This window comes from Macrotis lagotis, chromosome 2 (genome assembly GCF_037893015.1).
Source record: "Macrotis lagotis isolate mMagLag1 chromosome 2, bilby.v1.9.chrom.fasta, whole genome shotgun sequence".
Lineage (NCBI taxonomy): Eukaryota > Metazoa > Chordata > Mammalia > Peramelemorphia > Peramelidae > Macrotis > Macrotis lagotis.
In genome coordinates this window covers 43869554-44093037 of record NC_133659.1, presented here as the reverse complement: position 1 = coordinate 44093037, position 223484 = coordinate 43869554, and the positions used below count along the sequence as shown (strand labels likewise).

Sequence of the window (223484 nt, the reverse complement as noted above, 5' to 3'; positions counted from 1 at the left end):
GCCATCTTTCATCAGAGCAAAATTCCTTTCCTTGGCCACCACTTCTTTTGAGGTGACTTCTTATTGATAGGGGCAGTTAGATGGTGCAGTGGATGGAGAACTGGATCAGAAGTCAGGTAGACCTGAGTTCAAATCCAACTTCAGATACTTACTAGTTGTGTGACCCTGGGCAAGTCATTTAACCCTATTTGCCTCAGTTTCCTATCTGTTAAATGAGTTAAAGAAGGAAATGACAAACCACTCCAGGACCCTTGCCAAAAAACTTCAAATTGGGGAATGGGGAGAGGGTTATAAAGAGTTGGACATGATTGAAAAAAATGACCAACAACTGGAGTATCCATTATTGTCTCCATTGTATATGTATCACTGCCTAGCATTGGGTCTTGCCCATAGTAAGCACTTAAGGTTCTCTTATTCAACCATTTATCACTTGTATGTAATTCTCTGATTTACTTCTACTCAAAGACACAGACATTGTGTGTGGACATCCCATTCCAGCACTGCCATTTTACTTGGTTCAGGCAGCAGTCTTTCTTAGTTTTTCCAGCCTGTCTGTCCTTATGGAGTTATTAGACCCTTTAATCCAGAGGAATAGCATACATTTCATTCTCTGAAAGATTCTGCTGTTGGAACTCTTCTTACTCTCAGATTCCAAGGTCATGCAATGATAATGATGATGATGTTGAAGATGATGTTGATTACTGTCCTTCATTCTCACAGAAGACCAGGACCTCAGGAAAGTGATGCCATGACAAACACATGACCTGACTTTGAGTAAGGGGATAATGTCTACATCACCAACCTCACTTTCTTCTCCACAGCCATCTGGGTCCAGTGGCCAGAGATGAATCAGGAAAACTAGAGGTGGCCCTGGATTGTGAGGCAATCAGGGTTAAGTGACTTGCTCAGAGTCATACAGCTAGTAAGTGTCTGAGTCCAGATTTGAATCTGGTCTCAGACACTTGTTCAATTATGTGATCTTGAGCAAGTCCCTTAATCCTGAATGCCTTGCAAAAAAAAAGCAAAAAAAAGTAGTTTCCTTCCAACATTAAAGTCCTATGGAATGCCCAATCAACTAGCATTTGTTTTTAATATAAACATTTTTATTTTTCCAATCATATGCAAAGTTTTCAATACTCATTTTTATAAGATTTTTAGTTCCACATTTTCCTCTTTCTCTCTCTCTTCCTTCCCTCTCCTCTCCTCCTTCCCCTTGACAGTGAGTAATCTGATACAGGTTCTGCATGTATAACTAATTAATATTTATTAGGAGTTCACTCTGTGGGGTGGCTAGGTGGTGCAGTGGATAGTGCACTGGCCCTGGAGTCAGGAGTACCTGAGTTCAAATCTGACCTCAGACACTTAATAATTGCCTAGTTGTGTGACTTTGGGCAAGTCATTCTTAACCCCATTGCCTTAAATAAATAAAATTAAAAAAAAAAGAGTTCACTATGTATCAGATACTATGCTAAGCCCTGGAGATACAAAGTCAAAAAACCCAAGAGACCCAAAAAACATCACAAAACAGTCCCTACTCTCAAGGAGTTCATAATTTAATGAGGGAAACAACATACAAACAAAACAAAAACTATGGACAAACAAAATATAATTAGGATGAATTAGAGATGATCTCTGCAGGAAGGCATTGAGATTAAGAATAATTGGGAGGGGCAGCTAGGTGGCCCAGTGGATAAAGCACCGGCCCTGGAGTCAGGAGTACCTGGGTTCAAATCCGATCTCAGACACTTAATAATTACCTAGCTGTGTGGCCTTGGGCAAGCCACTTAACCCCATTTGCCTTGCAAAAACCTAAAAAAAAAAAAAGAATTATTGGGAAGAGTTTCTTGTAGAAGATGGGACAGTGGTTCAAACATGAAGAGGAGTTGGGAGGCAGAAAGGAGAAGGGAAAGAGTTCTTGCCAGGAGGATCAGTCAGTGGAAATTTCTGGAGGGAGATGGAGGGTTGTAGAGGTCACAGTCATTTAGTTGTGATCTGAATGCCAAACAGAATGAATATTGGATTCTGGAGATATTAGGAAGTCACTGTGGTTTGTTGAACGGGTGATTATTTGATCTGCTCAGACCAAGATCATTTGATAACTGAATGAAACATAAGTGGGGTAGAAACTTGAGGCAGGGAGACCAATCAGCAGGCTATTGGGTAGTCCAGTCATGATAAGGGCCAGCACCAGATGAATACTACCTGTGCAGAGGTACTTACAATAATACATAAACCCATAACACAAACCTTACCTGTCTCCAATCAACTCATAAAACACTTTGCCTTGTGTTCTTGTAAACACTGCTGTGAGATGATTCTAATCACCTAAGGCTGTCTGTCTACTGTGTGTTTAGCATTTCCTAGGGTCTGCATGACCCACCATTGCTGTTTTCCTTCTTCTAAGTGAGGTTTGGGAGGAGAGATGGCGTAAACATTTGATAAAAGGGACTTCCTAGTTGTGGCTATGGAGCAGCTGTGCCTGCTGGCCAATTAACACCCTGTGAATTCATTATTCAAGCTGTCAGAAGCACCAGAGACATCAATAATGGAAATCTTGAGTTATTTCTGGACTAGATGATTGATTTGATGTATCTAAATGACATTTTGATGGGTTCCAGACTTGCTGCGAAGGGAGTAATGAGGATAATGATGTTGGTGATGATGATGAAAGCATGATTGATATTACACCTTTCTTCCAAAGAACTCTGAGTGTTTTCATTCCTTTAATCTCATATTTCTTCCAATACTCTCTCTAAGGAGGGAGGGATAGGTGGGTTGGGTTTTTTTAAATATGCTTTATTACACTCAAAAAATAAAAGGATGTTCGGAAGCACATAAATAATGTAGAAATCTCATAAAAGACTCATAGTAATCCATACACAAGCAATGCAATCCATTTTCTCTTCTAGGAAGTTTTTGGCACAACACAAAGAACCGAGTCTTAAGTCTGAGGACCTGAGTTCAAATTTGACTTCAAATGTTCTGTGAGACCTTGGAGTAAGCTTTCTGTGGGCTTCAGTTTTCTTATTTGTGGAATAAGCAGTTTGCACTAGATCACTTCTGAAGGTCTTCCTTGATCTTGAACTACACTACAATGCTATGACATTCTGAACTCTTACCGCCTCCTTGAGCTTTGGCTTTCTATAAGAAGGGAAGAGGACCTGGTAGAGATTGGCCATTATTACAGGCAAAGTAAGTGGGTAGGGAAACCATGGTACTTCCTTTTCCCTTTTTTCCCCTTTGGTTAAAGAGCTTTACTTTCATCAGTTAGAGTAAGAAATAAAAATAATGTTCCATTTAATAATCCTTCTCTGAAGTCTTATTAGTTGCCTTTTCTTGGAAACCCAATGAAAACCCAATGCCTGCCGAATTCAGACATGGGCGGGTCCTGCTAAACTGAAAAGGTTTAAAGTAGAGAGACCTGGTATATGTATGAAAAGGCTGGCTAGATCTGGAGGAGAACCCTAATCACCAGGATTGGCCACCAACCAATGAGATTTTTAGCCTAGCAATAATGGAAAAGCATTTACTAAGTCGTAGATGGGCTATGATCTGCATTTTGGTAGTCCCCTCACTGATAAGAATTTTGGATCCCTATAATGTGTTCATATTTATATATCAATGGACAGTTCAAAAGAATTTTCACTTCCATTATCTAATTTGATTCCCAAAATTTTCTAAGATAACTAATACTAAGATTTTTTTTTCATGATGTATGGGGAAAAATTAGGATTATAGATTAAATGATTTATCTCAGGTCACAAAAATAGAATTGGAAAGCTCCCTAGGTCTAAAGTTCTTTGTACCATATCTTTTTTTTTTTTGCAAAGCAGATGGGGTTAAGTGTCTTGCCCAAGGTCACACAGCTAGGTAGTTATTAAGTGTCTGAGGGCAGATTTGAACTCAGGAACTCCTGACTCCAGGGCTGGTGCTCTATCCACTGCACCACCTAGCCAGCCCTGCATCATATCTTCTTGTCTTGAATACATGCTGCTTTTGTCCAAGTAAAACAGAGGAGGTATGGTTTAACCTTCCCCCTGCCCCTCTATCCCCAGATATGTTCCCATTAAGACTAAACAGGAGTGTTGTGAGCAAGGAAACTGGGGCGATTTGGATTAATTTTGCTTTCACTTACATTGATCTGGGACCCAGCTGTTGGCCCTTTGGGTAAAAATACAAATGATTTTTAGGGCTTTGGCAGAGAGTTTCAGAGATCCAAGGCAGCTTCTCCATGACAGCTTTTTAAGCACCTAGTTGACTGCTTTTAACTTCCCTGTTGGTGGATGTTAAATGGTTTTATTTTCCTAAGTTGCTTTTTAACTTTGGGTACTGTTTTCCCCTTTAGTACATGGGTTTCCTTTGACTGATTCCTGACATTTCTTAAACAATAAATTGAATTAATCCAAGAGTATCTATGAAACACCTACTATGTTCAAGGCCCTGTAATAGCTCTGGGTCTATAAAGACAGACCAGAAGCAATCTCTACTGTCAAGTACCTGATACCCTATTAGAGAGACAACATACCCAAATACAAACACATATAAATTAAGTAAACACAAGCTAATTCAGTGGGAAGCAGTAGTAATCTGGGATCCTAGGAATGACTTCATATTCTTAAAGATAATGCTTGAGTCAAGCTTTGAAGAACACTTTCAATTCTAGGACTATAAAGGCACAGGTGAAAAGGGATTCTAGGAATTGGAGAGAGTCTGTACAAAGTCAAGGATAAGGGAGACAGAAGGTCTTATGGGAAGGCTAGAAGAAAGGCCAGTTTGGTCGGATTGTGGAGGGCAGGAATACCTGCCATGTACCACAATATGACTGGAAAGGTAGGTTAGGGGCAAGTTTCAAAGGGCTTTACAAGTCAAAGAGGGGGAGCTGGTATTTGGCCTTAGAGGAAATAGCCTAATGAGTGAATAGGAGAGTCAGAATGGTCATATATATGCATTAGGGAAAGCATATTGATAGTTTTGTGGAGGATGGATAGGAGAGGGGAGACTAATTAACAGGTTCTTGCAATAGTCTAGATAAGAGATCAGGACAAGGGAAGTGACAGAGTAAGCAAAGGGAATGAGGTTCTGTTTTACCATCTGAGTAAAGGACTTGCTTCTTTCTCTATTTTCTTGCCTCATTTTTCTTTTGTGGATTGTGACCTTTGCCTAGAGCTAGATGGATTTTTTGGATTTTTATAATCCTTCTTTAACATGATTTTTTCATGTCTTTTCCCCAAAACAAAGATAGCTTTGAAGTCAAGCTCTAAGTAAAGGTCCTGCTTTGGCCCAAACTGGCAATGTGACCCTCCCCCCCTCAGTCTCTCAGGTCAAGTGCAAACTCTTCTACTATAAATTGCAGGGAAGGTTCCATACTGGATTGGCAGATGGAGTGTCCTTAGTGTTCCTTTTAGATTACCTAACCTTTGATGGCTTTTTTAAATTGAAGGGTTCAATCTATTTGCAACCCAAATAAAATAAATCTACCTACCCCAATTTAGAGGGTGAGAGAAATGAGGTTTTCTCTAAAGAATGCCAATTTAGGTCGGTGTTCATTTGTACCCCTCATTCTTGATAGGATAACATTAACTCGAACTGATTCTCAAGCTGCAAAGACCTGCTTGTTCACAACTAGCCTTATGACCCCGAGGAGCAAAAGGGCAGGGACACCTGGGTACCTAAAGCATATAGTTGTCAAGAATTCATTTGGATCACCTCCTAGCAGTAAGATTCTCCAATTGTTAGAAATTATTATGTGGGCACTGGAGGAATGGTTTTATTGCTTATGTTATGAGTCTTCATGATATGCCAAGAGCTACTTGAAAGAAATGGGCACCAGAGGCAGTCATTCAGGGAACATCTTATGGTTCTGTCAAAATTACTTCTTTTCTGTCCCATTGTAGTATTTTACGAGTGTATAAAATTTATAAATGCCTGAAGAGTGAGTCATCACTTCAAAAGTGATTTGATGGTTCTTATCCTAGTCTCTGTACAGGTATTTCTAATCTGGGTCATGATGGCAGGCATGGATAGGTTGAGATTTGCATTGCTGAAGAGAATATCCATCTGAACGAGATCACAGATCCCTTGGCATATATCCCTTAAAAAGGATAATTTAAAGAATTCAACCCCCTCCCTTGGCCTGATTTTTGATATCACTTAATGACTTTGAGAATGAACCTGATTCACAACCACTTTCCATTGAAAATGAAAAGCCAAGACCCATTTGCAGCACAATGGACACTTTATTCCATAATAATTGGTTTACATCGAAGATTGGAATTGCAAGAGACTAAAATCAGTGCAGAATTTCTCTGGTCTAAAGGATTAGGATATTTATGATTTTGGCACACAAAAAGAGGCTAACAATATACTGTCTGGAAGAACATGATCAGTAGGAGAGACTGACCACATCTAGAGACAGATTGTAATCCTATTTGCAAGCTGTACAACAATGCAATACTAAATGGTGAATAATTATAAAGATTTACGTGCAACTCTATACAAGTTACATTATTCATCTACTAAGTATTTTTCCTACGAGCTGAGATAGCCTTAATATTCTGTTCACAGTAGATAAAAAAAGAGCAAAACAACTGATAATAGACCTGTGTTTGTTGGTTTCTATGATTACCTGCCACAATTGAAAAAATTCTGAAGACATCAAGACATTTCTTTGTATTCCCCTTATTTGATTTGATTTTGCTGGTTAAGTAATTCTGTTTGAAGTTTCTATTATTTGAATAAAACACTGACTTGATTGTGTCAAAGGAAGTTTTTGTTACAGTTTATCCTTAAAAATTCACCATCAATCACTGTGGGGGACGTTATGTGGCTGGTATTAAAGAAATACTGTTATGCTCTGTGTGTGTTTTAAACATTACAATAGGCAGTTCACAGAGCATTACAAAAAAGGAAAATGTAATGTGTGATATAGAGGTTTATTTAAGAATTTGGGATGAGGCTCTGGGGAAAAGATGTCCCAATTTTAAGTCATTTCTTGAGATAGAGGGAGAGGAGGAAAGAAGAGAAGAGAAGAATAATAAAAAACTAAAGTTCTGGAGAAAAATTGGTTTAGAGAAGAATTCTATTCACCTTGAAATTGACTAAAATTATGCAGGGTTATAAGGTTATCAAAATGTGATAATGGATGGAGGTAACAGAAGTTACACTTACAAAACTTGTTTTCTTCCTTTCTTTTTCTTTCCTTCTTCCTTTCTTTCCTTCTTTCCTTCCTTCCTTTCCTTCCATCCCTCCCTCCTTTCTTTCCTTCCCTCTTCCTTCCTTCCTTTCTCTCTCTCTTCCTCTCTTTCTTTCTCTCTCTCTCTCTCTCTCTCTCTCTCTCCCTTCCTTCCTTTCTTTCTTTCTTTCTTTCTTTCTTTCTTTCTTTCTTTCTTCTTGATATGGAACCCTGAAAATCAGTCCTTCTTTTGTCTCTGGTCACATTTGACATGAAAGGCTTAACAATTTCCATTGGTTTCAAATTCTTTCTTGTCTCCCCCAACATATATGGTCAATATTCTCTCCCTTGTTGGTATGATACTTCCCTATTTTGATCTGCATTTGGGATTATTCACCTCTGACAACTTGAAATAAAACAATGACCAGCAAATGTTTCATTTACAGGATATACATGATCAGATGTCTGCATATGATAAGAATTAAGAGGTTGAGCAATGAGGATTTGGAGAAATTTCCTCTGGTTCCTAGGCTAAATAGAAAAGACAAATAGTTTAAGTGGTAGATGATATGTCTTTGTTTTCTTAGTGGTTTATCAAGGTTGAGTTCTTCTGGCTACCTATTAAGAGGGCCATTGAATAGTCTAGCTAAAGTATTTGTAGTTGGTTCCATATGGGTGAGGGAAATAAGGATGAGAAAGGGTGAAATAATATGTCTTTTTTTGCTGATTGAGTCAAAACATGTAAGTTGGCAAGAACGAAATAGCTGGACAGAATAAAAATGTAACAAATGTTTTCTGAATTTTTCTCATCCCCAGATCTACAGGAAAGGTAGAGGTGAGTAGGAAGTTGATAGCATGTTGAAACCAGCCACCATTCTATGGAAAATAGCATTTCTCTCTTCTGTGTGGGGGCAGACTTTTTCAAGTTGAAGAAAAAAGACAATGGTTTCTTACTTCAATGTAGTGTTTTCCTTTGTGCCTGAGTCAATCTGAAGGTTGTGCAATTTGAGAGTTACAGGACAAATGGGATTTAATTGAATTCCATCTTACATATTCATGGAAGTCTGGAAAACAAAATAGTCTATTATGTGAGCTGGTCTCAAGTCCAAGTTGGCCATGTAGGGACTACCCAATCACTTCTTTTGTCAAGGACATGATGATCCGTTCTCTTTGAGTTATGCCCCTAGCATGCACATTCCTTTTTTGTATGTTATTTTTTTGTGGGGGGAATAGTATGCTTTTTAATTTTTTAACAGTCTCTTGGGAGAAAAAAGAACAGAAGCAGGAATTGAATAAATAAAATAAAATTTTCTTTTAAACTTAAAAAAAAAACATACCTCCCAAATGATCTGGATTTCCATATGAGAGGGAATTCCTTAGGATGCCAAATGGACCCCTGTAGTGAGTTTGTAGGGGGATATAGACAAGAATCATACAGGAACAGACAGAAATGAATGGGTTGAGGCTTATACACTGGGTAAGGGACTACTCACTTCAGTGAGATCTCATATCCAATGGAGTATTGGGGTACCCTTCAAGGAAGCAAGGGCATGCAAATGTAAATATCCTCACAAAGATGCAAAGTGAGTATAGTATTTCCGAGATATCTCTTGTTGGTTCTCCTCATTTCTCCTTAGCATGTTAATGCTTGGACTTGCCACAGTCACTTGCATTTTCATGTAGGGAATCTGAGTTATCATCAGAAGACTAGGTTGCAGCTTGCCTAGGTATGGACCTCTAACTCTTCTGGAATTTGAATCTCTGGGGCCAGCCCTGTCTTGGTGCATCCCTGCATAGTAATGCTTTCCCAAGTTGCCACCCAGATTTTAGTCGTGATTCTGCTTAGGAACCTGTTTGCTCATTCCTTAAGGCAGAAGTTGTAATAGTGAGGCAGATTGTATTGAGGCCAGCGTGGAATTGCATGGTGGTGTAATGGCTAAAGCTTTACTATCCAGAGGCCCAAGATGAGTCAATGTCAAGGTGGCTGTGAGAGGAAAGGGATAGGCATGAAGAAAAAACAAACAAACCAAAAAAACAAAGAGAGAAGGCCTCAGTTTCCTCATCTATAAAATGAGGTCATTTAAGACTAAGTGTTAGGGATACAAAAAGAGGCAAAAGTTATTAAAGAGCAAAAATCTAGAAATTTTAAAGAGAGAGCAGAAATATAGGAAAAGGAATTCTTTAGGAATATTACTATATGTGTGGATGATATATAGAAAAGAGAGATTATCTGTCCAAGACATTCTTCTGAATATATATAGGCATCTCAAAGGATTTTTTGTAAGTCATTAAGATGAGTGTTTCCCTTGCTCCAATCAAATTTTAATAGTTTGTTAAGACTTAAAGTTTCCAAACATAGTCAGCTATCAAATCCACAGGTTAAGTACCACTTGGGGTGGGGAGAGAAGCAAATGACAAAAAGGAATGGAAATGAGAATCAACTTTTGTAAACACAGATTAGTAGCATCTGGCACAGTAGATTGTCAATCAAAACAAGACTGGGTAGAGAGTCATCGGCGCCTTGCGTATACATTATTGCCAGTGACAAGTAGGGGATTCTGTGGACTCACAAGTCTACCTTTTTGTTAATCAAAATTGAACTACACGTGAGTAGTCCATCCACCTTTTCCAGTTCTGTATTGGTGACAGGGATCAGCATGTGGTCCTTCAGTTTTTCAAACACCTATGGTGGGAATAAATGAAAAGATTGAAAAAGAGGATCACATCATTTTTTGCAACTCCTTTCAACTTTTATTCTATCCTGAATCAAAAGATTATTGGAACAATAAAACATTCAAGCATTTAAATCAGTATACATGATTAATCCTGTCATTAATTTTAACCCCAAGGTATGGGTAGGTTGGGGTCTCTCTCTCTCTCTTTCTCTCTCTCTCTCTCTCTCTCTCTCTCTCTCTCTCTCTCTCACACACACACACACACACACACAGACACACCCTTCATGGTCAAGTAAAGTGGTAAAATGGTTTTTCACTCACCATTTTGAAACAACTAGGTAGCTTAGTAGATATCCCTATAGTATTATTTTTTAAGCCAAGATTGTGTTATAATTTAGCTTAGTATTGATTGAGTACATCCTAGGTACAAGGCATAGTACGAGTTACACACATACATACATATATATATATATATATATATATATATATATATAGAGAGAGAGAGAGAGAGAGAGAGAGAGAGAAAGAGAGAAAGAGAAAGAGATTTATTTTTTTAAATGACACAGTATGGTACCAATCCTAAAACTAAAATCAGATGACCAGAATTTGAATCTTGGGTCAGCTGGTAACTACCTTGTATAACCTTGGATTTGTGTCTTCATCTGTAAGATGAAGGGATTGGACAAGATGATCTCTGGGGTCCTTTTTTTCTCTCAATCTACCATCAATCTATGATTCTTGCCTTTAAAGTACTTGCTCACCTTCCACTGGAGGAAATATGAAAAGAAATGGTTAATTTTAACATAAAGCAGGGAATGATAGGATCAAAGAAGATGCCAAAAGGTTATTGAATCTTTTGGGAATTCTGGGTCCTTTTGACATCTGGGAAAGGCTAGACATTCCTTCTTAGAATTATGTTTTTATATGCATAAAATAAAATATTTAGACTAATGAAGGAAACCAATTATATTGAAATATATTTGCTAGGGGAAAATTTGAAGGGTAAAAGAATACTTTTAGCTTAAAGAGGTTGGATCTGTATGGAAAAGGTGAACCTTGAAGGAAGACAAGATTGTGAATGGAGAGATGAGAAGGGAGTCTATTTGTAAAATTATTACTTTTCCAGGGAGCCATTTTTGGTAAGCAAACCACTTTACTGTCAATCAATTCAACATTTATCTAATGTATACTATCTGCAGGGCACTGTGGTAGATGCTGGTATGAAGACATAAACACAAAATGGTCCCTGCCAATAAAGGGAATTGGGGAGGGAATGGGGGTGAAATACATCTTGCCCACATATATAATATGACTTGTTCACATGGAAATTAATACAAAGTAATTTCAAGAGGGAGACAGCATTAGTAATTGGCAGAAAGGTCTAAATTATGCTTTTTTTTTTTTAGGCTTTTTTAGCAAGGCAAATGGGGTTAAGTGGCTTGCCCAAGGCCACATAGCTAGGTAATTATTAAGTGTCTGAGGCCAGATTTGAGCTCAGGTACTCCTGACTCCAGGGCTGGTGCTCTATCCACTGCCCCACCTAGCCACCCCTGAATTATGCTTTGAAGAAAGAGTTCCTATGAGAAGAATGGATTTCAGCCATGGGGGACCACTCAAGTAAAGGTAGAGATGGTTGCTGTTTGTCCTTTGTTCTTAAAGAGATTCATGATATCAGGAATGATGATCAAGATAACATGACTAGCAAGTGAATAGGATTTAAGTAAGGGAGGGCTCTACAAAGGAGCCTCCCTCTCTCCTCTGGAATCATCTGGGCCCAGTGGCAAGATATAGATCAGCATGACTGGAGGTGGCCCCTGGGTCATAGAACATCCTTTCCAAAGAACAATACATGGGTCAGTTTGACTAGAATAGCAGAAAGTAGACTTTGATGAGAAAGTAGAATGTATGAAAGGGAATTATATGAAGAATTTTTTTTTAGGTTTATTTTTATTTTTATTAGTTTTTTGCTAGGCAATGGGGTTAAGTGTCTTGCCCAAGGCCACACAGCTAGGTAATTATTAAGTGTCTGAGGCTGGATTTGAACTCAGGTACTCCTGGGCCAGTGCTCTGTTCACTGCTCCACCTAGCCACCTGAAGAATTTCTTGAATCAGTCTTCTTTTCTTAGAATGACCCAGATTTTATCTGGTTATAGTTTAACCAGCTATTGTTCCAACAGTTTTTGTTCTTAGTTGGAATGAATATCTCTCCAAGCTTTCTCACCTATTTCCTTCTAGTCAATCACCTCTAATCTAATCCCTCATGCCATCCCCCCTTGCATACTTTCCTCACATTTCTAATCACGTGAGTTGCCCTAAGCCTCAGTTCTTGGCTTACCTGGTCCTTTACTCTTTCCATTCTGTTGTTCCACTACTCCCTCTCTGAAAATGACTATCTACCATTGATCTCTTAGTCTAGCTCCAGTCTCATATCTCCACCTACCTCCTGGACATTTCCATTGCAATGATCTGCCATCATTTCAAACTTAAGCTGTGTGTCCTAGAAAAAGACTTGGAGTGTAAGGGGAATGAATGACTAGGGAATTGCATGAGTTTATTAGAGTGCCATATTTGGATTTCTCAAATTTCTCAAAGGCTATATATATAGGAAGTGTTCATAGGTTCTGGCAAATTGTACCACTCAGGACATCTTGAATTCTAATTTCTTTTCCTAGAACCAAGGGTGGATAGCCAAGAATAGGAGTTCATTACCAATAGGGTAGTCACTGAAAATTCAGGTATAGAGGTTGGCTTGTGTCTGAAATGTGGCTCCATGGTTATTAGAAATGACTACCTTTACATCATCAATAGATTTGAGGTGAGTTAAGTGAACATGTGAGTCTCTATTTTGTAGTGAATTTTAATTTGATTAGAGAGAAGTAATTTTACTTTGATAGTTCTCTACCTATATTACTAGAAAATAAAACACCATTTAGATCAGGGGTTCTTAATCTTTTTTTTTTTAATGTCCTGGACTCCTCTGGCACTCTGAGGAAGGCTATGAACCCTATTTCAGAATAATGCTTTTAGATACATAAAATAAAACACGGAGGTTGACCAAGGAAGCCAAGTGGTTAAAAATTCCTTGGATGATGGATTTCCACCTAAGTTTGCTTTAAAATGGCAGCTGAGTTTTATCTAACACTAAGAAGGACAAGGTAGCAAATTTGAAATTTATATTTACAATGGAAAAAATATTGTGAAAATCTGAGAGTTAAAAAAAAATCAATCTTACAAAATATAATTTCATTTTGCAAAAACAAAAACTAATCCACCCACTTTACCCAATACCTCCAATGAAACAAAACACCAGGAGCGCAGTTCTCTAGAGTGACTGCGGCTGCCACTGTTGTTTTTAAAAAATAGTCTTGGGTAATAGAAAAGCAAAAGATATTTTGAAACAGGAATACTGCATATGGTTGTAATTCTATAATAGGGAATAGGGAGTGACTGCAAATCCAAAGACCTAGCCAATTTCTTGGGTGAAGAGCAGCAGAGAAGCCACTCAAAGATCTTGGTCTGACCAAATTAAAAGGCAAATGAAGATTAAGGAAAGTTTTGGGGTTGGTAAGAGTGTGATCTGTTTGAGAGTCTTCACCAGAGAGAAGACTATACTTCTGGCAGCATTTGCTTTCCTTCTGGCCTATACAAACCTTATCCACTTTAACAACTGCAAATATTTACTAGCCCAATCCACAAAACTTTCCTTTTAACTGCTAAAAAAAAGGCTGGGTGGGGGGTTATAGGTGGAAATTACTTTGGGACTACAGTAGAGTGTAGGTGTCCTGAGGGCAAGCACTTTTTTCCATTTATATTTGTATTGCCAGGGTCTAGCTCAGCACCTGGAAGATAGCAGGCTCTTAATAAATACTTACTGATTGACTGAGTAGTGTTAAGTAACCTGACAATAACATAGTATTAGGAAATGTTTTGATATATTCCTATAACTTAAGATGTCAAGAAACAAAATTCAGTAGTAACTTTTGAATTTTATACCGAACTATTCTTCCTATTCTCTTTGGTAGAAATATTTTATTTGATTTTCAAGGTGCATATATAAGCATACTTTTTTGCACAAAGCCTTCAGGCATGTTTAACAGTTAAACGGATTAAGAACTAGAAAGCCAGACATGTAGTGATTCCTGCTTAACAGGATTAACAAGAAATTACAAAAGTGGAAAAAAAGACATGTCTTGAAGTTAAGAGAAGATTCTTGGATTAGGAAGGGAATTCCAATGTAGCCCTTGGGGAAATTCCTTAGAAAATAAATTTAGAGACCCCATAGACATAGAAAGACCTTTCAGTTGACTATGGTGCATAAATGACAAATGGTCAGAAATTTTTATTCCTTCACCTTTTATATGCTTTTTTGCCCCTTGGAAATGTAGTTTCTGATTATGTTAAATATTGACTGGGACTACAATGTCTCCTTAGGACACTCATACAGTTTAGAACTCTGAGTCCTTCTGCCCTTGTTGCTGTTCTTCCCACAAGATACACCATATCTCTTATCTCCTTTCCTCTTTGCCTCTTCCCCAAGCCTATAATGTACTGCTTCCTCATAATCTTTTTTTCTTCCAAATTCTGCTCGTGTCATAGATGAAGCCTTTTCTGATGCTCTCCAAGTTATTAGTGTTTCACTAAATTTATTTTGTTTTTATTTTGTATATACTCATCAATGGACTATAACCATCTTGAGTGATTGTTTCACTATTTTTGTATCCTCAGCACTTAGGCAAGGTGGACTTCTTATTTAAGTTAATGTCTTTATCTGTACCCTCTAAGCTATCTCATCTCGATGCCAGAGAAAATGTTCTAGGGTTGCCTAGTCTAGGGCTTGAGAATGTGAATGAATTCACTTAAAAAACTGACTCTTGACCCAGAGGATTTTAGGGACAAAAAAAGTTTATTCATGCATTACTATGATTAAACAAGTAAAGAAATTCAATGGTAATACAGGATGGATTTTTTTTTCTTTTTGTAAGGCAATGGGGTTAAAGGACTTGTCCAAGGTCACATAGCTAGGTAATTATTAAGTATTTGAGGTCAGATTTGAACTCAAGTCCTCCTGACTCTAGGGCCATTGTACCACTTAGCTGTCCCCAGGCTAGATTTCTTGGGAAATTTTAGTAATAGCTGGGGGTGGGGGGAGAGAAAGAGAGGGGGAGAGAGAGAGAGAAAGAGAAAGGGCAGTTACAAGGTTATTGCACCTGAGCTGCTCCCCTAAGAGGATAAGCAGCAGCTAGGGAATATGGTAAAGTAAAGGAAAAAAGTAAGAACAGTTTGCAAGTTTATTGCAACTGGACTGATAAGCAGCCACTAGCAGAGGACAAAATATATAAAGAGAGAAAGTTAGGACAGTTGCAATAATATTGTATCTGGGCTGATCCTAGGGGATAAGCAGCAGCTAGCAGGGGAAAAGGCCAAGGTTTATATAGAGTATGTCCTGGGAAAGGGGTAATGAGGAGTTAGGGCAATGCTGAGGGATTAAGAAGTAGGTAGCACATAGATTGCAAGTATCCTGAGGGGTCAATTTAGTGTCTTCAAATAGTTCCTCTAAGATAGACAATGGGATGAAAATATGGGCATATAGATGGGCTTCAAGTAATTTCTGTAAAATAGCTTTGAACAATGGGTTGGTAATATGGGTGTCTTCTCTGTTATAATCTCCTCATCTGATCAGATCCCATCCCATCCCACTTCATCTCTATCCTATTCCATCCTCCAAAATTATTTCCATTACTCAACTCCATTAATCATTTCCATCTCCATACAGTTTAAAATATTCCCCCTACAGGTTACAAATACATTTGGTATTCCTTTTAATTTTCCCCCACCCCCACAAAAGACCAATGGCTTGACCTTAATACTCTTTCAAACAATTTCCTTTGCTTTCTTTCTCATGCTCATTCACTGCTTAACTTTTGGAAAAAGTAGATTACACTGCCTCTGATTCCTCACCATCCCACTCTCCTCAGCTGCGTTTAATCTGTCTTTCCTTCTATTGAAACATTTTTTTCATAAGGTCACAAATGACCTTATTGACAAAATCCACTGATTTCTGTTTTGACCTCCTTCACTCTGCCTTGTATTTAATATTCCAGATACTCTCCTCTGCTTGACCCATCTCTTTTCCTTTAGATTCTCTAGCATTTATTTCAAGATTTTCTCCTTAAGGCTACTTATCTTCCTCTTATTCTTTATGTAACCATCCAACTAAACCTGGAATGGTTTTTAATGTTGCTTTGTATGTGGAGGAAGATGTAATACCTTTGTAAGGGATTTACTGTATCTTCAGAGAGACAGAGAAGGGAACCCTCAGGTGAGGAGATTGAGAAAGACTTTGAACAGAAATGGCAGTTTCAAGCATGTAGACATGTCCTCTCATCATGTTCCTAAACTTTAGGGTTTACAATTCTAGACTGCTGAGAGAGAACCTCCTTGGGTGAGATCATTCTTACTCTCTTGGTTTAAGCAGAGATCTTATCTTGCTCCAAATGAAGAGTTCATTTATACTTGTGCCTCTTTTGGCATATTCTAATGTGTTAGAACTGTTCCAATTCCTATTTGCTCTTTTGCTTGGAAAAAATAGGGCTTATTCACTGTTCACTATTTGTGTTGGTCTTTTGTGTAACTACCTTTTTGGTGAGGAGGGGGCTAAGCTGGCAAGTGTGAGCTAAGACAGTATCTTTCCCTTAAGAGTAATCAGGGGTCTTTGCTCTGAACCTATTGCAAGTCTAGAACAGAGACGGGGTGGTAGGTGGATACAGTTCTGGCCTAATACTCCTCTTGGAGACTACAGGGATATTGCTCAACTTCAGTTGTCCTAGACCCTGCTAGGCCTTCTCTCTGGCTAGGTTGCTGGTGGTAGTAATATAGTCTTTTCTCTCTTCCTTTCTGCAGAGTGCGCCAGACATTAAATCAAATCTAGTTATATTGTTCTTGCAGTATCTAAATATTTGGATAACTTGGAACACACATACACATAATGCTTCTTTATGGGTGTTTCCCAAGGCTCTGTTATAGACTCCCTTTATTCTCTCAACTTTCCTATAATTATCTGATCCATTCTCATAGTTTCAATGATTAATTGACTCCCATATCTCTATCTCTATCCCAACTTCTCCCAAGAGCTCGAATCCTATGTTTCCAATTGACTGTTGGCTAATTCCACCTGGATTTCTTACCATCACTTCAACTTAACATGTCTTAAACCAGATTCATTCTTCCCACCCTCATCAAACCTATCCAGTCTCTCAACTTTTCTGTTGATGGTACTACTAACCTTTGACTCTCCTAGCTTGCCTTGATCAACACAAAGACTTTCTGTCACTCTCCATCACCTACCTGATGCATAAGTTTAACTTTGATTTTGGAATTCAAGATCCAAATCAACATTACCCTAACCTATTCACCCAGTCTTATGTCTTACTCTTCTCCATGGCAACCCGGCCAAATTGGACTTGTGTGACCTTTTATTTTGTCTTGTCCTTTCCTATATACCAATTTTTGTTCCTGATGCAGACTATTCTCAGCTTTACTCTTTGTCTTTATCTTTTGAAATTCATTTTTCTTTTCAAGGGTCTATTGAGATATTATCTTCTCAACTTCTTTCTCGTTCCATGCAGCCAAGTGATCTTTCTTTCTAATTAAATGCAATGAAAAAAAGATACTGATAATCCAGAGAGTATTCAGGGGAAGACAGCCAAGATGAGGAAGGACTTTGACTCCATATCACAGGACGACTGGTTGAAAAAACTGGACCTCTTTAGCTTGGAGGAGGGAAAAAACTTGAGGAAAGAAGGAAAATGACATGACAGCTAGCTGTCTTCAAGTATTTGAGGCACTGGATTTGTTATATTGGGCTCTAGAAAGCAGAATTTGGAGAAGTGGGTGAAAGTTATCAATTTAGGGGTCAATTTAGGCTTGATGTTAGGAAAACCTTCCTTACAATGAAAGCTGTCTAAGCATGGGATGGCATGCCTGGAGGGGGGTGGGTTCCTCTTTTGTGAAGGTCTTCTTGCAGAGGATGGATGATCACATGTTGGATAACATGTCTTGGTGGTTCTTTTCATAGATGAATTGGAGTAGATGGCCATTTGAGCTTCCTTCTTACTCTCAAATTCAGTGATTTTTGGAAAGTTCTCATAGTAGTTGTCCTGGTTCTTTTTTGATCCAACCTTTTAATTTCCTTATTTATATTTGTGTACTACTCCCAGTATTGGATAAGAAGTTTCTTGTGTTCACAGATAATCCCTCTCCATCTTTATATCCCCAGTACCTGTCAGAGTGCTTTGGTATTAAATAAACATTTGTGGAATTGAATTGACCCCCAAGAAGATAGATCGGAAGCTTTTTGGAAAGATTTGCCACAAAAATGTGAAGTTCATTAAAAACCCATTTTAAAATGAATGACTAGATTTTGGAGGTACATTTATGCTGCCAGAGACAGGAGAACAGACTGAGGATCAGATTAAGAGATTCATAGAATGACAGAGTTGAATTTACTCCTATTGTATAATATCCGAGGATTTAGATTGTAGAGGAAATCTCAGAGATCACATTGCTCAGTTTCCTCACTTTGCAAGTATGAAACTTAAGCAAACAGAGATGAAATTTGATGAGGAAAAGCAGTGTAGTATAAGGGGCTTCGACTTGGTCTAGGGAATTCAGGGATATTTCTCTTTCAGCTCCCTCTTCTATAAAATGCTGGTGGCATCTACCTCACTGGGCCTCTGTGAAGTTCAAGTGAGGTAATGTAAGTAAACCAATACCTAGATAAATGTTGGCTATATGACTGTAATTTGCCTGTTATTTGTCACTCAGATAGTAAGAGACAGTTGCAGGATTAAAATCCAGGGGAGATTCCAAATGTAGAGTGTTTCTTATTATAACCATGGTGCCTCTCCCCACCACTCCAGAAGCTTAAGAAGCCTTGAATACAACTAGTCAGTTAGTCAACCAGGATTTATGAAGTGTTTATCATCACTTTTGAAATACCTGTATCCCCACATACACACATGCGTGCATATATATATATATATATATATATCACACATACAAACAGATACATACCACACACACACACACACACACACACACATGCACACACACACAATTTCATCAGTGCAAGGAACTCCTATCATTGATGTAGTCCAATAACTTTTGTTATTTATAATCTATTAAAATAAGATTTTCATAATATTTATAATAGAGCTACCTGGGATACTATGAGCTCATATAGCTAAAATGTGTTTAAGTTAGAGCTTGAACCCACACCTTACTGACTTCAAGGCATGTTGCCTCTATACAATATGTATTTTGTGTGAGTATATATGCTTATTAAAAACATTAGAAAATATAATGGCATTTTGAAAAAGAAATAATTGGGAGGCTTATTTAGGAAATCTAATAAAGAAGAACCTTTGTCATTTAGTGACTGGTCTTAGAAATGAAAATCCACTAGTGATGGTGGTGGGGTTTCTCCAGTATATGATGGTTGGGACAATTTGCATTTACCTTGGCGCTCTCTGGGTACTCTTCTGGGGCTCGGTGGAGCAAGACATGCCCTTTGTTTGGGATGTTTAAATATACACAGTTTGCGGCCACATCATCAGGTACGGTCAGTTTGTCATAGCGATGGTCACTCATCTGTTGCATGATCTATAAAGAGAAACAAAGAGGTCCCGTTTGGACTAGTTACTGAAGGCTCTTAGGAAGGGTCCACTTCTCATCCCCAAATAATGTTCTAGGTGAGGTCCAGGAATATTTCTCTCTATGAAAGGTCTCTTTTAGACCACTGTTGTCCTACTTGAATCATACTACGGTCCAGAAAAATATTTCAACTTTCTGCTCAGATTTCTGCAGATTTAGCAGATGGTTCTCAAAGAAGGAGGTGCACTAATTAAGGAAGGCTATCAGCTCTATAATCATGAGATACTGGGTTCAATCTTGCCTCTAATGCTTCCTGGGAATTTGGGCCTCAGTTTACTCATCTGTGAATGAGTGTAAAATGAAGTGATTGGCTCAAGGGGTCTCCAAGGTTCCCTCCCAGATTTCAATTTATATTTCCATAGCCTGCTTCACACTTCCCTGTCTCTCCATCCATAGAAAGAAACAGAGAAGTTCAGATCATATTGCTTTATGTCAACAGAAGAAACAATCAGGATGTTTTGGGGGTGGAGCCAAGATGGTGAGAAGAGCGGATTGTGTCTTAGGCGCTCTCTCATAAATCTTCGAAACTAAGGACTCTAAATTTTCAAGAGAGAACCCACAGAGGGACCCAGTGAGGCAGTTCAACTTGTAAAAGAGCAGAAAGGTTCTGCTCCCCGGGTCAGAGGAGTGGCCCACCAGAAGGGTGACCTGCCAGAGCGAAAGAACTTCAGCCTCCCAGAGGCAGCCCTGGGGTTCTGGGAGCTGTGGCTTACAGCAGCGGGGAGTTTCCTGACCTATGCCCCAGGGAGCACCAGGCACAAATTGGAGGGACAGCCGGGGAACCTCTGCCAGAGCGAGCATGTGGAGCCCAGACCTCAGGGCACACAGAGAGCAGTGTAGCCACCACAGCCCAGATCCAGGAACAGAAACAGGCGGAGCTGGTGAGCAGGAGCCCCCAGGGCATGAGCCCATTGAACCTAGGGAGGGGAATGAAGAGAGAGACTGCAGAGCTCTGCAGTCTAGGCCCCCTCCATAGAATAGCAGCCCCCCCCACCTGCCAGTGGCAGAGGGGGGCGCATATGGTCATTCACAGACCAGGAGGGAGGACAGAGCCTCACACACTGAGACCATTGTGGGAGTGTCCCAAAAGCTCAGGAAGCACCCCCAAAACAGGCTTAGGCTGGGAAAATGAGCAAGCAGAGAAAAAAGAGGAACACCATTGAGAAATACATTATCTATGATCCCAAGAAGAATCAACATACTCATTCTGAAGATGAGGAAGCACAAGCTCCTACATCTAAAGACTCCAAGCAAAACAGAAATTGGGCTCAGGCTCAGGCTCAGACAGAGCTCAAAAAAAACTTTGAAAATCAAATGAGGGAGTTAGAAGAAAAATTGGGAAAAGAAATGAGAGAGATGCAGGAAAAACATGAAAAGGAAGTCAGCAGCTTAGTCAAGGAAATACAAAAAAAATGCTGAAGAAAATAGCATGCTAAAAACCAGCTTAGGTCAAATGGATAGAACAGTTCAAAAAGTTATTGAGGAGAAGAATACTTTAAAAAGAAAAATTGGCCAGATAGAAAAAGAGATAAGAAAACTCTATGAGGAAAACAAATGCTTCAGACAAAGAATAGAACTCAGAGAGATTGATGAATTTGCAAGAAATCAGGACTCAATACTTCAAAACCAAAAAAAAAATGAAAAATTAGAAGAAAATGTGAAACATCTCTTTGAAAAAACAACTGATATGGAAAACAGATTTAGGAAAGATAATTGAAAAATTATTGGAATACCTGAAAGTCATGATCAGGAAAAGAGCCTTGACATCATTTTCAAAGAATTTACTACTGGAATATTGCCCTGATATCCTAGAAGCAGAGGGCAAAATAGAAATGGAGAGAATCCACTGATCCCCCTGAGAAAAAGATCCCCCCAAAAAACAACCCCTAGGAATATTACAGCCAAGTTCCAGAACTCCCAAGTCAAAGAGAAAATATTACAAACAGCCAGAAGGACACAATTCAAATATCGTGGAGCTGCAGTCAGGATCACACAGGACTTAGCAGCAACTACATTAAAAGCTCGTAGGGCCTGGAATTTAATAGACCGGAAGGCAAAAGAGCTTACAATGTAACCAAGAATCAACTACCCAGCAAGGCTGAATGTCCTCTTCCAGGGAAAAAGATGGACTTTCAATGAACCAGGGGAATTTCAAATGTTCCTGTTGGAATGGCCAGAGGTGAACAGAAGGTTTGATCTTCAAATAAAGGACTTAGGTGAAGCATAGAAAGTGGAGGAGAAGGGTAAAATATGAGGCACTTAATGATCATGAACTGCATGTATTCCTGCATAGAAAAATGACACTGATAATACTCATATGAACCTTCTCAGTTAATAGAGCAGGTAGAGGGAGCTTTTATAGTTGAAGCACAGGAAAAAGCTGAATTTGAAGATAAAATGGAGTCATAGAAAAAAAGGGAAATGTAATGGGAGAAAGAAAAAGGAGAGGGGGAATAGGCCAAGATATTCCATATAATAAGATTTTTCTTTATTACAATGATATGGAAGGGGGGAAGGCAAGGGGGAATGAGGGAACCTTTTTTCTCATCAGAGGTGGCTAGGAGAGGAAACAGCATATATACTCAATGGGGTATAGGCATCTGGAGTAAGAAGGAGGAGGGGACAGGGGGAAGGGGGGGATGTGAATGATGGAGGAGAGGATAAACCATGGGGGGAGAGTGGTCAGAGATAACACATTTTCTTTTTTACTTCTTGCAAGGGTCTGGAATTGGATGCCCTGTCCAGGACCATAGGGCCAGGTGGATTCTGGGCCTAAGGGGTGGTATGGGGGCTCAGGGCCTCTTGGCCCCAGGACCAGGGATCTGTCTGCTGCATCACACAGCTATCCTACAGCAGAGTCAGAGTGAAAGGAGAGAGAAAATATAGTACATGGTAGTGGAGAAATACGGAAGGAGGGAGTTGCGATCAGCAATGGCAATGGTGGAAAAATATGGAAGTAACTTTTGCGATGGACTTATCATAAAAAATGTGATCCACTCATGACAGAGTTGTTGGTGTTGGAACAAAGACTGAAGCACATTTTTTATTATTATTATTTTTTGGGGGGTGCTTGCATAGCAGGGTGATCGTTGGGTGTCTGAGGTCAGATTTGGACCTGGGTGCTCCTGGCTCAAGGGCCAATGCTCTGTCCACCACCGAGCCACCCCTACTATTATTACTATTTTATTTTGGGTCTTTTTTTTTTCTTTTTTGGTTTTTTGCAGGGCAATGGGGTTGGGGTAGTTTGCATGTCACATGGCTGGGTGATTGTTGGGTTTATGGGGCCAGATATGGGCTCAGGTGCTCCTGGCTCCAGGGCTGGTGCTCTGTCCATTGCACCACCTGGCCATACCTACAATTACTACTATCATTTTTTTAATTTTAATTTTTTTCTCTCCCCTTTACTTTATCGCTCAAGCGAGTCTATATTTTTTTGGGGGGGAGGGGGTATTTTGTTTAATCTTAAACAAGAATATTTTATTAATGTATTAAAACATTATTTGTACAAAATGAGAATAAATATTAAATATAAAAAAGAAACAATCAGAGATTTTTTGTTTGATTATTTTTTCAATTGGTTTAAGAAGTAAGGATTTTGGGTGCAATAGATATAGTGCTGGATCTGGATTCAGGAAGACATTTCCTAGCTGTGTGACCCTGAACAAGTCATTTAAAACTATTTGCCTTAGTTTCTTCATCTCTTAAAAAGTATGAGGGGCAGCTAGGTGGCTCAGTGGATAGAGCATTGTTCCTGGAGTCAGGAGGATCTGAGTTCAAATCTGACTTCAGACACATAACACATATTTAGCTGTGTGACTTTGGGTAAGTCACTTAACCTCGAAGTCTTGCAACCCCCCCCCCCAAAAAAAAAACCACAAATGAGTTGGAGAAATGGCAAACCATTTCCAAGAAAATCCCCAAATAGGGTCATGAAGGGTTGATCGGACACAACTGAAGTCAATTAACAACAACAATTTTTTAAAAATGTCATTTATTCATTGGGATGGATACACAGGAATATTTTTCTTTTCCTCCAGGATCACCATTTTAGAGCTGGGAGGCTCCTTAGACTGTCTTCCAGTCCAACCATGCTCATTCATAGCTCTGGCTCAGTATCCCCAGGACTCTCCTTTGCTTCCTCTGTGTCTTTGATCTATTTCTTCTGCCTGGAATACCTTAAACTCTCAACTCTAGCCCTTCTTTAATGGCTTAGATCTTTAGTCCTCTGTAAAACTGCTCTGCCCTGGAAATGATCATAATACTTGGACCATTTAATGAGCATTTTTCACTGCTTCCTGTTGCGAGTTATTTTTTTTAAGATGATATGTCCTGTTATTTGTTATCTTTTCACAAGATCCTCTTCAAAGTTGTTAGAGAGCTGGTTTATATGAGTAACCTTGTTCATGTCTCCATCTAAAACCATAAATATGGGAAAAATTTCTCCTTTTTACTGATACAGGGAACATTTCTCATAGCATACTGATAGAGGAGAACTTTGGTTCCACTCCTCCAAAAAAATTCCTTTGGTATTTGGCAATATTAAGGTAGGTTTGAAATGACTTGGCTCTACAGTTGAATTTTTATATTTCTTTAAGGACTTTCACTAAGCATTCAATAGCATTTATTAATTACCCAATATCTGTACTGGGAGAAGGCATGACAAACAAAACACGCAGGCGCACTGCTCAAAGGGTCTACCATCTGCTGAAAGCTTGTGTCTGCAGGTTTACATTAGTACCACTTAGGGTGTGAGTCATGTTAGAGATTGGAAATGGGAAACACAATTAGTCATACCGAATGTTGACAAGAACTCAGTGAGTGTTCGGTATTTACCTTCTTTTGTTTTCTCTTGACCTCTTATTTTCCACTAATTTCAGAACAATTTTGGGAACAAATACGCAGAAGAATTTTTTTTTTTTTGCTAAGTGCGAACTTTTCCTAGATTGACCTTGATGAAAAATTTTTGTTTATAGGAAAATTCAAAGAAAAATTTCATATGGAGACATTTTTTCCTACATGTTATCAGACAATGGCTTCTAAGACATAGTAAATACTTCACTGAAAAATAGTAGACTTCCATCTAAAATTTCCCAAACAAAAATTTTATTTTATTTTATATTTTTTTAGTTTTTTGCAAGGCAAACAGGATTAAGTGGCTTGCTCAAGGCCACACAGCTAGGTAATTATTAAGTGTCTGAGGCTGGATTTGAATCCAGGTACTCCTGACTCCAGGGCTGGTGCTTTATCCACTGAGCCACCTAGCCACCCCCCAAACGAAAAATTTTGTTAACAAGTACTGTATACAAAAGTTCTACAAGCAATGTAGGCAATCATACAACTTCTTTGAAGAGAGATATTTAAGAGAAGAAAAACATCTAGATACTAGTAGGGTTCTACTATCTTCTATCCTACTCAACTGACTATAATAACTATGTCCATTAAAAGAGAATAAATACTATTTCTAAGTCATTAATTCTGCCATGGAGATTTATTATTCTCTATTTTGTATGCTTTGGCTTTTAGCTTCCCTTTGAAAGATAACTACCCTGAGGGCAGAACTTCTGAAATTTTTTTTGCCTCAGGCTTCCTTTATACCCTTAAAAAATCATTAAGGACTTTCTAAGGAGCTCTTGTTTATGAGGGTTATACCCACCATCTTCATATTATTAGCAAACTAGTTTTGACCTTGTGGACCTCTTGAAAGGGTCTTGGGGGTCCCTGGACTACATTGAGGTCTGCTGTCCAATGGAGTCAGTCCTATGGACTGTGCCTGAGTTCCTAATAGCCAATGAGAAGAGCCTTATTTTCTTCTGGCAGAGGTCTTTGTGTCTTCTTGATTTCTGCTCCTTTTCAAGCATTCTTATTCTAAAGTATCCTCTAATTAATCAACTGAAAATATATTTATTAATTGAATAAGGCACTATGCTAGTATCTTAGAGACCAAAGATAAAACCTTTTTGCCCTTAAGGAGCTTATGATCTAATGAAAGGGCTGTAGAATCTAAGGGGTTGTAGAAGGGATATGACAGGAGGAAAGGAGAGATCAAGGCAAAGTGTTCTTAGAAAATTTGAGGATGGAGAATCACTTTTACCTGGGGATAAAACTATGATTTGGAAACCATTAACCAAGATCAAATCAACTCTGCCATGGTTTCAGAAAGGGGGCATTATTCCTTTAAAACCACATTCAGAAGCCCTATAATTCTCTGGACAAAACTAGTGGTGGAGATCAGGAAAGGGAGAGGTGACACGAGCCAGTCTTTGAAAGAAGAGGTAGATTTCAACAGCAAAGAGGAGAGAAGACATTTTAGGCACGGGGTGGTAGAGCAGCCTGTGCAAAATGCACAATAATTGGAGAAGGAAAGAAAAGAATATAGAAGCCTAGGATCATAGAACTAGAAAAGTTCTTAGAGGCTACTTATTTCAATCTTCTCATTTTACAGTTAAAGAAACTTAGATTCCCAGAGAAATAAAGATACTTGTCTAAGGTTACACAGCTAATAGACTCAGAGGTAGGAATACCTAGCAGTTCAATGCAGTTTGAATATAAAGTTTGTTCACCCTATTGTGTGACTAGGTGAATATAAATCTGGAAACATAGGCAAAAGTTGGGGGCGGGTTAAATTTCAAGGTAAGGAGTTAGTTTCCATTTTTTATTCACAGCTTTGTTTGGTTTCAACTCAATGGGACAAGATGATTAAGCTAGTTACCCTCTGGTGTGCATCCATCTCCCTTTCCTGCTTCCTTTATGTGCTCTCTGCCCCCACTGGATTGTTAATCTCCTTGAGGCCAGAGGCTCTCTTTAAAAAAAAAAAATTGCTTCCCCAGTGCCTAGCAGAATGTCCACTACCTAGTAGTGCTTAAATCTTTATTAAAGTAAGTAGAACTGGGCGGCTGGGTGGCGCAGTGGATAAAGCACTGGCCCTGGAGTCAGGAGTACTTGGGTTCAAATCCGGTCTCAGACATTTAATAATTACCTAGCTGTGTGGCCTTAGGCAAGCCACTTAAGCCCAGTTGCCTTGCAAAAAAACCTAAAAAAGATAAAAAATAAAAAAAAAAACCCAAAATAAGTAGAACTGAACAAAAATCAAGGGACAAAACATCGGGGAGGGGAGGTCAACAAGTGTTCAAGTTATATTGCTGCTATTTGCCCTTCATTCTTGAAGAGGGCCATGACATCAAGGAAATGATGCTATGACATACAAGTAAATAAGATTTAAGTGAGGGAGGGTTGTGTAAAGTCACCAGCCTCAATTTCTCCTTCAGAGAAGGAGATTCCAGTGGTCAGATATGGATCAGGAAGAGAGAGAGATATTCAAAGGGCAACTCCCCCTGAGGAGATGGAAAAGGATGGGTCATAGCAAAGAATGATGATTGTGGCCAGAATAAGGGGAAGGGACCAGCAGAAGGGGAAGAGAATAAAGATAAGATAGAAATAAGGAATGAACAAGGGAGCAGATACTGGAATCTAGAGGGGAGATGAAGAAGCTTATGACAGATGACTTTAATCTTCATAAAACAAAAAAAAGATTATCTGTTGAGACAAGTTGGGAGTATAATGTGGGAAGTTTGAGGTCAGACAAATAGGCTTGGAATAACCACTGTGAGAAGAGAATAGGAGTCAGTGATGAATAAAAGGACTGCCATTTGGTGGTGAAGGCCAAGTTTATATTAGCTTGAATTTGCAGTGAACCCAGCCCAATCGGCAGTTTCCTGTTTCCTCCAGGAGCAGATGCTGGGGATAGCCAAGGATTAGAAGGGTAGGAATAGAGAAAGAACAACAGGGCAAAGGATTTGAAGACAGTGCTCTAATAAAATGACTGACTATAGGGTCAAGAAGGAAAGGAGAAAAATGAATCCATATCTAAAAAATTAATAGATGCTTTTATATTTCCATGGCCTGCTTCTCACTTTCCTGTCTCTCCATCCATAGAAACAGAGAAGTTCAGATTATATTGCATTATGTCAACAGAAGAGAGCTAGAACTAGATGAAGTAAATTTTGTTATTGTTCAGTTGTGTCTGTTTCTTTGTGATGCCATTTGGGTTCTTCTTGGCTAAGATACTGGAGTGAATTGGCAGCCCATTTTCAAGATGAGGAAACAGAGGCAAAGAAGATTAAATGACTTGCTCAGGGTCACACAATGAGTGTCATAGCCAGGATGGAACCCTTTTCCTCAAAATCCAGTATGCTTTCTTCTTTGCTAAACTGCTGAATGAATGTCCTAGGAGAACAGAGAGGGTCTGAGAGATGGGATGTCATAGTGAAAGAAAAAGAGAAATAGAAGAGTAGTGAGGCAATGGGAGAAAGAATAATCAGAAAAAAGAATTTCAAGTTAAATTGGAGATGGAGCAGTTTCAGATGATGATGAAGTTAAATTCCAATCATCCTAAAGGGTGCCTGAAGCAGAGAAGGTTGAGGGCTCTGATGAAGTTAGAGAGATAAAATTATCTTGAGCCATAATGTGAATGTTAACATCATTGAGGATGATGGTGGGCATCAGATTGGATGGTATAAATAGGAGTCAGTTGCTGAAGTCAATGAGAAAGGTTAAAGACTGTCCTAGAGGTTGGTAGGTGACAGTGATAACACTGGGAAATTTGAAATGGCTAGCAAGAATATGAAAGGAGGGGATGAGAAGGGCTGCTTCTTTTCTTGCCCTGTCCTTGATCTCTTGTGGGGCTCTCCCTCAAATCAGAGTAAGAGAACAGTCACCATTAGTAGAGTTTGGGGAAGTGTAGAAAGGGACCAATATATCCTCTCTTACCATGACTGTATCCCTTTTTGGGCTTTCTTCTCCTGGGACTCATCTGCCTTTTTCCTAAATTGAAAATCTTTTCCCTCTGTTATCTCTTTCCACATCTCTTTCTTATTTATATTCAATTCAACCCTAGTCTTGTCCAGTCCCCACGCCATCTGCCTTCACTTCCTCTAGGAACCTCTTCATCCCAGATATCTTTCTCTTGCATTTTTTTCCTCCATTGGATTTTAAGCTCCTTGAGGTCAGAAACTATCTTTTGCCTCTTTTTCTATGTCCAGTGCTTACCACATTGCCTGGAATGTAGAAGGAATTTATTAAATGCTTACCAATTGATTCCAACCAAGCAGGACACCCCCCTCCCCTAAAGTCACTAGTAGAGAAATCTTTTAAATCACTGATTAACCTTGGGTCGCTAAAAATAAATTTGACTGCTTATATTCAGCTTAGTTGATTTCCTTTGTAATCTTCTGCTTTTTATGTCCTGTATTTAAAGATATTATTCCGAGAAGGGATCCATAGATTTCGTCAGGCTTCTAAAAGCAGCCATAATACACAAAAAATTAAATTCCCCTGTTAAAACCATGAGATTAAAAAAAATAACAACTTCTTTAAAAATAAAAAGCATGTTCTTCTAGCAATGTGGCTGTTTGGACAACAATTCCCCAAATCCTCAGAAACGAATACTGTAAAAATCATTGTCAGGTTGAGAGATCCATAGATGATTTTTACCACTGCTTGTGGCCAGAATATGGAGAAATGAAATTGGATTATATAATGAATATGGAATTGGATTATATAATGCAAAAAACTGGTTAAAATCAAGGAGTTAAAGGTTTTTCCCCCTTTATTTTTGGTAAGCAGTCTTTAATAATAATAATAATGGCCAGGTAGCAACTAGCAGAACAGAAAGTTGTCTTTGGGCGGGAGGATATAGATCCAAGTTTCATCTGTGATACATATATAAGTTCTATTGGTTATCCCATACACTTGAAAGTAATTAACTTTGTTAGGTTGGACTTCTTGATTCATTGAATCAATCAGTCAACCAATCAATCAATTAAAACATAAATAGAACCAAATAGCTCTTGAATCAAAGTTATTGGATGAGATTGGGAGAATGGGAGCCATATGGACTTGAGGATCATTATACTATGCACCCAAATCCCCTAAATTGACCTAATCATTATAACTGGCTATACATGAATTACTGATTTGTAGATGACATGTAGCACATTAAATTATTTTGGGAGAGATTAGAATTGCAGTTTCATTGACACAGGAAACTTTTTCTACCAGTTTGGGTTAGCAGTACTGAGAGGTTTAGCCATTTGTTCAAGATCACACAGTCAGTCTGTATTAAGGGAAAACTTGAACACAGAATCCAGGTCAGTTCTCTATTACATCCCCCAAGTCTCTCATTAAATGATTACACATAAAGGAAAAAAAAACAAAACCAAAACCAAAATGGATTTTGTCAGAATTCTCTCAGTATTTAGGCAAAAGTGATTTCTGTGTTGCTCTCTCTCTCTCCTTTTTTTTTGGCCTAAGAAATTCAAACTAGGTTATTTTTTTTTGCTGTCCATTTTCACTAGAAACCAAATTTCCTGTTATTTGCCCTCAACAGACCATGGATAAAATCATTAGTTAAATCCAGCCTCAGACACTTAATAATTGCCTAGCTGTGTGACCTTGGGCAAGTCACTTAATCCCCTTGCCTTAAATAAAAAAAATTTAAAAATTCATTATTTAAAAGGAAGGTACCAAGGGGCAGCCAGGTGGCACAGTGGATAGAGCACTGACCCAGGAGTCAGGAGGATCTGAGTTCAAATTCGGTCTTAGACACATAAGAATTACCTAGCTGTATGACCTTGGGCAAGTAACTTAACTTAATTTATAAAAACAACAACAAAAAAAGGAAGCTACCTCTCCCCCAACATAGTTATTACCAAGACTTTACAAAAGACAAAAAAAATTTTCCTAAATTTTTCTTTACAAAACTTTAGTATGTTCAGAGCTCTATTAAGTTAAGAAAAACAATTTCCATTTATAAAGGAATTTAAATTTATTAAGTTGAAAATTAAATAAAACCTTGGCATATCTAGAGTTACACTAAAGACAACAGCAATAATTTTCATTTATAGGGAATTTTTCTTCATTTGAAAAGTATTTATTAAATTTTAATGCAGGCATTGAGCTAGGCCCTGGGAAACCAAACCAGCTCCTGCCTTCAAGGACTTTATAATCTATTGGGTGAAACAACTTAGCAAAGTGAATATGACATAATTTGAGGTGAGGGGAGGGCCAGAAAAGTGGGGTGGATCCAGGTATATGTGGGTACCAACTCCTGTTAAATTTTCAGTGTGAGCATTTCCGCCTCAGAAATCAGCAAAGGCTTTTGCTGATAGAAAAGATTTAAGAAAATGTCAATATTAAGGATGAGATTTAAAAGCATGTCATAGGTGCACCCCCCCCCCCCTCCTTCCAGAGTGCTAGTTTTTAAATGCTTAAACTTGTGGTTGCATTTGAATTGACTTTTTTTTGTGGGAGATAGTTCTTAAGCTGAGCCTTGAAGGAAGCTGGTTAGTCTCAGAGACAGACAGGGACAGTGACACAGAGGGAGAGAGAGAGAGGGAGAGAGAGACAGATAGACAGACAGACAGACAGATATGAGAGACAGGTAATTTTAAAGGATTGATTTACAGTGTTTTATGTACATGATGTCATTACAATCTTAAAACAATATTGTGAGGAAAGTATTTCAAATATTATTTCAAAGAGGGAACTGAGACTCAAAAAGGTTAAAAGATTTGTATAGTTACTTGATTAGTGAATGACAGAGCCAGAGTTTGATTTCAGGTTCCATAATTATGGAAGCTAGGTGATCCCAGGCCTGGAAGACTCATCTTTGTGAGTTCAAATCCAACCTCAACACTTATTAGCTGTGTGATCCTGGATAAGTCACTTCACCCTGTTTGCCTCAGTTTCCTCATCTGTAAAATGAGCTGGTAAAGGAAATGGCAAATCATTCCAGTATCTTTGCCAAGGAAAGTTCAAATGGGATTATGATGAGTTGGATACAACTGAAATGACTGGACAACAAAAACAACATAAGATTAATAGATTCTATTTAGAGCTAGAAGAAACCTCATAAATTATGTAGTCCAAACCTCTCATTTAATAGATGAGAAAAACCCAGAAATTATTGTTGACATATGTTTGTTTATTATTTTACTTATAACTATTTATTTGTTATGATTAGCATTTATTTATTATTTTATTTTAATTTATGAAATAATACAAGTATTTCACAATATAATAGAATTTAAAAAAAGGATGACTGCACAAGAAACTACAGGATACTTATGAGTGATTTCCCTAATATCACTCAGGTAGTCAATGACAATATGGGATATGAACACTGTGGACTCTGTCCTTATTAGACCTGCATGGTCCTCCCCCAGTTCCTTGAGAAGTCCAGATACATTCCACACATTGAATCATACAAGTCCATTGAATACTGTGAAATGCAAGTGTGGAATGCTATACTTTTAAGGAAGTGTCACTAAGAATTCCTATTATCTACAACTTTTTGTTTATTATACAAAGAACAAACATTTCAATCTCCAGGATTACCGTCACTTGAAAAATAATAGTGAGGTCGTTGGAGTAAACAGTCAGAGAGGGCCTATATCCTTTCCTGTTTTTAACTCAGCCTTTGGATTCAGCCTTTGCCTTGTCCTCTTCAATCTGAACAATCATCTTCCATTTCCTCCCTATTTGTTGATCTAATAATTTCTTAATTGAGCTAAGGATACTGCTTTGAGATTCTGAGCATTCTTTCTGGTGTTTTTCTTGTTTTTTTAACTCATTTTCTCCTATTTCCTTTTTCCTTTTTTCATGTTTAATTCATATTTTTTCAAATTTTTCCCCATCTTGCTTTTTCATTCTTTCTCATTTTAACTCATCTTTTTCATTTCATTTCATTTCATTTTTATTTAAAATTTAGTTATTTCTCCTTGGTCATGTCCAATACCATGACTTGCACCTGTAGGGTCAAAGACACTATCTCAGATGGTTGGGGACAATTTAATACTTCTATTATTGGAAAGCAAGCAACTTTAGTCTCTTTTCTGTGGGTAGAGTTTGCTTGTGGGGAAGATATGCTATGATCCATTGTTAAATTTTGCTGGGTGGCAATCTTAAAATAGTTACTGTTTCAAAGACCACCTGAATCTCTACTCTGTGAGAAATTTCAAAATTAATTTACCAGAGATTCACAGCTCTTATTTCAAGCCAAGTGAAAAAAAAAAGAGCCAAAGGAAGTTACCTCTAATGTTTTAGATGGGAGAGAAGGACTCAAAAGGAACAGAGAATAACCATACTGTACATGAGAAAAATTAGAGATAAAAAGCCTCTGACAGATGGGTTAACCTGACTGAAAGGATAGAGGAAGTGGTAACTGTAGGAGCCAAAAATAGAAAGAAAAAAAAAAGAAAATGAAAAACACTCAAGGTGACTCTGATTAGCTTACTCTCTTTCTCTCTGTACAAAAGCCATTTTAGGGACTCTGGCAAAAATTCAACAAATTCAACAATTCAAGAAACAGATATTGGAAACTTATTCTGGACAAAATGAATGAAGTATAGTTTTTTTTTTTAAATTTAATTAGAGTCCCTAACCTCAAGGAGCTTATCATCTGTTAGGGATGTTATTGCATTTACACAGAAAAGTATGATGCAAATTAGAGTATGAAGAAAAATATGAGGGATCCAGCCAAACTGAGTGCACAATGTAAAGGAGAGAATGCTTTGAGTTGGCGATGGGTGTGGAGGGAAGGTAGGGAAGGCTTCAGAGAGAAGGAAGCAACCTAACCTGAGCCTTGTCAGGACAGAAGGATTTTCAGCCAAATGAACAGTTCTTAGTAAATAACTATTTTTCATTTTATTTATTTGAATTGAATATTTTTCAGAAAAGAAAAAGAATATTTTTTGTTTCATCCTTGTAAATTTATGCACCATGGGACATTAAATGACTGCATGTTGGATTGGATTCTGAATGATATAAAAGCATTAGGTTCTTGCAATGTATAGAACACTGTGTAAGAAGGAATTGTAAAGAAGAAATTTCCTATTTTCTCTCAGGCAACAGCCTTCTAATTTTGTATTACATACTCTTATGAATAATACAGTGTGCCATTTTTGATAGCTGAGCTTTAGGAGATAAATGCGTCCCCAGGGTCCTGCCACCCGATCCTGATGGGGCTTCAAAGAGAAAGGCGAAGAAGAGATCTCTCAGTATGTCTTTATCCTATTGAAGCCAGATGAGATGGTAAGGATGTGCTCACTTGGAAAGCCAGACAGGGTTTGGGGAATTATGGACATTATGTCAGCAGTGTTGGGGCTTGGGTTTTGCTTTTGCTTGGAAGATGAGCATCAATTCAAACATCCCGAGAATGCAGCTGTCGGGCTACATTAAATTCATGTTCTAACATTTTTTTTCCTTTGAAAGGGTGGAGGTGGTATTTCTCCAGAACACTATGAAAAGAGTTCTCTCCTCACCCTTGGGGCTGCACTTCCTGTATCCATGGCATTATGAGCCAAGGCGGAAGGGAGACAAACACCTAATGAACAAGGGATAAAAATTCCTGTCCTGGAGAACAGATTACTGTATATCCGCTTGAGACCTTTGGGACCATCACCTTAAAGGACATAGAAGGAAAAAGTCAAAATATTTGGAGGAGGACACTGAGAAATGTTATAGCTACCATTTGGTATTTTCTGCCAAAGTATCATTAATTTAAAGTACATATCGTACATGGGGCAAGTTGCTGCAATGGTCAGGAAGACACAGCTTTGTGAGTTCAAATCTCACCTAGACCGTGTGACCCTGGGCATGTTACTTAATCATGTTTGCCTCAGTTTCCTCATCTGAAAAATGAAGGAAATAGCAAACCATTCCAGTTTATTTGCCAAGTAAGCCAAAGTGGGGGCACAAAGAGTTGGACTTCATTGAAAACAATTAACAACAAACACATATCTTGCAGGGAACAGGTGTTCAATAAGTCTTTGCTAAGTGAATTAATGAATGAATAAGTGATTATATCCCTAATAAAACTCAAATATATTGGGTGGTCCACCATATTTCAGAAGAGATATTCCTAGATCTAAAGCCAGAAGGGACTTGTGATTAAGTTATTAAGTTCCACCCCTTCATTTTTCACATGATGATTATATTACCCAGGGAACTTATATGATTTCCTTATGATCACAAAATTAGTAAACATCAGAGGTGGAATTTGAATCCAGGTCCACAGAACAAGTACTCTTTCTACTGCACCAATTCCATGATGTCATTTGTCTTTTTTTAAATGAAGAAGTATATAATCCTATCAAACACTGCTTTCAGAAGCCATCATGGCTAAGTTGTTTGTGTCAAATGAGCAGCTGTTGGTTTCAGAAAACCTGCCTGATTCATAAAGGCTGTTGCTGTCATAAAAATGGAGTGGGAAACTTCTGGCTTCCTGCCCAACAGCATTTACATGACCAGAGCCGTATTAGCAGCCAGGCATTTCCGGTGGTTCCTCACATTTCTGGGAATTCTCTAAATGGTTGGAAAGCAGTTTTTGCAGTACATTGTCTCAGTTCTTAGTCATATTTTCCTTATATTTTAGTAATTACCAAAAAAATGCTGTTGTTTCACAGATGATCTAGGTATACTTGGGGTCTTGGTTAAATAATAAAGCAAAGATGTGGAAAGTATTTCTAGACATTTCAGAGATCCTCAAGGCACATTTTGGGACAGATGGTTTTGGTCTGCCGATGGTTAATTAGCTTCTCAATGAAATGCAAAGATGTGCTGGTACCAAACATGTCAAAACAAAATTAATATTAAGAGTAACTTTTTATAGTGTTGCTATTTAGATATGCAAAGTGTGATGCTCTATCACATCTCTCATTCTGAGCAACCAAAATTATGAAAATAACACAAAGATGTGGCATTTGACTTGAGGCAAAGCTAGCAGAGGTACAGCTCACTAGCTTGCAGAATCAACCATCTATTTTCATTAAAAAATACGTACACATAATCTGGGTAAGTCTGACTAAAAATACAGAACAAAAGCCAGAGAAAAAGAATCAGTTTTTTCTGGGTTTGTGGAAAATTCTTGCCACCAAGTAAGAGAAGATTCTAGAGAAAGCCATTCATTGAAAGATCGTGTTAACTACCATTTCTATCTTGCCTTCTAACATTCAGGTGTTATCTTCTCTCTACTAGGGATGAAGAAAAGAATAGTAAGAGATGATAACAAGAATCTTCCAAATATTTTAAAGGTTTTTATGAAGAAGGATTGAGCTTGTTCTGCTTGGTCCCTTGGTAGGAAGGGTCATAGAGGCAGATTTGGACTGACTGTAAGGAAGAACTTTCTAGTCATTGGGCCTGTTCCAAAGTGGAATGGACCACTTTTCCATTTACTGGAAAATTTGAAGCAGATGTTAGATGACCATTTCTAAATGAGATTCTTCATCTGGGCATGAGCTGGATTAAGTTGCTGTCTTGAATACCTTTTATGTCTTCATTAGGTTTTAATTTTTATTTTCTCTTTATTCCTACTGCTTAGAACAGTACCTAACATTTAATAAAGAGTTAAAAGAAGCTTGATAACTAAGATTCTAGGTTCTTGGACAACCTTCTGTACTCTGCCACTTATTGGAAACCAAATTTAGTATTTTATTTAGTTCCCGGAACTACAGTTTAAGAAGACCACTGACCAATCCTTGGAACATAGACAGAAATGATTCAGAGAGTGAAAATGATTTAAAAGTATGTTTTTCCTGAAGTGACTGAAGGAGCGAGGATATTTTTCCCTAATTAATCAATCAACAAAAAATTATTATATATCAGACATTAAGTTCTGAGAATACAAAAAAGGACAGAAATAATCCCTGCCCTCAAGAAGTTTATAGTGTGGAGAACACATTTACGTATGTTTTCTATATGTATATTCATACATATTAAGTATTATACATTATATATTGCATATATTTATCTATATTGATATTGAAAAATATAAGATACATGAAGACCAGATGGACCTTAGAGGAGCTAAGAGGAAAGAGAGAGGCTTTCTGCAAAACTTGATATTTGAGATGACAGGTGAGGAGGGAGAATATTTCAAGCAAGGAGGACAACTTGTATAAAGGGAAGAATATAAAACATGGAGTATCCAGATCAAAACAATATCAATGAGGCTTATATAGCTGGATCATACAGAATATTGGAGGGCAGAAAGGAGAAAGAAGATCGGAAAGAAAAAAAATGGCTAGATTATAAAGAGTTTTAACTATCCAACTTTAGTAGAACTTTTAAAATACCAAACAAAGAATACTTTATCCTCTGGAGGTGATGGGAAGCCATCAGAGTTTTTTTTTTGAGTAACTGAGGATGACAAGGTAAGATTTGAACTTTAGGACAATCACTTTGGCAGCTGGATGGAAGATGATTAAGGTAGAAGCATTTGAAGCACTGAGACCAATTAGGAGATTATCAGAATAGTACAAGAGAGAGGTGATGAAGGTCTGAAGGTGGTAGCCATATGAGTAGAGAGAAGGGAACAAAAATGAGATAAATGAGATAAATGATAATATTTATCAACTAATTAGATATATGGGATGAGTTAAGAGTGAAGAAGATGACATTGAAGTTGCAAACCTGGCTGATTTGGGAAGGTGGTGTGGTCTTCACAATATGAGTTTGGGATGAAAGTGGAGTGAAATATGGGGAAAGGAAGGGCAAGGGATATATATTTATATAGTGTTTAGTATGTGTTGTACCCTAAGCATTTTTATAAACATTTATCTCTTCTGATGCTCACAACAACACTATAAGGTGCTGCTATTATCCTATTTCATAGCTGAAGAAACTGAGTCAAACAGAGATAAGGTGACTGTTTGAGAGTGACACAACAGGCCCAGCTCTAAATTGAACTATAGAGGACAGCTAGGGATAAGATAGCTAACTTCAAATTTGTTTAATTTCTTTCTTTTTTTTTTAAGTTTTTGCAAGACAATAAGGTTAAGTGGCTTGCCCAAAGCCACACAGCTAGGTAATTAAGTGTCTGAGGCTGGATTTGAACTCAGGTACTCCTGGCTCCAGGGTCAGTGCTCTATCCACTGTGCCACCTAGCTGCCCCCAAGTTTGTTTAATTTCAAGGCTGACATGTATGTAAAAATAAATTGAGATTTTTTTTTTCTATTTAACCCCAAAGGGCAGAACTGGAAGGAGTGGGTAGAAGTTGCATAATGATTTTGGCTTGATGCAGGACAAAACCTCTTAGCAAGTCTTGGGACTCTCCAATGACAGAGTAGTTTTCCTTGGGAGGTGGTGAGTTCCTTGTCATTGAATGTTATTGGTATGGCAGGATTATGACTTGGATTTGAGATAGATTAGATGGGCTCTGGAGTCTCTTCTAATTCAGTGACTTGTTGATTCACAAATAACCTCAGTAACTACTCATAACTCCTCACCTGAATTTATTCCATATATTCAGTCGATCTATAAATACCCTTCTTTCCTCTAATGCTGCCACCAGCCTCATCTGAGGGTCTGAGGGGAAAGTCCTCATTGCCTCTCGACTGGACTATTGCAAGAGCATATTGGTTGGTCTCCCTGACTCAAATGTCTATTCTAGTCTTTCTTCCACTTGGAAGTTCTTCTTTCACTCAAGTTCTAGCTAAAGTATAGATCTGACTATCTCACTCCCTGCTATGTAATAACCTCCAGGGGCTCAAGACCTTTTAGAACCCTTAAGAACTTGACTCCTTCTTACTCTGCTTGTCTTATTACATGACACTCTTCACATACTCTATAATTTAGCAAAATTGATCTTCCTGTTGTTTCTTGCTGTTCTGCTCCACCTCCTTTGTTCTCAAAGATCACGTCATCAGGGAGGTGATGACATGACAAGTAAGTGAACTGGATGTGAGTGTGGACTTTGCTGTGCAAAGTCATGAGTCTCAATTTCTCCTCTGGAACCATCCGGGTCTGATGGTCAGCTATGGATCAGATGGCTGGAGTTGGTCCTTGATGTGGGGCAATCAAGGTTAAGTGGCTTGCCTAAGGTCACACAGCTAGTAAATGTTAGGTGTCTGAAGCCTGTCTGAGGACTTGGGTCCTCCTGAACCCAGGTATGTTGCCCTATCCACAGCACCACTTAGTTGCCCAACGTTGGCTCTACCCTATGCTGGTAATGAGTTACTTCCTCACCTCTGTCTTTTAACTTTCTTCAAGATTCAGCTCAAATCTTACCTTCCACATGAAGGTTCTACAGAACAAAGATTGTAGAAATGGAACAAAGAAAACAAAGGAGTGTAGCTAGGTTATGTAGAAGATAGAATAACAGCCCTGGAGTCAGTAGGTCCTGAGTTCAAATCTGACCTTAGATACTTGCTAGCTGTATGACCTTGAGCAAATCACTTAACCCTAAATGCCTCCAAAAAACAAAAAAGGAAAAGAAAAGAAAATGAAACAAAGAATACATATCTGGGTAAGGAAAGTCTGGACAGTGGAATTAAGGCAGAATAAAGCAGAGGAGGTAGTTAGGTGATACAGAAGGATAGAGGTCAAGCTTAGAGCCAGAAGATTCTTCTTGATGAGTTCAAACCTGGTCTTAGACACATACTAGCTATATGACCCTGGGAAAATCTCTTAATCCTATTTCCACTTTCCTCATCTGTAATATGAGTTGGAGAAAAAAAAATCAAAGCACTCCAGTATCTTTGCCAGGAAAACCTTAAATGGGGTCACAAGGAGTTGGACATGACAGTAATGAACAACCACTACCTATTTCAAACATATACTAAATAAACAAATTCAATAAAGTTGACCATTCAACTGTAATTATAATTATAATTATGATTTCATTCACTTGGTTTTTGCTGTATGGATGATTAGGACAAATTTTAAAATTTTCAGATTTCTCCCAGGAGAATTTTGTAGCATTGTAGACCTTGTCTCATTTAGTAGGTTAGCATCTGCAACAGGAGCATTTGGAAGACCTCACCATTCACCAGAAATCCCTCTTCATCTTGGACTTTGTGCTAGATTTCCTTCATAACAGTGTCTGAAACTCGGGCAATTGTATTGCTTATAGTCAATGAACAAGATTGTTCTTTCAAGGAATCTTGAATAACTTTGATCATTCTCTAGCTAGAAGTTACCAGCATAGAGAAGACCTATTTCATTCCATATTTCTGACCTATGTTTTCTTCTCTATTACTAACATTCTAATCCATTTGGTATTTTGTTCGAAGAGAAGGAAGTTCTCTGTTCTCCTGAATCAATGAAAATCATTATCAAGCAATAAACTTGGGGAATTTGGGGTTCTTTATAACTTTTTTTAGGTTTTTGCAAGCAAATGGGGTTAAGTGGCTTGCCCAAGGCCACACAGCTAGGTAATTATTAACAAGAAGTATCCCAGGGTTGTTATAAAGATCAAATGAGAGAATATTTGTTCTTAAATATAGCCCCTTGTCAAATGACCCTTCACACAGCTGCTAAATTGATTTTTCACAAGTTAAAACCTGATCATAGTATTCCTCCACATGGCATTCCTCCATTCCTCCTCTGAGGTCGGATTTGAACCCAGGTACTCCTGACTCCAGGGCCGGTGCTCTATCCACTGCACCACCTAGCTGCCCCTTTTTACATCTTTCTATCAACTAGGTGACAGCAAACTGTGGTCTACTGTGGAACATCTTGCAAAAAGTCTATCTATTCTCTATTATTATCCTTAGTGAGGTTAATTTGAAATGCATAAAATTATTTTCATAAAAATGGTAACAGAGCAGGACTATTTGTTGGCAGTATTAATGTTCTCTCAATCAACTTTTTGGGTATTAATTATATCTGAGATTTTTTTTGTCTGCATCTTTGGCATCTTCTCCTCCTTCAAACACCTCATCATTGAGAAAACATCAGTAACTCCTGCCTTATATTCTGACTTTCCTGTCTATGTTACATTTTTATGGAAACTGCTGATTCATTGTGTGGAGGAATACTATGATCAGGTTTTAACTTTTGAAAAATTAGTTTAGCAGCTGTGTGAAGGGTCATTTGACAAGGGGCGATATTTAAGACCAAATATTCTCTCATTTGATCTTTATAACAATCCTGGGATACCTCCTGTTATTCTCTCCATTTTACAATTAAGGAAACTGTGACAGACGGGGTTAAGAGACTTGCCCAGGTATCAGAAAGCAGGCTCTCTAAATTGGAGCAAATACAAAGCAGACTCCCCAACACACTAGGAAAAATCTCAATGACAGTTTCTCTTCTAAATAATCCAGATCATTGATGAGTCCATTTGACTCATTAACTGACTATAGCAAGGAAGTGTCCTTAATCTCATCAATCAGGAAAACCCATCTATCTCAAATGCTGAGGCATTAAAAGCGCGGTGGATAGTTTTGTAACAAGTGCCACAGAAATTGGCATCTCTTCTCCAAAGAGGCTCTACCACGTCCATACCTGCCACTTAACACTTTCCTACAAATTCCTCAAAGCTGGGAGGAGTAGAAATACATGTCTCTCTATTTCCACAGTACCAAAACATCTCTTTCTGGCCTGTACAATCTTTTTTGTGAAGCCCCAGGCTACAGTGTTTTCACTAAATTCACTGGAGATAAAACCTTGAACTCTGAGTCACATGAAATGTGTGGTATGTTAGATGTAAACTGTAAAATTGGGTCATCAAATCTCTCCTGCTGGCCCAGAGACTGACACTTTATGGAAACTGGGCAAGGAAAACAGCAACGAGATTTCCAAAGAAATAGCAGATTTACTTATCCTCTATTTCTGAAACACCAAACATCTCTGCCAGGAAATGGGTCGGGTCTTAGGGAAACATCTGTTGTCCCTGTTTATCTTTCACAAGAGGCCATAATCTCCTATGTTAGATATTATAATTACTGTGTAACTACTGGGCTAAAGCTCATTGAGAGGCAATATGGTCTCTTGGAAAAGCACTCAAATGACTGGGTCATAAGAGTTGTGATCCATCCTTGCCTTGCCATGGGATTCTAGGGAACATTATTTTTTACATTTAAAGTTTTCCCATCTCTGTTACCCTTCTTTTGGAAATGATTTTCTTTTGGAGAGGATCAGCTTGTGTGAATGTATTGAACCCAGATGATTCTGGAGGAGAAAGTGAGACTGGTGACTTGGCACAGCCCCCCCCAACAATTCACTTGCTTGCCATGGCATCACCTCCCTAATGTCTTGGGCTTCTTGAGAATGAAGGAAAAACAACTATGCTTGTCTTACACATACATAGTTTCCCCCCATTAGACCGTGAGCTCGAGGGAAGGGACAGTTCTAGCCTTGTTTTTACTCCTCCCCTGGAGCATAGAAAGAATTTAATAAATGCCAACTGACTCATTAGTGGTTCAGGGTTTGAGTCTATTCCTTAGCATTATCTCCTAGAACAGTAGAAGCACATGAGGATCCAGTGACCTCAAAGAGAAGTTAGTATTATCTGACCCCACCAACCTGTGAGATAGGTATGGAGGCAGCCAGGTTGTGCTGTGGATAGCCTCTAGGCCTGGACTCAGGAATTCCTGAGTTCACATCCAGCCTCAGACACTTACTAGTTGTATGAATGGGAAAAATAAGCAATTAATAAAACTCAATTAGAGTTATCAAATTTTAGAGTTGTGATAACATTCAGAGAGCACCTAAATCTTTTCATTTTACATATGAGGAATATGAAGCCCATAGAGGTTACAACCACTTAGTACCAATGCTAGGTTGAGAAGTCCTCTGAATTTTAGTTCAGTGCTCTGCACTTATTTGTTTAAAGTATATTTTATTTTACCCTAATTATATGTTAAAACAATTTTCTAAAGCATTAAAAAACATTTTAGGTTCTAAATTCTATCCCTCCCTTGCCTCTCCTCTCTCTGAGACAGAAAGCAATTTGATATAGATTATACATGCATTGTTCTACATTTAAATCACACTGCAGAATTCTAATGTCTGACTTAGGAGAGGGCTTGAGATGACAGCATGCATAATCATAATAATAAATTAACAATAGCTAAGACCTGCTGTGCTAAATGCTTTACAAAAATTATCTTCTCTTTTGATTCTTACAATAGGATGTAGGTGTTATTATTATTCCCATTTTACAGTTGAGGAAACTGAGGCAGAGGTTAAATGACTTACTCAGGGTCATAGAGCCAGTAAGTGTCTGAGGCTGGATTTGAACTCAGGAATTCCTGAATCCAGGCCTAGAGGCTATCCACAGCACAACCTGGCTGCCTCCACATCTACCTCACAGATTGGTGGGATCAGATTATACTAACTTCTTCTTGAGGTCACTGGATCTTCATGTGCTTCTTCTCCTTTAGGAGATAAAGTTAAGGGAATAGATTCAAACCCTGGACCACTAATCAATCAAGCAGCATTTATTAAATTCTTACTATGTTCCAGGGGAAGGGAAAAAAAAAGGCTAGAATTGTCCCTGCCCTCAAGGAGCTCACAGTGGGGGAGATAATATAGGGAAAACTTTGTATGTGTAAGACACATCTGGTTGTTGTTTCTCCTTAGTTCTCAAAGAAGACCAAGACATTACGGAGGTGATGCCATGGCAAGCAATGTGAATTGGATTGGGGGGGGAGGGGCTGTGCTAAGTCAACAGTCTCACTTTCTCCTCCAGAGCCATCTGGGGCCAATGGTCAGATATGGGTAACTCTGGATTTGAGGCAATCATGGTTAAGTGATTTGCCCAGGGTCACACAGATAAGTGGCAAGTATCTGAAGTCCTGAATCTAAGGTTGGTACTCTATTCACTGTCCTACCTAGCTATAGATATACATATATGGTAAACAGAAGAAAATCTCAGAAGGAAAGGTACCAGTGGGATGAGGAAAGGCTTCCTTCAGAAGGGAAGAAAGGAGTTGAAATCTGGAGGAGGCCAAGGGAACCCGAAGAGGGATGCCTAGCAAACCACCTATTACAGACCGATTCTTGAAGTCATTCTAGAAGGACCTACCAGAAGCATGGTGACAGAATGGTGGATGCCACTTCTTACTTGGGCAAACCATTCAGCCAAGAGAGTTTGGGGTTCTCTAAAATTGACTTAAGAAACCCATAGTCAACTCTATCCATGATGAAGTGTCAGCCAGGGACCTAAAGGTAAGTCTGCTCTGTTTTGTCTTAACTTCAGAAAGAAGGTTGCCCTTATGAAATAACTCTACATGTTGCTTTGTTCAGTTGTTTTTCAGTGGTGCCTGACTCTTCCTGTCCCTATTTGATTTACTCTGCAAAGATACTGGAGTGGTTTGTCGTTTCCTTCTCCAGCTGATTGTACAGGTAAGAAAATCAAGACAAATAGGGTTAAGTGACTTGCCCAGAATCCCACAACTACTGTCTGAGGACAGATTTGAGTTTCCTTATACCAGATCTAGACCTAGCTCCTGAAAGTTATTGCTTTTAAGTCTCAATCTGAATTTTTTTTCATTGCTTTTCAGGGAAATTTTTTGAGAGAAAGAGGAAAGGAGGGAGGGAGGGAGGGAGGGAGGGATGGAGAGAGAGAGAGAGAGAGAGAGAGAGAGAGAGAGAGAGAGAGAGAGAGAGAGAGAGAGAGAGAGAGAGAGAGAGCACATTATGCATACAGAGGGAGAGGAATATATTACTCAGATTAATCCACCAGCTTAACTTAAATTGACCATAAAAACAGGATTATCTTGTATAAGCAACATAGGCAGATCCCAACTTATGAATGGTTTGTTTTAGAAGTTCATTTATAAATGTTTGGAACTTGAGAAGAAAACACATTTTTCCACAGTAACAAAGTTATAAATGGTGGTTGGATTCCCAGAGCAGACCACAAAAGCCTTTTTAACTAAAAGGGTAAGTTGGATTATAATGCAGGGTGTCCCCAAAGTCTAGTATTTACACTACTGACTTATGGTCTTGGTTCTGAAAAGAGGCCATGTGCTATAGAAGGGAGGGAAAAAAAGAAGGGTGTTTTCTTCCCCTTTCTTGGGTTTCTTCATCCAACTGGCCAAATTTGATATTGATATGAATGACAGCCTAGCACAGGAAATATAATAGCTTCTGCTAGAACAGAAATCTATCTGTTGTTTTTTTTTTGCAAACCTTTGCTTCTTGAATTCCAACAATGAATCAATCAACAAGAAATTATATGTCAGGCTCTGGATTGGTAGTAAATAGTGGTATAAGGGTAAAGTTGATGTGGTCCCTGATCTCAATAGTCTTACATTCCATAATAGCATAGTCATAGATATGTAAACTGGATACATTAAAAAATAAAAATGCAATGATTTGGTAAAGGATGGGTGGGGTGGGGGAATAATAATGGGGTATATCAGTAAAAAGTTTTTGAAGGCAACAGCAATAGGAATACAATGGTGATAGAGATGTAGTCTGTTCAAATATGACTTGACTTATTTTATTTTTTTAAAATGTATTTATTTAGGCCAATGGGATTAAGAGTGACTTGCCAGGGGGCGGCTAGGTGGCAGTGGATTGAACACTGGTCTTGGAGTCAGGAGTACCTGAGTTCAAATCCAGCCTCAGACATTTAATAATTACCTAGCTGTGTGGCCTTGGGCAAGCCACTTAACCCCATTGCCTTGCAAAAAAACTAAAAAAAAAAAAGAGTGACTTGCCCAAGGGGACACACAGCTACGCAATTATTAAGTGTTTAAGGCTGGATTTGAACTCAGGTCCTCCTGACTCCAGGTCTGGTGCTCTAGCCACTGTGCCACCTAGCTGCCCTGACTTGAGTTAATATATCTACAAGACTGATAATCTAGGAGCCAAGTTTGTCTTTGTCTCTCTCCTATCTTTTTTTCTGCACGAAAATCCCACATTCTAGTCCTCCTATTCCCAGGTCTTTGTGCTCAGGATTCTTCTATTTCCTTACAATCCCCTTGGTGATATCCTACCCAGTTCTTTAATCTCACAAATACTGATCTCACAAAAAAGATCTCATCCCTTTTTTTTCTACCTTCCACCAATTACTATTTTCTCCTTACAGCTCTTCTCTTCTAGGTGATAAGATGAAATTAATAGATTTAAATTATGACCCCATAATTGAACCAATTCATGCTAATATATAAATGGATGCTTTGTTCACAGTGGATACTTAATAGATGTTTGCTTATACTCTGTCCTCCCCCCAACCATTTTTTAAAAAGCATACTAATTAAACCAAATGGGTTTTTAACTAGTAAAAGTTCAGACATTATGAATAAATAAAATAAAAGTAGTCAGAAGATTTGGGGAAAAAATGTTTTTGCCAGACCTGGCTGCCTAGGAATCTGCTTTAGGGAGTTGATCTCCCAAAACTTTTCATTTGCAGTGCCATCCTCAATTTCTATAGATCCTTTCAAATGCCACCTTCTATGGGTAGCCTTTCTAGGATCCCTCTCCTAACCTCCATCCCCTAATGATAATGTCTTTTTACTCTTAAAACTTAGCTTCCACTTACTTTGTAAATATCTTCTAAGGTAACTATCCATTTTCATGCTATTTTCCTCATTAGAATGTAAGCTCCTTGAGGACAGAGACAATTTTTGTCTCTCTGTATGTTCTGTGCTTCAGGACAGGGCTTGGCATGGCATAGACACTCAATAAATTCGTGTTGGCTGCCTTTCTAACTTTAAAGTCTTTAAGGTTTTTAATAATGGCATTGGGTGCTCTCCCAGTGTTGAGAGAGTGTGGGCAGTGTTTGGGCAACATTAAAGTATAACTAGATGGTAAATTAAGGATTGTTTGTATTTCTCTTCATAGAACTCAATCACACATTTGTTCCCAAATTACAAGGGTCTTGACTGAGTGCCTTCCAAGTGTCCAGGGACAGCCTAAAGAATAAGGAATGCCAGTAAGTGAATTCTGACTGTAAGAGGGTAATTCTGTCATGGGAATGTTTTCAACATGGAGAAAAGTGATAGAAGACAAACAGGATACATTGTCTTATATTTTTATAAGAATTTTGTGGAAGAAACCTGCTGTACACCTGTTTCAGACTAAAGATGAGCATTCCATCTATTTCTAAAGGGTCGTTTTAAATAAAAACCATTTCTTTGAGTTGCCAATTATTTTACTCGAGGACATCCTACTGAATAGCTTTCATTGAGCTCTTTTTATGTTCAAGGATTCAGCAATTTGCTTTTGAAATGTTTTTCTTTCCTGGACTTCAAGGATTTGCAATTTCAATGCTGTGGGTACTTTCTCCAAGGGCACCTTTGTATAAGATGGTCTTTGAAAGTATGGTGACCAAAAGGTTCATAGTATATCATTGGTTTGGCCCTAAAGGGAGGTTAGAGGTCTTAACCTCTCATTTTACAAATGAGGAAACAGATGTTCACATAGGATAACTTAATATCATAGGATCACTGAGGTGGAGCAGAAGGGAACCTCAGAGATCAGGAAGTCTAAGTCTTTTTATTTTTTACAGATGAGGAAACTGAGGACCAGAAGGATAAATTGACTTGCCCAAGGCAAGAAAAGTAATGAGCATGAGAGATGGGATTTGAACTCATATCCTTCCACTCACTGAAGGTCAAAGGATTGTAAATAAAAGCTGCAAAGTCACCAAGTTGAGCATTGTTCCCTGCCTCCAGATCACCTGGGAAAACCAAAGTCAGAGAAACGGTCCTCAGATGACAGACACATTGGGTAGCCTCGTACTTGAAACCTGTTTATCCTGTGAGGGTCTGCTAGAACCTGTCTCCTGCCTACACAGCTTTGAGCATTCCAGGTTACCTTTAGGTCAAGATGAGCTTCTCAGGGAGCCTTCAAAACAGGATCTTTTTTTTTTCTACCTATAAATGTATATTGCACCTAGAAATTTGGGGCTAATTTCCAACACAGAATACTTGCTAAAGTGGGCAGTGGTGAAATTTTTTTTTGCCAGTTTCTAGCTTATTCCAAAGGAAAGAAAGAAGAAAAAAAAGGGAGAGAGAGATAAGGAATAAGAAAGGAAGGATGGAAAGAAGAGAGGAAGGAAAGAAGGAAGATAGCAAGGAAGAAAATAAGTTGGTCAAATACTGCTAAATACTTTATAAATATGATCTCATTTGATCCTCAGAACAACCTTTTGAGAAAAATACTATTATTGCCTCTATTTGATAGTTAAAGGAAGTGAGACAGAGATTTAAGTGACCTGCCCAGAGTCACAAGCAAGGAAATGACTGAGGTTAGATCTGAACTTGGGTCTTCCTGACTCCAGAGGAGGGTCTGCAGATCTAGCCACCATGCTAAACTTGAGGCCTGGAGAAAAGTGATTAGGGTACTTTAAAGTCAGATGTGAATTTTGCTGCCAATGGGTGATTTTTAGAATAAATAAAAAGCATTGGAGTGCCTTGGGAAGCTCTCAGAAAAAATTCTCAGAAAAAGTGCCCAAAGAGACCCAAGGTCTATATGCAAGTGCCAGCATGGTCAGTGTATGACCTGAGGTAGTCTGTCTTGGATTCTTTATCACAGAGATGATTCCCACTCACTCTTCTTAATCTCCCAAGCCATGTTGCAGAGATGAATCCTAATAAAAAGCTTTGAGCTTTTGGGAAGAAAGGTACTAAAGGGACATCCTATTTTATTTTATTCTTTGATCATCATATCTTCAGGTGCTAAATTAAATCACATTAAATTCAAGAAACATTTATTAGGTGCTAATTATATGAGGCACTGGGGACACAAAGATGAAAATGAGATAATTCCCCATTTCAGGGGGGTTGCGTTCATTCTGCAAAAGGACTATTAGTGAGTGTAGAGAAATAAATACAAAGGAACAAGAGGAGGAAAGAGAGAGGATCTTTCTGGGAAGATTTAGGAAAACTTAATGGTGGAAGTGACACCTGAACTGAGTCTTTATGAGAAGAATTTTAACAGGTAGAAATGGAATTCTGAGGTTGGAGATCACAGTTTGACTGATATATTGAATATGCGATGGGGAATACCATGAGCCAAGTCTGGATAGATAAAGTGGAGTCCAATCTCTCAGGGGCAACAGTAAGTTGCTGAAAGTTTTAAGTGAAGGAGTGACTTGGCCAGAACTTTGCCTTTGTTAGGTTTATGTTGACAACTGTGTGGGAGGATGGACTGAGAAGGTGAAAGACCAGAAACTGGAAGACCAATTAGGATGCTTTTACAATAGTTCATCTGGGAGGTGATGAAGGCCTGAACCCCAGTGGAAACCAAAGACCTGTAGTGAAATGGAGAGAGACATGGAGAGAGGAGGGCAATAGTTGGCAATCAAATGGACATGGGTAGAGAGAAAAAGGAAAGACTGAGAATTTTAACTGGGACAATTGGGAGCACAGAAATTAATAATTAAAAACAATTTTTGATATGTATGTGTGTGTGGATATATATATATATATACATACATATATATACATATATATATATATATATATATATATGTATATATAGACACAGAGAGAGGGAGGGGGCATATGATTTACTTTTTGCACGTATTGGTAAAGAGATTTAACAATTGTTGACACTGGACTGAATTTTAAATGAGATTAGGAAAAGCAATGACAAATTTGGAAGTCATCTGCATAGAGATGATAAAAAGTCTATGAGAGTGGATGAAATCATCAAGGGAAAGAGTGTAGGAATATAAGAGAAGAGGACACAAACCTGGAAAACACTTGTAGTTAAGGGTAAGGAGTAGATGATGATTCAACAAAAGAAGATTCAGGAGTAGACAGAAAGGAATGAGAAAAACCAAAAGGTGAGTAGCATCACAGAAGACAAGGCTAGAGAAGGCATCCAGGATCATGGAATGTTGGTTGCCATAGTGGTAACAGTTGTAGGAATATGAAAGAAGATATAAACTGGAAAAAAGTCTACTGTATTTATCCAATTAGAAATCATAGTCTCAGGGGCGGCTAGATGGCCTGGAGTCAGGAGTACCTGAGTTCAAATCCGGCCTCAGACACTTAATAATTCCCAGCTGTGTGGCCTTGGGCAAGCCACTTAACCCCATTGCTTTGCAAAAACTAAAAAAAAAAAAAAAAAGAAATCATAGTCTCTCACTAAAAGACTATCAGAAGAGCAAGATCCTGGAAGTTAAATTGCAAAGCAGAAGTGAGTAGATGATTGTGAAAGAAGGTAACTTTCTATAAGTTGTCACTGAAATTGGAAAGAGACAGAGGATGTTAGCTTGAATGTATGGCAAGATGAAGTAAAGGTTTTCATTTTCATTGTTGTATTTAATTAGATCTCATGTTTATAGGTAGTAGGAAAGAAGCTGGTAGATAGTGGGAAAGGAACTGGTAGATGGTGTGTGATGAAGGGTGAGAAAGAGAAAGGTTAAGCTCCAGGAACAGGCAAGAGGGGATTGAATAAAGGGCAGAAGGTAAAGAGCCAACTCTAGCTAGTGGCCACTTGGCAAGTGATAAGAAGCTGTTTCTCAAAGACTGGAGTAAAGGAGGTGTCAAAGACTCAATATATTAAGTCATGTATGGACCACCTAGGATGGATCAAATAGTATGCCCAGATATCATGGATGTAGAAACTTGAAATAATACTTTTAACTTTTCTTTTGCATTTTTCTTTGATCTTGAGAAGAAAAAAAATTGTGTAAATCAATTTCACAACTACCTTATACTTAACCAGTAGGAAATGGCATTTTTCTTTTTGAAACTAGACTTAGAATATAGAGGACCAAATTATAGGTTTCCCAATAGCACTAGATTTTACGTTTTTAAATGTTAAAAGCTTATGTATATTAAGTAATAACTTAAACTACTGAGGAAATAAAAGAAATGGGGAAAATGTCCAGAAAAGGCTATTTCTCAGAAAGCAGGTTGTTGAACCAAAGTCCTTAATAAAGATTGAAGCTTTGCTTAGGCATCTCCAGTGAGGTATACTCTATTTCTCCAATTATTTTATTCTATATTTGGACAGCAGTAATTGGTAGACAGTCTATATTTTTCTCTTGGCTATTTTCACCTGTTTATTGCTCCTACTCTTGCCCTCTAGGATTGAGCAGAAAACAATTATTCTGACTTCAGTGGACAGGGCTTCAAAAACTTGAAAAAAGCTATCCTTATCCTGTGCTCTCTCCATTCACCCCCTTCCATTCCCCAAGTCTTCTCCAGATTTTAGCAATAGATTCTGGCAAAATAGGAGAGGAATGGAGACTGGTGGGGCCTATTATTGATGAAACCAGGCTGACTAATTATGATCACTATTCCCTTCAGTAGGTTGAGATAGAAACAAAGAGGCTTTAGAGAGTTGTTTTAGAGTATCTGAATGGCTTCTTTAAACATTCATCTAAAAATCACTAGTAAAAAAAATAAATATTAAATGAACTGATTGATTTAAAATGTTCTTAAACATTACTGAAAATACACCTGAGCATATTTTAAAATATTCTGATTTAATGAAGCAAGTGAGGAAAACATAACTGCTTTAAAATAGAAAAATGATTGCTTTCCTTCCTGTTTTGGGGGATGGCTTACTCTGATCCTTCATTGTGATGTGATAATAACTATGAATTTCTGAAGGTGAGGCCAGTAGGGAAGCAGTCCTGGGAAGTTCTAAACTTCAGGGAAAGGTCATGGAATGGACTGTATTTCTCTGGTCCAAAGACCTAACTAGCTAATGTCCGAGAAATTCAATGCTTGGCTTCAATGTTGGTTTCGTATTAGAGATGGCAAATCTATCACAGATTGGATTTTAACTTTTCTCTCTTTCATTTCATTATTCTAAATCCCCAATGTCCTAAGTTGGGGGTGATAAATTGAATAGATATGGATTTTTAGTATAGTACCAAAATCATAGTGGTTCATGATAGAATGTATGCTTTCAATACTTGGGGCAGGAATCATTCTTCCATTGAACTAGAATGATTAGTTTGAGAAATAGACTCTAGTAGAATCATTATTGGATCAAGAGTCTGGAGACCTGGGTTCAACTTGTACCCTTGCCTTCTTCTTGCCTCTTACTCTTCTTATTTGTAAGAACAGAAGTAAATTGCCAAATCTCACAGAATCTTACCCCCCCCCCCCAATTTTGGTCTTTTCTTCCCCCAGATAGAGTCAGAGGTATTATCAGATCCAGTGTACTTTAATTTATTTTGTCCTCCAGATCAGAGAACTGGCTGATACTCAGCAATTCCTAGGAACAAAGAAAATGTCATAAGACTTCTGATCAAGAGTGACCATGTAATAGATTCCATTCATCTAATGATTTAAAGTTTGCAATGGATTTTTCCCCCCATCAATCTGCTGAGGCAGATAGCATCACTGTTCTTCCCCCTTTTTGGACAATCATCTGAAACTCTGACAAGTTTATACTCAAATAGTAATTAACTAATTAATAAATAGTAAGAGCCTTAGGCAGGAGTTGTTCACAGGTCTCCTAACTCTCAGACCAGTTCTCTATCCACTATAGCCATCATGCCTCTTCTCAAACCAATTATACAATGAAATGGAAGCCATGGCTCTAGCATCCTATAAGCTTAGAAAATGGATATCTGAATCTAGTAAAACATAAATAAATTTATTATTAACACCTTTTGTTTTTATGTCAATTGTTTCTGAATACAGCTCTCTCCTGTCCCCATTCAAATCTTCTCTTATAGCAAAGAAAAGCAGTTAAGCAAAAAGAATGAAAATTGTGTTTGGAAATGCATATAACATTCTGCCCCATAGCTTCAACCTCTCTAAAGATGAGGGATGGGTATTTCAATTGGTTTTCCAGGACCATGATTGTTTATAATAATATATCCTTCTAGCTATGCTATAAGTATGAAAAAAAGACTGAACTTGGAGTTAAAGAGATGTGGATTTGGATCTCGAAAGGAAGCACGGCCTCTCAAATGGAAACTTAAGACAAGAAGATTATATTCAAATCTTAATTCTGATATCAACTAGCTGAATGACCCTAGACAAATCAACTCTCTTAACCTCAGTTTCCTCATCTGTGAAATGATGGTGAGAAGAAAAGACAGTCTCCAATATCTCTTCTAGCTCTTCAACTATAATCCTATTAATGCTTCTTTTAAAGTATTCTTTTCAGTGATGATAGTATAGATGTAACAAGGATTTAAGAAATGCCATCTTGAATTTTATAGTTCAGAAGCAAAAGCATTTTCTCTAATCCCTAAGACTGATTTGGTACTCTTGTGATCTCTAAGTCCAAAGGCAGCTTTGAGTAATGCAGAAGGGTCCTTAAGAGGAATTACAGAATCTGCAAAAATCAGAATGAGAGGAAAGAATAAGGACTACAACTGAGAAGTTGAAGTAGGAGGGAGCAGACACTTGGGACTTAATGATTTCAACTGAAAGAATTATGGCAAAATAGAAACTGAAAAAGGAAAAAAACAATAGTAGGGCTGAATCATGGCAGAATTGGATAAAAGTAGAAGTGGGCCATCAAGTACTAAAAGCAGCTTAGAACAGAGGATTTGGATTGAAACTATTGCCTGTATTTACCTCTTCAAGAACTGAGAAAACTTCTTCCACAAAGCTTTGCTCTTTCCCCAACTTTCCCTCTCTGTGCTTCTCCAGAAGTAGACATTATAATATATTCTGCTTACCTCTTTTATTTAAATGTTTCTTATTTCCTTAAGAGGCTAGAGGTGAACTAGAGATTCACAAAAATTTAAATTAGGATTGAGAATCAAACAAACAAATGGTAGGAATTTATTTTCCTAAATGGGGGCTCCAAGCTATTAATTTGTATAAATTCCAAAAAGAAAGAAAGAAAGAAAGAAAGAAAGAAAGAAAGAAAGAAAGAAAAAGAAATCATATGAACCTGAAGTTGACTGTATTGACCCTTGGCTAAAGATGATGAGCCTGGTAGTATAACAGGATGTGGTTAATTAAATCTCTAATCTCTACTATGAGAAAGGAAAGAGCAGTAAGGACAGAAATAGGTAAGATGCAGTGTAGATTCAGCACTACTCTTTCAAGGAAAGAGAAGAAAGCAGGAAGGATTAAGGACTTTCCCCAGTGTCACATAGAAATTGTATATTATCCTTTTTTTTGGGGGAAGTTGAATAACGCTTTTGGGAAAAGTGATAAGGTGTCAGTAAAAGCAGTAAAGTAAGACAAAGGGGCATGAATTTGTAGTGGACTTAATCAACAAAGTTTCATGCCTTCTTCCAGGAATTCTCTATTCCTTGAGAGTAGCAGAGGAGAGGTTAAGATTAAGTATTAGTAGCAAAGGAACCAGCTTGATGGCTCTGTAGATAGAGTGCTGGGTCTCTTATCTTCTGAATTCGAATGCTTACTAGCTGTGTTATTCTGGGCAAGTCATTTCACCCTGTTTGCCTTGGTTTTCTCATCTGTAAAATTAACTGGGGAAGGAAATGGCAAGTCACTCCTGTGTCTCTGCCAAGAAAACCCCAAATGGGGTCAAGAAGAGCTGAACAAAGATGTGTGAATGAATAAGCGACTTAGCTGCTCTGAGTTCTGATTTCATCATCTGTCAGTTGGAGCGAGTGGAATGGGATAAGCATCTATTGGACACCTCTTAGGTATTAGACAAAATGGCAAAGGGTCATGCTTACTGGACTCTGACCTCCAAGTCGTAGGGCACATGAGTGAAGCCTGCCTTAGAAGGAAGGAACTAAGCTAGAATTCACCTGAAAAGGCAGGGAAAAGTAGCAGATGGGGCTTCATAGTTGAAGTCAGGAAGCCTGGGTTCACTGTTAAATCCTTTCTAAATAGCATATCATTTAATCCCATTCAGGGGTTCTTGCCAAAGGGGTCTGTGGATTAATTTCAGGAGGTTTGTGAACTTTGTTTTTCATTCACCTCTAACTGAAATTTATCTTTTCCTTAAATTATTTAAATATATCATTTTGAGAAGTCTCATAGGCTTCACCAGACCATCAAAGAGGCCCAAGGCACAAACAAATTTAAGACTTCATGGTCTGGTACTTAACTCAAAGGGTTTTTATGAAGCATATATAAAATCAATCACTCAATCAATAGACATTTATTAAGTATCCATTATGTATTAGGCACTGGTGATAAAAAGTCAAAAATAAAATGATAGCCTGTGTTCTCAAAGAGTACAGTCTATTGGAGGAGACAAGTAAGTATATAAATAAGTATAAAAAACCAAATACAAGGTCAATGTATGTGAAGTGTTTTGCAAATTTTGAAATGCTATGGGATGAATGTCTGTCAATATAAATGATACAGGGTGTCCCAGAAGTATTAGTTTGGTTTAAAAACTATTAGTTTTTGGTTTAGTTAGGCTAGGCAGCTCTGACCTGGAGACAGGAAGACTTGTTTTCCTGAGTTCAAATCTTGTCTCAGACTCTTACAGTTTGTGTGACCTTGGGCAAATCATTTAACCAATCTATGTTCTAGGAGACTCTCTAAGACTCCACACAGCACGGAGGGTGCGAGTGGAGAGTTTTTTCATCTGGAAGTCTTCTAGGTCAATAACATCACAGGGCCCATCACTATTTCTATCTTATTATCATCATCCTGAAGAGCTGAGGACCGGATGAATGGAAATAATTCCCTTCCTACATTTCAGTCCCCAAACAGTCCCAGGTTCTTTCTGTGATTTGGAAGTAATGCAGAATGTGCAAGGATTGGAAATATCAGAATTATTAGCAAGAACTATTAGTGGGGCCAAGTTTGTAAGGCAAATAGGAATAGCAATAACAGACATCAAAATAAGTACAATAACAACAAATGGTAATAAAAACAATAATGACTCACATTGTTGTATTACTTTAAGGTTTGTGAGAAGCTTTCATCACAAAACCATGTGGGGAAAGCAGTATAAACATTTTCATCCCCATTTTACAGAGGTAGAAACAGATTCGAGAAGGCTGAGACTCTTACCCATGGTCATACAACTAATAAGAATTAAGAATTTGGATTTGAATAGAGATCATAACCACTATCTCAAGCTTTTACTATCTCAAGCTTTTACGAGTTTTTTTTTTTATATTTTCTTTGAAAGGCAATGGTAAGTTTAAGTGACTTGCCCAGGGTCACACAGCTAAGTAAGTATGATGTGTCTGAGGTAGGATTTGAAGTCATGTCCTCCTAACTCCAGGGCTGGTGCTCTAACTACTGTGCCACTCTCTCTAATTTTCTTTCTTCCTCCCTACCTTTCTTCTTTCTTTCCCTTTCCCTCCTTCCCTCCCTCTTTTTCATTTGAAGTTAAATGACTTGCTCAGGATCACATAGCTGTTAAGTGTCTAAGGCCATATTTATTTATTTATTTGTTTGTTTGTTTATTTATTTATTTTTAGGTTTTTGCAAGGCAAATAGGGTTAAGTGGCTTGCCCAAGTCCACACAGCTAAGTAATTATTAAGTGTCTGAGATCGGATTTGAACCCAGATACTCCTGACTCCAAGGCCAGTGCTTTATCCACTATGCCACCTAGCTGCCCATAAGGCCATATTTAAACTGAGATCCTCCTGATTTTTCTTCTGTGCCACCTGGATACCCTTCCTAGGTTTCTTATCACCCTGGGCATTGTTGAATCCAACAGAAATGAATTGAAGTAACATGTTCTCTCCACATGGTGCTCTGGCCTGGAGGGGTCTGACCTCTTAGAACTGGACTGTGAAATGTAGATTCTTATTCTTGCTTGTTAGTGATAGACTTAACTTAAAAGGTTTCTCGAAGAAGGAGGAAAACAAGTCTGTGCCAGCTTTTACACACAGACAATTTGAATCAGAAGAGGGCAAGGTCACAGGTAGCGAATAGGGGAAAGAGTTGGAAACGCAATCCATAAATTTTGATTTTGAGCTCTCACCCTCAGCTCTGGCTGCTTAGACATTTTGGCCTGGTGGACAATTATGCTTCCATAGCAGAGCAAACCTAAGTCCCTATTCTTAGCAGCATGTCACCCAATCTCAGAGTTTGGTGTGAGTTGAACATGTCTTTTTCTCATTAGCACAAATCCTCTGGCTTCTAAAAAGAGAAGGAAGGTGTCACTAAATCTGTTAGAGGAGGGAAATGCATGGGACCTAGAGCTGAATGCATGTTCTGTGTTCTCAAAATATGGTAGTACTAAATATTAAATATTTAAAATATCTTTTAGGTCTTCTCTGTGCTTGTGAAATCCTCTTGGGAGTTTGAAAAACACACTGCTCATTTTTCCTCTCACTAAACCTCAGTTTCTTCATCTGTAAAATAAGGGGGTGACATAAATTATTCCTCAACATTCATTTCAGCTTCAACAATCTATAAGCCTCTGCTTATTCTCAGGGACACACGATTTCTTCCTGCATTAGAATGAAGCTGAAATTAAACATGGTGATTTTGGCTCTGCAGCTTCAATTTACTTAGGAGCTTATTGTGCCAATACATTTTTTTTTGGCTGTTCCAGCCTTGCTGGCACAAGGCTCTGGGAATATTGCTTGAATAGGCTCCTAGGAAAAAGGAGCCTAAACATTTGTTGCAAACTTGAAGACTATTTGGTTTAGTTTCTTAATTTCTTAATAAAGGAATGTAGATTTAAAAAAGAAACCCCCCCAAGCCTATTGTTCTGGAGATTTGGGCCAATGTGCCTGAAAGCGACAGCTTACACAATGAGGGTGAAGTTACCATAAATGAGATCTTAAATATGCCTTTGAATTAAGGAATTTCAAAGAGGGAAATTCAGTGATGACAACTGGGACATGAAAAAGTAAAAAGTCTCTCTTTGTTTTTCCCTATCTAATTCAGTCTATTGATCTGAGTTATTTCTTGATTTATTAGTTTTTGTTGCTGCTATAGTCCCAGTTCACATTTAGAAAAATTCAAGACAACATTCAACATACAATCCAAACAAAAGGATTGTTTTTTTTCTCATTAAATGAAATATAACTATCTGCAAAATAAGATGAACTTTTTGGATATTAAACCAACCCTTCTGCCTGGTCATAATGAGAGGAAAAACTTGGTGAAATGACCTCTATTATAGATGTTGGCCATTCAAGAGAAAAAAAAAACTAACTTGTGTAATTTAGATTAGCTTCTTTGCAGCTTGTATCCTCATCCAAGGCATCTTTTAAATGCAGTAGCTTATTTCTGCAACTAGATAATGGGCCTTAAAGATATTTCTATCATGATGTATTGCAAGAATTTTAATTTAAAATTCTAATTCTATTGGAAATCCACTTATGGGATTTCTGAGTTATTTGCATGACAAAAGCACTAAAATGGAATTGTGGTTCCATTATAATTCCTTTTCCTCTAAGTTTTTTTTGCATTCTTAAAGTATTTCTAATAAAAATTCTTTGTTATAAATGAGGACTTAAAACACACCCTTACATACACATACATACACAAAGAAACACACACAGAGCACAAAACCCAAAGTTGAAAAACAAAACAACAACCCCCCTCCCCCGAAAGCCAAGGTTCCCAAAGAAGAAAAATCACTTTGTAGGCCAACACTTGAGGTGTTGAGAAGGTGCCTCTTGGTGCCTCCAGCAGGTGGCATAGACTCATCACTGGTCATTCTGTAATGCACCTAAGACTCTGATCTAATTCAATAAGTTTCAAAAAATCTTTAGATAAAACTTTGTTCAAATGACTAGGGCCTGTCTTGAATCCCTAATCATTATAACTTTCTCCCCAGGATGATCATTATAGCTTACTTAGCCTCCTGGGACAGATAGGATGAGATCCCTTCAAGCTTCTGAGGAGATGACACTTTTAAAAATGGTTCTATATAGGAAAATTGTAGGCCATTGCAGCAATTCCTGCATAGCTTTCTTCTTTCCCTTCTCTTGTACTTCTTCCTCTCTGTCTCTCAATCTCTCTGTCTCTGTCTGTCTCTGTCTCTCTCTCCCCCTTTTCTCATCTCCCCTCCTTCTCTCTCTGTCTCCCAGTCTCCCTCTTTCTCTCTCCTTCTCCCCTTCCTTCCTTCCATGTAACTCAACCATCAATGAAAGTTCTTCTGTCTTCAGTACTCTATCCACTGAGCCACCTAGCTGCCCCCCCAAAAGATGATTTCTTAAAAGAAAAATCAGGGCAGACTTTCTGGAGGAGGAAACCCTCTAGTGGGTAAGATTTCAAGTGGAATAGATGTGGCTGGGAGGGCAATACAGTCATGGAGAACAGAAGCAGCAAAAGTGGTAAAGTGGAGAAATGGTTTGGAAAAGGTGAATAGCTTCATTAGTTTCCTTAGACTATATAAAAACATAACAAAAAAGTATTACTTTTATCTCTATAATATGTCTTATAGTGGAAGAAGCAAAACCAAGACAACATTATATACATTAATAACTATCATAGATGCAACTCTCAGCAGTTTGGAGATCAAGGATAACTCCGGAAGAACTGTTATGGACAAAGCCTTCCACATCCAGGGGGCAAAAACAAAACAAAAAAAACAAAACCACAGATCTGAATGTATACTTTACTTTTTAAAAAACTTCTCTTATAGCTTTCCTTTCCTTTTCCTTTCTTTTCCTCTTAGTCCTAATTCCTCTTACCTAAAATGACTAATATGTAAATATATTGAACAGAAATGTACATGTACAACTTTTACTGGACTGTTTGATGCTAAGGGGAAGGGGAAGGAAGGCAGAGTAGTAGAAAAATGTGTAACTTATAAATTTACAAATGGATGATTATTGAAAAACTACCAAAGCATGTAACTGGAAAAATAAACTATCAATTAAAAATGTCTCATAAAACTCCTTCTCTTGGCCCACATATCTTATTCAGGATTTATCAGATCTCCCATAGATTACTATATGAAAGGCAGCTAGGTGTTTCAGTGGATAGTGCACACTGGATTCAAAAATTCAGTTTTGAGTTCAATTGGCACCAGAGATAGTGAATGGACAAGCCACCTAACCTGTCTGCCTCAGTTTTATCATTTGTAAAATGCAGATAATGATAGCATCTACCTTCTAGAATCAAATGAGAGAATAATTATAAAGCATTTAGTACACAGTACTAATACTACATAAATGTTAGCTATTTATTATTATTATTATTATCATTATTATTATAACCATTTTTGTTAACTGAGGGCATAGCAGACTGAAACAATCCTGGCATAGTCACCAATCTGCTGTGGATCCACTGGTATATAATTGTGTTGATTTTCCTAGTACAGTAAATATTTACATCTCATATAGTGTATATAAAGGGCATAATTTATTTTCTTCCACAATTCTCATTTTAACATCCAGTTTGAAATAATCCTTTATCATTGTATGAATTTCAGGTAAAAGTAATATAGTAAGCCAGACAATGATGGTGGTTCATTGCATGACAAAGTAAGTAAAATGAGCATGGCATATTTGGATGTTGTTATAAACCAATTAATGGTATACATGCTGAAATCGTTTACAATTTTCTGTATGACCAGCCAGATATACAGCTTTAATGGCAAAAAGATGACAAATTGCATCTGCTTTACAGAAAGCCTTCTGAAAGGTTGTATATAAATCAAAAATAATTTAATTGAATCATATTTCAAATGCCCTAAGAAAGCTTCTCAGTAAATTGTGTTTCCTAATGTAAAAAAAAAATTTCTCATTTATCCTTTGTGAATATCAGAAAGTCGGTATACCTGTATTGTAACACAAATTTGAATATTAAGTGAATGCATGCCATTACCTCCTTCACTGCCGGGGGAGATGGGAGGCAGTCAGGTATGGAGTTCTGGCTCCAATTATTAGCTCTGATTAGCTGTGTGACCTTGGGGTGAATCATTTAACCTCTATAAGACTTGTTGTCCTAATATGTATAATGGATATGGTGAGACTTTGTCCACATACCTTTATAGAATTGTTTTGAAAAATTATTTCAGTACCTCATAGGCCCGTGACAGACTCTCTACCACCATGACATGGCAGATTTTTTTTTTAACCAATAAACATTTATTTAAAACAAAAAAAAATTGGGAGTCATTGGACATGGCAAAATACCCCCCAAAACGAATGTTTTAATGGACAGTAAGTGAGTGATTACTGATGTAAGAATCTTTCTGAAATCAGCTGCCAGGGTACAGTTAGACAACTGACTTCTTAGAGCAAAGGTAAATTAGGAGGAAACTGGAAGCAAGTATGAAGAAATGGTTTAGAGATGGTTTGTATTCCAATTAAAAAATTAAACCATACCTATTGAAATAAAATTTTAAAGCTAAAATATGGGAAATGATGAGAAAGAAGCAACAATAATGTTTGGTTTTAGGGGTTTTTTGAGACAAGTCAGTTGGGTTTAAGTGGCTTGCTCAGTCACAACTAGTAAGTTCAAATGTCTAAAGTTGGATTAGAACTCAGGTCCTCTGACTCCAGGACCAGTGCTCTATCTACTGTGCCACCTCATTACTTTCCTGGGACATTCTTTTGGAGGATTGTAGTAGTTGAAGAAGGCCTCTTTCCATTATGGCCAATCCAGTGATGAATCTCTACCCTCTTAGCTAGATTGGTCCTTGGATATAATGCACAGTCTGCCATTTTTCAAAATAGCAGGTCCTACCAGAGTTGAGGCCCCCTGGCAAAATTCTTGAGTACATGGGGTCATCTCCATTCCATGGTGAGGCATCAGAGGTAGAGGTTAGGTGAGGAGTCATTAACTAGTTGTCAGGCAATGTACATTTATTTATTAAACACTATCAGCCAGGGGTGGCTAGGTGGCACAGAGGATAAAGCACTGGCCCTGGAGTCAGGAGTACCTGGGTTCAAATCTGGTCTCAGACACTTAATAATTACCTAGCTGTGTGGCCTTGGGCAAGCCACTTAACCCTGTTTGCTTTGGAAAAACCTAAAAAAACCCCCATCTCTGGTATCACTGGGGAAGGCAGTGTGAGATGAAAGAAAACTGGAAAAATGAGGGTGGGGAGGCAAATTATGAAGGGCTTTGAGCACCAAATAGAAGATTCTATATTGGATCCTAGAGGTGGCAGGGAGCTCCTGGCATTTGCTGCATAGTAGGTTAATATAGCTAGACCTTCACTCACATGGAGCAGCACTTTCTCAGTCACTCAATGAGGGTCACACAGCAGTACCTCTCAAAGGCCTTATTTAAATAGACCCACAACTTTTCACTCCATCCCTAAGTTTTAAATTTTTTCATAAAAATGACAACTCATACATGTATTTGAGCCATTACAAAAGAACTTTTCTCAAAGAAGTCCACCTCCAAGGCCTTCTAATTCTTTGGGGGTGACTCTTTGAAGGTAACCAAGACAGTGTTAGCAGAGCACGGGTTCTAACAGGTCCAGTCACAGGGTCCCAGTGGCCGTGATTTAGGAAGAACATTTTGATAATTGAATAGAGAATGACTGACTGGAATAGGAGGAATTAATGCACTTCCATCGCTAGGTTACTGTTATAGTCCAAGCATGAGCACTCATGATGAGGGCCAGCATCAGGTCGTGACAATGTCAGAGGAGACTAGGGAACATATTTGACAGATGTTATAGATAGGATAGATGGGACAGCTTGTGCGAGTCGAGAAGTTTGTCTTGACAAAGGCACGTGAGAGTGATGAGGGAGGAGATAATGATGGAAGATCTCTGGGTCATATGAAACAAGGAAGTGGGGAGAAGACAGAGCTCTCAGAAAAAAATCTAAATTTATTTGGTCAAATATGAGTTTCTAAATTGAGAGAATAGGAGGAAAGGAAGTCGGGGGTTTGAAAAAAATTGAAAAGATTTAGAAGAGATACTTTGATGGATGGGATAGTGAATTAATTTGATGCTTGTTCATGACTCCATGGACTGTAGCATGCCATACTGTCTAAGGGGTTTCCTTGACAAAGATTTTCCTTTTCCAGTAAATTAAGGCAAGCATAAGTATAATGACTTGCACACGATCACACGCTATTCACAGATATTTTATATATATATATGTGTGTGTGTGTGTGTGTGTGTGTGTGTGTGTGTGTGTGTGCGTGCGCGCGCGCGTGTATGATGTTTGTCTCCATTGTTAAAGATGGGAAAATTGAGACAGAGGTTAAAGTAACTTGCTCAGGGTCACATAATTGGTAAATGTCTGAGATTTCCCTGCTTCAGGTCCATAGTAAATCACTCCAGTGTTTTCGCCTAGAAAACTCCAAATAGGATCATGGAGAGTCAGATATAACTGAAATTTATTTACAATATTAACAACAAGAAAACTGGGTTTGAATTCTGGCTCTGCCATGAGCTTTAATACCTCCACTTCTGCTCAATATCCATTGAGCTATCTTGATTAAGGAAGTGTAAAAAATTTGTGAAAACCCAGCTGAAGATAATTAACATAAATTCATAGGGGGATAGGGATTGGATCATTGAGTTCATTGGTAAATGGAAATCCTTAATAAGGAAACTGAGCAGAGAGCAGCACTTTCTCCATCACTCACTGAGGTCATAGCCAGCATCTATCAAAAGCATTATTTAAATGGATCCACAAATTTCAACTCCATCCCTAAATTTTAAGTGTTCCTCATAAGAATGACAACTCACATGCGTAAAGGTATTTTAGTCATTATAAAAGAACTCTTCTCAAAGAAGTCTACCTCTGGGGTGACTGGGTGGTGCAGTGGATAGAGCACCAGCCCTGGAATCAGGAGTACCTGAGTTCAAATCTGGCCTCAGACACTTAATAATTACCTAGCTGTGTGGCCTTGGGCAAGCCACTTAACCCCATTGCCTTGCAAAAACAAAACAAAACAAAAAAGAAGTCTACCTCTATGGCCTCCTCATATTTCAGGGGTGACTTTTTGGAGGTGACTGAGATAATGTTAGCAGAGGATAGGTTCTAACAGGACCAATCACAGGGTCACAAGGGCAGTGATTTAGAATCTAGAGGTCAACAAGAAAAACTCCCTCATTTTAAAGAACAGAGAAGTGATGGGGACCTATATACATTCACATAGCTAAAATTTCATTTAATTAATTTTTATTCTTTTTAATTCTTTAATTAATTCTTGATTTAATTAATTTAATCATTTAATTGCTTGGCTAAAGGCCAAGAAATGTAACATGTAGAGAGACTCCTTCTCAGACTGGCCTTAGCTCAGTAGAGCTTTTAGTCCCAGACATGATGGATCTCTTTCTCCTTGGTAATCTCAAACTAGATATCCCATAGACACCTTAGACTCGATATGCCCAAACTCATTGTCTTCTTCTCCAAACCTCCCCCTTTCTGAACATTCCTATTTTTTGAACATCCATATTATTGGCACCTCCATCCTCCCAGTCACTCAGGCTCCCAAATTCAGAAACATCTTTGATCTGTCCCTTCCACTCACCCCACATATTCAGTTCACTACCAACTCTTCACAAGCCTCTCTCCTAAAAGTGCCCTACTCTGCTTGTACCTCTAAGACCCTAGCAATCCCAGATCCTTATCACCTCTCCTGAGGACAACTATAATAGTCTTCAAAGTGGGCTCCCTGCTTCACACTTCCTCATTCCAATGCATTCTCCACTTAGCTTTCAAGGTGATTTTTCTAAAGCATTGGTCACATCTGACTATGATCCTCACTTGCTGTGATTCCCCATCATCCCCAGGATCAAATGTAAAATCTTTTATGGCTTTTAAAGTCCACTACAAGCTTATCCCTTTCTACCTTTCCAAGATTTTTACATTTTACTCTCCCCATCCACCATATAGTCTAGTTTTATTGAATTACTTGTCATTCTGCAAACACAACATTCCACCTTCCATCCCTGTGTTTGTATTGACTATTCCTCCCATCTGTATTGTTCTATCCTCTAACCTCTACCTCTAAGTTTCCCTGGCTTCCATCAGGCCCAATACATATCTCACAAATATACTGTAGGAGACCTTCTCTGCTCTATGCAGCAGCTAATACCTCCTCCTTATATATTACTTTCATCGTCTCTGTATATATCTTATATGTCTGAGGTGATTACATATTGTCTCCTTCAATTAGAATGTATGCTCCTTGAGGAGTTATTTGCCGATCCTTGAAATACTCAAGGGGAAGCTCACTTCAACTCCCATTTATATAATATTGGTCTGATCACTCACAATTTGTCTCTCTCATATCATTTTGGTCTTTGGTAACAAAGGACAAGAACCAACCATATGGTGCTGTAAGAGTGCCTCCTTGTGAAGAAGGAAATACAAAAGAGAACAGCACCATTTTAGTGAGCTGTCCATGGTAATAAAGCTCCTGTCAGAGCCAGAGCTTGAACCCAATTTTCTTGTTAATATTGTAAAGTCATTTCAGTTATGTCTGACTCTCCATGACCCTATTGCAATTTTTTTTGGTTATTGTTGAGATACATCCATCAATTTACAGATGAGGAAACTGAAGCAAACTGGTTAAGTGATTTGCCCAGGGTCACATAATTAGTAAGTGTCTAAGGTCAGATTTGATGATCAATCTTCCTGACTCCAGGTCAGTACTCTATCCCCAGACCACCTATCTGCCCAGCTTACTTGACTTCACTTCAAACATTACAACTACCTCTCACATTATAAAAGAGGTTTCAAAGATACTGAAAATAATGCTTGATTTATGATTCTATTACTCCTGAGTTTGTTGGATCTCACCTTGTGGGAAATAATAGACTTAAAAGTTAGAGGTAGCTAGGTGGTGCAGTGGATAGAACACTGAATCAGGATTCAAGACGACCTGAGTTCAAATCCAAGTCAGATGCTTATTACTATGGGACCCTGGGCAAGTCAGTTGAGCTCTTTCTACCTCAGTTTTTCCATCTGTAAAATGGGGATAAGAATATTGCCTACCCCCCAGGGCTGTTGTGAGAATCAAATGACATCATGATTGCAAAATGCATAGCGTAGTACTTAACACAGAGTGTATTAGTTATTATAATAGTGATCTATATTAGTTACGCTAATTATTATTATCAGTGCAAATAGCTTGGAGACTCAAGGTTGGTTTTCCCAAGTGCTTAAAGAACTTTCCAAAGGTAGAAAGAATAGTCACTGTAGTTTCTGTTCTCAAAGGTGACAAGTTGCCCCCCCCCCCCCTTTTCAATGTACAACTATTTTTGGAACCCTTCTTATATAATGAGTACTTTGTTAGCAGGTACTATGAAACTAAAAGTTCAAGTTTCCTTCTCTCAAGGAATTTTCAATCTATTTCATGTATGAGCAATCCAACCCACTGTACATGGCAAAGAATGTGGATACTGATGCTGTTGTCACTACAAATAGTCCCTTAGTAAACTGCTTCACTGTAGGAGGTGATTCATCTGTCAGGGGCTTTGGCACCTGTCAAATAAATCACTATTTTTCAACACACCCAGTGATTTGCTCCCAGAAAATATGCTCACCCTTCTCCAAATTAAGCAGAACTAAACCAACATGAAGATCTTCCAAAGAAACTAGGAAACATACATTTACTAAACAGAAGTTGTGCGTAGGGCATTGTGTTAAGCACTTTACAAATATTATCTTATCAGATCCTCACAACAATGCTGGAACAATGCTATGATTATGCCCATTTTACAGATGAGGAAATTGAGGCTGACAAAGGCTAAGTAACTTACCCAGGGTCACACATCTAGGAAGTCTCTGAGACAAGATTTGAACTCAGGTCTTCCTGATTGTAAATCAGAGCTATTCACTTTTCTACCTAGCTGCCTTGGAGAATAAGCCATTATGAGGCAAAATCCAAATCCAAATGTTGAGACAGATTCAAGCCAGTGACAGGAAGCACTCTGATATAGTATCAGAGCAGAGAAAAGGAAAGGATGACTGAAGACAGGATATATCATCTTTTATCCAATGCAGAGAGGGAATTCAACTTGGCCAGGGGAAAGCCAGCTGTTTCCAAATGGCAGCCACCATGGGGGGGGGGGGTCTTAGGAAGTTGCCATGGCAAACAGCCACCACTGAACTTCTGTTCACTCCTTTTACACCAAGAGGCATTTCTACAAATCTCTTGCCTTTGAGATTTTAATGGTGGATTCTAAATAAACAATCAAGGGAATAGAAGAGATTGAGCTATTCAGGTGCTTCTGAATCAAGGCACTCTTTGAAGCGAGAAACAAGTGAGAACTGAGTATCTGCTATAATATGGATCTTTGCCTCTTGAAAAAAGCAGTTTCCTGGTGAATTTCCCTTATTACAATGAGTTAATTAGAGTAAATGAGTTCATCCCAGGTGGCCACAATGCTGGTACATTGATTAATTCTCCAACTTGGGGTTTTTGGTTTTGTCTGAAAGCAGGCAGGTATTAGAAAGAAAACACTGAGCATCTCCCCACACCTTATGGGAGGGCATTCCAGTCTCTTACACTCTACCTTGAGAGCCTTTTGTGCAGGTTCACTCGAGCCAATGGCGATCAGGTTGGGTCCAGCCATGCTGCAGAAACTTTTCAGATGCAGATTATCGGCCACTGGCACCGTGGAAACAGCATAATCCTGTGAACAAAGCAGAAAATTATTTCGTTTTGTAGCTTCTGAGTTTTATCAACATAAATTAAAATTTAAAAATCCCCCAAATCCTATCTGTCTGTATAAAGGCTGTTATGGGAGATTTGGAATGTCTGCAGGGAAAGCTAGAATTTGGGGGGGGGGGGAGGGCAGTATTACTCAAATGGATCTGTGATCTCATGGATTTGGGAGTTCCCTTCAGTGATGCAGATCACTATCCACCCAGGCCTGCCCATCCCAAATGGCTCTTGTCCATGTCCTCTATAATTTTGGTACACAGGGCCCACCCTTCTCGCTTGAGGCTTTCCTCATTTTTCTTCTGAGGTCATCAAGATACCAGAGGAATCCTCAAGCTGTCTACCTCTCTTCCCACACCCTTGCTACTTGACCAGCACCCATTTCCCCCCATTGACCTTCTCAATTCCATTCTTCTTCAAGGTTCTTTGGGTGATATTGCAGTCTGCTCACTTCCACCAGATCCTTTGCGGTGTGATGCCCATTTTTTTAAAAACCTTAAAGACTGTAGTGTTATGTAGCTCTCAGTCATGATATATAATCTATGTGATCCTTATTCTTAATTCTCTAGACACTGGCGTGTTCCATGACTCACAGTTATTTAATAGCCTGAGTAGAATGTCAGCATGGATCTTTGTTTCTGAGAGAAGTTGGGGGCTTATTAATCAGGTAAGTTTCTAAGAAGAAAGGATGGCATAATGGGATATTTTAGAAATCAATCAATTCTTTAAATTTCTGCATGTTTTGGGGGACCTGGGAAAGAGGGTTCTGAAAAATCAAAAATACAACTAGTTAGAGCATTAGCTTAAGATTAGGAGACCTGGGTTGAGATTCTAATGTTGTTCCATACTAATTTTGGTCAAGTCATTTGACCTCTCTGAGTCTCAATTTTGGCTATAGCAATGGGGAAAATGAAACTATCATTACTTTTGTTAATGGAGTCATTCTGAGGATCAAATGAGATGTGTGGGAAGTATTTTGTAATCTAGGTGTTAGTTTAAACAATTCCTGTACTGAAGACCTACATCTCTGGTATTATTTAATGTTCCTTATGGGGCTTTTTCCTCTTCAAATATTTTGCAGAGATGAAGTATCCCCTGATTCCTTATGTCCACAAAGGGAAGGAGGAGGCTTCACCAAACATCCATGTCTTAAATAGTTGATATTTATCTTTTATGTCATTCCACTCAGTTTGCTTGGAATTCACTAAGAATCTAGTCTGAAAATATCTCCCTGTCATAGTCAATTCAGGTACCAGATATTTAAAAATGCCCCTGGTGATATCATGAGTATGTGCCTTTTCTAGATTCAGACTATAATTTTATGACTATAGATGCAGGGGAAAATGGACCTCTAATCTCCCCCCTCCTCCCACAAACAAAAAAAAATATTGATGTGACTATGACAACCATATGCTAAATGAAAGGGTAATGGTTCATTAAATATGTGTGGTTGTCAGCTCACACAGTGGCTTGGAGTCAAGGAGGACCTGTGTTCAAATCATAAGTTGGATACTTCCTAGCTGTACCACACTGGGTACTGCCAAAGACACTTCCTAGCTCTGTGACTGGGCAAGGCATTTAATCCTCTTGGCTTCTTAAGTAAAGTGGAGGCAATGATAGTGCCTCCCCTACAAGGCTTTTATGAGCGTTAAGGAAAGGGGAAAATATATTTATATAGAACCTACTAAATATCTGGCACTGGGCTACCTATCTTCATTGTCATGACAATTCTGGGAGGTAGTTGCTGTTATTATCCCCATTTTACATTTGAGGAAACTGAGACAAAAGGGGTTAAGTGACTTGTCCAGAGTCATACAACTAGTAAGTGTCTAAGATCAAATTTAAACTCAAGTCCTTCTGACTCCAGAACTAGTGCCTCAAATGAGATAATGCACGTAAAGTGCTTTGCAAATCTTAAAACAATATAGAAATGTGAGCTTTTATTCTTATTACTATATATCATTTAGTCTAGAAAATTAATTAAACACATATATTCCTCTGGCTAGCATTTATTGAACACCTGCTGTTTGCAAGGCACAGCCATCCTTTTACTCACCTTGAAAGTGTCAGCCAGGATTTCGGCACCACGTTGATTTGTTCTTTTGGAGAGGCCCACAAAAAATTCCCTGCCTAGATAAAATGACACAGACTCAGTCAGGGGTCCTACCAACTTAACAGCAATTTATTTCATTGAAAAATAATTAAAACACAATGCAGTGTTCTCTAAGCACAGTATGCCATTCCCACCCCATTTATTACTACTGGCTCCAAACATCACTCCATTAAACAAATGACTAAATTAGCTTGTAGAATAGAATAAAATTATTTTCAGAAAAAAATTTTACAATATTTGAAATGTTTACTTTGGCTGGGTTTGAGATCAGAAACTTTACATGTCAATGAAAATGAAAATTGCAATTTTAAAGAAAAATCACCTTATAAGTACTGGGTATTTCTTTATGAAAACAGTCATCTTTCTTTAAACCCCGTGATGGACTTTCAGAAAATGTAGAGAGCAGCTAGTTTGTGTAACTATGTCACTGAGGGGTCTTTCAGCTTCTTCCCAAATCTGATAAAATGCAAACTTCTCAAAAGCAAGTTTTTTCTTTTCTGTGATAAAACTCTTGTGGTTTGGTTGTTAAAGAGGCAACATAATATAGATGGAATAGTGCTACACTAGGAGGCAGAAGTTGTGGCTTTGAGTCTCAAAGCAGGTTTTACAGACATTAGTAGCCTGGAGATAGGATACAAAAGACAATACAAATTGTTTTACCCATATATGGGGGGGAAAAAGTGGATTAAGAGGGGATAGGATTGCTGTGTGAAGTGGATGGGGAAAATGACAATTGATGATGAAACAACATCAGAGCTGACCAACTCGTAGGTTGTTTTTCTTTACTCTCTCAAGGAGTGTTATCTTGGGACTGGAAAGGACAAAATAAAAAGAAAATGAAAGTCAATAAACCCAAGACAAGTCAGGAGATAGCTAGACAGCAAAGGACAGCTAGTAGGAAACACCATAGTGGGAAGAGTACTGGGCCTGGAGTTAGGAAGACCTTAGTTCAGACCCTTGTTAGCTGTGTGACCCCAGAAAAGTCACATTGTTGGTCTCAGTTTCCTCATCTATAAAGTGAGTTGGAGAAGGAAATGGGCAAACCACTTCAATAGCTTGCCAAGAAAACCCCAAATGGAGCCACAAAGAATAGGACATGACTGAACAACAAAACAAGAGAGCTTGCCATTGAAAAGTTAAATGGATCAGGCCCAGATGAACTATATCCCAGAGGGCTAACAAAACTGGCTGTTGTGAAGGTTGTAATACTGCCAGTGATATTCAAAATATTATGGATGATATTGGAATTTGGACAGGATTAGAAAAGGGCAAAAATTTCAAAAAAAAGAGTAGACTGGAGCCAGAAAACTATAGACCAGTGGCCTGGAGTTTGACATCTGGCAAAATTTTAGATGGGATTATTATTATAATTTTTTTTTAGGTTTTTGCTAGGCAATGGGGTTAAGTGGCTTGCCCAAGGCCACACGGCTAGGTAATTATTGAGTGTCTGAGGCTGGATTTGAACCCAGGTACTCTTGACTCTAGGGCTGGTGCTCTATCCACCTAGCTGCCACCTAGTTGGGATTGATACTGATACTTTTTGTCTTTAAGCAATAGACAATAGACACTTCTCACACTTCACAACTTCCTCTCATTTATGCCCCCCAATAATTAATTTATCCATTTTCAACAGAAATTTGGACAACATGGTACCAACATTAGCTACTTGTATCTGAGCAGGGTTTTTGTTGCCTTTCCATGTTTACTTTATTTTCATTGTTGCAATCACTGTGTCTATGGTTTTTCTGGTTTTGCTTTTAGTCCTTTGTATCATTTCATACACAGTTTCCCTTGTTTCTCAGTATTCCTAGTAATCATTATTATTTACAGCATAGTAGCATTCTTTTTGGTGGCAAAGTGGATAGAGTGCCAGGCCTGGAATCAGGAAGACTCATTTGACTGAATTCAAATCTGGTCCCAGAGATTTACTAGCTGTGAGACTTTGAACACGTCATTTCAACCTGTTTGCTTCAGTTTCCTCCTCTGTAAAATGCTCTGGTGAAGGAAATGTCAAATCACTCTAGTATTGCTGCCTAGAAAACCCCAAATGGGGTGGGGAATAGTCGGACACAACTGAAATGACTGAAAAACAAAAAATGTATCTAGCCATTCCCGATTACTGGTCCCATACTTTTTTTCATCTTTTTTCTTTGTTTGTTGGTTAAAATGCTGCTATGAACATTTTGATATGTGTCTTTTTCCTGTCAAAAAAATCCCCTGGGGCCCACAGTTCCTTGTAGAGGAATCTCTGGGTTAATGAGTACGAACAACTTAGCAACCTGCTTTACATAATTCTAAATGGTCTTTCAATAATATTTGAACTAATTCACACATTTTTCAGCATTGAATTATTCTGCCTGTCTTTTTTTTAGACTCTCCAAGAATGAATTCTCATCTTTTAGCACCTTCTCTAGCTTGGTGATAACCTAAGATTGCCTTGTCCTGTTTAAATAGTGTTTGATAATCATGTTATATTTTAGAAAGACAGGGCTGAAAAAGGCAGCTGTCAGTGGCCCTGGTTGTGATGGACAGTTATGGTTACCTTGCAGGGGCTGAAGGAGTTAGAAGACAGATTCCTAATTAGATGATAGTAAATGAGTTAGACTGTAGGTGGGAAGGGAGCATAGAGAACACGAGTTAAAGCTAGAGGCATCTCATGCTCCATTTCCTGCTCTACTCGTCCTAATCAGTGAATAAAGATGAAACAAACAGATAATGTGGATTCTACCCTTCTGGTGTCTAATCCAGTTTATCTCTAGAGGCATTTATTAAATGAGATGGAGGGCAGCTAGGTGGCATAGTGGATAGAGCACCACCCTTTGAAAGCCTTGGGTTCAAATCTGGCCTCAGATACTTACTAGATATGTGACCTTGGCTAGTCATTTAATCCTGCTTGCCTCAGTTTCCTCATCTGTAAAATGATTGGAGAAGGAAATGGCAAAGCACTCCAGTATCTCTGTCAACAAAACCCCCAAAGGGGGTCACCATCAGTTAGACACTGAAATGACTCAATACCAACACTAGGTATGAGGTCTGAGGGTAGTTCAAAGACAAAACAAAAACCATTCTTTGTACATTCTTCTGAATGGTTACCACCTGCATTCAGAGAAGTATAAACATAATCTTTTGAGGAGGAAGGAGAGAACATTAACAAATAAGGGGACCTGGAAAAACAGGGGTGGCATATGAGCCAAGCTGTGGAAGGAAATAGAGATTTTATTAGATTAAGAAGAGATTAGAATTCATTCTGGGTATGGGTATGGATATGGGAGATGGAATATGGAGTTTAGGGAATAGCTTGAAGGTCAGCATGGTAGGAACAGAGAGCATAAGAAGAGAAATAATATGCGTTAAATTTAGAGCCAAATTGTGAAATGTTTTAAGTAATAGTAGCCTTTATAGAATAATCACTAGCTTTAAGTTTGCAAAGTACTTTACTTGTGTTATTCCATTTGGTTCTCACAAAGAACCCTGTGAGGTAATTGCTGCTATCCTCAGCTTACAGATGAGGAAACTGAGGTTCCCAGAGTAATTTGTTTTTACAGAGCAAGTACCAAATTCTAAGCCTGTTCTTGCTGGCTTCAAATCAGTACTCTATCCATTGTGCCATTCAGCTGCCTCTAATACAAACTGAGAAGTTTGTATTTGCTCCTAGAGGAAATAGGGAACCATTTAGTGTCTTGAAGAATGGTGTAGCATGGTAAATCTTGAGCTTTAGAATGATTATTGGGATGCAGGAGAATTGGTTTTGCTCTGTCAGTATGGTATTGGGACTGGCTAGTCTGCTTAGAAAAGAGTAGCTACAATGACAAAAGGCAATTTATGATCACAATCTTATGTATGATCTTGCTGCCTGTAAATAAAGAGGAATTGTTTATTTCTGTGCTAAGAACAATAAATCTTCAACCCATCATGGTCTCAGGCAAATATATATCATCTACAACAAAAACCCCAAGCAGTTAGCTAGTTGAGAGATTAATGTTATCCCTAGCTGGTTTCAAAAACAGCCCCCTCCCAAGTCTCTTGGCTTTGGTAGGGAAGTAGGGAGAGAAATCCTAGGGAAAGGAGATATTTTAGAAAGGAGAGGGACCTTAAGAAGCATCCAGTCCTACTCTTTAAGTTCCAGAGAGTGTAAGTCACTTGTCCCTAGCAAATTAGTGACCATTTTAAACCAAGTTTCTTCACTCCTTGGCAAGTGGTTCTGAACATGATACATTGATGTCTTTGTTAAATGGCTGCTATGTGAATTTACAGTGCTATGTTTATTTTGAATTCTTGCTTCTGATGGCCTTCATACATACCAGGATGCAGTTATATTTTGTATAGCAGTTGTATCTTGTTAATAACTACAGAAAAAAATATTCTTTGTTTTAGACTCCTCAATATTCCACTTAATTAGAGACAAACAGGGTGGTAGCAGGTCTATGCACAAATGGCATCAATGATAAACCTCAGATCCATGGGGCCAGGTGCTTCTGAAGAATTTCCGCCTGGTAGGTGCAATGTGTGTATGTTCAGTGACTTGATATATCACAGATGGCATTAAAAGTCAAATAATCTGACTTTGGTATTTAATATCAGACCTAGGACTCAAAGTCAAGAATGATGATTTCAGTTTCTATATTGTTATGATTACCCTCTTCCCTCCTGGCATCAGGTTAGAATGTGCTAGTGATCCTGTATTCCTTTGGGTGACTGGCAACAGATGCTCACTGTTAGATGTTTTTGTAAATAATACTCTCTTACCTTTGGCTTTGAACTAAAAATAAATTTTGATTTCTTTCTTCACCAACTATCCTAACTCCTAAATTGATTTGTGCCATGGACACTACTTTGATGGTCTGGCAAAGTCTCTTGTTATTATCTGTTCTTCATTCTGGAAGAGGTCCAATGACATCAGGGGTGATATCTTGACTTGCAGGTGAATTGGATTTAATTAAGGCAGGGCTATGCAAAAATCATCAGCTTTACTTTCTCCTCCAGAGTCACTGGAGTCCAGGGGCAAGGCAAAAGTCAGGACAAGTAGTCTTAGTCCCATAAGCAACAGGAGACCCTTGTCTTTCTAAGCTGAGATCTTTCTCGGGTCTCAGTTTGTCTGAGGCAGTGCTCATTCAGCCACTAAGGAATGGATAAGAAGTTAGGTAAAAGATGACCTGGTTACACAAAATAGTCAGTCTGGGAGGGGAAGTCCCTCAGAGTTTCTAGTCAGAAATTGCTATTTACACTCACTAAGGGACATTCTCTCAGAATAATGAGGTTTTTTGAAATTATAATTGAAAGAAATGCTGAATTTCATTCGAAGATTAATGAAATAAAAGATGCATTTCAAGTTCATGTGACCCCCTGAAATCTTTCCACAGATCCCTTCTATAGTATGGAAGAATCCTTTGAGGACTTGGGGCAGCTGGGTGTTGAAGTGGATAGAGCACAGACCCTAGAGTTAAGAAGTCCTGAGTTCAAATGTGACCTTAGACACTTAATAATAATTATTACCTAGTTGTGTGACCTTAGGCAAGTCACTTAATTCCATTGCCTTGAATAAATAAAAAAATTAAAAAAAAGAGAATCCTTTGACTTTGACCATCATGAATTTAGAGCATGATTTTACAAAATACTTACATTATAAGGCTATGGTGAGGATCATAGGAATAATGTTAAGTTCCTTGGAAATTTTAAAATAATAATAAATGCATTAATGGATATATCATAAGGAATTAGAATAGTTATTTAATAGGTAAAAACATGGTTCCTTTAATGACCACATAATAATCCAAAGAAGCAATTTACTTTTACCCAAGAAATTGCCTGAAGAAAATTAATATTAATATTAGCTATTTAGATTTAATTTAGTATTACTAAACATGGTATAGAGGTGAAGGTAGCATGGTGTAATTGCTAAGAGAAATGGCCATGGAGTCAGGAAGACCTAAGTTTGAATCCTATTTCTGACATACTGGATGTGTGACTTTGGGTAATTCATATACATTAAGCAACTTTCTAAGACTATATGTTGCAAAACAAATTAATAATATTTATTGGCAGCGAGGAGGCTTCCTCATTTAGCAATTCTCTAGCCCAGTGAAATCATAGATCCATTTCCTATTCTTAATTCTCAGTACTACAATTGTTACTGTGGTATCAAGTGGTATCAAATTATGAAAATTCACTTTGCCATCTGGGAAGAATATTATCTTTATAGCATTTCATTGTTGAGTTAATCACCTCTCAATTAGAAATCTATTTTAAAAAAGGGAAGTTCTCTCTCTCTCTCCATATATATATATATATATATTATAGATATAGATATATAGATATACATATTATCATACCTGTGAATAAAACATCTCCACCATCCAAGGTTGCGTTTTCATCTGTCATTTCTACTATGTTGAGCTGAAGATTTTCTAATGCTCCTTTCACCATATCAACCTGTGAAAAAAGAAGCAATTTAGTATCTCAAAAACCATCTCACTGTTTTCCAAAAAGAGAACATTTTCTCCTTCTACATGAACTCCAAAAAAATCATACAGAAATGGCCCCAATCACTAAATCCACTCATTTCCTTTCACTGGTAAGAAAGAGGAAGTTTTCCATTAGAAACTGTTCATTTTTAAGGGCGGCTAGGTGGCATTTTTAATCCCTTTGTATCTCAAGGCCAAGTTATTTTTGTATATACCCCCGCCTCAGAAGGGTGTCTATCTCTGAAACATCAGTAGTGAGCTATGAAAATTGATTTATCTCTTCAAAGGCCTAAACCCTACTCCCATGCCTGGGCAACAAGCATAGGATTCATTTTAAATTCCTACTTTAGGAATCAAATTTTTACAAGACTACAGATATATATATATATATATATATATATATATATATATATATATATATATATATATCATCAGTTCAAAGGGTCATTTGAAAGCATGGACCAATATAAAAAAATTATTCTGTTTTCTATTCAATGTTTTTGGGGGTATTGAATTGAAAGTTTTCCCCTAAATTTGAAATAGTCTTTCCAGTTTACAATCAAATAGATAAAAGAGCAATTCCAACATTTTTGCTCCCTGTTGATCAGAGCTTTCCTATTTAGCTACATATGTCCCTCAAAACTCCTAAGTGTGGCCAGATTAAATTAAAATATAATTGGGAAATGTTTAAGAAATTCAATAAAAATACAATAAAACACAGATCATGTAAATTATGGTTGTCTAAGTCTACATACAAGCTGCAGGATCTATTTCTGTTTGAGTTTGACTCTGCTGCTACAGATAATTAACAAATATACTGAATGTGTTCAAACCAAAAAACTTTTTTGATGCTGCTTGCTTAGATTATGTCCAGAGAAGAGGCAAGATGTAGCTAGAGGAGTGACTGATGAATATCAATGGAGCTGGCCCCTGACTCCAAGGGAGTTTAGTTTACTTTTCTATTATCTACTTAAAACTGGTTTGTGTTTAGTTTTCTATTACCTACTCAAAACTGGTTTGTAAAAGACCATCAACTCCTTTTTTCTACCAAAATACAAAACCCCACAGCCCCTAAGATATGAGGACCATTCAGTAGTTCAGCTGTGGTTTGGATAGAGTTGCCTTCTGGGAACAATTACATGGGAAGTTTAATTTCCTGGGGTTAGACAAAGATGAGGACCCAGTGAATAGGATGGGACTGTCTCCTTAGATGAGAACATCCACATGGGTTGCATATTATTCAATGAACTCTAAAGCTAATTTAAGGTGTACGTTACTGTGTTCCTGTTCCCTGAAATCATAAACCGACAATTTTGAAATGAAATTTTGAGTCTCTATAGGAATCCAGAATTCACTCTTCAAAGCCCAAAGATATTCTGATCTGAAGCCAATCTGTCATACAGACCATTTCCAGTGAAGTTTACTTAATTACAATACCTAGAGACAGAAACCAGGAGGCATTTTAAAAATACAGCAATGCCTTTTGAAATCCTTAATTTAATACAAGACTTTGCATGGGAAGCAGCCAATTAGTCTAAACATTTTTCTAAGGTCTGCAATGCTTCCAGCATGGCTGAGAGACATAGGATGAGAAGATGTAAACAGGGATGGAGGGAAAAATACAAAAACACCAGAAAAAGCATCCAGTCCTGCCAAATCACAGACACTGAGCACTTACATAGTGAATTGTGAATGAAGACTTCTGTAGACATAAATATCTCAGTGATTTCTAATGTAAAAAAAATATGGAAATACTTTAACAAGGCTTATATTCATGCAAGGAAAAAAAACTTTCAAGAGGATACAAAGTAAAATAAATATATCATCTCACCCTCATTTTGGAACTCATGTAAAGATTCCACAAACCCAAGTGACTCAGAACAATAAAAAAACTATTTCCATGGACGAGATGGTCTTAATGGAGTAATCACTACATCGAATGACCTCTCTCAACAGGAGAGAATTCTGCCCTGTGTCAGAGGAAGTGGAATATTTGCTATAATATGAATGAAAAAAAGAAGCAAAGCCATATTTACCATGACTTGTTAAGTTCTGCTGAACTCTGGAAATTACGCAGCTGTCTTCCTTTGGCATTGCTACCATTTATGTGAATGGAAAATACACTGAACTGAGAGAGAGCATGAGAATTGTAGTATGGCTGTTTAATGTCCCTATTAGGGAAGTGAATGCTTCTTTCACAGCCTCCTTCCTTCAGAGACTCACTAAAAACTTGATCATAAAAATACAATTTGGTCTCAGAATTCTGCATGCACTGCCTCCAATCCAGAAACAATAGTTTGTTTTTTCTCCTGTAGAAAAGATCTTCAAGGATACTTTCCCTATCCCTATTTAAAGATGAGAAAATTGAGGCTCTGAGAGGAAAATGACTTGCCCAAGGTCATTCATCAGGGGCAGGACTAGAATTTTCATTGCAGTTCCCATTTTTCTACTCTGTAGCAGCCCATTGTTTTTGATATCATCTCATTATAGACTTAGAGAATGAGAGTAAGACCTATAGGAAAGTAAAATGAACAGATCCAGGATAACAATATACATGATGACAACAGTCATATAAATGAAATGGACATTTAAAAAGCTGAATTGTATAATGAAAAGTCAAAAATTATAAGGGATGAAAGTTACCATCATTTTCAAACCCAGTCACTGTAATGGTTAATTTTTTTCCTCCTTACTCTGAGAGGATACAATTATGGGGTGGGAAATTAGGGGAGTCTAGGATTTAGAGGGGGGTGTCATGTCCAATCTTAGAAGCTAAATAGGGTTGGACTGGGTTAGTACGTGGAAGGAAAGCCTGCTTCAAGTTTTTTAAAAAGAAAAGGAGAAGAAAAAAGCCTGTACTAGGTTCAGAAATAATGTATTCCTGTAACTTTAAAACTATGTCCTCTGAAATTATTATTAATTTTTTGTTTTGGGGCAAAACCTCTGTGGTTTCTGAAAAAAGTTAAAACAGCTGCCCTGGCATACAAAACTTGGCTCTTGTGCAAAGATAGTAATTTTTTTGGTAACACTCAGTCACATCCATGTAAACAATGACATTCTGATCCTTCCACACCACAACTGAGTGAAGGGGTGGGATGGGTTGAGGTGAAAGTGGGGGGATGCTACTTTCATGCTTAGGCTTCATAGGAGGGCCTTGTTATCAGAAACACTAACAAAAAAATTCCATGTTTCTGGTTATGAGAACTGAAGGAGCATAAGACACCAGAGTGACAAAACAGACCCCCAAGGCAGTCTTTCTGGAGAAGTGGGAGAGGCCCTAGTAGGCTGCCCATTGAAAACCACATGCACTTGGCCCCAAGACTGTGGTGAATCAGACAAACTTCGGGTACAAACAAGCTCCAATGCTATCCTGACAGGGATATACACAGCAAGCCAGTCATGTAGGCAGCCAGCATACTAAATATAGCTATAAAAGTGGAGATTGTTGAAGGAAAGAATCCAAAGCCCCAACCTTCAAGGAACTGCTTGTCCTGAAGTCTCATGTCTATGGTGAATATTGTTTCAATTAACTTCCAGAAAACAAACTCAATACTCCCCCCAAACCCCACCCAGCTTTTCATCGAGACAGTGACCCCATCAAATGGAACTTAGCATTCATTACTCAGGGTGGAGAGAAGTGTTTAGGAAAAAAAAAACCAGAATGTCTTCCAGAAGCTGGAATTTGACAATGGGTCATTTAACTCATGAAAATGGAAAGAAATCGAAACTATGGTTAAATTAATTTTGTCCTAAATTATCTCATTTTCCTTATTCCAGCCCAAGGAACTGCACACCCTTCTCACTGAGGGATAAAGCAAGTACATGAATAAATATAAGACGTAATGTGGCTCAGCTAGATGGAGGAATGAGACATTTGGGAGGGGGAGGGAGGGTATAATTCTAACTGGGAAAGAAAGTGGGAGATGGAAAGATGGAGGGAGGGAGATAGAATTGAAGCTTATCTTTGTATTCAAATGGGTGAAAGAATGGAGGAAGATCATTCTAGGCTTGGGATGGAATAAAGAAATGGAAGGAGATTGGGAAAAGGAATTCAATGTCAAGAAATGACCAACTATCTAAAAATGACCAACAGAGAAGAAGCAAGGGGAAATTGCAATAGGGGAAAAAATAGGGTGGAACCAAACTGAGGAGGACTTGAATATTGGTATTCAGAATTTATATTTTATCCAGAAGGCAATGAACTGGAGGTCATTCAAGGTTTTGCCCAAGGGAATAAGGTCCATTAGAAAGGTTTGCTTGAAATTTGTGATAAGGATGTGTTTATGAGACTATAATGGTTCTATTGAGAGGTACCATCAGGATGGTAGCGGTAAAAGTGGAGAGAAAGGAACAGATGTGAGATATATTTCAAAGGTAAGGTTGAGAGGGTTTGGCAACGGATGGGCATCTGAGAATGTAAGGGGCAGTCAAAAAATCAAGAATGCCTCTTCAGTTTCTGTCTGGGCAACTGGTAGAAGAATGACAACATTAACCAAAATGGGATGTCTAATAGGAGTAATTTGATGAATTTTCATCATGTTGAATTTGGTGTATTAAGCTACCTAAATGGAAATATGTAGCAAAAACTAAGAACTGAAATTGGAACTCAGAGGAGAGGGGGAGAGGGGAAGCAGGGGGTGGAGGGAGGGAGGGAGGGAGAGAGAGAGAGAGAGAGAGAGAGAGAGAGAGAGAGAGAGAGAGAGAGATTGATTAGGTAGAGGGGATAACTGAAGCCAGGAGTGATGGATAAAATTTTCAAGAGGGTGGGAAGAAAGAAGATAAGAAAGCAAAGGGTTAGGAGGCAGCTAGATGGTGCAGTGAATAGAGTGCCAGCCTTGGAGTCAGACCTGAGTTCAAATGCAACCTCAGACACTTAATAATTGCCTAGCTGTGTGACCCTGGGCAAATCACCTAACCCCATTGCCTTGCAAAAATTAAAAAAAAAAACAAAGGGTGTCTTGGGTGATGCTTTCATTTGGAGGCAACAGAAAGAAGAGGGACCAAAGAGCATAAAGAGATGTCATAGAGGCAAGAGAAAAGATCAGGGGAAAGAGGACCAAAGATGGAAACTATATAATGAAAGGGATGGTTGATAATGCCTCTTACAAATCAATATACTCTCTGATTTTGAAATAGGTACAACAACATGGGAAATGAGCTATTTTCAAGAGTCATTCAATATACTTTGGTATTTAATGTGGTCATTAAAAGAACAGAGGTTATACTTCCTAATTTGAGTAAATTTTATAATGTTTTCCTTAAGATGTTGAGTAACATGCAATTTTATTTATTATCATCATCACCATCTACAATCCTAGATGAATTCCCATTGCCTGGTTTGCCACAGAATATTGCACTTTTTAGTCACATGACTGTTTACTAAGGTATTGGGGTTGGAAAGAGGATACTGGAATCTCCAGGGAAAGGGAGAATACCTATACTGGTGAAATCATGGATGCTTTAAGTATAAAATAAATATAAGTATAAAATGACCTGTGTTCGCAATAATGAGAAGTTACTAATGTAACGTAATGAGGTTTGGCACATACTTAGATCATCTAAGATGACATCACCCAGATGGAAGATGCTGGGCACTTGTTTCTGGAAAACTGGAGAGATGAAGCATACAGGGTCAATCTGCCTTGACCTACCATGTTGTCTGAAACAGCTTTTCCCTTTTCCTTCCCCCACTCCCCCCCACCCCCATCCCCCAGTCTTCCCCTTGGCTACATAGAGTAAAGCACAGAAGCTACATGGTGCAGTAGATAGCGTCCTGGCCCTGGAGTCAGGAGGACTTAAGACATTAACCCTGTTTGACTCAGTTGCTTCATTTGTCAAATGAGCTAGAGAAGGAAATAGCCAACCGCTCCAAAATCTTTGCTAAGAAAATCCAAAATGGGTTTACAATGAATTGAACATGACTGAAATGACTGAACAATAATCTAGCTGAACACTGGAACATTGGTTATCTTTAGATTGCTCAATAGCCACTCTGATGACTTTTCCTGTATTCAAATCTGAGAGTAAAATTACTTCTTCACTTACAATTAATGATACTATGCTGTTATGGAGAAGGACCTGACAGCTGCCTGCTTTCTTCATTCCTTTTTGGTCACGTGGTTTGAGAAATGGACCTGGGATTTTGGACTTTTCCTTCTTTTGCTTCTGTTCTAGGTGCAAGGATGCCTGGAAGTTCAAGTCATGGAGACCTGGGAGGCCAGGGATGTAGGTGATGTAGCTAGTCCAATATTTTTTTTTTTTTGGTCCTTTATTCTCGAAGAAGACCATGACATCAGGGAAGTAATGCACATGAATAGGATATGAGTGGGGGGGGGTTGTGTTGGGTCACTAGCTTCATTTTCTCTTCTGGAGCCACCTGGTTCAGTGGCCAGATGTGAATCAGTACGACTGGAGATGGCCCTGGATGTGAGGCAAGCAGGGTTTAGTGCCTTATCCAAGATCATATAGCTAGTGAGTGGCAAGTATCTGAGACTGGATTCAAACTCCTCTCTTCCTGATTTCAAGGCCAGTGCTCTATCCACTGTGCCACCTGGCTGCTTAGCTCCTTTCTAAGGAGAAAGGGTCCAGAGATACTAACCTAGACTTGAACTTGGTGAGGCTAATGCTATGTATGAACTGTGAGCTTCATTCTACTCCTTTCCCCAGAGACCAAGGTGATATGGGAAGATGGGAATTATGCCCACTAGGGAAATGGGGGACATATTAATATGTTTGTTCTTGCCATGGCTTTAAAGAAAATATTCCTTTGAGGTAAAAGCTAAATGACATGGGGTTGCCAATCACTAGGCTCTTAAAATGGGGTCTGTGTAAGAGTACAAACCATTCGAAGTTGGAACTGATGGTAGAGAAGACAGATTATGTATGACTCCTTCAGGACACCAAAAAAGTCAAAAGAGGAATAAAATACAACAGGCATGGTGTTGAAACAGCGAAGCCAGAGTAAAATCATTTTGTACTAAATAATTACATTATCAGACTAACATCAACATTACTTAGATAAATCAATCACATGGGTGATTCAGTCTCACAACTTTTCTTTCTCATATTCTCTTCTCTTCTTTTCTTATTTCACCTCTCTTTCTTCTTTGATATTCCCTCCTATAGGAGACCCATATTCCTTTTTATTCTAACAACTTGTCTATTGCCTGTTTTTCTAGTCCTTCCCATTAACCTTTTTCTGCACAGTTATTTAGCTGCCTCATAGTCTGACCTGAGACTTCTCTCAAAGGAATATCACTAGCAGATCCACAGATGGCTAAGACAAATAAATATACAGGAAATGCATAATAGCAACTGAGAATTATTTTTCACTATGGAAAAACAACAAAAACCCTCCTTTGGGTTCTTTCATTTCTCTCTTCCTTACAAAGAATTTTAAAGGTTTGCTATTAACTGCAGAGAAAACATCCATTTTGGCTTATATAATATTAGCATTAGCCCATTGTTCTATACTTGATTTTTACTCAGAGGTTAACATCAATCGGTCATTTACCATAATCTATTGTTTGATCTTAATGTTATAGAGACATTTTGGACAATGCTGACATTTATTTGAATTTGAATTTGTCTATTCATGACTACGGCTCTTTGCTACTGATGGCAATAACTTTTATTTATCTAAGACTTGTTTTCTGATTTTTTGTTTTTGTTTTTGTGGGGCAATGGGGTTAAATGATCTGCTCGAAGTCACACTGCTAATAAATTTTCAAGTGCCTGAGGCTGAATTTGAACTCCAATCTTTTGACTTCAGGGTCAATGTTAGAGATCCTTGTGTATGAAAGTGCTGTGAACTTTCATCACCTGGTGTCCTTGAGCACCAGAGCCTTGTTTCACTAAGTGCCATGGGAGTGGGAGTGGATTAGAGACTGGGAAGGATATTTATAAGCACTGGTATTTGGTTCAATAAACGGAGACCTTGGAGACCTTGGTGTATAGGGAGAAACTTGTCTTCCTTGTCTCCCGCCCCCCAACACTCACCTGGGGAAAGAAAAGGCAGTCCAGAAAGGGACTCAACATATGACATCCAAACTGGGACTCAACAGGTCAATGCCTTTCCTATTGGGCCAGCTAGTTGCCCCCGTCTTGTTTTGGCCTGGTAGAATAACAGTTGCTTTGGCTTGTACATAGACAGCAGTAAGCACATGTGTTTTCCCTTCTTTGTGTTTCTTTCCCTGAACACGGGTGAACAAAGAGAGATTCTGAGATGGATGTGTATCTTTAATGGATACCACATAAGGTCGAGAGCTCTTGAGTCCTGGTGCTAGATTGCAAGAGGCAATCTCCACAACTTCTCAGAGAAGATGACCACCACCACAAAGATACTACAATTAAAGCATTGAGAAAGTATATAAATGAGTTTAGGCAGATTTGTCATTTTTATTAAACTGACCCTGCCTACCCAAGAACAATTATTGTATAATAACACAATTGTATAATAACACAATTATTTAAATATGATCTTATTTGTAGAAAAGTTTTTATAATTTTGTTTTTATAGTTCCTGGGTTTATTTTGGCAGGTGTTTTATTCTGTCTTGAGATATTTTAAATTAAAAGAAAATAAAGTCCAATTCAGAGCTTGGTCCTCCTGGAGATCTAGGGTTAAATTTCTAAAATAGTGTGGCTGTCGATGATCTTATAAAAGTGTTTCATATATAAAGTCTGGTCTACAGTCTTATAAAGACTGGTCTACAGTCTTAGAAAATGTTTCATGTCTTAAGAATCAAACGTCTGGGAGAGTATATTAGAAGTGATGGATTATTACTTTACATTTTAAGAATTTGTCAGTGCGTACTTAGGAGTCTTTTGTGTTTCAGGTATTAACTGCCCTATATCTGACATCATCTTCTTGATATATAAAGTAATTTTCCAGCAGATAAACTGTTAATCCCTTTTATGGGAGATGCTGAACAGGATTTCTACCTGCCCTCTATTTAAGAGATTTCCCCCAAGAGTTTTGCTCTGGGAGGGGGGCATTAATGAACTAGGGAATAAGAGAAAATCCTGATTCCTTCTCTTTGGGGTTAGATTCCTTTAAAGCCACATCCAGAGCCAAGGGTCCTTGATGAGAAGAGTAGTGCCCTCCTCCCCTCCCCCCAGTCCCAAGCTGCAGGTTGCTTTATACATCATCTCATCTGATTCTCACAATAACTCTGTGAAATGAGTGATGTTATTATCCTCACTTTACAGATGAGATAGCAGAAGAGCTGCATGTTGAAGTGACTAAGATATAGCTAGTGTTAGAGGAGAGATTTGAATCCAGGTCTTCCTGACTCTTAAGTCCAGTATTCTGATTACCAGACTACATTTCCTTTCCTATTTATGCACATGTCTAGCTCAGAGTTGATGTACAGTAAAAATGTTTCACTCATAGGAAGTTAGTTTACCAGCTGTGTGACCCAGGAAAAGTCACTCTGAATCTTTGTTTCTTTCTCTATAAAATGAAGAATTGGATTTAATGACCTAGAAATTCTTTTCTAAGAGTCTGGGAACTTTTTGTTGATCTTATCTTGCTTTTTAAGCTAATTGAGACATGCCAATGGTACTATTAGGAGGTTGATGATAGAACATTCATTCTCAGGTGAACAGTATTTGGTGGACTCATAGCACGCCTGGAACCTGATGCCATATTGAAGTCATGCAGGATTTCCCAGACTCCTTAATTAAAAATGTGATAGCTGTCCTTAGAAAATCTCTATTTTCTTTGCTAATTAGCACACACTTTGGCAGGGTGGCATAGCTTAGATTGTGCACGTCCCCTCTTGATCATGTTGATAATATATTCCATTTGTTTTGCACATTATTCAATTCAATAAATATTGAGCATCACCTATGTGCAGAGTGATGTTAGGTGCTGGAGATGGAGGTGCATATAAAGTAGGGATATGGCACAGGCACTGTGTCCTTATGGAGCTTATAGCTTAAATGCAAAAAGGTCAAGGTCCCTCCCATTTGCATTCAGGACTATCTCCAGTTATCCTGGTTCATATCTGGCCACTGGACACAGATGTTTCTGGAGGAGAAAGTAAGGTTGGTGACTTATCCCAGCCCCCGCTCACTTAAATCCAATTCATTTGCTTGTCATAGCATCACCTTCCTGATGCCACAGTCCTTTTTGAGAAAGGTAAACAAGAACAAAAGAGCTTAGGGAATGAAAACATTTATAAAAAGCTTCAAGGATTATAGAATCCAATACCTACAAAAGCCCTGCAAGACAGGGGATGCAAATATTATCTCCCCCATTTTGCTGCTGAGAAAACTAGAGAAAAGTGAGATTCAGAGAAGTCCAGAGAAGTGTACAGGCTTGATGAAAGAATTTTGGAACTAGAAAGGATGTTAAATATCATTTAGCTCAATGTTTTATTTTACAGATTCATTTAATGAGCATCTATTAAGCAATGATTCTGTACTAGATAGAAGGGACAGTATGGTCCTATGGATAGAATGCCATATTTTAAGGTAGCAATACCTTAGTTTATTAAAACTTGTTTAAACATGGAAAAGTAACTTAAGCCCTCTGATTTTCTCATCTAAAATAGTGTTGATAATAAGTTGGTTGGTTGGTTCTTGTCCTTCATTATCAAAGAAGACCAAAATGACATCATTCTGTTTGAGACAAATTACAGCATGTTCGATTGTGGCTGATCAGAACAAAATAAGTTCAGAATGCTCTACCACAGGTTGGGTACATATGAACACCTGGGGTGGGTACTCTAAACTTACATACGTCATATATGTTATGCATGTCTCTCTCTCTCCAGTCAATTATAAGACTACTTAGTTGACAGAGCTATGTGAGGATCAAAAGTATTATTATGGTATATTACAAGTTGTCAAATACAATATAAATATGAATTATTATGGTTAGGTAAGGGTAAATAAATCATTTCTTAATAGAAGGCACAGATCTGACCCTTGAGTAGCTTCACAAGGTAGCAGGAGAATCAAGATCTTAGCACATGACAAATGTAGGAGAAATTCTACCAAAAGCTTTAAATGGCCAGGGTTCCTCAAGTCTGACAAAGACAAACCTTTAAGGCAGGAAAGATGCTCAGAGGAAGATTTAAGAGGGGCAACATAAGGTGACCCTAGCCATTTTTAGTCAACTTCCTGGAATCAAGGGTCATATAGTGTATCAGCTACACACCTCACACTATTCATGAATTCTGTATGCAAGGAAATAAACAGGAGAACATATATAACATCATGCAAGATGAAGAATGGCCAAGTTTGCTGTTAAAATTGGATTGCCCATTGTTGCCTATTCTCTTCACTCATTCATACTTTAAAACATCTAGGGTCATGGTACCCCATTTCTTCTGTCTCACTCTCTTAAATGCCCTGGTTAGATAACTGAAGACTAGATGGAAGGGTTAATATAGTCAGTCCAGTATTCCATTCCCTGTGTATTCTGCTGTTCCTCAGAATTCCATTGCATGTTATTCTGACAATGTCATGAGAAATTTGAGTGGGGACAAACCCCTTCCAGCTGAGGGGATCAGGAAAAATATTGAGGTGGCAACAAATAAACTAAGTAAAGATACAGGAGCCCAAACAAGTTAAATGACTTGCCCAATGTCACATCAGCCTTCACAGCTTGTAAATAATGAAATTAAGACTAGAACCCAAACATTCAAGCATCTGCTCAGTACAATATGCCAGGCTGATTTGTCCAAGGTCTCCTTAGACATCACCAACATCAGGCTTGGGACATAGGTCTTCCATTTTGAGCTCTGTGAACTTAAATCTACTAAGTTTTACAAGGTCATGTACCAGAGGGACCTTTGTGTCCACATTCTCTTCATGTTTGAGATGAATGGTATTTCTGTGGATTAGAGACCTTGGATACTAAATTATACTCTGATTAAAGATTCTGGGTAAACAAGATACAGAATGCAAAAAGCTTGCCAGGAACATTCAGGAAGGTCAGCATACATTTGAATGATTAACCCTCAGTTTTTAGGACCTGAGAACGTTGGCACAGTGAGACAACTTTTTCCCTTATGTTGATTAAGTTGAGGAGGGAACCCCTCATGAATCACCATATCTTTTAATTAACTAGAACCCTTTTCTATATTTTTATCTTTAGGAGACAGGTGAAAATAATAATAAAATAGGCTCTTAGCAAGAGCTCAGTTAAAAAAAATAAACATGGCACCTTTAGTAGAATACCCCCCCATATTCATTCTGATTGTCTGTAATTTTTATAGCTATATCTATCATACTATGTAATGAAAGCTGATGTTTGGAATGACCCTGGGTCAACGAAATATCTTCAATCACCGATGAAAGAAACTGTGCTAGTAGCTTAGATAGAAAAAATGAAATCTGAGGAGATACCTAGCAATAAGAGACAGAAGTCAAGACCTTAGGATTGAAGTCTAAAGATCCCAATTTGTACTTAACTTATGATTAAATGACAGTATATTTGTACTCTGTTGTGTTACTTGGGACAAATGATAATTTTGATATATTTTGTTTCACTTTGTGACTGCCATGATCACATGTATATACTAGACTAACTCAGAATGTATGTCCTTGAGGGGATGAAGCCAGATTTGACTGGTTTTCCCAATTTTAGCTAATGTTCCCCTCCACCTTTTTTAAGTTCCATTGTTTTATAAAATGATCATTATTCTAATAAAATGATCAAAAAAATAATAGTTCCTGAAGAGTACACTGGTAAAGTTATTGAAGTAGCTATTATTCTGGGAAGTCAAATGTTTCAAGGTTCATTCAAGCCTACAATGAAACATAATTATTCAGACCAAAAGACAAAGGAAAGTGTACTGTTAAATAAAAACCATCACCAAGAGTGACAGGCTATTGCTTAGAAACTGACTAATCTTCAGAAAGCAAGCAAAGACTTTTAGAGGAATCTGGAAATTGGATGAGTAGTTACTAATTTCTCTACCATGTAGCATAAGATTTTTCACTGGAAGAACAGCAGAAAAGATCAGGAAAAAAGTTGATAAGCATTGCTATAGAAAAAAGTCATAGGAAAGTTGTTATAACTGGTGAAATAATAAAGATGGGAAGAAGGTAATTTTTACTGATGAAATTCATTTTTTTTCATTCAAGACTATTTAAAAACTATCATCAGATGATGTTCAGATGAGTCTAGAAGACCTGAGTATCTTCAGAGTCAAATGGGAATTTTTCACTTCTGGGGGGTCAGAAGTTTTATTCCCATTGCAGGAATGATAAAATCAAAGAAATCTGTTGATAAACATAAAAATAGAATTGTTCTGAACTTGCAGAAATTCCCAAATAGAGATGATCCTGCAAACAACTTTCTGTCATATGATATATCATGAAAAATTAAGAACTATATTCAAGAGATGGAGACAAGTATGTTTCAATGGCTTGGAGATTTACCTGATTTAAAACCTACTGAAAATTTATGGGTAATAATTAAGGTTAGACTTAGAAAAAATAGCCAGTTCATCAAAAGTACAATTAGTAACCAATGTAAAATGTGGTTTCATGATGAAGAATTAAAGAATATGTATTAAAAATCTTGTTTAAATAACTTTCCCAGGTCACACAGTGATCTGAGGTTGGATTTGAACTCAGATTTTTCTGGATCCATGTCTACCATTCTATTCACTATAACATCTAAGAAGTTTTTTTAAAGTCTATTAATTTGGGGGTGGCTAGGTGGTGTAGTGGATACAGCACTGGCCTTGGAGTCAGGAGTACCTAGGCTCAAATCTGGTCTCAGACACTTAATAATTACCTAGCCGTGTGGCCTTGGGCAAGCCACTTAACCCCATTGCCTTGAAAAAGTCTGAAAAAATAAAAAATAATAAAAACTCTATTAATTTGCATACCATTAGAATAGTGCTCTATGTTTTCCTGTACATCACCTCAATTGATTCCCAGAGTCAACATACTGATTAAAAGATTGATCATCATTCTCATTTAATGAGGATGAGGAAATGAAAGCTAAGTGACTTGCCCCAAGTCACATATCTGGCAAGTGGCAGAACTGAAATTTGAATACAAGTCTGATGCCTAAGCTTACTGTTCTTGCCATGATACTTTCTTTGACTTGCTTAGACTTAAGGTTGCTATTCAGATGAGGGGGTCCATCATCATCGCAGTGCTAGGGTCATCATCTGGGATGTGATACATGCAATGAACTTGGAATATTATCTTCCCTCAAAGATCCAGGACTAGGGGGAATAAACTATAGTAACTTTTCATTTACACAGATCCTTCTGGACAATAACCATCTAGGGTGGGGTAGTGTTGTCTCCATGAAGGGATATCTTGGCAATAGTAGGTGCAATGTTGAACTTGTAATCAGGAAAATTTGAATTTGAATAGCATTTCAGATCTTGCTAGTTATGTGATCAAGACAATTACTATCTCTTTAAGCTTCAGTTTCTTTTATAAAATGAATGTTGGGTTTGATGATCACTAAGCAGTCTTTCAGCACTAAAACTACAATTTCATCTTTGCTATATGGACAGACGTAGCTAGATGACTCATTGGATAGAGCCTGGTTCTCTTTAGGCTGCAATTTCCTTCTCTTTGAGATCTAATTGTATGATCCCATGATCCCACCTTCATACTCGTCTCCAAGACAAGTCACCTAAGTACTCTCAGCTATAATTTCTTCCCTAGAGAATGAAGGGTTTGGAATATATTTTTCAGGTCATCAATATATAACATACTAATATATGTGACATAGTTGGGAGCTCTTTCTACCAATGTAGAAATAATGCATCTAAGATATCCTGGGTAAGTCCTATCTGAAGCTCAGTGAAGTCTTCTTTGGGTCAGGTACAAGGATGGAGATCTGATTCAATGTCATTCTGCTCTATCTACTGACAGGGTGCTGCACATAAGCAATAGATGAAGACAAATAAAAATGGGTTGGAATTTAATTCAGAGAAATTTACATTGTACTTCCCTAATGGGTTCTATCAACAGGCATGTCTTTGGATACACAATAATCTCATTATATGCCTGCTGCTTATTCATCTTAGCAAGTAAAAGACCATCATGTACTTCCTGGTACAGCTCTTGCCATGGATACTGGCAGTGATAAAACAAATGCAAAAATCAAGTTTCTGAATCTTTATGATTAAAAGTACAAAAATTTTAAAATCTCAGAAACTTAAAACTTCAACAATTAAAAAACCCAGTCTTTATAGGATCACAGATGCTCATCTCTTGAAAGGAATGGACCTCATTAATGAGATGAGAACATGTTATCCAAATCATATTAGACTTGACTGTAAACACAAACTACTAATGAAGGCATTCATTTCCTGTGAAGTAAAGGAAGTGTCAAGCGAAGAAAGATTTCATCTGACAATTTCTGTTTTTCTGTCTAATTAACACAGTAGTCAAAAGTCAAGTCTTATATTAAACCAGTCCTTTCTTTAAAAAAAGCAGATGATCCAAATATGGAAATTCTGGTATGGAAATTTAGTCCACTAAAATGGAACCAAAAATTCTTCTAAAATTTATAGCCCTAGGAAGACTGGTAAGTAATCTTTAGTGAAATACTAATAAGCAGATTCATTGAATACATAATGAGCATTAACTTGTGAGATTAATCATTTATACCCTAGAAAACATCATTTTACTTATTCTACAGATCAAAATTGAAATTAGGAAGGAAAGAACCATTTATTAAATCATTTACAAGTTCAGGCAGTGTGATACACATTTACAAATACGTCACTTGATCCTCACAACCACACTAGGATATGGGAGCTATTGTTGCCGCCATTTTTCAGATGAGGAAACGGAGGCAAAAGAGGTTCAATGACTTGTCAAATCTATTGGAGGCCACATTTGAACTCAGGTCTTCCTGACTCCAGATCTAGCACTGTGGTCACTGCATCACCTAGCTGCCTCCAATAGCAACTAGATCTGTGATTTTCTTAGCATAGGATGCTGATAGAGGATTAGACTCTCTCTATCAAGGCAGATCAGTCAGTACCTTCTCTTCAAGTTAGAGTCTTAGAAATATACCTAGGACACCAAGGGATTTAAGTATGCCCAAGTCACACAGCAGTATATGTCAGAGGTAGCTTGAAGTTGACTTTTAAGGGTAACTCTATCCATTATAACATTTTCTCTGCATAGAAATAAAACAATAATCATGTGAAGTAGCACCTGCCTTGGACTGCTTCCCCAACTGTCACTTGCATCAGAAGGTCAGTTCCCTGGAGTATGTATGACTACTTTCTCCTGAGTGGTATGCTACTATTATTTCTGAACCCCTATCTGGTGTGCCAGTTTCTGATTATCAATTAGACAGTTGAAGTTCATGAACTTTCAGAAAATGATATTCATTATTTCTGTTAATTTTGCCTTTTAAATAGGACCAACGATATGATAGGGTGATGTTCTGACTTGCACATAAATTGGATTTAAGTGAGGCAGAATTGCACAGTCATTAGCCTCACTCTTCCAGTCATTGAAGTTCAGTGGCAAGACAAAAGTCAAGGTGACTGGTGATGGCATGGGGATACAGGGGATGATGACCTTTGATCAGATGTTTGACCAAGCTCTAAGTGCTCCACAGTGCCTGTTTTACCTGCTTTTATGGCCATTGGAACAAATTCTGCCAGGGGAAGTCTTCACATCCTTGGGGTAGACGTTCTTCTAACTCATTTGTTGGTTACCCTCAACCTGATCTGCTGAGACAGTTATACTGGTATATGGCCACTGTTCAGAATACAGCTTCTTGGAGCCACAGGTGACAGTTGGATGACAGGTGGACCCCAAGGTAGATGAACCCTGAAAAGAATTAACAAGGCCTCACACCAGAGGTGCTAGTCTTCCCTGAATACCCATATTCCTTGGTTATTTACTAATGCCAAATGATACAAAACATCATGTCAAATAGGAAGCTCATTCTTCACTTTCCCACAAGTCCATAGGGAGAGTGAATTCAAATTTGGAGAGTTCAAGAAACAAAGGGTCAAACTCATAATTCTGATTATTAGAAATCTTCTTTTTTTTTCCTTTCCTGGACTCAATTAAATTCCCCTTAGATTTACTTGTTTTCTGGGCCCCCAGGTTCACTCCCCTTGTAGAACCCCAAATCTGCCTTTGTTTACTGTGTTTAGTTTGTCTTTGGTGTGTCTTTCAAATCCTGATGCAGAGATGCCATTAGCTACTGCTTTGGAGGGATCAGTGCAAATGACACTGGTGGGATTTTCATCTTTGAACCTTCTGAAATTCATAAAATTGTCCTCTGGTCAGTGGGGGCTGGGAAAGAGAGGGAATCAATCTTCCTTGCTATCTCCTGCTTTTGGGATAAAGGTCTCTAGGTCTCTCCAAAGTTCTCCATTGCTTGACCACTTTTTTTTTAGGCTTTTGCAAGGCAAATGGGGTTAAGTGGCTCGCCCAAGGCCACACAGCTAGGTAATTATGAAGTGTCTGAGACCAGATTTGAACCCAGGTCCTTCTGACTCCAAGGCTGGTGCTTTATCCACTGCACCACCTAGCCGCCCCCATTTTTCTTTTCAAATCTCTCCTCTGCTACTCATAGTCCTTTGTGTGTGTCTGATTATGGTAACACAGTCCCAAAATGCTTCTAGTGTGTAAAAGCTGACTTTATTCAATATCTCAACAGTACTTTCCTCCTCCAAAATGGACTAATGATTTGTTTTCATCTTTGTTTAGATCTCTGATTGATTTATTGATTCAAAGGAGTTTATATAAGACTTAATCTTACTTAGTTTAAACATTTGATTGGCTAATTCAATAGAGATGTCTAGACCTTCTGAAATAATAGGGTGAAAGCATGGGAGCCCTTCCTCAATCCTTCCAAAGATATTCATATCACATTAGGGTTTACAAAGCATTTTTCATATATCTCATTTGATCTTCTCAACAACTTTCTGAGGTGAGTAATGCAAATAAATTATTCATATTTTATATATGAAGAAACCAGATAATAAAGCTGACTCACTTATTATCCAAGCCAGGAAGCATAATAGTACTCAGAATTAGGTGTTCTGACCTGAAGACTCCTGTTCTCCACAGCTTCCTCCAAGATAATTATCTAAAGTTACAAATATTTGGAGGTTGAAATTCATAAATTCCCATAATATGGAATCTATGCTTAGTCTATGGAAATCATATATCTTAGAAAGTTAGAATCGGAGAAGAAAAAAAGGAATATATTCTCAGGTACAGAATATATTAGACTATGGAAATCATATCATATCTTAGAAAGTTTGAATCAGAGAAGGAAAACAAAAAGGAATATACCCTTCAGGGTTAGACAGCTATGGAGAAAACAAATAGGATCAGAGCAAAAATAGTAGATTCACCCCTTCCGTCATGAAGATTAGAGAGGATCTCTATCCCATATATGTGCCTTCATAAAATTACTAATTAGAAGTCTCCCTTCTTTTCTATCAGGCTATTGTGAGGTAATAGGATCACACACTTAGACTTCAAAGCGGATCCAAGGGTCAACTACTTCAGTCTCCTCTTTTCACAGATGAAGAAACATAGGCCCAGAGAGGTTAACTGGGACAAAGTTACCTAGGTGGTAAAAAAGAGTAGGGGTTTGAACAGAATAAAGGTCTCCTTAGTCCAAACTTAATATTCTTTCTCAAGCATTATGCTGTTTCTTGTACTTTCTATTTTTAAAAATAGTTTATTTCTTTATTTTTCCAAATACATGTGAAGGTAATTTTGAACAATCATTTTTTGCAAGGTTTTGAGTTTCACATTTTTCTTCCTCCTTCCCTTCCCTCCTCCTTCCCCTGACAGAAAATAATCTAATAAAGGCTATACATATATAACTATGTTAAGCATAAGTCCATATCAATTATGCTGTGAAAGAAGAATCAAATTGAAATGGGAAAAAAATAGAGAGGGGGAAAAAACATAATACTTAAAACAACCTTTAAAAATTGGTCTACATTTAAATTTCCTAGTTCCTTCTTTGTATCTGGATGCTATTTTCCATCACAAGTCTTTTAGAATTGTCTTTGATCATTGTACTGCTGAACTGAACAAGTTCATCATAGTTGATCATCACCCAGTGTTAGTGGGTTGTCTTTTCTTTCTTGAGAGAGGGATAGACATGATTAAGTTTCAATTAAAAAATACACAAAGCATGAATTCACCTTTCTGTGTCAGTCTGGTTCACGTATATGTAATGTACTGATTCTAATGATCCATTTTCTTGTCGACTACAATGGAACAATACTTGTATTGTCTGTGGGCACAGGGGCAGAACAAAAATATGTCATAACCAAAAGTCCTGCATTTTTTATTATATTGGAAATCAGGGAAGTTGACAATGATGAATTATGAAAAATGTAAATAAATGTCAGAAAGTAAGAATATGAAAATTTGTAATACACCTCATCTAAGACAAGTGCCAGATGTCAGAATGGGGGGAAAGGGGTTACTTTCAGAATACTAGAAAATGATCATATTGTAGACATTTATAAAAGAAAAATGCTTGCAAATATCAACCTTTGAAAGGTCCCAAAATTCAATGCATATTATGGACATAATAACATAACATGCAAGTATTAATAACATGTAAGTAATAAACATCATTCGATAGTTTTAATTAAAATTTAGTAAAAAGAATTCCATTTTCCATCAGTTGATCTGCTTGGTTTTAACTCCACAAAATACAATGGTGGCCTTCCCCCCCAGTATTTATTATATGTTCTTTTTCCTTCAGAGTGGGGATGGTATTTCTTTTTCTTATTTGTATCATCAGTCTTTAGCATAGTGCCCAACAACTAGTTATTGTGTATTATTTATTTGAGTTAAGTCTTAAAGTCTCTTATAGCTTTCTAAATGTTTCTTAGATTATAAGGTAATATATTAATATAATTATGTTATGAGAGTATAGCATATACAATTATAATACTATGACCCTATATTGGAGACAAATAGGTGGTTCAGTGGATAGAGCAATGGGCTTGGAGTTAGGAAGACCTGAGTTCAAATATGGTATCAGATAGTTCCCAGCTGTGTGACCCTGGGCAAGTCATTTAACCCTGTTTGCCTCAGTTTCCTCATCTTTAAATGAGCTGGAGAAGTAAACAGCAAGTTACTCCAGTATCTTTACCAAGAAAACTTGAAATTGGGTTACAAAGAGTTGGATGTGACTGAAATGTGCCAAACCAACATAGGGGATATACAATCTTTGTAAAAAAATAGTTAGCTACCTACTCTAGCCAGCTAAGCAAATTGCCACTAAGCAAAGCATGACTTCAGAACCACACTTATAGCAGCATCTCAGGCTGAATAATAACTCATTTTTATTTTTAAATTCCTCCAGAGATGGATGACCTCTGCAGTGTTCTTGGCTTCTTTGTCTCAATCATCAACAATTCCTTTTGCCTGATCCAACTCTTTCTTGTTTGTCCATAGTAAGGGCAGGATAAACAGAATAAAGGGATGATGTCAGTATCTCTCTGATAGGTTGGGACATGTAGAGCTGAAGAAAGAAGCAAATCCCATTCTATGTATCTTTTTATTCCCTTCAGGTCTTTCCAGGTAGGGAGACAGCTTAAGGTTGAATGTTGAAAGCTCTAGCAGACCATTGAGCTTCCTCTGTGATTTAGCAAGTCATTTTATTGGCTTCTAGGTCTTTATCCAAAAGGGACAACAGTGAGAGAGATCCCGCCAAAAACTTGGGAAGCTTTGAATCTGAGAAACTAAAAGGGTATGTTAAGTTGAAACTGATGTAATCACATCATCGCATCATGGATGTCAAAATTTACTGGAAAAATTTACAGCTGCTATCAAGTGGTTTGCTTATTATCCTCTTTCTTAAAGTTAAAAACAAAACCACAGACATCTTTTCTATTCAAGAAGGGTGTGGTCAGACCGAGCACATGTCTCAATCCTGCTTTGTAGGATTAAAAATCGAGACCACTGCCAGTACATTTCACTCAAGCTTAGTTGCCATTCAAATTCAGAAAGCACTGGTTTTTCTATTAGGTTTCTATTCAAATGCAGTAAAGGACCCCAATTATTCAATATTTGGATCATTCCCCCAGCTTTCAAGAATCCACCCAAACTATATTGCATTTGGTGTTCATTTTGTGGGGGCAGTATAATGGATAGAATACTGAGTCTGCAATAAGGAAGACTCATCTTTGTGAGTAAAAGCCTGGTCTCATACACTTATTAGCTGTGTGACCCGGTACATTGTGAACTGGTTTAACTGATTAATAATGTCAGAGCTTCCTTTTTTCATAGAGGAACCAGTCAATGAAGGAACAAAAGGACTAGTCAAACAGGAGGATTTCTGAAGAACAGGACAGTTTGATATACCTGTTTTCCTTTGCAAGTAAACTTTATTCAAACTTGGAGAAGCCAGCAACTGCCAAAACCAGTCTTATTACTTTCTGATTTATTGTATTTACAGACATCTTCTCCCTAGACCTCTACTTCCCACCTGATCTTAATTTATTGCGTTTCTCCCTTAACCTCCAGGTAGCCATAAATGCCTCAAATAGGTATCAATACCTTACCCTTGGGACAGCTAAGTGGCGCAATGGATAGAGCACCAGCCCTGGAGTACCTGAGTTCAAATATGACCTCAGACACTTAATAATTGCCTAGCTGTATGACATTGTGCAAGTCACTTAACCCCATTGCCTTAAATTAAAAAGAAATACCTTACCCTTTTCCAGGGTAAGGAAGGGAGAATATTCTCTCTCTGCTCCAGTTTGCAAGCTCTCTCCTCAGACAATAAATGCTTTTATAATCTTTGTAAACTGTGATCAAACTCTGGTTCATTTCAGATTCTTCTTTTGGGCCTGGGATTTCTTCCATTTTAGCAGTTCATAGCTATTCATTTAACAAGGTTTTTTTTTTTTTTAAATAAGCAGTTCTTCAAAACAGGTCTTAAAATTCACTTAACCACTGTTTGCCTCAGTTTTCTCATATGTAAAATTATCTGAAGAAGGAAATGCAAACCACTCCAGTAACTTTGTGAAGAAAACCTCAAATGGAGTCATGAAGAGTCAGACACACAACTGAAAAATAAGTGAGCAAAAAAGACTTCACCTGCACATACCATTTTAAATACAAGAATACATAATCCCCATTTGGTAATTAGTTTCTATATTCTGTCCCTGCACACCCTTTCTTTGATCAGTTCCTCTTGGACTTTCAATTTTAAGGAAGAGTCCATGCAGGTCCTTTTAACCCCTTCATCCCTCACCCCACCCTCTCTTCCCTGACTGTCTAGTCTTTCTCAGCCCTGTCAATAGTCAAGCAAGCCCCTGATCCCCTCTACTCTCCACTGCCTTTTGAGTGATGCCCCCCCTGCCCAGAAGATGATATATATCCCTTGAGGATAGAGTCTCTCCTGTTTTTTGCTTCTCTTTGTACCCCCAGCCCTTGGCACAGTGCTAGTGTCGTTTATTTTGCTGTTGTTCAGTTCAAGGAGACTTGTTTCTTAGTATTCCTCTTCACACAATCTATATTCCAACTAGCTGCTGTTTAGCCATTTTTGATTGGGTCTGACTCTTAGGGTTTTTTTTAGGTTTTTAGGTTTTTGGGTTTTTTTTTTTTGCAAGGCAAATGGGGTTAAGTGGCTTGCCCAAGGCCACACAGCTAGGTAATTATTAAGTCTGAGATCTGATTTGAACCCAGGTACTCCTGACTCCAGGGCTAGTGCTTTATCCACTGTGCCACCTAGCTGCCCCAATGGGTCTGACTCTTTAAGACCCCATTTGGGGTTTTCATGGCAAAATACTGGTTTGATTTGCTTTTTCCAGATCATTTTACAGATGAGGAAACTGAGGGAAAGAGGGGTAAGTGGCTTGCCAGGGTCACATAGATAGTATCTAAGGTCAGATTTGAATTCACAAAGGTGAGTCTTTCCGACTCCAGTAAGAACTTACCTTTTTGACTTGATTTTAATATTGCATATGGTCAAGAAGCTTTGACCTAGCTCTACTTCTGTTTTCCCTAAACCTCCAACCATGGTCACTAAAGGCAATATTCCTTAGGTTCCCTTCCTCTCAGCAGATTGGTTGGTTTTTGTCCTTTGTTAGCGAAGAAGACCAAAATGATATCACTATCTCTAGTGACACAAATTATAGCACGTCCAGCAGTGGCTGATCAGACCAATTCAAACTCAGAATGCTCTACCACAGGTGGGGCACATTTGTGTGTGAACACCTGGGGTATATACTCTAAACTGACACATTTTACATTTCCTTTGAGCTGCTTCAATTATGCTCACCAGCCCCTCAATGATGAGGTCATATCAAACTCCACTGTGCCAGTGGTCCTGTCCCAGTGTCTCCCATTCTGCATAATCAATTCTAAAATTCTTTTTCTAGTTTAGTTTTTTTTTATTTTGCAAGGCAATGGGGTAAAGTGACTTGCCCAAGGCCACACAGCTAGGTAATTACTAAGTGTCTGAGGCCGGATTTGAACCCAGGTACTCCCGACTCCAGGGCTCATGCTCTATCCACTGTGCCACCTAGCTGCCCCTAATTCTAAAATTCTTAAGAGAGACCTTTAGGGTTTCCTGGTATTGCTTCTTCAGACCCCCTTGTGTGACCCTGCCCTGTGTGAGTTCTCTATAAAAAAGTCTTTTTGGCAAGTGGATGCTTAGAGAATGACGTACATCTGTTCCATAAAATCAACTAACATCTCTTTAAAAAATTAGAATGAATTCCCTTTTAATGCTATTTGCTATAGGGATCAAGACTAATACCCAGTTATAGGTTAACCAATTTATCTCAAGTTATACAGGTCAGTGTTTCAGATGATACGATTAGAGGAGTGACATATCTGAATCTGAGAAAGAAGAAAAGTCATGTTGAAGTAGAATTCTCCTTGTCTCTAAAAAGGCTATTTGTTCTGCAAACTCAGCATGTTCCAATGTCAATCCTGAATGTTTGAGTTTTAATTTAATTCAATGTGACTGCAGTAACAATGCCATTCATTGTACAGTGAGTTATAGTTTTAAAAGACTGTGATATGCATTATCTCATTTTACTCTGACAATAGAAGCAACCAGAACAGGAATTATCATTTCCATTTTATAGGAGAAGAAACTGAAGCTCAGAGAGGTTATGGTTGTTTAGGAGGCTCGTGAGTAGTAGTTGCCAATACAATTCTGTTTTCACTCCACTCCTGATAGTGATCGAGGCCTTTATTGCCTAGACTTAAAAGGTTTAGTTAATCCTTATCATTCTATTCTAAATGTCCTCTGAGGTACATCTCCTTGTTTTCCTTTAGGCTCTCCATGAAGATGTTATTAGTTTTCCAGATCAGTACTAAATGGTACCTAGAGTACAGTGATAATGCTTTTAATTATATTCTAGAGACCTGAGAAAGTTAATCTACCTCCTAAATTCCTGAAGTGGGAAGTCGAGGATTGGGGAGAGAGAGTGGGTCAAGGGAATTTAAACCACCATGATATCGGGCTAAATAATGTAAAGAAGAAAGGTCTTATGGTAACAGATCCTCAATGAGATGGTCTGGTTAACTATAAAATGTCAAGAAGGAAACTATTGTGCTAACATAGTTTCAAGAACAAGAAAGTGATGTAACAAGAAGTGATGTTAACCTTGCGAGAAGGAAGGCCTTATGTTAATATATGCCTAATGACAGGAAAGTCTACTTTACTATTATAATACCAAGAAAGAAGGCTTTCCATTACTTTTTAAACTTTTTAAACTAAAACATCTGGATAACTATGTAATATCTAGAAGGAGGGCTTTGTGTTAATATACTTTTCAGGATAAGGTGAGGTTAACTACATATATAATTATGGACATTAACATGTTAATGTACTTCAATGATGAAAAAAATCTGCTTAACTATGTAATATCAAAATTGCTCTACAATAGCTATTAATAACGATAAGGTCTGCTTAAGTATATAATGCTGGCATTAGGGAACCTGTATGGCTTAAATTGTAAAGCAATTCTAATGCTTTAAAAAAGTTCTACTGTTTTTGATGGCATAGTGAGAATTTTCAGTGTTGGGGAAATAGCACTCATTTTTAAGATTTGAATGCTTTTATATTATCGGCTCTAGTCCTGATATAATTTTTTGAAATCTTATTTTTGGAAAATAGCAATCATTTTTAGTTTTGAATGTTAACTTTTGTATTATTGAATTTATGTCTGATATCATTTTTTGAAACCTTATTTTTGAAAGCACCATATTTGATCCATCAAGTGTTGCTGTTGACTGCTGTCCTGCCCATTCTGGATGTTCTACACGAAGCACATTCCTGCTGGGAGGTGGCATTCATCTAATCCATAATAAATCTGTTGGAGAGACCATGGAGGTGAGCCAGTTGTAGTTCAAAGAAAAAGACAAGAAGCATGGCCAGTGACATTTATGAGAAACTAATTCTATTATGCCCTACATCATAAGAAGGGAATCTTTTCCAATGTAAGGTTATTGTACTTTGACAATTACTGGAAACTAAATGTGAAGTCTGAAGTCCTTCCAATTTTTTATTCATATTGGCAGCTAGTCTTAAAGTGAATATGTTTTCTATAAACAAGAGCCACAAAATATCAGTGAGGATATGATCAGAGGTCAGAGGCAGAAATAGAGTTTTTTTAAAAAGAGGAGAGAAACTACAAAGGAAAGAATTTCAATGTTTTATTTTATCTTTTTATATTCTGGGAAAAAGCAAAGCTCATTAGGCAGGTGATAATTAGTTTTTCTTTGGTAAACTATTCACTGGAATTTTTCCACAAAGAAAATGCAATTAAACTGTTATCATCTTATTCAGGTAGAATCTGCCCAAACCAGATTACAGAGAAGATATTTCTTTGGTCAATTCTGATTTCAAACAACAGGAGAGAAAGGGGAGAGAGGAAGGGAAGGTAATAAATATTTAAATAGAGTCTGCTCTGTAGATAAACTCTGGATTAAGAGCTTTTTGCAGAGATTATCTCAGCAACTAAGGATAACTTCTTAAATCTAAACAGGTCTTATGAAAAGTTGAAGGACCTGGGTTCAAATTCAAATTTTTTTGCATGCCATTAAATATCTGTGGGTCATTTCTTTATCTGTAATAGGAAGGCTTAGGGCAAGGGTGTGCTGAAGCTGATTGTTAAATCTGTAGTACGATCACTTATATCTCAGAAAGAGGCAAACATTAAAAATCAGGGCTTGATTTATTGTTTTGTTGATGGAGAAAATGTTAGTTTTGGAGACTCTGTTATTAAATATTTACCAGCACACTCTTTCTTCATTAGGATTAGATCTCAGGGTTGGAAGGGACCTCAGAGGTTCCACCCACATTGGAATGAGAATCCCTTCTATAATATTCTCATCCAGATCTTCCTTGGAAATGTCCAGTGAGGGGGAACTCACTACCTTTTAAGGTAATATTCTCCCTTTTTTGAAGACCTAGAAGTGTGGGCATACATTTCCTTGGATCAAGTTAAAATGTAACCCTGAAAAGTTGAAAAACTTTCATTCATTGCTACTACTTCTGTCCTTTGAAACAATGATAAGTCATAGGATTATAGGATCAGTGATTTAGGGGCTGGAAGTCACCTTAGTCTACTCCATTTTATGAAGACTAAGAAACTCAGCTGAAACAACTGAGATAAGTAACCTGTTGCATTTTGCTTATTACCTCTTTCATGTGAGAGCCATCCACGACTGTGATGTTGGCACACACCCATGTCTGTTAACAAGCCCTTATTTATAGCTTTAATTATACAAAACGTTCAGATGGTGAGTTTTTTCATATTTCAAATAAGTTTCATGAGAACCAAATGTCTGAACATATGAGAACGGCTATATATTTACTAAACTGTTTGCCATGCTGAAGCCTGGTATCAAGAGACATACTTCTCAAAGTTAATTACTATATAATTGACTTATCTTTACTGCTGCCTGTCACAGCCTTCCCTAACGAATACTGAATTCAGATAGGCATAGAACTTAAAAGAAAAACTGCCATCCAGGGACCTGCACATACACACATATACTAAAGTCACAATAAACAGCACAGTATGGTAAGTTAACACAAAGTTATATGTGTATATAGGAATGTAAATGTATACAAATATATAATATACACATTTATTGTTCACTTCTTTCAGTTGGGTCCAACTCTTTATGATTCTATTAGAGATTTTTTGGCCAAGATAGTACAGTGGTTTGCCATTTCCTTTTCCAGCTCATTTTACAAATGAGGAAACTGAGGCAAATAGGGTTGAGTGCTTATCCAGGATCACTAGTGAGTAATCTAATTAGTGAGTATCTAAGGTTGGATTTGAACTCAGGTTTTCCTGAGTCCAGGTCAGTTGTTACTGTTGTTAACCTAACAATCACACATTTATATAAGTATATATATTTTATATACATACATTATATATATATAATACATGTAATTTAGATTTTGCAAGGGAATGAGGTTCAGTGACTTGCCCAAAGTCACACAGCTATAATATATAATTTATATAAATAATATATAAAAATAAGTTAAGACAAAGCCGAGGTCAATCAGAATTGAGAAAAGTCTGAATCAGACAATATTTTTCAGGAATAGGTTTAAACTCTACTATTTTCAAGTGCAAAGAGTAACTTAAATTATTCTAACAAAATATAGCCTAGTTGACATCCTTAACCACCCTGTTTGGCGAATGAATAAGAATAATTTGTTTTTTAGTAAATCAGATTCTTTTTTGGTCCAGATATAGGATTTCCATTCTTTAAGCTGTCTGTGTGTGAAAACTCCACATGTGCTCCACAGATACTTCTAGTCTTACAGAGCTGGCTGGGGGTACTGAGAGGCTAAACCATTTGTCTGAGATGGCATAGTTTGTGTATATACTGAGTCACCACTTGAACTCAGCCCTTTTTCTACTACACCATGTGAACTCAGAGAATTTTCCCATGCTACCCGTTGGTCTCCCTGCCTCTAATCTCTTTCCATTTTAGTTTACCTCCTACATAGTTCTCAATTTGATCTTCATGTCTGATCCATTTATCCTTTCTCCCCTTCAATATATTCCAGTAGTTTCCTGTTAACTCCAGGATCAAATATAAAATCCTCTGGATGGCTTTTGATTTTTTTTTTAAATTTATTTAGGGCAATGGAGTTAAGAGTGACTTGCCCAAGGTCACATAGCTAGGGAATTATTATTAAGTGTCTGAGGTCGCATTTGAACTCAAGTCCTCCTGAGTTCACCTCTAGGTGAACCTCTAGGGCAGGTGCTCTATCCACTGCGTTACCTAGCTGGCCCCTCAGGATGGCTTTTGGGACATTTAATAAGCGAACCTTTCCAACCACCCCAGTTTTCTTCTATCTTGTTTTCCTCCTGGGACTCTGGGATCCAGTGACCCTGGCCTCTTTGCTGCTTCTTGTCCACACCACACTCCATCCTTGACTTTTTGAATTTTGACCTACTGTCCTCCATATATGGAATAGTCTCTCCCTCCCCACTGCATCCTCCAGATTATTCTGATTTCTCTCATTTCAACCAAAATCTCACCTTTCTGGATCCTCCTTAATTCTAGTGCCTTTCCTCTTAATTATCTCCCTATTACACGGGGAGCCCATTGAGATCAATTAGAACAATGGACAGAGCACTAGTCTAGAGTCAGAAAGATCTGAGTTCAAATTTGACCTCGGACACTTAGTAGCTGTGTGACCCTGGGCAAATCACTTATTAGATGTCTCAGTTGCTTCAATTAAAAAATGGGCACCTATCTAAAAAAAAGCAAAACACCTGACAGGGTTATTGTGAAGATCAAATGAGATGATTATAAAGTGTTCCGAACAGAGTACAACACGCAATAAACACTATATAAATGTCAGTTCATTATTATTCATATCCCCAGCACTTTAACACAATCCCTAAAACACAGCAGGCACTTAATAAATGCTTACTAATTTGATGATGCATTTTCTCTCAGTGGTTCTTAATGGGTTTCTTCATGTCTTCTTCATCTATTTTAACAACTATTTTCATAATTGTATTTCAGTGGGCTTTCTCTGTAATGTTATGGATTATATTTCACACATTTAAAAGCATTATTTTGAGAAGGGATTTATATTGCCAAAGAGGTCCAAGACTCAAAGAAAAGTCAACACCATCCTTAGTTGCCCTATCAAATGTGCTGGGTAAAACGCTTCTTTCCTATAATGTATAAAAGAAATCAGGACCAATTCAGATATCATAAATTCCTCATTAATGGGATTTGAACTTGAACTTCTCAGGTTTGTTAAATAAGTTTTATAGCAACTAAGATGTTAATAAGGAAAGAAAGAGCAATGGGAGAAGGCTTACTTGGAGCAGTTATTTATTGATTTTATATTGGGGTGCATGTGAATTCCCTTCAACCTCTCTATATATTTCAAGCTCTTACTAATGCAGGATCTAGGAGCTCCTAATAGAGACCTGTAAGATGTGAGGTACCATCAGCCAATGGTGAGTTTCTTTGACCTTCCTTGACCTGCAGATATCATACTTATGGTGCAAAGGATAAAAGCATTTTAATAGGGAGTTACCTTCTTGAATTATTGATATGGTTTTGATAAGAAGTCTGAATGGGAGTATCTCCTATCACTTCCTGAGGCAGACAATTGGAGGCACATTTCCTAGTGTCATCATTTCCAGTTTGGGGGCTAACATACTTGAAAAGACAGTGTCCCAAATTCAGGCAGTCCCAAGTTTTCAAGTTTCCACAGTTTAAAACGAAGACATTTGTGACAGCCTGTATAAAGTTAAGGGCCAGCGTGTATAACTGGATAACAGAACAAGGAAGCTAGTACTTTGTAAATCTTAAAGCATTATATCAATGATTATATTAATTTTGTGTGATGCTAGGCATTTTATATACATACATTATATATATATATATGTATATATATATACATATACATACATATATATATATTAGATTTTGCAAGGGAATCAAGTTCAGTGACTCTGCTTCAATTTTCTCAACTGTAAAATGGAAATTAATAACAGTACCTACCTTCCAGAGTTGTGAGGGAAAAATAGATAATATTTATAAAGCTGTTAGCACAATGTTTGACAAATTGTGGGTTTTTAATAAATCAATCCTTCCTATCTCCCTTTCTTTTTCTCTCTCTCTTCCTCCTTCCCTTCCTTCCGCTTCCTCTTTTTCTCTCTATTCCTACCTCTCTCCCTTTCTTCTTTTTTTCTGTCTTCCCTCTCTCTTTACTCTCTTTCTCCCTTTTTTTCTCTCTATTCCACCCTCCCTTTTCTTTTCCCTCTCTCCCTTCCTTCCTTCAGCATTTTGCAAATCTTAAAAAATGAATATCAATGATTTGGGATGACCTTGGGCAAATCACACTCTCTCTATTGGCAGGCTGACTTATGGTCAGCCTCACTGGAACTCCCCAAACAGATCAAGCAATTAGACTACTAGTGTATTCATATGATACCACTGATTTTACTCCCTAGTTCCAATCACATCCCATCTAGATGTCTCATATAAAACAATAAGATTTATTTTAAATTACAAATAAAATTGGAGAACCCAGCAATAAGATCTTGTGATAGAACAGAAGAGGCTCTCATAGCATAAAATCTGTAGCTCATAGGTACCTAAAGAAGATTAAAATATCATTGGGAAATGTTTTAATTAACTAAATAAAATACAATGTAACATAAATAAGACAATGTTTTCTAAGACAATATGTGGCTTGATATCTGTTTTTAACTGAGTTTGACACCACTGGACTATACAACACTGCTCTTGAACCCAAAGAAGAGATTCCTATTCCAACTGTAGTGAAGTTTAGCAAACAACCTCATAAAACATAATTGTGAAACATATCTTTTAAAAGTAAGTTTCATGATTGTCCTCTGTGTTTTATATCATGGTCATCTCTCATTTATATATCTCCTCACTTCATAAACTCTTCCACTGAACCCTCCCCTGTAACAGGGGAAAAAAGTTAAAAACAATCCCTACTTATTAAAGGATCGCATTTGTCAATGCATGGAATATTTAAATTACAGGGTTCTCTGCAATAGGAAAGAAACATTAAAAAGTTTTGATGAATTTGTTCAGTCAACCAATATTTATTGAAGTGCCTAATAGATGCAAAGCACTGGACCTGTGACAAATTAGACCATGCATTATGTCTTTTCACTAGAAAGCATAAAGCATTTAAATTAAATGCTTATTTCTTTAAAAGCTGTAGGTTGTCATTCATGGGCCAACTTGCCCTAAATGTATGTACTCAGCGGTGAAAAAGGCAAGTTGGGAAATAATGGAAAAATCTAGTTTCCATAGTCAAGTTGTTATGAAATTCTAGTCAAGATTTTTCTAGATAAAGACAATGAGATGAAATACGTCTTGCATGAGTATGCTGAGAAACTAACATTCTAAATACATTTCTACTTATCATTATGAAGTGATCAATTGTTAAGTACTGAACAAGGAAACAGCATTCTATTCTGCCTGGACATATGCAATGGGCCAAGAATGCACCTGAATAACCTATGTCTTCATTATCTGTGAGACACCTAATATCCCATAATGCCCAGGAAGGCTGCCAAGTCCTTGTCCACTATGGACCACAAGCCATGTGCCCCATTTTGTAACCAAAAAGTATTTAAAATTCATGAAGCTGGTTGAAGGCTCCACTTTAACATTCTGCTCATTCCAAAGTGGATGGGAGAGAAAAACAGAAGGGGGAGTTCAACCGGGACAATGGCTATTCCTGAACACCCAATATTCCATTAAATTGCTAATAAACCCATTTGAAGATGTTGATCACAAGCAACCTGTATAACTCTGTTCCTTCTCTTCATGCCAACTTGTCAGATTTCATTCTGTACAGTACTAGTCTTTCTGTGCCATTTATTGAATGGCTGTGTAGAATTCAATGCACTTATTCATTAGAATGTAATCCAGTTCAGTCTGCTAATACAAGATTCCTCAGTCAAAAGCATGGGGGGAAAATCAAATTTATTTTAGGGTCAGTCATGAATTTTAAGGAAAACACATACTAAAGCAGTTTAAAGGAAGAGGTCAGGATCCATGAAGTATTACGATGGAAAAAAAACATTTACTTCCATGATTTTCTTACATTCCTTAAAAACAAAAACAAATAGAGTTATGGAATGGCACGGCTGGCTCTCCAGTACTGACTGCAGTGAACAATATTGTCATTCATAGAGTTTGGGCTTCAGTTATTTTCTTGACACCAGACAAGTTTTGACTTGCCCACATGTTCCTTTGGTCTGAGGTTCAAAACTCAATCACCTAAATCTTTACTTGGTTTATCAGGGCAACTACTAAAATAAAAAAAAAGGTTTTCTTTTTTTAAATAAATATTTTTCATTTGCCACTGAACTGCCACTGTTAAAATACTAAATGGCCATCTGGGACACTAAATCTGAATCCTGGAAAACTGTGGGTGTTTACACATTTAGGTGGAAGGTAAAGGTTCTCTTTGGTGTTGATGGTTGGATGATAATCTTCTTCCTGCTATTTTACATGGTCATGGGATCATAGATTTGGAATAGTCCTCTAGTGCTTTTTGTATGTACACTCAGGTCTGGCTTAGCAGCCAATTAAAAGGTTTAGTATATAATCTACCTGTTGGTTAATTAAGAACCAAGTGGATTTTATTCTCTTGGTTGAGTAGTTGGTTTGGGTCATCTGAACTCTCTAAGAGAGCATGCCCTGAACTTGGGGAGAGGGAGGGGAAAGCCTCTCCTATACACAGCATCTTTTCCAGAAGCAGACTCCTTATTTTTGACAAGCTATGAGCATATGGAGGATAGGGACAGACTGTCTTTTGCCTTTCTTTCTATTGCCAGCAACTTAACCACTTGTTTAATAAATGTTTATTTGACTGACTAGTTGGCATGCTAGGTACTGGGCTCCTGTTCCCTACAATACCCCATTATACTCCTACTGTTTCCAAGTAGCTGGACCTTGGAAGCTTAAGTGATCACACCATGGTTCATTCCATCTCCACTCCTCAGTTATTTAAGAAATGACTTGAGGCAGAAGAAACCTGAAGACCACATGCTCTTGGGTGGGGTGATCAAGCCGGGATTGATCCAGTCCTCAACTTGCCTACAGCAGTATTTTAGTCCTTGTCTCGTTCTCAGTAGGGAACTCTATATTATCTACTTGTGCATTTTGCATGCCCAAAGCTGAAGTGAAACAGTTAAGACACTTCTCTGTGTTCTGAAATGGGGGAAAGACCCCTCCATCACATATTACCTGCCTATCTAGAGAAGCAGGCAGACTGACCTACCCTCTGCTGTGTCAGTATTACATTTGGGTTGAGGCTGTCAGTGACAGTCAGGAAGACCTGAGTTCAAACCTGATCTCTGATACTTATCAGTTGAGTGATCCTGGGCAAGTCACTTCTCTATTTATCTCAGTTTCCTCAATTGTAAAATAGGGATGATAACATCTACCTCAAATGATTGTTGTAAGAACCAAAGGAGATAATATCTGTTTTTTTGGGGGGGGGGGTATTTTTTTTTTTCATGCTTAACATTGTGCCTGAGTCATAGTAGGTGCATTGTGAAAGAATAAATGACTAGTTTCCCCAAGAAGAAACTGAAAATGTATAGTGAGGAGAAAGGAGGTGAGAAAATTAAAAAGGGAAAAGACTGATCGGAGTTTGTTTTTTTGTTGTTGTTGCTATTATTTTCCCCAGTTTTTAGCAGCCAATTAAAAGGTTTAGTATATTTTCCCCAGCTTTTCTCTCAAGTACCTTCATCTAAGGCCCTTAGATTCAAGGGTCAATTGTCTCAGCTCGGTATACTCAATGTCTGCTTTTATCCAAGGATTCTAGAAGCAAGGGTTGGTATGCTATTTCCCTCCATGTGGCATCCCATCTGTACTTCCTTGCCAATGGACATAGCTCACTCTTACAGAAGCAAACTCTGTGTGGATAAAAGTAAAAATCACTTCAAGTCTTTCTTTTCTTTTCCTTCATTAAAAAAATATCTATTATCTTTCAGGAGTTGCAATATTAGAAGTATCCCAAGAGATTTTTCCCCTCCACAGCTTCCTCTCTGAAACACCTCCGTCGGAATATATGAAGGCCAACTCACTAAATCTGGATGGAACCCACAAGAGGGACCTGGTAAATGTTAAAGCAACAATAATCTGACTCAATAAAAATAAAAGTGAGTAATATCCAGAATATAAAAAGGAAATTAATTTGACAACTCATCAGGAATAGCAAAACATATCAATCACTTGTGGATACGGACATACAGGATGTTTTTAAAGGATGATGAGTTCCTACTTAGAAGGATGAATTGTTTCTCAAATTCTTACCCCTGACATTTTAAGATATTGAAAAGAAAACAAAATATTAAGGTAGTCTAGAGAAGAGGAAAAAAGTCTGTTCAGGAGAGAAGCTTGAGTTCAAGTCGCTTAGATTGTGTCCAACCTTTGACCCATGGGCTACATGCAGCCTTCAAAGCTCATTTATGTGGCCTTATTATATTTTATTTTTATATTCACTGGTAATATGGGTTATATTATAATCATAAATAAATAGTAAATTCTATATGTGACCCTTGAGAAATTGTTTTTGGACACTGTGGCCCAGAAGAGCTAAAAGGTGGGACATTCATGCCTTAGGCGTTTAAACACTCACTAGCTTTGTAATTCTGAGCAGCTTTTTGAGCCTTAGTTTCTTATCTGAGAAGGATGGTTAATCATATCTGTAGTCCTACCTTTCAGGGTTGTTGGGGTCCAATTGAAATTAGATGTTTAAAGTCATTTGCCATCTTTAAAGTTACTATCATGTTAAGAAAATTGAGTTCAGTTTTATCTTCAGAGAGTTTGGATGATATAGACTAATTACTCAACCAAGATGATAGATTCTGTGCCAGCCATTAACCATATCCACAGGTTAATTATCCATAATACAATAGCTTAGTGTTCAAGTTAATTTGTTATCCATTAAAATCTGTTGAGTTTAAGCTTGGTTTCATCTCTAAGAGTAGAGTTGAAAAACTGAATGGATGAACCAATAAGGCACCAGGTTAGGTGTTGGAGGTCCAAATACAAAAGTGATTAGTTTTGACCTTCAAGATTTACTTAGAGCGTATTTCCTCACCATTTTCATAGATAAGTAAATACAGGGTACTGGTAACAAGAAGGAGGTGGCACAAGTTCAACATTGTAGGAAGCTAGCAGTTGAGTTGAGGAGGGAAAACACAGTAGATATGGGGCTTTTTGGTGTTTGTCTTTCTCAGAAATTCTCAAAGAGGACCATGACATCAAGTGATGCATGATATACAAGTAAATTGAATTAGGACACTGGACTCACTTTCCTCTCTGGGGAAATCTCCCTCTGCAGTCTTCTGGGTCTAGTGGCTATGCAAAAGTGTGGATATGGGAGATGGAGTACTGTCTACTGAGAATAGAAAATAGTCCAATTTGATAAAGCATAGTAGAAGTATGAGAAATGTATAGCAACCGGAGAATGAGATGAGAGACCCAGATTGTGAAAGCCATTAAATGCCAGAATTTAAATTTTTATTACAAAGATGAGGGAGCAATTGGAGAACTTTGAGATGGGGAATGACATGATCAGATCTGGGTTTTAAGAATATATATTTGGCAGTTGTAGGAAGGATAGGGAACCAGGTAGGAGGCCACTGCAATGATCCAGGTGAGAGGTCTATATTATGGTGGGTTTTGCATTAATTGAGAGAACAGGAGGGAGGTTAGAGAAAATGAGGAGGTGGAATCAGTATTTGCAAAGTAGTTGGATATAAGGGAATGAGTGAGAATAACGTTGAGTATACCTTCTAGGTTTTGAGCTTCGGTGACCAGAGATATGACAGTGTTCTTGCGGCACTTGATTATTTAACATCATTTTCAATTTTAGTATTCTAGGTTTCTTTGGTTTCTTTGCCAACATCTCCCTTCATTACTCTTCGTATGCTGTTGAAATATTTCTGTTGGTATCTATAGCATCATTTCATTTGTTAGCAGGAGTTATCAATCTCCATTTTAAATACTAAATACTAAACATATCCTTGTTTCTGGAAAATCTTAAGAAAGGGGATGTCTCCTTAGAATGGTGTTTGCATGGACTTGCAAGAAATCTGTTTATTCCCAGCATGAATTTGAAAGTAGATGAGTAAAGGAACAGGAAAGGGAAACTGGCCAGTTTCCCTGTTCCTCCTGTGTCAGATACTTTGAATGCCATTCACAAGTGAATTCCAGTAACACCAGCTATGCCTTTATTCCAAGAACTCAAAGAACCAGAGTTCTCTCATAATCTGATGACCTGACTCACATGGTAGTGGATGCCCCCCCTTGTTGGAGATTATTGAGAAAAGGGTAAAGGATCACTTGCTGGACATACCATCAAGGGAATTTTTTCCCAGGTGCAGCTTGAGCTAGACGGCCACTGAAGTTCCTTCCGACTTGGAGAACCTGCACAAACATTATGTAATATTTTTGAATTGGCAATCATTTTGAATAATCTTTGACTGTATTCTCTTAATATAAGTGATAAACAATTGGCTCTATATATGGAATACACATGAATATATTTATCATAGAATTATTACATGTTGGGGCAGCTAGGTGGCGCAGTGGATAGAGCACCAGCCCTGGAGTCAGGAGTATCTGAGTTCAAATCTGACCTCAAACAGTTAATGATTACCTAGCTGTGTGACCTTGGGCAAGTCACTTAACCCCAATGCCTTGCAAACCCTCCCCTCCTCAAAAAAAAAAGAATTATTACATGTTAAGTTGCAACATGATAGAATGGATGAGACCAAGTCCAAAACTCATGGAGACACAGGTTCAAAGAATTTTATAGCACTAAATGTATAACAAATTAGAAGTTAAATGACTTGGATTCAAATATTGACTCTGATTCTTAGTCCCAGTGGGATCCTGGATAAATTCCTCTCTCTTCCTCAGTTTGCTCACTGGTAAATTAAGACTGGATTAACTAGATGGCCTCTAATGACCCTTTTAGCAAAGACCAGTTCAATTAACTATGTGAGCATAGGCCAGTCAATTAATCTCTTAGTGCCATAACCAATTCTCTAAGATTGCATAGAAATTACAAGGAAGAATTTCTGATTAGCATCAGTGAAGGACTTGGGCTGATCTGAGAGGCATAGTTTTCCAGAATAAGGAAATGATAAGCCTTCAGCACTCTACCTAGGTCAAATCATATCAACTGTGGAGATTAGTTCAATGAGAAGAATATTATGGAACAATCTAGAGCAGGGGTATAAAATTTAAATAGAAATGTGGGCTACTAGACTATACATAAGGGTCCGTTTGGGTCATATTCTAACTTAAGAAACTAGATATAAACTTTATCTATTTTATTATTTTGCCAAATATTTTCCAAATGCATTTTAATTTCAGGAGTATTGCAGTCAGAGAAAGCCATTAAATGCCAGAATTTAAATTTTCATTACAAAGATGAGAGAGCAATTGGAGAACTTTGAGATGGAGAATGACATGATCAGATCTGGGTTTTAAGAATATATATTTGGCTATTCCCTATACCCCTCAAGAGTGTTTGACACACTGATCTAGAGAATGATCAGAGGATAGCATCTAGGATAATGAAAAGTGTTAGGTCCATGGCATGTGAGGGCTAACTGAAGGAACTAGGAAGGTTTATCAAGAAGCGAAAACTTAGGGGGTAAATGATAGTGTGGAGGAGGTATTCTGCTGGGCAGAACCAGGAACTGGGTAGAGGTGAAAAGGAGGCAAATTTAGGTGAGGTTTTCGGAGAAACTTCCTAACAACAAAGAGCTATCCAAACATGAACCTGACCACCTTAAGAAGCAGTAGGTTTCTCTGCCTTGGAGAGTTCCAAGTAGAGGTTGGATAATCATTTGTCATGACAACAAGTCAAGGCAACAAGAATTTATTCATCAACTATGGTATATCAAGCTCCATGGCAAGAGCTGAGGATACAAAAGCAGGCAAAAAGAATTTATGTGTTTCAGAAGCTCAGCGTCTAATGGTGGAGACAACAAGAGAATAGGTATATACAAATGAGATATATGGGATAAATTGTAAGTGATTTTTGGAAGGCAAAGGTGATGAGGGTAGGCTGATGGGAGAATTTTAACTGGAATTTGAATAAAGCCAGGGAATCCAAGGGAAAGAGATAAGGAAGGAAAGAATTCTATGCAGAAAATTTACCAGGGAAATTACCTACAGTATAAAGATGAAATATCTTGTTTGAAGAGGGTATAGAGTTCAGTTTGGGAAATATTAAATTTAAGATGTTTGTGGTACATACTTACAGTTTAAGATATCTGAGAGACAGTTGAAGAGGCAAGGTTGGAGGTGAGGAGAAAGTATGGAGCTGGATGAAGAGATCTGAGAATCATCTATCTACATGGAAATGTTTGAAACCATTAAAGCTAATGATATCACCAGGAGAAAAGTCAAGTTATCCTGTAGTGGGGAACTTCCTTTGGGTATGGTTTGAGCTAAATGACTGCTAAAATCCCACCCAATCCTCAAATTCTATGATTCTATGAAATTCAATGAAATCAAAGGTCTACATAATTAGCATTTTGGATTCTTGGAACTGAAAGGTACAACAAAGTCATATTCCATTTCTCTCATGTGGTCAATGAGAAAATTGGAGCTCAGAGAACTTAAATAATTGACTTTGATCACACAGGTAGAGTTAGTGGTAGTACTCAAACTAGAATGCAGCTCTGACTCTTAGTCTGGGGTTATTTCAGTTTGTTGTTGTTTCAGTCATGTCCAACTTTTCATGAATGGGTTTTGGGTTTTTATGGGCAAAGATATTGGAGTAGTTTATCATTTTCTTCTCTGGCTCATTTTACAATTGAACAAATTGAGGCAACAGGGTTAAATGACTTGCCCAGTATCACACACTAAATAAAGCATATAAGGCTGAATTGAACTCAGGATGAGAAGTCTTCCTGACTACAAGTCTGACACTCTAGCTACTGCATTAGGTCACATTTGTGACCATTAGGTCACAAATATTTGGGGAGGATTCATAATATTGGAGGCTTCTGAGATGAATGTTAAATGATATACCCACTTTGGGATTAGACACTGAGCAAAAATTTTAAGATCAATTAATATCTTTAAATAATCTATCTTATAAAAATATAATTACAGATTTTTATTACAATTGCCTTTCTCCTTTCCACAGCAGGTAAATGAGGCCAAATTTGTCATCTGATGTGAACCCAACAAGGGCAGACCAACAGAATGGCAGATTTTATACAGTCTGGGGACTTTTCAGTAATTAAGAACAATCTTTGTCATTTACACAATCCACCAACTTTAATGCAGGAGGGTCTATAAGAAAGTGAAGTCCCACTCTCATTATATCGGTCTTTCTTTTCCCCACATACACACAACCACACATTAAAATATGTGAGAATTTAAGTTAGGTTTCTGACTGTGACCCAAAAGAGCCTGGAGCCATTGAGTCTCCCCCCCCCCCCCCCCCCCCCCGGCCTTTTAACATTCAAATTTGAATAATCTAAATAAACAGAAAAAAAACATGCAGTGTTAATTCCTACATATGAGGGTTTGGGGCTTATGATTTTCTTTGCTTCTCTGTCCTGAGCCTTAAGTTTACATTGCATCAGTATAGGGAATAGCCAGTGTGAAAACCCCCATCTTGCCAATGCAACTTTCCTCTAATTTAATAGTTTCTGAGATTTGCTTGGAGGTGGCTGGACCTAGTCAATGTATCAAAATCAGACCTCAAACTCAAGTCTTCCAGCAGTAACTGCTGAGACACAGTGGCTCTTTGATATGTTTCTTTTCGTCTCCAATTTCTGAATAACTGAAAGGGGTTTGCAAATATATTTGAATTAAGAAGCATTTATGAAGGTCAATGCCAGTCACCGTACTAGTTACAGTAAGCAATCTTGTCTTCTCAAAGTGTAAAACTGGAGCAGAAACTCTGGATGGCTTTATCAAACTGGAAAGAGCCCGGCAATGTATGGGGATATGAAAGCCAACACACCTAAATTTAGAGAAGTCAGGATATCAGAAGTTTGGCTATTAAGAGATGCATTTTTTTAAAGTTATATTGCATTGAATGTCCACTTGATGAAATTAGAGTCTCTTGAAGTATAGTGTCGTAAAGTAATGAGACTGGTTTTCCATTCAGGGTTTATGGAAAGCTGAGTGACTGTTTTCTTCTCACACCTCCTAGATCTTTAATGAGGGAGATGACAAAATTGTTCCCATCACAAAAATTGGGTGGCATATTGTGAAATCAAGTCAGGGAGACAAAGAAGCAATGTCTGTGAGAGAGTATGTATGTATATGTGGGTGTGGGGAGTGGGAGTCCCAATTAAACTAAGCAGCTAAACTTAACTGGCTCACCCCAAAATGAGACTGACATTCTCTAAGGTGCCAATGATAATGAAGCCCATTCAAGGCAAAGCTAGAAAATCGAGCATTTTACAATACATTCTTTTCTGCTTCTTCAAAGTTATATTCTCCCAAATATCATCTCTAAAGTACCCAAAATGACGCTTGTTCACATTTACAAATTCAGTTTTTTCCCCCTCAATGAAAACTTCTAACATCATGGAAAGATGAATGTGTTTGGCCTGAGAGGTCTGATGAAGGAAAATGGCAATTAGTGCTCTCTATATAGTGCTAGTGAGTGGAAATCTGTCAAAAAAGATATAATACTCTTGTAAACCAAATAAGCAGACAGTTGTTCTGCTGTGGCTGTACCTATTAATATACTGGTAAATACTTAACTGGCTCTCCCCTTACTCCCCTCCCCCCAAAAATTTACCCACAACGCATTTTTTTAGGTATTTTTTTGTAAGGCAATGGGTTAAGTGATTTGCCCACGGCCACACAACTAGGTAATTATTGAAGTGTCTGAGACCGGATTTGAACTCAGGTACTCCTGACTAGGGCTAGCACCTCCTACTATGCCATCTAGCAGCCCAGATACACAATGTGCTTTTTTATTTTTTATTTTTTACAAGGCAATGGGGTTAAGTGACTTGCCTATGGTCACACAGCTAAGAAAGTATTAAGTGTCTGAGCCTGGATTTGAACCCAGGTACTCCTGACTCCAGGGTCAGTGCTCTATCCACTGTGTCACCTAGCTGCCCCCACAACGTACTTATAATCTAGTATAGTGACTAGTATAGTACAGTGTACCAATATAGTATACTGCACCTCACAGTATATAGTAGAGAACAATAGATGTATAAGATAAATCATGCTGTATAATATGTCATGTAGCATATAGTACAGTAGACAATCCAGTCTAGCATAATACGGTAGAGTATATACGTTTTTGTCTTCTCCAGGAATTTGCTTTTCATCATTTCTTGACTTATGGGCAAACCACAGTTGCTCTTCCAAACATCTGAATTACATATAGTCTTTGGGGATACAGTTCCTTCTGTATATGGGGGGGTTATCCATTTTTATAGACAATATTTTTAGATTCTCCTCCCCTGTGAATACATAAAAAGGGCAACAGAAAGTTGATCTATTGGAAGAACTCTATCTTAAAAAAAAGTCAGAGACATCATAATTTCCCAATTGCCCATAATTGCCCCACTGTTGTCTCATTTCTCATTCCTTAACTCCTCTCTCTAATGAAACCCATCAAAATGCTGCTGTAGTCTACAGGAAGCTGTAAAACGAGACGAGCATTTTCCCTAAGTTCAAAAATGTATTTGAAAAGTCCTGGTCTTTGAAAAGAAATGGTTCCTATATTAAAGGAAAGTCTAAGAAATTAGGCAAAACACACCTCACTGAAGAGGCTTTCCCATTTCCGACAGCTCAAAGAATGGTGTTTTGCTTATCACGATGATGAGAACTGACATTTTACCCTAAAAGCATTGGCCTAGAAATGATTAAGTTAAGAACTACAGGCACTGTAATGTGTATCTGTCTGATTATTATAATCCTTGATCATTTGTGACAGGAGAGAGACTAAGGAAGAGCTATGTGCAAACCATTTTTAAAGTTCTCTTTCAATGTCTTCCTGAATTCTATTATACATGGCTTATACATTACCATCTGGTCTATGGCAGATTTTTCTAACTCTTAGTTTTTTTAGAAGGGAGTCTGGAATGCCTGTGACCTAGCTAAACCACTACAAGGTCTATAACCTAAAGAAATCAAAGAAAGAGGAAAAAGGTCTACATTTACAAAAATATTTATAGTAGCTCTTTTTTTTTTTGATAGCCAAAGGCTGGAAACTAAGGGGGTTATTCTACTGAGGAATGGTTAAACAAATTGTGGTATATGAATAGAACTGAATATTACCATGCCATAAAAAATCATAAAACAGACAGTTTCAGAAGAAACAGTTATGGAATGTAAAAAGGTGAAAGTGAGCAGGTCAAGGAGAACCATCTATATAATGTGAAAAACATTATAGAAGAAAACAACTTTGAAAGACTAGAACTTTGATCAACTCAGTGGTGACCCAGGTCACTTGCCTCTTGTCATAGAAGGGATGAATTTAAAATGTGGAAAGAAATGTACAGGTCCCGATAGAGGCAAGTGGGAATTGTTTTTGCCAGATTATACATATATGTATTCAGGAGGAGGGACTCATATTAATGGGAGATGTAGTTGTGGTGGCTGAGGGAGGAGTAGTGAGTAGAAGGACCAGATTAAAAAAGAAAAAAAAGCTGAAAAAGAATTGTGGGCTGCAGTATCTCTAATGATACTATAAGAAAATACATAAAAATAAACATACAACATATTAATATCATGTAACAACACATTATATAATGTATATTATGATGATGTTTGTCCTTTGTTCTTTTTTTTAGTGTTTTTTGTGTCCTTTGTTCTTGAAGAAGACCACGATAGAGTCAGTATATAAATTAATATTCAACATTAAATATTATAACACTACACATATGTGCTATTAATGCCTCACATAACTTCTTATGTTATACAAATTTACAATATTTATATATATTTATATGTATGTTATAAAAAATAAATGGATGTATTATTTAAGTTAAAGATTGGTTTGTATTTAAAATTTTTTTTCCCGTTAAATTAAAGGAGCACCTATGTGAAGAGCAGTTTCTATTTGAACCCAAGCAAAGAAATGGGGCTGCTTAGAAGTAGTTAATAAGTAAGCTATACTATTGTATTTAAATTACCGTCCAATTTCAAGGAACATCTAGCAGCTAATAATCCGTTCAGAAAGAGGAAAGCTGGTAGCTTGTTTTTTGTTTTGTTTTGCTCTTTATTTATTCCTCATTCCCCTTAGCAATTTCTTCCTCTGTATCCACCAGAAAACCCTTGGGCTGTACTAGTTTTAATCAACTCTATTATTCGAGAACTGTAGTATCTGCATTGCAGTATATCTGAAGCTGATTTTCATCTCAGAATCCCCAACTTCCTTCAAAATTCAGCCCAAATGCCACCTCTTCTATGAGGTCTACTTTTGATCATCGCTCCCCAAATCCCATTTGCTTTGTATTTATTTTATACTAGATAGTTGTTTTCTCTCCCTCAGTCCTCTCATAGAATACAGGCTCTCTGAGGGAAGGGACTATTTATTTTTCCCTTTTAAAAAAACTTTTTGTGGCTCCTGTGCCTGGCTAAAAGTACCCACCCCAGGTGGGTACATGGACTATTTGTGCCCAACCTGTGGTAGAGCATTCCGAGCTCTACCACAGTTGGACACACTGTCATTTGTCTCAAATATAGAGATGTCATTTTGGTTTTCATTGATAATGAAGGACAAGAACCAACCAATAAGTAAGAAGTAAGCAATAAATGTTTGATGACTGACCTTTTGTTGAATCAGAACTATGGTTTTGATATTTTGAGTGTCGGAATATTAGGTACCTAATTAGATAAGGGTTGTAGTTTTCTAAGACCATCTTAATTGGCCAGAAGCACATAATTATGTTCTTCTTTAAAACATTGTGGGGCAGTGGATAGAACCATAGACCTGGAGTCACAAAGACACAAGTTCAAATCTGACTTCACATACCACCTGTGTGACTCTGGCAAGTCACTTCACTCTGTTTACCTCAGTTTTCTTATCTGTAAAACGAGATGGAGAAAGAAATGGCAAATGACTCCAGCATCTTTGCCAAGAAAGTCCCAAATGAAATCATGAAAAATCAGACATCACTGAACAATAACAAAGCATTTTCTAAAATATAATAATTAATTTAAGTGCAGTTATATTTATTTCAGAAAAAATATGCAAGGATGAAGCAAGGGAGTATACCAATAGATCTGGGAAAGGATGATGCAGGGTAGCCCACCAGAAGAATCAGCAAGAGGTGGCATAGGACAAGGTAGTCAGGAAGGCGACAGGATGAAAAACTTCCTTGCAGTTAAAACTGTACAAAAATAAACTGGGCTGCCCTAAGGATATTGGTTTCCTTAGCACTATTGTAGTAGAGGCTGGATGAATGTTCATTTGGGGAGGGGAAAAATTAAGGAATAGTGATTCCTATCCAGGTACGATTTAAGCTAGGTGGCCAACTGATCCTTACAATTGTGAGATTTTGTTATGCTCTTAGAATGTCTGTCTACCTTACAGCTATTGAGCAACTGAACTATTGGGACTCTGAGGCAGAAAAGTAAAAGGGGTTCTTGGTGATTTATGTATTAGCTACAATGACATACCTACCATCATGTCAGGACTTTTATGTTCTGAGTTCCAATCTCACCTCTGGACACACCAATAAAAATAAACTCTAAGACTTCCAGGTGGTCCTGGATGAAGTGGTTCTTCTCTACCAGGCTGGCACATAATTGATTAAATCATGCTAATACTTTCTGTACTGGGTAGACAGTTTGCACAGAGGTCAGTGGAGTCATTTGGGAGTTCATCTTCATGTTCTCCCACCCAGGACAAAGATCATGTTCAGCAAACCCTTTGGGCTGCAGAGCTTGAAAGTCACCATTAGGAATGAACACTGCCCAGAGCAGTCATGAAATGCACTCTTCTATCCATAATTAACCATATTAATTATCCTAATCAGGTTTTAAGCTTTTATCAGGTCTAATTTTATGACAATCTGAGCCTGTCTCAATCTGAGGTCCACAGCAGGGAGGATTTTCATTATTGTTCTTCATTTGTGATACCACTTGGGATTTTCTTGGAAAAGATACGGAGTGATTTGTCATTTCCTTTTTCAACTCATTTTACAGATGAGGAAACTGAGGCAAATAGGGTAAAGTGACTTACTCAAGGTCACACACAAAACTCAGGTTTTCCTGATTCCAAGCCTGGCACTTTAGTCATTGCATCATCTGAAGCCTGGAGAATACTTCATTGGGGAGTAATTCTATGTAGGGCTCGATAATTGTACTATCCCCAGAGTTTTCCATTTTTCCTTTTTATGAAGAATATCAGGGACATGGTAAAAAGTAAATGTCACAAGAACCTCCCACAGAACCTCTCAAATTCAATAAGTATTTCAGTGCCTATTCTGGGCATTGGAGATGCAAAGATGATTATAGTCTCTGCCTGCTAGAAACTTAGATTATACTAGAGGGCAAGGGTCTTAAGTTAACCAAAGAAGCAAAATTACCTGCTAACATCAGAATGCCTGGTATAATAAAATCTGGGTAAATCATGGGGGAAAGGGAGAGGAAATAAGAGTTCTGCTCTCCCAGTATTAAACTCATGAATTAAGTCCTGGAGAGAGTGTGTATATGGGGGGGGAGGTGAATAGGGGAGCACTGGCCTTGGAGTCAAGAGGACGACAGTTTTTATTATTTTAGGCTTTAGCAAGGCAAATGGGGTTAAATGGCTTGCCCAAGGCCACAAAGCTAGGTAATTATTAAGTGTCTGAGACCAGATTTGAACCCAGGTACTCCTGACTTCAGGGCCGGTGCTTTATCCACTAGGCCACCTAGCCACACCTGAGGGCGACAGTTTGAATCCAGGCTCAGACACTTGACTCTTACTAGCTGTGTGACCCTGAGCAAGTCACTTAACCCTGATTGCCTCACATCCAGAACCAGCTCCAGTCCTCCTGACTCATATCTGACCACTGGTCCCAGATGGTTCTGGAGGAGAAAGTGAAGGTTGGTGACTTAACACAGTTCCCTTCATTCATATCCAATTCATCTACTTGTCATGGCATCACCTCCCTGATGTCAGTCTTCTTTGAGAACAAAGGACAAACATCATCCACCAGCAATGGGGAGGGGGTGGCTTGTGACTTCTAGTCCCTGCAGGGCTAGCATGGGTCTAGCCAGATTTTTCATCTGAAATGACTTAGGAAGGAGCCAGCGTTGAGATCATCATAATATACATTATTTAATATGTTGAGCAGAATATGAATATTCAGAAGCTTTAATCTGAGTTATTTTTAAGGGATATAGTCTCTCCAGTAGGAGAATACTGCAACAAAGGAACAAGAAATCATCAGACCAGGAGAGTCAACCCAAAAGTCCAGAGTCTAGGGATCTAAGCAAGTAGCAGTTATGGTTTGGTCTGGTTTGGTTGGTTTAAGCACATAATATTCTATCTTCTAGTGTCATTTCTTTGTACAGGTGCCCTCCTATTTCTGGAATGCACCCTTTCCTCCTGGAATCCTCACAACCTTCCTTCAAAGCCCAACCTACTATATAAATGTCTTTCCAGATCTTTGAAGCTGCTAGTGTCCCTGTTTCCACCCTTTTGAAATAATTCTGTTACTTTTCAAATTTGTTGTACTTAATTAACCATATAAATAGAACATCTGCCAGTAGACTCCAAGTGCCCTGAGGGCAACAGCTGTTATTTCTATCTTTATATTTCTAGCACCTAGTGTATATAATAGACATTTATTAAATGTTGAACTGAATTGAAAGCCAATCTTCACAAATAGGGCCACAAGGGGGATAACTTTCATTGACAGTGATAAGAAATTTAAAAAATTCCAAAAAGCAAAAACCTTGCTTTCTGGGATTATCTTCTCTTTCCTTTTGAAGATTGGTTTGGCTATTCAATAAAGTTAGATTTTCATTTGATCTTAAGAGAAGATAATTGGGTATTAAAAGATGTTAACCTATCTCTCAATGAACTGTTCCTATAGGAAACATTGTTGTTCAGACTATATAGCTTATATTCATTTTTAATAATCAAAAATTTATAGCTGAGAGAGATCTTAATTATCACCTACTTTAAAATATTAATTTTAAAGATAGGGGAAACTGAGGGCCCAGAGAGATTAAATGATAAAGACATGCAGTTAGAAAGTAGCTTGGATTCCACATACAGTGTTGTCTCTATTACACTACTAATTCAACACCAAAAAAAGAAGTTTCTACAAACAAGGCAACAGGTTAGATACTGGGAGTTCTGGTAACCTTTTAATTTATTTTTTAAAGCCTTTAGTTCTTTTCTTTCCTGATCTTTGAGATAGACACAGGAAAGTCAACATCTGAAGCGCTATGATTAGCTGTGCAAACTAGCCGCAGAGGGAAGTTGAGGCTTGAATTCAAATTCACAAAGCTTCATCTCAAGGAATTTGAGGATAAGAAGTAAAAAAGGCCTTCCGCTTGTCAAAAATTTTGTTTTCTTCAAGCTACATGAAATTGCTATTCCTATTTTATCCCTGAACTATAAAAAACCTTAGCAAATGAGTTGTATTTCTAAATTCTTTTCTTTTTCTTGTATTGATTTTTAAATTGTCTTTATTTCTTTCAAGAAAATCATTTCAGAGGTGGAGCCAATATGGCAGAGAGAAGCCAGGAACTTCCCTAAGTTTTCCCTCAGAAACAATGTTAATTCAGCCTCCCAATGGATTTTGGAGTGATAGAACCCACAAAAAGCCAGAGTGGAGCATTTTTCAGCTTAAGATATCTTGGAAGGACTTCAAAAAAGGTCTGTCCCTCTCAAGTGCAGGGGAGCTGACCCAACACAGAAAGCGACAGAGAAGGCAGCAGAAGGCTCTCAGGTACAGTCCAGTTCACCAGTGGAAAGTCTGTGAACAGGACCCTCCCCCAATACAAGAAGCATGGGATAGCACCCACTGTTATAGGAGCACAGTTCAACAGAGAAAATTCCTGACCATAAAAAGCTACTATGGCCAAAAGGAAGATCACAACACCAGCATAGAAGAGGATGGCAGAAAAAGTACTACATGCAAAGCCCCAGAAAAGAATATGCATTAGTCTCAAGTCCAAAAAAGATTTCTTGGAAGAGCTCAAATGATTTAAAAAAAAAAAACAAGTAGAAAAATTGAGAAAAGAAATGCAAGAGAAATTGAATGGCTTGACTGAAGAAAACATCTTATTAAAAATATAATTGGGCAAATGCAAACAGAAAACAACTTTTTCAAATATAGTATTGAGCCAATTGGAAAAAAAAATCCACCGAAGCAACAAGTCCTTTAAAAATATAATTGGGCTAATGGAAAAAGAAAACAACTCTTTTAAAAATACCATTATCAAATGAAAACTATGAAGTGAAATATAATGAAAATGAAAATAATTCTTTAAAAACTAGAAATGGTAAAGTGGAAGCTAATCACTTTATAAGGCAAGAATTAGTTAAGCAAAATTAAAAATTAAAAAATAGAAAAAAATATAAAATACTTTACTGTATAAACAACTGATTTGGAAAATAGATCCAGGAGAAATGATGTAAGAATTATTGGATTACATGAAAACCATGATCAAAAAGAGAGCCTGGACAACATATTTTTTTTTTAGGTTTTTTTTTTTTTGCAAGGCAAATGGGGTTAAGTGGCTTGCCCAAGGCCACACAGCTAGGTAATTATTAAATGTCTGAGACTGGATTTGAACCCAGGTACTCCTGACTCCAAGGCCGGTGCTTTATCCACTATGCCACCTAGCCACCCCTTCTAGACAACATCTTTCAAGAAATCATAAAGGAAAACTGCCCTCATATCCCAGAACCAGAGAATAAAATATTAATTGAAAGAATCTACTGATCACCTCCTGAAAGAGACCCCCTAAAAAACTCCAAGTAATATCATAATGAATTCCAGAATTATCAGATCAAGGAGAATATATTGTAGGCAACCAGAAAGGAAGAATTCAAATACCAAGGAGCCACAGTCAGAATTATGCAGGTCTTGGCAGCATCAACATTTAAGGATTGAAGGACTTAGAATATGTTATTCCAGAGGGCAAAGGAGCTTGGAATATAACTAAGAATCATTAATCAAGCAAAACTGAGCATACTCTTTCAGGGGAAAAGATGGACATTCAACAAAAAAGGTGACTTTCAAATTTTCCTGATGAAAAGATTAGAATTGAACAAAATATTGATCTTCAAATAAGAGACTCAAGAGATACATAAAAAGATAAACAGGGGGAAAGAAAAAGAATGTTATTCAATAAAATCAAACTGGTTGCATCTCTACACAGGAGGATGGATCTTGAAACTTTTGAAAACTATATTAGGACTATATTTAGAGGGTGTGAGCATAAGTTGATTTTGATGGGATGATATAAAAATTAAGACATTAAACAAAAGAATTATACTAGAAAAAGAAGAAAGGAGAAGACAGAATAGGGGAAATTACATCACACGGAGAGGTGCAGAGGACATATTAAAACAGGGGAAAAAAGGAAAGGATAAAAATTACTACAGGTTTATTTTGTTATTTACTTTGTAAAAAGCTTGTTTTTAAAATATATGTTATATATTTATAAAATACATATAATAGAGACCTGTAGTTGCTCTTTTTTTTCTGTTCTACTTTGTACATATATAAAAATTCCCATTCTATTAGATTTTTGTCAAATTCAGACTAAAAATAAAATTTTTTAAAAAAAGTCTGGGTGTCCAAAGAAATGCTTCAATACTTTTTACTATTACCATACTGTACCACTGCTATATTTTTCTATTGTAAATAAAGGAAAAAGGGAAAAAAACCTTCAGGATAAGAATAAATGAGAAAAAGGTTAGTTATATAACAAAACTGATGAATAATTGGTGAATAATTCATGTGCCCTATTGATAGCCAAGCAATGTCAAGAAATCTACCCTTGGGGCAGCTAGGTGGCACAGTGGATAGAGTACTGGCCCTGGAGTCAGGAAGACCTGAGTTCAAATCTTACCTCAGGCACAATAATTGTCTAGTTGTGTGATACTTTGGCAAGTCACTTAACCCCACTGCCTTAATTAAATAAATAAATAAATCTACCCTTGATATGTTGGGTGGACCTCCTTTGGAGGATTTATAAAAAGACAAGGACAAGACAGAGTGAATAGAAGGGTCAGGTGTGTATGGGCTTCAACATGTATCTGTGGAGGGAATATCAATACTGATCATAGTTCCATTAAAATAAGTTATCTATTTTAAAATGAGTTGCTGAGTCTTCTTCTTATTCAGTTGTTTTTTAGTCATAGCCGACTCTTCATTATACTGTTTGGAGTTTTCCTGGCAAAGATCTGGAGTGTTTTATGTTTTTCTGTTCTATTTCATTTTCCAGATGAAGAAACTGAGGTGGCAGGATTAAGTGACTTGTTCAGGGTTATATAGCTAGTAAATGTCTGAGGCTGGATTTAAACTCAAGAGGAGAAATCTTCCTGACAACAGACCCAGTATTCTATTCACTCAACCACCTAGTTGCACCAGTAACTAGGCTCAAGTCCCATAATAAACATGGTTACTAAATTAGTTTTGTATGACTACAACAGGATTTCTAGGTGCATTGGGCTTAGAAGAACGTTAAAAATAGTTATCATGAAAGATCTGATAATATAAATTCTAGAATTACTATTTTGGCACAAATCAACCAAAAGAAAAGTACATGCTATTGAAGGTTATTATCTCAGATGATGTTGACAAATATCGTATAAGTAATTACTTGCTTCTCAGTACTGTGCTTGGTGGTCACAATGGCAGTAGCCAGACTCAAACTTGGGGCTTCTTGATTTCAAGTCTGGTCCTTCATTCCCTACCCCATGTAGCTCTAATAGATCCCAGGAAACAATTTCCTGTTTTCAAGAAGTTCCTAGTTAGATTCCAGAGAGGAAAAACTGCCGAAAAACAAACTTGAAACTTTTTAGAAATGAATTATATTTTATTACCACTTTTTTGTATTTCTTTTTTTCTTAGTTGTACTAGAAAATGACTGTTAAATGGAAGAAGGAAGAGGAAGAGAATATTGGAAATAGATTGTATTTATTATATGATTATTACTTACATTAAGCAAGGAAGGTGGGAACCGGTTTCTCTGAATAGCTATTCCTTTCTAAGAAATGGCCAGTTTTAAAGGTTTATTACTTAATTTGCACAGCTACCTAGTCACTAGCCCATGTGCATTTTATGTGCACGTGTACATACCCACACATATGATGATATTACCATTTACCTTTAATGAAAATATTTCCAGAAGCCACTTTACATTTGATTCCATTTCAATGTGCCCTGAGAGTGTATTCTTTAAAAATTCATCACTCAACTCTCTCTTCCAGACTGAGGCTAAGTGTGAAATTTTTTCCGAATCTGAGTCTTCCACAAAACAGCTCCAGCCAGTTGCAAACGGCACGACATTCCAATTTTTATAGTCAAAACATTTTTAAAAGGCAGTAGTTCAAGTTTTCCATATTCTGTTTGTCTCAGATGAAAGTGATATTTTTTTCCTGAAATTCATCACTGAATTTCAAATGCCAAGAGGTTAAAATTCTAGACTGATCTGGCCAAAGAAGCAGACCCACACCTTTCATTTTTTCTTTTCTAATTTAGGATATGATCATGCTCTCACTGGCCAAGTAAAATGATTCTTTTAGAATACAATTCAATAATAAAAACACTAATGTGAATTGTTCAGCTCAATCTAAAAAATATTAGCTTAACCTCAGCTCTTTAAAACAAATAAAAATGACCACTCAAAGAATCTGTCCCAAGAGATAAGTATGGAGAGATAGCTCCTGGCAGTAGCTTGGGAACCTCCCTGAGGGCCTCCCAGTGTTTTATCTGACCTGCCCTGATACCTTCCAGTCTCCCCCCACAACCCGTTAAACATGTAAGCTCCCTAAGTTTACCAATAGAATAGGGAGGGGAAAAAATAAAACCCATAAAATAATCACATTCAAGAAAAGTCTGAGAAGACACATTCAAAACGTGCAAGACGCACTGTACTTAAAAACCTGTTTCTGTAGGGTCAGGCTAAATACTCAGAAGTAGACTTTTAGGCTACAGCTCAGGAATTTAATTTCCATGCACAGTAGAGTTAGTATCCTGGAGTTCTTGGAATTTTTCAACTTGAAGGGTCATAGCTATTTACTTCAAAAACAGACCAAAGTCAGTAACTGAAATGCTAATCAATTATTCTCTAATTCCAGAGTTGCAATTTTCTTAAAAACAAAACTCTGGCAGTTAACTTAGGCCAGTCCTTGAACTTGTTAAATAAAAACATGTTATTTGCAAAAGAAATTATATCTACTCGTTGTTGGGGAGGGGGCTTATTCTTCCTCCCAAGTGCCTGATTACATATTAAATCAATCCAAAATTTATTTTGGTTCATTGATCTGTAATTCAAAACAGATCTTAAAATAAATGAATGCTTTAGTCTATTTTAATGGTGAGCTGCTTGAGAGACAAATGTTCTCTACTAACACATAAAAGTCAATAGTTTATAAAATACGATCTTCTTTTTGATGAGTATTTACAAATTAATACATGCTCGTGGTTGTAGTCTTAGTAATTTTTCAATGTAATATTTGAACAACACAATTCAGAACAATGAAATTACACTTCAGTTAAAGCAGAGTGATTTCCATCTTTTCACCCTCCACAATCTTACTACCATCTCTATAGTATGGATAGAAAACCCCTGTCCTAGAATTGGTTGTTCCTTAAAAATTTCTAGAAGATACTATCAAATATACACGAGGAATAAAAAAAGAGGTCTTGGATGATACTTTCCTTTACGAAATTCATTTTGTATTTGATAAATAAAGCCAACCAGGAGTCTTCCTGTCAACAATGCTCTCTTGGCAAGCAATAAGCGATGACCTCTTATTCTAGAAAGCCCTTATCTTTCTATGCCACATGTCCATGATCTGCTATACTCTGAAACTCACTATCTGTAAGACTGCTGCTGCCCATCCTGTCCGATTCCATTTTTGAATGCATTGCTAAGCTTCATGTATCCTTACCATATCTGTTTGCCATCAAACTGCCATCCCCAACTGTTCTGCAATCTTTTCAACAGATTCTCTGTTTAAACATCCACCTGTGTTACAGAAGAACAGTCTGAACCTGCTTGAGCCATGGAGCAAATAATAACAGTAACTGTAACTCCAGACAGAAAAAAATAGGAGCTCATTTTCCAGACTCCTGCGGGAATAGAGAGCATGTCTGCTGAAACCGGATCCAAGAGTCAGTGATATTGTAGACTCAAGTATTTCTTTCTCCTTCACGTAATGGCTTTTCCTTTCTCAGTGTTTTACAGGACATGCCTATGCTGTGATTTAGAAAGTGAAGGAAATATTCCTTCTTTCTTTGGTGAGTTATAAAAACAACAAAAAAATCATTTTCAAAGTGGAAATACGGATGGAAAACTCCTAGAGTTGGTTCCTTATAGCTCACTTCTATAGTCCCACAATGGCAATTTGAGACAATGTACACCAAAAGGAAAAAGTAATGAACTCTGGATACTTCCATGCAGTCCAAAGATTTTTTTTTTAATGTTTTGGGATCTCATTTCTTTAGCTATCAACTCTAAACCAATGAATCCTAAAGTTCTTCCCTTCAAAGATGGTTTGGCTAAGGATTATATCCTCTCAAGTCTAGCTTGTCCCCATCTCCTCTCTGCCAGAACAGCCAGAGGACATCACTATCATTAAGCCACATGAGGTGGACGCCCCTTCTCTTCTCATCCTGGTGCTCCTTGCTTTTTCTTCTAACCCAGAGATGTCTGCCTTCATGTGAAAGAGATTTTGGGCAAAGACAGGCCACTCAATTTAATTCAAAAGGCATTGCTGTGAAACATACCACATTATACTCTCTAAGAGAACATACACAATCTAAAATAGGGTTAAAAGTTGTATTTTATAATTAAAAGAAAAATGGTAAATGCCTACCATAAATTTTTTAAACTTTTTTGTCTAAGTTTCATCAACATAAGGATCTTCTAGAAGGGAAACTCCATCAATCAAGAGTAGATTGGCAACTGCAATTTACAGTTTAAAAAAAACTTTCTGGGGCTTTTAAGATGTGGCATAACAATAACAATAATAATAATGATGACTTACATAGTACTTAGAATTTTGGAAAATGTTTTAAATATAGAATGTCATTTGATCCTTGCAACAAGGGAGATAAATTTTTTTTTAAAAAAGAGGAAACTGAACCTAAAAAAAGTTTGTGTGACTTATCCAGGGTCTCACAGTTAGTAAGTATCTTAGGCAGGATTTAAACTCAGGTCTTGACTTTCATACAGCATGTGTGACCGAGGCAGGAATTGAACCCAGTTATCCCTGACTTCAAGGTTAGCCTCCTAGCCCACTGCCCCTTCATGATAAATTTATGTCTTGTTTTTGTTGGACCTTCAAACACTACAGAAACACTGCACTTGATTCTACAAGTATCATGAGTCATTAGGTTGTTACTACAGGCATGGAAATGTTTCCTCTAAGTAAACACAGGTGTCATATGGCTCAATCTCAAGCAGTATAAAAAGCAACACTCCTTTTTTTGGTAACTATGGTTTAAAGTTGAAAAAAATGTTCTGGATCAATGGCAATAGGGTGTTGGGAGAGGTTGGTAGTATTGAGGTGTGGTCAGGGCTTGCCCTCCATTCAGCCAGGAAAAACTCAGTCTCTGGCTCAATCTTCTGGGCTTAAATGAAGATGGGTTTGGTTCAAAAGAATAGTAAGCCTGTAATTCTAAGTTAGGACAGGCAGACTCCTAAAGAAAAGGAAGGGCTCCCGACATCAATAAAGCCATTCACTCAATAGAGGGATTCAAGGAATTCTGGGAAACAAATTTCTTTTTTGCATCTGTCTGCTTCTCTCCACCCATGTGGCCATGAGTTCTGGTAACTTCTCTAGTAACATCTTTCCCTCTCCAATCTATCCTCGATAGAGCTGACAAGGTGCTATCTCTAAAGCACAGGTCTGAACCCAGTCCTGCCCTTTTTTTTTTTTTAACAAAAAAACCAAACAATAAAATATCCTTGGGTTCAGGAGTGTGGTGGTCCCTATCTCCTTCTAGCCTAAACTTGGACATCATCTCCTCCTTCAAAGTGTCTTGAAGATGCTTCCCAATCTAGCTCTAGCCTCCAGCTTATAATTTACACATTTCCCCTCTTCATGAACTCTCCATTCTAACCAAATCAGTCTACTTCTGTTTTTCCTAGAAGACATTCCGTTTCCCCAGTCCATACCTTTCTCACAGTCCATTCTGAATGTCTGGAACACACTCTCCCCTTTGCCTCTGTCTAGGACTCCCTGGCTTCCCTCCAAGATCAGCTCCAATCTCCCATCCCACACCCCACACATAAAGCTTTTCCTGATCCCTCCAGCTGGAAACTGCTAAGTGCATTTTGTATTTACTATGTATAATGTTTTTAATTTCTATATGAACTTGTGGTTTCTTCAGGGAGGGGTCTGATTCAGTTCTGTTGTATCTTCAGTGCTTGGTTATTTCAATTGCTTAATAGATACTTTCCTGTTTGATTGATTCCTAGAATGTGGCAGAGAAAGGCCAGCATGCATTATCTCCGAGGGTAGAGGATCAGGAACATTTGGATTATAATACCATCTTTGATGCTTGCTAATTGTATGACTATGGGAAATTCACTTAAACTTGAAAGGATTGAATTTTCTCATCTGCAAAATGGGCATACGAACAGCCCTAATTTGGACTTCGTGGAGTTGGGGTGAGGATCAAATTTTATATATATATATGTATATATATATACATATTTATAAAATATTTAAATATAACAAATGTCATGCATAAGATTATATATTATCTATAATATATATGCTTATATGTATGTGTATCTATGTGTGTATTTTATGTATATACACATACATAGCTATTGGATTTGGGGATAGAAGTGAGAATTGTTTACATTTTAAAACTGCCATTTCCTCTCTGAATATTTCTAAATAAGATGGCTAGATGGTGGGGATGGAGAGAGCACTGATCTTGGAGTCAAGAGGTTGGCGTTGAAATCCCGCCTCAGACACTTGATATTCACAGGCTTGGGTAAGTCACTTAACCCTGACTGCCTTGTATCCAGGGACATTTCCATTATTCTGATGCCAATCTGGCCACTGGATTCAGATGACTCTGGAGGAGAAAGTAAGACTGGTGATTTAGCCCAGCATCCCCTCATTCAATCCAATTCATGTGTTTGCCATGGCATCACTTACCTGATGTCATGGTCTTCTTCAAGAACAAAGGACAAACATCATCATCATCATCATCATTATCATCATCATATTTCTAAATATGTCTGCACAGGAAATTTTCTCTTATATCTTCCCAAATAGTTATATAAATGAGTATTATGTACAATGCTTTAGAAAATTTAAAGTACTATATGTGATGCTAATTATTATTATCATTATTATCTCCTTTTATATGTCTAATAAGCAATATTAAGAGAAAGATAACTCACTGACTCTTCCTATAATTTTCTGTTGAAACTAGATTTTTACAAATAGTAATTCAACCAATTTAAAATTGACATAGTTACAAGTGGGAGGGGCAGTGATCAATTGTCAATAGAGAGCTTGAGTCTTAGAATGAGAAATCCCTGGATGTTCTGACATTTCCTGGTCCTGTGTCCTTGCCATTTAACTTCAATTCCCAGGTAACCCCCAGAAACAATAAATTTCAGAGGTGCTATAAATCTGTACCAAGAGAAGGAGTTTCTTCTCTGGATGTTCCCTAAATCAATAGTTAGAAGTTCAGGTCCCTCCTCCTCAAGGTATACAGTAATACCTTGATATTACTCTAAAGTGAATTTGGAGGAATTGATACTTTAAGAGCCTTTTCCTAGAATTTATTCTAACCATATAATAAATCAAGGTAAGAGAATATTATCCTCTTTTCACTAAGAAACTGAGCAACAGACAAGATAAATTACTTGGTCATAGTCAGGTGGGAATTTGCCAATTAAAAAAAAATCCTGCTTTTAAGGTCCACCAGGCTAGAATAAAGTCATGTAGTCCAGTATTCAGCCTCCATTTCTACTCTCATTTCTTTCCTTCCCTACCTTACACTGCCCCTTCAATCAAAATAAAGATCTTACCCCTTCATAATTTCTTATAGGATTCTCATGTTATGATAGAATACATTAATCCATAAGGCACATAAGCTGATTTGATCACAAAAGACTTTTCCCCTATCTAGAAATGACATATTTGAATCTGTGCTGAAGTTAAAAGCTATTTTCATAGACTATCCATGTCGTTTCATTTCATTAAGTGATATTTTCTTCATTTTTATGTACAATAAACCCTTATAATACCATTAGAAAAAAGTAATGGACATTAAGTTTTAAAATATCCATTTAAAAGAAAACAAAGAAGCAAAGAAATGAAGTTATACATTCAGGGAAAGTACCTTCCATACACCAATAGATGTAAACAAATATACATGTTATTTCTTCATTAAAGCAGAACTGAATTCATCAAGTTTACAGAAGGATCTTCCAGTTCTTAGGAACTGGATTTGGGGGTGGGGTGAGGATTGTTTCCACTTTTAAAACCGCCATTTCCTCTCTATTTCTAAAAAGTGCTTCACAGGAAAATTTTTCTTGTATTTTCTTAAATTGTCCGACAATTCTTAATTAGATAGAAATTCTTCCAGATGAGTGCCACTGGCCTTTCCCCTTCCACCGTCTCCACCTCAGGACCAAAGCTCTGGGTGAAGCTTTAATTACTCATTTAGGGAGGATACGCCATCTTCCAATTTAATTCAGCCAGTTCTCTTTAGAGTAAATGTAGAATGAAGGTTCAGTGTGCTTGGAGGATCTCTTAGCAACTAGAGTAGAATGGGCCAACAATGGATGATTCACAGATTTTAGCTGGGGTTTGCAGATCTGTCTGCCAAGACGCCCGAGCAAACTCACATTGCTAGACGCTATGGTAAAATGTGACCTCTTTTAAAAGTCTCTCAGAAAAGACAAGAAATCTGGAGCTTTCTAACAGTTCTGTGGTGTCTGAAAGGTAACAATCCCTGAACTATGAAATCATGACTTTATGAGACCAGCACACTTTCTGTGATGATCATTTTCATTTAATTAGAATTGGTGCCATTTTAGTTGAATGTGACTAAAACTAACTAGGCATTTCCAAAAGGACATTATGATATTTTTAAGCGAGTAAAAATAGCAGCTACTTAATAGAATCCCTGGTTTCTTTAGTTTAGAGCATCATTCATTCAAATGCCAGTGTCGGGAGAAGGTCCTTTCTAATTTTTTCCTCTCATGACCTCCAAACATCTAATTATCAGAGGCCCCTCCCTCCAAAAGTTGTTTTGTATTAAGAGGTATATACAGTGTATTTACTTATTTGTGATGGGCACAGTGGGTAGAGCACTGTCCTTAGAGTTTGGAGGATGGGGGGTTTGAATCTAGCTTCAGATACTTGCTACTTATAAGCTGTGTGACCTTGGACAAGTCACTTAACCCTGACTGCCTCACATCTGATTCCTATCTGGTCATTGGACTCAAATTATTCCAGAGGAGAAAGTGAGGCTGGTGACTTAGCAGAGCCCCACCTCATTCAAATCCAATCCATGTGCTTGTTAAAGCATTACCTCCTTGATGTTGTGGTCTTCTTCAAAAATAATGGACAAACATTATTATTATTATTATTATTATTATTATTATTATTATTATAACTTACTTGTGATATATTCTGTTCCCTGATTAGGAGGTAAGCTCCATCAGGGCATGCGTTTGCATCTCTAGAGCCTAGCACGATATCCTGCATGTAGAAAGCACTTTGTTGAACTGAATGAATTTTTTGAATCTTGAAATTGAAAGTACAAAATAGTTTTTTTTTGAATATTGATCTAAGGACAAAGTAAGGTTTTTTTGGAGGGTGGGTTGGGGTGGGGGAATGATGATAATGGAGAGGATGGACCAGTAATTCAACAAGTAGGGAACTCCTAGTGATGTGACACCGTCTCTGCAACTTAGTCTTAGAGACTTGTTCCACATCAGTTGGTTAAGTGACTTACTCAGCATTTCATAAGCCAGAGATTAGATTTCAACCCAGGTCTTCTTGACTTTGACACTGGTTCCATCCTCAGATCTGTAGCTTCCAACTTCATAGTAGGTCGTAAAGTTTATGTTCCGTATGCATAATATTTGAGGATCTAGGCTCAATTTCTTACAATTAGAGTTTAAATAAAGGCTAATCTACAGGGATAGGGACTACACCTGGGATTTCAGAAGTGTAGAGAACCCTCAGAAACTCCTTCTACCAATGTATGTTGGCAATTTTTTTGTGATATACAGTCTGAGAATAGTTCAGGGTCATGCAGGCAGTACTTGGACTCATTCTGGGTCTTGGCTTTGCATCCATCTCTCTATTTGTATACCTTACTGTCTCTCTTACAAAAAGAGATCTTCCAAACAAGAAATTAATGATTCAATATTAATGTATGCTGGGAAGGGAGGTGGCACAGACCTAGAGCCAGGGAGACCTTAGTTGAAATCCAGGTTCACATACTTACAAGTTCTGTGACCCTGAGCACATGACTGTTTGCCTCAGTCTCCTCATTTGTAAAATGAGCTTGAGAAGGAAATGGCAAACCACTCCAGTATCTTTGCCAAGAAAATCCCAAATGGGGGCACAACTGAAAAATGATTAAACAACAATAACCTACCCTGGACAGATCAGTGATGGGGGTCAGAACTGGATGAAACAGATTAAACAGGGCAGAGTTTAACAATGAATAAAACACAATACAATGTGGTTTCTAAGTCAATATGCAGCCTATAAGGATCTGTTTCTATTTTAGTTTGGCACCATTGGACTAGGCAGCTCTCCTGGACTAGAAATTGCACAGAAGCTTCCCTTATGCACTGGTAGTTGTTTCTTCATGTGGCAGTTTCTTAACCTATCGAAATCACAGGTCTGGTCTCTATTCTCCACACATAGTTTGTTGCGGTGGTAGTTCAGTTGTTTCAATCATATTCAATTCTTCATGATCCCATTTAGTGTTTATTTGACAAAGATTCTAGAGGGGTTGGCCATTTCCCCCTTTAACTCATTTTACAGATGAGGATACTGAGGCAAATAGGGTGAAGTGACTTGCCCAGGATCACACATATTGTTAACCTTTACTAAAACTCTCCTCTGATGTGTGTATTTGATTCTAGGTCCTAAAGTTTATGCCAGTGGAACATATTTATTTTCCCACCTGAACTCCAAAGTTACCAATGATCTAATTAACAAAACCTGTGGTCTTTCCTCAACCTTCATCCTCCTTTACCTCTCTGAAGCTTCTGACACTGTTGATCACCCTCTCCTCCTTGATATTCTATCAGACCTTCTTTCTCAGTCTCTTTTGCTGTATTCTCATTGAGGTCGTGATCACAAACCATAGGTATCCCCCCTAGGGTTCTGTTCTGGGTCCTCTTCTGCTTCATGCTACTTCACTTGGTATGATCAACAGCTCCCATGTGGTTAAATTACCATCTCTATGCTTAGGATTTTCAAGTCTAACTAACCTGCTCAAGCCTCTCTTTCTGACCTCCAATCTTGCAATTCCAATTGCCTTTTAGATATCTTGAATTGAATGTCCAGTTAAACTCAACATGTCCAAAATGGAACTCATTGTTTTTCCCCTAAACCATCTTCCAAACTTCCCCATTACTGTTATGGGCATCCCATTCCCAGTTATACAGACAACAACCTAGATTTCTGATGTCTCCCATCCAATTTGTTGCCAATTCTTTTCAATTTTACCTTGGTACCATCTCTCAAAAACGTTCCTATCTCTTTTCTGAGACTGCCACCACTCTGTTCCAGACCCTTATCATGCCATACCTGGACTATTAAAATAGCTTCGTGGTGGGTCTGCTTGCTACAATTCTCTCCATTTTAATCCATCCTCTATTCAGTAATTATAGTCATCTTCCTTATGTGCAGATCTAACCACGTCATTCCACTTCCTCTCCCCTCCACTCAATAGATCTTAAGGGCTTTCTATCATCAAGATCAAGTCTAAAATCCTCTATTTGTATTCTTTATATAGTTATCAAAATCATTTATAACAACCACTCCACCCATTACACCTTTCTAGGTTTCTAATACCCAAGAACACTGACCTCCTTGCAATTCCTCAAACTGGAAATTGCATTTCAGCTCTGGGCATTGTCTCTGGTTGCCCCCCATATTTGAAATGCTCTCCTTCCTCATCGCTTCCTTGCTTTCCTAATATCTATCAAGTCTCAGCTAAAATTCCATCTTCTATAGGAAATCTTTTCTAGTACTTTGTAATTTCAGTACCTTGCCTCTGTTAATTATTCCTGTTTATCCCACATAAATCTTTTTTATACATATTTGTTTGTTTGCTTGTTTCTTCCATTAGATTGCAAGCTCCTGGAGGGCAGGGGATTTTTTTTTGCCTTTTTCCATTATCAGTGTTTAGTGCATTTTTTTGTGACACATAGTAGGAACTTAATAAATGCTTATTGAGTGAGTAAATATGAAGCCTTTTTCTTTCACAGATATCATTATCACTTGACCTCCTCATGCCTTAGTTTCCTAATTTGTAAACTGAGGAGGTTGGACCTGATGACCTCTAAGGTTCTTTCCACCTCTAGCTCTTTGATCTAATTACTTCTTATGGCTGGGCTTATCACAGATAAAACTTCTCTTCTATGCTTATTACATGCTAGGGTTATGAATAGATGCAAGGAAGATGCTTCCTGCCCTCAAAGAGGAATAACTTGCTCAGAGTCACAGGGTTGACCTCCATTTCTATATTCTAAGAAAGGAAGACAATACATAAGGAGGAGGAGCAAAGAGGACATGGAGGAGAAGGGCAGTGAGGACAGTGACTGAAGTGCAGGCAGTATTGTTTGGAAAAGGAGGTTGTGAATTCAATAGCCTAATCACAGAAGGAGATATTTTAGAAGGTTTGACTCATACATGATAATTTTGTTGTATATTTGAAAGGAATAGCAAGTTGTGCATAGTTTCATGTACAATTATCTTTTTTTATGATATGGAAATGCTTGTTTTATTCCCTAAATTAAAAAGAAAATTAATTTAAAAATAAGACTGTTTTCTTTGAATACATAGTAGTTTATAATTTATGAAAGGTTACATCATTACAAACTTACTGCTTTGCCTTATAAGGATATTACATCATCACCCCATGAACCTGAATGGCTAAATATTATTCCTATTTTTCAGATGAGGAAACTGAGTCACTGAGAAGTTACATGACTTGCTCAAGTTCAGATAGCTACAGGATAATGGAACTAGAGCTCAAACTTAATTCTTTTGACTCTTTGTCTAATGGTCCTTTCCTTAGAACGGAAAGACCTTATCTTCCTATGGTAAGACAAGAAATAGCATCTGTTTACCTGGTCTTATACAAGAAAAACAGAATGAGAAATGGAGATGAAAGCAAGTCATACTTATGTTCAGAAATGGATGTTAGTATTCTCACAGATGCAGAGGAAAGGCTGCAATATGATGAAACATGACATCTGTTCTCTTTACAAGGGAGCCCTATGAGTTAGAGCCAGTAAACTATATGTGCAAAATCTTCTGAAAAAAAAGAAGCTGTATATCTAAATATGTATATATAAAATATATGTTTTATTTGAGTTTTTGTACTTTTATTTTATATTATTTTTGTTTATTTTACATTATTAAAATATTCTTGTAGCAAGAGTAATCATAAACCCCTCCCCCCCAAAAAAAGATGAGAAATGTCAAGAATAGTGAGAGAGAGAGAGAAAAAAGGAAATGTACTTCAGTCTGTGATCAAGTTCCAATAGCTCTGTCTCTGGAATGAGTTGCCTTCCCCATCCTAGCCACCAAAGAAGTTGCTTTAATATTTTTCCCAAAGTATTTCCCACTGTATTTCCCTCCACTCTATTCCCTCCATATCTATTCCATTCTCTCTCTCCTTTCACCATGTCCCTGTTCAGAAATGTGTTGTATTTGAGCACTGTCTCCCACAGTCTTCCCTCTCTTCTATCACCTACTTTCCTCCATTCCCCTTTATCCCATCCCTTTTGCATCATTTTTCTCTAGGCTAAGATAGATTTCTATACCCTATTAAGTGTGTATGTTATTCCCTCTCTGAGTCATTTCTGATGAGAATGAAGGCTCACTTGACTCTTATGTGAAATATCTTAGTCTCTTCTTTCTCTCCTTTCTTTTCCTCCCAGTACTTTTTCTTTATCACCCACTGACTCCATCTTTTTACTATATTATACCATTACATTCTGCTGCTTCCTGTGTCTATATATGAACCTTCTAACAGCTCTTATAAATGAGAAAATTCATATGAGTTATCAGTATCCTCTTTCCATTCAGGAATACAAGCAGTTCCACATCATTAAGTTCCTCATCATTAAGTTCCTCATAATTAGTCCTTGTTCACCCTTTCTAAGGTTCATTTGAGTCCTGTACTTGGAGATCAAACTTGTTGTTCAGCTCTAATTCTTTCAAAGTCTGAAAAGTCTGGAAAGTCTGAAAGTCCCCTGTTTCATTGAAAGACCATCTTTTCCCCTGAAAGAGGATGTTCAGTTTTGCTGGGCAGTTGATTCTCAGTTGTAAACCAAGATCTTTGGCCTTCCAGAATATCATATTCCAAGCCCTATGAGCCCTTAATGTAGATGCTGCCAGATCCTGTGTAATCCTGTGTATAGAGCCATGGTAGCTGAATTGCTTGTTTCTGGCAGCTTTTAGTATTTTCTCTTTGACTTGGGAGTTTTGAAATTTGGCTAGAAGATTCCTGGAAGTTTTTCTTTTGGGATCTCTTTCAGGAGGTGATCAGTGAATTCCCTCAATTTCTATTTTACTCTACTTCTAGAATCTCAGGGCAATTTTGCTGTATTATTTCTTGAAAATTGAAGTCTAGGCTCTTTTCCTGGTCATGACTTTCAGGTAGCCCAATAATTTTTAAATGATCTCTCTTCGATCTGTTTTCAAGGTCAGTTGTTTTTCCAATGAGATATTTCACATTTTCTTCTAATTTTTTTGGTATAGTTTTATTGCTTCCTGAGTTCTTACAATGTCATCAGCTTCTTTTATTTTCATTCTGTATTTGAAGAAGTTATTTTCTTCAGAGAGTTTTTTTTAACTCCTTTTCCAGCTGACCAATTCTGCTTTTTAAGGCATTCTTCTCATTTGCCTTTTGTGTTGCTTTTTTCCATTTGGCCTAAACTGGTTTTTAATACGTCATTTTTTCAGTATTTTTTTGTATATCTTTCACTACGTTGCTGACTTGGTGTTTATGATTTATCTGCATTGCTCTTATTTCTCCTCCCAATTTTTCCTCTACCTCCTTTAATTGCTTTTCAAATTCTTTTTTTGAGTTCATCCATAGCCTGAGTCCATTTTCTATTTCTCTTGGAGGTTTTGGGTATAGAAATTTCAATTTTGTCATCTTCTGAAACTTCCATGGGACCAAAGTAATTTTCTGTGGTCAAATTATACTTTTTCTTTTGTTTGCTCATTTCTCCAGCCTATGACTGATTTACCGTGCTTCCAAGGCAGGGACCTTAATTCCTCCAAAGTCTTATGAGAGGCTCTGACTGTTCTCTTGCCTGTGATCAGGCTCTCCCCTCTGCCCTGGAGCTGTTGAAGATGGTTCTTACTTGGCTATGATGGTGTTGTGGGGGCCCAGACTTCAACATGGATCTGAGTGTGGGCAAACAGCTGAGTCCTGCCCCAGGGAGAGCAGAGAGACCTCTGCAGAATTCCTTGACCCCTTTACTGTTTATGGGCTGAGAGCTCTGGAAGTACTAGATGGCTCTGCTGACTCCCACTGCAGTTCTCACTGTAGGGCTGCTTTGAGGCCAGAGCTCTGCTCCAAGCTCACTCTGGTACAGCAGAGTTCTCTCACCACCCCTTCAGGCTATCCTCAATGATTCCTGGGCCAAGAGGTCTGGAAATCACCCCCTCTGCCATAGACCCAGGCGCATGGTCTGGCCATGCTGAACTGCGGCTACAGTTCACTGTGGCTTTCTCCAACCCCTGGTGAAGGTGGAACAGACCTTTCCTGTGGATCTTCTAAGTTTTCTTGGACTAGGAAATTGTATCATTCAGTCTTTCTATGGGTTCTGTCCTCTAAATTTTGGCGAGAGTCATAATTTGACGGCTTTTGGAGTTTTTTGGGGAACGCCTTTCTGGGAATTCCTAGCTTCACGCCACTGTCTTGGCTCTGCCCCTGTCCTTCATTTTCTAAGAGGACCAATGATTTCACAGGGTGCTATCTTAACTTATGTTTATTTATTCTTTTTGCAAGAAATGGGTTAAGTGTCTTGCCCAAGGTCACCCAGATAAGTAAATATTAAGTGTTTGAGGCTGCATTTGAACTCAGATCCTCCTGACTCCAGGGCCAGTGCTCTATCCACTGTGCCACCTAGTTGTCCCAACTTCTTCTGAAAATATACATGTAAATCTTTTTGTGAAGATAAACATTATATATATATATATATATATATATATATATATATATATATCTGCAAAATACATTTGATATATCCTGGAATATAAATATATTAAAATATAAAATTATCTTGGTAATACAATGGTAGCAAAAAGAGGTATCAGTATAGTAAAGGGGAAAAGAACCCTGATTTTAGATGTTTTTTATGATATTGGGGATTTTAAAGTCATTTCAAAATTCAGTATTCGGAAAACATTTCCAGTGGGACCCACAAATCAATTTTGATATGATCCTGATCATGAGTCAAAAATAATAATCATTTATATTTTTGCAATGACTTAAGGTTTGCAAAGTGCTTTACTCATCTCAAAGTAAGACAGGATAATGTAGTAACAGAGGTAGAATATTGCTTTAGAGTCTTTCAACTCTGTGGGCCTCAGTTTCTTCATCTGTAAAACAAGAAGAGTGAACTAGGTGACCTCAAAGATTTTTTCTTCAAGTTTCAAATCTCTGATCCTATGGAATTTCGAAAGGTTGTGCTTTGTTTCAGATGTTAGATGTTCAAGTAGCAAGGTTGGAACAGTGGATAGTGTTAAATGAGGAATCCTAATGATGAGTCAAATCAAGAAATAAATGCTGATGATTCAAAGAAACACAAAAATAGTCCTTCCCTGAGACAGACAACATGCAAATAATTATATAAAACAAGTTAGATAAAAGATAAAATGAGAAAGTCTCAGAATGAAGGAGTTGAGATAGGTTCAAAATCTTCCTCCATTATTTAATATGTGTGGGACCCAAGGCAAACCACTTAGCCTCTCTAGGAACTTCAATTTTCTTATCTGTAAAATGGGAATAATATCCTTAGTAGCTACTTCATAGGGATTTTTTTTTAAGGCACAAATGAGATAATATTTGTAAAACCCCTTGCAAACCTTAAGGTATGAAATAAATTCTAGTCACTGCCCTTATCTTTTGATTGGAATGCCATTCATTTTTTCCCCTAGCTCACACTGCACCTCAAGGTACATTAAACTGTATACTCCTATGCAAACAAGGAAATTTTATCTATATTACTCAGTAGCTGCTGTGGATCCTAGTGTGATATCTATGAAGCCAAAGAAATCAACTTACTGTTTTGCCTTATAAGGATATTAGATCATCGCCCCATGAACCTGAAGCTTCCCATGTGTTTTTTGCAGCTGCTGATACACTTTGGAGCCAAGGCTGAGCTTTGGCAATTTGGATTCCTGTGTGTTGTGATAATCAGCTGGGGTTTGGAAAATCCTTCAAAAAATCTAATGTTCTGGCAATTTAACAAGGCTTCTGAAAAAAACCCCAACAATTTAACATCTGGAACAAAATATTCACAGTAGGCCAAGACCAACATTGCAAAGAACTTTTCTTTCAGTCAAGGGAAAGTATGGTACTTCCGTGTCTGTCATCAGCTAGACTAGTCCATTTAATAAGTTCTGGAGCCATTTATAATAAATAAAAGATATAGTGGACATTGTACAGAGCAAACTGAACACATGGTCTGAGTATTTATCATAGCCTAAAACTATAATTATCAATGATCTGAATCAAGGCAGAGATGGCATGCTAATCAGATTTGCAGATGACACAAAGCATAGAAGGAAAGCTAACATACTGCATGACTGCGTCAGAATCTAAAATGATCTTGACAGGCTAGAATGTGGGCCTAAACCTAATAAGATGAAATTTAACAGAGATAAATAGAAATCTTACATTGGGGATTTTAAAAATTGACCATTATAAGTTCAAGATGGAGGGGATCAGAGTAGGTAAAAGAGCATCTGAAAAAGACCTGGGGTTTGTGTAGATTGAAAATTCAATAGGACTCAACAGTGGGATATGATGGCTATTGTGTTCTAAGTAAACCACATCTAAAACCCATTTATTTCTGAGTATCTCTCTCTCTCTCTCTCTCTCTCTCTCTCTCTCTTTATATATATATATATATATATATATATATATATATATATATATATATACCCACACACATATATCTATAGTAGTATACATTATAGGGTGACTAACTGAAGTGAAGGTCTTAAAATCATGCCCTCTAAGAAAATGGGAATGTTTAGTCAAGAAAAGAGAAGACTCATAATGAACAAGGGAGCTGCCTAACATGTGGAAGAAAGATAAGAGTTATTTATCTCAGCCAGAACCAAGAGCAATAGTGGAAGCCAGAGAATGGCAAAGTTAAAAGGTTTGCTATAAGAATAAATTTCTTATCCATTAGAACTATTCAAAGATGGACGTGGGATGTAGTGTAGGGCTTTAGGATGTTCTGAGTTAAGTTTGAATGGAGGTTTTTAATGGGCTACATTAATGGAGGTATTCAAAGTAAAGGACCATTAATTTTGATTATTGTGAAGTAGATTTTTGACCAGATATGAGATAGCCTCTGACATTCCTTCCAACTCTGTAATTTAGTCTATGCACAGATATTTGTGTGATCTTTCATTATCCTCTTCTCTTCTACAAATGAAAATCTACAAAGGAAATTCAACAATCAAACTCTAGAATCTCTTGTTTATCCTTTCTGGTAGATACAGGAGAGAATATAACATTGAATATGGAATGTATTTACAGGACTTCCTTTTTTTTTTTTTTAACATTCTCCTTTCACCTAAAGTTAGGGAAGAGACAATGATTTAACAGATGCTCATCAGAAATCTCTAAGGATCCAACTTCAAAGCTTGACTTAGATCAAAGGCAAAATGAATTTATTATTTTATTTCTGTTTAAGATTTATGAAGATGCTGCAGTCAGTTGGATACAGTACAAAGCAGAAGTGAATTAATGAAATGTCTCCTCCTTCGAAAAAGGAGTTTACATTTTAAGGTACATAGGACACATGTTTTCTTTCTTTCAGAAGAATTTACCTTCTGGGGTAGCTGGCTTGCCTTCCCACTTTGTAGTAGCTTCCTCCAATAGTATGTTCTTATCTTTCATAAACAACTAAACCCAAGCAACTTCTGTGATGGAAAATGACAAGTATTTATTATTTGTTATACACAAGACCCAGCTGGAAATACAAAGAAGAGTGAGATACAATCTAAGTTTTGAAAGAATTTATCATCTGGGGGCTGTTAGGTGGCACAGTGAATAGGGCACCAGCCCTGGAGTCAGGAGGACCCGAGTTCAAATCAGCCTCAAACATTTAATGATTGCCCAGATGTGTGACCTTGGGCAAGTCACTTAACTCCCTTTCCTTAAATAAAAAAAATAACAAATAAATAAAAAATAAAGAATTTACCATCCAGTAGAAAAGATGGTATGTATTCAAGAAGAGCAATATAATGCAGAACATGAAATGTCCTAAGAGAAGAATGTATCACTATGGGGATTCAGAAGAGGGACAAATCTTTTAGCAGAGGGAGGTCTTGATTGGGAGTTAGGAGATGCAGCCTCAAGGCTTGGCTGTGATGCTTTGATTGTAACCATGGGCAAGGGATTTAAACTTTTTCAGTTTCATTTTTTCATTTGTAAATAGATAATAATGCATAAATTGATAATGTAATATACTGACTACTTTGTGGAGGTATTGTGCTTTGTAGAATTTAAGGCCTGAACATGATAAATATGTTGTTGTTATTCACTCAGCTGGGACAAGAGATATGAGGCAATCAGGATTAAGTGACTAGCCCAAGGTCATACAGCTACTAAGTGTCTGAGGCTGGATTTGACTCTTGGGCTTCAGAGTCAGTACTCTCTCCCATCGAGCATCTAGCTGCCCCTAGCTGATTATCTTGCATTCTGAGCTATCTCCAATTGTCCTGATTCATATCTGGCCACTGGACCCAGATGGCTCTGGAGGAGAAAGTAAAGTTTGTAACTTAACATAACCCCCCCTCACTCAAATTCAATTCATGTGCTTGTCAGGGCATCACCTTCGTGATGTCATGGTCTTTTTCAAAAACAAAGGACAAACATCATCAGTGGGAACAAGTGAAAGAGAAGATGGAGAAGATGGCATTTGAAAAGACACTCGAAATCTAGAGAACACTATAGGCAGAGATGGGGTATGGGAATTCTAAGCGAAGGGATCATCAGGAGAAGAAAGCACAATGGTGAGTGAATTCTCAAGGGTCATGTTTAGGAAACATTGAATAATTCGACTTAGCAAAGAGAACATATATGTAGAGAAGAAAAGTTGAAAAAGTCGTTTGGGTTAACAGGATCCAGAATAACAGACTGAGAAGCATAACCCTTAAGAAGCTGAGACAGTAGAGGGTTGGGGCAGAGATGGGAAATGTCTAAAGTCTGAACAACAAGGAGAGGAGAGAAGACAAAAGAAGTGAGGAGTTTGTATAACTGGAAGTGGTAGAATACATGTGTAGAATTGCCTTCTTCCAAGTGACCATGTGCACAACTCAGCACTGAGGGGGTTGGGATTTTGAGATGATTAAATAATCCTTTTATTGGCTGATGAGCAGGAAGAACTTAGTGATCCATTCAATGGAGTTTATTTTTTTTGGGAGGGGTTGCAAGGCAATGGGGTTAAGTGATTTGGTCTCACAGCTAGGTAATTATTAAGTTTCTGAGTCTGGATTTGAACTCGGGTCCTCCTGACTCCAGGGCTTGTGCTCTATCCACTGAACCACCTAGCTGGCCCCACTCAATAGTCTTTAGAAATGAAATGACTATTCCTAATTCGCTCTTCCTTTGACTATATAGGTGAGATATAAGTAGCTCTAGGATTTCATATGAGTGTTTGGAAGAATAGCATCTTTCCTGTTCTCCTACCTTGGTAAGCATTCAGCTATCAGCATATGACAGCTAAAATCCATATGCTGCGTAAGTGATTCTGACTCTACTGAGGGTGTTACTTTTTGACCTAAGGTGAATGAGGTTCATGAGGAAGGAAGGAAGGGGCAAAAAGGTACTAAAACTTCGATATTTACTTCTTAACTGAAGAAGTTCAGAGAGCCTGGGTACTTTGGTCAGTACCTAGTAAGGGGAGAAGACTGACAATGGCTCTGGGCTTCTATTGACAGGAGGATAAACCCAATTCCTGTTCTGGCTTATGAGAAGATATATGCCACAAGGGGGAAAGTTTAGAGTCAAAGACAAAAGTAGAATACTTATTTGGTAGGCCCCCCCCAAATGTTTCATATTTCAGTTTTTATGATTCAAGCTCCCTGCATTTTTACAGGGAGTATATACAGAGAATATACAGTGAGTTTGAATCACAAACACTGGAACATGAAATTCTAGCTACTTATTAAGACTTGTCAATGAGCACTTAGTCTATTGTGTTTTTCAGACTTTATTTTCTGTATGTATGAAATCAATAGTTGTCTATTATAAGATTAATGTTTTATAAATGAGTATTTCTAATCTTCTTTTTTGGAAGACTGGAGACTTGAATTAAAATTTAAGCTTTAAACAATTTTTTCCCTGGGGTTCTGAGATGGGGCTTACAATAAGCTAAAGAATTCCATTCCAGGAAAATTGCTAGCAGTATATGGCCTTGGTCTAGAGGTTAATAAGGGCTTTATTATGAATGTGTAGGGTGGATTCTGATTCAATCATGGACAGGACAAGATGGTCTCTAGGCCCATTCCAAGTCTGAGAGTCTTTGCCTTTGTGGAGTACCTGGGATTGATCCTACATATCTCAGAAAGCAGCTAATTAAATTACAGATTTAGGAAATTCATGATAATAAGTTCAAAAGAGGGTAAAGAAGCAGTAGCTCTGATCACAACCAAAAGGCTTAGGGTCCCAGAAAATGTCAGAAAAATGCCCAAAGGAAAATGAACAGAAACCATAGACACCTCCAGAAGAAGGTTCATCCACTGGTTAAAGAAGAAGAGACATGTCAGAGTGGTTGATGTTCAACTGATGGGTTTCAAATCACTGACACAAAATGAACAATAAAGTATGCAGTCTTCTTGGTCCATGTGTCTGACTCACGCTAGGAAATCTTCTATGATTTATTAAATCTAACAATCACAACCTGCTTCTGGTGAATTATGTGGGGGAGACATGGTTCTGCCAGAAAGAATTTAGGAAACAATGATAGCAATTATGAAATCCTGGGCAAGAAGCTAAGGAATTAAAGGCACGGGTAGTGTTTTCATCCATTTTGTTGATAAAAGATAGATGCATCAAAAGAGATAGAAGGATACGAACAGTGAACAGTTGGTAAAAATGATGTTGTCTTAGAAGAGGATTCTGATGTCTGGAACATGGATTTGAGGGGACAAGAACACTATTTTCTTGGTTCAGGATGCTCCACTTCTAGAAGATTTATTGGACTACAAGTCCAATGAGTTAACAGTATAATATGGCAGTCATATGAACTAATGTCATCTTAGGCAATAGAGAAGTAAAAAGTGCAAGAGTAGGGAGGTGTTGATCCCACTGAAATTGGGCTTGATGTAGAGTGTTATATTCTCTGTGGGGTGTCACATGTAAGGAAGGATTTTGATAAGTTGGAGTATATTCAGAGGAGGACAATTAAGATGGGGAAAGGCTTCAAATTCATGTCCTCTGAGGATCTGTTCAAGGAACTTGGGGTGTTGAGCCTGAGAAAGGAAGATTTTACTGCCTATCTTCCACTATTTAAAGGGCTAGTTCCCTGACTTCCCCCCCTTTGTCAATGGACCTTCTAAGGGATCCATGGACCACAGGTTAAGAATCTCCCAAACAAAATACATACTAGTCTACTATTTGGTAGACATGATTGCTAAATCGCGATCAGTGACAATTTACCTACACATAACTTCATAAAGGATGCTTGAAAAATCAAATAGATCTAGATATGCAAGACAAATTCCTATGGTTACTGTATTCCAAGGGAAAAAAGTGAGAAAAAGAAAGAAATAGAAGAACATAGGCTTCAAACGTCACTGCATCCACCAGGTCTCTTTATGGAGGCAGACAGAGACCATATTTCATCATGCATCCTTGGGCTTAAGATTGGTTATTGTTCTGATCAGAGGCACTTTGCAGAGTTGATTACCTTCACAACATTGCTCTGATTATATAAGCTGTTCTCCTGGTTCTGCTCACTTGACAACAATTCATACAAGTCTTTCCAGGTTTTCCTGAAATCATCCCTACATCATTTCCTAAAACACAATAGTACTCTAATACATTTACATTCCACTACCTATTTGGCTGTTTCCTAAATGAGGGGCATTCCCTCAATTTTCAATTATTTGAAACTATAAAAAGGAGCTGCTATGAATTTTTTTGTACAGATGGATCCTTTTCCTTTTTCTTTAATCTCTTTGGAGTATAAACTTAACAGCAGTATCACTGGGTCATAGGGTATGCACAGTTTTATAGCTTTCTATGCAGAGTTCTAAATTGCTTTCCAGAATGGTCTGACTAATTCACAGTTCTACCAGATGTTCAAAAATTTTTTAAAGGAGAGGAGAGAGGGAGGTAGGAATTGGGGCAGAGTGACAGAGATAAGACAGAGACAGAGAGACAGAAACAGAGACAGAAAAAGAGACTGAAACAGAGAAAGAGACAGACAGACAGAGAGAGAGAGAGAGAGAGAGAGAGAGAGAGAGAGAGAGAGAGAGAGAGAGAGAGAGAGAGAGAGAGAGAGAGAGAGAGAGAGAGAGAGAGAGAGAGAGAGAGAGAGAGAGAGAGAGAGGGGGAGAGAGAGAGAGAGAGAGAGAGAGAGAGAGAGAGAGAGAGAGAGAGAGAGAGAGAGAGAGAGAGAGAGAGAGAGAGAGAGATGATCTTGAATTCTATTAAAATTCTAAGGTTCATTATTAAAAGGATCTAAAGTAAATGTTTAGAAAAGGGAATGGTAATGACCAAGGGCCAGTCTGACTTTATCAATAGGAGATTATGTCAAACTAATCTCATTTCCTTTTTGTGAATAGGATGATTTATTAGAATGGTAGATCAGAGAAGTTAATTTATCTAGATTTTAACCAAATGTTTATTGAAGACTCTCAAATTATTCTTAGGAAAGACATAGAGATGTTGGCTAGACATTAATAGATTTGAAATTGGTTGAGTAGCTAGAACCAGAGTTGCCATTAATGAAGAGGGTAATTTCAACTTGAAGGGGGGGGGGGTCTTTGATGACTGACCCTAAACCAGGACAGTTTTGTCTTTTTTATCAATAATGAAGGTATATTTATCAAATTTTCAGATGACATGGCAATAGAGTTAGGAATTAAGCTTTTGGGGGAAATGGGTGGAGGGGAGAGAATGAACTCACAAAACAGTGTGTGATTGGGGACAATTTCCTGGAATAGGCAAAGGTGCTTGACTAGTCAAATGACCAAATGATATAATCGCTGGAAAGCACTTAGGACAGTGAGTGACAGAGTAGGTGTCATAGAAATACTAGCTATTGTTATTACTATTAATGAATCATCAATTGGTTAAATATTATTTGGAATGTAAAAGGAAAGCTCCAGATCTAAAGAAATCCTAGGAGGAATCCTTCTGTATTGAATAGAATTACTCATAATTCATCTCTTTTGCTGTTAAAAAAAATACTGAATTTGGAGTCAATGGGACTTGAATTTAAACCCTGCCTCTGCCATTTAGTTACCTATATGACCCAGGGCACATTGTTTTCCATTGCTGTTTTGGCTTCCTTGTCAAGAAAATTAAGAAATTGGACTATATGTTCTTTAAGGTTGTTTCCAGTTATAAACCTATAATGATTTCCATATTTCCATAAAACAGATTTGCTTATAGGGAGACACGCCTGTAATCTAAGCACTATTTGCTCAAATCAAAAAATAGCATTTTGAGAAATAGTATATCATTTCAAAATTCTTTCTAGGAAAGTTTTCTATGTCATTATGTATGGCCTCTATTAAAAATTGTTCTTTTGGTTGGGGGGTAGAGAGTAGGAAAGTCTCCTACAAAGCTTTACATTATTAATATGATGATCTGCAAAGCAATTGTTCTTTGTTTTATTAAGAACACACTCTAAAACTATACTTAGCACAAACCCCCACTGTGACCAATCATCTCTGTTGGGGAGTGGGGTGTGGAAGGAATCTCAAGACTGTATGGACAGATAAAATCATTAAGGTGATATTTTCCTTACACCATCAAGTCCTTCTTATTTACAACTTGAAGGGGAGGTAGCATTCCTAACAGAGAAGATGCCACAAAAAAAGGTCTTTAAAAAGACTATAAAAAAGAGAATTAAACAGAGAAAAAAGAATCTGTAAATGCTTAGATTACAGAGCTAAAAATCAATCAAGTAAATTGAGTCTGTGGTCACAAAATTGAGGTTCAAGAGACCAGAGTGTCTATTTTGAAAGGCTGGATGTGGAATAACGTGCAGTTAGAAGACAGACTTGGTGCCAAGGTACAGATTCCTGGTGGTGGAGGCTCAGAACAATCTGCTTTTTTTCCTGAGAGAACTAGTGAAGTGGAACCTGGCTGCCAGTCAAATGGATGGAATTGACAGGAATAGAAAAATATGTGAACTATGTATGAGTTCTAGGAATTTTGTTCCCCCCCCCCCACCTCTCCAAGCATCTCCATCTTCTCCTCCTCCACTACCACCACACCTTCCAAAAAGTTAGTTCTGATAGGATCTTTTATAAAGTACTCATGCCCGCTATGTTAGAGCTTGGTCAACAGAAGATTCCACTCATTTTTTAAAAAAGTTAAAACAAACAAGGCTTTCATGAGCAAGACTAATCAAATCAAAGCTACTGAAAGACAGACTGACTCTCCATTTCACTACTGGAAAACTATAGCAGCCTTTTGGCTTTTCCCTCTTCCTTTTTAGACTTTCCCCACCTTTCAAAGTACCCACAGAACAATATTTTTCACCTAGTCTCACCACTTGGGCTAATTTCTCGCTAAAGATGATGCAAATGGCAGCAGGCATTACTGAACCTAGGCACCAATGCTAGAAGACACAAACATGTCTCTTCAAAGTCTTGTCTAAGGGGCAACTTTTTCCGTACTCTACCTTGTCTTAAAAGCGAGGGTGTTGTTAAAATTTATACATAGTTCACTACCAAGTTTGGGAAACTCTCAGAAGCACAGCTTTGGAGATATTTTGACTCTTCTTCATCTCTTTGTAGCCTTAGTATTTAGCACAATATCTGTCAGCTTAATTTTTTTATGTTTTAAAATTTCATGTAACATACGTTTATTCTCATCTATTTACTCACTTAACTCAACATTCTAATATTAATGAGCAAAGTTGTACAAATAAATGAGATTCATCTTTTTGCTTTAGATGTTTCAATGTCCTTTCTAACAATTCAATAGCTGCTAGCATTTTTTGAGTGTTTTGAACTTTTTCCTTCATTAGGTGTTGAATTATTATTAAGAGTTATTATTACTATTAAGAGTCATTATTAACTACTGCTGATATTAAAGTTCTTCACACTCTTTCTCTCCAGCATCTTTCCCAAATGTCCTCTTCCCTCTTTTCCCACTGCCACCACCCTAGTCTAGAACCTCTTACCACCTACTGGCTCAGGGCAGCAATCTTCTGACAAAGATTTCCCCCTACGCTCCCCCTGTCAAAATCATCTCTCAAACCATTGCCAGAATCATGTTCCTTATGCATATTATTCCTCTGATCATAACCTTGAGTATCAACTTACTGCTCCTTCAGTAAACTTCAAAGACCATTTACAATATGTTACCCAGTCTCCCTTCCTCATGCTATGTTCCTCCATACACTGTATTCTGGTCAAACAGTACCACTTTCTGCCCTGCAAATGTCTCGTTTTTCTATCTTAGTGCTCTTCTCCAAATTGTTCCCAATCACTGCCGTAACAATCTGATCCTTCCTCATCATTTTTTAACCCCAATTCAAATATCACTTTCTTTCAGATTCTCCTTTTGGATAATGATCTTCTCTCTCTGTTCTCCCCTACAGCTTCATTTTGCAAACGTAGGTATTTATCTTGTAATAGTATATTAGTATAGTATAATAGTATATATAGCATAATAGTATATTAGCAGCATTTGTTTATGTCATTTCCCCCCTTAGAATAAAAATTCCATTAGGGCAAGGGCCAAGATGATCTCACCTCTAAATATTCCCAGACTCTCATATAGGATTTGCAAGCTATTATTTTTCATCCTTCATTTTTGAAGAGGAGCAATGACCTCTTGACCTGGGTATGGATTGGATTTAAGTGAGGTAGAATTGCACCAAGTTTTCAGCCCTCACTATCTCTTCCTGAGTCATCAAAGTCCCGGGGTAAGACAAAATTCAAGCTAACTGGTGTTGGTATGGAATGCAATGGATGATCTTGGGGTCTTCAATGTCTCACCAAGCTCTAAGCACTCTACAGTATCTGTGTCAGCTGTCTTCCTTGCCACTGAAAAAAATTGTTCTCACCAGTTCATTCTACCAAGGGAAGTCTTCACATGTTTGAGGTAGACACTCCTCTAAGCCCCAGTTTGAAACCTGTTGGTTCCCTCAACCTGGTTTAGTTCATCTACTGAGATGATTTTTACCAGGTTATGGCTGCTGAGCATGCTCCAGCTTCTTGGAGTCACAGGTGAGAGTTGGATGATAGGTGGATAGGTGGACAAATCACTTCACTCATTTGCTTTAGTTTCCTCATCTGTAAAGTGGAGGAAAATACACCTGTATACTGAGAAATTCCCTCTCTCTCTTTCTCTCTCTATATATATATCTCTGTTGCTTAGTCATTTCAGTTTTAGCTGATTCTTCATGACCCCATTTGGGGTTTTTGTGACAAAGATACTGGGGTAATTTGCCATTTCATTCCACAGCTCATTTTACAGATGAGGATACTAGGCAAACAGTATGGAGTGACTTGTCCAGGGTCACACAATTACTGAGTGCCTGAGGTCAGATTTGAACACAGGAAGATGAGTCTTCTTGACTCCAGACCCTACATATTATCCACTATGGTACCACCTAGTTTTCCTGACTTTGAGGGTGGAAACTGTCATTTTATTGTATTTGTATTGCCAGTTTAGCTGAGTCTGGCACAAAGTAAATCTTAAGAAATGTTTTATCTTATCTACTCTCTCCATCCACTAAACCATGCATTTTTATAAATGCATGCATATTTTTTACACATATGAATATGTGTAAAGAATAAAGTCAGAGAAAGAATTTCAGAAAGACTTGAACACAGAAGAAACACATTTTTGTTGGTTATCATTCATTTGGCATTATTTTACTAAATGCTAATGATTTATACAAGATTCTTTCCTTTATTCTATATGTGTGATTATTTATCTTTAGGTTTTTTTAGTTTTTTGTTTTTGTTTTTGTTTTTTGCATGGCAATGGGGTTAAGTGGCTTGCCCAAGGTCACACAGCTAGGTAATTATTAAGTGTCTGAGGCAGGATTTGAACTCAGGTACTCCTGACTCCAGGGCTGGTGCTCTATCCACTGTGCCACCTAGCCACCCCAATTATTTATCTTTGTTGAAGGTTATTTTATTCTAAAATAATTTTAAAAAAATCAGTGTTGGTCAAAGTAAGTTAGTTATATGAATAAGAGCTCAGTCATGCCATCTCCTTATGCTTAACCTCCAGTGTGCTTCAGTAGTTCTAAAGTCAGAGATGACTTTCAGAGATGGTTCTTATAAATCAAAATATCCAATGAGCTCTGCTCCCCCCTCCTTGACAAATCACATGTCTCTGTAATTTCCTGATCTGAAAAATGGGGGCAAAAATAGCATCTTTCACCCAAGGTTATTATAAGGATAAAATGGCTTAAGCTTTAAGTGCCATATAAAAGCCGCTGATCATTGGAAAGTAGTTGTGGTACGATGTATTGAGCATCAAGCTGGGAGTCAGGAAGACCCGAATTTAAATCTGATCTAAGATGCTTGGTAGCTATGTAAGTCTGGGCAAGTCTGTTTGCCTCAGTTTCATTGCCTATAAAATGGGCTAGAGAAGGAACTGGCAGATTCCACTCCAGTATCTTTGGCACGAAAACTGCAAAAGATGTCATGAAGAGTTGGACACAACAACAAGAAGTGAGCAAAATATATTTCAGTATCAAAATGGGGATTTTATGAATGATCCATTCCATACAATATCTTTAAGCAGGTGTTTTTTAAAAAGTAGAACCCAGAGCCCTTAAGGGAAATGAATCAATGTAGTGGTTGCTTTATGGAAGAGCTGTAGGAAATGGTGGAAGATAAGTTTTCAAAGAATTTGATCAGGGTAGGAGTCATATGAGCAAATTCATAAAACTCTTAGAAAACTGTGGAATAAAAGGCTTGAATGGCAGGCTCATCTCTCTGAGATGAGCTCTATTTGTTATTAGAACCTCTCTTGTTTCAGACAGATAAGATCCAAGGGGAAAAACACGTTTAACTTACCAAGGGACTTTAGTACAGTGAGCACAGCATGACAAAAAGTTAGCCAAAAAAAAGACACTTTTCCTTTTCAAGGAATTTACGAATCCAGAGTAAGTAATGTACTATTTTTCAATATAAAACTGACAATATTAGTTAAATTTTATTCTGTTCTCATTAAAACAAGCTTTGATAAAGAAGAATGTATTGATGTTATTTAAAAACTCAAGTTTTATATGGTTTTCATTTCATAATTTGACACATGTGCGGTTTGTAATTTACAGGAAAAGAAAGTCAAAGACCACTAGATTTCCCTGGAATGAAGGAACATAGTGATCTAAAAAAATGGTGGTGCATATTCATGGACAAAAACCACACAAAAATAACGGAATGCCTCCCATTTCCATGAATTTGAGTTCTCTGTATATTTTGGTAAAATATTTGAGTTTTTTGGTTAGTCAAAGTCTATCTAAGAAAGTTGGTCATCCTCTGGACCTCCCACTGCTAGGAGGGGGTCTCTGCCATTACTACCAGTTGATGACAATATATGCTAAATTAGATACTCATTGATAAGTGGAAACTGTCTCTCTGCACAAGATTATTCACCAGAGCTGTGAAGAAATTCAAGGACCATTTTGTTGAGAGGGAGTACATTAGGATTTTAGAGTTCTGCAGCAACAAGGTTAGTAAGCATTTGGGGTCCAAACATACCTGAGATATTAACTTTACTGGCAACCTGTTAAAACACTGGTTCTCCATTTTTCTTCCCAACATATAGCCAAGAGGGGTCCTACTGAAGCTTTTGTGAATATGTAAGCCTGGTCCTCCAAGGATTCATGTATCCTTCTCTGAAAATCTATTAATCCTGGGTTTTTTTTACCATCTGAGAACCCTCCAGTTTAAGGTGATTAATGTTCCCTTACTCCTCATCTTCTTTTTCAGCAGCCAGCATGGAAGAAACTCCTTACCCCATACTTTACAGAATTTAAATTCCTAATAATCAGAGGGCTAATCAATGCACTTACCATCTACTTATAATCCCTGTAAAGATTTGAAAAAGACTTAGGAGGCATCTGCAATCTGTCTTAAAATATCTATGAAGTCATTAGATAAAAGTTCAAAGTATATGACTTCTAACTCTGAAGAACAGAATTAGTACCAATGAAAGTTACAAAGGGGTAGACAAGTTTGATTTAAGGGAAAAAATTCTTAACAATGAGAACTCTCTAAAAGTAGAGTGAATTTCTTTGGGAGGTAGTAGGTTTCCCTTCCTTGAAAGTCTTTAAATAAAGGCTGCTATAAGGAATGCTGTTGAGTGTATTTTTTTTCACAGACACAAATTGTATGAGATGCTCCAGGTCAGGTCTTCTTGAGATAGGTCCTGTGAACTTGGATGAGAAAGATCATTCCTTAATTTTTCACTAGCTTTCAATTGAAACTTATTTTCTCCACTTATGAATGTAAACAATATTCTGGAAACTGATCCTTACTCTTTACCAGACTGTCATTGGTGTCCTTGACACAAAAAGGCAAAGAATTCCCATACTAAGAGATGCCTTCTAGTTCTGAGATTTTTATGAGGATAATATGAAATGTAAAAAATTCCATTCTTTCTTTGGGATTCCTGATGTGGAAATTCCTTTCACAGATGCTAGTTGGCAATTAATCCATCAGCATCTTCTACTCTTGGAGATGTGTTTGTCCTTAATTTGCAAAGATTTTTCCAGAGAGGAATTGAAGATTTGGAGAGGCAAGAACAAGGAGAGGCCAGACAGGTAGGAGGAGAACCAAAAGAGATAGTCATAAAAACGTGATAGGAAAAAATATCTTGGAAGAGAGGGTAATGACTAGTGTCCAGTGCTGCAGAGAAGAGATGGATGATGATGGCAAAAAGTCACTGGATTGGGCAATTAAAGAGATTGTTGCTTTCAAAGGAATGAGAGATGATTAGTAATTTTGAAGAAAGCAATTTCTGATGCATGATCTGACTGCAAAACCAGGTTGTAGAACTTTGGAAGAGAGGGAGAGGACTGAGGAAGTGGCAGCACTGAGACCACCTGGCTTCTTCCAAGGAGTTTAGCTGAGAAGCAGAGAAGGGATTTTTTAAAAAGGACAACTGTCAGGCACAGAAGGTTCTAGGAAAAGTTTTTAAGGATGGAGAGAACTAGTAGGTACAGAGAAATAGATGATTAAGGAGAGCAAGTGAGGATGATAGTGGGAGATGGAAAAGGATGGGATAAAATTGATTTGTAGAGTAATTTGTAATCAGGGACCATGGTTTTACCTTTCTTTTTATCCTTAGTATATAGTAAGTCCCTATTAAATGCTTGTTGATTGACTGACATAATAACAGCTGTTAATATTTATGTGGCACTAAATTTCAAAGCACTTTGCAAATATTATTCCTATTTATCCTCACAATAACCCTGGCAGGTAGGGGCTATTATTATAATACCCTTTTATAGATGAGGAAACTGAGGCAGAGATTGGTTGAGTGATTTGCCCAGGATTACATAGCTAGCAAAAGGCTGAGAATTCAAATTCAGGTCTTCCTGAGACCAGGTCCAGTACTCTATCCATTATATCCCATAGTTGCCTAGAAAGAAGGAGGAAATAATGGGATAATGTCAAAGAAATCTGAGATGAGGAGAGCTTTAGAAGTATCTCTCTGCAAATGGTTTCACTTTCTCCTGTGATGTATGGGTTGAGGTCCTCAGCTAAGAGTTCAGAAAGGGAGGATAATACCAAGAGTCATGAAGAGAGGGGAAGAAAAGGTTTGGAATAGCTTTAATAGTGAGTGGGACTGGGCATCTTTTTTTTTTTATAAGGCAATGGAGTTAAGTGACTTGCTCAAGGTCACATAGCTAGGTTAATTATTGTCTGAGGTTGGATTTGAACTCAGGTCTTCCTGACTCCGGGGCTGTTGCTAGATCCACTGCACCACCTAGCTGCTCCAGATTGGACATCTTCTAGAAAAGATGGGCTTCCTGCAGTGATGGTCCAGTCAAGATTGCACAGAAGACTTTCAGGGTACAATATAATTTTGTTATTTCCTCATTTTCTATTTAGTAGCACATGTACAGGAGTGAAGAAGGCAGATAGTAGGGTTATTTGAGAGATGGGAATTAGCAATAGGACAAGGGAACAAAGAATTTAAGAGCTGAGGACAGTGGTGAGTGATTTAAGTTTTGAATTCAGAGAAAAATCTAGCCAGAGCAAAGATGATGGCCTAGGATAGACTAAGGAATACAGGGATTTAATGTCAAAATAAGTGAAAATAATTGGTATAAGATGAGAAGGGTACAAGGAGAAAAGAAATTTGGAGTCCTTGAACATGAAAGCAGAAGACTTGCAGGTGAGGATAGGAACAGTTATAACCATCCATATAAAGAGTGGAGGAGTAAGTTTTGGGAGTTGAGCAGATTGAGGAACTAGGAAGTTAGGGTATGTGAGAGAGCATCAACATGTTGAAGTCATTTAGAATGAGGACAGGAGTTGCAGAAGGTGGGAGGAGAAAAAGAAGAAGATTGAGAACCAGGCATTGAAACCAATGAGAAAGGAGGAAGACTGTCCTAAGAATCAGTAGAAAATGGCTATCAGAATTATGGATTGGGTGACAAATTTGACTTCAAAAACCTCAAAAGAAAAAAAAGGTTGCTGATGGCTGATGGTAGAGGGAAAGTCTGGAAGTAAAATGGGAGCAAAGAAGGTTCTGACTCCTCCAGCATAACCAAGGAAACAGTTAGGAGGAGGTAAAAGTAAATGTGTAATCAATTCTAGGAAAAGAGGTCAAGGATGTGTGGTGTCATCAGAAAGAAGCCAAGTCTTAGTGAGGGCCAGAAAATGGAAGGAACAAGTGAGAAAATAAGACAGATAAGGGGCGGTTTGTTAATTTTTAATGTTCCTATTTCAGGGGGTCTGGTAGAAAGGGAGAGAAGATCTGACAAGGAACATTGTAGAGGGAGATAGAGTTGAGGTGAATGAGGATGAGGAATTAGAAAACTGGTGATGAGGAGGAAGAGGTTCAGTAGTAAAATGACAGGGATGCATGAGAAGGAATGATTATACCAATCACTGAAGAATGAATCTATGCAGAGAAACAGTGAGGTGCACTGTTGCAGGTGGGGAATTAGAAGGTTCAATTTTGACTCTTTAGCTTTTATCTCCACCTTCAACTGCCCAACCTTCTACATTGTGCTATCCTAGGAGGCACCTAGAAGCCAGCCCTAGAGAAGGTCCTATTGAGGAGAAGTTTTTGCCAAATGAAAACAATTCTGTTTTGGATGCAAAGGAAGGTCCAAAAAGTATTTTTGAAAAGGGAACTATTTTCTTTTTCTCTTAGAAAGTCAAAGAAAGTGGGAAGATGATAGTGGTGTGTTTAGGTGATGTGTTTATTTCAGTCACATTTAATATTTTGTGACCATCTTGGTAGAGATACTGGAGTGATTTCCCATTTCCTTCCCCAAATCATTTTACATATGAGGAAACTGAGGCAAACTCAGGTTTAAGTGACTTGCCTAGGGTTATCTGGCTATCAAGTGTCTGAGGCTGGATTTGAACTTAGGAAGCTTCTGGCACAATGTGCACCATGGTGCCATCTAGTGGCCCATAGGTGATGCTTCGAAGAGCCAACATTGGTCCTAACAGTCATCACTCTACAATTTCTGTGTTTTTTGGTTTGCTTTACTTGAATAGGGCAATAGAAATGAATGTTTCCCAAAATCAATCTCACTATATTATAAATGGTCACAGAATTTCAGAGTTATTGGAAGAGATATACTTTAGTTCAGCCCACATCTGAAAGGGAATTCTGTATTCCACATACTGAAAAGTGGCTATTCAGCCTCTGCTTATAGACCACCAGGGAAGCTGAAGCCCCATCTCCAGAGACAGACCTTCTAGCTGGCACACACACACACACACACACACACACACACACACACACACACACACACCCGTGCCCACATACACATGGACACCCCTGAAACTATCAAAAAAAGAGTCTATCTGATCTAAGGAGCAGCATTGGAAAACAATACATAGAGAAAAAACAGTCTATTGAACTTGGAATCTGTTTCTAGTTCATCCTTTATCACAGATTTTTTTCCCTTTTATGTAAAGTGGGGTTCCATTCATTGATGAAGCCAACAGCTATAAAGTACCTGTCATGTGTGAGATATAGTGGCAAACATAATTATCTTCTTCCCAATAGAGTTTAACTAAAATGGTCTCTAAAGGGTTTTACATTTTTATTTAGATGGATCAGAAATTCCACCTCTCCTTGTACTGAAAACATTTACCAATACCTTATACTCAGCAAATGGAGAAACACATAGAGAAGATAACAACCCGCCAGTTACATAAATAATTATTCAGGTGATCACAGTATTCAATCTGTTGTTACAATCTGTCCCTAGAAAATAATAGACTTTTGCACTGACACATTTACTTATGCTTTGCTAAACAGTCGTCTGTATTTCAAATGTTACGGTTGCAAAACATCCGTTTAAAAACAAATATTTCTGTGCGGCAGATCTGTAGACACTATCTTCCACCAGACCTCAGCATGAGATGGGAGCTGTATTATAGATCGAAATTCCTCCAGGCTGAAACAGATGTCTCAGGATTGTGACTTTTGCAGTGGAGTCCATTTTTCCTCTATCTGGGCAGACTCCTCTCGTATTCGGATCACTCCCGTCTTCTCCCTGGACCACCCCTATAAAATGTCTGCCCGCTGATGACTCACTTTTTCCTTAAGTACTTTACCTTGACTGACCTGTCTTTTCAGTCTCCCAGGTTCTGTGGCCAGTCAAACTGTCTTTCAGTTGCTCATATTTCGGGGGGTTGGGGTGGATGGAGAAGTCAAAGTCATTTTTCTCGGTTGAAGTGAACATGGCTATAGAGAATGCATTTCTAAGGCAAGAAGAATCCAATAAGCATGTACCCAGTGAATGAATTTCCATTTCCCTGGCAGCTCTATAACACTCAGTTAAGAGGTCGCATCCCCCTTGGTTTTCACACTCACTTAGGCACCTGCAATTATACACATACACATACATACATATGAAAATTATACTGCCCCATCTGGGTACTATTCCCATATGGTAAATTTAGTCCCACTTATGACATTCATTTTTTATTTCTTCTGTTTCTTTAGAACTTGTTTCAAATTGCAAGAGGCTGTCACTAAGTCACTACTGGTGACGAGCATTTTTCATCTTTAAAAAAAACAAAGCCAGGCTGATTTCTATGCTTTTCAATTCAATGACAGATCCTTTTAAAATAGATGGAATTCAATTCTCAAGAGGTTTTTCTTTTCTCCATTTCCCATCTTGTTCCTTTTTAGGGTAAAAAAGTTACAGTGGAAAAAAATCCTGGGGCTGGAGTCAGGAAAACTCATCTTCCTAAGTTCAAATCCAGCCTCAGACCCGGGGCAAATCACTTCACTCTGTCTGCCTCAGTTTCCTCATCTGTAAAATGAGTTGGAGAAGAAAATGGCAAACCACTCTAGTATCATTGCCAGCTCTCAAGGGGGTCATGAAAAGTTGGAAACAACTGAACAGTTGACTAACAACAATAATACAAAGATAGTGAATGGATCTGCGGTGATACCTAGATAGGCAATCCGAGATGAGGAATCTCCTCCTCCCATGGCATGATGGCATTTCCCCTGAAGCTTACAGCCTTAGAGGTTACCCAAGCTCACACCCAAGGCAAAAGTTGAACCCAGGACTTCCTGACCAGAGCTCAAGCTGTAACTTCATACTATTATTTTTTAATTTTTTTAAAATGGAATAAAGCAAAGGAATTGGTATCATGAAATAGTGAATAAGAGTGAATAAAACCTGGATTCAAGTTCTCCCTCTGACAGATATTGGCTGTGTCACCTAGAGCAAGAAAACTTTTTCCTTTTTTGAGATAATTGAGGTTAAATGACTTACCCAGGGTCGTACAGCTAGGAAGTATCTTAGATCAAATTTGAATTCAGATCCCTCCAGATTCCAGCCTGGTGTTCTATCTACTGAACCACCTAAGTGCCTAACAAGTAATCTCTTCCTACACTTGGGCAACTCTCTGAATAAAAGTCTAAGCTGTAGAATAGTGATGGAAGGACTTTTCTCACGAGGAGTTCCCTAAACACGCCTTTGCTAAAGAAAGAAAACAATGTAGAATTAGGAAGGTCCAGAATTGCAAATCTACTTATTTTGTCATTGAACCAGGTGCTAAAAGAGTCTTTTCTGAAATATTTGCCTAGGGCAGGGGAAACAGGTGGTGGTGGACAACTCATATTTCTAGCTTTTTGGAGGACTGTATAGACGAGGCAAACTAGTTATGGCTCTTAGTATGTTTTGGGTTTTTATTCCAAGTGGTTCATATGGCAACTTGGACCCTTTACAGCTACAAGAGCTATATATAAAAAGACATGTGTGAAATTCTCATGTAGTGCCAGACCCTGCAGAATTATTTCAAAAAGGATATCGCAAAGGGATATCCTGGAATAGCCACCTATGTTCTGCAAATAATCTCCAGATTTTGTGTTCACATGACCACTTGGTATCACCTGCTCCTGTAAAACAAACAAACAAGATGGGAATATTCTCCTCCCCAAGAATTAGGGAAAGGGACAGGGCCGAAGAAGAGTGAGTCCAACAGGGAGCAAGGTATTCCCTATCTTTTTCAGTAGTAAAATGACAGGGATGCATGAGAAGGAATGATTATACCAATATCTTTTTCTAGTTCATAATTTCCTTATGCCCTCCATCCTCTGCCACACATTGTTGAATCACTGGATATCATCAGAAAACCCTATTCCTGCAAGGCTTAAGTGTCTTATCTAAAGCTGAGCTTTTGATTTAATATAGTATATTGGTGGGATATGACTCCACCCTTCCATTCGCTGGCATCCAATCCTGTCCCAGGTTCCCCTTTCCTATTAATAACAGGTTGCTATTCTGGATGCAAGTTTGTAATATTCAGTATCATGTACTACCGGGTAGTAGCTTAATATTGCCTTCCATCTGGAATGATTACTAGGGTTTTATTATAAGAAACCAAAGGAATCTGCCACCTCCTCCCTCATATCCCTGTCTCCAACCCTGAGTTTATTCACAGGCATCTTTTAAAGTTAACATTATAGAGAGGGGTGTAGCTACAAGGCCGGGGCTTGATTGGAGCGACGAACACCAGGGAACTGCTAGGGTCAGTGAAACGATATCTGATGAGACATCAGGAATGATCTGTACCCCAGCAACTTCCTGTAGCATACAAAAACTGCAGACAAGTAATTCCAGACCAACACAACAACAGGTTTGTTTGTTTACCATGGCCTGGATTACCAAATGATTTATTACTTTTATCCTGAATGTTCGACAAGTAGCATCGGTCAGAGGTTCTGGGCCTCGCTCGGCTTTATTTTCTTGGGTGAGGCTGTGTTTAGTTTGGTTCCAAAGAAGATTTCAGATGTGAATTTGTTAAATTTAGGGACCATATCAAAGACTATAAAAATGTTCAATGAAGAAATAAGGATCACATAATGAGTTGATAAATTGCTTTTATAGCAAGTTTGAACTATCATTTCACATCTATGAAACAGGCAAAATAATTAAAAGCAGCAAAACTACATGTTGGTAAGGTTGTGGAAGCATAAGTATACCCATACACGACTGTTATAATTGCCATTTTGTAGACTATTTGGGGAGAGTAATTTGATAGTACAGCCTAAAAGTGGCAGAACTAACCATTCCTTTGATAGGACAATTCCTTTGTTAGGAATATACTCTGAAAATGATACCAAAAACTGTAACAAAAAAAAAAGTTTTCATGGCAGCATTATATTTAATTGAAAAAAAAACCCCCAACAATAACAAACTAGAAGCAACCTAAATGGTCAAAAATGGAGGAATTATAGCACCTTAACAAAATGGAATGTTTTAATACAATTAAGATTTGGAAAAACATATATGAAATAATAAAAATCACAAGAATTTAGTGTATATTAAGTAAAATTGGGAAAGTATATGAGAATAAATTGGATAAAGAATCTTGTTCCGAGTTAGAGGTAACAATTGAAAATTTATTTCATATCTAAAATAAATTAATTTAAATGTTACTAAGCAATTTTGGTTGATTTTTCTTGATGTTCTATCATAAAACTTTTATTTAAATGAATTGAGAACCATGGGAGAATGGACAGGTTCCACTCAAGTTCCACTCTGACCCTGAATGACTGTATGCCCCTTGCATTTAGTTTGGTTCCATTTAATCACTTTACAACATCTCTCTCTATGAGTATAAGTTGCAGAGGAGGTACAAAGTTTCCTTACCAGGGAGTCACCTAAACAAAATACCCTAATACCCCAATGATCATGGACAAGACCAGGGATTTGATGGGGGGGGGGGCTAGCTGAGAGTCTTATTCCAAATATTCTGGATTTCAGCAAGATATTTGACACAGTTTTCCCCAATACCCTTTTGGACAAGATGGGAAACTGTGGACTAGACAAAAGCACAATCCAGAGGATTCACAATTAATTGAATCAAAACTAGGCAGAACTTTGTGTCTACTTAGATTTAAAGAACAGTGATTTATTGAGCAGAGTGTTGCTGGGCTTTGTCATTGACCCTGTTCTATTCAACACTTTTAAATGTCTTGGATGAAGAAATAGCATACTTATCGAGTTTGAAGACTGCGCAAATCTGGGAATGATATCTAATACATCAGATGACAGGATGGTGATCCCTAAAGGCCTAGACAGTCTGGGACAATGAGCCAAGACTAATAAGATGAAATTTAATAAGGACAAAACTAAAGTCCTTTAGTAAGGTTCAGGTATGGATGGGAGAAACTGTGGCTAGACAGAAATTTATATCAAAAAGATCTGTCTTGGTGAGCAGACTGAATTCAATGTTAGCAATGTGACATGGCAGATCAAAAAAAAAAGCTAATGTGACCTTGGATTGCATTGGCAGAAGCACAGTGCCCAAGACAAAGAAGATTATAGTCCTGGTGTTCTCTGCCCAGGTCAGATAACATTGGGAGTATTGTCTGGGCGCCATGTTTTAGTCAGGACATTATCAAGCAAAAGTGTGTCAAAAGTGGGTGACCTGGATAGTGATGACACTTGAAACCAAGCAACTTAAAGACTGGTTGAAAGGACCAAGAATGAGGCAGCCCAGTGAAAATAGAAGTGACTCGGGAGTCAGAGGACCTGAGTTGGAATCCATCCTGTGATGCTGTTAGGATGACCTTGGGCAAGTCAACCCCTGAATCTTAGTTTCTCACTCTAAAATGAGACAGAGGTGGGGTTTGTCTCTGAGATCCCTTTCCAGCTCTAATCTATGATTCTATAACTGTCCTGCATCTCCTGAAATGCATTCTCCTCCTACATTCACCTTTATTTTACATCAAGCACTATCTTAGGAGCCTTCTCACCCCACCTAATGTGACTTTTCCTTGTCTGAATTTTCAGTCCCACTTTATCTGACTTCTCCATGCACATTTAACTGTATTCTGGCTTTTATATACAAATCTTTTCCTACTATGCGATTGCAATCTCTATGATGTTAGGAGACTGTAATTTTTTCCCTTTGTATTCCCAGGTCCTTATCCCAGAGGTTGTCATAAACATATTGGTTTAATAAACATTTAATTGAATTTCCTTGAATCCTGAGCTAAAACCAAGAAGACTATGGAATTGTAAGGAAGAATATGCTAAGAAATAGCTTCTCCACATCTCCCATGAAGGGAATGGGCAGTGAAGGACCTTGTCATAGATTCCAACATCTTCTTTTTCTTTTTTAAAAGTTATGTTTGAAAGTGTTAGAAATGGAAGAGAGTAAAGTTTATGACAACAAAGCTAAATTAAAGAGTTTAAGAAGCAAAGCAGGTTATTGCTTGTCTTGTGCAATTCTGCATTTATTTCCCCATTAGGCACCCCTTGATTTATAGATCGAATGGATTTCTATCTCCATTCACCCTTTGTTCTGGCCAATGGTGATGCTCTCAGGCATAAGTATCTACATGTATATTTATAGCTTCATAAAAGGATGTGTAAAAATGTTGGCTCGGGAAAATAGTTGCGAAAATGTTTTCTCCTTTCTTGATACTGTATTAATTTTAAAATCAATACAGAGTTCAGCTCACTGCAGAGTACAATTTTCTTTGTCTGCAATTCTGGTCATTTGGATCTATACCAGTTCCTCTAATAAACAACAGCAGATTAATTTTAAAATTATTTTTCATAGTCAAGTTTTAGAATTGATTATATATATTTAGGTCAAATAATACAAATTTCTCAAGTAATTTTGCCAAATGACTATTGGGTGACCATTTGCCAGGAAACTTGTAGAGAGGTTTTCCTTCATATATATGGGTTGGGCAAGGTGGCCACTAAGATTCCTTCCAACTTCCTTATTCTATCATTATGTGGAAGAAAAAAAGTACCTTTCTTTCTTCCTTCTCCCCTTCCTTCTTTCCTTTCTTCCATCCTTCCATCCCTCTGCCTTCCTTCCTCCATTCTATTATTTTTCTTTCTTTTCTTTTTTCCTTCCTCTTTCTTTTGCTCTTCCTTATTCATCCATTCATCCTTCTTTCCTTCTTCACTTCCCTTCTGCCATCAAAATGGATGATCTACAACCCTTTCACTAAAATTGAGAAGCCCTAGGTCTCACTATATGCTCATCCCCTAACCTAAGCCCTACCGATTCCCCCAGACATCTAATCTGCCCGTGTATCTTAAGTTTCCATGGACTTTGTCATTCAAGCTGCCACTATCCACAAGAAATGTCCGGGTCTTTCAGTCTTCCATTTGAACTCTTATAGCTATTGCCTCCCACAATGAAAGCATGAACTCCTTGAGAAGCCCTAGCAGGCATCCCAGGGCTTTCCAAGTCATAAGCTCTTAATAAGTGCTTCTTCATTCCTGGGCATGCAATTTTTATTGGCTCAATTGTGGAAAAAACTTTGGAAACTATTCATGAAAAATAATTCATTTGTCTGTTGCTATTTGTCTTCAGTCCTGTCCAACTCTTTGTGCTCCACTTGGGATTTACTTGGCAAAGATACTGGAGTGGTTTGCCATTTCCTCCACCAGTTCATTTTACAGGTAGGGAAACTAAGGCAAACAGGGTAAAGTGACTACAGCTATCAAGTGTCTGAGGTCATATTTGAACTCCTGAAGATGGGTCTCTATCCACTCTATCCATCTAGCTGAAAATTCAACTGAAGATTTAAATTAGAGGCAGTGTCTTCTATTACACATATGACTGTGTATTTATATTTCAATATAAAGATATGCACATATAAACATATATAGATACATGCACACTGCACATGATGCCTTTACTTGTTAAATTCTCATTGGGTATAAAATATATATTTATAAAAATTTATAATAGTAAATAATAATCTAGTAAATTTAGTATATTTAATATAGTAATATTATAGTATATAATAGTATAGTGATAATATAGCATATAATAGTATAGTAATAATATAGTATATAATAATATGGTAAAATAGTAAATAAATAATAGTAGATAATAATAAATATAAAATTTTATAATATAATTTTATAAAAATTTATAAAAATAGAATAATTTGCTATAAATATGTGTAATAAATCACTTTGTAAATGTAAAATATATTTATTAATATATGCCTACATATGCATACTGTACTATGCTTTTAAATGCTGTCTTCAGGTGAATAATTTTCATACAATCTATAAATATTATATATAAGTATATAGTTATAAATAACTTTAAATGATATAACAAATGTCATATAATCATATAAATGTATCATTTTCATGGCATCTATAAATATTATATAAAATATATTAAATAATTTTGTCTAAATCTAACATTATTAGCAGATCTTATGAATATTAAGCATATTTATACATATATATAATTTAATGCACCATGATGAATTTAATTGTGAAATGTTCATTTTAATAATTTTATACAATCTATAGTGTATATAAATATTTTTATGAATAACTTTATAATTTGTACTTATATAAATAGCATGTCATTTATAATTCATGTAAACCACAAATATATATGACTATGCTTACAAATAATTTTATATCTAATATTATACATAACAAATTTTATAAATGTAAAATATATTTATACACATATGCATACTATTCTGTCTTGTTAAATTTTCATTTGAATAATTTTCATATATTATATAAATGTTATATATGAACTATTTTATAACATACAATTTAATATAATCATATAAATGTATCATTTTACAATTGTAAAAATATACTTCTAAATATATACCAATGCACACATATGCCATATATATATATATATATATATATATATATATATATATATATATACACACATACCAGACACAAACACATTTCCTTTTTTTTAAGGGAACACATATGCTATTCAATGTTTTTTTTTTTTTTCACATGGTGCTAGAAATAGGGAGTCATAATTAGGCGGCAGAACAGCAGGACCTCTGGAAGGGCTCTGAGCCAGTAGGATTATCTAGGGAATGGTAGGGGAGAGGAGTCTGGAACTGGAAGGAGGCCAGGATAACTGAGCTTGGGTGTGATCGTTGAGGATATTTGATTCACAACCTTTTCTTCGTCAGCAGGGTAGGGGAGCTGGAAAACATCTCTTGGCTGGACTGGTAGACGAATGCCTTGGAAGACTTCCTTTCTATTACTGTCCTATTACTCTTCAGCCTACAGAGAGGTTTAGGCTCCCTTAGAGAGCTCAGCAATCAAAGAAAGAAAGAGATCTAGAGAAGGAGCAGGTCCCATCGCCAGACGATTCTGAAGCCCAGAATTTAGCTTGGTCAAAACTGAGAGGCGATATGAAATAGTGGAAAGAATATGGGATTAGGGGCAGTTAGGTGGCGCAGTGGATAGAGCACCGGCCCTGAAGTCATGGGGAACCTAAGTTCAAATCTAGCCTCAAAAAACACTTGATAGCTGTAGTCACTTTACCCTGTTTGCCTTAGTTTCCCTACCTGTAAAATGAACTGGTGGAGGAAATGGCAAACCTAGCTGTGTGTCCTTGGGCAAGTCACTTAACCTCATTGCCTTAAATAAATAAAAATTTTTAAAAGATTTGAAAAAAACAATATGGGATTAGGACCCTGGGAAGTTGGTTTCATCTCTGCTTCCATTATGTTCTGAGTAAACTTAATGAAGTTGTTTTGCTTAATGGGGTACCAGTAACTTCATCTATAAAATGACAACCTCTAAATTCCCTTCTAGCTCTAAATTTGGAATTCTTGGGCAAAATGCCCCCCCCCACCCTTTACCTCTTACTCTTACTTGGTGGGTTCAGAAAAACCAAACTTCTTTACAAGTTATCTTCAAAGAGAGTTGGGGATGCTAAAAACATACATCATAAAAATGATGTTGCTCCAAGCTGTTAATTCTGATAAGTGAGACAGGGACCTGAGTTCTCCCCCATGTCCCATCTCAAATAAGTCAACAAATTAACAAAACCAAACTCAAAGCTGTTCTTTGGTCTCAGTGTACAGCAGTATCCTTCTAGAACAACAACCAAGACTCATAACAAAATAGAGACCCTAGTAGAATGAAATTTATGGAGAGCAGCATTTATAATCTGCATCTCTTCCAATTTTTAGACTTGTTCTAAATACTTATGTATTTTGAAATTATTTTATTAGTTGTTTTTCATTAAATCATGGTTCATGGAGGGGAGAGCCAGAAAGGACTTGAGAGGTCATTTAGTATAATGCTCTCATTTTAGAAATTAGAAAACTGAGAATGATGAGTAACTATATTAATACAATATATAAAATCCAGTATACAAAACGTTGATTTCCCATTAGGAATCAATTTTTATGTTTCAATAAATTTTCATTTTATGCAGGGTTTCTAATGAATATCAGTGGATATTATTTAAATTATGGCTTCCTTAGATCTTATGGTTTAAGAAATTTAACTTACACACAAAATTTTGGGAACAGAGCTTTAGGTAAATACACCTGTATGGACCCTCTGAGGCTCCTTCCAGATTTACAGCTATAATACTATATTAATCCCATTTTGATATGCAGTGAAACTGGAATGTGGGCAAATAAAGTAAGGCCACCCATGGTAGGAATAGATTTAAACACTTCTAGTTTCATTCCAATAAAATGCAGCTCATTTTATAGAAAAGATGTGTTCCCGAAAAACCAGAAGCAAATGGAAACATTTGTCAACTGCAGTAGGCAACTCATTATTTAAAGGGAATCGTTTTGCAAACCTGAATTCTTTGGAAATAAAAATAACAATTCTCTAAGTTACTATACATACATACATACATACACACACATATATGTGTGTATATATATACACACACATATATGTGTATATATATATATATATATATATATGGATATTTGTGTATAGGATTTTTTAAAATAGGAACTACACACATGGAATTTATAATTCTTGGGATAATCCAGACTCAGTCCTCTTCACTCCCTTTTTTCCTAGACATATTCAAATTTTTTCTCTCTCTCCCCTCTCCAAATCAGTGTAATCCCATCTGTTATACTTCTCCTAGTAGATTCTTTTTACAAATATACTTTTTTAAAGGTTTTTTCAAGGCAAATGGGGTTAAGTGGCTTGCCCAAGGCCACACAGCTAGGTAATTATTAAGTGTCTGAGGCTGGATTTGAACTCAGGTACTCCTGACTCCAGGGCCAGTGCTTTATCCACTATGCCACCTAGCTGCCCCTATAAATATACTTTTGTCAGGACCAGATAAGAACGAAGTTCATAAATTGCCTACTTGAATAATCACCTCAGATGATGTCCAGATTATTTCTCCTTCTCCTCTCCACTCCTTTTCTAAGTCATCCCTTTTCTATTTGATTTTTGAATTCTCAATCCCTGAATCTGTACCTTCTTGGTTCCCTGATCCCTAAATATGGTGGGATACACTAATGCTTTTTGCCTCTTCAGTGACGTAAGGACTTGATCTCATTTTCTGTTAAATCTTGTTCAGTTTCTTGGTTTCTTTTGCCTGCCATATTTGTCTTTCAAAAACTTCATTGCTGGTTTTCTGGACAGGAATGCTTAAAAGTCATTGATTTTTATTAAGAATTCTAATTCATTTCCTGTAGAGTTTTGTTTTGCTTTGCATGATAAGTTAGCTATTTTGTGCATGGATTTTTTTTGTGTTTTTATTTTCAAACATTTTCTTTGATTTTATTCTGATGAGAGTTCCTTGGTACCTGTTCTACCTTTCTTGACTTCTTTTGGTATTTTATCTTTGACCTAGGAGATGTGGAACTGGAAATAATATCTGGCTATGTGAAATTTGGGTTCTTTTCTGGCTTTGATCTGTGGATTTTATTTTGACTTTTGTCCTCTGATTTCAAAACTTCTGAGATTTTTTAAAAACAAGTCCTTTCAATAGGTTATCCAGGTTTGGGGGAGTTTTTTTCCTCTGAGAGCCAGATACATATTAAATTTCTTGTCTTTATTACATTTTCCATATCAGTTGTTTTTAACAGTAGATATTTCACATTTTTCCAATTTTGAAGTCTTTTGACTTTGCTCTAATAATTTGCACTGTATAACTGTATTTTTAGATGTTTTCCTCTATTCTTTAATCCATTTTTAAAGATGTCCACTATTTTGCTATGGTTTTACAACTTCTATTCCAAGATCCTTATTCTTCTTATAATTGTTCTACCAAGAGCTCTGATTGCACCCTTGATCTGTTCTCTTTCATTTGGTTGCAACCGGTCTATCATGTTTTTTTAAGTTCTCTTTAGAATTACTGCAGATTATTCTAGAGTTTTATCCAGAACTCTCTTGATGCATATTGCCATTTCAATAGTTGTCTTATGGTTACTCATTTCCTCAGCATCCTATTGCTTTCCCCTTCCTAGACACCTTGACCTTCCCCTGGCTGAAGACAGAAAGGCTCTGATTGAAAAGTGACTTGTGCTAAGTCTATTATAAGCAATGGCTGATAAATGTATGGCCCCAACCAAATATGATGTCTAAATCTCTCATTCTGGTAACTTCTAATGCCACTAACAGTGGATGCCTCAACCTTCAGCACAAGGTGAGAGGTTAGGAGGAGGGCTTGGCAGGATACTATGGCCACCTTTATAATTTTCTTCCCAAGAAAATTATTTTATGGCAGTTATATTTTGTCTGTTGATCCTCCATCTTTTTCTGTACATTTCTTCCTACTTTTGAGGTGCTGGTAGAGCAATGTAGCTTTGGCTGAATCACATTGGATTTTCTTAAATCTTGGGTCCTTCTATCATGTGTACAAACCATGATGCCATATGTCATAACTTAATAACCAAAATGAGCATTTATCCAAGGAAATTATTGAGCTGTGGAAAGAGTATTGGACTCAGAATCAGGAAAGACCTGGATTTGAATTCTAAGTTTGATATTTACTAGCTATGTGACTATATGCAAATTATTTGGTCACCTATAAGTCTCAGTTTTCTTATTAATACAATGAAGATAATATTTCAACTTTTTACCTTACAGATGTTCTTGTTCAGTTGTGTCTGACTCTTCGTGACTCCATTTGGGATTTTCTTGGCAGAGATACTGTAATGGTTTGCCATTTCTTTCTCCAATTCATTTTACAAGATGAAGAAACTAAGGCAAACAGAATTAAAACTTTGCCCAGGATCACATAGCTTGGAAGTGTCTAAGATCAGATTTGAAGATGAGTCTGTTTCCACACACAACACTCTACCCGCTCTGCCACTAGCTGTCCTTACAGATTTATTACAGGGATCAAGTGGATTATATCTTCCTTAGTTGGATATAAATTCCTAAAACGGAGGTCATTTTATTTTTAGCTATTTCTCTCCAATTCAATATTCAATCTATAATAGAGAATTAAATGTTTCTTGAACTGAATTATATAAATCATATACTGTGTGTGTGTGTTTGATCTTAAAGTACAAGTAAATAAATCACTTGCCAGTATTTATAGAATATGTATAAGAACTGTATTGGTGTTTGGGTGACTTTAATTTCTTGAAGACTTATATGAGTAGATGAGGGGTGATCAGGAAAGACTAGTACTTCTGGTGTGAGGACTCCCACCAGAGAGTCTTCTTCTCATGGCTGCTTTCCATCTTTGGTGTCTACCTGATCCACCTAACAGTCACCTTTGACTCCAAGAAGCTATGGAATGCACAGTGACCTCATTCCAGTAAACCATTTCAGCAGATGTACTAAACCAGGTTAGGGACAACTGAGCAGTCTCAAACTCAATGATGAGTTAGGGGGGGTATGTGAAGACTTCTCCTGGTGGAATGGGCAGATAAGAACAATTTGTTCTGATGGTCACAAAAATAGCTGAAGTAGGTGTTATGAAGTGATTAGAATTTGGTTAGACATTGAAGACACCATTGAAGACACACTTGAGCTATCAACAATTGTCTTGACTCTGTCCTGCCACTGGGCTGTGATGACACTCAAAGAAAGAGTGAGGCCCACAATTTCATATAATTCTGCCTCACTTAAATCCAATTTATGCCCAAATCAAAAGACATCACCCATTTCATTTTACCATTTTTTAACCTATAAAGTTCTATGGAGATAGGCAAGTGCATATACACTGGAAGCTCTAGTCACAACCCTGCACACAGGTGGTCTAGGTCATAGGTAGTTGGTAAGAAGTTCTGCCAGATCCTACTAAGCTGAAAAGACTTTGAGTATGGCCTTGGTGATGGACAGCATGTCTGTGAACCCTAGTCTATTTAGAACTGTGAACCCTATGAATATTTAGAGAAACCTATCACTACAGTGGTTGCTAATAATAAAATTTCTGTTCACTGAAATTGGATCATGCCTACCCATCCTACCTGTTCATCCATGTTCACCTATTAGTTCACATCAAAGGATCCAGGCAAGATGCTGAGGAGCATTCCTCATTTTCTCTTCACATTTTGAGGATAACAAGGAAGAATGTGAAATTTCCATTGGAAATTTCTTGCTTTCATCAGTAACCAGCTCATCTTCTTTCACCACACAGATAGTGGCAAGAGTATTTGACCTATAATTGGGAAGACCTGGTTTTGAATCCTACCTTGGACCCTTAGTAAGCATATCACCCTGAGCAAGTCACTTGTCAGCTTTGGTTTCTTCATCTGTAAAAATGAGGATAAGAATTGTACCTCCTTCTCAGGATTATTTTAAGGAAGAACTGAAATAACATAGGTAAAGTGCTTTGGACATCTGAAATCACCATATAGGTCCTAGGCTTTAAAAACATTGTTATACTAAGTTTTCTTCATACTTCTTCCATTTGATGACTCCTCCCCTCCCTCCCCCCAACATGCCTCTATGTCCCTGTAAGTGATCTTCTCTCAATTCTTCAGAGACCATAATATTCCATGATTCACAGTCATATAAATTCAAGATGTTTTGATATTAAATTCTCACCTAACTTGGAATTCATTAAAAAGGAATCAAATCTGTTTGATGATGAAATATGAATCACAGGAATTTCCAGTAAGAATTTAAACACAATCTTCAAGTTCGAGATGGTAACAATTTCCTGAAGGTGAGAGTATTATATTACAGAACAGTTCCTTAAAATTGCATAGGATTTCTCTTGCCTGGAAAAAATGTCTAGAATATTCAGTGGATGTCAAACACTATTGATATATCTATAATCAGTCCAGACCAGGATACTGAATCAACCTGACAGCTACACCAAGATCCATCCAGCCCACAACCTAGGAGTTTTCTTAGGATTCTCTAGAAGGGCTAACCAGATGGACCACCAGGGGAGGTGACTTTGTGGAGGTAAGACCCCAGCCTGTCCTTTTCCATGTACTGAAAGTATTGACTCAGGCATCAGGGAAGACAGACCACCTGGGAAGGTGACTTTGCAGAGGCCCCACTATCACACCAACATTCCAACTGGAACCTTGGGACTAGCAAAATTCTGACTGTTCAGCATTCTACCTCACCCACCACCAGCATGTCTGTCCTTCCAGCATACTTTCCAACCTCCCACTTCCTCGATCTAAAATTACTGGAGGCTGGGAGGAGGGAACTCCTTATTGCTCTGTTATTCTTCTCTGCCATGACCTTTGAAACTCCCATTTCGTTGTGACTAGATACCCTAACATTCTTGAACTTTTCTAAGTGCATTGTTTCCATTTCTTTGCAGTAGCTAAAACCTTTCATTTCTCTGATGACTCTATGCCCCTTGAAACCTTTTTCCAATGGTGTATCTTTGCCCATTTCAGACTCATAGAACCCAGCAAAGGGATTAGCACACTTCTGATTCCCCACTGACTCAAGAGCATTAGAGTCACCACTGCACAATGGACAGCATACTGGGCACTAGTTAGGGGACCTAATTTTGAATTGACCCTATTATTGGCTATGTGTTTGACTCTGAGTAAGTCACTTATCCTCTCTGGGACTCAACTTCCTTATCTGTAAAATTAGATGAGTGTAGAGGAAAGAGTGTTGAGTTTATGGCCTGGGTCTGTTCCTTCTTAGTTCCAATTTGAGTAACCTTGAACAAATTACTCAATCTCTTTGGGCTTCAGTTTATCTATCTCTAAAAGGAAGTCACTAGATGAATTTGGATGTACAATGGAAAAAGAATGGTTGATGTGGAGTCAAAAGGTTTGGGTATGAATCTTAGCTTTATCACTTTTTATCTGTGTGACCTTAGTTTTGTGAGTTTCAGATTCCTCATTTGCAAAGTAAAGGGGGTTTCAATTCAATTTTCCATTTTCAAATTTCAAGTTTCAATTCTAAATCAATCATTCAACTATGAGTACTATTGAGTACTTATTATGCCAGGCCCTGTTTTAGATTTAGAGGATACAAGGTAGCCCCTGCCCTCAAGGACCTTACATTCTTCTTGGGGAAAGCAACATGTATACAGTTGACATTGTCTGCATTATTCCTCAATCAACCAAATTTGCTTAGATGATTAATCACAAATAGCTGTACTCATGTCTTCAGGCTTGTGTAAATAATATAGTCAGTGAATTAAAAATATAAGAACATGCCTTTATAATTTTCCTCAACTGTTTTGTCAGATGAAATGTAAGTGGTCCTCAATCTTGTGCTTATGCTAGCTAATATATAAGGAATCAATAGGAAAGAAATATTAAAAAAGAAAATCAGAATTGCTTAAAATTCAGATTCATAATATATTAGAGAAATTGGAATGAGGAAAGACCAAACATTTATTAAGTACCTGCTATTTATTTACTGTTTATTAAGTTCCAGACACTATTGCTGTGTTTTACAAATACTACCTCATCTCCTTGATAGTCTATTCTCTCTAAGTTTGGGGAACACCATTCTCTGCTGGTTCTCCTCCTACCTATCTGATTACTCCTTCTCTGTCTCCTTTGCTGGATTCTCATGATCACAAACCAGAAGTGTTCCTCAAAGCTCTGCTCTGAGTCCTCTTCTTTTCTCCTTCTATGCTGTTTCATGTGGTGATCTCATCAACTCCCATGAACTTCATGCAGATGATTTTCAGATCTACTCATCTTGCTCTCTTTGTTTATCTCTAATCTTATATATCCAGTGCCTTTAGACATCTTGAATTGGAGATTAAATAGAGATGTTAAACTCAATGCATCTCAAACAGAACTCATTAACTTTCTTTCAAACCCTTCCCTTATCTCTTAACCCTCAAATTCAATCTGTTGCCAATGCCTATTGACTTCACCTTTGCAACATGTCCCAAACATGTCTCCTTCTCTCCTCTGACACTACCACCACCTTGATGTAGGCCCTCATCACTTCACCCTTAGGTTACTGAGATAGCCTCCTGGTGGATCTGTTTGCATCAAGACTCCTTCCACTCCAATCCATTTTCCATTCAGCAGCCAAAGTGATTTTCCTAAAACTCTGAATTGACTTCCCTACTCAATAAACTCTAGTGATTCCCTATTATCTTCAGGATCAAATTCAGCATCCTCTCTTTTGTATTCAAAACCTTCCATAATTCATTTCTAAAATATACTGAGAATTGAGTCAATTTTTTTTTTAAAACAAGCCATTCCCCAATTGACAAATGTTCAAAGGATATGCAAAGGCACTTTACAGATGAGGAAATCAAAGCAATTCATAGTCTTATGAAAAACTGCTCTAAATCACTACTTATTAGAGAAATGCAAATTAAAGCATCTCTGAGGTACCACCTCACACCTCTCAGACTGGCCAATATTACCAGAAAGGACAATGATCAATGTTAGAAGGGAAGTGGGAAATCTGGTACACTAATGCATTGTTGGTGGAGCTGTGAACTCATCCAACCTTTCTAGAAAGCAATTTGGAATTATGCCCAAAGGGCAACAAAAATGTGTATACCCTTTGATCCAGCAATACCACTACTGGGTCTATACCCTGAAGAGATGATGAAAAAAGGTAAAAACATCACTTGTACAAAAATATTCATAGCAGCCCTGTTTGAGTTGGCAAAGAATTGGAAGTCAAGTGAAAGTCCATCATTTGGGGAATGGCTTAGCAAACTGTGGTATATGTATGTCATGGAACACTATTGTTCTATTAGAAACCAGGAGGGATGGGAATTCAGGAAAGCCTGGAAGGATTTGCATGAACTAATGCTGAGCGAGATGAGTAGAACCAGAAGAACATTGTACACCCTAACAGCAACATGGGGGTGATGATCAACCTTGATGGACTTGCTCATTCCATCAGTGTGACAATCAGGCACAATTTTGGGCACAAATTTGGGCACAAATTAGGCACAATTTGGCACAAAGACCAGACTTATTAACCTTTAATTTTTTTTTTAAAAAATGTTATCTTATTATGTAATTTTGCTATCCCTTATACTTGATTTTTCTTCCTTAAGGATATGATTTATCTCTCATCACAATCAACTTAGATCCATGTAGACTATCCTTGATAGTCTATTCTCTCTAAGCTTGGGGAACACGATTCTCTTCTGGTTCTCCTCCTACCTATCTGATTACACGCTAAACACCTTCATGTAGGCCCTCATCTTCTTCCTTCTGTGGGGGGTGGGGGGAGGGAAGCGAGATTAGGAGAAAAATTGTAAAATTTAAAATAAATTAATTATTTAATTAAAAAAACCTTTCCATCTAACCTACCCTAGGTTTCTAGTCTTCTCATACATTATTCCTCAACATGCATTCTTTGCATTCTTTGATTGAGTGACAATGTATTCCATGTAAGTGACAAGGTGTTCCATGAACAAGACACTACATCTCTACTCTCAAGAGTTTTTTCTCTGGCTGTCCCCCTTATCTACCATGCTCTTCTTTCTCATTTTTGTCTTTTAGTTTCCCTGGTTTCCTTTAAATTTCAACTAAAATCCCATTTTCTCTAAGAAGTCTTTCTCAACCCCTCAATTCTAGTGCTCTTCTTCTGTTAATATTTTTATATATTATTATGTAACATGATATATAAAGCATATATACTATATTATACAGTAATATATTAACAATATCTCAATAATATATTACTAGGTAACACACAACCACACCACACACACACACACACACACACACACACACACACACACATTCCAACCAAAATCCCATTTTCTATAGGAAGTTTTTCTCAACCCCTCAATTCTGGTGCCTTTCCTCTGTTAATAGTATATATTGCTGGGGCAGGCTAGGTGGCATAGTGGATAAAGCACCGGCCTTGGAGTCAGGAATACCTGGGTTCAAATCCGGTCTCAGACACTTAATAATTACCTAGCTATGTGGCCTTGTGCAAGCCACTTAACCCCATTTGCCTCACAAAAATCTAAAAAAAAATAGTATATATTGCGGTGTAATATATACACATATATGTATATAAAGCATATATACTATATTATAGCTATATATTATATAATATAGTATATAATAATATAGTATATATTATAATGACTATTTATATGGTATGTTTTATGTACATATACTATATTATATATATATTTTCCTATATATTAATAATATATAGTTTGTAAATATTTGTTATCTTCCCAATAGAGCATGACCCCCCCTTGCATTCAGAGAAGGGGCTATCTTTTGTCCTTTTGTATCCTCAGCACCTAGCACATAGTCAGAATTTAATAATAAATATTTATTGACTGACTGCTGCAAAGCAAGGGAGGATTTACAGAATTTGTAGATGAATTTGGAGATTATTTCAACTTCAAAATCAGTGAAAGTGATCAGAATTTTTTTGTCCTCAGATTTGGAATGGACTTCAAGAGTCCATCTATCCAAGCCACAGTTAGACAAGCATCCTTTTTACACCATCCCCAATAAATGGTCATTCAACCTCCTCCGCTTGGAGACTTCTAGCAAAAGGAAACCCATTACCACCTCCTAAGGCAGCTCATGCCACTTTTAGACAACTTTTGAAGGCTTTTCAAATTAGACAGAGAGCTACAGTTCTTTCCTTTACCAACAGCCATAAAACAGTAATTTCTCTCTTTTCAAAATTCTAAGGATCTCAATATGTCAAAAATGTATTTTCTAAACATCCACCCTCATAGCCTTCCTGTAAAAAAGATTAGTTGCAAAAACTACATGGAAAAAAAACCCCAAGGCCCTGAAATATTAACTGGCCCAGAGAGTCAAGAAAGACCTTGCTGTTCTCTGTTCCAGCTGCACTCTGCCCACACTCTTGCCAACCACCTTTTTCCTAAGTCACTGTATGTATAGCAAAGACATAAGCCAGAGGCTTCCTGTCACATTCTACGTGTTGATTTAAAATCTCAGTGAAAAACCACTCTTATGTGTATGAAAATATTCAATTAGTTTATTAGCTGGAGAATCCTGAGTAAGACTGTACTGAATTGTTAATATAAAATCATGAGTTAAAGAAGGACGGAAAAAGGTATGGAATGTTAGCCATTCTTCAGATTCAGTTACTTGCTTTACATTTACACACAGTCTGTTTTGCTGGATTTAAACAGCTGATCAATCAGTATTTTGTCAGGAGCTATGTTAAGAACTGAATATACAAAGAAAGATAGTTAGGACAGGTCCAAACCATGGTAGAGAAAGGTGGTCACTTTTGTGTTTTTAGTAACTTTAGTTTCTGAAAAATACAGCTCCCTCCCTATAACTAATGCCACAGTCCCTTTAAGAGGGATCAAGCCTTTTACTTCAAAGCTGTAAAATTTTAAATATGTGACTGCACATGTATGACTTATAGCAAATTGCTGGGGATGGGTTGGGGGAAGGAAAGGTGAGAATTTGAAATCCATGGTTTGAAAAATGAATGGGAAAATTATTTTTACATATAATTGGGGGGAAATAAAAATATTGAATAAACTTGAAAAAATAAAGATTTTTAAATGCTAGTGGGTCATTCCCCACTCACCCATCTACCCACTGTTTCTCCTCAGCCTCTTGTCATTTGGCTTGTATCATCCCAAACTTGATCAGAAGCTGTTCTAAGGTTATCAGTGCCTCCCTATTTGCCCCCTCTCAGTTCTCATTTGCTTTAGGATGGAGGCTATCCAAGGTTCTTTCTTTAACCCTTTTCTCTCTATCATCATGGCTCTCTTAGTAGGCTCCCTGGGAATGACACAGAACTTGGGTTTGCAATGCAGGTCTTCCAACTCTTCTATAGGGCTGATAATTTAAATGTTCAATGCAGAAAAAGTAATGCTGTATTTGATTGACTGATGTTTGTCTTTCGTTCTTGAAAGAAACCATGACATCAGGGAGGTGATGCCTTGACAAAACATGATTTAGATTTAAGTGAAGGGGTACTGTGCTAAGTCACCAGCCTCACTTTCTCCTCCACAGCCATCTGAGTCCAGTGGCCAGATATGAAGCAGGATGACTGGAGATGGCCCTAGATGCAAGGGTTAAGTGACTTGCCCAAGGTCATACAACTAGCATGTTTCAGGTGTCTGAGTCTGGATTTGAACTCCTGTCCTCCTGACTCCAAGGCCAGAGCTCTATCTAGCTCCTCTTCTCTTTATGGATGATGAAACTGAAGTCCAAAGAAGTAAATGGCTGCCCAACTCATAACTGTCTATTTACTAACCTATTTGGGGTGGAATTTGAACTTGAGGCTTTCTGACTCCAAGTCCAGTGCTCTATCCATTCTACACTGCCTCTTCTAAGCTCCAGACTGGCATCTCCAGCTAGCTATTCCATTAGTTCTTAAAACTTGACAATATTATAAAACAATAACGATAAATAATAGAGATGACAAAGACAGTCTTGTCATAACTCTTTCATCTCCTCTGTTCAGTACTTCATCTTCACCTGCCTCCCCACCTTACTTTTGCTCCATTATCCTTCTAAGGCCAAGCCCTCCATGTGTGTCCTCCAGCCCAACCCCTGACTTCTCATCTAATAGCTTGCTCTAGTGATCATTTCTTTCCCCCCATCCCTTAGGCTCATGTGGCAGAGAAGCAAAGATATACTGAAAAGGAGCCCAATTCAGGATCCTGGGCATGGTACATATTGAAGACCAACCTTCTCAGCTTCAAATGCCTCATGCCACTGTCAAAAATGCCTTTGACTTGTGTTCCTCCCTCTGAAATTCTCTTCATGAACTGATTACAAAGGGTCTTTAGTAGAAAACTGTAGAATGAATACCAGAGAAACTATCAAGCCTGGCCTCCTTTTTTTAACAAATGAGGAAACCTATACCCAGAAAGCATATATATATATATATATATATATATATATATATATATATATATATATATATTTATATATGTTTTCTGAAGTCACAAAACTATCAATAAATCTGCCTTCTGTACAGTATTCCAAAAATCAAAATGAGTTTTTTTCTCCCTTGAAATAATCTTGACATTCTGGCTAAAGAAAATTATGATTGGGTTTCTATTCTAACCACATATAATTTCCTTAGAGTAATTTATGGATCAAACAGTAAGATTCTGGGAACAGCAAGTGGCATGTAGATAGAGTCCTGAACCTGGAATCAGGAAGATCTGAGTTCAAACCTTACTTATTATTGCATGAATGACCCTAGGCAAGTCATCTGATCCCTATTTGACTCGGCTTTCATCTATAAAAAAGGGACATACTGGAGAAGGAAGTGGCAAATCACTCCAGTAACTTTGCTAAGATGCTCACAAAAAGTCAAATACAGCTAAAATAATAGCAGTGGGATTCTAGATAGAGCATTATCCTCAAAAAAAGTCAAGAAACCCTGGTTTCAAGCTCCTTCTCTGATACCTACTAGCTATGTCATCCCTGGGCAAGACACATCATTTCTGAGGCTACAAGCAACTTTTGTGGCTAGGTTGCCTCATTGCATTGATATAGAGATGTATATATGTATGAAACCATAGATCTAGTCTCCATCCCCAGAAGGAATGTTTCAAAAAATTCAGATGCAGAATCTTTCTTTTTTATTCTCTCATATGATTCTTTCCTCCCTTCCATAGTTACTAGTGTCCTTAAAAAAGCATATCTATTATATTAACACAAATAGCCTAAAGATATACAGTAATATACTAGAACTATTCTGGAGAGTTTTCATTTTTATTAAACTTTTACTCATCAGTAGCATTTCTTTCAGGCAAAACTTAATTTCTTTTTAGACCCAGAGGCTATGTACCTTATCCCATGGCTCAGCCTATGTCTTGTTCTTTCTTTGAGTCACTGGACTCCAATTTCTCCACATCCTTTTACCCCAGGACACCTGAATAGGAACAGAGAACTCTTGAAAAGTCTGAATAGAATTATAGGACTCTAGTGTGGTTTTTCTATGCTGAATCTTAGAATGTTGAATTTTTTGGTGCCTAATTTCTGGCCTTGTTTGGGACCACCTTCAATAATTAATGTCTCAGAAGGGACTAGAGAAAGTACCCAAAGTCACTCAAGCTTCCAGTTTTCCAAGGTGAGAAAAACCCAGAACTTCCTCTGGGTGGGGTGCAATTTGAATGTAACTTCCTTAGATAAAACAAATTTCCTTTTGGAAGACTGGAAGTGTCTGTTACCAAACATGAATTACACAGCATCTGGTTGAGCTGTCTAGACATAGTCAACCCCGGCGACACTGCCTTCTCTGTCAAAAACCTGGGTAAAGCCCAAAGAAAGCTGATGTCCAACTAAGCTCGGAAATATATCCCTTCCAGCCAAAACCTGGCAGGGTTCTGGTGAGCACATTTGAAGCCAACGAAAAGCATGATTGGAAAATTAAGAACACCAAGAAAACGGTAACTACAAAACTCTTTCACAAATTAACTAGGATCAATGGCATCAAGGATTTGAAGGGTTTCCAGGCTAATTTCTAAATAAAGGAACAAATTGCCCTTGTAGATACATCTCGCTATTTTTACAGCCTCATGGATCCTGCCCTCCACTTCCCCCCACTTCCAGTCTGTCAAGCAATTATTATACTCATAATAACAACCTCAAGATGCTAAACAATGAACAAACCTGGATTTCTCAAGTACCTTCCTGCCAAAGAAATCAAATTTGGCTTTATTACATTTGCCAAGTCAATATATGAGAAGGGGAAACTGAGGCATGGAAGCTGATACTCACACATACCTCCATGGACTATGGTGCCGACACCACAGGAGGCAGTGTAGTATGAAGGCAGCCAGAGGACCTCCATTTGAATCCCAGCTTGCAATTTAGATTCTAAAGCTTGAAAGTCCTTCATGGGCCACCTGATACAATGGAACTGTGGAAAGAACTCTGGATTTGGTATCAAGAAACCTGAATTCAAATCATCCCACCTCTGCCCATACTACTAGGGCTTTGGGCAAGTAATTTAATGTTTCTGGGTGTCAGTTTTATCATCTGCAAAATAAGTGAGTTAAAATAGAGACTTCCTTCAGGTCTAGATCAAATCCTCTATGAAATCCATCTTTTCCAGTGTTGAAAACTGAGAGGATAAGAGCCCATGGTCACACACATATGAAGAGTCAGAGATGGGAGTTGAACCCAGGTCTTATAACCAAGTTCAGTCAAGTCATTTAGCCAGATCTGTTTCCTCTTCTGTAAAATAAGGGAGTTGGAGTAGGTGAATCTTTGAGGATCCCTTCCTTGCACCTTTTAATCTATGATCATCCTTGACATGTGGGTTTTGTTAAAATATCAAAAGTTATTTCACAATTTAGCAGTTTCTTCTTTGAGACAGTGAATGAATGCTGGAGAAGGGACCCTAAGGACAGTGGTATAGAGAGGCTTTCTATTCCTAGTTCTATTCCACATCCTCCTCCTCATTTTTATAATCTCAAAAGAAGGATATGAGATGAGTTATTTTGTCCAATTAAAACCTTGATCCCAGCCCTGTAGTGTGTCTAAACTATGTTTGTTGCAATACAGAAGAGCATATTACGTAGAGGTTCAACCTAGGAAAGTTGGTTCCATTAATAAAAATGAAAATATATTCACTAGATGAAGACTTCCTTATTAATGCAACATTAACCTTCTTCAAAAAGGGGGGGTGGTGGTAGCAGGAGTTTGGGAGGTTTTTCCATTTTTATTTGAAAGCCCTCCAAATTTTATTCCATTACTCAACTGCTTTCAACTACTCTAGTTTGGGGAAATGGTAAACTAGAAATGGTCTTTATCCAGCTTGAGATGTAGAAGAAACTTTTTGTATTGCCAAACACTAAATAGTCTATTTGTGCTTTTCCCTTTATTTTTTGGCTATCTATTGTTTCTACATATTAATTCCTCAATTGTCCTTCCTCCTCCTCCCTGAGAGCTGCTCCCTTCTAACAAAGATCATCCAATGGGTTGGATGAGCTGGGTTCTGAAGTGACCAGCACTATTTCGAAGCTGGCAGACATCCAGAGGAGGCTGACCAGAGTTATTGTGGGGCTGGGAGTTCCAGACCACATCAGAAGATGAGGAGTTAAAGGGATGGTTTGCCAGGGTGCCCAGTCAGAAGAAGAAAAAGCTCAAGGACGAGGTATCCATGGTCTTCAAGTCCTCGGAGTTCTTTACTATAAAAGAAAAATGAGACTTATACTAGGTTTCAGAGGACAGAAATAGGAACAATGGTGAAACTTAGATAGAAAGGTAGCTTTTGGCTCAATATTATTTAGATTTTTTTTTATACTGCTGATAATTAGACCTATCTAAAAATGGGAAGAGCTATGTCTCAGGAAGTAGTAGGTTCCCATTCCCTGGGGATTGGATAGTTGACCTCTGAGGTCTCTTTTAACTTTGGAATGTTGATATTCTGTAGAACAGAGAATGAGTCAAAGCAGAGCTAAGAAAATGATTTTGGCACACTAGAAAAAAGGAGGCCATGTTGAATGAAATCACTTCTCCAGCAAAATTATGCTTGGTCTAAGCCCAAGATAAGATCCTACCACTGATTGGTCAATGCCAATGTTCTAAAGGATCTTGTTTGACTTTGAAAATCACACAAAATCCTAATTAAAAAAATCAAGTATCTTCTGCTTCCTCCATTTGTTAATCAACCAGTCTTATTTTTCTATGGGAAATAATGCAATGATTTCTACTCTTCAAAAGCCTTGCTTCCTCATTCAAACGTCAACAAACCTTGTTGTGGCATCTCCAAAGTGTTCATTTCTAATTAGCTCCAGGGAGACAGTGAGAACTTGTACTGCACCCCAAGTTGGCCCTGTGGCTAGGCAATAAATATTAATTGAGACAATAAAGCCAGCACTTTCATAACCTTTCTCGTTTGCAACATCAAAGTCTATTAACAGGTTTGAGGTTTTTATTCCAGACCACTAATTATGATTCATGTTTTGTTGACCTTAAGTTGACATTCTAATTCTCTCAATCACTCCTACTTTGTAAGAGTAAGGCTGTCAGGAAGAATTATTAAATATGAGGAGTACTGAGATGCTGGTTCTTCTTAAAGCTCAGAGAAGCATCCATTTCCTGTTCCTCTGACATAGTAGCATCTCTTTGCCTCTTTCAAGGGAAATCACTTTATTGGTTCTACTCTTTGATCAATGGTTATATCTCTAATGAAAATCAATCAAATTGACTGCTGACCTTTCTGTTAAAGAATCTATATCTCTTCCTTTATATTGTTGCTATGCAACTTGGAACAAATATAATGTGAAGGAATATGCTTGTGCTTTCAAAAAAAGACAACAAAAATACAGGAAAACAAGTATTAATGAATGAGAAAAACATCTTCAGACCATTGAGTTTAATGATACCCCAGAAGGTTAGTTTTTAAAGATGGCACATTTTATAACAAAAGTAATGTCTGAAGAATCCTAGAAACAAAATGGGTTCTTGTCTCCGATTTAATATTACAGAAAACTAATAAAGTAGATTTAATTGTTACTCAATTGTTGAGGAAATTTCATCAGGTAAAAAAGACCTTAGCCTTTCTTGTCATATTACCTAGAAAATCTCTCAACCCAACATTTCTAGTGTGTCTTCAAATGACCTTCCTTTCAAATAAATACCAATCTGTTCCTGACATAAAATCACAGAAGATGAGCATTTGCAAGTATCTTACCAGCCACCTGGGTCCCCCCCCAAACCCCAAAGGAATCCCCATCAAATTATTTGACAGGTGGTTATCCAGCCTCTGTTCAAAGACCTTCATGAAAGGGGAATCCCCCACGTCTATAGACAGTCATTCCACATTCTACTCTGGGACAGTTCCAATGACTAGGAAATTTTTCTTGACATTTAAAATTCTCTCTCTCAAATTTCCATCAACTGCTTTAGGTTCTGCTCTATGGGATCAAACTGAAGTTTAATCCCTTTTCCATATGACAGTTTTTCAAATATTTGGACACAGCTATTGAATGTCCCCCTGAGAAGTTTCTTCTCTAGGATAAGTATTAAATATGCCCAGTTCCATCAACTGTTTTTCATATGACATGTACTAAAGGCCTTTCACCACCTTGATTCTTCTCCTCTGGGCACTTGTCAGCTTATATTTGTGGTTCTTAATCTGTGGAGCCCAGAATGGAACACAATACTCCAGATAAAATCTGACAAAAAAAAAAAAGTCGAGTACAGGTGAACTATCATTTCCTTATTCTTGGAAGTTAAATCTCTTCATGCATCCATTCCAAAATCTCATTAGTTTTTTTGGCTGATACATCACTTTCCCAACTCACATTGAGTTTACAGTTCATTAAATCCCCCCAGACATTTTTCAGAACAATATCTGCCTAATCATTTTGTCGTTCAGTTGTTTCAGTAACGTCCAACTCTTCATGACCCTATTTAGGGTCTCTTTGGCAAAGATACTGAGTGGTTTGCCATTTCCTTCTCCAGCTGCCTAACCACACCTCCTCCAATTTTGGTCTGAAGTTCCTTTTTTTAAAAAAAATATTGTTGGGTATCTCTATTGAATTTCATTTTATTAGATTTAGCCCAATGCTCAAGCCTATCGAGATCAGTTGGGATCCTGATTTTACCATCTGGTGCAGAGGTGTCAAACTTCCAAGTATGACTGAACCCAAATAAAACATAATTGGGAAATATTTAACAAAATATAAAACAATATAAATAATTCTAATTTCTGTTTTCATAAGTTACTAAGTGGCCTGCCTGGATCAATTTCTATTTGAGCACCAATCCAGTAGATTATCTATCACTTATAACTTTGAATCATTTACAAATTTAATAAGCTTGTCTGTCCCTTAGTCCTTTATCCAAGTCACTGATAAAGCTGTAAAAGACTACAGGACAAAGCACAGATCCTTGGTTTAACAATCATATGCCAATTCTACTGGGATCCAAGAATGTAGTTCATGGGGTGGATGACTTGATTTCATCAAGGACAACAATGATCTCTTATCATCCCCTTCTTATCGTCTGTCATTTAGGATACAAAGGTCATATGTGCTCCTCTGCACAGAAAAGAGGAAGAAAAATCAGAATGGAGACGCTCACTCTTTCTCTGTTTTTCTTTATCCTCATCCCATTCACCCTAAAGATCCTACTCCTCCTTTTAATTCTATATAAGCTCAAAAATTGCTTCTTTCCCTTATTCTTCTCTTACCAGATTCAGTTCATTCTCAGTTTTCCCTCTCCTGACCCCATTTTTACAGGATTATTCTAATATTCATTTTCTTTTACCTGGCCTTTCTTCTATCCTCTCTGCATTCCTTCATAAAACCCAAGTTAATAAGTGAGTTCCCTGAGCATTTGACATTGATGTTGTCAGAAAAGTCCACTTTTCTTTCTCAACAGAATCAATTTACTAAGGGAAGGGTTTGCATATTGGATTCTTACCTCTTTATGGATACACTACATTTTTTTGGATTGGTTATGAAATTTCATTGATATGCATTTTCCCATAAGGAAACTCATGATACCAATATTAAGATAAGTCTCAGCTTTGCAACTTATTGTCTAAGATACTAAAGCTTAAAAACTGCCCAGGATCTAACAAAGAGTATGTCTGAGGTAGACTTGAACCCAGGGGATGCTCAGAGTAAGAGACAACTTCATGGATCCAGAAATTGAAGGGATCTCACAAACCATGAAGGACAAAATAGGTGAAGAACCTGAAGGTGAGAAAGAATAAGTGCCCAAGGTCACAGAAACAGCACTAAATGGCTTTTGAACCCAGGTCTTTTGACTCTAAAGCTAGTACTCTTTCTACCTATCTAATATCTCTTTTTTTCCCACTTGTCTTAGTTTTGCCTCCTGGGACTAGGAAGACCAAGTCTGCTCTTTCCCCGCTCCTCTTCATTCTTCTTCCTTTCCCTCCCCTTTTTCCATATCATTCCTATTTGCTCCTAGAGCTATCTCAGTGAAATTATAGAAGATGAGGTTACAGTCTAACACTTTCATTCGATCACAAAAAGAAGTCATTTTATTCATCTCCACAACAGCTCCCTCTCCCAAATTAGACATTAACAGAATAATAGCAGGACAGTCACCTCTCCTAAAGTCATTGCTATCTCATCTTCACAGAACTAAAATGAGATGAATGAGAGAACTATAATGATGGTAATAATAAGATACATATATATATATTATTACTCTAAACATACACTTAAGAACAATAAAATAACAGCCTTGGAAAGTGAATTGTAAAATACTAATGAAAGGAACAGACCTTTACTAGCTCCTAATATGTGCCAGTTACTGTGCTAAGCATTTTACAAATATTTCATCTAATTCTCACAATAACCCTGGAAGAGACTGCCATTACTATCTTTATTTTACAGTTTGGGAAAACTGAGGTAGAGTTAAAGTGATTTGTTCAAGGCCATGCAGTTTGTGTCTGAAACTAGATTTGAACTCAGGTTTTCCTCCCTTAAGAGTCCAGAGTCCCATCCATTTTCTCCCTTTGTAATCATCTTAATTCAAGTATAGAGAGATTAACATTTCTTTGCCCAAAAGGAGACAGAGGATTGACATGCATCTTGAGAGCAGTGATAAACAGGCTAAAAATAAATCTACAGAAATAGTTTTGGATTAATAGCTATCATTCCCCAGGTGGAAGTAAAGGCTGATAACAGGTACTTCTGTTGGATTTGTCAAATGGAGCTCGCAGTGGTTTTCCTCTAAATAGAGTCAATCAAACTAAGATCCAAGAACTGAATCAAAAGGTTCACCATGGGTGATACCCATGTGTAATTAGGCAATAATATATTGAAATATACTTTTTGAACAAATGGCCAACTTAGGCAGATCTTTTAAATAGAAACAGAGCTTATATCAATAGTTAATGATGAAAATTCATGATGACAATTTATGTTTATGATGTCAATTCAGATCTAGGTTACTACTGCTAGAAATAACAGAAGTTATCCTTTAGGGCCTTGGACTTAGTGATAAATATATATCATACAAGAAAATGGTGGAAATTTGGTAATTCATCAGTGTAAATTGCAAAAATTTAACACTATAAGATACATCCTGAAGGCTACAATGATATTGCAAAAACTCACTGTGTTTCATGAACTATCATATTACTACCATTAGAGATCAAGATTGGATCATTATCACAAAGTGAACTACTGTCCCTGGTTGTCCTGGAATAACATTGGTTCTTAAAACTTTAAGAAAAGATTTTTTAATACATGTCACTATACCAAATACTCATTCTTCAAGATATATGGAGTAATATATTTTCCATGTCATCCTATCTACTACTAAAGCTGTACCAAGGACACCTTCAATGAGCCCACATCTGCTGAGCCTCAAACTTGGTTTTCGTTGTTGTACGGTTGTTCAATCATGTCTGATGCTGTTGTGTCTATGGAGTTCAGAAGCAAAACAAAACCCAAAAAACCCAAAACACTATGGAGTAGCTTACCATTTCTTTTAGTATTTTCATTCAACTACAAAAAGCAGTTATTTTTCTATCTGTATAACTTTATAGATCATTAAATATGAAAGAATAATTAGAGAATGGCTTTTTCCTAGGGTTGTTTCCTTCTGAAAAAGATGAAAAAAGTAAATAATGAAACAATGTTATTGATGTTATAGATGATGATAAAAATAATAAACAATCAAAAACCCAATAGACTTTGAACAGAGCAGAGAGCAGTTAGATTCTATTGGATTATTCAAATTTGATGTTAGGCAAATTTAGGTTTATGGGAAGATAAAACTTTCTTACAATTAAGAGTTAACCCAAAATGGAAAGAGCAGTTTTTGAAGGTGAGAAATTTCCTTTCACTGGAAGGTTTCCAGAAGGGCAGAGTAGTGATACCAGTTTCAAATAGTGTCACTTAATTATATACAAGGATCCCTGTAAGCTGCATTTTGACTTAGAAAATTATATATCAACATTATCGATGTTCAACTGTATTTGTATTTATTTTGTTAAAGATTTTCCAATTACATTTTAATCTGGTTTAGATGCTATTGAGTGTCTGAATCTCCAACTACTTATTGGATATATTATGGAAGCAATACTTGAGTGTGGATTGAACTGGCTTTCTATAGTCTCTGATTTTATTTTTGTTATAATGAGGACATGAGTGACCTATTGTGAACCAGCTTCCCTGACTGCCAGTTAGAGAGATTCATTTTTTTTTGCCTCCATGACCCAAAGACCCGTCTTTTGCTTCTGTCTCCTAACACTTCTCCCTTCCTGTCTCTCCCTATTATAAATGTTACTATACTTCAAACCCTCACCTCATCTGAATCTAAAGACAAACAAAAACAATAATGATGGTGATGATAAACAATTATTATAAATAATACAGAACAGAGAGCAAACAGCCTCCTCGTTTGACTTACAGTATTGGTCAAATTTATCCTGTTAGATTACCAATTTTTGGCCCCAATTATCTCTGCATCTGTTCAAATGACCCATGCCTTTACATGATACTAGAAATGGCGCTTTGGTACTTCTTCCTTATTTAATCTTTGGCAGGTTGTTTTATCTTTGCCTGCCAATTTATCTACTGATTACTATCACTGGTAGCCTAGCACTATACAGTGCTTCAATAAAATGAATATATCTTTGAGGGCTGATAAGTCTGTTGGTTAATCTTTGCTCACTGCTGCTTCATCTTTCGTATTCTTGCAGTTGGACCCACTTGACCTCACTTCCAAGAACTGTCTGAACTCCACCAATCTAAGAAAGAAAGATAATAATAATTTCTATGAGACCATTAGTGCATAAAAGAGAGTAGAGAATAAACAGCCCCATGAGCTACATTCAAAGATCTGATTCAATTGTTGTGCTTTTGCTAATTCCCTGTATATTAAATCTTCTTCTGTAATGTTCAGGTCATTAATTTATTATTATTAATGAATATTAAGTAACATTTACTCAATTAGTATAGTACAGAGAAAAGAAAACAAATTCCAGAGTGAGAACAAAACCCCTCTCATATTTCTTGTGTAATCTAGAGAAATTTTTCTGAACCTCAGTTTCCTCATATATAAAATGAAGGGTTAGTTAGTCTAGTCTACCTCAGTGATTCCTTCCAATGCTATATCTATGATCCTATATTTTCCCTAAGCTGGGGTTCAGGGAGGGGGCTGAAAGGAACAGGGCAATAGCTCCTTGGCTTTGAATCAGTCATTGCTTTTGCCCTGTACCCTAGTTCAAAATGACCTGATTCCAGTCTCTCATAACAAAACAACTACAAGAACAATGATGGTGGCGGTGATGGTGATGATGATGATGATGATGATGATGATGATGATGATGATGATGATGGTGATGGTGAGGATGAGGATGAGGTTGGTGAGGATGAGAATGGTGAAAATGGTGATACTAATGATGGTGATGATGGTGGTAGTGGTGATACTGATAGTGATGATGACAATTGCAAATCCAGTTTAGCATGATATATAGAGCAGGGAGCAAACAGCCTCTGCCCTTTTAAACAAATTCAAAACCTTTTCACATATATTTTCCCCCTACCTATGAACTCTGAATCCCTGGCCACAACCATTGACATCAATAAGTGGAAGTTACAAAAAGGCAAATTTAGGTTTCTAGGAAGATAAAATTTATTAACAAACAGAGTAATCCCAAATTGGAAAGAGCTACCTTGGGAGTTTCCCTTTCATTGGAGGTTTTCAGAACTCCCATAACATCTTGCTTTTCACTGTCATATTGTGCTGATCATATTCTATCTTCTAGTTTTATGTGTACTACTTTATTGTGACATCTTTCACCTCTGTCACCACTATTAATCAATTAGTCAATATATCTTGATTGACTTTTTCACCTACTCTTGCCTATTTGAATGGATTCTTTAGAGTCTGAACTGGAATCCTGCATACCTTCCCCCATTTTTCTATTTCTGACCTTTACTCAGATTCATGTAACTTTTGCAGCTGTCCCTGGAATCAACTTAATGCAATAAATACTTATTATTAATAATAACTCTTTTCTATAGCATCTTAGAAACTGCAAAGTGCTTCTTTCATAGTAAGCCCATAAAGAAAATATGATGATTATTGTACTCATTTTATAAATAAGGAAACAGGTTTAAAGAGATTAAATGATTCCCCCCATAATGACATGGCTAGTAACTGTGGCAGAATTTGAACCCAAGCCCTCTGAGTCCATATGCAATGTACTATGGTGGAGTCTATAAAGTGAAACAAAAGCAGATCCTGAGGGGAAAAAATAAGTTTGAGGCTAGTACTGTGAAATAAAGAGTTCAAATGAGTCTAAATTCCACAGAATCTATCCAAATAGGACAGACTCTTTCCTCAAGGAAATTAGTTATTAGATAATGAACTCTCTGAGGGCAGTGACTTTTGCCTCTATTTGCATCCCTAGTCCTTGGATGGGCACAAATGTTTATTGACTGACTAGTGATAGTGATAGAGGTGGAAGGTGTCAGAATGGCAAAATATAAATATAAAAAGCACATAAGACTATGAGACAAGATATGACCAGCACTCAACAAGAGCTACAAGTGACGCTTCATGGATATTCTGAAGACAGAGATTTTATTAAAGAAATAGTTTTGAATTAAGCCCTCAAAGATGGATGGGTCAGATTTTGACAGATTGTGAGCAAAGACAAGAATGGAAGTGGCCTTGTAGGGGGGCAGATATGGCCAATAGCAAGTGGTCTGCTTTGGCTGGTGTTTAATAAGGTAAGAATCATACTGCGTAGAGCCTTGAATGCCATTCTGACTGGAGTTAGATTTAATTCTTTAGTCTAGTCCATCACTGGATATAAATCCCAGTTCTGACAATATGATATTTGTAAATGGATAGAAATGTCCTTTTGATTGCTGCGACAACTCCAACTGGCATCAGTGATATATTTATATAATTACAATAATTAATTCCTGGAAAGGTTGAGAAAATATAACACTACCCTGTTCCCCTTCTTTTTATTTTTTTGTTTTTGTTTTTGCAAGACAACGGGCTTAAGTGACTTGCCCATGGTCACACAGCTGTGTGAAGTCAGATTTGAACCCATGTTCTTCTGATTCCAGGGTGGGTATTCCATCTACTGTACCACCTAGCTGTCCCTCATCTCCCTTCTTGAAGAGGTGGAGGACTATGGATACAGAATACTGCTTATACTATTAGACACGAATGATATTTTAGTCAATTTGATAACATGCTTTCTCCTCTTTCTTTTAAAAATTTTGTTACAAGGGCTTTCTCCTCAGAAATGCCTATAAAGTAAAAACAAGAGGTATGAAAAATATCATTATTTCAAAAGTAATAATAATGATGTACACTGAAGTATTTGTGCATTCATCTAAATTTTAAAAATTCCATAGAGTTCTTTGTTTTTAAAATGGTGCTGCTGACCTAAGATGACCTTGATGCTGATTAACTTTGCTCTCCTTCCTCTCTATCCCATGACTTTGAAAGAGCCCATTTCCCTTTTCAGATTGAAAATTGGCAGCCCTTGGAATCTAAGAAAATAGGCAAAACTGTACAATGCTAAATGCCTTCGAAAGACTCTAAAATCTGGTATTAGCAAGAATGGCAAGATTAATGATGACGATGCTTTATTAAATCTGGAGCACACAGCCCTAAGCACAAAGAGAACAAGAAAGGGCAAGGTAAGTCCCCATCATCTGTTCTTTCTCCTTTTGCTTTTTCTTCTTCCAGGTGGACTTTTCACAAAGGCATGAGGAGTGAGGGAGGGAGACCAGTGTTGATGCTGTAACAAGCTGAAAATTTTCCCAGGAGAAGAGAAATTTCTTCTGTAGAAATTTCTTGACACGTTCTTGAAATGCTAATCAAGATTTCCTTTAAGCATTCTGCTGGCACAACTAGTAAACTACCAAATATTATTCCATAACTCAGGTATTGTCACAAAACTGATTTTATTCCACCCAGTTCGAGGGAGATGTGTGAGTGTGCATTCTAAATATGTGTATGTGTTTTGAGGGAGGCTAAAAGAAGACAGTAGTTGTTTCCCTTTTGGAATTCTAGTCCAGAGGCTGACCTCAGGGCAGGCTAGTGTTTCAGGGATCATGTTCTGAATCATAATTGGGCACGCTGAGGCACTCAGGCCAGTGGGAGATAAATGACATTTTTCTATATCAACTTTTAGTAAAATTTTCTAACTTCATTTCCTTTTTCTCTCTCAATCCCTGAGAAGCAATGCTCCAGGGCCCAATTTAGAAGCAACATGAATCCTCGGTTAATGTCCAAATCACTAGAGATCTCAGGTAATTTAAATACCTCAGTGATCACGGCGAAAATGGCAGTCAAGGCAAGCTCCACAATCTTGCTATTCACTTTTCCTTAGTGATTATAGTCCCTACATCTCACCTTTCTCCAGGTGGCCTGGTGTTGTTGACTTGTTCACCAAATGATGTTTTCCTGAGATCACAGGATCATTCATTTTGAGTTCTTTTTGCCAAATAATGAATACTTGCCATAGTAGCTGGGTCTTTGGATTTATCAAATACTAGGCTAGCCCACTGACTTCAGGAAACTTTTCTCTGCTTTTTAACCAACATGAAATTATTTTGAGGATCTCTGTTTTGTAGTATAGTTTGGGATACATTATTGTTATTGATGATAGTGGTGATGATGATGATGATGATAAATAGTGTTTATATAGTGTCTCGTATGTGCCAGCTCCTAAGCACTGTATAAAAATGATTATATTTGGTCCTATAAACACCCTGGGAGGTAGTTGCTATTATTATCCCAGTTCATAGGTGAAGAAACTAATGGGTCCCCTTCCCTCCCATCTTTTCCATTAATTCCCTTGAGATTTTTTAAATTAATTTTTTAAAATTACATGTAAAAACCATGACTAACATTGATTTTTTTTAAAATTTTGAGTTCCAAATTCTCTCTTTTCTTCCCTAAGAAGAAAAACACCATACATATGCAGTCATGCAAAACATTTCCATATTAACCATGCTGTAAATGAAAACACAGAGGAAAAAAAAAGGCTTGAAAAAGTAAAGAAAGTATGCTTTTATCTGCTTTCAGACTCCAGCAGTTCCCTATCTGGAGGTGGATCACATTTTGCATCATAAGTCCTTTGTAACTGTCTTGGATCATTGTGTTGCAGAGAACAGCTAAGTTATTCACAGTTGATGACTGTACAATATAGCTGTTACTGTGTACCATGTTCTCTGTGCTGCTCACTTCACTTTGCATCAATTCACATAAGTCTTTGCAGTTTTTTTCTGAAAGCATATTACCCCACATTCTATCAAAATCATATGCCACAACTTGTTCAGTCATTCCCCAATTGATGGCCATCCCCTCAATTCCATTTCTTTGCTACCACAAAAAGAACAGTTAAAAGTATTTTTTTTTTTTTTTGCAAGGCAGTGGGGTTGAGTGGCTTGCCCAAGGCCTCACAGCTAGGTAATTATTAAGTGTCTGAGGCCGCATTTGAACTCGGGTACTCCTGACTCCAGGGCTGGTGCGCTACCCACTGCGCCACCTAGCTGCCCCTAGCAGCTATACTTTTAAAAAATATTTTTGTACAAATAAGTCATTTTCCTTTTTCTTTGATCTTTTGAGATTCCTGCTCTTTTGTTCTTTCTGAATTTCATCATTTTTTTCTGACATATTCCTCTGACAGGGTGGTTATCATAACACCAAATAAGTAAATTAAGTTGGGTAATATTATTTTTATATCATTTCAGGTACCCATGAGAAATACACATTTTTCCCACTCATTTCAGTATGCTTTGCTGTAAAGTGTTTGGTAGGTATACTACAATAATTTCCCAGCATATCCTTCCAGATATTACTTTCCATTGCATACAATAGGCACAAGTCAAAGTGATCAGATTGCTATTCTCCAGTTTATCTTCCACCTTCATGCTTTTGTAACAAGCTTATCACAAGCTTCCTCCTTACTTGAAACCCTTATCTCCCTTTAAAATTCAGTCCAAATGTCTTTGAAGAAGCCTTTCTTGATTCTACCCAGTTGTTGGGTAGAATTTTGTCACTGTGTATTTATTGCATATATTTCTTATATTTACTTATCTGTGACCATGTTGAATCTCTCTAATAGAATGTAAGCTTTCTGAATGCAACGAATCCACCTTACAATTGCATGCCTAGGGTTCAGCACAAGACCTAGCACATCTGGAAATGTTACATATGAGACAAATGTGTAACATGTCCTAAACATAAGTCACTTGACCTTAGAATATATTAAGAGAAGAGTAATCTGTAGAAAGGAGATCGTTCCTCTGACCTCTGAAATATTCAGTTAAGTTCTAGGTACCATTGTTTAGAAAGGATATCTATCTATAGATATAGATATATCTATAGATAGCGAGAGATAAATAGATAGATAGATAGATATGTATAGATCTATCTATCTATCTATCTATCTATCTATCTATCTATCTATCTGCTTCCAAAGCAATTGCTTCCAGGGTAATCAGGATGCTAAAAATCTTAAGTCATTTGGTTGAAAGAACCAGGGATCTTTTGCCTGGAAAATCAAAGGAAGAGAGGTGAAATATGATTGCTGTTTTTCAAGTATCTGAAGAACTGTCATGCAAAACTTGGATTACATTTGTTCTTCTTACATTATAAGTGCTTGGTAAATGTTTCCTTCTCCCATCACAACCTGGAACAGTGGGTCAAAATTTTAAGGAGGGCAAATTGAAGATTGATATCAATTGAAATTGATTGCTTCTTAATTATTAAAATTATCCATAAGTGGAACCATCTCCAAAGCAGGACAGAGGGCTTTCTCTTTGCTGGAAGTCTTCAAGTGGAGGCTGAATGAACAAATATCAATTATATTGTTATTGCTCACATATGGATCAGACTAAATGGTTACCTAGGTCCCTTGGAACACAGAAATGCTGTGATTCTATGAATTAGTTGAAACCAAGGACCCCTGTAGACTGATATTCTATGATGTGAGAACAAAAGGACAATAATACATGTGAAAGTGACCCATCTTGTCTTCTTAAATGACTGCCAAGTGCCTTGAATCTGACATTCTCTGAATTAAAAAGTCTTCTCTTTTCTGGTTCACATTTCTCCCCTTATCTCCACCCTTCCTGACAGTCATACCCAAGCTTGATGCCAATGACCAGGGGATCTGCCTCCATCTTTGTCCAGCCAAGAACTTTTTAAACTAAGGATCATTAAGGCTTCCTTAATTCCTCTTTCTCAAGATGCAGAGACAGCAGGTGGTATGCAGAGTATGTGTTATGTGAAGGAGGAAAACTAAAATAGAGAAGGGAACAGCTTCCTGTGGGAGATTGTTTCTCCTTTTCTTAATCTTGAAACTGTTTGGTTCACAATATTTTCAGTATAAGCAAGAATTCACAAGCTTTTCTTGACTCTTTAGAACATACCAGCAAAAGATACAGTCTAAATAGTTTTACTTTTATTTTTGTTTGTTTTTGCAAGGCAATGGGGTTAAATGACTTGCCCAAGATCACAAAGCTAGGTAATTAGAAAATGTCTGAGATAGGATTTGAACTCAAGCCTCCTGACTCCAGGGTCAGTGCTCTATCCACTATGCCACCTAGCTGCCCTGGTTTTTATTTTTTTAATATTACATTGTAAGCTCTTAAGACTTGAGATTTCATGGTGTAACAGATTGAACTAGACCACAGGGACCTAATGGTGTATACTGACTAACTCTGTTATGTGTTCAGGATTTGTACCTTTGTGAAGAGTAAGAGAAGCTTTAGAATCAAGCAACCAAGTTTTTTGATTCTCTTGTCTTCAAAAGGAGTATTGGCCTTGTTACCATAGAAGATCACTCTACCCATCCAGTCCCCTCATCCCACTGGAGAGTTCCTTCCAGAATGTTCCTTTTTGCAGAAGAGTCCAGTTAGTCAAGTTCACTCTTTTCATTCCTTTCTTACCCTTTCTTAACTCTCCAGAATTCATAGGGTTTTCCCTTTCACCCATTTTCAGCTCTCTTATACTTATTATCTCCCCTCTTTAGAATGTAAGCACCCTGAGGGCATGGACTGTTTCTTTCCCCTTCTTATATTTGCATTCCCAGAATATTAAGGGCTTTAGAAAATGTCTGTTATCTTGACAGGTCAGATATCTGTGCTCTAGGAGTAGGTTATTTTGTAGGGTCCAGGATAAAAGGTATTTTCCTTGGTCCCTCTCAGTAGGAAGCTGTCTGACTCCAGAGCAGGAATCTTACTCTTGGCCAATCTAGTCCCCCTCCCACCAAACATTTGTTACATTAAAGACCACCAGAAAGAGGAAATAAGCATACAATATCAAAGCAAACAGTAAAAGAACAACCAGGGAGAAGTCAGACAGAGCAGTTTAAGCGATAGACTACACAAGAGTAAATAGGTTCTGTGATGGGAGCAAGATGAAGTCTCAGCTCAACCAAGGAGAGAATCATCTCACTCAAGAAGTCTTCTCATGAGCCTATGGGAGTTTAGGCAATGGGAATCAATGTGTTCCTAGCTATCCTCATATACCTATGGCTCTAGGGAGATCTCCTATCTGCTATTCAAAGCCTGCACCTTCTCCTTCCTCTTTCCATTTTCAGAAGCCACATTTTCCTTCATGGTTGCCAGACCGCAAAACTTTCCTTTGGAGGATTGCCAAATCCACGTGAATGAAGAGTTATAATGGGTTAAGTAATCCCTACTGTGGGAACAGATTGCATTCTGGAACCTGTTTGTAACCTATAGTCTTAGGCTAAATGACTTGCTCTTACTATTAGCAAATATGAAGGTGAGACCTGAATGAAAGAGTGTTTATAAGGGCAAAATATGCTGGAATGGTAGGTAGAGGGCCTACTAGGGTGATCAGGATGAAGTTAACAGGGATAGAAAAGAAATATGCATGAAAAGAGTTTAATACTTTAGTTAGAGATGTCAGGAGTGGATTTAGCTACCCAGGGACTCTAATGGTTAGAGAAATGCATTTAAATCATAAATCACTTGAAAATGAGTCATGAAGCTAAAATTATGTTTATTTGCTGTATGTCATAATCTTCCTAAAAAGTTTGTCATTTCCACATGGTCAAGAACATAATTAGGAGAGTAAGGTTGAGTATTCCTTTCTTCCATGATCATCTAATTTTGTCAGTGAATTTGATTCCCTCATTTCATAGCTTTTTTTTTTCAAATGGCAATCTTTCTGGGTTAAAAATATCTTAGGTGGGGGTGGCTAGGTGGCACAGTAGATAGAGCACCAGCCCTGAAGTCAGGAGTACCTGAGTTCAAATCCAGCCTCAGTCACTTATAATGACCTAGCTGTGTGGCCTTGGGCAAGCCACTCAACCTCATTGCCTTGCAAAAAACCTTAAAAAATATCTCAGGTAAAATTATTATTGGAAAATTTCCCTAATATACCCCATTCCTCAAGCCTCCACTCAAATTTCCCTCTAATACCTTATGACAGCAAAGGGGAAGCCCTAAGTTCTTGTGTTGTTGAATCATTTCAGTCATATCTGATTATGTGTGACCCAATTTAGTGTTTTCTTAGCAGAGATCTTAGAGTGGTTTGCCATTTCCTTCTCCAGCTCATTTTACAGGTGAGGAGACAGGCAAACAGGGTGAAGTGACTCACCCAGGGCCACATTTTGATTTCATAAAGATGAGTCTTCCTGACTCCAGAATTCTATCCAATCTACAACCTAATTTCCTAGGCTATGACTATTGATTGCCACCTCTGGAAGATCCAACTAAGTGCAAACAGACCTGTTGACAGATTATGTGCCTTGCATTTAAGCACTGTTCCATCTAACTTGGAAGAGGCTCCTCAGCTCTCAGTTGGCTACTGAATAATAGATTTTTTTTATTAAAGTAACTCACAATTGTTACCAACAAAGATATAAGATTTCATCTGGGGCCAGTCGAAGGAAAACACCCACATCTCCCATTCATTTATATTCAATCTTTTTGCTGCTTCTGTCCTCCATTGCCTGTACTGTACTCTCTCTTCATCTCTACTTCTTAGAATTCCTAATTTCCTTTAAAGATATGCTCAAAGGCTGCCATGTTTGTGGTTTTACTGATCTTATAATGAATCCATTTCTTTCATATATTCCCCCTATACAGAATGCATGTTTCCTTGAAGAAAAGGATTATTTCCTTCTTGTCCATGTCCAGCACCTAAAACAGTGCCTGGCTAATTACATGTCTTTTTTTTTTGTATTGTCTTCCTCCTTGAGGAAAGGGGCTGCTTTTGTTTTTTACCCTTACATCTGCATTCCCAATATAATATGGTGTTGGACACAGTCAGGGTTTAGTAAATGTTTGTCTATTAGGCACTTAATAAACATACATGAATGAATGAATAATTAAATGAAATCAGTGAATGAAATCATGTGTCTTTTAAAGTTCTTTAGTATTTTGGAGGGCAGCTAGTTGGTTCAGTGGAGAGAGGACGGGACCTGGAGTCAGGAAAGATCTAACTTCATATATGACCTCATATGCCTACTTGCTGTATGACCCTGGACAAGTCATCTAATCTCTGTCACCTTCAGTTCCCTCATCTGAAACATGGGGATATAATAGTACCTCCCTCCCATGGGTTGCTGTGAAGATAAAAGATAATATTTCTGGTGTGCTTTGCAAACCTTTAAGCATTACATAAATTGCAGCTACTGTTATTTATCATTATCACTGAAGTAAATCCACAAAAGATAATTTGTAAAATTATTTGTATATTTAAATATAGTAATAACTCTATTTGAAGACAGTTAATTCTAAAAATGAAGCTACATTTTGAAAGTGAAACTTATTTAGACTTTTCTCAGGAAAAATGGTCTGTCCTCTTTAAAAAAAAAAACAACCCCAGTAAATAAATAGCTAGGCTTGTAAATTAGTAAAGGCATTTCATAAAAGAAATCAGATGTCAAAAAAGAAATGTTTATGGAAAAGCTGGTTAAGATAGGAAAAAACAAAAATATATACTGTAATAGCAACTTTTCTTCTGTACAATACTTTGCAAATTTTAATGTTCTACATTATTTATTATTATTATTAAAAGGTTATTGGTGCTTATTTACAGAAAATATCTATATAGCACTGATAGAAATGTTGCAGAATAGTAAAAGGTCTGAGAAATAATTTAAACTTACTTTTAGGATTCTGTTTAGCTTAGAAATATGATAAGAAAATGTCACTCTGAAATGTGTATCATCTGCACAAGTTAGCAGGTCAGCCGCCTAGAAACGAAAGTGATATAAGACTGAATGGAGAAGAGGAAGTCAGATTGTGATGGGCTTCAAATGCCAGGCTGAAGATCTTATATTTTATTCTAGAGGCAGGAGATACTCTAGAATTTTTAACAAGGATATGACATGGTCAGGTCTGTGTTCTAAGAATATCAATTTGACAGCAGTATGAAAGATGGATTGGAGACAGAGAACAGACCAGAAGCAGATCAATGAAAAGACTCTTATAACAATCCAGGTAAATTGTATGACAAGAGAAACGAGGATAGATGAGAGCAGAATTGTAAAGATCCAAGACAGCAAATGATTGAAGATTGGGTAGGGGAGAGGTAAGAGAGGCAAGGGTGACTCTAAGGTTGTGAACATGAGTGACTGGTAAGATTTGGGGTGCGATCAACAGAAAAAAAGGGAAATTTGGGTTAGGGAAGTATTTATGATGAGAAATAAAATGATTTCTGCTTGGAATGTCAATAAGGCACCTAGGAGATAACATCTAGAATTGTATGACCTGACCTTTCCAAATTGATGGAGAAATCTGTAAGCAGAATATCTTGAGCAAAGAGATTTTTCTCTTATCATTAATAAGATTTAAAATGACTTCAATATTTCAGAGAGTCATGATGGATACTCCATACAGTTGGGGAACATTTTGTCTGTAAGATGGTCTTCCTGAATCATGAAGATGATAAAAAAAATCAATACCTATTAGCCAGTCCTCTAGTGATCATTATCCCCATACACAGACAGATAAGCTAGTCTTAGAACAGATAATCTTGGACTCCCTGGCTTCCTCAGAGGGTCAGCTCATACACTAACTTCTTCATCCTTTTAGGTGCTACTGCTCTCTTAAAGTGAAAGAACATTTATTAAGCTCTCTCAGTTCTCTCATAATCAGTCATCATTTATTAATCACTTACTAGAGGTGATGTCATATCTTTATGAAATGAGATTACTAATAATTAGCCCAGTCTCGGGCACAACCTAGGTGTTTAATAATGCTTGTTCCCTTGTTCCAAATTCTTCTACTTCTCTACAATGAAATTTCCTTATTCCAACTGCCATGTGGATATTTATCTGTGTCCAAGATGTATCTAACCAGTAGAATGGAAGCTCCTAGAAGGTTGTTTTCTTTTTGTCCTTGTCACAGTGCCTTGTACACAGTATCTTTTTAATGAATGCTTGCTGGTTCTGTTTGACAGATCTATATTCACCTTTACAGTGTGTGAGGTCCTGCTTGACCTTATACTACTCTGGTTTAGGTTTCAGGAGCCCAGAGTCACCTCCATGCAAAGATAAAGCACAGGTATATGACTAAAGGATAAAGTCCTTTATTGATATAATTCACTATTATGTAGTTGGCATTTACATATCACTCTAAGATTTGCAAAGAGCTTTGATATTACATCTCATCCTCGCAACAAGCCATGAGGAAGGCCCCCAGTTTACAAAGGAGACTTGGAGAGGTTTCATATGAGGAAAGATTAGAACTCCAGTCTTCCTTGATTCCAAATCCTCAATTTACGTAGCCAGAGAACTAGAAGCCTTTCATATCAAAACACTTAATTATCATCTCCAATCTGTGTTAAGAGGAAATTATGAATACAAAGAGAAATGGCAGCGCTGTAAGGCTGCTTCTTTTCATCAGTCTGAGAGGTGATGCTATCATCTCCAGTATGGAGAGTTGGGAAATTCATCAAACGAGACACTTCAGGTTTTTTTTTAGTCATGTCTTCATAGCCTGACTTAGTTTGTTTTTATTTGAAATATGAAATTCCAGAGAATTATTTATGTCTCCAGCCCACTATAAATAGGAACACATTTTTCCTTTTTGATTACCCACTATTAGCATGAATAATTGAGAAATAACTATAAAATAATGAGCTATTTTGGCATAGGGTAATTAAGTTGACACTTCTCTGAACTTTAAGGTTTTCCAAGCTCTCTAGCTCCCATTGTATCTAAGTGTTCCCAACAAACTCAACTCCCTCAATATGCTGTGATGCAATGCAAGATGGTTGACTTAACATTAAGATCTTGTGGAATGAGAGGTAGGGGAAAAGGCTTTGGATTGGGTAATGGGGGAATCTTTACAACGCCAGAACACATAATACAGGGAATGATCTAGAATAGCTTGATGACAACAGTAAGAATTAAGCAATAAGGTAGAAAGAGCAGATGGAATCTAAACTTCACAGAGAATTTAAGATCATCTTGCAGTTGTCTTACAGAATAAAGTCTAGACTCCTTGACAATGCATTCAAGGCCTTTTAGGATCTCATATCTGTCTTTTCACCCTTGTCTTTTATTATCCTCCCCATCAGGAATTCTGCCCTCCAGGAAATTGGGCTAGTTGTCATTCTCATCCTCATCCCTACTTTTCTTCCTCTGTTCCTTCAACTTGTAGAATACCCTCCCTTTCCATGCTAGGCCACCATCTCTACTTTCTGAGACCCTATCCTTCCTTCAAGACATAATAATGATGAATCCCAAGAAGTGGTAACATTATTCTACCTTTTTCATTGGGTTGGAACCAATGACCATATTTTACATAATTATAACTTTGGATCATTCAAATTTGAATACATTGGACTACTTCAGGAGATTCATTATTGACACTAATAGGGATTTAGCTGTACTTCTTCCACTAATAAACTAATAAAGTCATAGTTTTATTTTCCATGAGATTTTACTTAATTTCCCTGGTTGAAAAAGTTTCTTCCTTCTTTGGACCCCACTAAGTCCTCACTTTACATATCTTTAGCATGCATTTACTGTTAGTTTTTTTTTATTTTAGGTTTTTGTGAGGCAGTGGGGTTAAGTGACTTGCCCAAGGCCACACAGCTAGGTAATTATTAAGTGTCTGAGGCCAGATTTGAACTCAGGTACTCCTGATTCCAGGGCTGGTGTTCTATCCACTGCACCACCTAGCCACCCCTACTGCTAAATTTTGCATTAGCTATTTGTACCTCATCCCCTCCAGTGAGCATGTAAGTTTAATGAGAGTAGGGAAGATATGCTAATGAGTCTAATTTGAAGTGGAAAGCCTCTTAGATAAGGAGACATGGGACCTGAATTCGAATTTTAACTTTTGCTGCTTTATTACATATTGATCTTGGACAGAACCCTCATCTTCCATGGGCCTCAGTTTTTGCATTTATTAGATGAGGAGCTGGATGATATCAGTGGGTCAAACTCAAATGTTAATGGTGATCCATATTTGATGTCAAAAATTACAAATTAGCATTATCTATATTCTACTATATTTTTATTTATTTTTGTTTAACATTTCCCAATTGCATTTTAATCTGACTAGGCAGGAAAACACAGCTTGAAGGTTACAGGGGATGAGTCTGAAACCTTTGACATGTCACTAGAGGACCTCCAAATTCTTTCCCAGTTTTGGTCTATGAGTCCATCAGTCCATGATTTTTGAATATTCCCTAGATTCTACCACAACAGACTGAAGACACTAGGTACTTAAATTGTTTTAGTCCAGGGAATCCGCCTTAGCAACTTGTATGGGGGAAATTATAACTAAGGCACAATGAACACCAAGTTCATACGGCCTATCAAGTAATAGGTTTTCGCTTGGTCTTTTAAAATATGGTCATTTTGTAAGACATAGTCATATGTCTCTCTAGTTCATAGTTCTAAAAGCACATTTGAAAGTTCCACATTTCCTGAGCAATTAAAAACACACAAAAAAGCAGAATATGTTTTAATGAAATATCCACAAGAGGTTTTATATTTATTTTTATATATATATGTATGTATACATATATATACATATATATATATATACATATATATATATATGAAAGTCAGGCAGCATCAGTATCTAGAGAAGATTTCCATCAGAATGGGTTTATTCTCACAAATGAAATTGTATCAAAAAGAGAATAGCTCAGAAATAGTTCCTTTTAATTTGTGGTTTTGTGATAGCAACAAGAAATGGACACATTTTGTTATATGAGGGACATTCTGTAATGTCAGTGAGCTGGAAAGTTACTGTGAGTTTTTCTACAGTATCTGAGGTTTGACAGGAAGTTCAGAGACTACACAGTCTAACCCAAACACAAAAGAGGATCCTTTCTTCAACATACCTGACAAGAGGTCATCCAGCCTTGGCTGAAGACCTATAGTAAGGAGAAACTCACTACTTTCAGAGAAAATCCATTCTATTCTTGGACAGTTCTGTTAGGATGACTGTCCTTATAGCAAGAGGTAGTTAGGTGGTACAGAAGCTAGAGTGCTGGGCCTGGAGTCAGATCCATTTACTAGCTGGGTAACCCTGGACGAATCATCTGTTGGTCTCAGTTTCCTCATCTGTAAAATGAGTTGGTAGAGAAGGAAGGAAATGACAACCCCTCTAGGGTCGTTGCCAAGCAAATCCCACATGGGGTCATGAAGCATTGGACAAGACTGAAATTAATGAATAGCAACAACAAAAACTTCATATAAAAACTAAATTCAGGTGCAACAATTCCAGATCACAATTTGGGCTAGAAGAGAATTCAGAAGCCATCAAGCCTAACTTCCCCATTTTACAGATAAGGAAATCAAGGCATAAAGCAACAGTGACTTGTCTACAGTCGTGCAGGTACTGCATAAATATCCTAGGCTGGATCCACTAAGTTATCTACTGCTCCCACTTCTGTCCTCTGGAGTCTTGCAGAATTAACTTTATCCATCTACCGCATGTCAGACTTTCAAATAGTTAAAAAAGGTTTAACATGCTTCTCTTCTCTAGGCTGAACCTCAAATGGCATGAACCTGAAACTCTTCACCATGCAGATTACCCTTCTTTGGATATTTTTCAGTTTATTGGAGTCCTTCCTGAAACATGGCGCCCAGTTAAATAGAGGGCCAGGGACTGGATCTATGATTTTATTAATATGGGAAATTTCCAGATAAGAAAACTCTCTCTACAATGCAAATTGGCAGCATCTCTGTTTCTTATTGTGACAGGAGTTGTCTGGAACAGAGATTAAATTATTTTCCCAGAGTCATACTGCTAGGGTGTGTCAGAGGCAGGGCTTAAATCCAAGTCTTCCTGACTCCAAGGCTCAACACTGTCTTTCATAGCACCCCAAACTGAACTGAATAAAATACTCCCAGAGAGGTGTGATCAGGTTGGACTAGACACCTGGACTCTCAGAGCTGCCAGATTGCTTTCCTGAATTTTGTATCCCAGACTTGACTGATATTTTGTTTAGAGCCCCAAAACTATCACCCCTCTTCCCCATTCAGATAAACTGCTTTCTAGCCATCCCTCCCCTCCATTTTATCTTTGAGATGTAATGCATTTTCCCTCCATCTTGTGTTGCCTGATAGACTTAAAAGAGTGTTACAATATGCTTATCTATATTTGTGGCAAGCAGAACAAGAAGGCATGGGCACGTTGAGATCTGCACTGCTAGGGAGAAGCAACCCCAGCAATGAGATTCAGTAAAATGCTCCCATGTGCTGTTATCTCTCTTTATCATCACTGCTTAAATGATTGAAACAGAAAAAGTCTGTCATCTGATTACCTTGTATAAGGTACTCTTGTTTCTTCAGGTTTTCATTTTTGAACAAAGTGCATTACTCATTTTTTTAAACAATGTCAAAGTATACCAAACTGTTGCTATACGTACATCCCTTTAAATGGAATTTTATTATTGAAGTTGCTATTGTGATGTCTACTTGGATGGAAAGTGACTTCCTATATAGTTGTTCTGAAGAACTGGTTGGTGGAAAGTCAAAGCACTGCATTATTTTGCCCAACAGGTATGGCAGAGACTAATATTGGGGTATTCTCAGGTCACTGAGTTGTATTACTCTTGTTTTTTTATAAATGCTGCAGCACACAGATATAGAGAAGAAGCTTTCAGAAGCTGGTACTGTTTTAATGGTAAGAACACCCATAAAACTATATCCACATTCATTTTAAAAACATATTTCCATATTAATGTTCAGGTTCATAAGAGGCCATGAATAATTTACTTGATGGAAAAGCTTTAGAAGCTAAACTTTCATTTGTTCAAATATCCAAAGTGGACTTTTATGGGGTTGTGGTTTCTACTAATGGGTAGATAACTAGCATTAGAGTAATCAAAATTAATACAAAAGAAATCTGAACTCTGCAGCAACCAAAGTTGTGAAAAAGCCATTTTCCTGGGCAAAAGCCAAAAATCTATTCCACCAATCCTTGTATACCCATGAAACTTTCCATAAAACCCTCTTTGCCAAAAAGTCCCATTTGAGTCAATGACATCTGATAACGGTTACTTTCTTTCTACTCACCATTTTCCTCTTTAATTTCTAGGCTTCCATAATCAACCACATGTAGACAAATTACATTATTTGATGTACTGTCTTAAATAGCATCCAACTCTTTTTCCTCAAACATTTCTTGCTGAAGCTATTCTCAAGAGCCAAGAGCATAACCACACAATGGAAGCAGTTGTTGGGACTAGTTGGAGGCAACTTTGGACCAAGATATGATCATTTCTTACCATAAGAATAGCCTCCAGCAATTCATTCTACAAGCTTCCTTTGAGTCAGAATAATTTCTAATTAAGATGCAGAGAAGTTTTCCTCATATTGAATTTAAACTGAGATGTGGGGAATTTCATGTTGTACCCATTTTATTTTTAAATTCTACGTAATCTTAAAAAGGAAAACAGAAAACTTAATAGCTAAGTCAGAACGGATATGTCTAAAGTAGGATCTAATGTGATTAATTACCTCTAGGATCAAATATAAAATCCTACCTGGCTTTTAAAGCCTCATAAAATCCTGGCCCCTTCTTAACTTTCCAGTCTATCTTTCTCTCTCTCTCTCTTTTGTTTTGCTTTTTTGTTTTTGCAAGGCAAAGGGGTTAAGTGACTTGCCTACAGTCAACAGCTTGAAACATCAAGTGTATGAGGTCACATTTGAACTCATGTCCTCCTGACTCCAGACCCAGTGATCTAGTCACTGAGCCACTCAGCTGCTCCCACTTTCCAGTCTCTTTTGATCTTACTCCCTCCCCATCCCCCTAATCTCTACCCCCCAATACTTTTTAAACCAGTAATACTACTTTACTATTTATCAAATAACACTTTCAGTTTCCTGACACCAGGCATTTTCTCTGGCTATCCCCCATTCTTGGGATGCAGTCTCTCTCTTCATCTCTGCCTCCGAGTTTCCCTGGCTTCTTTCAAAAATCAGCTAACGTAACTACTTCAATAATACGTTCCTCAATTTTCTTTAATCTTTGTGGCTTCTTGTCTGATAGTGTCTCCTATTCATTCTGTGAATATCTTATTTGTACAGTAATTGGACCTGGCTCCTTTATGGTAGGGACTATTTTTCCCTTTTCTTTGTGTCCCTAATACTTAGCAAAGGTAATAAATGATTAGTGACCTGTCTAGAAAATCTCAGAATTGGGGGAGACCTCAGGGAGCATCTAATCTAATGCATACCTGAAGCAGGAATCACCTTAACAACAATCCTGAAGAAATGGTTACTTTCCAGTGATAAAAGAAAATGTTATCTATCTTCTAAGGCAATCTTATCTATCTGCACTTTGAGCTGTTCTAATTGTTTGGAAGTTTTCCCTTATTACTGAAATCTCCCTCTGTATCTCCCTTTCACCAAATGCTACTAGCTAGGTGTTTAGGGCCCCTACCTCACTTTCTTTCTTATTTATTTGTTTGTTTGTTTATTTATTTCAAGGTAAATGAGGTTAAGTGGCTTGCCCAAGGCCACACAGCTAGGTAATTATTAAGTGTCCCAGGTCAGATTTGAACTCAGGCACTCCTAACTCTAGGGCAGTGCTCTATCCACTCCACTATGCCACCTAGCCACCCCCTACCTCACTTTCAAGAATCAGTTTAAGTGCCAGATCTTTCAAGTAGATTCTCCTGATTTCTCCAATTGCCAGTATCTCTCTTAAAATAATAATTTATTTATTTTGTATATATAACCAAAGCCATCTATCTGTGAGTATATTTAATCTCCCTTGTGTGATGTAAGCTTCTTGAAGGCAGCTCCTGTCTCCCTGCTATGTAGTTGCATAGTCAGCATATAGTAGACACTTAGTGCTTAGTGACCAACTGAAGTTCAACAGAACAAATCTAATTCCCTTTCGACCTGCCAGTTAATTATAGTTATGCAAAACTAGCAGGAGTTCTACTCATCTGATACATTAAGCATTTCATTTTGATCAATAATATAGGGCCAAAAAAGTCCTGTCTTTCTTAAAATAAACCCAGAGTCAGTCAAGTGTAGACTGTCACCTCCTTTGTTGATACCTAAAACTCCAAAATTAGCAACCTTAGCTCCAAGCATTGCCTTCTTCTCCTGAGACCCTATCTAAAAATGAAAATGCTCCTAGGAGAAATACAATATGAAGTCCTTAATATCTGAGTGAAAATGGATTTGTAAAATACTTTCATCTTTAGAGAAACAGAACTAGTGGAAATAAGAATAATATGGGGTCTTACATATATGCATATAAATATATGTATATGATTATAGACATCTGTGTATATGATATACATATAGATATGTGTGTAAACACATATCATATATATGTTTGCATATACATATACACACACATCCATGCTTAATTGCAGTTGGTGGGGGGAGAAAAAATAAAGTAAGAAAGTGCACAGCAGAAAACAAAAGAAAATCCAAAAGGAAACAAAGAAAAGATGGACAGCTTTGAACACAATCTGTAATATTTTTATATAGGTTTTCTTCAAATAAAATCTATTGCTTTATATTGAATCCTCTCATTCTGCCATGTACTGTTTTGTATTTAAGTTTAAAAATTAATTTTAAAAAGAAAGAAACAATAAAAACCCTAAGTTCCCTTCTCCCCCCTCTTCATCCCCAAGAAGGTCATGGTAGCTAAGCTGGGTTGGCCAGCCAGCAGATATTCCCAAAATGCCTGAAGATTACATCAACCTCCATTCCTGTGCAGTTCCTGCTATTGCAGAAAGAAGCTTTGTCTTTAAAAAAAGAAAAGCCAGTAAGCCTGGTAAAAACTCTAGGGCAGTGTCTAGCACACAGTAGGCCTCAGTCCAAGCTGATTAATGAATTGATTGCCTTAGTGGTGAGAGGAGTAGCATTATTCTCCTGTGGCTCTGAGGTCCAACATTACATCTCTGGGGGAGTTCTCTGGATTGGGCAGAGCTGTGAGCTGTCCAAGGTCTGACACACAGATCTCTAGAATGAAGAATCCCTGTTTTAAGGTCAGCTAGTTAACTAAACTACATCTTTGACAACCTCCCAGTTCTTCCCTATTCTCTCAGACATGCCTTTATCAGAGGTCAGAGGACCTTAAATGCAGAAGGGAAATCATGAAGGCATTTGGCTGCCTGGTGAAAGCTGCTGAAAGAGGGAGAAAGGGGAGGAGAGAACTCAAGCATAAAAAATAACAACAGCAATAATTTGCCTTCATGGCAAATTTCATCAACCACTAATCATGGATTTTAAAAGGTTTTGTGAAATGCAATTTGGTGTTTTAGATCAGATGTTAAGCATTTATTTCAAAAGACGTGAAATTCAGAATGATGATAGAGAAGGAATGAATAAATAGGGTGAATATACACCTATCTTTAAAAAATGCACTATTTCAAAACTATTTTTAAAATGCTGTCAGTGTCATGCCATCAAAAATAATCAAAACAGAGCAAAGTTAATGAAGATAAAAATGGAAATTTACCTACTTATGGACTTCCTCCTCCTCCTTCTTACCCACTAGGCTGGAGAATTTTTGTTGTTGTTAATAATGGTTAAGAGGCACAGCGGTGTGATGGACAGCAAGCTGACCTCAAGAGTCAGGAAGACCTAGTTTTAAGTTCAAACTCTGACATACAGTGCCTATGTGACCCTGGGCAAGTCATTCATCTTCTCTTTTTTCATTCAAGACAGCAATGATTAAGGTTCAGAGAAAACCTGTCAACCTGTATTAGTAGAAGGAATTTCCAGTAAAATTACATCTAATTACATAGGCATTTATCCTTAAAAAGAAGATGTTGGTCTCCATAATATGAACTTGTTTCCAGGTCCTTTAGATACTGACCAATAGGCAATCAGTTGTTGAAGAATTACTCCTCCTCCTCTCCTCTACCAGATGGGTGACGACTGGATCTGTGCTTTAACCAACATGAGTAACCCCCCACTATTTAAACTTCCTCCATTAATATACATGGGTACATTTTCTGAAACTGAGTCTTTGAGAGCTGCCTACTGTGCCAAGAGCTTGTGATTTGTCCAGAGTTGCAGTGGTGTGTTTGTCCAAGGCAGGACTTGAACCTAGACCTTCCTGGCTTAATGATCAGCTCTCTATCCCCTCCACCCTACTGTCTTTTAACCAATATTATTAACCAATAAATAAGTCTTTAAACTAGTGTGAAATATTGGACTTTTCTCAAGGGGAAAAGGAAGGAGAGACTGGATTTTTCTGAAGAGGAAGGAGTAAATAAGGTGGATTTCCTCAGGCTCCCCAAATGTAGGTCACCTACATTCATAAAACTGAAATTCAGGTAGAAGTAAATCCTAGCTGCATTAAAACATCAGGGATATATATTGAATGGTATTAAAGGTAAAATCCAAAATATGAACAAAAAAAGCATTATGGCTGATTTGGTTATTGTTCAGTCATATCAGTCATGTTGACTTTTCTGTGACCTCATTTGGCAAAGATACTTGGAATGGTTGACCATTTTCTTCTCCAACTCATTTTATAGATGAGGAAACTGAGGCAAACAGTTTAAAATGACTTTCCCAGGATCATATATCTAGAAAGCATCTGAGGTCAGATTTGAATCCAGATTTTCCCAGTTCTAGGACCAGTGCTCTATCTACTGCACTACCAACTCATCTGGATGGATGATACATATTAAAATCAGTAAATCATAAAAGGTACTTTTGGTCACTACTAAATAATATGGCTAATAGTTTTTCATTCATTTTCCACTTAAATGCCTTATATAATTGAGTGGGGAAGTCATCCTTGGCTTTTCTCTAGTGGCTGGACTAGGTCAGACATTTCATTAGTTAAAAACAAAACCCCACAATTGTTCAAAAAACTACTCTTTCCAGGACCGGGGGGGACACATGTTTAAACTATATATCTGTTCAATCAAATGTACCTAATCTACTGAGTAGACTCTGATTAGGAGTCTGTAGACCTAGGATCAAATCCTTGCTCTGTCATTTATTATGTGACAACAGACCATTTCTCTCTGAGAATCCCATTTCCTCATCTTTGAGGTGGTAGTCATTCTTATTTATGCAACCTATCTGGAAAGATTTCTGGGGAGATTCTAAAGGGCTTTGTAACTGTCCAGAAGCAAACACATGCCAACTGGGAGTTCACTACCTTTATCCCATAGTCTAGCTAATTGATTTGTACCTTAGTTCTATGAACCCCACTCTACTTACTGAAGAGGGACCATTTCCAAGTATCTGACTGGGAGCGGCATGGCACATTAGCTTAGAGAAGAGATGGAGAACATTCGTTTTATTTCCCATAAAGGAAAGGAGAAAATGTTACTGTAATTGAATTAAGAAGATACACAACTCAAAATAAAAACTGTATCCATTATGACCATCTGGGGCATGTGTGTGTGTGTGTGTGTGTGTGTGTATACAGAGTTGCAATGGATTTATTAGATAGATAGCTAGATATATACAGATATATAGATATCGAGATATATATATATATATACATATATCATACATATAAACTTAGAGAGGAAAGAATGAATACAATATATTCATCACTTGGGAGGTCACTGACCACTTCCTTCTAATGACACTGTCACTGGAAATCACAGGTCCCCCAGAACAATCTCCTGAGGGGAAATTGGACTGCCACCATCAAATAGCCATTATTCTGAAGAACTCTGGAGAATGTTTCTATTTTCCCCTAAAGCACAAGCTCCATGTAGTCTTATCTCTTGTTGAAGAGAACAACAGAAATGTACCCATTAGGATTGAAGTTTTTTGATTTAAAATTTGTTGGGAACCTCTCCAATGAAAGAGTGGGGAGGCATAAGGGAAAACAATGAGACCCAAATAAGAAATGAGACCCAATGTCCTTTTTGTTGTTCCCTGAAATATGAGAAAAGGGTTGCTGAAGAGGGTTATTAATTAATGGACTGCTTTTATTCACTGAGAATATGTAATATCCTCTCAAACAAGAAGCACCTGTGTAAATCAATATACTTTGGTTCCCAAACTCCACCAAACACTCCTCACATGAGTTAATGGTCTAATGTGTGAAAGGAATAAAGATCAAAAGAACTCAGATATGAAAGAAAGCATCCAGCTTCTTGCCATGTTGTTGCATGCTAAGAGCAATCAATTCTTTGGCCTTGGCTGGGAGTAGGCACCGGCCAGATGGCATTTTAAGATCAAATCTCACCTTATCTGTCTCTGCCTGTTGACCTATATTGTGTTTGAAGCATTTCTTGCAATTTTCACACGTTGTTGTGGCATTTTTTTTTTTATACAGCTGCTATGCCTTGAACACATAACCAAAACAATCTCCTAATTGCTTTTAATGAGAGAACTAAGAGGTTTTGGAGGGCAAAGTTTCTATCTCACACACATACCCTCCCCACACACTCACCACACCCAACTTAATTGCTTTTAAAGAGAACTAAGAGGATTTGGAGGGCAAGGTTTTTCTCTCACTTACGCGCGCGCGCGCGCGCGCACACACACACACACACACACACACACACACACACACACACTCAACTTAATTGCTTTTGAGGAGAATGAAGGGGAATTGGAAGGCAACTGTCACCCCATACACTCACCCCAACTTAATCGCTTTTAATAAGAAATAAGAGGAATTGGAGGGCATTGTTTCTATTACACACACACACACACACACACACACACACACACACACCTACTTAAGTAATTTTTAATAAGAATTAAGAGGATTCAGAGGGCAACGCTTCTATTTCACAAATACAAACACACACACACATCAACTTAATTGCTTTGGATGAGAACTAAGACGATCTGGAGGGCACGGTTTCTATGATGCACAGACACAGGCAGACACACTGCCACATGCACACTCACCAGACCCATGCGTACACCCAACTTCAAAGCGTTGAATGAGAAATAAGGAATTGCAGGGCACCGCTTCTATTATGCACACACACTCTCCCACCAACTTAAAGCGCTTTGAATGAGAACTAAGAAGATATGGAGAGCAATGTTTCTATGATACCCCCCCCCCACACACACACAACTTAATGGCTTTAACGAGAAGGAAGAGGATTTAGAGGCTACGTTTCTCACACACACACACACACACACACACACACACACACGCACGCACACGCACAGGGTGCAAGCACCCCGCTCGGAGCACAGCTTTCCAAATATACTCCATTCATTCCGACACTTGGCAACCCCCCCAACGCGCCCCACACCGCCTCCGCCCCCATCTGCATTCATTCACCCGCGTCTCCCATTCTGCGTGACTCACTCGCCAGCATTGTAAAAGTAGCCGCGATCGGCGCGCGCCCCCCGGCCCGCTCCCGGACCCCGGCTGCATTGTAGCAAACGGGAGCATCTCCCTGGAGCCCCCGGCCCATCCTCCTGCCAGCAGGCCCTCAGGCGGCGCCTTGCCACGCCTTAGAGCGCCCCGCACTCCCCGGCTGCCTAACGGGCGCCCGTCCTCTCCTCGTCCCTCTGCACAACAGACAGACAGACGCACACGCACGGGAGTGCGGGAGTGGGGGCGCGGGGGGCCGGTCCCGCAAGAGGGCGGCACGGGAGGCACTCGTGGGCTCCCGAGCATCCCCCCGAGGGGCGAGCCTTTGCCGAGAGTCAGCAGAGAACGGCCCGCAACTTCTCCGGCCACGGCGTCTCCCCAGCCCCGCGGCGGCCGCGGCTGCGGAGCGGCGGGCGCGCGGGGCCAGCCCGGTGGCCGCCCGGTGGCCGCCCGGTGGCCGCCCCGCGCCCGGCCCCGCGCCCGGCCCCGCGCCCGGCCCCGCGCCCGCCCCGCGCCCGGCCCCGCGCCCGGCCCCGGCGCGCCTCCCTACCTCCCTCCTGCGGCTGACGGCCCCGGGTCTGGTGAGGAGGGCGGTCTCCTCGCAGACCACGGCCACGTCCTCCACGAACACGCAGTCGGGCAGGCTCTCGTCCGGCGGCAGCTCGAGCACCCGCAGCCCCAGCTTGTTCTTCAGCACCCCCACGTAGAGCTGGTGCTCCCGCTCGGCCCGGGCGAAATCCACCTCGTCGCCCTGGTGGCGCCGGAGCGCGTGCTGGCACAGGGACTCGGGCAGCCCCCGCACCACGGCGTGGGTGACGCGGCCGAAGGTGGCCAGGTGGCCGAGCGCGGCCATGGCCCGGGGCGGCGGCGGGGCCGGGCGCGGACGGGCGGACGCGCTCCCCGCGGGAAGGGCAGCGGCGGCGACCCCGGGACCGCGGCCGCTCACCCTGGCGGCGCTCGCCCTGGCAGCCGATGAATGTGGCGCGAGGAGCTCGCTGCTGCCACCAGAACCTGCCCGGCCTCACTGAGCATGCCCAGAGCTCCGGCCCGGAGCCGCGCACCGCACCCGCGGCTCCCGGGCCCGCTCCCGGCTCCCGGTTTTCGCCGCAGCCGGAGAAAGGGGGTGGGGAGGGGTCCGGGACCGCCCCGGGGGGGGCCAGGGCCGGGGGGCGGGTCCGAGGGCCCGGGGGGGGGGGGGGCGGCCGTCCTGACTTCACCTGCGCCCTGTTGACCCCCGGGCCCCCACGCGGCCCCCACGCGGACCTCGAGTAACGCGGCCTGATGGGGAGGCGGCGGCCAAAGGCCAACACCTCACGTGGCCCGTAGCCCCAGGGGCCTGTTTGCTTAAACCGGCCGGTGGGGAGCTCGGGGCCGGCTGGCCGGCCTTTCCTGGCCACCTATTTGCTTTGGCTCCGATCAGAAACCTGCCCCTACCTGTTGGTCTGCTCACTGAACAGCAGCCACGGTGGATAGAAAGCTGGTCCGGGTTCAAGTGCGAACCCTCAAGTGCCTGTTGGCCATGTCATTCACAAGTTGGGGTTCTGAACAGTGGCCCATGGTGTGTAGAAATCTGGTCCGGGTTCAAGTGCGAACTCTCAAGTGCCTGTTGGCCATGTCATTCACAAGTTGGGGTTCTGAACAGCGGCCACGGTGGATAGAAAGCTGGTCCGGGTTCAAGTGCAAACCCTCAAGTGCCTGTTGGCCATGTCATTCACAAGTTGGGGTTCTGAACAGTGGCCCATGGTGTGTAGAAAGCTGGTCCGGGTTCAAGTGCGAACTCTCAAGTGCCTGTTGGCCATGTCATTCACAAGTTGGGGTTCTGAACAGTGGCCACGGTGGATAGAAAGCTGGTCTGGGTTCAAGTGCAAACTCTCACACACTTGTTTTTATCACTCAAAAGTTGGGGTGTGGACAGAGTGGCCCTATGATGGATGGGAAGCTGGTCTGGGTTCAAATGCAAACTCTCTCAAATGCTTGTGGCTCATGCCACTCACAAGTTGGAGGGTGTGGACAGTGACCCTATGGTGCAAAGAAAGCTGTGGCCTGGGTTCAAACCCAAACTCTCTTAGCGTGTGACCTGGCTAAAGCATTGAAGTGCCCATTTGCCACCCCACCCCTAAGCCGCTCTCAACAAAGGAGCTGCAGATCTGAATTGTAGCACTTCCTGACATCCTTCAAAATAAGAGATCCAGTTCGATTTCTGGGTGTGGATTTAAAACTTCAGTAATACAGAAAGGCAGGCTGAAGGAAATGATAATGATAAGGAGAAAAGAAGAGAAGACTGGGAGGCAAGGTGATGCTACAGAAAGATTTCCATCTTGATAGCTCTGCTTTTTGGAAAGAGTCCCTAATTTGGAATCAGAGGGCTAAGTTTCAAATCTGCTTCTGCCACTTGATATCATAATGATCCTGAGTAATCACAAAGAGCAGGACGATAGACACTGAAGTCCACTTCTAAATATATGAATTTATGATCCTAAGAGATCATAAGAGAACCTGGTTTCAAACCTCAGATCAGCTAGTTACAACTTGTATGACCTTGGGTAAATAGCCTCTATTTTATCACTAGCAAAATGAGGAGGTTGGACAAGATCAGAGGTGACAAACACTTGGCTTGCCCTCAAAACTCTCTGAAGGGGTGGACCAGGTTAAAATGTAATTGGGAAATACTTAACAAAATAAATAAAAATGCAATAAAGCATAAAGAGCTACATTAAAAAAAAACTATGTCAATGTGCAGCCTTCCAGGATCTTCTATGTATGGATTAGTGGCTCCATTTCTAATTGAGCTTGACACCACTGGTCTGAATTACCTTTTTAAAATCCAATTATATTGAAATCCTTTGTTTTTACATTACTTTTATTTCTGACTATATCCTTCTTTTCCTACTGAGTGAGTCATCTTTTGAGAGGAGGAAGAGGAAGAGGAGAAAGAGAAGGCGGAGGAGAAAGAGAAAGAGAAAGAGAAAGAGAGAGAGAAAGAAAGAAAAGGAAAGAAAGGAAGGAAGGGAGGGAGGGAGAGAGGGAGAGGGAGAGGGAGAGGGAGAGGGAGAGAGAGAGAGAGAGAGAGAGAGAGAGAGAGAGAGAGAGAGAGAGAAAATGGTGGCAACACATCAAGCCTGTCAGATAACATACACACTATCCCATACCTTTACCCATAGTCCCTCCAGCTTAATTTTCCAACTTTCTTATGAGATCATCAAGTTAAGTCATTATAATTAGATAGCATTCAGAGATAATACATGCAAGATTCCCTTCCCCTGAAATAAAACCTTTCCCTTCTTGTTCTACTCCTTGATTTTGTGCAGGTAAAAGCTTTGTAATTTAATTTCTTTGAAATTTTTCACTTTTTTTTTTGTGATTTCACAATATGGCTTTTTTTCCCTGACCCTCAGGATTCTTTCACCTTACTTCAGCTGCCTTCTCACTTGGGGGCCCTTTCACCCTGCAATATCCTTCTGTCTCTTCAGTCTTCCTGTTTAGCCCTTATGACTCTTATTTTGACTTTCAGGACTTAACTACCTTAACCTTGAATAGGTTTAGAACACATCAAATTCAAATAGAAAAGGATATCTGCACACAGTATTGACAAGTTATCATTATCTACATTGAATAGCAATTATATTTTTATTGTCAAGCATTTCCAAATTACATTTTTTTTAGGTTTTTTTGCAAGGCAAATGGGGTTAAGTGGCTTGCCCAAGGCCACACAGCTAGGTAATTATTAAGTGTCTGAGACCAGATTTGAACCCAGGTACTCGTGACTCCAAAGCGGTGCTTTATCCACTAAACCACCTAGCTGCCCCTCCAAATTACATTTTAATCTGTTTTTTTTTCCTTAGAGCAGTTTTATAGTCATTTGAATTTGACAGGATGGTCTGAAACACAGTTTTTTTTCCCCCATTTGAACCTAGAAGTTTGAAATTAAGGACAGTGAGTAGTGGAGGCAAGTTTAGCTTGATGGAAGAAACAATATCTAACTTTTAGCGCAAAAGTAGAATGATTTACTTTTCATGGGTAGTGTCCTCATTGGCAATTTTTAGGCAATAGCTGGATGTGTGTGTGTGTGTGTGTGTGTGTGTGTATGTGTTTTAAGGAGAATTCCTTTTCAGGTAAGGGTTGGATTAGCTGACCTCTAAGATTCCTTTCACTTCTGGACATAGGATTCTGTATTCTTAGAATAGTAGATAATACATTTTGGCTATGTGGCATAGTTCACACATTTTTAGCTGGAAGGGATCCCTCAGCTAATCTTGTCCTATCAGGAAACTGAGGCCCAGAAGACTCAGGGCCTTGCCAAGGCTAACAAGGTAGGTAGGTACCATCATTATACCCATTTTAAAATGAAGAAACTGAGGCGGACAAAGATTTGTCCAAGCCTGAAAGCATTAGAGGTGAAATTTGAAACCAGGTCCTCTGACTCTAGAGTCAGAAGTCAATATGGAAAGATAGGGTAGTGCCAGATTATAGAGGACTTTAAACAACAATAACACAAAGGAAAATTCCCGTAGTAGTAGTAGTAATAGTATGAAAAATGAGTTGGAATGACAATAATGTTTGATAAATGTTTATTGAATTGAATTGACAAAGAAATGGCAGAGTCAATTATAATTTGAAGATAGTGGAACATTGTTGAGCTGTAAAAGAAAAATAAAGGGGATGGTTTCAAAGAAACTTGAGAAGATTTGTCTACATTGATGCAAAGTGAAATGAGCAGAACCAGGAAAACTATCTCTAATAAAATATCAACATAATCAAAAGGAATAATTTTGAAAGACTTTAAGAACACTGGTCAATGAAATGATCACCCACAATTCTAGAGGAACAAATGCTATCTATTACCTGAGAAATATTGTTTTGAATTAGATATACTTTTTTTAGACATGACCAATGTGAGCATCTCTCATGATTGATTATACATATTTGTTACAAGGATTTGGATTTGCTTTACTTTTTAACAATCAAATGTTTGTTCATTGAAAAAAATGAAATAAGAAAACAAAGTAATTGTACTCCAAACTGGGAAAGAGGGAAGTAAAATAATGAGTTAGCTTTTATTTAAGTGTTTTAAGGTTTGCAAAGCACTCTTTTGAGTCTCAAAATAAACTTTGAAGGGAGGTACTATTTTGGGTCCCATTTTATAGATAAGGAAACCAAGACAAACAATTGTTAATTGCCCACAGTCACATAGATATTAGATATTTGAGCCCCAAAAGAGATCAGTTCTTTCTGACTTCTGGTTCTTGGCTCTTTCCACTGTGGCAGATGACAAGTTACATTTCTAAAGGAAGCAGAGGTGAAAAGAGTGCATTACAGGCAGAGGTGGACCGATTGTGAAAGAGCATAGAAATGAGAGATTAAACTTAATTTACAATGATGAGCAAACAGTTTGTTTGACAAGAATATAGTGTGTATGGAGAGTAGTAAAGTGTAATAAGACAGGGAAGGTCACCTGGAACCATACTGTGAAGGGTTTTAAAAGCTAAACAGGAATTTATATTTTATCTTAGTGGCAAGAAAGAATCATTGGGACCTTTTTTGTATTTTTTTAAATGATATTTTATTTTTTCCCAATTACAAAGTAACAACTTTATTTAGCATTATTTTTTATTAAAGATTTTATTTGAGTTTTACAATTTTTCCCCTAATCTTACTTCCCTTCCTCCACCCCAGCACAGAAAGCAATCTGTCAGTCTTTACTTTGTTTCCATGGTATACATTGATCCAAATTGAGCGTGATGAGAGAGAAATCATATCCTTAAGGAAGAAACAAAAAGTATAAGAGATAACAAGATCAGACAATAAGATATGTTTTTTTCCCCTAAATTCAAGGGAATAGTCCTTGAACTTTGTTCAAACTCCACGGCTTTTATCTGGATACAGATGGTATTGTCCATTGTAGACAGCCCAAAATTGTCCCTGATTGTTGCACTGCTGGAATGAGCAAGTCCATCAAGGTTGATCATCACCCCATGTTGCTGTTAGGTTGTACAGTGCTTTTCTGGTTCTGCTCATCTCACTCAGCATCAGTTCATAGCATTATTTTTAAAAAAAAAAGTCTTGAGTTACACATTTTATCTCTCTCTCCTCCTCCTTTCCTGAGATGGTAAGTAATTTGATTATAGGCTATACATGTGCAATCATGTAAAACATTTCTATATGAGTCATTTTGTGCTTTAAAACTTAGGAAGGAATGAAGAGAAAGAAAGAAAGACAAAAAGTATGCTCTGCTCTACATTCAGACTCCATCAATTATGTCTCTGGTTATAATTAGCATTTTTCATCATTAATCCTTTGGGATTGTGTTGGATCATTGTATTGCTGAGAGGAGCTAAGTCATTCAAAAGATGATCATCGCACAAAGTTGCCATTATTGTGTACAATGTTCCTGGTTCTGCTCACTTCACTTTGTATCAGGTCATGTAAGTCTTTCCACCAGTGCTTTTAGGGATGTCAGTTTGGCAGCAGTGTGAAGGATGGACTGGAGGGGGTAAAGACTGGAAACAGGGAGATAAATTAGTAGATTATTGCAATAATTCAGGTGAGGAGTAATAAAGGCCAATATTCCTGACAGATTCTCATTTAAATTCTCCCTGGACACTTTAGGGGTGGGTAACCCATCCAACACAGCTCTGTTAAAAAAAGATTAATTCACACTAGTTAAATTGTGCCAAATTTATATTTCATTTATTAGAAACTCATCTTCCTGTGTCTCAAACCCCTTAAGCCTAGTTAGATTCTCTGAAACTATATTAATATCGTCTGTCTTCCACATGATAGCCCTTCAGATATTTTCAGCCTTATCTGATCTCCTAATCTCCAGATTAAATGCTCTCATTAAACATTCCTTAATTGGAATATTTCCAGACCATACAGCAAAGTCTATTTCTATAGAATGATACAATTTTTAAAAAAAGGTAGAACATTGCACCAGGAGAAATCTAGGTTCAAATTCTGCTTCAGATACTTAATTAGGTACAGAATCATGAAGAAATCATCCTGTGTAGAGTCTCAATTTTATTTTCTTTGAATAGGCGATAATATCTATAGTTCCTACCTTTCAGGGTTATTGAGAGGATAGCATGAAATAATTTACATAAAAGGCTATGCTTTTATTAAAGATATTCCTATGAAACTCTGATCTTATCAATGTGGGCATTCCCTTCAACAAACCTGTCCATACTTCTCTATCCTGGGTAACTTTTGGTTACATGCACTCATAAAATGATCACAGGAGAACACCAAAAATTCTGGGGGGCAATTAGCACATTTTTTGACCTATCAAGGAAATTAAAGGAGTCCAAAACCTGTCTTTCAGCTATCCCTTATTCCCACCATATAACTGGTACATCTTTTTTTCTCCCTATATTCACTGAGAATCTGTGACCTAATATTTGTAAGATGCTTAGCACAGTTCCTAGCACATGGTACACATTAAGAAAATGATTCTTCTCTTCTCTTCCCTCTTCATCACAACTCCAAAGTATTTCAGTGTAATGTGTTAGATTATAGCCTAGTCATGGGCAACATGCATCTCTCCATTGCTTTCATGGGCAGTATGTCTCTCTCCATTGCTTTCTGGGTAATTCTCAACTTCCATTTTTCTGAGATAGTGGTATTCTATGTCTGGTAATCATACTACATTACTGGTAGTATAATTGTGTTTTTAAAAATGAGCCTTTTTTTTAAGGAGAAGCTGGGAGCCATTAAAGAAACTGTAATTCCTCAAAGGGAATGCAAGCTGTTTTTGCCCCTGTTCAACTCCTTGCTGTAAACCTTTAAGAGCTATAAAATCTGAAGCTATTCTCATTAAGATGTGGTGCCTAGAACAAAACTCCAGATGGGATCTGTCTGTTCACAGCATAGTAAAATTATTTTGTGTCCCTTAATTTTTTAACATTATACTTGTGTTAATGCAGTTTTACTTCATTTGAGGTTTTTTTGGCAACTGAGTCATGCTGACTTTTCAGTCAACCAACTCCAGATCTCTTCTGAAATAAACTTCTCAAATGGTAGTAAACTCTGAAAACCTCTAAGAATATCCTGAACCAGATTAAATATAACTGGGAAATATTTAGAGAAATAAATAAAAATATGGTATAACATAGATAAAGTTAATTTGTGGTTTTCTAAGTCGATATGCCACCCACAGTTTTGAGTTTGACACAACTGCTAAACCACATTTCCCCCCGATCCTGTGCTTGTACAATTGATTTTTTGGAACCTAAGAACAAATTTTTACATCAATCCTTACTAAATTCTTGTCTCTTTTGTATTTTCAGATTTTTTCAATTTTGAGTTGGAAGTCTAAAATCTTGTATGGCATTCAATAGCAAAGATTTAGAGCTGGGAATATCTTTAGAGACATTCAAGTCCAACCCTCTCATTTTACAGACCCAGAAAGGTTTTATGTGACTTGCTCAGGGTCAGTCATACATACTGGTTTGTGTCTGATACAGATTTGAATTCAGATCTTTCTGACTTTCAGCCCATGTGTAGGAGGTAAACAGGGAGAACTATCTTTTTCCCAGGAAAAAAAAATAGCCTTAGAGGTCAAAAAAACTGAACTAAAGTGTATTATAGAGAATAAATATTTATCACAGATCTCTTTGTGGTGACAAAGAACTGGAAAGACTGAACAAGTTGTGGTATGTGATTGTGATAGAATACTACTGTGCTATTAAAAAATGATGATCTTTGCTCTTAGAAAGACATGGATAGACACAAAAAATAACGAAGAATGCAATGAGCAGAACCAAGAGAGCATTGTTTCCAGTAACAGCGATGTTGTTTTAAGGACAACTGAGTGAATAAGTCATTTTGACTATTATAAATACCCAAAATAACAGCAAAGGACATATGAAGAAAGACACTATCTACTTCAAGAAAAAGAATTGAGAAGGGGCGGCTAGGTGGCCCAGTGGATACAGCACCGGCCCTGGAGTCAGGAATACCTGAGTTCAAATCCAACCTCAGACACT

The 223484-nt window shown here is 37.8% G+C and overlaps 1 protein-coding gene and 2 long non-coding RNA genes across 5 annotated transcripts; 2 read left to right on the top strand and 1 right to left on the bottom strand.

The window, feature by feature from the left end:
• Positions 1-6197: 6197 nt before the first annotated feature.
• On the bottom strand, positions 6198-215371 carry DDAH1 (dimethylarginine dimethylaminohydrolase 1). Its single transcript, XM_074221772.1, has 6 exons — positions 215054-215371; positions 75109-75208; positions 68723-68796; positions 66518-66637; positions 19363-19506; positions 6198-9854 (listed from the first exon to the last, which is right to left on the bottom strand). The coding sequence occupies exons 1-6, from the start codon at positions 215354-215356 to the stop codon at positions 9738-9740; spliced, it is 858 nt and encodes a 285-aa protein (XP_074077873.1). The 5' UTR covers positions 215357-215371; the 3' UTR covers positions 6198-9737.
• LOC141512665 (uncharacterized) lies at positions 91326-114681 on the top strand. 3 transcript variants are annotated; one of them, XR_012475564.1, is made up of 4 exons: positions 91326-91438; positions 100413-100545; positions 109202-109369; positions 114388-114681. It is a non-coding gene; the product is annotated as an uncharacterized LOC141512665 (long non-coding RNA). The 3 variants fall into 3 exon arrangements; XR_012475562.1 differs by having other exon boundaries at positions 91433-91479; XR_012475563.1 differs by lacking the exon at positions 91326-91438 and adding an exon at positions 95862-95940.
• Positions 130821-142287, top strand: LOC141512666 (uncharacterized). The gene is made up of 2 exons (XR_012475565.1): positions 130821-131027; positions 141961-142287. It is a non-coding gene; the product is annotated as an uncharacterized LOC141512666 (long non-coding RNA).
• Positions 215372-223484: the final 8113 nt, after the last annotated feature.

Bases quoted from the DNA above. Each gene is read 5' to 3' on its own strand.
- DDAH1 (XM_074221772.1), bottom strand. From the start codon at position 215,356: ATGGCCGCGCTCGGCCACCTGGCCACCTTCGGCCGCGTCACCCACGCC. The intron at 75,209-215,053 runs GTAGGGAGGCGC...CTTTTTTCACAG, and splicing joins CCGTCAGCCGCAGGAGGGAG to GTTGATATGGTGAAAGGAGC. The intron at 68,797-75,108 runs GTATGATAATAT...CATTTTATCTAG, and splicing joins TGGAGATGTTTTATTCACAG to GCAGGGAATTTTTTGTGGGC.